This window comes from Bos mutus, chromosome 5, assembly GCF_027580195.1.
Source record: "Bos mutus isolate GX-2022 chromosome 5, NWIPB_WYAK_1.1, whole genome shotgun sequence".
NCBI classification, from domain to species: Eukaryota; Metazoa; Chordata; class Mammalia; order Artiodactyla; family Bovidae; genus Bos; species Bos mutus.
Window position 1 is genome coordinate 101,721,936 of NC_091621.1, and position 284,067 is coordinate 102,006,002.

The 284,067-nt window shown below is 57.7% G+C and overlaps 1 protein-coding gene across 2 annotated transcripts; it reads right to left on the minus strand.

Annotated features, from left to right (window-relative positions):
• Positions 1 to 35,226: 35,226 nt before the first annotated feature.
• Positions 35,227 to 211,258, minus strand: TAFA5 (TAFA chemokine like family member 5). 2 transcript variants are annotated; one of them, XM_070370069.1, is made up of 4 exons: positions 211,069 to 211,258; positions 102,879 to 103,028; positions 61,581 to 61,708; positions 35,227 to 37,260 (listed from the first exon to the last, which is right to left on the minus strand). In XM_070370069.1, the coding sequence occupies exons 1-4, from the start codon at positions 211,178 to 211,180 to the stop codon at positions 37,252 to 37,254; spliced, it is 399 nt and encodes a 132-aa protein (XP_070226170.1). In that variant the 5' UTR covers positions 211,181 to 211,258; the 3' UTR covers positions 35,227 to 37,251. The 2 variants fall into 2 exon arrangements, with proteins under 2 accessions (XP_070226170.1, XP_070226171.1); XM_070370070.1 differs by lacking the exon at positions 211,069 to 211,258 and adding an exon at positions 140,274 to 140,405.
• Between the last annotated feature and the right edge of the window lie 72,809 nt (positions 211,259 to 284,067).

Sequence of the window (284,067 nt, forward strand, 5' to 3'; positions counted from 1 at the left end):
GCCCAGTCCACCTGCCCGCAGTCCCTTCCCACGGTTCCCTGACCTCCGGAGGTGGACTGAGGCTGCTGTTTTCTCTGCTGGCAGCCTGAACCCAGGGCCCGAATCCGCCCAGCTCTCTCCCCTGAATCCCAAGCAGAGCTGCTCCAGACGTAACACAGCCATCTGCGCGGCTGGCAGCTGTGGAGAACCGATTACCAGGGACCGATTACCAGGGACCGGCGGGAGAGAAAAGAGCCCGGCGCGCTCCCTAATGGGATTAGGGACACTGGGAAGAGGTGTTTCCTGCCCCACGGGCGGTGCGAGCTCCGTGGTCACACTTGCCGCCCGTGTCCTGCTTGGGGTCCCCTGGGATCTGCAGGGCCAGGCCATCAGCACCGGCCTCATCCCTAATGATGCTCTGTCCCCTGAACTGCATCTCCAGGTTCAGGTCCAGAGACCTGCAGACCAAGGCGCACAGACTCCCGGTTCCCCCGGCCCCCAGAGGCACCCTCCCAGCTCGGCCTGCCTGGGGTTGTTCTCGGTCCCCCAGCCCCCTGACCCCATCCAGTCCTCCCGGAAGCCCTGGGCATGATTCCTCCAAAACCAGTCAGGGCCCCTCTCCTCCCTTCATCCCCGCCTCCACCTCCCTCCTCAAGCCCCTACTTGCTGTCTCTTGGGGGCTGCCCTGACCCTCTGCTCACCCCCGGCAGCTTCTCTGGGCCCTGAAGTCGGCCTCTTGCAAGAACAACCCCTTTCAAACTCCGCAGTGTCATCTGGTAAATGCAACCCCCAGCTAAGCTGGTCCACATTCTGCCTTCCAACCTCACTGGGAGCTGATCCGCTTGCCCCAGAGCGCCTCACGCCCCACCCCACCCATGGCACCCTGGGGCTATCGGCACGCTGGTGCCCACCCAGACCCACTGCCAGGGGGACGCGTCCTCCCGTGGCTCCTGGATTTCAGCCCCTGGGATTTCAGCACCCGTGTTGCTGTGGGGGAGGCTCCCTGACCCTCTGTCACCCTGACCCTCTGTCACCCTGCCAGTGCTGGTTCCTCGTCCATGAAGCCAGGCAGTCAGTCTCCGGGTCCCCCACTCACTGCCCATCCCGCCCTCCTCGTGAACACAATGGCCTCCGTGTTCACTGGGTTCTCAGCACCATGGACAGCACCTTGCCCTGAGCTGGGAAGGGGCTCACCTGACCGGGATGGGTGTGGGGCAGGGAGGACCGGCCCCCTGGTGGCCTCACCCGTGGCACACGGTTCCTGCATGGCAGCCCTCGGGGCGAGGGGACGAAGCATGTCACTTCTAAGTGCCAGTATTTCTCCACGTGATTTCACGTGGCCCTCGGGCAGCACTTCCTCAGAGCAAAGCAGTCCAGATGCCAGCGTGCAGTCGCCAGTGTCCAGCCCAAGCTGCCGGTGAGTGGGTCCCTGCGAGCCCTGCCCCTCTCCCTGGCCCACCCCTCAGGTGCCAGACACGCAAAGTGAGCCTCCGTGTTCCCGCACGCAGTGCGAGTGAGCAGTCCTGCCCGCAGGGAGGGGCGAGCACACGTTTACAGTCCAGTGACAATGTGCAGCAAGCGCTGGGGGTCGCGGACAGGTGGACGGGGATGCGAGCTGCAGTGGTGAAGACCCCTTGGAAAGTTCTCGGGTGGGAGCCCCAGGGCAGGGCTCAAAGCCCTGAGTCACAGATACGGCTTCTTCCTGAGAAGGGTGGAGACCACACCCACTGCGGAATTAATGCAGCAGTCAAGGCAGCAGACAGGAGCGTCCCGCAGAACCCAGCTACCACGAGGCCCACATGACATTCAGCTCAGCTCCCACGGCCCTGGCCCCTTCCCTGTGGCCAGATTCAGACGTCGGGGCCAGGAATCTGGTGGGTCAGGGGTCTTTCCTGACAGGACGGTCATCTGGGCAGCTCTGGGTGGAACAGGGGGATGTGGACCCTGGGCTGATGGAGGTGCGGGTGTGACCGGTCCCCCTGGCCCCGCCCCGGCAGCCAGGATCTCAGAGCCTCTGCACTCGCACCCACCCCACCCAGCTCCACTGCTGTGCGGAGTGGCAGGGATTCAGCTGCCAGTCATGTGGCTCCCCCCAGTCCCCTGGGCAGGTGGTGGGCGTGGCCTGCACGAAGCCCCTCCCACCGGCCCTGGGAAAGCATCCTTTGTCGCTGGTCATCCCTGAGCAACAACCAAGCTGCCCTCATCGAGGGTCTGGGCTTCACCGGGACACCACGCTTGGCAGTACTGGCCCCACGGCCTGGGCTGAGATCAGCCGGTTGGGTGGTCCTGGGGCCCTGCCCTGCGCGCCCACTGCGGAGGAAGGCGCTGGCCAGGGTATCCATCCTGAAATCCCACTGAGGGTCAGCTCACCAGGAGCTTAAGGAAATGGCACAGCAGCCCCCAGGGAGCAATGGATGGATGGCCTTCAATTTCATCTTCAAAGCGTAAGGGGACGGGTCCCTGGGAGCAGCAAGTGGGGGACCCAGAAGCCCAAATAGGGGCCCCAGGGACCTCCCCTCAGGCTGGGCAGCACTCTTCAGGGACCACGGGCATTCCTTCCCCCTGGACACGCGACTCTGCCTGCAGGAAGAACAGACACACAGACTGAAGTGTAGACGGCAGATGGGGCCCAGCTGCGACGGGCCCGCAGGCGCGGGCGAGGCGGGCACGGGATGGAGGCTGGGTCTGCACGAAGCACGGGGGGTGGCGCCTCCAGGCGGCTCCGTCACCCCCTAGTTTCTTGTCCTCAGCAGCCCCTGAATGTCAGCGTGTTTCCTGGCGAGAAGAACCACTTGCCGACTTCCTGGAGCTCCTCTAAGGCGACAGTCAGATGCTCCTCACGGGCTCAGACTTCAGGGGTCTTGCCCAGGAATACAGGGCGGTGTGGGCTGCCCCTCGTGGGCTCAGGGACCAGACTGAGCGCCCCTCCCAGCCCTGCCCTGTGGACGCTGACCGGCCCAGGACACGGACGGGAGACTGCGGTCCTCCTCTTCTCGCCTCGTGAAGTCAGGCTCCAGCTCCTGGGCGTCGGAGACAGGGAAGGCGGCGCCTTCTCTCCACCAGAGATGAAGGCTCAAAACATTCCAGATGCGAGAGCCGAGGGAATTGAGCCCGAAACTCTGCAGCAAAGTCCCCTCAAGGCACCGACTGATTCCCCAGCTACATGCGCCCGGGTGGGAGGCTGAGAACCCAGAATCCAGTAGCTGAGACGGCTGGGAAGGCAGGTGTCAGCAGCTCCACTCCCAGGGAGGGAACCACCAGTGGTGCCCGGGGAGCACGGGAAGAGGGGCCCCAGGGAGCATCTGGCTGGCCGTCATGACAGGCCGGAAGGCTGTCCCCCGGGAGTGAGGGTGAAGAAGAATAAAGGGGGTCAGTCCCTAAAGAGGGAGAGAAAGGAAGGGAGGAAGAGAGGAAGGAGGGAGATAGGGAGGGACCACATGGTGTCTGAAGGTCAAGGGCAGGTCAAGGGACACGGGGCATATGAAAGAGCCCCCGTCCAAGCTGGAACCATTTTCGCATCAAGACGTGTGGTCTAGGAGACACCCAAACGCCTGAAATAACCCCCTGAGTTCAGACTGATGCAAATGATTGAGTAAACAAGGCAGAAGAGGCCGATCCGGAACCGTCACAGCGTCTGCAAACCCCTGGCCCTCGAGGAGCTGGGGTGCAACCCCCACCCCGGGAGTGTGGGCTGCGCCCGGCGGCTTCCGTCCAAGGAGGGCAGGGGGCCTGGGGGCGCAGGACGCCTCTGCCGGGTGAGAGGCCGGCACCACGGCGACCAGTCCCGGTGACAGCACGTACCCCGGGTCAGCTCCTTCCAAGATGACAGCAGAGGGACCTTCCGGGGAACACCTGCCCCGACGCCCAGACAGCCAAGGTCACAGAGGCAAGGGAAGCTGGAGGGACTGTCCCAGCCGTGGGAGGAGCCCAGGGAGACAGGAGGACTTTGGGTCGCCTGGGGTCCTGGAGAAAAAGGGCGTTAGATAAAAACCAAGGAATTCAGGTACAAACTAAGGAATTCAGAGGAATGCTTGTGCTTCAGCTGATACTAAAGTACGGATACCGCTTTATTTGTTGTAACAGACATGTAAGTATACTAAGGATGTATGGAGACCCTCGCGTGGGGGTGTGGGAACTCTGCAAATCTAAAACTGGCCTGAAAAATGAAATGTACAACAAATCCAAGCAGAGTTCCGCTAGGACGGCACCGCGGTCCGTCGAGCCCCTCCCATTCCGCGCGGGCAGCCCCGCCCCCTCGCCCCCCACCAGGCCCCTCCAGCCTCCCTGCCCCTTTCCGCCCCTTCAGCCCTTGCCGGGAACCAGACCTCTTCTCAGGAACGTGAGCCCCTCCCACCGCATCGGTTACAGACTTAGCTGTGGTCCCAGCCTCACCCAGTCAGTTCTGAGCTCCTGACCACCAGGTCCAGCTTCTCCGGGGCCCGTCCTTGGCCCCCACTCTCTCCCCTGGGGGCTCATCCCGTGGTCTCCAGGCTTCAGTGACTTAGCTCAGGTGATCCTGTGCACCTGGAACCCCCATCCCCTCACTGCCGTGGGCCAACCCCTCCTCACACTCCAGGCGCCTCCCCCAACCCCACTGGAAAACCTGCCTGAGCTCCCAGGCCAGAGGCAGCTGGGATGAGCTCCCAGGGGCTCTGAGAGCCGTGGGGGTCACAACCTCCGTCCTCCTGCCCACAGGCGTCCCGCTCAGAGAGAACTCAGGGAGCGGCCGGAAACAAGACCCCAGGGTGAGGCTGCTGCCCAGCAAGGGTGGGGCTAGGGACTGACAGCCCCCGCGGGAGCTGGAGGCCTCCCTGGGCAGCTGGAGGCCTCCCGGGGCATCCCCGCTGGAAGTGGGGGCCGGGATGCCCACCCACAAGGAGTCAGGGAAAGTCATCAGAGCAGCCCACCTTCAGAGACCCTACTGATGGTGCCCAGCTCCGGACAGACCCTCCCCACCGTCTCTGTCTGGAATGAGGCTGCCACCACGTAGGTCCCATTCATAGAGACGGTGTAAGTTCCATCCTGTCTGCAAGGCCCTGGGAGAGGCTGCTCCCTGCCCCTCACCTGGCCATGACCCCACACCCCCACCCCGGGCTCTGGGGCCTTGACTGCAGCCCTGGCCTCCTGCTGGAAGCCTGGCCCGGCTCTGGACACACCAGGGCCCCCTCAAAACCCTCCACCCCACCCACCAGGACATTGCCACTTCTCTTCAAAGCTCCCCGCTCCCTCTCCAGGTCTCCTCCGATACCCATCACGGCCCCCTCCCAGGTTGATATTGGGAGCCCCTACCTGCTCCCTGACATCATGGGGGAGGGTCCTTTGGGCACCTCCCAGCACTTCCTGCCCAGGGACACCTGACCCCTGCTCTCTCTGTTCCCGGGTGACCGGTCCCGACCTCGGGGCCTTTGGACAGCTGCTGCCTTGCCTGACCCCTTGGCTCAGGTGCCCTTGAGTCTGGGACAGGCAGTGATCACGGGTGCTGGTAGGATGCTCCCCTGCCGTTCTAAGAAGGATGCTTGGAAGCAGTGGCCCCTGCAGGAAGCACCTCCCTGGTACCGGCCAGGGAGGGGACCGGCACCCCCACCCCGGAGATGGGCTCTGCCCTCTGAGGATGGGATGCTAGGGGTCCATCCACCTCAGTAGCCCCATCAATGCCCCTCAACCTATGTCAGATCCAGGAGGCCCCTGGCCACCCCAGCTCCCGGCTCCAGGGGCCGGCCTCAGGCCTGGACGGTCCTCACAGGAGGGAGCATCGTCAGGAGGTCCCCACCCCAAGACGGGGTGAAGGCTAGAGCATCTTGCCCCTGGGCCTCGCTGTGCCCAGGGAGACCGCCTGTGGCTTCCCGAGCCCCGGGCTCACCGGCCCCCAGGCCTGCTGGCAGCCTCCCCTCCCCGCTCCATTCTCCAGCCCTGCTCCTTCCATCCTGGGAGTCAGGCTCCTGCTGGAGCTGGGATGCTATTAAGCTCCACTAAGTTTACACTCTTGGGAGTCCCTTGGACTGCAAGGTGGTCCAGCCAGTCCATCCTAGAGGAGATCAGTCCTGAGTGTTCATTGGAGAGACTGATGTTGAAGCTGAAACTCCAACATTTTGGCCACCTGGTGCAAAGAGCTGACTCATTTGAAAAGACCCTGATGCTGGGAAAGATTGAGGGCAGGAGGAGAAGGGGATAACAGAGGATGAGATGGTTGGATGGCATCACGACTCAATGGACGTGAGTTTGGGTAAATTCTGGGAGTTGGTGATGGACAGGGAGGCCTGGTGTGCTGCAGTCCATGGGGTGGCAACGAGTCGGACATGACTGAGCGACTGAACTGAACTCAACTGTACACTGGCCACGTAAGTTGTTACTGGGCATAGGAGGTGGGTGCCAGAGAGGGGTCCCCCTCCTGGAGGGCTCGTGGGGACTGTCCACTCTCCTGCGCCTGCCTGGAGAGCTTTCTATACTCAGATCACCTTCAGCTTGCAGGGGAGGCCAGGCCCGATGTGCCGTCACGGAAAATCCCCATGTGGCCCTTCTCCCCTGAGGACGTGTCTCCTGCACTCATGAATAATCAGCAGAGCCGCTCCCACCACAATGAACCAAGCTGGACAGCTGGGCGTTGCCACAAGGGTCACCGCTCCCTGCCAGCCCTGAGGTCGGACAGAAGCCCCAGGCCCAGCAGAGCCCCCTAGGCACCAGCGGGCAGGCTCCTCACGAGTCCAGCCGCCCAGCTCTGCTCCCTGGCAGTGGAGGCCTCCTGAGCACCCAGCTTCCCCAGGGCACGGCTGGGCAGGTAGTCGGGGGGACGAAGGCAGGGCCCGGCCTGAGAGCCTCCGGCGGGAAGGGACGCTGGCTGGGCACTGACAAGACAGGGGTCCTCCGTCCCGGGGGCAGGGGTAGTCAATCTGATGGCCTTTCTGCTCAGCTGCCTGCCCAGGACTAAGTGTTGGACGGCGTGACTGGCCGACCGCAGGAACCAACCCTGGAGGGTAAGCGCCCATGGAGGGGGGCCCCAGGGCTCAATGGAGGTCTCGACACCGCAGGCCGTGCGTCTCATGATGGGGGACCCCAAGCCCTGACTTCGCAGCACCCCAGCGGCCGCCGGGCAGGCTTCTCCAGGATCGGGCCCTGCAGGATGGCTGAGCGAGCAAGGGATGGGCCAGGTCAGCGCCAGAGCAGGGCCCTGCCCTCTACCCCTGCAGCCGTAAACCCGCTGTCTTCAGATGCTACATGAGTTTTATGGACAGACAATGCCTCTCATCGCCTGATGATTATTTTTTTAATTTTGGCATTAATCATCCAAGGTCCCCCTACGTATTTTATGAAACGTTCTATCTGCCATTTAATGAGCTCTATACGGCTAATCAGAAAATAAAACGTAAAATGCAGAATGATTTAGCTGGTGCGATGGAGAAGGAAGGGTGGCCAACTAAGGCGAGGAAGGCTACTGGGGCAGAGTTGACCTTGGGATGGCTGAGGAGGGCGGGGGCCGTTCCGAGGGGGGTTTGGAGAGGACAGAGGCGGGGCAGGGGTCCTGATGGTCAGAAGCCAGCCTGGGCCCAGTCTCCACATGGCTCACCTCTAGGACTGGGAGGAGGGTCCCCTTGACCTGGGGGGCCAGGCAGGGCCCCAGGGGCAGGGCACATCTGTGACTTTTTGCTTGGGAATCACTCCCTCACTGACCCACTCCCAGTGGAGGAGGCCAGGCAGTTGGGAAGCATTGGCCGCTACGTGCGTCGTTTACAGTTGATTTAGCTTTTAAAGGCTCCAGAGCTGAGCCCCCAGAGCTCAGGCTAGGTTTTCAAATCATTAGCCTGAAGCAGAGTTCCCTGTTAACATGCAAATCTCTCTGAGCTGAGGCCTTGCCAAGCTGCTGTCATCCACCCTCGGACCGCAGAGCTCAGGGGGTTGGGGGGTGGCAGGGGAGGCTTGGGGTGGAGGCTGGGGGTGCACGGAGGGGGCAGAGCCGGCAGGGGGGTCCTTGACAGGCTTCTGGACGCACTCTGAAGCTGGAGGAGTGGACCCCTCTGAAGCTGGAGCACTGGACCCCTCTGAAGCTGGAGGACGGGTCCTGCCTGCGGTGGTGCCTCCCCCGCCCTCCCCCTGCCCAGGGCTCAGGTCTTTGAGCCCCTGATGGAGGAGGCCGGCTGGCATTTTTTAAAGGCTCCATAAATGTTAAGGACTTATTTACATAAATGGCCAATAAACATATGAAAAGATGTTCAAACTCAATAGTCATCAAAGGCATGCAAATGCAAGCGACGAAGCCATTGATACCGTTTTTGTTTAGCAAATTGGCAGAGATTAGAGAGAAGGTCACCCCTGGTGTGGGCGGCCTGTGGGAAAGGGGTCTGTTCCGGGTTGGTGGCTTCTGAAGGGGTCCCAGTTTCCCAAGACGGATCCGGCCAGGGGCAGCAAGTGTGAAAGTGCACAGGGCGTTTGCACGGTCACCTAACAAAGTCCTGCCTGGGGTTTCGGTAATGGAATTTCTAAATGAGTTTGAGGGTCGTACACGGATATACGCAGGGCAGCATCAATCGTCACAATGGGAAGGGGCCAGGTCAGCAAGACTGAGGAGGGGCTGCTGTCTCTGAAGGGATTCCCAGGCCCACGTTTTAAAGAGCAGGCATGCATGCTATCTAAAACTAGCTTCCCTGGTAGCTCAGTTGGTAAAGACCGCCTGCAATGAAGGAGACGCCAGTTCGATCCCTGGGGCAGGAAGATCCTCTGGAGAAGGGATAGGCTACTCACTCCAGTATTCTTGGGCTTCCTTTGTGGCTCATCTGGAATCCGCCTGCTATGTGGGAGACCTGGATTTGATCCCTGGGTTGGGAAGATCCTCTGGAGAAGGGAAAGGCTACCCACTCCAGTATTCTGGCCTGGAGAATCCCATGGACTGTATAGGCCATGGGATCGCAAAGAGTCGGACACAGCTGAGCGACGTTCACTTTCAGAGTGATGACTATAGCCCTGGAGACAGCACCTCAGCTCTGAGAAATTGCTTCAAAGAGGCAGGGGGAGGTCAGTATAGGTGTGATGTTGGTGAAAAGGGAATACGTGCAATTCAGCACATGTTTGTTTGTTTTTTTTTTTTTTGCAAAGTGTTTCTGCTAGTCACCAGGGCTTCCCTGGGGGCTCAGATGGTAAAGCGTCTGCCTGCAAAGCCGGAGACTCGGTTTGATCCCTGGGTCAGGAAGATCCCCTGGAGAAGGAAATGGCAACCCATTCCAGTATTCCTGCCTGGGAAATCCCATGGACAGAGGAGCCTGGTGGTCAGACGTGACTGAGCGACTTCACTTTTCTGCTGGTCATGAGGAACAGATGGCTCCATGAAGGATTTTAGTGCTTTTCTAAGTATGAGGAGATGCCAGGGTCAGGCTCATAAAACCTCCTGAAAACGTCTAACCCGAAGACCTGTTCTGAGGGCCTCATTCCTGATCTCCAGTCTGAGCTCCTTTCTGGGGCTGTTGCAGGTCAGCAGCTGCAGCAGCTCATGTTTCGATCCTTGCCGGGGTAGACGGCAACCTGGACAAAGCTGGGGCTGAGCTCACAGTGACAGCGAGACAGAGCCACGTCCACAGGAGCGAAAGGCGAGGCGGAGTCAGTCTGCAAGGGCTGCTGAGCAGCTGTCACAACCCGGGCGGCTTGCGACTGCGGGGACGTGTTCGTTCAGGCTCTGGAGGGCGGGGGCCTCAAGGTGGGGGCAGGGCAGCTTCCTCTGGAGGCTCGGGGAGGGTCCTTCCTGCCTCCTCCAGCTCCGGGAGACTGCAGGTGCCCCATCCCTGCCCCTGGCTGCACACGGCCTCGCCCTGTATCGGCTTCTCTGCATCTCCCACGGGGACCCTGGTCACTGTGGGCAGCACCCACCCTTCTCAGCACGGCCAGCTCTTAACTTGACCCCAGCCTTGAAGACCAAACAAGGCCGAGTTCCCAGGGTGGGCGGGCGTCAGGACTGCAGTGTGCTTTCCGGGGGACACGGTTCAGTCGACAGCAGACCGCAGCGCCCATCTCCGAGTCCGGTGTCTCCTCTGGTTGCCACGACAACCCTGAACAGGGCTGATGGACAAGGACGCGCTGCCGGGGATCAGGAGCTCCTCCAGGGCCACAGAGCCGACTCGGAGGGTGGGTCAGACTCCTCGCTCCCCCCTCCGCCTCCGTCCCCGTAGGCCCAGGGCGGGGCTGTGACCTCCTAGTGGGGCCCCCATCACACGACCACCCTCCCATCCCCAGGCCAGCCTCCTTCCTGCCCTCGGGTCAAGCAAACTCCTTAATGCCGTGGACTTAACGTCCTTGTTTTCCTTTATGGTTTCACCTCCCTTATCTACAGCCCTGAAACCGAGCGTGGTTTTGCCTTTCGGGGGGACTTTGTAAAAACAGAAGTGCATGCACGTATTCATTCAGTGCCCTGCGTCTTCCGCTCAGCGTGACGGTTTTGAGATTAATCCCTGCTTTTCCCAGATTTGTGGTTAATTCCTTTTCACCGTGAGTGATGTTTCACTTTGCTGTTAAGCCTTTGGCTCATCCCTCGAGGCTGTAAGGAGCAATGAGACCCAGTGCTGCCCCCTTGGCGAAGGTCCCCGCGTGGGCACGGCGGCCGGGGGTCTCCAGGCTCACATGCTAGACGCGGCCCCTACTGCCCTTGGAAACGCCAGCCAAGCTCCCAGTGGGGCTGGACGAGGTCGGTCTTTATTTCCTCCTCTGCGTTTTAGAGACTGCTTAGAGGTTCCCAAACATTGTTTGGATAGTTACATTATTTTGGAATCATGTTAAGAGAGAGGAGGCTGAACAGTCTTGTGCAGAAAGCTTGAACTCTGCAGTCAGAGGGACAGCGGCTCACCCCACAGCCCACGTGACGCTGGACGAACAGCACCTCCTCTCTGGGCCCGGGGTCCTCACCGTGCTGCCTCGTGGGCAGAGGGGATTAAAGGAGTCACGTCCTGATGGGTTTGCTAGGACTGCTAGTCTAGAGAGACAGAAGCATTCCTGTTTTGGAAAATAATAAAGCTGCACAAAAAGCAGATGGACAGGCAGCCCATCGCATGGAGCTGATGTTCCTCGAAAGGCCCAGCCCCAGCGCTGTGGTCCCCAGAAGCCTTCTCCCTGAGCCCAGGGGGTCTTCCTCCCACTCTGTCCCAGCCCCTCTGAGGGGTGACTCTGCTCTTACGGGGCTTCAGGGTCTCCAGGGAGAGCCCTGCCCAGTGAGTTAAAATGTGAAGCCACGGGTCAGGGTCACAGGCCTGTGTCTGAAGATTTGGAGCCAGAATTTAGCTCAGGGTCTAGCGAGTGGACTTGATTCCTGGGCCCCCCAGACACCCCGAGGCAGCAACTCCACACGCAGTTCAGCTCTTCACACTGACCGTCTGTGCCCCCCAAATTCAAGTGCTGAACCCCCCACCGCGAGGACCTCAGCATGTGAGTGTATGTGGAGGTAGGTCTTTAAAGAGGTGATGATGGTCCCAGGAGGTCACGGCGGTGGGCCCCGGTCCCACATGACCAGGTCCTTGTAAGAAGACACTCAGGGGGACGGCCACACGAGGACATGGGGAGGAATCCGCGTCTACCGAGGGGAGAGGCGTCGGCAGCAGCCAGCCCCGTGAGCACCTTGACCTCGGACTTCCACCCTCCAGCATGTGAGGAAGTAAATGTCTGCTGTTGGAACCGCCCAGGCTCTACGGAACTGAAGCAGCCTCGTCGTCACCCCCTTTCAAGCTCAGCCTGATTCTTGCCTCCAAGCTGGCTCCAAAACTGATCCATCCTTTCCACCTTCTGCCTCTCCTCCTCCTCACGTGTGTCCCTGGGCACTTTGTCACGGTGAGGGTTAGCTTTATGTGTCAGCCCTGACAGCTGGTTGGACGTGGGTCTGGGTATGTCTTAGAGGGCTCTGTGGACAGAGTAAGTCAGGGCCCCCCAAGGGTGTGTGTGCTGGGTGGGTGGGGAGCCCTCCAATCCCTCGACCCCAGCATGGCACAGAGGTAGAGGAGGAGCAAGCCTTTCCCTCTGCAAACCCGATGTCCATCTGTTCCTGCCCAGAGACGTCGGGGACGTTGCTGCTCTGGGCTCTCGTGCTTTGAGATTCACACTGGGACTCAAAGGACCGGCTGCCCTTCCTTATCTCAGGCCTCAGACTCTGCTGGGAGCTGCTCACTGGCTGTCCTGGGGCCCCAGCCTGCAGGCAGCTTGTGGGGCTTCTCGGTCTCCATCACCACGGACACAGATTCCTACAATAAATCTCTTCTGTTTAGAGGCTTCCCCGGTGCCTCAGTAGTTAAAGGATCCCCTTGCCAATGCAGGAGACCCGAGTTTGATCCCTGGGTGGGGAAGACCCCCTGGAGGAGGAAATGGCCACCCGCTCCAGTGTTCTTGCCTGGAGAATCCCATGGACAGAGGAGCCTGGCGGGCTGCAGTCCTTGGGGTGGCAAAGAGTCGGCCATGACTGAGCTCAGGCATATCCCACTGGCTCTGCTTCTCTGGTGACCCCTGACTCCTCAGCAAGGAGGCCCAGGGGGAGTTTTGCCAGAGTGTGGGGTGGGGAAGCTGTGGGCTCCAGCCTCTGCTGGAAACTCCCGAGTCCCCAGACTGGGTGACACCATGGCACCCAACCGGCCGCGTGGACCTCAGGAAGCATCAGTCCTCCTGTGTCTCCTCTGAGAACAAGCAGCTGCCTGGGCGGCAGTTACGCAGATTAAACAAGAGGCCCGCCCCATCGGCCATTCCATGCACGGCGGCCAGTGTGCCCTCTCCCCTGGTGAGGCCAGCCACTTCTGAGTCTTCTGAGTAGAGGAGTGCCGGGTGCCCTGCGCCAGCCCAGGTTGGGGCGTGCACCCCACCCCACTGACGGCAGAGCCACCGGCGGTGAGAAGAGGGACACCTGACGGGCCGGGAGCAGAGCTGAGACGGATGTTTGGCTGAGGTTCAGTTACATCTCAAGGAAGTTCCCTCTGAGAAGTTTTGCAAAGTCCACTTATAGGACAATAAAGGCCCACGGCCCAGTTTATGATGCTACGCCAGCCACCGTCGCACGGAGAGTGGGCACCTCGCCGCGGAGACGATGGGTGATCCCCTTGTCCACACTGTCCCTGCCGGGGAGCAGCTCCCTGAGCCTCAGCCTCCTGAGCCTTTCATGACTGGTGTGGGCTGGGGGCAGGGCACTGGTCAGTGGGAGCAGGGCCGGGCTCTAGGAGAGTCCTCAGGGAGACCCCCCGACGTGTGCATCCTGCGTTGTGGCCCAGCCCGGACCCCACCCCACTCCCTGGCCCCTGGGATGCAGCTCTGTGGGAACCTGGCCTCAGCTCTGACCCCATCCCAGGACCCCCAGTCCCTGCACTCTGCCCCACTGTCCCCGGGCACAGGGCCCCCGCGGGGCTTCCTGTCTGTGCTCCTTGCCATGACCCCAGCCTCCTTCCCGAGGCCCTGGGGCCCTTTCCAGGGACTCCCCAGCTCCCCCGGGAGGCCTCTCCCACCCCTCCTCTGCAGTGCTCCCCACAGCCTTGGCCGCTGGACAGCAGCCTTGGCTTCAGCGGGCGGGGGAGGGGGCTCTGGTGCCTGCTGTCGGGCTGCCTCCTCAGCACCAGGACACGGTGGACGGAGCAGCCCTGGACCCTCTCTCCTCGGGGTCGAGTTCCGGGAGGTTCGGCTCAGGGCCTGTAACCTGAGACACAGAGCAGCCTGGCTGGGAGTCACCGCACCGACGGGCTAGCTCCCCTCACAAGGCAGCTCCCCTCACAAGGCAGGGAGGAGGGGACGGTGGGAACACGCTGGCCTCTGGGTTTCAGGGCGTGTGTGTGATCTAATTGCCAGGAGCTGTAGCAAGGCAGGCCAGGCCCTCCTGCCCCTGCAGACCAGGGGGTCCACACAGCGCAAGCCCACTCTGAAGCAGCCGGCACTCTGATGGGCACCTGCCCTGGGACACGGGCAGAGAGCTGCCTGGGCACTACAGGGCTTCCTTAAAACGCCTGACACTGCGAGGGGTCATATAACTGCGGGCAACAAGGAAAAGCACCGCCGTCTTTGCAGGAGGCAGTTAGTCCATCACATGCTGGAAGAAAGGCATCCCGCCCTGAGAAGTGGCTCTGAAAGCTCTGATGTCCGGGATGGAAGCTCGGTGTAGACCAGCATCAGACAATATGCTGCAAGGGTGCCCGAGCGCACGCAGCACACACACACGCACATACAAACACATGTGTGCACACATGCAGCACACACACACACATACATGTATGCATATACACACACGCAGCACACACACGAACACACTCACATACAAACATGTGTGCACACACGCAGCACACACACATACAGGCATACATACATGTATGCATATGCACACATGTAGCACACACACATGCCTACAGATGCTTGCACACACAAGTACTCACGAAAACATGCGTGCACGCACCTGTGCAAACACACACAGGTACACACACACAAACACATCCAGGCATACACACGTGTACATGTATGCACACAAGCACACATACCTGTGCACATGCATACACACGCACGTGGCTTTTATCTGTTCGTGAGGATGGACCGCCATAGCTGGGGTAGGCGGAAGTGAGTGTGGAAACTATGAGCAAAATGAAATAATTTGGTTAAGTTTTCAAATACAAGGGAGAATGTGTGGCCATAAAAGAAAAATAGATTGCTACCTCTATATAATTATTTGCCTTGAAGAAGAGGAGGTGAAATTCCTGGACTTGAAAGATATAGAAACGACATATGAAAGCCACCTCTTCCTCTAAAACTTAATCAAATATTAGGGGAGACGTTGGTCCATGTCAGGACTTTTCCATAGGAACTTTCAATATCGGAAGAGCCCAGATTGAAGTTTATAGATTTATGAAAACAAAATGCCATTTGATAATTTTATGCCCAGCTCAACTATTATTTGAGTGCAAAATAAAGAGAGACCTTTTGTTGTATAGAGATCTCCCATTGCCTTCTTGAAGAATTCTCTAGAGGGCGAAAGCTGTCTGCTCTGAGCCATCCTGTTCAAAAGCTGTAACGAGTGAACTGGTGTGGAGCTTATTATGAAACCTTATAAATGTAATATGCAGTCTAAAGCAAGGGTAGAAATGATGGCTATCGAGTGAGGATTAAATATTATAGGCTATAACACTGCGAAAATAATGATATGAACTGAAGAGCAGGTGGTGGGGAAAGCAGGCTGAGCGTTGGATCAGCAGCGACCTTACCATCCTTCTCAGCACAGGTCCATGGTTTAAAGCTCATTAATCAAACAATCCAAGTATCCTTATCACATTTAAGTGAATGAAGTTGTGTGTGTGTGCTCCGTTGTATCCAACTCTTTGTGACCCCATGGACTGTAGCCCATCAGGCTCCTCTGTCCATGGAACTTTCCAGGCAAGAATATTGGAGCAGGCTGACTTTTCCTCTCCCAGCAGATGTTCCCATCCCAGGCATTGAGCCTGTGTTCCCTGTGTTTCCTGAACTGGCTGGAGGATTATTGACCCCTGCACCCTCTGGGAAGCCTTGTAAGTATGAACTGGACAACTAGAATTAATAAGAGTAATTGTGAAGCCGGAAGTGTTGCCACCTTATGTTGACCCTCCGGCTCCCAAGCCCACAGGCTTGCAGTTGGATTTGGTCAACAAGGAGATAACGCGAGAGACCAAGGGGACTAGGCACGCAGCCTTCTTCCCAGAGGTCCCCTCAGCGCCGCTGGGGCTGCCGTGTCCCCTGACCGCAGGTCGCGGCTCCTGTCCGCGTGGACTGCTTCACGCGCCGCTGGCCTCTTCCCCGTTTCAGCAACTCCTTCTCCTGGCCCCTTATTCTACAGAGCTGGCTCTTCCTACATGAAATGACCACACACAGCCTGCTTTCAGGAGAAAGAAAGAAGGGAGAGGGGAAAAAGTAAAGAAATTCAGAGAAGGCAGAAAAAATAGCACAGCACTACTTACTACTTGAACTGGAGTGGGGAGCCTTTCCCTTCTCCAGGGGATCTTCCCAAGCCAGGGATTGAACCCAGGTCTCCTGCATTGCAGGCGGATTCTTTAGTAGCTGAGCCACAATGGAAACCCACACATGTGAAAGTATTCCAATATAATTAATTATAGCAAATTTGAGAAAAGCAGTCATATGGCAAACACAGCAGACGTGCCCACGACACAGGGAGACGTTGTGGAAGCACAAGAAGGGCCAGAGCCTTGGAGGCAGATGAAACGACAGTGTCTGGGGGCAGCTACTGTTAAACGTGGAATGGGAGTTACTGCAGACGAGGAGGGTCACTTGACAACGAAAAGCCTGATTCATCAGGGGCACATGCAAAAGTCCAAATACGCGTGCACAAAACCAAACTCCAGATTTCAGCGTGCCCCAGTTAACAGAACTGCAGCACAAGTGGGCGCGTCCACCACCATTCTGCAAGACGGTAACAGAGCTTTCACGATAAATCAAGAAGCAGAAATATGAGATTATGAGAGGTCAAAGCGACACAATTACCAATAACGAGCAAAGAGACCGCATGAAAATACAGACTGTAGGAGAATGCACCTCAGACTTGCAGGGTTGACTTTCTTTTAAGTAGACGCAGAATGCTTGTGAAAATTGACCCGGACTGGACTACAAATCAGCGCATTTCAAAACCAAAACGATTTTACCACGAGACAGAGCACACTTTGTGAGCATGGTAACGTTGCACGTCACTGACGAAAACAACTTAAAATATCCGTACGTTTAGAAGGGGTAAGCAGACTGCCTCCCCCACCATGAACACTAGTCGGCGATGAAATTAACCAGCTACCTGTACCCCAGCACGGAGCCGCAGGGAATTACGAGGAGCAAAGAGGAAATGCCCGAGGCTACAGGGGACATGGTTCTCCTTATACGACATTTTAAATGATGAAATTTTAAGACTGGAAGACTGATTAGTGTTTTCCAGAAGGTGGGGCGTGGGGAGGTGTGAGGAGGTGATGGGGGAGGGTGTGGTTAGAAGGGTGCTGAGTGTGAGAACTGCTGAGTGTCCTGACTGCTGCTGGATTCATGAAGATAACACTGTGCAGGACGGATCCACGCACGGCACACGTGTACCTGCCACACCACACGCACACACACACACCACATACACGCACGCGCACACACACACATATACACGCACATACACACACACACACACGCACACATCCACATACACGCACACACACACACATATACACACGCACATACACACACGCACATATGCACACACACACATGCACACACACACATACACATGCCACACACACATGCACACAACCACACACATCCACACACACATCCACACACACATATCCACACACACACACACACACCACACATGCATACACACACACACACCACATACACACACACACACACACCACACACACACACACACATACACATCCACACATCCACACACACACACGTACACACACGTACACATACATACACACACATCCACACACACACACACACACACACACATACACATGCCACACACACACATCCAAGTAAAAGCGGGGAAATCTGAGCAAGATCAGTGAATTGTGCCACTCCAGTGAAACGCCACACTAAAATTTTACATGATGCTTGGATTGGTGAAAATAGGGCAAAATTGCATGAGATTCTCTCCATATTATTTCTTCTACCTGCATGCAAATCTCTAGCTCAATGAAATTTTTAATTAAAGATGTTGTGTATAAAAAAAAGTTAAATACTTGTGGTTTAAAGGATAAATAACAGTGTAAAGTATACAACAGACATTTCTAAATAATAAAAGAGTCTATGATCAAAAATGTTAGACACAGCTGATGCAAAACTGGAGAAAAGTTTGCAACCTTAAACTCTTACTTTTGGAAAGAAGAAGGACCAAAAATAACTTAAGAAGTTAGGAAAAATAACAAAAACAAAACCAACAATGTAAATATCAAAAATATAGGATGAAGGTAATAAAAAAGTAGAAATTGATAAAATTGAAACCAAAATAAAGGTATTCAATATTTTCAATGTTAAAAGTTAGACTTTTAAAGAAAAATTTATCAACATTGACAACTTGCAAGAAATTTATCCAGAAAAAACTTCCAAAAACTAAAAGTCCGTTGCATTTTGAGGACAAATAAATGAATACTAGGGATGTAAAAGACGATAACTGTACTTCTAGCATGACCATATTATCCCCTCAAAGACAATGTCATTTAGAGATTAAGACGGTAGAGTGCACATTCCATGTATTTTTACGACTTCCCCAAAACATTAATAAAATGACTTTTTAACTTGAAAATCTTTTCTGAAGTTCTAAAAAGATGGGGGTGCGAGGAATACAGATTTTGAATCCAAGAAATAAACCAGTGAAGAGTAGCTAATTGAGTGAGTCCGAGAGGTCTGTGCTCCAAGCAGGCACGGGAGTGTGGGGAACCGAAAGGACGCATCCCAGAGAACTCACAAGGGAGGGAGGAGGAAGGGAGGGGAGACGGCTGGGACCTGTGGCGCCAGCACGGCCTCCGTTTGGAGAGCAAGTCGGCGCCGAGCTCTCCTCCCCACCCACGGCCACTCCGCTACCTCTGCTGGAGTCTGGGGATGTAGTTTCCACACTCGGCAAAACTGAGATGTGGGGACCGTATGCAAAAGACTGAGACATAACCTGGCAGGAAACCCTCGCCTTTCAGGTGAGAGATGAGAAGATAGTCTTCTGGGGAGTCAGCCAACCAAAGAGAAAACATCGAAATGCGCCTCGAGTCTCCAAGGTGATGAGTTCCCACAGAACGGGCCATCCACGTGTCCTTGGAGCAAATCCAGATTCCATGCGTTGACCCTGTAAAGCTTCCAAACACGCTGCACCGTGAGCCATCAGCCCAGGAGTGTCACGTGGGGGAAAAGTTTACGTGGGAGACAGCGGCCAGAGCTACAGAGCAGCGCCACTTGGAGGAAACGAGGACTTCCCAGAGAGCAGAAACTTTCCCCAAAGTCATCGTATACCCCAGAGAAATAAGAAAAAGATTGCAATAATAAAGCAAGAACAACATGCTATCTGTAACACACGAGGAAATTCAGAGAACAGTAACAAAATAGTGATTGGAAATGAAAAACATGGCTGTCAAAATGAAAAACCCCAGAGAAAGTCTGCAAGAGAAAATCGAAACAATCTCACGGTGAGGCGAACCCACAAAAAGTACGCAGAGATAAAGGGGAAGTAATGAAAAACAAAGAAATCAAATTAGAAGATCAGTTCAGAAGGTCCAACATCCCAATAACGGGCATTATAGGTGAGAAGAGTCAAAGTACATTAAACAGAAAAGATTAAATCAACAACAACAAAAAGCAAGGACATTTCTCAGAAATAAAGGGCGTGGGTTGAGGGATTAACAAGGCCCTGTGGATATCTAGCACAGGAATGAAAAGAAGCCCGCGCCAGGGCTCCTCCCATGGAGCTGGGCAATAGAGTAGAGACCATGCTGTGATCTTACTTGTAGGAAAGTTGGCTCAAAGGGTGGAACCAACAAGGTTTTGGGTTTCTCAACAGCACGACCGGCATGCAAAAGACAGAGGTATGCCTCTTCTGAGTCAGAAGGGAAACAGTTTCCAACCAGAATTCTTTACCCAGCCAAACCCTTCAGTGTGTTTTCATGGTCAACAATAAAATAAATATGTAGAAAAAGATAAAAGCCACTTTGGACAGGCAGACTCTGAAACCATTGCTTCCCTGGAGTGCTTTCCTGGGAGGCTCGGGAGGTCGTGACCACCCGGCCGAGAGCAGGAGCCCACCGAGGGCTCAGGGCACCGGACATGCTGTGCAGAGCGTGGCCGCCACCCTCAGGAGGCAGGTGAAGGCCTCTGTGTGGACAGCCGTCCACCAGACGCAGAGCTCACCATGCCCGGACTGGAGGGCATCCCTGTCAAACGGGCACGTGGAGGTTTACCCAGGGGCCTCACCCCGGCCGTGTCAGCGTCTGACCCAAGCTCTGTGCAGCTGAACTGCTGACTGGGGCCCTCCTCTGCCATTCCTTGGCTGTGTGCATGGCTCATCTCCTGGGATTCTGGGCCATCTGAGGGCGTGCACCCCACTGCACAGATGGGGCTTCTCGGGGCGCATCCCGGGAGCTGGAGGAGGACTGAGCAGTCAGCACTCCTCCCAGTCACCAGCTCCCGGTCCGCACTACAGCCCCTGCAGGGGCCCGGCCTCTGTGAGCGCAGGGGTCCCCGCCTCATTCACGACCTGCTCAGGGCACTCTGCAGAGGGCCGCACTAACTCTCCAGGTGCCAGGCGTCCCCACACACTCTGCTGAGCTTGTTTTCCCCGGGTGTCTTTCCTGTGCGGTGGCCACGGTGCTCTGACCTTTAAACTTAGCTCCCTGACTGTTACTCTCACTGTAAACCCAGTGACAGAAGGTACGGATATGTTCTTAGCTTACAAACTCTTAAAAATGTAAGAATGTGATTTCCACAAAGTCAGGGAGATGATGGCTCTGGGGAGAGTGTGGGAGAAGAAAAGACTGGGGTGAGGTCGTGGCGGCTTCGTCAGGCTGGGGAGGCTCCGACTCTTCACGGAAATGCTGGAAGGATGTGTGTTTCCTGTGTTACTGCTGCTCACCTGCATCGTTGAATGAGTGATATGATACATCTCACAGTAGAGACATTAAAGATGAGAGAACTCTATAAGCACATGTGTCCTGATAAATGTGCAAACTTAAGTCAACTTGAAAAGTGTCTGATAAAGTATAACTTCCCAAAAATGATCCCCAAAGAAACAGCAAGCCTAAAAAGACCTTTAAGAGTTAAAGAAACTGCACTGGTCTTTTAAAGGCCATCTAGCTCATATTTTCAGTTTAAAAACTGGCACAGATAGCTTTATGGGTGAATTCTACCAAATAGTCAATGAACAGAAATCATTCCAATTTCATAAAGAATCATCCAGACAATAAAAAATGAAAGAACTCTTTTTATGAGGTATCTTCTTGATCCCAAGTCAGTGAAGGACAGTATAAGAGAAGCGTAGGTCAATATAATTTATGAGCATCGATTTAAAAATCAATCAAAGTGTTAACAATCCAAATGCGGTAATCCATTAAAAATTACTCATGGTCAAACTGAGTTTTCTTAGGAATAAGAAGATGCATTAATACCACATGTATAATTCACCACTTAAAAACATACAGTTATGAGAATAGAGGCAAGAAAGTACATATAAAAATTTTAACCTCATTTTTGATAAAAGCTCTGAAAAAGCTATGAATAGGAGAGTACTTCCTAAAGTTGATATAGGTTATCTCTAAAAACGGACCACAGACATCATGCTTTAGTATAAAACTTGTAGACACACTCTCTTTAAAATCTGGGACAAGTTAAGAGTATTTCAATTTGGTGGAGTAAAACAAGATAAATAGGAAAAGATTTAAAAGGAAAAATGTGACAGTATTGCCAGACAATTTTGTGGCATCAACAGACGTATTATTCAAAATAAGCTTCTCAAAGCTGCTTTCTGTAAAACCTAAAGGAGCGAACACTGGTGCATGAAAACCTGTTGAGGAGAAAATAACAGAACGACAATGAAAGACAATCAGAAGATCTAAATAAATATTTAAATACACGTTGTCTCATTTATGTCAAGTCTCAATACCTATACAATGCCGCCTTCACTGACTTCAGTGCACGTCTCATTAACATTCTAATATTTTTGGTAGAACTAGACAAAGAGCATTTTAAAAGTTTATATTTGGATATGCGGTACTGATAACAGTTGATATTTACAGGGCACAAATGCGACCCTTACAAAATACACATTTGTTTCAAATCAATACGGTACAGTCACCACGATAGATCATGCAATAGGCCATCAAACAGCCTCAATTTCAAAGGGCTGAAATCATGCAGAATACTTTCTTTGGCTACAGTGCAACTAATTTAGACCTCAGTAACCCTAAAATATCTAGAAAATCCCCAAATATTTAGAAGTTAAATAACCCATTTCTGAACAATCCATGGGTCGAAAATAAATAACCAAGCAAATTAGAGAAATACTCTGAACAGGACGATAATGAAAACACAACAGACCCACACGTGTGCGATGCGGCAGAACCAACTCTGGGAGGGAGATTCACAACTTTACATGTTTGCATTAGAAAAGAAGGAAACCCACAATGAAACGTGCCACTCTGCCCATGGTTTGTTGCCACCGCAGCCAGAGCAGACTGAGACGGGGCGATGGTTTCAATGGTGTGCGTTCATGTCAAAACGCTGATGTTTTCCACAGTTGTACGCTTGAAATACCTTCAGTTAATTGCACACCCATCATAACTCTGTGTGGGCTTCCCTGGTAGCTCAGTTGGTAAAGAATCCGCCTGGAATGCAGGAGACCTAGGTTTCATCCCTGGGTTGGGAAGGTGCCCTGGAGAAGGGAAAGGCTACCCACTCCAGTACTCTGGCCTGGGAAATTTCAAGGAGTGTATAGTCCATGGCATTGCAAAGAGTCGGACACGACTGAGTGACTTTCACTTTCACAGCTCCGTAAAGCTGCTTCTTAAAATCCCAGCGTTTGGTTTCATTGCTTCTCTCCGTTACTTACTCGCTTTCTGGTTCGCTGACCTCCGCCTTCACTGCACCGTCTTCCTCCCGTGTGCACGGAGTCTGCTTACGTGCGTGCCTTCCTCCCATGTGCACGGAGCCTGCTTACGTGCATGCCTTCCTCCCGTGTGCACGGAGCCTGCTTACGTGCATGCCTTCCTCCCGTGTGCACGGAGCCTGCTTACGTGCGTGCTTGCTAAGTTGCTTCACTTGTGTCCCACTGTTTGCAACCCCAGAGAGTGTGCCCGCCAGGCTCCTCTGTCCATGGCATTTCCCGGGCAAGAATACTGCACAGTGGGTTGCCATGCCCTCCTCCAGGGCATCTTCCCGACCCAGGGATTCAACCTGCATCTCTTAGGTCTCCTGCATTGGCAGGCGGGTGCTTTCCCACAAGGGCCACCTGGGGGAGCCCTCATGGACTTTCTCTGGTTTCTTAAGGAGGAAGCTGATGTCAGTCACTTCATACCTTTCCCCCTTCCTAATATGATCTTTTAAAGCGCTGCACTGGCTGCATTGAAGAGATTTTCAGTGTAGTGTGTTTTTATTTTCATTCAAGTCAAAATATTTGCATTATTTTAATTAAACATGTTAAGTTCACAGTGTTCCTTATCTTCTGGATTGTGTAGAAGGTATTTCCAAGTATTGGGGAATTTTCCAGATACTGTTTTCTGATTGATTTCTAACTTGTGGTCAGATTCAGTTGTGGTCAGACAGCATGTATTACATGATTTTCATTTCTTGAATTTTTTTGAGATTTGCTTTTTCTCCAACATTTGGTCTGTCTTGGATCATCCTCCATGTGTCTTGAGGAGAGTGTGAGTAAAGTTAGTTCATTAGAATGTCTAAAGTTAACAAAGACTGATCAGACATGTACAACTACTTTTGAACAGAGTTTAGTAATTTGAGAAAATATAGGCACACAGCCCTACCATGGGTCCTGGCACGTGTAGGGGCCATTCTGTTGGTGGAATGTTCTAGAAGTGTAATTAGGTCCTCGCTGCTCTTATCTGAGTCATCCATGGCCTTACTGATTTTGTGTTTCTTTCATCAGTTACTGATGGCAGAATAATGATATCTCCATTTCTAATGGTTCAGTTCAGTTCAGTTCAGTCGCTCAGTCGTGTCCCACTCTTTGAGACCCCATGAATCGCAGCACGCCAGGCCTCTCTGTCCATCACCAACTCTCGGAGTTCACTCAGACTCATGTCCATAGAGTTGGTGATGCCATCCAGCCATCTCATCCTCTGTCGTCCCCTTCTCCTCCTGCCCCCAATCCCTCCCAGCACCAGGGTCTTTTCCAATGAGTCAACTCTTCACATGAGGTGGCCAAAGTACTGGAGTTTCAGCTTTGCATCATTCCTTCCAAAGAAATCCCAGGGCTGATCTCCTTCAGAATGGACTGGTTGAATCTCCTTCTAATGGTTACCATCTCTGAATGTCCTTTCAGTTCTGACCATTTTGTTCCATGTACTGTGTATTCATTTTCAGGCACATAAACATCTAGAATTCTTTTATTTTTCGGATATACTGACGCTTTGTCATTATTGAGTGGTCCTTTTCATAGTATTGTTCCCTGTCAGAGACTCCACTCGTCTGTTATTACTCATGAATCCCCTCCCGGTTTCTCCCGCCTGCTGTCTGGATGGTACAAGCTGTCCGTTCTTTCACTGTGTGTGGTTCATGTTAGGGTTTGCCTGCATAAAGCACGTGTTTTGTTCTTACTGTTTTATCCCGTCTGTCCTCCCTTGACTTGTCATTGGGGTGCATTCTGTTTACACGCGGCTGCTGCTGTGCTGGGTTTGGGGCCGGCTCACTGTCTCTCCCATGGTCTCAGCTCAGCTTTCTTTCTACAGCCTCCCCTTCCCGCCTTCCGGGGCTGACCGCATGTCAGTAGCACACCGCTTCCCTTCCACTTTCAGCTTTCTAGGTAACACTCTGCTTTTAGCAGCTGCACAGTGGATTATACTACGTTATCACACCTCATTTAAGATTAATATTAAGTGACTTCTGAAAAAAAAGGAACTTTGTAACAGAATATTTTCTATCTGCAACCATCATCTTTTGGGCTTATATGCCTTTATGCAAGACAAGTAAAACCTCTGTACATTTGAAACCCAACCAAATGTATTTTGAAGAAATTACGAAATTGTGGACACGCTGCTGTTGTTTGTATTTATGATACTTGACCACTTCTTGCACTGCAAGGCTACTGGCAGGGAATTTTCTCACTTTATTTTACTGGAAATGTCTTTATTTCACATTCTATTTGAAGGATAGTTTTTCTGGAAGTAGATTGTTTGTTTGGTACATTTTTTTTTCTCCTAGATACTTCCGATGTGACTCTGCAGTGTCTGACCTCCACATTGGTTTTCTGTTTGCTTTTTTTAAAAAAATAGAATTATAGTTGATTTTCAGTGTTGTTAGTTCGAGGTGTACACCAAAGTTATTCTGTTATACATAAATACACACACATTTATAAATCTATTCTATTTCAGATTCTCTTCCCTTATAGGTTCTTACAAAATATTGAGCATAGCTCCCTGTGCTGCTCCACAGGTCCTTGCTGGTTACCGATTTTGCGCTTAGTCATGTGTGTATGATAATCCCAGCCTCCTGATTCTCCTCTCCCCTCACCCCTTTCCCCTCTGGTGACCATAGGTTTGCTTTCTATGTCTGTGGGTCTGTTTGGTTTTGCAAATTACTTCACTTCTGTCATGTTTTAGACCCCACGTATAAGTGGCATCTTATGATACCTGTCTTTCTCTGACTTACTTATTATGATGATCTCCAAGTTCATCCCTGTTGCTGCGAATGGAGTCATTCCATTCTTTTTCACGGCCGAGTAACACTCCCTCGTATGCACACACGTGCGGGGCCTCTTCTCACCCACTCCTCTGTCCGTGGCCTGCCTGGTCTCTGGCGGGGTGTCAGCCGAGCGTCCGAGCACCGCCACCTCTGTGGAGCGGGCTGCTTTCTCTTGCGGTTTTTGAGGACGCCTCTCAGTGCTTGTCTTGCGGAAGTTTCACTAACACGCTCTTCTTCGTCGTGGTTTCTTGTTTTTTCTTTTTTAATTTTATTTTATTTTTAAACTTTACATAATTGTATTAGTTTTGCCAAATATCAAAATGAATCCGCCACAGGTATACATGTGTTCCCCATCCTTTTCTTGTTTTTGTTCCACTTGGGGCTGTTGGCCCGAAGGGTCTGTGTATTCACGTCTTCTCCAGACGCGCAGGCCTCGGCCAGCACTCCTACAAATGCTGCTTCTACGCCATGTTTCCTCCTCTCGTTCCAGGGCCCTAATTCTGCCTCTGCTGGACAGTTTCATCTCCTCCCCAAAGGTCTCTGAGGCCTTCCCCCTTTCCGTCCACAGTTTCGGTCCATTTTTCAGATCGACTCACTTTTACTGGCCCATCTCCAGGCTTACCAGCCTTGCTCCTCTGTTGGCTGCCGGCTGCTATTGAGCCCATCTGGTCAATTTTCAATGTATTTCCTAATGTTGTACTTTTCAGCCCCAGAACCGCCATTCTTAGATGTCGTTGGGGGTTTCTTTGTGGACCTTCTCTGCCTCTCTCCTCATTGATACCCCATGGCGTGGCATGGCGTGCACACTCAGTCATGTCCAACTCTCAGAGACCCCAGGCTCCTTTGTCCATGAGATTTTTCCAGGCAAGAATACCGGAGTGGGTTGTCATTTACTCCTCCAGGGGATCTTCCCCACCAGGGGTCGAACCCTCGTCTCTTGCCTCTTCTGCACTGGCAGGCGGGTTCTTTACCAGCTGAGCCACAGGGAAAGCGCCCTGCTACCACACTGTCCTTTAAGTATTTGAACACCTTCATGAGAGCTCTTGGAAGTCTCTGATAAATCAGCAGCAGGCTGGTTCTGAGATGATGTCAATGTGTAAACTTTTTTCCAGAGTACAGATCACACATTCCTGCTTCTTTGCACATCTGATAAATTTTGGTGGAAAGCTCAAAGTAGTATGTTGTGGGCACTCTGAAAAATCTGTTATTTTTTGAGGGTTCTTGTTTTGTGTTACACTTGGCAATTCTTTTGCCTGCACTCAGACTGTGAAATCTGTCTTCCCTGAAGTGAGGAGCAGCTGACACTTCTGCTTCAAGCTCCTATTTTCTGGGTTTGTTTTGTGTTCTTTGGTTTCAGCTCGGCTCACTTTAAATCCTGACTCCTCGTGTGTGTCTCACACCTGTGTGGTCTAGTGCTCAGCTGAGGATTTGGGCGGAGTCCACCAAGGTTTGGGGGCTCGCCCACTTTCTGGGTCTTCGGCTTCTGTCTTCCTTGGTCACCCTGTGTTCCTCCTTCTGATGCCTCAAGTTGGAGCATCTCCTCTCACGGCGGCCTGGACCGTGCAGGCTGGAGACTGTCCTTTATCAAAGGCACGGCCTTCCCATCCGTCATCACAAGCCTTTGTCTCCAGTTTCTGCCACACGGCCCCCTGTTGCTTAGTGATCAGCCAGGATCACTCAGGACTGGACCCTCAGTCCTGGATCTGGCCCCATCTGTGTCCCCTGCTCACAAACCTGCTCTTTCTTCACCCTTCCTGCCGCCTGCTGCTCCGCTCTGTCACCTGCCGCCGTACCCTCCGAGGCCGTGCGTTTTCACCGCCGCGGCTGGGGTTGGGAGTAGCCCCAGGAAGAGAGCCGTGAAGTTGCGGTTTTCACCTGATCAGCAGCAATCTTCCAAAAGTAACTCTTCCCCGTTCCTTCCTGCCTCTGTTCAGTGCCTTCGGAGTGTTGTGTTGGAGAACTGGGTTCAGGTTTTGTAGTTGTTTCTTGGAAAGAGTTGCCAACCTTACCATTCTCCAGTAACCAGCATCCCACCTCCCTGATCCTTGTTCCTTCCTGAGCCTCCAAGATTCGGCCAGTGATCTGCTGGGGCCCTTCTCTCGAGGCCTGGGAGGGTGATCTCCTCTTCAAATTCCTCGTGCAGGCAGGTTGGCATTCCCTTTATGGAGGAGGAAATGTCTGAACAGGCCCCAGGAGACGATGCTTTGAATAGGCGTCTTTTTTCTGCTGGGCGTCTGCAGCGCGTGGTGCTGACCCTGTGGGTGTGGCCGTGGACTGTCCAGCACGTGTCCTGCCTGTGCCCTGCAGGGGCAGGGCGCCGACCAGGGCTGGTGCCAGGAGAGCCCACGTCAGGTCACACCTAGGATGCTGCCGTAGGGCAGGGCATCACCCAGGGCCGGGTCTGCAGGTGTGTGCAGTGGGTAGAGATGATGCTGGGCATGGTGCCTACATGAGCCTCATGGAGCAGAGGGCAGGTCTAGACCCGACTCTTGAAGCACCTGAGTTTCGGAAAGGAGGGCAGAGCTGAGCTCAAACCTCCAGGTCCCCCGTCCTAACAGAAGGCTATTCTGGTTCAAGCCTTCATCCTAACCAGGTCAGGACAACTTAGGCTGTGATGGGCCCTGGCCCCCACGTCCAGCAGTGCGCTCCCCACATCCCCGTGGCCCAGTGGAGACGACATTTACCCGTTTGCTTGTGGGGGTCGTCTTCCCTCCCCTCCCCTCACCCTGCAGCAGAGCCTGGCCCCAGCACTGCGTCTGCTCTGTTCCCCACCACCCCTCACCCCCAGGCTCGTCCCGCGCTGGGTGGGCTGCGGTGAAAGCGCAGGTGAGTGAGTGCGGGAGGGGTTCTCACCCCCGGGAGCCAGGAGCCGGGGAGGTGACGCCTGGGAGAGCTGGGGGCTGGGAGCCGTGGCCACAGCCCTTGGCTCCCGTACTCCTGTTCCCTACAGCATCTTCCCCTTCAACACATTATTATCCGTTTTTTGGAAAACCACAGTTCATCTGGAGCCCACACCTGACGCTGCGTCCGTGCTCCGGGGTGGACGCTGCTGTCAGACGTTTCTGGGCCCCCGGGCGCCCCTCCCTGTGCCTGCTGGACTGTGGGGCTCGTGTCTGGGGGCCTCTCTGATGGGCCGCGTGGCCGAGTAGAGGGCGTCCCTGCAGGAGGACGCTGGCTTGGCCCTGCCTCACACTGCGCCAGGCGGGAGCAGCCTCCTGTCGCTGAGGAGCTGCGCCCCCGAGCAGGCCTCCTGCGGGGCTCAGCTGCAGCAGGACACACACATGTGGGCTCTGACACACACCGTGGACACTCTCATGAACACACGTGTGTGTGCACACACAGACATTCACACACACACAGAGACATTCACACACACAGACACACAGAGACACATTCACACACACAGACGTTCACACACAGACATTCACACACAGAGACATTCACACACACACAGACACACACACAGAGACACACACACAGAGACACATTCACACACATGTGCACATACACAGACATTCACACACACACAGACATTCACACACACACAGACACACACACAGACACACACAGACACACACACAGACACACATTCACACACATGTGCACACACACACATAGACATTCACACACAGACACAGACACACACACAGACTCATCCTGGGATCAAACAGTGTCTGGAAAGCTAACTGGGAAACCAGAAGCTTCTCTGACCATCTGGCAAAGCAGGATCCCATGAACAGACAGCCCAATTTAGCATCTGAGCACAACCCTCACCCACTGCTGTGGAATATTCGCATTTGATTGCCCTCCCCCGGCACGTATGTCCCTGGAGCCTCACCGGAAGGGCCTCCGGGACAGCACTGACCGGCATGGGGAGGAGCTGTCCAGCCGCCCCTAGGGAGCTCCGCTCAGCCCCTCGCTCCCCCGGCACCCCGACCCCACTCAGCTCTGCCCTGCAGGAGACTGCGGCCCCTCCTGGATGCGGCGTGCACGCCCGCCTCCCCTGAGCCTGTGCTCCTGGGGTCACTAGGGCTGAGGGCTGCACCCCGGGGGCTGGAGAGAGGGCGACCACCCAGGGGCCTAAACGCCCCCTCCAAGCCTTGACCTTGACTTCACCTTGACTATGGAACACAGAAGCCAAGTCACCTGATCACAGCAAAAGCGATCTTTTCTGGATGAAGGAGACTGTTCAGAAATTCCTTGGACGAGAACAAAGCCAAGAGCATGGATCCCAGCGGCCACGTGGTCTCTGGGGGGCATGCAGGGTGCTTGCTGTCATTCCTGCAGCTAATGCTTCTTGTCTTCTTGTGAAGAGTGTCTGCACGTAAGGGGATGAAGCAGGGCTGAGAGGGTCTGGGGGAGCCCCACATGGAGAAGCCTGAGTGTCCACCTGGCTGACCCCCGCCAGGATGCACCCCACGCCCACGACACAGACTATTTCCCCAAAGGGATGGGCCTCCTCAGGCCGCAGCTCACCTCCAGATGATTGAGGGGCTCTCGCAGTCATAATTAAGGGGAAGTTTATGAACCCCAAGCAGAAAAGTAAGTTTAATTATTTGCAAGTCAGAAGCTCATTCTCTCTGGGTGACTTATGACAGCCAGCCTCCAGCCTTGGGGATGAGATCGGTTCCGTTTTAGGCATTAAATTGATAACTTGACCAAATCGATTTCATTAGCGGCTCTGTCATATCCGCAGTTACTGATGGGCGCTCGGCCCCGGGAGCTGACCACAGCCCTGCGAAAGCGGGAGGAGGCGGCGGCTCCACAGAGCTCGTGGCCTGCGTGGAGACACTCCTTCTGCCAGGACCTGTGCTCATCGCCAGATCTGCCCTCTGCCCCCGGGTCACCTGGGACTGCTCTTGTCTTCGGGGTTCACGGGGCCGAGGCGGTGGGGGCATCCGGTGGGTCCAGGCACCTGCTCGGGGTGGGGTGAGGCCCTGCGCCCCTGAGCATCACGGATGCTCCTGTAGGGACAGCGGCCTCCCCGGGCGCACAGCGGATCCGAGCCGCTCCCGGACCGTGTGGGTTCTGGGACTCGGGGCTGTGTTCACTCTCCTGAGTGCTCAGCCCGAGGTCCTCCAGCCTCCTCCCTCCACCTGCCAGGCTGCACAGGGGGCAGGGCCCGCTTCTGTGTCTGTGTCCTGGGCGTCCCGCCTGGTGTGGCCCCACCCCCTGAGCCAGTCAGATGGTCCCATGGTGGTCTGTGGGTCCCAGCACAACATGACGCACAACATGGCGTTTCTGGGACGAGATGGGGCTGGCTCACGGGGCCACGGCCCCGACGTGGGGTGGGATGGTCGGCGTCGCTCAGAAGGGAGCCCAGGCTGTCCGTCTGTCCGGCTCGGTGAGGCCTCGTCCCTCAGAAAGGCCCCGGGAGCCCTCACTGATGGGGCCTGGGGTGGGAGGGCAGCGGGGCCATCCTTGGCATTTGGGGCTGGGCCTGGACGTTCCCACTGGGTCACCTGTCACTCAGGGGTGGGCTTAGCTCTGGGGTTTGCAGCCAACCTCTGCCTGAGAGCTGGCCTTGCCAGGGCCCAGCCAGTGTCAGACTGAGCGTCACCTGGAAAGTGCCTCGGGGCAACCCTCCTCCGCCCTTCTCCCAGGAGTGTTGGGGGCCCAGTGGTGACCACGGGCTCAGCAGGCGTCTCGGTGTCTCCTTGGCAACAGGAGCTTTTCCTTCCTCGTCTCTCTTCCTGCAAGTGAGGCCAGGCTCAAATGGGAGGGCCATGCTGTGGCGGCTTGTGTGGGAGGTACCATCTCCACGCTCAGAGAGGCTCATGACCAAAACGCTCCCCTTGACCGGGTCTGGCGCTCGGCCAGCCTGGCGTCGGTATCCCATGTATGACCTCAGCAGGCCCATCTTAGCCAGAGTCCTGCCGGGTCAGTCTCAGGGCACCCACCTTCACTGACAGGAACCCCAGCCCCACCGTGTCCAGTCCCGGCCTCCGTCCACTCTGCTCCTTGGCTGTAAATCCCCAGCCATCCGTCTGCTCTGCTGGGAGTGGAACTTGACCTCCCGACTGTTGCAGAGGTCCTCAGTGGAACCTTCCTGACCGTTTCCACACGCCTCAGAGTGAAAGTGTTCACTGCTCACTCGTGTCTGACTCTTTGCGACCCCATGGGCTGTAGCCCACCAGGCTCCTCTGTCCACAGGATTTCCGAGACAAGAGTCCTGGGTGGGTTGCCATTCCCTTCTCCGGGGGATCTTCCCAACCCAGGGATCGAACCTCGGTCTCCTGCGTTGCAGGTAGATACTTTACCATCTGAGCCACGAGGGGAGAGTGACTTTTCCTTAGCGCTCGCCCTCTGCGGAGCTGAGGTGCTGTGAGGCGTGGACACCTCCACGTTTGGGTTCCTTTCTCGCCTCCTGGCTCACTCCCGTCTTTACCACGGGACCGGACGGTGCGGCGGGCCTGGATGGCCAACTTCTGGGTTCCTCTTGCCCTGGAATAAAGCCCTCTCCTGGTGAGGGGCCCCTAGGGATGAAGGGTCAGCGACACCACAGGCGGGTCCACTGGGTGCCGCCCCAGTAGCAGGGGCCCCTGCACCCCCACCAGGAAGGAGGCGGGTTTCCTCCCTGCGGTGCTGGCAGAAGGAATAAATGAGGTGACATCTATAAAAGCAAAAAATAAATGTGGTTATTATTTTAAAGCAATTCCATGACCCTGGGCGCAGGAGAAGAAATAAAAGATAATTTAAGATTCAGTGTGTCCCCTAAGGAAGCCAGTGACTAAATGGAGAAGATATATGACCAGGAGACCAGCTGGCCAGCCAGAAGGGTGCACATGGGTCCTCCAGGGCAGTGAGAGCCGAGAGCCCACCCCCACCTTCAGGAGGGACGCCTGATGCCCAGGCCAGGAAGAGTGGAGGGGTGACGGCCTGTGCGTTGGGTGATCAGGCCCTGCCTTGGCGGTCTGGAGGGTGGCTGAGAGACAGAAGGACAGAGGGGCGTCTGAATCAGGCCAGGGCTGTGAGCTCTGACCTGACCAGTGGAGCTGGGGATGCGGGGCAGCGCCTGTGAAGGTCCGCATGCGGTTCCTGGTAGCTGCTGGGTCCCCTGTCTGCATGACAGGACCCCCGGGGCAGGACACAGGGTGTGAGCAACCTCCGTGGGATGGGGGCATCTTAGTGGGGAGCAGCCGGCAAGTCCCGATGCGGGTGAAGAGTGCTGGTGGGCAAACACGGGCATGTGTCCTGGGAGGGCAGGCTGCCGTCCTGAGGTCCTGGAGCTGCACTGAGAGGCCCAGACACCTGTTTCAGCCCCTCTCCTTGTCCCCCGCTCCCCGGGGCCCCTGAGTCCACTTCCTCCCACTCCTGTCTGCCTTCTCTAGCCCCTCCCCGAGCGCCCACCACCCCCATCTCTGCCAGGAGCCCCTTCCACACCCTGGTGTTGCCTCTCCCTGGGCTGGGCTGACCCAGCCACTCAGGGAGCCTCCTGAGCCCTGAAGTGGGTCCTCTCGGTGGCACTCAGGTGCTGTCACAGGTTCTGCTGGGGACACAGGGCCTACTCAGACCAGCAGGACGAGAGGTGGCTCCCACTCTTGCTGAGCCCAGCACTCTGAGAACCTCTGGGAACCTCCTGAGCCTCACCTCCACAGGGGGTTTCAACAGAAGCACACTCGGGTGGGCAACAGCCTCCCTGGCTGATGGTGTGTGACTTGGACTCCTGACCTAGGAAGTGCTCAGCACACAAGGGTGACCATGAAAACAGGCACGTACACACACACACACACACACACACGTGCACACACTCCCTACACAGCATGTACAGTGGTCCTGGTTGGCTGGTTCAGGAACCGACCATGGAGGGCGTGCCTGATCGCTGTAGAGACAGTCACAGAGGGATCCGCTTAAGAAGCCCTGCCCTGCCCCTGACCCGGAACCTCACCTGCCCCCGCAGGCAGGCGCCCCCAGGACCCCCATCACCCGCAGCCTGCTTCACTCCTTCCAGGAGGCGGAGCTGGCTCCGAGAGATGGGGCAGTGTTGGCGGCCCTGACTCAGAGTCACCCCTAAATCAGCACCCACCCTCCTGTTCTCTCAGGCTGCCGGCGCTGGGTCATTCACGTGCTCCTCCTCCTTGCTCTCCAGGAACCCGGTGAGCTCCGCCCAACTCCCTTTACTCCACCAACGGGAAAGCCGAGGCCCAGAGCGCAGGCGCATCTGAGCTGTGCGGGCAGCCGGGACAGGGCCCACGCCCAGACTCCTGCCCCTCCTGACACTCAGCGGGGCGGCCTCCGCAGCCGAGGGTCGTGTCCCTGGGGAGCATGGCCCTCCAGCAAGGCTGTCCTGCAGGGGCTGGAGAGCAGTCCTTCCCCTCCTGGGGACGGTGTCCACGCCTGCCCAGCCTCAGGTCACAACCCGGCTGGCACCGGGCCCCGTGGGGGGAGTGTGTGACCGTCCCCCACACGAGGAGGTGGACCTCACGTCCTTTCCACACCCTGCAGGTGGGCAGCAGGGAGGCCTATCGAATTTGGTGGGTCAGGAAACAGGCCAGGAGCTCAAGTTAGAAGAGCCAGACTTGGCCCAGCCTGGAGTGGACAGGGCAGAGGGGGCGTGGCCAGGCCAGGGGAGGCGTGCGGGGCAGAGGGCATGTCCAGGGCAGAGGGCGTGGCCGGGAGGAGGGGCGTGGCCGGGAGGAGGGGCGTGGCCGGGTCAGGGGAGGCGAGGCGGGGCCAAGGAGACGTTGCTTCCACGCGGAGGGCTTTGCAGTGCGTTCTGGACGCCTAAGTGTCCACACATTATGGAGACGCTCTCGCTGGGCACTCTGGCTTGTGGCGGGAGGGGAGACCCCTGCTGATGGGAAGGCCAGCCTCAGAGTTCGGCTGTCGCTGCAGCACACCCGGACCATCCAGACAGGTACACCGGGCTCCGCTTGGAGATCAGGGTCTGCTTTTATGAACCCTGGCGGTTACGAAGCTCTTTCTCTTTCCTCTGGCCTCACGATTCTGTTTTCCCCTGCTATGCCCAGAAGGCTCTGGAACAGCGGCCGTGCCCCTGGCTCTGGGTAGGGGAGGTTACTTTCCTCTGGCAGGCACGCCCCCTGCGCCCTTCCAGCGCATCTCCGTGTGCACAGAGGGAGGAGCCGAGGGCTGGTCGCTCTCCCGGCCACACTGCCCCGCCCTCCTGGCCTCTGATGGCCAAGTCCCCCAGGTGCTTCCTGTGGTGTCCCGGAAGGTCCTGTCATGGCCGCCCAGGCCGCCCACAGTGTAGGGCACACCTGGGTGCCCTGTGGTGGCAGCTAGGCCTGTGTTCTGTCCTTCTTCCTCCCTCCTGGGATGAGCCCGGCTCTGTGCGGGAGGGCGGGGTCTCCTTCACTCCCTGGAGCGGCTCCAAAGGCCAGTGAAGCCTCCTCAAATCTAGCACAGACCTCGAGATGCCCACGGCCCGCCCGCCAGGCTACAGGTCCCAGAGTTGAAATTTTATCAAGGGCAGTTGCAAGCTGGTGGTCACAGCCTGCCCGATTTGGAACACGCCGATATCTGCTGCTTGGAGGTCCAAGCAGATTCCCCTAGAAAGGGGGGCCTTAGACAAGGGTCTCCTTCTGGAGCCCCGAGCAGGGTTCTGCAGCTGGGCCTGGGGGCATGAGCAGAGCCTGGCTCACAGACCCCGGTGTGGGTGAAGGCAGGTGGCCGTCAGCCTTCCCATGGGCTTGGCCGGGGATGAAGCATTAGCTACCGGTCAGGTGCTGCTCGCCCGCCCGGGGCTGGGCATCAGGGAGCCTCCGTGTGGTCCAGAAATGCCTGGAGGGCTCTCGCCTGCACTTGGTCACGGGGCCCACCTCCTGGGAAGGAGGCCCTGTCACCACCTGTGCCCTGAGCTCTGTCTCTGCCAGCCACACTGGCGAAAGCCCCTCCCAGGACACCGCGGCCAGCGAACAAAAGCCATGCTTATCAAAGGAGTTTCTCTTTATTTTCATAATTTAGCTGAATCAACACAAAATTGAATACTGTAAAACAAGGGGAAAATGCTGCAACATATCAAACTCCCAGTCTCTGCCCTCAGAAGGTGTCTACACCCACTGTTGAAAGAAACAGGCCGGGGGGAGGTGGTGGGGACGCTGGCAGGCAGGGCAGAGGTGCGCTGGGCCGGGGACCCCCCCAAGGCCTCCCTCCCCACTCCTGGAGTGACCCCGGGCCGAGGAGCCTGGGGTGGGGCAGCACCCCGCGGCTGCCTCCTCTGTGATGAGAAACGCAAGCCCAGCCATCTCTTTCACCCCAGGACAACACGTGCCCGTGAATCTGTGGTGACCGAAGGTAACTAAATACTCATGGACGTTGGGATGGGTCTTAAATAAATGGAGTTTCTCTCCTATCTTTAGTCTATGGGTGGCTGGAACAAGTTCTATATAGATTTTTTATAACTTTTTTTTTTTAGTAGCATAGACCTAGCATAACGCTCCTGTTAATTGGACTCTTAGGTAGTATACTTCAGCTGAAACTCAGGAGGATAAAGGGGTCTGGCACAGGGCGGCCGGGGGAAGGTAAACGTAACTGTTTGTTATCCGTGGGCCTGGCGACCCCACCTCGCAGGAGGGACGCGGGAGACGCGGGCTCAGCCCGTCCCCCACTGTCTCCGCCGTCTGGCATGAAGACTGGGATCACGGGGGCATCCGACTGGGAAGACGAGGTCGGCTGCCAACTGCCCTCCAGGTCTGCGAACGTCAGAGGGGTAAGAAAACAGGAAACAAAACTGGTCGGAACAGGCGTGATCCAGGGACTGGACACTCCCAGGACAGAGGCCCAGGAGGCAGGACGATCCAACCCAGACCATGGGAAAGGCCACTGGCCCTTCTGTGTCGCCGACCAGCGTGCCTGTGCTGCCCGGACCTGGCCCTCAGCCCGCTGCCCCCGAGTCCTGCCCCCTCCGCACACTGAGCGCCCCTGTGTCTGGGGGTGCAGGTCCCCAACACCCACCCCAGACCCTTTGGGAGGCCCCTGTCCCGGCCTGCCTCTCAGGGACGGCTGGGGCTGCCACATGAATTGTTAAATAGGATTTTCTACAAATATACAACATATAAAAACTGTTAAATATATAACTTTCGGCTTTGCAAAATACATTTAATGATCTCTTTCAAACAAGTGTTACTTTCGCTTTCTTTAATTTGCTTTCTGGAGCTAAAGGGCGGTCAGATGAGACAGCAGTCATGGGAGACCCAACATGCTCTTGCGGATCCTGGATTGTCCCGCTATCTGAATGGGGCGGCGAGAGGCGCGTCGAACTGGTTAAAACAGAAAGTGATTTTAGTAGGAGAAGGTCCACCTAAGTACAGAGGAGCAGGTGTGCACGGCAGGTTGTGGTCCCCGGCAGGCGTGCCCGTGGGGTCCGCGTGGGGACATCACGGGCCACATGTCCTCCGGTCACGTCCTCTGGCCGCGCGGGGCGGGGGCAAGGCCCGCAGTGTTCGTGGGGCGGGGGCCGCCCAGGCACGTCTCTGCCCCCGTGTACCCCCCGGTACACAAACCCAGGGACTCGGATGGTGAGGGCGAGTCCACTTGAAAATAGATTTTGCTCTTTGGTCTATTGAATATACTGAAAGGATAAGAAAATAAAAGCGATTCGGACAGTCTGGGGCTCGAGGAGAGGCCACGTCTGCGTCCGAGACTCAGTCCTCCAAGGACCCGGCGCTGTCCTCCACTCTCGGGCTGGCAGGGCTGCAGCCTCGTCCTCCTCCTTCTCCGAGTCCACGCCGGGAGGGCGGCCAGGCCAGGCTCCAGGGGTGCCCGGCGACACGGCCCCGCGGTGTGTCCCCGGCCCGAGTCCTGGGGGAGGCCAGACAGACTCAGCGCGGGCGGCCGAGGAAGCAGGCTGTCCTTGACGGGCTAGAGAAATGGAGCGTGGGCGGATGGCAGCGGGTAGGTGGCGTCCACGACGGGCCGAGGACCGTGGCCGAGCTGTGGACTCTCCAGGGAGCCGGGGCCGCTCCTGGGGCCCCTCTGGGGCTGTGTTTGTCAGGAGACCTGAGAAGCAGAGAGAGGAGAGCTGTCAGCCTCCACACACACCAAGAGTCCCCGTCGGAAACAGCAGGAGCCCAGGGACCCCGCGAGGTTGGCCTCACCCGGACAATATGCTGGAAAGACACCAGCAGACCTTCTTGAGGACAAAAACTAGTTTTCAGAGCCAAACTGGAGGAGAAAGCTATGCTTGTCACAAGAAGTCCCTGGGAACACCCTCTTCCTCTGGGTGGGGCCCTGCCTCCCACCCTTGGCTGTGACAAAGGAACGTGCTGGAACTCTCAGCTGCTGGTGTGAACTGCCTGTCCTCCGCCCTGTGCTGGCCAGGTCCTTGGGTCTGGGCGGCATCGGCCTGTTTCTTTAACCGTGTACACAGCAGGTGCTGCATAATTGCACAGAGGACAGCGCTGGAAACAAGGGTGCCTCACCCCCACAGAGCCCCTGGCAGGATGCAGAGCTGGGGTGTGCATGCTGGTTGATGGGTGCACAGCCCCCCAGGCAGCACTGGGGCATCTCGGGGACACGACAGAACACGCCAGGTCAGCGCCGTGAGGGGACGGGGTCCCCAGCCTCTGCTCTGCAGCGGGAGCATCACGGGTGAGACAGTGGACACAGGATAGGGGAGGAGGCTTCCCTGGGGTACCCCCGCAGCCTCCTGCCCAGTGTCCACGTCCGCACCGGGCCCACCCACTCGGCAGGACGGGGCCTCCCAGGGGCTGCAGAAGCAGGGCTGGTGTGGGACCCCAGAGCTGTGGGTGCGTGTCCAGAGTGACAGGAGCCCCGAGGGGAGCTCCATGTGCCACTGGAGAGGGGGATGAGCATGAGAGCGGGCAGCAGGGGAGACGCCTGAGCCCCTGTGTCTCTGCCGACTGAGGCCCGGCCCAGGAGGGGGTGGGGAGCAGGGCCAGGGTGGGACACATCCTGGGCTCACTGTCCAGACCATTGCAGGGTCCTGGGGGGGTCACTGTCCAGACCGGCGCAGGGTCCTGGCGGGGGGTCACTGTCCAGACCAGTGCAGGGTCCTGGTTGCATGTTTCTCCCCATCTGACCAGCTGCCTAGCAGCCCCGGGACCCTGACCCTAATCCACAGCGAGCACCCCTTCCCCAGCTCTCCTGAGTTGGACAGAGGCCCCTGTGTGTGCCGTGGTGACCCTTACCTGCCCAGGACCCGCAGGCAGCGTCCAGGCCCACCCTCTGCTCTGCTGCCCACAGCCCAGGGCAGCTGCCCCTCCCTGACCTGTCCAGTCACGTCCACGACCGAGACCATCCAGCCCGCTCACTCACAGGCTAGCTCGAGGGGCTAACCAGGAAAGGAAGCACTGAGCCCACTTTTTCTACATAGAAAGTTGTATAAATTCTTACTCGTGGATAAATGGGAAAACACTGGAGCATAAAAAGAAAATAAAAGCCCACCCACGTTTCCATACCCGAAGGTAAATATTTTGATAACATTACTGCATTTCCTCTGCACTCTGTAACAGCTCACATGCTCTGTGTTACAGCTACAATGAGGCTGGGGCTTGGCATGAAAGCTCGCGTTGTCCGACGCAGGCCGGCAGCCTGTCCGAGGGGTCGGCGACCCCTGGCCACGTCCATGCTCACGCGCCAACCCCAGGACAGACGGGCAGGGCCCGGGCTGTCTCAGCATCCCCCCTGAGCCCCGCCTGGGGGGCTACTTCTCACGTCTGCGAGCTCAGACAGCAGAGGCTCCCACGCCCTGTAATTCCACCGAAAAGAGGCAGGGTTTGGTTGAGGACTCGTCTTCACTCCTCGTGCCAGCCAGAGGAGTGGAACACGCTCACCAGCGGGGTCCCGGCCACGCGCCTGTCTGTGCCAGTTCGTCTGGCCGGGCTCTGCGTTTCTTCCCGATCTGAACAAGGACGCGTGTTTCATCACGGGCAGGCCCGCGAGAGGCCCCGGCACGTGCCCCGTGGGCCTGCCGCCCAGCTTGGTCCACCCGCGGTTCACATCTGTGCCGTGTCGCGGACACCCAGGTTTTCTTTTCTGGGAGGGAAGCAGGGCTGGGAGTCCATTCGGGACGCCCTCATGGCTTAAAGCGACTCAGTCTACACACCGTCCTAGGGCTTGTCCCAGAGGTTCCCCCATCCTCAGGAGGCCCCTGCTTTCCCCCACACCCCCGGCCTCTGGCTTTTCCTGACCTTGGGCGGGCAGGTGGGTGGGGCAGGAAGGACACCAGGCCCCTGTCTGCTCCGGCCAGTCCCCCGACAAGGGCCCAGCCTGGAGACAGAAGCCAGGACGGGTACACGGGGGCCCGTCCAGCTTCCACCCGAGCCCAGAGAGTCCCCTTCTGTCTGCGGCAGGGCCCAGGCTGAGTGGGGGAGGGAGGCAGACCCAGAACCACCAGAGATGGGGCTGCAGCCAGACCGGCCAGGCGGGGGCTCACAGGTCTGCGGCCTTTGTGGTCAGACGTTGGGCTCAGCGGTCCTGGCCTTGGCCTGACTATCAGGAATGGACAGGCGGCCTGACGCCCTCAGAGGTGGTGTCCGTCTGGGACAAAAGGCCCGGCCCACCCAGAAGCACCCATGGGTGGGGACTGCCAGCTGGTCCCGAGGCCCAGTGACCGGGAGAGAGGCTGGGGAGTCGGGTCTGCAGCCCGGGAAGGCGGTCAGGAGCCCGGGGACTGGCTGCGGCGGGGCCGACAGGGCTCGTCTGGCCACAGAGATGCGTTTCCAGGCGAGGGACTTCATGGCCGAGGCGCGTCTCGGGGTCCCTGCTCAGGGCCCTGCGCTGGTCCTCATGGTGCCGGCTGGCCCCTGCAGGCAGCGGGAGGCTGCTCTGCTGGGAAGTGGGTTCTCTGGTTTCCAGCATCCTTCCCTGGGGACAGGCCCCTCGAGACAGTAGGCCAGACCCCCAGGGACCCCCGGGATCTCCTGGCGGGCTGCGCCCACACCTGGGGACCACATGCCTGAGCTCTGGCGGTGACAAACGAGAAGGGAGGCAGACCTGAGCTGGCGGTCTCAGCCCCAGGGCCCCTGCCTCCACCTGCTCAGGGACAAGCGGAGTCAGCGACCGGGACCCCAGGCTTGGCGGGACTGTGGGCTCCATTCCGCCAGGAGCTCGGGCAGCTGTCTGTCTGTCTCTGGGGGGCATCCGGCCTGGCGTCCCCTCCGCGTCTATGCGCCTGGGGGTTGTTCTGAGTGTCCCTGGAGGGGGGCATCCGGCCTGGCGTCCCCTCCGCGTCTATGCGCCTGGGGGTTGTTCTGAGCTGGCGCTGTGGACCCGCTCGCATTCCCGTCCAGGTGAGTCTCTCCCACCAGCCGGGGAAGCACGTGTTCTGAGGTGATGAGTTGGTTTTTCTCGGTGTTTGGAGCCTATAAAGCTTTGTTCACAAAACACAGGGACACTCTCCAGCTCCAGGAGTCCACGGAGCTGTGTTACTGGTTCCTCTGAAAGTTCCCACTGCCTTCTAGGTCTGGATGAATCTTCTGTTCAGGAAGCTTGAGGTTCTGATTTGAACGCCCTGAGCAAGAGGTCTTGAACAGCAGAGACACGGAAACCATGGGGCCACGAGATGACGGTGGCCTGCGCGAGGTGGCTTGACCACGAAGCCTGTTACTGCGGAGAAGCTTCTGGAAAGGCTGAGCATCGTCCCCTCCACACCCAGCCAGCCGTGTGACTGAGGCTCTGGGACTGTTTCTTGACCTCACATGTGAGGAGTGCTGTTAACTGAGCCCTGAACCCAGAAGGTCCCAGACGCGCGAGGAGGGAGGGACATACTCATTCCCAGAGGGGCACAGATGCTCAGATGTGGCCCCCTCTGCCCAGGCGTGAGGGAGGCAGCCACCTGGAGACCCAAGTCCTGGTGAAAACTCACAGCTGCGGCTGGTACCTGGGGCAGACAGGGCGGAGACGGGACACAGCAAATGGTGGGGCTGCAGACAGAGGCCAGGGCAGCCCGTGGCCCGGGGACGCCTGGCATGAGACAGCGGGGCCCCCTCCTCGCCTGCCCCTTGGGGACCAGTCTGGCTGCCCTGATCACAGCTACTGGTCACCGCAGCTGCCTCCACAGCTGTCTGTCCCCACCCCACCTGCACCCCCCTCTGCCTCCCTCAGGGGCTGCTGGACACCAAGAAGGTGACAGCCATGCCGCCTCCTGATATTTAGGGTTCCCAGGGGACAGGGAATGAAGGGCTTCGTCCCCTGGAGCCCACAGCCCCTAACGGTCACACGAAATGCCCCTGACCAGCGGGGACACCAGTGATGACACGCAGTAGGCACGGCCCGTGCCTGGGAATCCGTCCTGGAGGCTGCAGGCTGTGGTGGTCTTGTGGGACCTCGTCGAGCCGGTTCTGAAGGGCCAGGCCTCCACGATGCCCCTGACGAGAGAGGCCAGGGAGGGGAGGCGGCCGGGCGGGGGCAGGGGACGCCTGGGCGGGCAGCTCTGTCCCTGCCCCGCAGCCTCAGCACACTGCCCTCGTGCCTATGAAGCCGTGTGGGGTGGCCACCCGCCCCGTGGCAGGGGACACTGACGGCCGCTGTGCACATCACGTCCCCAGGGCACCCCCAGGCCCGGGTCTGGGGCCCCAGCAGATGGGGAGAAGCTGAGTCTGATCTCAGGGCCCCCTCTCCGGCTACCCTCACACTTTGGCCCCTGGCGAGGACTCAGGTGACCACGCCTGCCCTCCCGGGCTCAGCACCGGCCGTGGGTCTCCCCTCCTGGGGTCTCTGGCTAACAAAGCTGCTGCGTGGCCTCAATCACCCCGAGCCACTGGCCTTCCAAGGCCAGGGGAGGCAGGCCCCACCTCTGGCCGGGCTGGTCAAGAACCGGCAAAGGATGGGAGGGCAGCCGGCACCCAGCCCGAGGCGGGAATGTGAATGAACTGGACAGTCAGCTCGTTTGGGTCTCAGTGGCCTTCCCCTGGCAAAGCAGACCCTGCGTGTTGAGGAGAGGAGCTGATTCAGCACCTGCTCACCAGGGCGAGGATGCTGCACCGGTCACAGTGGAACCGGCCCTCGGGGGACAAGCGACGTGAGTGTGTGAGTGTGTGTGTGTGTTTGTGTGTGAAACGCCGCGAGGGGCTGAGTGCTGGCGTGGGCGTCCCACTGGAACAACGAGACGGAGAAGACTCGAGAGCCAGCGCTTGTAACACACCAGGGGCTCCTGGGGCCACCGCAGACCTCTCTCCCCGCGTCGGTCCTGCAGGCCTGTCTCCCCAGCAGGCGGTGAGTGCCTGGCCTCAGGCAGAGGGAGGCGGCAGAGAGAGACCTCCACTCCGCCCCGGGGAGGCCGGGACCCCGGCAACATCCTGCTCAGCTACTGCCCAGCTCTTGCAGGGGTGCACCGCCTGGACAGGGCCCCCAGGCTGAGACGGCAGGCGGGTCCCCGCCCCAGCCCCCTCCAGCGCCGCACTGGGCAGTCCTGGACCTCCCCACCCACTCAGCTGCCCCTGCAAGGGCCTGGCTCGGCTTTTCCACAGGGGGTCTGACAACACTGGCCTCTGGTCTGTCTGCTCTGTCCCTGGGCACCGGCAGACTCTGAAGTCCCTTCTGTCCCCGCTCCCCGCCGGCTCCACCAACACCAGCAATGAGAGCCCGGCAGATTTGGCCAACCATCGCTCGCAGCCGCCCCACCGTCCCAAGTCCCAGCAATTCTGGAGATGACAGGGCATGGCGGGGGGTCCTCCGAGGGGCATCAGGCAGTTTCCCTGACGCCTGGCCGTCCACAGCGTGCGGGGCCCCGCGTGCCCGGGGAGCTCAGGGGGGAACCCCGACCCCGCTCTGCCTGCCGCGTCCGCTTTCAGTGGGTGGGGAGTCACTGCTGGACCCAGGCCGCATCCTCAGGGGGACACGTGTCAGCAGAGGGTGCGGTGGCCCCACCAGGCGGCTGTCAGTCAGAGGAGCCTGGGGAGCAGGCCGAGGATCCGGCCAAACACTTTCTGGCTCAAATACCCATCCACGTCCATCTGTTAAAAGGAGCTTCACTGAGGGACAGCTCACAGCCGAGGTGCCCTTCGACGGGGTCAAGTCTGCGGTTTGGTCCGTTCAGAGCCGGGAAGCCATCACCATGGTCAACTTGGAACACCTGCCAACATTCCCCAGAGTACACCGTCAGCAGTGACCCCCACGCCCATCCCATCCCGGAGAGCCCCCAGGAAAGGGGTTCTGCGTCACGGGGTGGATGTATCTAACTTTCTGAGCAACTGCCAGCCCGCTGTCCAAAGGCGCTGACACGTGCACCTCTCTCGATGACGCACCGCCCAGCACTTTCCAGCACTTTCCGGAAAGACTGGCAAATTCACACGCCTCCCAGCGTCCTTTGTGAGGCTCCAGAGTGAAGCTAAAGGAGATGGGACCCAGCCCGGGAGCCCCAGGAGCCGCGCCGTCTGCGCTGTGACCCCTGATGGAGAACTTCTCGTCACACGTCCCATCCACATTTCACGCTTTAGGAAGTTTCTACCCCGAGCTGCGATCCTCCCCGTCTGCCTGCTGCCCGCTCCTGGGCTGGGAACCAGTCCCCTTCCATGGGCCTCGGTCCTCGTGGAGGGGAGCTTGACTTTCAGAAGCTCGGGGTATGGGGGCTGCCCCTGAGGATGGCCCAGTGCCGGCCTCCTGGTCACCGGGAGACCTGTAGAGGCCTCGGCTGTAAAGCAGGGTGACGACAGCCCACGGCGACCACTGGCCTGGACGGGTGACCTGTAGAGGCCTCGGCTGTAAAACGGGGTGACGACAGCCCATGGCGACCACTGGCCTGGACGGGGGCCCTGGGCATGTGCTCAGAACAGCGCCGGGGGGTGTCTGCCGTCACTGCTGGTCACTGATTGTGTTCAGGCTGCTGGGCCTTCAGTGTCCTTCTTCCTCCTGAACTCAAATGCCCCCCTGACTCGTCTCCAGCCACTTCATGGTTTCCGGTGTCTTAGTCTCTAATCCATAGGAAATTTAATTTGGGATGAGGGGTGAGGTAAGGATCCCACTTGAATCTCCCCCAAATATAAAGCGGGTGTTCTCAGCATCCGTGTCATGGGCCACCCCTTCCCCCTCGCTCCCCCGTCCGTGGTACCAACATCTGGATTCGTGTCGGCCACGTGGTCTGGTCCTCGGATCAGAGAGAGCTTCGGAAGAGTGAGCGTCTTCGTGGGTGGTGACTGGGTCCTGACTTCATGAGCAGGGCCCGCTATGGACTCAGGAGGTGGGTGGGTGGCAGAACCAGGCTGCAGCCACACTGCCCAGCGCTGACCCCCTCACAAGGCTTCTTTACCCCCATGTCGCTCCCCAGCGGGAGGTGGACACTGGGGCATGTCCCAGAGTCCCATTCCACACTGTGGCTGAGTCCCACCCGACAGGAGGCCTGAAATCACTCTGTAACGTTCCAGAAAAGTCTCATCGGAGATTTGATTGAAGTTGCATTAAATCCAAACATCAAGTTTGAAAGGACAACGTCATAATATTTAGACAATCCCTACCTTATCAAAGTGTGTGACACCTTTCTATCCATCTCTGCAAGTCTTTGTAAGTTTCCCATGGGGAGGCTTTGTCATGATCTTTATAGGTGCTTTTTCTTACTGGAGTTATTCCCAGCTGTTTTATGTTTGTTCCTGCCATTAATGCAGCTCTCCTCTCTTTCACTTTCATTTCTTTATTAACTGTAATGAAACCGTTATGCTTTCTACACATAGCTGCCTGGAGGTAAGAACACAAAGGCTTTTTTCCAGTCTCTCCTCCACGAGCCAGTGGGCATGTTTTTCCTTAAAGCTGCCTACACACCTCACCTCCTGTTTTCACCTCCTAAATGACCCATGTTTAAGCGACTGCTGACTCTGTGCCCCAGGCCTCAGGACTGTTGAGCCTTTATTAGTCTAGTCTGGGACTGGCAAACTCATGCTACCAGGGGCCAGTTCGTGTACATTTTCAACTTTGCAGGTTGTAAGGTCTCTCTGCAAAGACTCAGCTTTGCCATTGCAGTGAGAACACATCCCTAGATGATATATAGGTGAATAAACCAGGCTGTGTACCAATAAAACTTTATTTACAAAAACAGGTAGGGGGCCAGATTTGACCAGCAGGTGGTAGTCAGCTGACCTCTGATCTAGACCAGAGCTTGCTCCTGTCTATGACAGTTTACAGTTGAACACAAGTAGAGAAACTTCTATGTTCCTCATTGGTCTAATTTAACAAATTCTTTAATTCATTTTCAAGGCATTCAGGTGATCCTCCAGAATTTAGGAAGTACCTGTTTACTTTCTGTAGGTAATAGTCATTGCATTTTCTCATATCAAATAGTTTTGTGAGTGCCTTTGCCAGAACTTCCAAAAAGTAATCAGTCCTGGGGGGCTGTAGGCCAGCCTCACGACAGCCACTGGCCCTCGGCCCAGGAGGGCCAGGGTGGGGCCTGCGTGTAGTGCAACGTCAGCCCTGGCTCCAGGGGGACACCGGGTTCTGGGAGGGCCCACCTTCTCCTCCAGGTTAGCCTGGAGGGCTGCAAACATCGCTCCTGTGATATTTTTTCTGAGGAATAAATACAGGGTTTGACTGCTGTCTTTTTCCGCATCTTCTGAATTAGAACACGTGTTATATTTGATCTCCTGACAGATCTTGTCCTACCTGATTCTGAAATATTAAAGTGTATTTGCATCTCATATCAATCTACTGTGTGGGGGACTGTCCTGGGTTCTTTTGAAGGCCTGCAGAAATCAGCAGGTTGTCATTGTATGTGAGTGCCAGCATAAGATCACCCAATCACCACTCACACCAGGGGAGGGATCCCCTGAGAAGCATGTGCACCCTGAAAACAGTGCTGACTCCCAGAGGGCCCCGGGCATTGGCTGAAGGACCTCAGTGCTTGGCAGGGCACACAGCCCTCATCACAGACTCAAACCTCTCTACTGAACAAAAGGACTCTGCGAACTTTAACTGTGGGGACCTTCCTGGCATCAGGGTTTCACCAGCCCCTAAAATGAACAGGGTCATTCACTGCATTTTCCAATTTGGGGAAGAGACACCTGTGTGCAGAACGCTTCCAAGAACATGCCAGTTAAAACATCTGGAACTTTTACTGGAAAACATTAACATTGCCTACTTCTTTGGTTATAATTCCCCCTGCCCCCAGAATATGATATATTTAATCAGATTTCCATGTGTCGTGATCAGGGGCCCAGCTCTGCACACGCTCCTGAATAATTTGAGGCCACATTACAGGCTGATTTTTCTTTCTCCCTTTCAGGTTTATGCTCTAACTTTTAAAAAACCTACACATGACAGAAGTAAAATGCATTTGTATAGTTTTTCCAGAGATGCAACGATCAATTCCCTGTCTTAAAAAAAAATCATTAATATTTCTTTTTCATCTTCACAGCTTTTCTCCTCTCGTTTTGAAGGTGGCTTTTTCTATAGCTTGGGTTCTTCATTTTTGTTCTGAGTTAAAAATAAAGTTATTTAAGCCATAGTGTATTGACGAGTCCATCTTTCCCTGTGCCCACAGGTGCACTGTGCTGTTCTCATCACATCCGAAATGAGATTTAACAATAGCTCAGATGTGTACACTGTATCGTCCAGTAAGTGCCAGCCCCACAAAATGCTGCTCATGTTCTACCTGTCTCAACCCTTACAGCAGCCCTGGTGGGGCTCCCCTGGTGGCTCAGATGGTAAAGAATCTGCCTGCAGTGCAGGAGACCCTGGTGCAATCCCTGGGTCAGGAAGATTCCTTGCAGGAGGGCATGGCCACCCACTCCAGTTTTCTTGCCTGGAGAATCCCATGGACAGAGGAGCCTGGTGGGCTATAGTCGCATCAGGAGTCCCCAAAGAATTGGACACAACTGGGCGACCAACACTTTCACACTTTCAGAGCAGCCCTAGGAGTCAGGGAACAGCATTTTGCCCATTTTTATAGATGCAGAAATGGAAACACAGAGAGCAAGGCCATGCACTCTGAGTTAAGCAGATCAGGCTGCTCTGCCAGGGAATCAAGCGGGAAGATTGATCTCACATGCACAAAACTCATGGGCGGGGCTTCGTGTTTTATTTCATCCTTGACCAACAAATTATAGGAAGGCCCTGGTTGCTCGGATTATGATTATTTTGAGAGGTATGGTTTCAAATATATGGTATCATGATTGGAAAAGAAGGCTGGCACATTCCTCCTTTTCAGTTCAGTTCAGTTGCTCAGTCGTGTCCGACTCTCTGTGACCCCATGAACTACAGCACGCAAGGCCTCCCTGTCCATCACAAACTCTGGAGCTTGCTCAAACCCATGTCCATCGAGTCAGTGATGCCATCCAACCATCTCATCCTCTGTCGTCCCCTTCTACTCCAGCCTTCAATCATTCCCAGCATCAGGGTCTTTTCAAATGAGTCAGCTCTTTGCCTCAGGTGGCCAAAGTATTGGAGTTTCAGCTTCAACATCAGTCCTTCCAAAGAACACCCAGGACTGATCTCCTTTAGGATGGACTGGTTGGATTTCCTTGCAGTCCAAGGGACTCTCAAGAGTCTTCTCCAACACCAGAGTTCAAAAGCATCAATTCTTCAGCACTCAGCTTTCTTTATAGTCCAACTCTCACATCCATACATAACTACTGCAAAAACCATAGCCTTGACTAGACGGACCTTTGTTGGCAAAGTAATGTCTCTGCTTTTTAATATGCTCTCTAGGTTGGTCATAACTTCTTCCAAGGAGCTAGTATCTTTTAATTTCATGGCTGCAGTCACCATCTGCAGTGATTTTGGAGCCCCCCAAAAATAAAGTCAGCCACTGTGTCCACTGTTTCTCCATCTGTTTGTCATGAAGTGATGGGACCAGATGCCATGATTTTGTTTTCTGAATGTTGAGCTTTAAGCCAACTTTTTCACTCTCCTCTTTCACTTTCATCAAGAGGTTCTTTAGTTCTTTACTTTCTGCCATAAGGGTGGTGTCATCTGCATATCTGAGGTTATTGACATTTCTCCCAGCAATCTTGATTCCAGCTTGTGCTTCATCCAGCCCAGCATTTCTCATGATTTTGCTTTCTATAAACTTATGTTAATCAGTACATAAAGGTTTCTGTGACAGTTCCACTAGTTTGAATTGTAGTGAATCATTTTGTGTCAATAATCGTGTGCACATATATATCAATATATGGCACCACATTGTTCCACTTTCATCATTTTACCTGGACTTACCAGATGGCTCAGACAGTAAAGACCCTGCCGGCAATGCAGGAGACCAAGGTTTGATGCCTGGATGGGGAAGATTCCTGGAGAAGAGAATGGCTACCCACTCCAGTATTCTTGCTTGGAGAATTCCATGGACAGAGGAGCCTGGCAGGCTACAGTCCATGAAGTCACAAGAGTCAGACACGACTGAGTGATAGCACACTTTCACCTACTGATTTCTCTTCCACGTTATTTGCCTCGTATCTTTATTATTTGCTTTTAAACTTCTGTTTGTAGGAGTGCCCCGAGAACGCAACACGTTTGACTCTTAAAAACACCCTGGTTAGTCTGTGCCTTTTGGCAGCAGAGACTAACCCGTTCACACTTATTGTCGCCACTGATGCTGCGGTTCTGTCCTGAGCAGCAGGTTCCACAGCCTCTCTTTCTGCTCCGTTCGAGGTTCTTTTCCTCACACACAGGCTTACTTGCTTTCCTTCCATGCCGGTTTAGAAGAAACCATGTTCTTGTTTCTACTAGTGGTGGCCTTTACGTTAATCCAGTGCACTTTCAGTGACTAAGCCATTTCCTTAGTGATGGCTGTTCCTTCTTCCCACAAAGAGACACTCAGTGACTTTTCCTCTGCAGCCGCCCCCCTGCAGCTCTGTTAAATTAATCAGAAGTCACAAATCAGTTTATTATTACACAAAAATGTTCTCCACCATACATGGAGTGCATTGAGTAATAGTGTTGTCAAGTTTGTGTTCAGCTGTGTAACCCCATCATAGGAATGATTTACATCTAAGCGCTGTGTAGTTAATTGGCATCCAGTCACCAGTGACCTTACCTATGGCCTATGACCTTTACAGTCATCAGCCACTCATTCATATTTCTTTGATGGCTCCAGGGCCTCTTTTATTGACTGTTTCAGGAAAGGTATGTGAGTGGCACACTTTCTAAATTCTTGCAAATTTAAAACTGTCCTTTTCATTTTGTCCAAAACCACAATCAGAGATAGAACTGAACTCACAAGTAAAGGATGAGATGGCGGGAGGGCATCACCGCCCCCGTGGGGGCCACAGAGGATGAGATGGCGGGAGGGCATCACCGCCCCCATGGGGGCCACAGAGGATGAGATGGCGGGAGGGCATCACCGCCCCCATGGGGGCCACAGAGGATGAGATGGCGGGAGGGCATCACCGACCCCATGGACGTGAGTTTGAGCAAACTCCGGGAGACAGTGAAGGACAGGGAGGCCTGGCGAGCTGCAGTCCACGGGGTCGCAGAGAGTCGGACATGACTCAGCGACTGAACGACAACAGAGACAAAACTGTTTTCCGGCAAAACCCTGGAGATGGTGCTGCTCTTCTCTCTGGTGCTGGGTCTCACAGTTCGCAGGCAGCTTCTCTGTGCCTTTGGAGGGAGGTCCATGGACTTTTCCTACTGCTTTTGCTTTTTTCTCCAATCCAACCTGGGAGATTAGAGAGTTTCCCTTCATTCTGCCAAGTCCAGATACTGCTGTGGACGGCTGAGTTCCGGAGGCTTTTGCTCTGCCTTAACTGGGGGCTCCCCTGGCTCCGCAAAGCTTCTTGAGAACCCTCTCTTCTCACCTTCAGCTGGCCTTCTTCTCACCATGTGGCTTCCCCCAGTGGCATCCACTTCCACATTCTCTTTGGCTTAATTTCTTGCATCTCCTATGAAGCGTCGCTTGGTTTAAGATTGGTCCACGCTCCTGCGCTGATCCTCTGCAGCGACACCCTGCCATCTGCAGCTTCTGTACGCATCTCAGTCCGCTCTGGTCCACGCTCCTGCGCTGATCCTCTGCAGCGACGCCTCTGCCATCTGCAGCTTCTGTGCACATCTCAGTCCGCTCTGATGTCTTGGGTCCCTTTGTGTTCAGCCACTACTTAGTCCTGCAAACTTTTGGGTGCTTGCCTGCATTTCATCCCAGGCTGCCATTTCCTCCAGGCTCTTTGCTTCTGGGTCACAGAGGTCACAGCCTCTTGTATCTGTTTGATGCCAACAAGCAGATGGTTCCCAGAAGCCTCACATTTACTGCAGAGCCTATTTCCAGAGCTAATCTGCCTTTAAGTCTCCAGAAAGCATTCCCTTCCACAGAGAGCTGGCGTTCTTTTACAGCCTTCTGTTTATATTTTAGATGTGATGCTTTTAAGATTCCTTTTGAACAGGCAGAGGCTGATCCCACCTGGGAATGTGTCAGCAGGCTTGGGATGAGCAAGTTTGATTCTCTTAATTCTTGGGGCTGTGGGAGGCCCTGCCTGCCCCAGGCTGGCCTGGAAGGTTGGGGCGATGTGCAGAGACCCCGAATCTTCATTGGACACCAAAGGCAGCTCCCAGGGGGGCCTGTTCCCATCTGGGAGGTCAGGTTTTCTGTCTAAACGGCAGACTTTTGAGAAGGAAGGATGAAGGGAACATCACAGCCTTGGTGTGTTGGGCAGGCTTCTCTTGCCCCAGGCGACAGGCTCTTCTGGCTAACTGCCCCTTCCAGGGGCTCACCTGCACGCTGGCATCCTCTATTCCTGCTGCTGGGGCCGTGTACTCACAGAGGGAAGCTTCCCCCATCCCCATCCCCGCCCCTGGTGGGCAGGCTCCACCTCTGCCCGCTTGTTTTGTGACCACGGCAGGGTCTCTAGGTCCAAGGTGAGGTCCAAGCATGAGGAAGGGACCCCAGGCTCCATACCTGGGGGTGGCCTTCTCCTCCGTTATCTCCCTTTCCCCACACCCCAGGACCTGTGAGGTGGAACGGGGGCGTGCTCCCCTCCCACAGCTGAGGAAGCTGAGGCTCACGGAGGGGAAAGTGGCTCCTGCAAGGCTGCCTGTGCATCACACCTGTCACGCCTGCAGGCGGAGGGTGGGGGGACGGGCCTGTCTGGGCATGGCCCCGGAACAGGACTGGATAGAACAGGGGGGCTCGGGAGGTGTGATCCCACACGGGTCCAGGTGAGCCTGAGCTCACGCTCTGGCTCAGGGGATGACGGGGGGCGAGAAGACCCGGGACAGGACGGCGGGGATGGCAATGGCAGCCGTGGTACCGGCCCAGCAGCCACGTCACCCAGTGGGTCTGTTCAACGCGGAGCTGACGTTTAAAGTGATCTAGATTGAGACACAAATCCTTCTTTTTCATTTTTCAAGAGTGATCTTTAACAAACGTCTGTGCCAAATGTATTTCACGCCCACTGCAGCACCCAGAAGCCATCAGAGCTGCCACGTGGGTGGCGGGGCCAGGCAGGGGACGGGGGTCACACCTGGCCGCAGCGAGAGGGCAGAGCAGGAAGACACGACCACAGGGAGGGGTTTGGGGCGATTAGATGCCGGGCACGAGGGTCAGGCCGGGGCAGGCAGAGCGGATGCCAGGAGCCTGGCATTCTGCATCGGAACCAGAGCCGTGCTGGGTTAGGAAGAAGGTCACCACCCTGATGACTTCTGTTGTGCTCACGCTGACTTAACTTCTGTCTTGAATGTATGATCTGACTTTTCACAGAACAGTAAAGAAGGATCAGGCTTACCTTTGTCTTTTATGAAAAAATAAATCACCAGGCGATGAAAAGCCATGTGTAAGATTACAAGGACATCGTAAACCAGCAGGAAAACGCTGTGTTTTCGATGACTTCGCCAGGATTTCTGCCCAATTAGTTCATGAAACATGGAATCAACAAACAGTATTAACTCAAGCAGCTCTTCTGGGAACTGGGGATGACTCTGAACTTCATCCATCCTTATCAAAAGCTCACGTGGACAAGATGGGAACTTGTGTGCTTGCAGGACCTCAGGAGCACTCCTGACCAGGGCAGAGGGCCAGGGGGAGGTGGAAGGCCCTGGGCAGCTGTGGCCAGCGTGCAGGCTGGCTGAAATGGGCAGTGTGCTGGGAGTGATGCCTGCTCACTCTAGAACCGCTGTCCCGATCATCAGGAGGGCTCTCTGCAGGTTCCTCTGTGGGCACACACGCCCTCAGGCTTCCCTAAGGCTCCTAGAGATCTGCGACTCTTTGGAATTCTCAGATCCCCGCCCCCACATCCGTCTGAGCGGTGGGACTCGGGTACCTGGCCAGTGCCCGCTGCCCCCTACCCCCGCCCCAGGTTCTACAGACAGTATTCTCATCCGTTTGGTCAGCAGCCACTTGACCTCACCTTCCAAGCACCGGGCATCCCCACAGCCCCTGAAGCAGCCCCTCCAGGGATTCCTGAGGGGCGCCTGCTGACGCCCTGAGATCCAGGGGCTATGAGTGCTGTGCCCCAGCGTCCAACACAGAGCTGACAGGGCCGGAGGGCAGGGGAGGGGGGAGCGCAGGAGGCGCTGGGGTTACTGGGACTGATCACGTGACCCAGCGGCCCGTGCGGTGCGAGGGGAGGGCCCCCCCGGGGCTGGCTGAGCGGGCAGAGCTCAGCTGACCCCGACCCTGGCCCACTGCTCTCTCGCGGAGCCTGTTAGCCTGTTAGCTCCGTGGGGTCAGGAGCACCCAGCCCCACGCAGTGGCCCGTCCAGCGCCCACTGGCTCTTTCCACTGGACACGCTTCCTCCCGTTTCAATCCTCACCACTGAAGTATTTAAAATCGAAGAACTGTTCTGAAGAACACTGAGGCTCGCGGCACAGTTACGGTAAAGAGCCCCCGCAGCAAACGCCCCCCGTCTCAGAGCGGGCCAGGAGCGCCCAGGAAACGCTGTGGCTCGGTCAGACCTGCTTTCCGGCTCGGGGCGCGTCTCCGCAGAGGACGTGAAGGGTGTCAGTGCTCACGGCGCGGTGGTGCCGGGCCGCCACCTACGTTGGCGTTTATACACGGAATCTATTAAGATGCCCCGCTATTATCGCTGTGATGAATAGCAGTGATTCGAATGAACACAAAATGGATTGCAGACAGGGATTGGAGTCACGAAGGGGCATTTTTCATTGTTTGGCAGAAGGAAGAATCTGTGAGGGGCAGGTACCAAGTTCCTTCTGCGGCGGACGCACCATCTGCTTGCCTTTTGACGGGTTAACCCCAGACCTCCTGCACGAAGGCCTCTCGCCCTTGGGAGGGTGTCTTGTACACAGCGAGGAGGGCTGCAGCCCGACCTCCCTGCTGGGCAGCTGGGTCTGCACGGACCCCAACCTCCCCCTCCACCCCCGTCTCTCTGCTCCAGCACCTCCCAGGACGCAGCGAGGCATCTGGACCCAGGACCAGGTCAGAGGATGCCTAGCGTGTGTTTCTTGGAAGCAGAAGACACAGAGAGCCGGCCCAGGTGTGGCAGAGTCCTCAGGAGGAATCCTGCCTGCCAGACGGCGCCCTGGGGCCGGTGAGCCCTCCCACCGAGTAACCTGCCTGCTGAGGCTGCACTGGGCAGGCGGCGGCAGACGAGAAGCCCCCAGGGCTGGGAGGTCCAGGAAGAGCCCTTGGCACACAGGGCAGGTGGGGCCTCTCGGGGTCTCAGGACACACGCCTGGCGGACCGATAGGAATTCAGGATGGCCCACCTCTTCCCCAAGGAAATAGGAAAGACGGCCCCAAGGCAGCTCACTGCGGTCTCTGCTCAGCAAGGCCATATGGCACCTTGCTCCCGGCTCAGAATCAGTTTCGTTTCATTCATTCTCAGAAGAGCAGTGGGAAGGTGGTGATAGAGGATGAGATGGTTGGATGGCATCACTGACTCCGTGGACGTGAGTCTGAGCAAGCTTCGGGAGTTGGTGAAAGACAGGGAAGCCTGGCGTGCTGCAGTCCATGGGGTGGCAGAGTCAGACACGACTGAGCGACTGAACGGCGACAAAGGGAAGGCTCAGCGACAAATGCTTCTAACTGCTGGCTGGCCCGCTTGGCAGCAGAGAGGAACGTGACGTCGCCAAACGTCCGCAGGAGCCCTGGCCGTGCTGGGACAGTCCCGTCCGTGGAAACCCACACCCAGCAGGGCGGCTGGGGGCCGGAAGCCCCGGGTCGTGAGACAGGCCGAGCGTGTGCTCCTCCGTGAAGGGGACGGAGTCCACTGCTCCAGGGGCCCCGGGGCGGGCTGACCTGGGCTGACGGTGGACGGATGGCCAGACGGTGGGGGAGAAGGCCTTCAGCTGTGATGGGAGCGTGGCCTGAAGGATGCCGGTCGGGGGAGTGATGCAGCGCACACAACGCCCCCCAAAGTCCTGGCCCAGGGGGGCAAGGCTCTGCCATCTTGACCGGGGAAGGAGCCCGCTTCCCAGGGAAGGAGGGAAGGACTCACACAGGAGACAGCAAAGCAGGGGCGACGCCTGCAGACACTGTAGCGCATCAGAAAGGCGGTGGGAGCTCCTGGGTGTCCAGGGGCCTGGGGGGAGCCTGGGAGGGTCAGGGGAACCCTGTGGATGAGTCAGAAACCCAGAGCCCTGCTGGGCTGCACTCTGAGGACAATGAGAAGGCACGGCCCCCCAGGGAGGCTGGGGATGGGGTGAAGGGCGCAGTGCAGGGCCCCCAGACCCTGAACCACATTCTTCAGCCAACGCGGGGTCAGCCACCCAGAGCCGGATGTCACCTGCCAGGGCCTCTGGGCTCCCCTCCAGGTCCACGGCCACTACCTTCCCTGCTCGGGGGCCTCCACGCTGCCCCCACGGGGATGCTGCCCCCTTTGTCCTCAGTGAGTCTCGGTCCTTCTGATCTGGGTGCGGCCAGGAGGGGTCGGGACGGGGTCGCCTGTCCCCACAACGCTCGCCTCTCCTTCCACCCCTTGCACCCGGCGTGTGCCTCTCGCCTCCTCCTGGGTGCCACAGAAGTCTCTGTGCTGCATCCTGGGATGGTTTCCCCTCACGTTTTCCTGGGGAATCTTCCAGGGGCTCCACTGCCTGACTCCCGTGCCTGCGGGGTCAGCCCACAACTTTCTGGAAGCTTCTTCATGGCCCACACTGTCCTCCGTGGAGGGGCCCTCTTGGGGCCTGTCTGGCCGCCGTGGGCTGTGCTGGGGGTGCATGGTGTCCCGGGTCCCCCGCGTCCTTCACCCTTATCCGCGTGGACCACTTCATCTACAGCCTCCGGAGGACGGGGCTCCCGGAGCGGGGAGCGGGCCCTCGGCTCCTGAAGCTGGGAGGACGGTCCCAGTTACGGACTCCAGGCTGGTGGCCCTGCCCCCGCCCGTGGACTCTGGGCTGGCGTGGAAATCCACTGGCTCCCCGCTCTGGAAGGTCTGGGCTGCTGTTTTCCAGCTCCGAGCGCTTCAGCTGAGAAGCCAGATCCACTCTGATGTCTGCATCTTTGTAAGTGACCTATTTTTTCCCTCTGAGTTTTCAGGATGCTGTTTTCATCTCCACGGGCCTGAGATTTCACGCTGACGCACCTTGGGACGGGGCTTTCTTCACTCATTTCCCGCCGGCGGTGAGTCCCTGCACACAGGAAACCCAGGCTTTGAGTCCTGGGAATTTCTTTAGAAAACACTTCTTTGATAATTCCTTCTTCATTTGTCTCTATTTTTGGATCTTATAGTCTCTAGACCCCCTGAATCGATCTTCTAATGTTTTTTTTTTTTTCTTTTCGTACTTCCTACTTTTTTTTTTTTTTTAAGTTCTCCTCCTGGCTTTATGAGACCTCTTCAATTTTATGTCCCACACATTTGCCAGAGTTTTAACAAATTCTGTTACACAGACACACACTCACACAGGTAGGTGCTGTCTGCAAAGACAGATACACACTTCACGTGGTGTGTGCAGGTATGTGACCCCCGCATCTCACAGCTCTTGAAATACGTCGTGCTTCCAGGAAGCTCCAGCCTCATACAGACAGCAGCCGCCGCGGGCGTGGCGGGGGCGAGCGCCCTCGGCCGCGAGCCTGGCGGGCTCACCGGGTGCCTTGCATCTGAGCCGTCTCCTCTCTGCGGCCTGGGCTCTGGTCTCCTCTGAGCCCCTCACCCCCACCCCCAGCTTCTGCGTGTCTGACCTCTCTCTCCTCCCACCGTTGAGGATCCTGCTGTTTGAACCCTGACAGGTGGGTGGGGGCATCACAGGGGGCCTTGGGCCCCAGCTCATAGCACCCAAGCTTCTGCACTGGGCTTGGCAGGCTGGTGGGTGGCATAGGGCGCCCCCACAAAGTTCTTGTCCATCCGGAACATCAGAATACGACCTTCTTTGGAACTGGGTCCTTAAGATGGAGTGAGGTAAGGACTTCGGGATGAAATCACCCGTCACGGAAGGTGGGCCCCACATGTGATGCTGGTGTCTCTATGGGAGGAAAGAGGGGAGCTCAGATGCCCAGAGAGGAGCCGGCGCCTTCGTAGGGGATGTGGCCTCAGCCCAGGAGCCCCCAGGGCCACAGGCACACCTCAAGGTTGGCAGGACCCTTGACCTTGCACCTGTGGCCTCCATGCTGTGAGGGAAGCTCTCTGTGGCTGTGGGTCATCCAGCGTGGTCACTGGTCACAGTAGCCTGGGAAGCTGGGGCCCCGGGTTTGCTGGAGAGAGGCCCCACGCCCTGCCCACACCCCTGGCAGTGGGCAGGTCTCACATCTCAGGAAGTTCCTCCACACTTGGCGCTGGCCTCCCGGGGCCCAGAGGCGTGCAGCTGTGAGTCCTACGGGCGTGAGCCTCTGGGGGTTCAGGCTCCCGCGGGGCACACAGCCCCTGGGCCAGTGCCTCCACACCATAGGCGGGGGGCCCTGCGTCCTGGCCCCTGAGGCGGGGGTCTGAGGGCAGGCCCGGCCAGTGGTTCCTCGGGAGTTAAGTCCCCCGGGGCCCCCGAGGTCATGGGCCTGCCCCACTTGGCTCTGCGGCTGCGCTGAGCTGGGGAGCCTTGCCCCGCCCCGAGCTGGGGACCCGCACCCCCACCCGGTGGACTGTGTCCCCGCCCCGCGTCCCTGTCCACCCAGGCGTCTCCAGGGTGCGCAAGTGGGAAGCATGCCTTCTGCTCTCTATCACGGTGGGGGGAGCCTGGCGCGGGCAGCTGCAAAGTGCCCCCTGAATGCCCTTTGAGAGCCTGAGCCCCTGCGTGCGGGCTGCTCTGGCCAGAGAGCCTGGCTGCCCGGCCCAGTGACGGCCGGTTCACGACAAGATGGGGGATGCGGGGTGATGACCCATAGGCCACTGGGCACCTCTCCTGGTGTCCAGGGGAGCCCCCTGGGCACCTGTCCGTACCTCACCACCATGCACTCCGGGGTCGGGGACACCTGGGCTCAGGCAGAATTCGGACGTCCAGGGTGGCTCCTGGGAAAGTGCTCTTGGCGTCACGAGTTTCCACGAAATCCAAGGTCCTGAGCAGACTGTACAGAGCCCCCCGCTCCCGCCAAGAATTCCCCTCACCCTCTAGAGCATGGCGTCCATGCAGCACAGGATTAAAACACTGAGCTTAATTGCTGATTTGAGAGACGAGTTCAACCAGCTGGCCTGTCCTGGTCTAGGAGGCGCTCGTTACAGCAGCTACCAAGGCGCATCTTCAACACAGAGACACCGAACGTGGTGGACGGAGCGTGGGTCACATCGCCCTGGGTGCCACCAACACCCAGGCGCTGCCTCAGCCACTCACGTCTGCACAGAAGCCAGGAGTGGGGGCGGTGCTCACACCCACCGGCCCCAGCCTCTGCCCGCCCCTTCCGCCTGCCCAGTCAGCTGCTGTCAGCGGCTGTTTGGTTGCCAAGGAGAGGATGCTGCTTGTGACCTTGGGGAGGGCCTGCGATGTTCACCTTGCCCCGTGTCGACCAACGTCACAGAGCAGAGACAGATCGCTAAGGGAGCCCCTGAAACAGGGATCATGGGGGCCCCAGAAGCCAGGTTCCCCCCACCCCGCATACCCCCAGGATGCCGGGTCCCCAAGTCGTCATGGCAACTGGCCCTAGTACCCGCATAGCCTCACCCAGGGGCCCGTGTGCATGTCACCAAGTAGCTCTCACCCTCAAGACGGGGATGCACCCGAACATTTTTATTCTATTTCTTCCTCCTTCTTTTAATGCTGATCGTGAGCCACTAAATTAATTTCACAACCCACTAATGGGGTGATGACCTGCACTTTGCAAAGCGGTGATCCAGGAAATGCAGGCATCGGCATGCACCCAGGGCCTGGGTTCTGCTAATCAATTAATCAATTGATCACAAGCATCTACGTAAGACCTAAGTGGGGGATGGGGATGGTGAGACCCCCAAGGCTCATGCCTGCCCTTGGCTCGCTCATGGTTTGCTGGGGACACTGAGAAGGGAGCAGCCACGGCCATGTGGAGAAGGAGCTGGGCGTGACCAGGTGGGGGCGGGGGGGGTGGCCACCTGTGGACAAAGCCTGGCTGCAGGGTGCTGGGCTGAGGACCTGGCCACTGGGGTGGAATTAGCCATCTTGTGGCCAAGCAATCCCGAGGTCTCCTAGATTCCCGCCCCCCAGCCCCCACCACGGAAAACCAATTTATGGTAAAATGTGAAACTCCACGGTGCTAATTTGCCAGCTGTAAGAGGCCTGCAATTCAATCCTAGACGAAGATTATGTGCTCCAATTATAAGATGTTTGGGTCAAGAGCTTGCAGCTTCCCTTATAGCTCAGTTGGTAAAGAATCCGCCTGTAATGTGGGAGACCTGGGTTCAATTCCTGGGATGGGAAGATCTGCTCGAGAAGGCATAGGCTACCCACTCTAGTATTCTTGGGCTTCCGCTGTGGCTCTGCTGGTAAAGAATCTACCCGCAATGCGGGAGATCTGGGCTCGATCCCTGCGTTGGGAACATCCCATGGAGGAAGGGAAAGGCTACCCACTCTAGTATTCTGTCCTGGAGAATTCCACGGACTGTATAGTCCATGGGGTTGCAAAGAGTCGGATGTGACTGAGCGACTTTCACTTTTCACTTTGGGTCAAGAGCTCAGGTAAGCATTTAAGCAAGCTTGGAAAACAGGTCTCTGCAGGCCGGGGTCACCTCTGCAGACATTGGGAAGACGACGGAGCCTGTCGGTCCCCTAGGGCCATTGCCCAGTCGCTCGGTGCCACCTGCCAGGGCGAGGACCCGGGGCCCACTTCTTGGGCGGGGCCGTGACGCTCAGGGCCAGCACGTGGGCGGGAGGTCAGTGTCACCGCACACACCTGCCCCTCGGCCGTGCCTCTGAGTGGGGGGCCGCCCCAGGAAGTCGAGGGTCCCGGTGCGTGCATGCCTCCCCCGACCTGCCCCATGCGTGCCGGGTCCACCCGCCTGGACCGCGGGCTTCACGGGCTCTAGCACCAGACACCCCCAGGGAGGGGGGCTACAGGAGCCCCAGGAGGCACGCGGGGCTCCTGCCAAGCCAGGGCTGCGTCTGAATTCCGCAGACCCGGCAGATTCAAGCCTCAGCTCCACGGCCCGCCGACCCCTGGCCGTCGGCATCTCTGTCTCTCCCAGTTGCAGTTTTCACGGCTGTAAAACTGAGATGATGGTTCTGAGCCCGGAGGTCTGGGGGATGGAAAGGAACGCGCGTCTGCACCTTCTCAGCAGAGGCCTTGGAGTAAATCAAGGATTCGGGCTGTGCCCGCGAGGAGGGGCCAGCCTCAGAACCCCCGCATGGCAGGGCGCCTGGAGGGGCTGGGGGCTTGATGAGAGGGGCACCCCAATTCACCATGATGACACAGACAGGTGCTGCCTGCACCATGCAGCCTGGAGGGCAGGCCTGACCCAGCGGCAGTCCGCCGAGGCACCCAGGGCCTCTGGAGCCCTGCCCGAGCCGCCCCTCCTCTGGGGGTTCATTCAAAACCCCTAACACAGCATCACCTGCACCAGGGCTGGCCCAGGCCCCAGGGAGCCCACACAGGGACCCCCAGGCCTCATGGATCTGGGGATGGTGACCCCGGGGGTGGCAGTCTGCTTGTCGCCAAGGATCCATCCCAAAAAAGGGCACAGCACACAGATGGGGCCCTTGGAAAGGTTACCCGCCTCCTGGACTCTGGGGGAGGCGGCAGCCCCAGCTCAGAGCCCATTCCGCTGCCGGAGCGGCGAGGCAGGTTCAGGAAAGGGGCTGGGGAGCCTGGCACACCTCACGGGTATGGAGACAGGCCCTGCCTCCATGCTAAACACAGAGAAACAAGGGCGGCTGATATCAGACAAGCGCACGGCTGCAGCTCCAACTGGAGATCCGGGGATGCTCGCTGCAGCCCAGCTCTGACACCCTTGAGGGGCCGCCCTGCTCAAGACCCCTGCCACCCAGGCCTGCGAGGGGGAGGCTGCTGGCAGGGCCCCCAGGCCCGAACCCCCACAATCACAAGAGGCTGCCGAGGCATCCATGGGGCAGCGGGGGGCCTGCGTCAGCTTTACAGCGCCGACCTTGGAAGGTGCCCCACTCAAGCTCAGAGCTGACCTCTGGCCGACCACGGGGCACGGACCCACAGCTCCCTGCAGAGCAGCTGGGCCACACTGGCCTCCTGACGGTGCTGCTGAGAGAGCCCACCTGCGCCCGCACATGGAGGCTGCGAGAGCGGGAGGAGCGGGTTTTCCTCTGGCCTAACTCCCAGGGGCCGTGGCCCCCGCTTCTCTGCCTGGGGGTGCCAGCAGAGAGCTCCCAGGTGCTTCCACGAGTTCCCGCTCCCTGACCTAACGCTCCCCGCCATCGAGGTGGGTGTCGTAGCCTGGAGCCCATGCCAGCCCTCAGCTTCCTACGGAAACCTCAGGAGGATGGGCCTGGATGAGGCGTGATAATTGGCCTGTGGAGCCAGCAGTGAGCGTGCCAGGCCTGCGGAGCCCCAGAGCGGCCCCCAGAGGTCACGGCCAGGCGTCCCCAGCTCCTCTGGCCTTCACTGTCCCCCTGTGCCGGGGGAATGCTCCTTTGGAAAAGGAATCTCAGAGAAAACATCCCTGGGACTGCTCTGCTGTTCTCGCCTCCCAGCCCACGGAGGTGAGCAGGGGACCCAGTGCTCCTCTTGGTGGATCCAGGAGGGACCCGGGGCCCCCCGGGGTTCTCAGAGCCTCTGCTCTAGATGCCTGCCTGGGGCGCCTGCATCAGACCACGCCCCACCCCCATTCTTTCCTCTTAAAGGCCCTCTGCCCAGAGGTGGGGTCTGAAGCCCCTCTGTGGGTTCGAACCTTTCCTGCAGCCTGGGGCTGGGAGGACATCGCCCAGAAATGAGAGCCCCCCCACACAACGAGCTGTGTGAGCTGAGCGGCCTGGAGGTGCTCTGTGTGGCCCCTTGGGCCGATGGGCACTCAGTGACCCCGCGATGCTCTGAGCAGCCAGGGGACAGACCCATCCGGCCACAGAGCCAGCAGCCTCTTGCATCAGGAAGCCGGGGCCCGGCTTCTCGCCGTCGCCGGTGTGGGGTCAACCCCCAGCCCCGCCTGCTCAGGCCCCTGGACCCCAGGACAGCCGGGGGGCTGCGTACATACCGTGGTGGTCTTTATCCGCCCGCCGGGCTGTGTGCACGTCCAGCCTGACCGGTTGATCAGCAAGTCGCAGCCCTCCCCCTCCAGACACGGGAGCATGTCACACCACTGCTTTGTCCTGATGATCCGCGCTGTGGACAGAGGACAGAGGACAGAGGACAGAGGTCAGCGCCGGCCGGGGGTGGGGCGGATCCCATGCTGCCCAGCACCCAGCCCTGGCCTCAGGGACGGGAAGGCTGGGTGGGCAGCCCCTGGGGCCAGTCGGGGAGCCCCGCCGGGCGCCGCCCCTGCCCTGGGCTCCCAGCCACCTGCTTGCTGTCTGTGGGCAGCTCTGTCATTGATTACTCAGTCAGCAGGGACGGAGGGCCTTGGGGACAGTGTCAAGGAGCAGCCAAGGCGCCTTCCTGGAAGGGACAACATCGTTCTCTCCTGTGTCTGGAACCCATGTGAGAGCAGGAAAGCCTGCCTGGTCAGAACCCCCTCACATGTCTTGGGAGCCACCCATCCGCAGGTCAGAATCCAGGTGCTGGGTCAGGCTGGAAGGAGGTGGGCAGGGGGCGGGCGGGGAAGTCTGGCAGATCTAACAGTGACCACAGCACTCCCAGAGCCTCATCCACAAAGGGGACCCCCCAGAGGCCATCCTGGGGTGGTGAACCCCCAGAATATGTCCTGGGCGGTGAGTGCCGCCCCGGGCGGGAACCCTCAGAATATGTCCCGTGAGCCCCAGAGGGAACCTCAGAATATGTCCCGGGGCGGTGAGCCCCCAGAGGCCGTCCCGGGGCGGTGAGCCCCCAGAGGCCATCCCGGGGTGGTGAGCCCCCAGAGGATGAAACCCACCACCGCTCTGTGGCTGTAGTCGGGGGGCTGGGGACCCCTCACTGATGGAAACCCTGGAAGGAGGGGTTATGTGATGGAAAGAACACGGATCATATTAACGGACATGTCGTTAAAGGAACCTGGGAACCGCGGGTCGTTTCTGAATTAGGACCAAGTGACCCATGTCCTTCCAGAGGTGATCGCTGTGGTGGCTGCAGACCCGGGCGGGGCGCAGCCCACGGGGCCCACGCTGTTCTTCCTACGCCTCGAAATTCTCAGCAACCTTTGCAGCCTCCTGGCGCTTCTCTTTTCACAGAGGACAGCAAGCACAGCACCAGCCACGCAGGCAGCGGCTGTCCCTGCAAAGCGACAGCCACGCAGGCAGCGACTGTCCCTGCAAAGCGACAGGGGACCCGGGAGCCTCACCCCATGGGGGCCTGGGCCTCGGGGCCCCTGCAGGGGAGCAGGACTTGGTGAGTCTTAACAATGGGTGCCCTGGGAGGTGATCTGGAAGACAGACAAGGACGGCATCCCAGGTGACCCCTTGGTGTCAATTCTGACAGATAAGCAGGAGCTGCCTGAACACAGGGGAGAGTGTCCTGGGACCGATTAGTGATGCCCGCTGCAGGCACAGCAGAGGGCCCTGTGGTGTGTGCTGCCCCACGGCCCCACCCCAGGCATCTCACTATCCATGGTCACCGGTCAGTCAGCCTGAGACCAGCTCCGTTCTAGGCCGAGCTATGGACAGAACCGTGACCCACCAAAGTCACAGGATGACCCCAGGGTGGCTGGGCTTGGAGACGGGATCTTTAGAGATCCTGTTTAACTGAGGTTAAACAAGGTCACAAGGGTGGGGCCTCCCCCCACGGAATCAGTGCCCTTAAGAGAAGTGACCTCAGCAAGACCAGCCTCCCCTGCGTGGACACAGTGAGGAGGGGGTGCCGCCAGGAGCCCGTCAGCAGCACCTGCACCACAGCCTCCCATCTCCGGAGCTGCAAGAAATGGAGTTTCTGCTGCTCAAGCCCCACGGCCTCCAGTTGTCGCTGCAGCCTGAGCCTGAGCAGACAGCCTGGGAGACCCCACGGCTCAGAAAAGCCGCTCATGCAGCTGAAGTCAGAGCGGAATACCAGTCCAGCTGAGTGGCAGCTCCTGCGGAGGAAGAGACGGGCTCTGCTCCCCCGAAGGGTGAGGGGGATGCCCCAGACACGGCTCCAAGATGAACGACAAAGGCCGCCCACTGCCTCGTGTCCCTCGGAGCCCCCAGGGCTGGCAGGCAGAGACGGCTGCGCCCCCAGCACGCCCCGCTTGGGCCTCCTCTCCTCGTCTGCACTAGGCAGAGACGGCTGCGCCCCCAGCACGCCCCCCTCGGGCCTCCTCTCCTTGTCTGCACTTCATTCCGGTGGAAGTCCCCAGTGCACCACTTTGGTGGCAGTAAAAGATTCACAAAAACCTTGTCATTGCAACAAGCACAAACCTTAAACCCATGGAGCAGCGAGACTGAAACACACACCCTGCCAATCCCTGGAAATCCTGTGTGCACAGCATAGAGAAGATCAAGACGAATTAAAGAAAGAAGGGAGGGTTTCTCTGGGATCAACCAGGACACGCGGGGTGAGAAGAGGCTCACGTGTGGTTAGAAAAGTCTGAATCTGTGCTCCCCTCTGTGTCCCGGGGCTACGCCCAGGGAGATGCTGTCAGGCCACTGTGCCCGGCTCAGAGACCTCCATCGGGGGGGCGGGGACCCAGCCCCTGGCGGCCCAGGGACCAGAGCAGGAACTTGGCCTTCTCAGGCAACAGGCCTGCTCTTCGCTGCAAGAGGGACATGCAGACCAGGAGGCAAGGAGGCTGGGGTGAGGCCCTGCTAGGAGAGGCCACAGCCATCCAGAAAGTGGTCATCCCAGACCAGGGGGCAACGTCAGAGTCCTCCTTCTGATGTCGACGCTGCCCTGGCTGGTTGCAGGACCAGATGACGGAGTGGGGATGGATGGATTCAATCTGCCCTGCTGTGCCAGCCAGGACCTTGAGCCTGGGGTGCCCCCCTCAACCCACCATAGGCTCTGTCCTCCCCGGGAAGCTCAGTGACTGTGGGGACAGAGGAGAAGCTGTAGGTGGAGTACCCGGCCCAGGGCTGGGCCAGACCACACCCCAAACACACGTCCTTCACAGTTGAGTGAGGACAGAAGCCACTCTCGGCCGCTGACCATGGTGCCAGAGATGGTGGACAGATGCTGGGGAGACGGAGCCAACCTCCCCACAGCCAAGGGTTGGGATGCCCACTAGTCCCCTGGAGCCCGCCCCCAGGCTGCAGTGGGCACGGCTCCAGGCCCTTGGTCAAGGCCACGAGCCCCATTCATCTTCCCTGAAGCTTCACGTGAGGGCTGCTTACTCCAAGCCTCCATCCCCTCCGGGAGATGGGGGCACACAGCCCCAACAGTCATGGGGGAGCCCCAAAATGTGACAGGACATTTGAAGGTCAGGGAGAGGGAGGAAAGCTTGAGGGGTGAGGGATAAGGTAGGGGGAGGGACAGAGGTCCTGCCCATGCTGCAGGCACAGAGCCTGCACACACATGTTCACACACACACATGCACATGTGGAAACATGCATAAGGATGCGGAGGCCCTAGATGGAGCACACTCACACGTGGAAACACCCAAAGCACACGCACACGCCTATATGTGGGAAACGGCTCATGTGTGCACAGCTACATACACTGACCTGCACACACGTGTACATGAATGTGGGGCTTCCCAGGCGGCGCTGGTGGTAAAGAACCCGCCTGCCAAGGCAGGAGACGCAAGAGACGCAGGTTCAATCCCTGTGTGGGGAAGGTCCCCTGGGGAGGGCAAGCAACCCACTCCAGTCTTCTTGTCTGGAGAGTCCCATGGACAGAGGAGCCTGGCGGGCTACAGTCCATAGCACTGCAGAGTCGGACACGACTGAAGCAACCCAGCATGCACTCACACTCACGGATGCTTGAGCACACACTCATCACCACACACGTGGGACCACTGTGAGGGCTGCCTGGCAGGGAGCAGGCACGTGGATGTGTCTGCAGGACAGACAGACACACCGACTCCCTGACCACTGCCCTGCTTCCACCCAGAGAGGTGGCCTGGTGTGTGGGCACCGGCCCTGCTGAGGGTGCTAGATGGCCAGTAGCAACCACACAAGGCCTTCTGTTGGCCTTGGGAGCTCGGCTCAGCCAGCCCCAGCCCACTTCCTGTGGGGGCAGTCGGCGGCACAGGGCTGGGCCACCGTGTTCCAGGGACAAAGGGGCCTTTCATGCCCACACGTCACCACCTCATCTCTGGTCCTGACGTCATGGCAGCTCTCAGCTGGGGAGGGTGTTCCCTGGGGTGGAGGGGGTCCAGTGAGCAGAGTGACGTGGACGACAGCTGGGGACCGCAGTCCAGCCTGTTCCGGTGTCACGACCCGGGGCCCTCGGCCTCTGCAGGCCCGGGGAGTGGGTCTCCTGTGGCCGCATATCCAGTGCCTGTCCGAGGCACAGGGGAGGGCGGGTCCATCCACGCCGGGCCTTGGGGCCCAAGATGGACCAGCTCTGCCAACCGGAGCCTATGACGGGCGCTGCACCCAGGGACCCAGCCTGGTCACACTCCTCTCCTTCTGCCTCACACTCACACATTTGCACATATGCACACATTTGCATATGCACACATTTGCACACAACACACGCTACTCCATGTATACTTGCACTCACACACATCTGCATGCACACACACACACATTCGCACATGTTTGCATACAACACATAAATGCTTGCACGTGAGCACACACATCTGTGAACACACGTGCAACCCAGCACATGCAGTCTGCACACACTTGCAATACACATCTACACACGCTTGCACAGCACACATCTGCATGCACAGTTGCACATCCACATGCACTTGTGCACGCACTTGCACACGTTTGCACACACCACACACATTTGCACGTGAGTACACATCTACACACACACACACGCCTTCACAGGCAACACTTGCACATGCAGTCTGCACATGCTTGTACATACGTGTCTCACGTTTTCGCAGTAGTCTGCACATGCACGCACGTCTGCACACGCTTGCACACACACACATTTGCACACACAAGCACTTCTGCACACGTACTCATGTCCACAGGGTGGTGTGAGAATGCAGGCTGCAGAGCCACTCTTCCCTCCTGCAGCCATGCGGGGGCAGGCAGAGGCTGGTTCCTCCTCTCCGAGTGCCCCTCTGTGAGAACACCAGGGTAATTCCAGGCCCAGAGCCTCAATCCCGGCCACCGTCTCCCCAGAAGGAAGCCACCCCTGCAGCCCAGGTGCTCGTGAAGGACAAGACACGCCTCGTGGGGCACAGAGGACCAGCGTCTGGGGCAGGGAGGGGCCTGGAGCCTGGTGGGGAGCAGGGCAGGGCCCGGGTGTCCCAGGGGCTGAGGAGCAGGGGTCCGCTGGGTGCAGGTCGTGAACACATCAGGGACTGGCTCAGGCAGGTCCCGGGCAATCAGCTGAAGGGCCAATTGCCAAAACTGTGGGGGCAAACCGTGCCTGGCATCAAAGACAGACCCCAGGAGCCGCAGGGTGACGGGGGCCGCAGAGGGGCTTGGGGACACCTCCTAGAGAAGACAGAGTGCCGCAGATTCAAGGGACAGGGCAGCACAGGCCCATGCAGAACCCAAGCGGGGACCCTCAGAACAGGTGCCACAGGGACACAGCGCACCTGCCCCGGGGCCTGCTGGGGGCGCCAGCTCCTTCCTCCTTAAGAGACAGACACACCCTCCCACCCCTGGAGCCCCACTCTGAATATCAGCCACCTGGGGTCAGAGAAATTTGGGGCCAAATTCACTCGGATCCACGGCCAGCCAGTGAGAGATGGGGCACTGCCTGAGCGCGTTACACCCTAAAAAGCTAGTGGGGCTTCACACGTGCCGCTTCTCAGGAACCTGCAGAAGACCCAGAGTTGGGCTCAACCAGCAGAGACCAGCAGCGTCTCTCCTGGGAAGGCCCGGGAGACTGAGCCTTTGTCTTATCTGCAGACAGTTCCTGAGTGCTTGCCCTCACTGTCCACCCTCCAGGGCCACCACTCTGGAATTTTCCATCTCAGCAAAAAAGGCAGCCTGCAGGAGGCAGGAAAAAGGCAGGAGGGGCCGGGACTGAGGCAGAAGCTGCAGGGCCTAAGCCTGGACTCACTCTGCTCAAAGAGGACACTGCACTTTCCCCAGCACACTCCTCGACTGGGCCAAGCACAACTTTGATTGCTCTAATCCTCCAGACCAGGGTCCTGAGGATGTGTGGAGGGTCTGATTGGACCTCAGACCAAGCAGCTCACCAGCCATGAGAGCCTCCTACAGAGGCTGTGTGCAACTGTTGACCTCGTGGGTGTGTTTGTGTATATGCGTGTGTGCGTATGTGGTGTGCACAGATGTGCCCCTTTGTGACACCTGAAGCTCTCTCGCAGGGATGAGCTGCGTGGATGTGGGGCCCCTGCCCCTCCCCACCAGGACTTGTGCGATTCTGGGACCCCTTTCTGCTCCCAGCACACACAAGCTCCAAGGACGGGGAAGGTCAGAAACGCACCCCTTCCAGACGCCTCTGCCGGTCCCCCCGCCCACTTCCGCAAAACCGAGGACATGGACACGCAGGATGACCTTGAAGACACCCGGGGCTGGTGGCTGGCATGCGTGCTTGGACAGCAACTGTGGCGATGAGCGTGCTGCCCTCCGGAGTCTGGACAGATGGACGGGGACGCGTGGCACTAATTGGCCCGGGATCACAGAGCCCGCGCTACTCCGCTCAACGCCCGCGCCCTTTGCTGCTCGTAAATTGCATGGCTCCCTTTGGAATAAACTGTTTCTTCATTTCCATTAACACATGAATCTGCTTACTTTACTCAACAGCTCGGAAAAATGAATCACCCAGAACAAAACCAGTGGGATTCCAGAAATCTCCGGCCATCTCTCAGATGCAGTCATAAAGGGACTGTGCCCGTCCAAGGTGGGGAGGCTGCATCTGGCAGCGACGTCCCTGGCCCCAGAGTCCCCCCGGCCTCGCTGGTGACGGAGGGCTCAGGCCACACGCACACATGGGGGAAGCGGCGGCTGGCATTTAACACGAGCAGAGAGACACTAACTACATACACACACACACACCCCCACGGGGGTCGGGCACAACTGAGATGTGCATAGGTTTCCAGAAGAGTCCACCACACGAGGGGCTGGCACAGGCCCTGAGGATGGAATCGAGATGCTTCTGCTGCAGGAATGTCTGGAGGGTCCCCAGAAGGCCCCATCTTTCTGCTCCTCAGGGCAGCACGTGAGGGCCCCTCCTGGGAGTGGTCACCAGCTGGGGCAGGAAAGCCCAGCGGGGCTGGAGGTCAGAAGGCGCCTGGGGTTGGGGGGCGCTGTTCAAGGGTGTTCCCTGCCAGGCCACTCTAAGGCCAGCCCTCCTGGGTAGGAGGACTTCGAGGAGGGGGCTGGGGGCCCGCCCAGGGAGGCCCTGCCCAGCCTGGGGAGATGAGCCTACCCAGCTGGGCTTCCTGGCGGGCTCTGGTCTCCCTGCATCCCCCCGGAGATGGGTGGCCCTGGGCTCAGGAAAACTCCAGCAACCGTAACACCTGCTGGGACCTGCACGCTTCTGGGAGAGATCCACTGTGCCGTCACACACTAGGAAGCAGCTTCTGTGTTCCAGAAACTCCTGTTTGAAACGCCAAAGCCCAGGCACACCCGGTGAGCCCACCTGGCAGGGGGCTCCTGGGGGCTCCGGACAGAGCTACGGGGCTCGCGGGCTCCGCTGACAGTGGGCCGGCTTGCCGCTCCTCCCAGGGACACACAGGCTTCCTTGTGGGTAGATGGATGGCTGGCTGTCACTCATGAGGAGGCAATGTGACCGATCCTCTCATCACTCACGGGGGCGCAGAAGGAGAGGTCCAGAACTGTGCCAGGGTCACAGAACTGCTGGAGGGGCGAGGCGGGGACTGGAGTCTGCTCAGCCTGACTGCAGCCCCGACTCTGACTCCACATGGCCGAGGCCAGGACCCGGCTCCCCCAGCCGGCCGGCAGGAGGAACGTGACCCGCCCAGAGGGTTCAGGGCCTCTGTTTCCTCACTGTCCATGGGATGAAGGGGCCCACAGGGTGGGGGTCGGGGGGCTGCTGCAAGGATGGAGCTGACGTAAGAGCCAATTGGAATGAGCTGGCCAAGATACCCCCCCCGCCCCCTGCCCCACCACAGTCCATGCTCTTAGGATTATCACGGGCTAGGACAGCAAAGACAGCGGCCAGCTGAGTGCTGTGGGCGGGCAGTGGCTCTGCGGCTGGCAGGAGGGTGGGGGCACAGGGCCCTGGCCGTCTGTGCCAGTGCCCCGTGCCCTCAGGGGCAGCCCAGCCACAGCGAGGACCCCCAGCCCCCACCGGGCACCCCCGCCCCCAGGCACGATTAAGGGCCCCACGCAGCTGCCTGCCCCAGCCTTCCCCTGCCCCCGGCTCTGCTGGCCCACGGTCCTGCTCTGTGGAGGCACTGGCCAAGACCAGCTCAGGCCCCCGCCATCCACCATGTCATTCCCGAGAGAGCAGCTCAGCTCTCTCGTGGACAATGTCCACCTTGTTTGGAATTCTTTTCTCAGGACGCACTCCTGAGAAGGGGACGACGGGATCGAGGGTCTGAGCGTCTCCATGGTGCTGGATGCGTGCGGCCAGGCTGCCCGGAGGGTGGATGAGACCCTGACCGTGCCGCAGATGACCCTCTAGGACGTCCCGAGTATGACTGGTCAGGCTGCAGGCCTCTCCGTGTCCTCGGTCCCCTGTCCCTGGGGGAGCCGGCACCGAGTCGCGTCTGGCAGGTGGGTCTGTGGCCATTGCAGCAGGGGGTCAGGGGCAGCTTTACGATGGCCTTGGGCCTGAGTCAGTCTCCCCACAGAGGCGTACCCTCTCAGCGCCCACCTGACCGCAGAGCTGTGGGCAGAAATGGGGGCCCCTGCTCCTCGCTGGGTCAGCCCGGGCCTGGGCTCCGGGGCTCTGCAGGCGGGGCGGGGGTCACGGGCGATCCTGGAGGCCTGTGTGTGAGCACCCTCCCCGCAGCACCCGGGGCTGCAGGGCTGGGGTGGTGGCTTGTCCCCCGCTCTCTGTCCCCAGAAGCATCCGGAGGGCAGGGGACGGACGGGGTCCCACCGCACTGGACACACAAGGAAACCAGCGGCATCTCACCGGCGGGCATCCCACCCCGCGGGCATCCCACCCCGGGGGCCTCCCACCCCGGGGGCCTCCCACCCGCGGGCCTCCCACCCCGGGGGCATCCCACCCGCGGGCCTCCCACCCCGGGGGCATCCCACCCGCAGGCATCTCACCCCGGGGGCATCCCACCCCGGGGGCATCCCACCCCGGGGCCTCCAGGCGGCTCTCCACAGACCCAGGTGCCGGCGCGGGGCTGCTCCAGCCTGGGGCCGGCTGGACCTGGGTCAGCGGCCGGAGGACAGGAGCCGCTTCCCAGGCTGACCACCAGGGTCTGAGGCCACCTGCCGCTCCCACGAGGGTTTCCGGCGTCCACGCAGACGCACGTCCACACTCGTATTCAGGAGCTTCTGAGTTCTCCAGGGCTCCGCTAGGTCTCTGACAATCAGAGCACGCAGCAGGCGGCTGCCGGGTCTGCAATCGCGGGCGGGCTGAGCTCACAGCCACCGCAGTTTAGAGGGCTGACTTCACCCCCTCCGCCGCCCCCAGCGTCAGGCTGCGCTGACTCCTCTTGTGAGGAACGGGTATGTGAGATTGCCGCCAACAGTCCCAAAATAGGCTCTGGGCCTTTGCCACGTTGATTACGGCTGACAGCCGGGAAGGGGGGACCGTGAAGGCATCGCCACCACCTGGCTCCAGCGTGTTCTGTGGGCCCAGACGTCCCCGCTGGGCGCGCGGCGGGCATCCTGATGCAGGCGGGGGAGGGCTGGGTCTGGGGGTCCGGGCCGTGCAAGGGGGTGGGAGAAGGGGCACAGAACCCAAAGGGACCCGAGACCCTGCACTCCTGGCCCAGGGCCCCTTGGGGGGACCCGAGGGACGGAGCTCTGGGCAGAGAACCCTTCCCCCCGCCGGGCCAACCCCGCAGACTCCTGCTCCAGCCCCCAGCTCTGGGGCCCACCTGGTGGCCGCTGGACCTTGGCCCGAGGATGGAGGGACACGGGGTGGACTGTCTGTGGATCCTGCAGGGGAAGTGTTTTGAGTTCTGTTGGAAACGTCGTGAGGAGACGGGACGAACGGAGAGCGCCCTGGCGGGGACGTGGAAAGAGCTGACGCGGCCACACGTGGCCACTGACCGCACGTCTTTACTGGACAGCACGGGTCTGCGTGGTGGTTTAAAGGCCCCTGTGCTGCGGGGCACAGAGGGGTCCCTGAGGGCTCCAGGGGATGGAGGCGGCCGTCCTGAGTCCACAGGAAAAGGTCTCCGGGACAAACAGCCCTCCCTGTCCCAGCCTTCCGGAACCTTCTCTGACCCTGCCCGACTTCTGCGAGCCAGCTGGGGCCTCTCTGCGGTCTAGGGTGGTCTCTGTGCCCGTCCTGTCCAGGGGGGCCAGGACTCAGGGACTTCTCAGGAGCAGCCTACCTCCTCCTTGAAAGGCTGCCCCCGGGTCTGGCTCCAGGCTCCCTGACCTGCTCTGGTCCCCTCGGTCACGTGGGACAGACAGATGTCAGTGAGCCAGCCCAGAGCATGAACCGTCTGTGATTCCTCTTCCTTTGCGGCAAAGGCTGGCGGCAGCTTCCTGGAGCCTTCTCAGGTGTCCCGAGTACTGCCGGGCCAGACTGGAGGGCCCTGTCCTCCCCCAGTACCGAGACTAGCCATCAGAGATGCAAGAGGGGTGGGAGTGGGCACAGCTCAGCTGCTGGGACCCCTGAGCTCCGGTGGCCTGTCAGCCTCTACCCGCCCAGGCCAAGGGGGCCACGGTCGCTGGCTCAGGCTATGCTCAGCCCACCTGCAAGGCACACCCAGCTCGAGCACTCGGGCCTGCACTCAGAACAGACAGACAGGCAGGGAGACCCACTGTCCCCGGATACGCCTGGGGTCCAGAGGCCCCAAGGCCACGCTCCGCCCTACGGTGGGGTCTGCGACAGAGGCCGAGGTTGTGGGCCGCACCAGGCTGGCACACGCCACACCCGAGACCTGGGGATTCGAGAAGAGGCGAGTCCTCCTCCCAGTCACTCAGGCGGAATCTTTCAATCACCCGGCAAAGAAAAATCTGCAAAACCCAGATTATGTTTTAAAATTAGACAAAAATTTTCTTTCGACAACTTCTAGACAGTGTAATTTAGCGAGCACATTCTTGATAATTATTTTTTCTTTAAATAGTTACAGTAGAATGGATTAATTTTCAAGACGAGTCTCTGATTAGCATGACTCATTAGCTGCCTGGGAGCTGTCCTCACTGGAGTGCAAGGTCAGAGAAGTCCCCTGGAAGACTGGACACCAGCCCCCGCCCGTGGCAAACTCTCCAGATTTGGGTAATCAAATTAGATTGAGAGAGAAAAACCACAGTTGTCGCGAGCTACCTGCTTCATTATCTCATTAGGATCAAGAAACGTATGTGGAGGGGGAAGAAAAAAAATCTTTCTTGGGCAAATTCCCATGAACCGACAGAAGCGCCTTGGGAGAGCAGACAGGAGAGGCAGCCAGGTTTCCAGTTTAACTCGTGACCGGGAGAGCATCCACCCCGGCTCCGGGAGGCCTCGGGGCTCCTGGAGGGCAGCAGGCGGAGGGGTCAGTCCCTGGCTGCGTGGGGACATCACACCTCCGTGTGCGCAGAGCTGGACACGCCCTCATTTAGGGCGGCCACCCGGGGCAGCCGGGCACCCACAGGGCTGGGGGCTGTGCTGGGGGCCCGTCTCCAGAAAGTGATGAGGCTGTGGTCCAGGGGAGAGGTCCGGCCTCTGCAGGAGAGATGCTGGACGTGGCGGCAGACACCAAGGCTGAGAATGCCAGCTGCTTTCAGGGAATCCAGGCCCCCACTAGGACTCAGACCTATCACCTTTCATGGACGATAAGGCCCATGAAATATCTAGAAAACCACTCTGCCCATTCAGCTCTCCTTTCATCCATCCACCCTCCACCCATCTACCTATCCATCTATCCATCCACTTATCAACCCACCCACCCTCCCATCCACCCATCCATTCATTTATTGACCCATCCACTCTCCCATCCGTCCATCTAATCTTTAGTGTGTGCAGCACCATGAAACTCTTGAACTTGCTTTCCTTTGCCCAGTGGTGAGAGGCCTGGTCATGCCTACTGAGAAAGGCCAAATAACCAGGTGCTCAGGGACCCCCTGTCCTCCTGCCCCCCAGAGCAAGCTTCAGAGGGAAGCGGGGGAGGAAGTGACATCACTAGCTGAATCAACCCCACCTCGCCTGCCTCTGGCTCCTGCGCAGCAGACATGTGGCCAGCACACAGCGTCCCAGACTTCCTGCCTCCCCTCCTCTCCTGAGGTCCACTTGGCAGTGACATAAGGAGCCGGGGACGGTCCGTGGGCACCGAAGACTCTGCCCGGGCTCTCTGCCCCCTGATGTGAAGACTGACTCATTGGAAGAGACCCTGATACTGGGAAAGACAGAGGATGAGATGGTTGGATGGCATCATCAACTCCATGGACGTGAGTCTGAGAAAACTCCAGGAGATGGTGAAGGACAGGGAGCCCTGGCGTTCTGCCGTCCATCGGGTCGCAAGAGTCGGACACGACCGAGCGACTGAACAACAATTGTAAACAGGGAACCAGCGAGTTTCTACCCATGAACTGGAGGTTCCAGCGGCTCTTCAAGTATTTCCTCCAGACGGCGCTCCCCGTCCTCCAGCAGCTCAGGCCTCTCCTTCCTGATGGGCTCAGAGCCCCTCTCCCTGTCCCCGCAGGAAGGGAGGCTGTGAGGCCTGGGGAAAGCAGGGCTGGGGAGACGGAGGCCCGGAGGCGGCTTGCAGCCCTGCAGTCCCTGCCTCCATCTGCATGCGGCCCGCCCCTGGGGCCTCTGTCTTCACGTGGCCTCTCCTCTTCCCATGAGGACCCAGGCACTGGAGCAGAGACCCCCTTGATGACCCCGTCTTAGCCGGTCACCTCTGATTACATGGCCACCCAAGGCCACAGTCACAGGCCCATGGATTAGAACTTCAGTGCATCTCTGTGTTGAATCCAACCCACTACAGACACCCTTCCTGGGGCACAGAGCAAGGCAGCCAGGGCAGGCCATGTCCCACATTCAAGTTCCACATCCCACACTTAGGAGTGACCAGCACAAGGCCCCCTGGCCCCAGGAAATGGACTGAGCCACGTGCAGGCTGCTGGAATCCAGGGTCACGTGAACTCAGCACGGAGCCCCTGAACTGGAGGGTGTGGGTGTTGGATCATTGGGGAGACGCTGTGTTCAGACACCACACCAGGATCGATCGAGTTGGCAAAAGGATAGACTGCTTCCAACTAAATCCAACAGCTCCACACGAGCGCTTTATCTCAGAATCTGGGAAAGGCGTCTCTACCAGAAGCACCTCACCTGTGTTAAGATTTACAAACTTCGATTTAAGGAACGGGAAGGAAGCCTCTCCTGACGTCTGTTTATCCACTCTATGGTTTGAGCCCCTCACGGTCGGAGAAGCTCCGAAACGGGGCAGGCTCAGCCTGGACGTCTGGAAGCGGTTCCCTTGGTTACCACTTTGATCTGCGTCCCCAGGTCCCCCCCTAACTTTGAGCTCAGTTTCGGTCCACGCACAGGGCCCTGCCTGGCATTCCTAATCTTGCTGAAATCCCCCAAGCCGGGAGGCTGCGCCGTGGTAACGGTGAGGCCCTGCCAGCTACCCGCGGTGAGGGGGGCGAAGAAAAGGCCCAGGGAGTGAAATGCCCACAGGAGATGCTGGAATCAAAGGCTCTGGGTTCACGGGGCTGGAGCCTCCTAGAAGCCCCGGGGGGCTCACTGAAATGAGCCTGGTGCCCCGCCCTGGGAGGTGGGGCTGGCGCGGGCCGGGGGTCTGGGGGTCCCCACGCATCGCGCTCCTGGGGCTGCGGCAGGGTGAGGCCCGTGGTCTCACGGCAGTTTGGGAAAGCCTCCGGCCCGCGGCCGCTGTGTCCCCCTCCGGCCCGGGGCCCCTGTTCCGGGCTCTCCTGCACTGTCCAGGGCCGCCCCGCCTCACTCGGCACAGGGCCGTTCTGGCTGCCTCGGGGAGCCCACGGCTGAAAGGGGTGACGCGCCCAGGGCCGCAGAAGGCGGCGTTGGCAGCGGGGGGCTGGAAGCGAAGTCCTGTCCCTGCCTTTCTTCCTTGATCTGAGCCAAGAATCCAAGAGTCCAGCAACCAGTGACGGCCACCTGGGCAGCAGTATGAATGGCTCCCGGCCCGGCCACGGAGCTGCCCACTGGGCGTTATTTGTAGTCTGCCTCTGCCGGGGTCAGGGTCCGGGGAACGGAGCGGGTGGGACCGAAGCCTCGGAAACGGACTCCCATTCCCCGCCTGGGGCCGGACCGCCGCTCCTTCTGGGGCAAACACCGTCAGATCCTGCTGCAGAGGCGAGGCTGGCGTGAGGCCGGCCAAGGCCAGCGGGCTCTGTCCTGCCTTCCTGCAGCCCCCGTGGCTCCTGGGGACAGAGCCACCCTCCCTGCTGACAAGGGGGCACCGAGGTCCCAGGCAGTCAACCCCAGGCCCCGCGGGGGCAGCAGAGAGCTGGGGCCGGACCCAGCGGTTCAGAGCCGACCTCTGCCACTCGGGGGGCACCCTCTGCCCCTTCCAGCCCTCCAACCTGGGACGTCCGACTGCATGAGCCTACACCTGACTTTTGTCCTATTTCTTCTTTTCTTTGTTATTTCTGTGTCGTGACACTCGTCTCCAGCATCTTTTCCATGAGTCAGGCTTTCATCCCGCGGGCCATGCTGGAGACTCCCTCTGACTGTGGGACCAAGACCCCCGGGCCACGTGCCATGGCTGCCCGCCTGCAGCCTGTCCCCCACCCCCACCGCGCGTGGGTGCCCCCCGCTGCACCTCTCAGGCCTGACCTTCCCCCGAGGGAGGCCTCTCCTGCCCCCTCCACTGACCACAGGCTCCAGGGCCTTCCTCGGGAACCCTGACCCTGCAAGAGGCCAGTGACACACAAATCCGAGTGTGGATTTGGGGAGTCTGCGCCCCACGAGGGGCTCCATGAGAGTGGGGCTGGCCTGCTCTGGCCCCTGCCGCAGGCCCTGCACAGCTCCTGGTTCAGAGAAGGTTCTGGAAAGAACCCGTAGAGGGTGGGGGAGGAGGAGCTGCTCTGGGAGCACTGCTGTTTCCAGAACATTCCACATCCTTCCATCACCAAGCGCGGCTGGGCCTGGCCGCTGCGGCTCCGGGAGTGGAGGCTCCAGGGCTGAACTGCATCTCATTTCCAAGCTTCCAGGAACGTGCCCGGCTTCTGCTGGGCTCCTCCATCGCTGCCCCGACCAGCAGCCGCCCTTGGTGTTCAGAGGCAGGACCAGTTGCTGGCTGTGGCCACAGGGTGGGCACAAGGTCAGCCTTCTATGCCTGGGGTCCCCGTTGCCAGGAGAGTCAGCAGGAGGCACCGGAAGTTTCCGGGTTCAGATAAGACTCCAGGCAAGGCAACCTCCCCTCCTCAGCAGGTGGACGACGCCTTTCCTGCCCCCAGGGTACCAGGCACCGGTCGGCCCATCAGAGGACACCACAGACAGGGCACCTGCACACCCTGAGCTGGTGCCGGGCAGCTGGTGCTGGTGGGTGCAGGGCGAGCAGGCGCTGGGCCTTGGACCAGGGCCCCCAGGATGGCATCTCAGGGCCCGAGAGGATGGCCCAGCCCCATGGCCCCAGCAGCACCAGAGCAAAGGGGCCAGGTTCTCCCCCAAGGGGGCTCCATCGCCCCCACACTCTTCTTGGGCTTCCCAAGGCTCAGAGTTCATCCACGCCCCCACCCAATCTGAGGGCATCACTCTGAGATGCATGGCTGCAAGGTCAACTTGCTTGGGATGAAGGTCCCCAAACCCATTTCCTCCTTTCCCTGCATATATAGCAAGAACGCACTTCCCAGGCTCCTGCACGGAGGCAGTGGCCCTGCCAGAGGACCTTAGGAAGCCGAGAGGCTCTTTCCAGGCTCGGCCCAGAACCTGCCTGCCCTCCCAGGCCACACATGGCTCCTGTAAGATGGGGGCCCCAAGGTGTGGGGGATCCTGGGCCAGCGGGGCAGCACCACCATGATCCTGTGGTTGTTGTCTGGCCGCTCAGTCGTGCCCGGCTCTTTGTGACCACATGAACTGCAGCACCCAGGCTTCCACGTCCTTCAGTGTCTTCTGGAATTTGCTCAAACTCATATCCATTGAGTCGGTGATGCCATCCGGCCATCTCACCCTCTGTCACCCCCTTCTCCTGCCTTCAGTCTTCCACAGCATCAGGGTCTTTTCCAATGAGTCAGCTCTTTGTATCAGATGGCCAAAGTATTGAAACTTCAGCTTCAGAGTCGTCCTTCCAATGAATACTCAGGGTTGATGGAATAAAACAAACTTGTATTACAGGCTTGAGCACCAGCAAACTTTTCTTAAGCCAGAAAGTGTCCCTGGAGGCTCAGTGGTAAAGAATCTGCCTGCAATGCAGGACACCAGGGTTTGAACTCTGGGTTGAGAGATCCCTTGGAGTAGGAAACGGCAACCCACTCCAGTACTCTTGCCTGGAAAATCCCATGGACAGTGGAGCCTGGTGGGCTACAGTCCACGGGGTCCCAATAGTCGGACACGACTGAGTGTCTGAGCACAGATGCACAGGACGTCTCACAGCTATGGCCCTGATGCCCCTGGAGGCTGAGTGTGGAGGGGACCCTGTGAAACTCCGCCAAGCCGGGCGGGCCCTGAGAGGACATCTCAGCTGATCCCAGCTCCCCATGGGCTCAAGGCCACTGCCAGCAGGCACGAGGAAGGGGTGTGGAGGCCTCCCTCCCACAGCCCTTCTCTAGACAGGGTCTCTATGGGGGAGCCGGCTGGCCAGGGACCCCCACCCTGTCCCTGATCTAGAAGTCAGGGTGGGCCACGGGCAGAGACGCCCAGGAGGCCAAGATGCAGGGTCCGGCTCTGGTGTCGACACGGGTACCTCAGGTCCTGGCTCTGCCCCCCGAGGCTGTGCCCCAGTCTTGTCAGAAGCCTGCACCCCACGAAAGCCCCGTGACAGGGTGGTTTCCAGTGTCAGGCGGTTGGTCAGGTGCCCACCTGGGCTTCCACAGAAGCTGGGCAGGTCTGAGACAGTCCAGGGCCCCAGGGTCAGAGCACTGAGGCCCCTGCTCCACTTGTGACCCTGGATCCCCACCCGCCGCCCCCCACCAGCTCTGCTGGGCCATGTCTCAGGCAGGCGGTGATTGAGGCCTGGGACGCGGCGCCTAACGGCCTTGACCTGGATCAGCCCTGGTGCTCATGCTGACAGCACAGTGTGCAAGCCACACCCTCCAGTCCTTCAGTGAGGCCACAGCGGCCTTTGTGAGAGCCGGAAGGATGCACAGGAAGGTCACTCCCATAAAGGCGGGAAGGAGCCCTGCAGTCGGGGAGCACGTGGGCCTGAAAACCGCCCGCCTGCACCTTGGGCTCGGGGAGGGAGGTGGGCGGGAGGGGCAGCAGACGCAGATGCAAACGCGCCGAGAGGCACAGCTGCACTTACCCCGGCACCCACAGCAGCTGGGTCGGCGTCCCAGGCGGTGGGAGCAGAGGGAGCCACGGCCACAAGTCTGTAGTGAGAGGCTGGGCGCTGGGTCCCCACGATGTCCCGGTGCATCGCGACAGGAGGCCAGCCCGCCGGGGAGGGGCCAGTCTTCCCACCCCCCGCCCGCTACCCACGAAGCAGATACCACAACATCCAGCCCCACATCCAGCCCCTAAATCACCCGTGGGCTGGCCAGATGGGTCTGGGGAGGTGGGCACATCCACGGAGAATTGCAAACAGTGGCCACCAGAGCCTGAAACGGCGCTGGCCCTCCATCACCCCATCTTTCTGAGTCCTTTCCCCCCACTGCCTCACATACGAGTGCAGAGCTTCGGAGGCTCAGGGGCTTGGCGAGGAGGAGATGGCCCACTTCCAGGATGTGTAAAGCTGTCCTGGTGGGGCAGGGACAGGGCATCATCCATCCTCCACCTAATGCCTGGTACCTGAGAGCTGTCCCAGTCTCCAACTTAGGGAACAGGCTGCTGCAGATACAGGGGACCCTGGGCTGCCCCCCTGTGCAGTGACCTGGCGCTCCCGGTTCAGAAAGAGGCAGATGTCCAGGGGTGGCCACAGGCTGGGGGCAGGGCAGAGAGGAGCCGGTGGGAATCCCGCCCGGGAGACCGTACAGGGCAGAGACCATGGTCAGCCCATCTCGAAGGACCCCTGAGAGTCACATGGATGGACGTGGCTCATGTGAGAGGAGAGTGGGTTTTGGTGACGCGGAAGCAAGGTCACAACAGCAGTGCCCTCAGCAATTTTCCACAGCATTGTAAGAGCAGAAGGCAGGAAGGACAGAGGGCACGTGGCACCAAGTTCTGCAAGGGCCCTGGTCTCTACGGCCATCACAAACACCCCTGCACCTGGGAGCTGAGCTTCTCAACACCAAGAGCAACCAACAGGAAAGAGCCAGGCAGAGACGGGGCTGAGGCTGATCAGAGATCGTACAAACGTTTCCCCAGCAAATCTGGAGTCTCCAAGGGCCCACTGAGCGTCAGCATGATTGGCTGTAACCCAAGGATGCCTCTGAATGCAGAAATTCCATGGAAAGTTTCAGAAGGCTCTGCGGGGAGGGGAGGACGATGCCCCGGGCGTGAGCAGGCACTGACAAAGGAGGCGCAGCCACGGAAGGTGCGAGAGGCCCTGTGGACGCGAGCGAAGCCTTGGGGGCCCCGCAGGGAAGCGAACCTGAGCTGCGACTATACCCAGCCAAGATAGCACCCGGCACAAACCACATTCGCAGGAAACACGAACCTGAATTTCAGCCGTGTCTTCCACACGTGGGTTTTTGTTCCCTGATACACATGAGGAAAACAGGCATTTTCAAAAGAGCTAACTGTGGAGTTTTTTTTTGGGGGGGTATGAAAGAAACATCTCCATCTTCTTCTGCCCAAATGATCTGCCACAAATAATTAAAACTCGGTGCTAGTTTTAAAGATGACTGCTCAAGGGGGTGGTCAGATCGCAGGCCAGTGCGGGCAACACAGGTCCACAGACCGACCCTCCCAGGGTCCATCAGTCATGGCTTGAGAACCGAGCGCTGAAACGCAAGCGAAGAACAGGAGTGTTTGCAGTCAAGGTCTGGGGAGGGAAGTTCACGGGCCAAAGTTTCCAGGTGAGCCCAGACCGATGAACACAGCGTGACAATCACCACCCCTCACTCATGATACTTCTGGTCCTTGAAGCGAGCCCACGTGACAGAGGACAGAGCAGACTCAGGAGGCCTAGGAGTTTCTTCAAAGACACACGGATACTCAGTGCAAGAATCACAACTGAGCCCAAGGGACCACGTTCACACTCTGGGCTCACGCCCTGGTCACTGGAGATCGTCTGAGTCTTGGAAACAGGCAGCTTCTTTCTTTCTTCCTGCGAGCCTGGCCAGGGCTGCAGGAGCCAAGGGTGAGCCGCAGGTGCGGCTGGCTCTAGGACACAGCGATTCTCAGGGAGGGGCCCCCGTCATAAGTCCTATGACTTATGTCCAGGGTACTTGTGGGTCTCACGGGGCTTGGAGGCCTGAGTGATTCCCTGACAAACACGCTTGCTCGTGTGGGGTGTGCTGCAGGGTCATATCATGGACGGCAGGTCCTCCTGGACGCCACTTCGCCCCGACAGCAGAGTCAGCAGAGACCCCGGAGTCCTCGTGCCCCCGGTTCGGGTGGACTGGACATTCTGAGCCCCCTGCAGGCGTGGAGCTCCGGCCCGCTGTGGTCCCAAGCCCGGCAACCCCCGCCCCGTCCAGCTGCAGATTTCTGTGCTTCTCAGCAGAGCACCTCAGGTCCGGGAGAAGAGAAAGGCGACCTTGCCAGAGGGGCCCTGGGTGCTCTGGTCTCCAGTTTGGGACAAGACGGTGGTCTTGCAGCGGTGGTGGCGGGGAGGAGCTCGAGGTCAGGGCCCACCTCCCTGCTGAGTCTCCTCCCACTCGGCTCATTCCTCGGGGAGCTCAGCTGGGGAGGGCTTGGTCGTGGTCACCGCCACCAAGGCTGTGGCTCCCCCAGCTTCTGCATCACAGGCGTATCAACCTCGGGGTGTAAGCAGTGTGACCGAATAGCGGGCTCTGGTCGTCCCAGGCTCACCGCGTCCCTGGAACACGGAAGCTCTCCAGCGTTTCCTACTGGACACCTGCAGGCGATGTTCCCCGGGCCCCTAATTCACAGGTAATGTGTGATGACAGTCTGACTCCCTGGGGTTTAGGGTTTTCATCGGCACAGATAAGTCAGGACCGGCTGTCCCAGCCTCTGGAAATGGTGATTTCCTGTTGTATTTATGACCCAGGACAGTCACCAGAGGCCCGTAAAGCCCGCTGCGGAGAAGCTGCTGTTAATCACCTTCTGCATCACGAAAAACCTCCCTCACTCAACACGGGAGGTGCCTCCTTGCCGTCAGGACCGTGACAAAATGCCCTGACCCCACAGTCTCTACTCCTGATGAGCTGGCAAGTCTGCATGGTCGTCACCCAGTGGCTCCGAAGCAGCTCTGTCCTGCCGGGAGCTTTGACCACGGCGCCGCTCTGCCCTGGCCGTCCCCAGCAGACCGCCCTCCCTTCTCGCCCCTCAAGTTTCCTCTGCAGGGCTAGAGTGGAACAGGGGGCTGCCTTCAGCCAGCACTCTTCTGGATCCGAGCTGACAGTGGCCACGGGTTTGGCCACATAAGGTGAACAGAGCTCACTCAGGTGCATTTGTCACAGGCACACTAGACGGGTCTCCCAGCAGCTTCTAAGTGGCCTGTCCATGGAACCCTCCTCCACAGAACCCTCCTCCACGGAACCCTCCTCCATGGAACCTCCTCCACGGAACCCTCCTCCACGGAACCCTCCTCCACGGAACCTCCTCCACGGAACCCTCCTCCACGGAACCTCCTCCACGGAACCCTCCTCCACGGAACCCTCCTCCACGGAACGTCCTCCACGGATCCCTCCTCCACGGAACCCTCCTCCAGCAAGACCCTCCCTTAAAGATAGCTTCAGACGTCTCCGCATGCCGAATCATGACGCCCCATGCAAGGCAACACTGTCCTTCGTAACGGACTGTAACCAATACTGCATTTATTTATCAAAAAAGCCACAATCAAGGAAGACCACCCCTAGAAGTACACAGCGATTAGCAACCAATTATGGGATTGGGGGTGGCATGCGCTGGCCCGAGGGCACATTCAGAGCCCGGAGCCGCCCCTTCCAAGAGGAATGAATGAACCGTCCAAGGCCAGAGGTGGGGTGTCCAGCCCCTAAAGGCCATCCTTCATCTTCCTATGATTCCCACAGGCTTGGACCGCCGACCAGGGCAGTCTGCCAGATGGAGCAGGGGCCAGAGGTCAGGATTTTCCATTCCCAACAAACTGAATGGAGAGGCCAGCTAGGGCAGGAGGCAGCTTGCCTGGGGGGGGGGGGTCCTGCAAGATCTGGCTGAAAACCTGAGCTCCGTGAGGTCCTGCTATTTGGTCACCAATAGGCAGGGACCCCCTTGTGCAAAGTCCAGGAGAAACAGGGCTGGGAGGGGGCTGAGGGGGGGACAGGACCAGGGAGGGGCTGAGGGGGACAGGACCGGGGAGGGGTTGGGGGAGGGGACAGGATGGGGGAGGGGGCTGAGGGGAGGGGACAGGACCAGGGAGGGGGCTGGGGAGGGACAGGACCTGGGAAGGGGCTGAGGGGGGACAGGACCGGGGGGAGGGGCTGAGGGGGGACAGGACCGGGGGGAGGGTGTTGGGGGGGAGGGGACAGGATGGGGGGAGGGGGCTGAGGGGGGGACAGGACCGGGGGAGGGTGTTGGGGGGGAGGGGACAGGATGGGGGGAGGGGGCTGAGGGCGAACAGGACTGGGGGAGGGGGCTGAGCGGGGGAGGGGACAGGACCAGGGAAGGGGGCTGAAGGGGGGGGGCAGGACCGGGGGAGGGGGCTGAGGGGGGAGGGGACAGGACCAGGGAGGGGGTGGCTGAGGCAAGTAATTCATTGCCACCCAGCAGGTACTTCCAGATGGTGCGCAGTTCTGCACCATTTAAACCACGCCTGTTCAGAAAGAGAGGCCGTAGAGCCAGCTTACCCCTGGGAGGGCCTCCATAAGGACACCTCGTGGGTTCGTTTCCAAAGAACCTCCCAGGTGGAGCCTTGGGGACCCTGCTGGCCTGGGGCAGGTCACAGACGCTCCCTCCAGACGTGACCCGAGGCTCGTGGGCGGTGGCTGTGACCCAGGTCAGCCTGAGGGCATGCTGCCTCCTCTGCTCAGGGTGGCGCCGGGTGAAGGTCACCAGGAGGGAGAAAGAGGCACACCGCCCTTCCCGGAATGACTAGTCCTCCTGGAGGAACAGTGACTAGGCTTCAGTCAGGGACCCCAAGTGCCCGTGGTCTGGATGGGTCTCTGGGTTCCGGCCAGGTAAGGTCCCGGGTGCTGAGCAGCGGGTCCCACTCTCCTTTCTCAAGGGTTTTGGAGATGAACCTATGCCCGATTAGAACTGCATCTCTGTTCATCCATTAAGGTTAAAGTTGGGACTTCCTCTGTCTTCTGCGGCTGGGAGTCAGGGTGCTGTGGGATTGGCCAATCCCAAAGACAAGGTCAAGGAGGACGGGGATGCAGCACCCCCCAGGCCAGGACCTCAGGGCACCTGGAGACCCAGCTCTCAGGGGAGACTCTGCGGCCCTGGCAGCCAGAAGCCGATTACTTTTGTCAGCGGAGTCAGAACAGGAGGGAAATTGAATTAAGTTATAATGCAGTGCTGGCGAGCCGACGAGCGTCGCCCTCCCAGCAGAGCCCACGAGGTAAGTCAGCGTCAACAGGGGAGAGCGGCCGGGCCGGGCGGGGGTCAGCTGGACGACGCTGCTCACGCGCGGCCCCCATGTCAGAACCAATACGGCGACAGGCGCATCACCAGCACGGGCACCGCTATTTCAGGAAATGCAATTCTATTAGAAGTTCTCCAATCTCTTCTCCTGCCTCCTGACTCTCGGGGGCCACAGGCCCTCCTCCTGCAGTGTGGGCGCGTCTCCGGCCGGCAGCGGTAACTGGGCCAGGAAGGGGCGGTTCTTGCTCCCGAGTCAGCCCTCTAGGGCTCTGGAGCACTCGAACCCGCTGCACACACAGGACGCTGGTCCGGGGCGCCCTCCCCCGAGCTCCCCCAGGGGCATCCAGCTTCTGCCCCACGCACCTGCCTTCCGGATGCCCCTGCCCTTCTGGGCAGGAATAATGGCCCTGCCCTGGTGCCCTCTAGCCCCCCGCGCTTGGGGCCCCGCTGGGCATTCCCAGATAGACAGGCTGCCAGTGTGGACAGAAGCCTCTCCGGGAGCAGCTGCAGCAGTCTGCAGCCTGGAGACTTTTCCCCAGACCGGCTAGGCAGCACCTGGGCATGGGCCACAGTGGGCGCTCTGCGTGAGGGGCAGGAGGCCCAGGCCCCACCGCCCACCCGGGGCTGGCAGACACTCAGGAGGGTCTCTGGACGCACCAGGTTCCCCTGTCGTGGTATCCAGCTGCAGCCCTGGCCTGGTGACAACTACCTCAGAATCAGCAGCGCCTGCGAGGCGGGCTCCTCCGTGGGCCCCGGGAGCTGGGAGGGTGGGCTGCCTTCGGGAACACAGACTAGGTCAGCTCTTTGCCTCCCCCATCACTGTCGCCCCGGCTTCCTGGTGTGAAGGGGAAGAAGTGGCCTCTTACCTGCCTTCCTGAAGACCTCCAGGGGGACGACGCCCATCTCAGTAGGCACAGGCGTACCCTGGGTACCAGTTCCCTTCCACCCGCCACAGGGACCCCTGTCTTGGGGAATAGACCCCAGAGTGTGGAGGGGCCCCAGCTTGCTCCGACAGCAGGCTCCAGGGCAGAGCGACATTGTGGCTGATGCCGTCCCCATGGGTCCCTGACACGGAGTATTTGGCCAAGCCCCTGACACAAACGTGGACTCGGGTTGATGACAGTCTCTCCTACCGGCTCCTCAGCCGGAGCAGAGTCAGTAGCAACACCACTCTCAATGCCAGTAAGCGGGGTTTGGGGGAGCTGGGAACGCTCTGTACTTGTTGCTGTATTTTTTTGTAAACTGAAAACTTCTCTAAAAATGAAGCATATTAATTAAAAACAAACAGACGAAGGAAAAACACAGGCTCCAGCCCAGACGATGTGGAATAAGACACGTGGCCCGATCCTGGGTGGGAGGAGAGACCTGTCCCCCAGAGCTCACAGCCCGGACAGCCCAGCCCCGGTCCTCTGCCGGCTGCCCCACCACACGGACAGAAGAGATCCTCCCCCGTCTGTGGGTGCAGTGCAGCCCAGGCCGACAGCCCAGGATGGAGGAACAAGCCAGACCCCTCTCTCTGCCTGTCTGTCTGTCCTGCCTTCAGGCCAAGAGTACAAGACTGCCAGGCCAGGGTCCCCCTAAATGACCAGCACCCTCACCCCATAGAGCCTGGCCCTGCACCCCCACGGGAGGACCCACAGGCCAGGACTGTCTGGGGAACGAGGGGTGGATTCCTCCTGTGGATTTCACCCTGAGATGCTCATCAAGGTGGAGAAGGACACAGGTGCCGCGGGTTTGTTAGCGCTCTGGGTGGGGGGAGGGGGGGAGGATACACAGTGACACAGGTGTGACCTGAGCCCCCGCTCTCAGCTGATCAGACAGCAAGAGACGATCAGCTAATGAGGTCGATACAATCAGAGCAGCAACCCAGGTCTTCCACTCTGCTTCAGAAGCATGTTTTAGAACTTCACACGGTATCGTCATGAGCTCCAAAGACCAGAGCTTTTTAGTAGTGACCCTGGAACTGCAATCAGAGCTCCATCTGAGACCACATGAAACGTCAGTGAGAAGTGTTCACAGACCCACAGGTGTGATGTGGACGGCAGAGCTCGTGGGAAGACATAAGGCACCAGCCCCCGACCTGCAAAGCACGTGGCTTAAGAGGAGAGCCCAGTAACACAGACCTGCTTAAAACAGGAGTTTCTGTTCATCCAGAAATTGCCTGGGAGCGCTCGTGCTCTGATTGCTGGACACCTGTGGCATTATGCAGGGAACAGTCCTGGGTGGGGTCTGTGCCAATCACCAGATCTGCAGGCCGCCTCCATCCTGCCCGCCTCCTGCGGCTCAGGGACATCACAGACCCCCATCCTCATGGTGGGTGGACACACGGGAAGCCGGCTGACCACGCCAGGCTGGGAGAAGATGTTTGCAGGACAAGCCCCCAAGGCAGGAGTCGGATGCAGACTAAAGAAAGAGCTGCTGAGAATCACCCAACAAATAAGAGATGCTCTTCAGCTGCTCAGCAAGCCTGAGGAATCACGCTCACCATCACCACTCAGCAGAGGGATGCACGTCAGCTCCAAAGCGAGATACTGCTTATACCCCGGAGGATGGCTAAAGTGAAAAGACCCACAGTAGCAAGTGCTGGGGAGGGCACCGGGCAAAGGCGGCTTGACTACGTGGCTGGAGGCGGGCCCGATGGTATACGCACTTGGAGAAACACTTCGGCTGTCCCTCCCATAACTGACGGGCACCCCTGCCACGCCTGCGTACGTACACTGGCTGTGTATGCCCACCGTGTTTACCAAGACACACACACGTGTTCACAGCTGCTGTACTAACAATGATGAAAAGTTCAAAATAACCCAAACACCCGTCTTCTGTGAAACAGACAAATTATGGGACTGTGATGCAATGGAATTCTACACAGCTGTAAAGTAAAATATCGCTCCACACAACACAGTCGATCTCACAGACACGGTGAGTGAACGAAGCCGCACACAAAGGTCTACTTTCTCTCTGGTTCTTTTCATGGGAGGCTCCAGAGGACGGGACGCTAGGGATGGGAGGTGGAGGGAAAGACCGCGGTCGGGGGAGAAGCGCCCAGTCCCAGCCGGCCAGTTGTGTGCAAGCCTGTGTGTGTGTTCGTCTCAAAGTGTTTTTATTTAAAAGAATAAACACTGGTTTGGGACTTCCAAATCCTACGCAAGTTCATAGAATCTTTTCTGAACGTGTTCCCAGGGCATATTTATGGGTCTGTAACTGTACAGACACAGATTCCCCAGGTCACCCGGTGCTGGAGAGGAGGCCTTGCAGGAGAAGGGGCCCAGTTCACTTTCCCCTGGCCCTGGGACACCCCCTCCACTTTTCAGGCTCCCCAGGCGCACTCACGGTTAAAGGAGAAGCATCTCTGCACACACACGCCTGCATCTCTGGTTTGGTGCCCCGGGGAACTCTGACTGCCAGGCCAGCTGTTGTCACAGTTCCACACGGGAGAGACCCGGTGTTCAGGCTGGAGGTGAGGGTCACGGTCAAATGGGAAGCTGGGCTCAGGACCTGTGATGAGTTGGGTGCTTAAGCCCTCGCTGGGGGGCGCCTGCCCCCCAGGCTGTGGACCCAGCACGTGAGCGTCATGTCCTCCCTGGTTCCGGATGAAATCTGAGTCAGCGTGGCTGCTCGACTGTCAGCTGAGGACACTCAACAAGGTGACCGTAAAGCCAAACTAAGTGCAGCCGAAGCGCAGGGGAGGACCCCCCTGGCGATCCAGAGAACCGCCCACCGGCGCCCGGCCCTGAGGGCCCACGTCCCTCCCGAGGCCCCTCTGACCCCCAGGCGCCCGGCCCCGTCTCACCCGTCAGACAGGCCGACTCTGCCTGGTCCTGCCTGGCGACTAAACAGTGAAAGGGAGAACTTTACTCGCCTCTGTGGCTCCCTTACTAGGGGCCTCCTTCCTGCGCCCCCAGCTGCAGAGGGCAGGAAGGGGACGCTGACCCCCCACCCTCCGTGCCGGGGCTCTGAGTGGCAGTCACCACCTGGAGTCAGGCCACCGGGCCTGTGGCCAGATCCCTGTCCTGAGCCGCCTCCCTGCTGACCTCGTGCTCCTTCCCGCCAGCCAGGGGAGCCCCTTGAGCCTGCCTCCAACCCCTGTAGCCCATCCGCTCCCCCGCCCACAGCTGGGCCACACCTGCTGGGGGGAGGAGGACAGTGCTCGGGCCAAGCCCAGGTCCTCCTCGGTCAGCACGGACGCCTCTCTGCACTGAGATCCCTGTGGCGCTGGGGGGCAGGCCCACCTCCCTCCCAGAGGGGCTCCCCATACCCGCACTTCTTGGCCAGGCCCTGCTCTGTAACTCGAACGGCGCCTGGGTCCACTGCTCTATGGAAGCTGGGCTCCCAGAGAAAGGGCTGGCCTCCCTGGGAGGGGCGGGACCCTTGGCGGCCAGCTCCCACGACCCACCCTTGGACTCAGCCTGGACGCGATCAGGATGGCAGGCTGGGCTGCGTCCACTCTGTGCCTCCTTAAGGTCGACCCCAGGCAGGGCCTCACAGTGGCTGGGGTACCCCATGCCAGGACCCAGGGCTGGGCGATGGACCGAGGCTGAGGACAGCCCTGGTCACCAGGCTGAGCACTGGTGTGACCCTCTGCTGGGCACATGGGCACATGGGCAAGGCGTGGACAGAAGGCAGAGGCCACCGCCTCGCTCCTCTGCAGCCACCACACCAGGAAGGAAGGGGGACCCTCAACCACAGGCTCTGCAGGGCACGGACCCCTGAGACTTTGTTCACGACAGTAATCACGGCCTAGTGGCCGGCAAGCACCCTGGATGTGATGCCCACTGCTGCCCGCCTGCTCCTGACACCTGCGGCCCCGTGATGAGCGCTGGCGTCACCGATGCCCGCCTGCTCCTGACACCTGCAGCCCCGTGATGAGCGCTGGCGTCACCTCTTCCAGGAAGCCTTCCCTGCTCACTGCAGCCTGAGTCCCTGGTTCCCTCCCCTGGGGTCTCGTGCCTCCTCCAGGCATCTCAGGGTAGGTCAGGACCCTTTGTTCCATCTCCCCAGGTCCTCGATGAGGCTGCCAGCCTGGGCCATTCTTATTCTGCACCCAGGTCTGGACCAGCTCAGCCCTGCTGAGGTGTTTCCCAGAGGGAACTGCGACTTCCCGGTGGCTCTGAAACCCCGGTGCCCCCGCGATGCGGCTGACCATGCAGGGCCAACTCCACCCCCCAGATGGCCCAGTCTTCGGTCTTTAAAGGCGGGCGCAGGACATTGCTTCTCTCCACGGGTGTTTGTGGAAATAAAATCAGTGATTCATTTAAGGCTTTCAGCAAGGACCTGATGCCCTTGTCAGGCCCGGGCACGCTGGCCTGAGGAACTGCTTACAAAGCTCTGTCACCCCCACGTCAACCGTAGCTTTGCTTTGGGGGTGCTGAAAGCATCCAGATCTAAAGTCCACCCAGAGTCGGGGGCTCCAGAGCTGAGGACCCACGTCACCCTCCTTCCCCGGGGGACACTCAGCCATCTCGGGGCGGTGGGCCTGCCCCCAGCATCCTGGGCAAGGCCGAGGGGCTCCCTGGGGACCTGGGCGAGCCCGGGGTACCAGGCTCTCCTGGCCACGTCTCCCTCCACAAGGACAAGGGTCTGTGATGACGCTGAGCTGCAGGAGCGGGGCGGGATGGAGGCGCCTGCAGATCCGTCTGTCGCCTGGTGCAGACCCCACCCCGGTGCCGTTCCCTGAATAATGTGGCAAGTGTGCAGCAATCAGAGCACGCGGGCTCCCACCGCTCCCCGGGGCACGGCGTCGCCTGCTCCCGGACAGAATTTCCTCCAAGATGTTGCAAAGATCTTTCTTCTCTACGTGCTGATTATCCTCAAATGCTGATGAAAATGTCTAAGAGGAGGGAGGTGGCGTTATTAGCTTTCTGTTTTATAGCTTTCAGTGCAAGAGTCTGGCACTTCCGTTGAATTTATTTTTGAGTATTTCACTCTTTCTGAAGCTCCCGTAAATGGAACTGTTTCCCTGAGATCATTTTCAGAGTGCTCACTACCATTGCAGACAGATTCCACTGTTTTGTATCCTGACCTTGTGCCCTGCGACCAAACTCTTTTATTACTTTTAAGTGTGTATGTGTGTGTGGATTCCTTCAGATTTTCTTTGTAAAAGATCACGTGGCGTGTGAATAGACAGCTTCGCTTCTTCCTTTCCAATCAGAGTGACTTTTACTGACGTTTCTTGTCCAACCACCCATGAGGCCTGCAGGACAAAGCTGGATACAGTGGGCAGAGCGGACATCCTAGTCCTGCTCCTGATTCGAGGGCGAACGCACCCACTCTTCCCACTGAATGTGAAGCCACCTGATGGCTTTTCACAGACGCCCTTTGTCAGGTGAGACGTTCACTTTTGTTTCCAGTCTGCTCAGTGTTTTTATACTGAAAGGATGTTGGATTTTGTGAGTGCTTTTTCTGTGACTATTGGGACGACGTGGGACTTTTGATCTTTATTCTATCAATACCAAAGATCAGCAATTTTCATTTTTTGAATATGAAATAAAGTTACACCAAAAAAACCCCACAAATATCACAGCTACTGGTTTTCTTATGTTGAGCCATGCTTGCACCCTTGAGACAAATCACACTTGGTCATGACGTATAGTCCTTTTCCTATGCTTTTGGAAGCAGTTTGTGAGTCTTTTGTGGAGGATTTCTGCATTTATATTTATCAGGTCTGTTATTTAGTCACTCAGTTGTGTCCAACTCTCTGTGACTCCATGGACTGTAGCCAGACAGGGTCCTCTGTCTGTGGAATTTCCTAGGCAGGAATATTGGAGCGGGTTTTCATTTCCTTCTCCAGGCGATCTTCCCGACCCAGGGACTGAATCCAAGTCTCCTGTATTGACAAGCAGATTCTTAACCACCAAGTCGCCTGAGAAGCCCGCTGCAGTATCCGTGTCACGTCTTTTTCTCACACTTCTGCTCTCAGGGTAAACCCAGCTTCATGGAGCAAGTCAAGAAATGTTTCCTCTTGTATTTTTGTTGGAAGAGTTTGAGAGGAATTGACATTAATTTTTGTCTAAATTAGGTAGAATTCAGCAGGGGAACCATCTGATCCTGGGCTTTTCTTGCTGAGACACTGTTAGATGATTACCTCATTATCTTGACTTCTCATGGGTCTACACAGACTTTCCATTTCCTCTTGAGTCAGCTTTTGTCTTTCCAGGAAGGTTTCCATTTCATCCGAGCTTCCTAATGTGTCGGCAGCCAGCTGTTAAGTTGTTTCTCATTTTGGAATTTAAGCCTTTTTCTCTCTCTGATCAGACTAGTTAAAAATAAAATTTTGATAGTTTTGTTGATCTTTCAAATAATTAACTTTGGTTTAGCTGATGTCCACTGGTTTTTTCTATTCTGTTTCATTTGTTTCCATTCTAATTTTTATTACTTTCTTCCTTCTACTTGATTTGGGTTTAGATTGTTCTTTTTTTATAGTCTTAAGGTGAATATCTTTCTTTGGTATCTCTCTTTTTAGTATCATTTATGTACAGGTAAATTTATGTAGCGGGTGGCTGCGACGGTGCACAGAGTACAGCCAAGAGGAGCTACCCCACATCCGAGGTCAGGGGCAGCAGCCGAGAGTGCCAGGCTGTGATGGCACAGGAACGGCCGAGAGGAGCTACCCCACGACCGAGGTCAGGGGCAGCGGCCGAGAGGAGCTACCCCACATCCGAGGTCAGGGGCGGCAGCCGAGAGGAGCTACCCCGCGTCTGAGGTCAGGGGCGGCAGCTGGGAGGAGCTACCCCACACCCAAGGCCAGGGCAGCGGCCTGAAGGAGCTACCCCCTGCCCGAGGCCAGGGGTGGCGGCCGGGAGGAGCAACTGCACGTCCAAGGAGCCGTGGCTGCACGGGCGCAGGAGAGCCTAGAGGAGCTATTCCACGTTCAAGGTAAGGTGGGGCGCGGTGAGGAGATACCCCAGGTCCAAGGTAAAAGAAACCCAAGTAAGATGGTAGGTGAGGCAAGAGGGCATCAGAGGGCAGAAACAATGAAACCATAATCACAGAAAACTAGTCAATCTAATCACACTAGGACCACAGTCTTGTTTAACTCAATGAAACTAAGCCATGCCCTGTGCAGCCACCCAAGATGGGAGGGTCATGGTGGAGAGATCTGACAGAATGTGGTCCACTGGAGAAGGGACTGGCAAACCACTTTAGTATTCTTGCCTTGAGAACCCCATGAACAGTATGAAAGGGAAAAATGATAGGATACTGAAAGAGAAACTCCCCAGGTCAGTAGGTCCCCAAGATGCTACTGGAGATGAGTGGAGAAATAACTCCAGAAAGAATGAAGGGATGGAACCAAAGCAAAAACAATACCCAGCTGTGGATGTGACTGGTGATAGAAGCAAGGTCCGATGCTGTAAAGAGCAATATTGCGTAGGAACCTGGAATGTCAGGTCCATGAATCAAGGCAGATTGGAAGTGGTCAAACAAGAGATGGCAAGAGTGAACGTCGACATTCTAGGAATCAGAGAACTAAAATGGACTGGAATGGGGGAATTTAACTCAGATGACCATTGTATCTACTACTGTGGGCAGGAATCCCTCAGAAGAAATGGAGTAGCCATCATGGTCAACAAAAGAGTCTGAAATGCAGTACTTGGATGCAATCTCAGAAATGACAGAATGATCTCTGTTCATTTCCAAGGCAAACCATTCAATGTCACAGTAATCCAAGTCTATGCCCCGACCAGTAACGCTGAAGAAGCTGAAGCTGAATGGTTCTATGAAGACCTACAAGACCTTTTAGAACTAACACCCAAAAAAGATGTCCTTTCCATTATAGGGGACTGGAATGCAAAAGTAGGAAGTCAAGAAACACCTGGAGTAACAGGCAAATTTGGCCTTGGAATATGGAATGAAACAGGGCAAAGACTAATAGAGTTTTGCCAAGAAAATGCACTGGTCATAGCAAACACCCTCTTCCAACAACACAAGAGAAGACTCTACACATGGACATCACCAGATGGTCAACACCGAAATCAGATTGATTATATTCTTTGCAGCCAAAGATGGAGAAGCTCTATACAGTCAGCAAAAACAAGACTGGGAGCTGACTGTGGCTCAGATCATGAGCTCCTTATTGCCAAATTCAGACTTAAATTGAAGAAAGTAGGGAAAACCACTAGACCATTCAGGTATGACCTAAATCAAATCCCTTATGATTATACAGTGTTAGTGAGAAATATATTTAAGGGCCTAGATCTGATAGATAGAGTGCCTGATGAACTATGGACGGAGGTTCGTGACATTGTGCAGGAGACAGGGATCAAGACCATCCTCATGGAAAAGAAATGCAAAAAAGCAAAATGGTTGTCTGGGGAGGCCTTACACATAGCTATGAAAAGAAGAGAAGCGAAAAGCAAAGAAGAAAAGGAAAGATATAAACATATGAATGCAGAGTTCCAAAGAATAGCAAGAAGAGATAAGAAAGCCTTCTTCCGCGATCAACGCAAAGAAATAGAGGAAAACAACAGAATGGGAAAGACTAGGGATCTCTTCAAGAAAATCAGAGATACCAAAGGAACATTTCATGCAAAAATGGGCTCGATAAAGGACAGAAATGGTATGGACCTAACAGAAGCAGAAGATATTAAGAAGAGGTGGCAGGAATACACAGAAGAACTGTACAAAAAAGATCTTCATGACCCAGATAACCACAATGGTGTGATCACTGACCTAGAGCCAGACATCCAGGAATGTGAAGTCAAGTGGGCCTTAGAAAGCATCACTATGAACAAAGCTAGTGGAGGCGATGGAATTCCAGTGGAGCTATTTCAAGTCCTGAAATATGATGCTGTGAAAGTGCTGCACTCAATATGCCAGCAAATTTGGAGAACTCAGCAGTGGCCACAGGACTGGAAAAGGTCAGTTTTCATTCCAATCCCAAAGAAAGGCAATGCCAAAGAATGCTCAAACTACCGCACAATTGCACTCATCTCACACGCTAGTAAAGTAATGCTCAAAATTCTCCAAGCCAGGCTTCAGCAATACGTGAACTGTGAACTTGCAGATGTTCAAGCTGGTTTTAGAAAAGGCAGAGGAACCAGAGATCGAATTGCCAACATCCACTGGGTCATGGAAAAAGCAAGAGAGTTCCAGAAACATCTATTTCTGCTTTATTGACTATGCCAAAGCCTTTGACTGTGTGGATCCCAATATACTGTGGAAAATTCTGAAAGAGATGGGAATACCAGACCACCTGACCTGCCTCTTGAGAAACCTATATGCAGGTCAGGAAGCAACAGTTAGAACTGGACATGGAACAACAGACTGGTTCCAAATAGGAAAAGGAGTATGTCAAGGCTGTATATTGTCACCCTGCTTATTTAACTTATATGCAGAGTACATCATGAGAAATGCTGGACTGGAAGAAACACAAGCTGGAATCAAGATTGCCGGGAGAAATATCAATAACCTTAGATATGCAGATGACACTACCCTTATGGCAGAAAGTGAAGAGGAACCAAAGAGTCTCTTGATGAAAGTGAAAGTGGAGAGTGAAAAAGTTGGCTTAAAGCTCAACATTCAGAAAACGAAGATCATGGCATCTGGTCCCATCACTTCATGGGAAATAGATGGGGAAACAGTGGAAACAGTGTCAGACTTCATTTTTTTGGGCTCCAAAATCACTGCAGATGGTGACTGCAGCCATGAAATTAAAAGACGCTAACTCCTTGGAAGAAAAGTTATGACCAACCTAGATAGCAAATTGAAAAGCAGAGACATTACTTTGCCAACAAAGGTCCATCTAGTCAAGGCTATGGTTTTTCCAGTGGTCATGTATGGATGTGAGAGTTGGACTATGAAGAAAGCTGAGCACCGAAGAATTGATGCTTTGAACTGTGGTGTTGGAGAAGACTCTTGAGAGTCCCTTGGACTGCAAGGAGATCCAGCCAGTCCATTCTGATGGAGATCAGTCCAGGCATTTCTTTGGAAGGACTGATGTTGAAGCTGAAACTCCAGTACTTTGGCCACCTCATGTGAAGAGTTGACTCATTAGAAAAGACTCTGATGCTGGGAGGGATTGGGGGCAGGAGGAGAAGGGGATGACAGAGGATGAGATGGCTGGATGGCATCACTGACTCGATGGACGTGAGTCTGAGTGAACTCGGGAGATGGTGATGGACAGGGAGGCCTGGTGTGCTGCGGTTCATGGGGTTGCAGAGTCGGACACGACTGATCGACTGAACTGAGCGAAATTTAAGTAACTTATTTGTGATCATGGCTGGCAGGGCAGTCAGCTCACAGCACTTCTGAACGTGTAGCACACGGCCCTCACGGGTCGATGCCAGCCTGCCGGGTGCAGTGCGGGGTGGGGCTGCAGGCGCCAGAGGGCAGGTGAGCCAGGTGAGGAAGCGCAGGGCTGGGCCTTCGCTCACCTCTGCTGTCCATCTGCCCACAGCTCAGAGAGCTGAGCCAGCCAGCTGGAGGCCGCACAGCAGCACAGAACACACATGCAGGGTTTTAAACGCACACCAGAACTCACTTATCTCAGTATTATAAGACCTGACTGCTTTTCCCTAAACTGGGGCCTGCTGTCCGCTCTGCATGTCCCCTTCAGAGAGAGCGGGTCGGGGGTCTGCACAGGGATGGACATGGATGTGGGGTGGCCACTCATGGACGCCTCCTGTTACAGGACCTCCGAGTCTAGCACAGCCAGGGCCATGGAGCGTGGCCGCCTCCCTGGATCACAGGGCCCAGCTCCTCCAGGAAGCCTTCCTGGATATGCCCTGCCACATCTGCCCAGTTCAGCCTCCGTAAGGTTTGTGCTGCCGCGTGATGCCCCCTCCTCTCATCTCTCGCCTCCGCCTCTGGGCCCCACCCAAGTGCTCCTGCACTGACGCCGGGGAGAAGTGAGGTGATCCAGAGGGCTGGGTGCTGAAACGCCAAGGCTCCGGCCTCCTGGGTACGGGCCTCCCGCTGGGCCTCTGGGTCCTCCTTGAGGCGGCCCTAGCCCCAGTCCCAGCTGTGTCCTGGGGATTCCCAGCCATTCCCAGCTTCTCTGTCCTTCTCAGCTCCCGATCTTCTTCACCAGCATCTAAGTGACCTCACATTTGCTTCCCTTTTGCTCTGAGTATCTCAGCCCCGTCACGGGCTGCGATCGGGGCTGCTGACCACAGTGCTCTTGACACAGTGGGCCAGTGTGGCAGGGAGGGCCCCCCAGGGTCCGCTGGACCTAACAGAGCACGCCGGGACTTGAAGGCTCTCTGCAAGTCTGTTTCCCAGCTACGTGCTTTTTACCACATCCTGCAAGACAGATGCCGGGCCCTGCCTTCAGTCTAAGGAACCGTGGTGTACACTCGCCTCCCCTGTCAGAGCTTCTCCGACCTGAGCTCCAACCCAGCCGGGCTGCAGCACAGCCCTCGTCCTCACTGCGACCCTCACCTGTCGGGGGTCGGTGGTGCCAGTCCCGCACTGTGGTGCAAGTCTGCCAGGCACCCCCTCCCAGCTCACCCTCCTCATCTACTCTGTTCGCGTGTGGCGGGGGGTTCACACACCTCAGAAGCGCACACCGCCAGTGGCTTCAGTGTGCGCAGAGCCGTGTGTCCCTGTCAGTTTTAACCTTAGTGGTTCAGACAGGAAAGAATCTGTCTGCAATCCAGGTTCGATCCCTGGGTTGAAGATCCCCTGCAGAAGAGAACGGCAATGTACCCCAGTATTCTTGCCTGGAGAATTCCAGGGGACAGGACGTCATGGACTCCACAGGGTAGCAAAGAGTCGGACACGACTGAGCGACTAACACTTTCTCTTTCACCCCCCCAACCCCCCAGAAGAAACCCCGTCCCCTCACCCGTCACTCCCCAGCCCCCCGCACCCACGGACCAGCCCCTTGTGTCTCCGAATCTGCCTGTTCTGGAAACTCCGCGTACGTGGAGTCACACACCACGTGCCCTTGGGGTCTGGCCTCCTCACAGAGCAGCACGCTTTCCAGGTTGGTCCACGCCGAGCCGGTGTCACATCTCGTTCTCTTCTCTGGCTCAGTAATGTCCATTTGTGGGCACACCGTTCAGCTGACCCGTTTTTCTAGTAACGGGCTGCTTCCGCCTTTTGTCCGCATGGCGAAGGCTGCTGCGAGTGAGTGTGGACAAATTTTTGAGTCGCCAGCCACAAACTGACGCTTGTCATCTGCCTCTACAAGGATTAAATCGTGAGCTGCTGCAGCCGCTGACCTTCAACAACTCCCAGAAGGAGCTCAGGGTGGAGATCAGTAACGGGGTGCTCTGTGTCCTGGGAAAAAACTGGCAGAACAGGTCTTCAGATAGTTAGGTATTTTCAGGAGGTTTTATGAGCCTAATTCTTGCATCTCCTTGTATCTAGAAAAGCACTATAATCTTTCCAGGTGATGCCCACTCTTCATGACCAGCAGAAACCTCCTGTAAAAGATATGTGCTTGATCAAATGTACTCCACTTTCACCAAAATCGCACAAATACTGACCTTCTTCCCCTCTACCTCTTGGAGCGAACGGTCTCTAGAAGCTGACTGAGGGGCCGTCTCCTAGGCTGCGGCCCTCATTTTGCCCCAAATAAAACTCAACTCACACCCGTCACGGTGTGCGCCTTCTGCAGCCGACACAGTGGGTATGTGGTTTCATTCCTCCTGGAGAAAGAGCTGGGATTCCCCTGAGAGTCGGGCTGTCAGCTCACAGGACTGCTCTTGTTTAATCAAGACCATTCTTCCAAAGCAGCTGCTTCCCGTCACCTCCCGGCACTGGTGTATGAGGCTCTGATTGCCCACATCCTTGGCAACACTTGCGATCATCTGAGGCCCGACTGCAGCCACGCTGTGGGGTGTGCGGGCTGTCTTACTGTGCACTTGATGTGCAGGTTCCTGCTGACTCACAGTGGCTGGCGTCTTTTCAGGGGCTTATTAGCTATTCACGTCCATCTTCTTTGAAGAAGTGTCTACTTGGATCCTTTGACAATTTTAAAAAAATTGTGTTAACTGTCTTCTTAGTTTTGAGTGGTAGGAGTTCTTTATGTGTTCTGGATAAAAGTCCCTTATCAGATCCACAATTTGCAAATGTTTGCTCCGTTCTGTGGGCTGTCTTTTCACTTCCTCAATGGTGTCCTCTGAAGCCCCAGAGCTTCTCCTTTGGACGAGGTCTCATCTAACGGCTCTTCCGCTTGCTGCTTGCGCTCTGGTGTCGCACGTAAGGACCTTTTGCGAAACCCAAGGTCACAAAGAGTCCGCTCAGTGTCCCGCTACAAGTTCTGCCGTCTTCGCCCTTGAACACCAAGCACTTTGATCCACCTTGAGGCCGTCTGCATGCGTGGCGTGGGGCGGGCATCTGACTTCACTCTTCTGCACGTGGAGATCCAGATGTCCCAGTGCCGCCCGTTGAAAAGACTTCTCTTTCCCCATTGAGTGGTCTTGGTGCCCGTGTTGAAAATCAGCTGGAGTGCCGGGAGGGTTCATTTCTGGACCCTCAGCTCCTTGCATGTGCCCGTGAGGAGCCTCCTGGGGCTCCATCTTGGAGCCTCTTCTGGGTCTTCACTTGATCCCGAACCACAGCAGCTGTCTGTGCCCAGGCCCCTCCCAAGCCCACCTCACTGCTCCATGCTTCCTGTGCAGAGCCCCTCAAGGCCACGTCTGGGACCCTCGTGCTTTTAAACTGCTGGAAAGGGTGCCAATGGGCACAGGTGGTTGCCGAGGCTGGTACAGCCACCAAGTGCGGGCCTTGGAGCCCACCCACCTTCCCACTCTAAGGAGGTGTGATGCTCTACCCCGACCCACAGGGGCAGAGGCAGGCAGAGCAGGTGAGCGGGCACAAGGCCTGGGGCCCCGGCTCTCCAGCCCACGCCCTGGGCCCTGCCTCCCGGGCCCCCTGGAAAGGAAAGGCGCACGATGTGGCCTGGCCCTAACGTTGAGGCACATGACTTGGAGGCGTCCGTCCCCTGCTCAGGGCGTGGTGCCTGGCGGACAGGCGGGCTCCCGGCAGGGGTGGTGGGCAGCAGCATTGGCCAACGGGACCCTCCCCACGCTGCGCCAGCCCCGGCTGCGACCTCCTGCCCAGGGCCGCGGTGGACCTTACAACAGACCTGCCCACTGCCGCCCACAAGGCTCCGGGGTCCCCCTGGGCCTGGCTGAGACTCTTAGCCTCACTTCCCCGATGGCTGAGGCAGTGCTGCTTCTGAAAGCACCTCCGCTCTCCCCACTGCACGCCCGGCCCAGGCACCACGCTGCTTCCTCTGCTTTGATTCCTTTCAGAAGAGTTTTAGGAGAATTCAGCCGGTAGGGGAGGACCTCTCTTTATGAGGAAAGAGGCCAGTTCAGGGAGGTGGGCTGCTCGTGGATGGACAGCCTGCTGTGTGCTGGGCGGGGTGCGGCTTGGGGACCCGGCCTCGGTGCTCCCAGGGTGCTTCGGGGCATCAGGACCACCAGGGAACCTGCTGGGGGGCGGGGTCTCCAGAGCCTCAGAGCCCCCGGGAGCAGCAGGACGCAGAGCCCACCAGAGTGGGGGTCGCCACTCTGTATCCGGGCAGGGACGGTGGGTTTGTTTGCATGAGAACCTCTTTCCCCGACGGTCCCGTGAGTGGGAGCAAGCCTGGCCAGGTGCCCTGGGTCACCTGCATGCAAGGTGGCAGGGGAGGGGGCGGTGGTTTCAGTTTGTTGGGAAACACTTCAGGTTCTGAGACACGGCCGGGAGCTGCTGTCTAACCACCAGCACCCCCCGCCGCCTCCTTTCACAGAGATGCTCTCCTGGTGAGCTCCTATCCATCCTTCAGTACCCTCTCAAATGGCCCCTTGGAGATGCAGCTTTGCCAAGGTCACAGGCAGGAAGAGAAGGCTGTACTCTGGGGTCCCACAGCCTGGACCCCAGTCCCCAGCAGCGCAGGTACTAGGTCCTGGACACCCTAAGAGTCAATCTCCATTCCAGCTCGCCTCCCTCCAGGAGCAAGCACCTTCTCTGATTCAGTGAGTGTGTGAATGAATGAATGATGCTGATAAATAAGTGAGCGGAGGTAGCTGGGCTCTGGTACTTTAAGGCCCCATGTTTGCTGAACATGGTGGGTGGGGTCAGCACAAGCCCTTCCTCCCAGTTTAAGCCCTGCTCACACCAAACTCCAATCCCACCCACCCCCAACACACACACGCAGAGTGAGTTTCCTCTTCACCGAGACAATCCACAGGTGAGGAAACTTATCATGCACACGAGCAAGCAAACAGAAAAGCAAAAATTAAATTAGACGGCAGCATGGAAATGCCCACTGTGCAAAAAAATGCCAACTAACTGGTTTGCGTGGCCTCCCCTGCAAACGGCTGGGTTTAATTTGGGTCTCTGGGACCTGGCTCCTGAGGTGTGGGGAGCTCGCCGGAGAGGGGTGAGGACGAGGTTTCGGATGAGCAGACCCAGATTCAATTAGTGATCAGTTCTGACCCGACTCCCCGCTAGGCGCGCAGAACTAATGAGCAGAGGGGAGGGACGCGGGGCCGTGAGCTCCTGCCAGGCCTGCGCCACCCCGTCCCTCCCTCCCAGCCAGGAAGAATCCATCAACGCCAGCCAGAAGGCACTCGAACGCGCGCTGGCCAGCTGGAGTTACAGGAGCTGCAGACACATGTGATGCGGGGACTCAGCCCACCTCGCTGGGGTCACGATGACCCACCCGGGGCCCGAGGGGCTGACCAGGCCCAGGGTCAGCGCGGCAGCCTTGCGGAAGCCAGGCGTGTCCTCCTGGAGGAGCCCTGGTGATTGTTTCTGAGAAGGGTCCCAAAGGCAAGGATGCGAGCACCACGCACGAACACCCGGCTGCTCAGTCACAGCCCATCCACGGGACGCTGATGGGTAGATGCTCAACAAAGACCAGGCTTCTTAGAGACAAAACCAGCTCCAGACCCTCAAAGGGTGCTGGCAGCCCCGGCAGCACCCTCCACTCGCTCCAGCCCCTGATGGCACGTCCTGACCCTCCAGGCGCCCCCAACATGCCCAGGGAGCCCTTCTGGACAAATGGCCGTGGCCACGGGCCTGAGGGAAGCAGGGTGGGTCCTGGGGCTGGGGGTGGTCCCAGAGCCCTGTGTGCCCTCAGGGAGCTTCTGGACACCCCAGGCTCTGCGGGTGAGGCCCCTGCAGCCAAAGGTGCCCAGGGCACCGGGGCCTGGACCAGTGAGCCCTCACCCAGGGTTTCCCTGTTCTGCTGGAGGCCCGGTGGGGCCACAGCTCCAGACTCCAGGCCCCGAGCAGAGTCACCACCCGGCCAGGTCCCCGACAGTCCTTGGAGAGGCTGCTGCTGACGTGGCGGGTTCCTGAGTAGGCCCGTCCCTGGCGTGGGGCTCACGGCCCTGCTGATCCCTTCCTTGGGGGCCTTTCTCGCTGTGGGGGCCGCCCTGGGACCCGCCAGCTCCTCAGAGAGCCCCCTCCACCACTGGGATGACGCGTCCCCATTCCCGCGGCAGGCCTGCCCTCACTGCTGATGAATCTCTGGCCTCGGTGCCCAGAGCTCGCCCGTGTCTGCACGCCTGCCACCTCTCCGTCATCTTTACCACCATCCCCTGCAGGCACGGTGGGCCTCCCCACGCCCCAGGTCAGAGCAGAGGAGGGCTCCGGGCAGAGGCAGGAGACTCAACCAGGGGCCTCCCTGCGCCCCAGGTCAGAGCAGGGGGCTGGCGGGGCACCACTCCGGGCTGGGGCAGCAGACTGAACCAGAGGCCTGGGACCCCAGAGCCCACACAGAGGCCCTAGGGGAGCAAGGGCTCAGTTGGAAGAGCCCAGGTCCCAGTCCAGCTCCGGGTGACCCGCGTGACCCTGCCGCCCTGCAGGATGGACCGGCTGATACCTCGGAGCCAGCCTCGTGGACTGCTGTGACCACGTCTCCCCCAGTCCCCTGCAGAACCAAGGACCCCACATCCCGCGTGGGGCCACCCACCCAAGGAACCTGGACCAACGCAGCAGGCCCTAGGAGCCCCCAGCCCACCCAGAAGAGGGGGTCTGCCCTGCCAGAGCCACGGGGTGGGCAGGGCACCTGGCTCCCACGCCCACTGCGGCCTGTGCCCTCCCAGCTCGCCCGCCACCCTGCCCCCGGCTGGTATCCCCACCACGTCGGCCTCGGATGCCCAGGCCTCCTGCTGGGCCCCCCGGGTCAGTGCCCTGCACCCCACACGGTGCCCTCGGCATCCCCTGCACCAGGAGCTGCGACCCACGGCAGTGCCTGATGGAAGGTGAGGGGCTCCTCTCTCTGTGAAGACCGAGGATGGTCCCCAAGGCAAGGACGCTAACAGGACACGTCTCGTCCCCCAGATGGCTCAACCTCTGGGGAACTGCCAGCCTACCTCCGGAGCGCATCGGCTGTTCCGGGAGCCTGGGGAACCTGCCACCTGCCAGGCCTGAGGGCAACAGCCTCACGGGCATTCGGGCCCCTCATCCTATGGCAACACCTCGGACCACTCGGCCCATAGCAACCTGACCGGCCAAGGAACGCCCTCAGGCCATGTGGGGACCACGGTGCCCCAAGCCCCACTCCTGCAGGCAGCCCAAGGCGCCTGCTGGAGGTTCCGTCCAGCGAGCAGGGGGCCCGGGAGGAACGTCCTGGATGGCCGGGGGCTGGCGCCAGGGGGCCCTGGGCTCTTACCGTCCACGCAGGCGGGCCGGGCTCGGGTGGTGCCCGCGATCTGCCCCTTTCTGCAGGCACAGCGGGCGGTCTGCCGGGCTATTGTCCTCCGCGGCTGGCTGCTGTCGCGGTCCAGCGTCACAATCTCACAGGTGCCAGCCGCCAGCTGACCTGCAAGAGAGGCACAGGCAGGCTGAGCGGACGAGCCCCGGGGACCAGCCCACGCGGTGCCCGCCCCACGGAGCCCGCCCCATGGAGAGTAACCAGCTCAGCGTGGGGATGGAGGCTGCTCCCTGAGGGACGTCTGAACTGCTGCCAGCGACGCTGTGAGCCCGGCCCTGTGAATGCCGACATGCGCACAGGGGGCCCCGGTGTCCTAACCGTTCACGCGGCGGGGCGCCGGAAGCCCTGCCCTCGCGACAGGACATTACCTGTGGCCAGTCTCAGTCTTGGCCAGAAAGGAAGGAGGGAAGGGACTGACCCCCAGTCCCGAGTTAGGAGTGGGGCTGCGCAAAGCTCGGCGATGGGGTCCAGGCTGACCTGGAGCGGGGGACCAGCCCAGACCCTGTCCAGGATCTCTGGGGGCTGCGCCGGCCGCCACTCCGTCAGGGAGAGCGGGCCACACATGCTAACCTCCAGGCCAGGCTGCCCAGGGTGTCCTCTCCGCCCCTGCTGGGCACACACCTATTCACGTGTGTGCCCGTGAACTGCACACACACACACAGTTACACACAAGGTGCAAACACACGCACTCCACACGCCTGGCGCCTGCACACGGAGGACAGCTTACATGGATACAGGACTGAGGTGTGAACACGCCAGGGCCGAGAGGCACACAGACCCTGAGCCCCACAGACGCGAACGTGCGCGCACACACACACCCGCCAGGGAGAGCAGGCATCGCTCTGAGGAGCCGGCGTGGCCAGTGTCCAGCCGCAGGGCCCGCCCCCCGTAAACCACGACGCTCTGGGCGGTCACACTGGACGGGACGGCCCAGCTGCTAGCCCCACGGAGGCCGCACCCCAGGCACCGCAGAGCTCCTGGTGGCCCCTCCCCACCGTGGGCCAGATCCTGCCCCGCGACGTGGCCATGGCCTCCACCAGGGCGTCCACTCACTCTCTGCCTCACTCATTCCCTCAGCAAATAATAAGCACCTACTGTATGCCGCCTCCTGCGTGGCCCTGGGACCACCGTGGGAGAAAGCGGGCGGGACGCGGCCCCGAGGGGCCCTCCCAGCTTGGGGACACGGCCTCCTACAGATCCCAGTCCGCCCCATGAGCTCGGCAGGGAGACACGTCGGGGAGCACGCCGCAGCTCACAAGGGAACCGTGGGGAGGTGACACCCTGGAGAGGGGCCCCACCTGCAGGGGCGGCGGGGGGGTGGCAGAGTCCACCCTGCGGGGACCAGCTGGCGGCCTCCAGCCCCGGGGGCCCTGTGGATGCACTGCGTCACATCTGGTCCCCTCTCCAGGCAGCCCACTGCACTGACCCATCCTGCCTTTTTGTCCCTGAGGTCACCTCCAGGTCCCCAGCCAGCCTGGGGCCGGATCCCAGGCAGCACCACACGAGCTGGCAGGACAGAGTGCCCGGAGCAGCCACCAGCTGCCAGGGCCGCCCTGACCGGGCGAAGCTGCACCTGGGTGAGACCTCACCCAGGAGGCCCAGCGGTGTCTGCGTCGCCTGGCCCTGGGCGTGAAGGGGGCTGCGTGCAGTGACCCCAAGCCAGCCACCCGGGGCTCGTGGTGGGCAGCTCATGGGGCCACACAGGCACAGGAGGAGGGACGCGGGGCCCTGGGCACCTCCCCCCTGACTGTTGGGACCCCCCCTTCCTGAGCAGAGCCCCTTCCCAGGCCGACACCGCACAGCCCCGAGGCTGAGGCTGCGGCGGCAGGTTTAACGTGCTCGAGCCAATTACCTACAAAATTATAGACAACACCAGGACTGGGGTGAAACTAGACAGACAGACGTGTACGTCAGTCGGTAGACGCACGGAGGCAGCAGGGATGCATCCCGGGAGGACGAGGAGGCTGCGTCTGGTGACAGGCGGGGCACAGCCTGCAGAATGCAGGTTCGCGGGCTGGCCCCGAATAGCCCTGTGCGGTCGGCCGCAGCACGGGCTCTGTCCAGCTGTTATTTAAGCTCCGTGGGGCTGCTCCACTGTCCCCAGTCCTCACTGCGGCCCACTGGGGCCCCGGGCACCTCTGGCTGATGTCAGCGGCCGGCAGAGCCCCGCATGTCCTGGGGTCCTGAGCCCTAGTCGCTAACTAACAGAGCAACCACCCGACCAGCCACGCACTTGCCACCCAAGCCGTGACCTGACCAGGGTCTGGCCTCGGCAGCCCAGCGTGGGAAACCCCTGCCCTGGGCACCTCACGCTTCTGGGGCTTGGACCCTCACTGCCAGGGGGAGGCTGGACAAGACCACCGGCGGGGTGTGGAGAGGGTTTCCACGTCCGTGTGCCCTGCCCCAGGTGGCCATCAACCTGACCATCACCCCCCCAACTTGGTGCCATGACCTTGGACCACAGCCCACGGGGCTGGGGGAGGGGAGGCCAAGGCCGTCAGTGGCCCCACCCCAACTCCTCCGCACAGGCACCCACGCAGAGATGAGGCTGAGAGCAGGGCCACGGGCAGCGGTCCGTGTCCGGGGCCTTAAAGAGCCGTCGGAGGCTGGGGGCCAACCCCCCGGAGATCTCACCGGCATCCTGGGGCTGCACGTCTGAAACCGCAGCATCGGCAGCGCGGCCCTGGCGGGGGACCACGCTGCTCCCTGGGGCCCGGGGGCCGTCCTTGCCTCGCAGCCGCGCAGGCCCCACGTCTGCCCCCAATGTCGTGAGGCCTCCCCGCGTCCTGCTCTACTCACGAGGTCACTGGGCATTTGATGAGGGTTCACTTAACAAGGTCAGGACTTCCCTGGTGGCTCTGACGGTAAAGCGTCCGCCTGTGATGAGGGAGACCTGGGTTCAATCTCTGGGTCGGGAAGATCTCCTGGAGAAGGAAATGGCAACCCACTCCAGTACTCTTGCCTGGGAAATCCCATGGATGAAGGAGCCTAGTAGGCTACAATCCATGGGGTCGCAAAGAATCGGACATGACTGAGCAACTTCACTATCACTAACAACCTTATCTTAGCTTGACCACAGATGCAAAGACCTTATTCCTAAATGCGGCCACCTTCGCAGGGATCAGGGCCATCTGAATGTGTTTTCAGAGACGCCATCAACATACAAAACCAAGGGAACTCGCCTGAGTGTAGAAACGCCCGAGGGGAACGGGCTGGCCTGGGATCCGTGAGCACACACTCCTGAACACAGGGCTGGTTTATTGATTTATTCCCAGTGCACCCCAGGCACACACCCTCCGGCCGTCTGTACCAGCTCTCTCTGCTGCCCTGCAAGCTCCCCCGGGGTCTCCAGCCCTTATTTTTCACCACTGGATTTCATATTTGGGGTTGGCTGTCTGCAGACTCGGATTCCATCCGCTGGCCTTCACCCCAGGGCTTTCGTGTGGGCCTCACCCTGCACTAAGAACATCTTCCCTGCTGCGCTGGGTCTCAGATCTCGTCCCTTACCGACCCCTGGAGAACCTCACGGAAAAATGCTCAAAGCCTGCCGCCTCGCCCCTGGCTCCACTGCCCCCGATGACACGGGCGGGCAGCACGCACTGAGAGGCCAGGACTCCTGGAAGCAAGCGGCCCACGTGAAGGGCGAGGGGGCAGGGACTCGGTGGGCCAGGACCAGCACACGGGCCCGGCACAGAGGCTCCGAGAGACCTGAGGCGCTTGCAAGAAGCGGCTCCGAGACCCCGGGCCACTGTTCCTGCACCCCCCACCCCCAGCCCAGCGAGGACCCGAGGCCCTCTGGGGCTCAGGGATGAGAGTGCCTGCGTGTACACACGCGTGTGCCCAGGGGTGCAAGGGGTGACAGGCTGCTTCTGTGAAGACGGAAAGAAACAAGAGGCTTTGCTGAGAGCCAGGCAGCAGCACAGTCTTTAACAAAGACCAGATGCCAGAAGGAAATGCAAGGAAAGGGTGCTTATCCCCCAGGGACGGGCTGCCTTCCTGCAGCGCCTCCCTGGGCCCCTGGACGGCGGCCACAGTCAGAGTGCATGTGGGGGGTTGTGCAAACCCTCAGTTCTGCGGCCTGGCTTTGTCCCACACTCGTGGGGACCTCATTCCAGGAAAAGAGCTGGCCACCCTACCCTGGACACTGTCGCCTCTGCCTGCAACTGGGGGTCCCCTGGGACAGTCTGCTTGGGATGGGGGAGCGGGAGGCACCCCAGGAGAGGCCAGGTCACTTCTCAGCCCCATCGTGGCCACCAACATGGGAGGCAGCCTTGCCCAGCCTTGGGTGCAGACGCTCCGTGAGCCACAGGGCGAGGGTCTGTGCAGGGGCCTGGTCCCCACTGCAGGGACAGAGACAGAGGATGAACCACAGCCACCGGGCATGGAGGCTGAGCCCGAGGAGGGAGCCCTGCCCGGGAGGGGCCCACCCTGCAGTGCTCACGGCCCTGTGGCCAAGTGATCCAGGCAGCTGAACGTGCCCCCAGGACCGGGGGCTGGGAACGCCCACGGGGCCCCGGGGGCCAGGAGCCCAGCACTGCCCCTGCTAGACTCGCTGCGCCCTCGCGGTGCTGGGCTGGACGGGCAAGAGCTGCGCCCAGCCCTCGATGATGCCGCTGGACGCTGTGTGCCGTTCTCTTCCCTGTCTGCACCAAGAGCTCACAGACGTCACTCTCACGTCCACGGGACCCTGACTGGGTGCCTGGGGCTCGGGGAAGGGACGCTGGGGAACATTTCTGTGGACCATGCCCCCACCCTCGGGGCCTCCTGGTCCCCGGGATCCTGCAGGCTGTGGACAGTCGCTGTCTTCTGCGCATTCAGGGGCATAGCCTCTGCTATGTTCTGGCCGAGTGAGTCAACTTGGCCAGGTTTCGTTTAGTCCCTGAGCCAGAGCAGGCAGGATGGCTGGACACCAGCCCCTCGATGTCCCCAGGATGGTCCCCAAACCAAGGCAGCCACCACCTAGACCCCAAGCCCAGCCACTGGACGGGTAGAGAGGTCCAAAGGGACGTGATGCGAAACTGCAGGTCAGGGGTCACTTCTCAGGGCCGGGAGCGCTGTGCATCCTGGTGGAGGTTTCGGGGGCGGGGCGGTCCACGTGGAGAGGGCAGCCAAGGCCGGCCTGAGGGGCGAGGGCTCCATGGTGACTCGGCTGGCCCGGGTCCTCCCTGCAGCACCTGCCCGCCCGCCCGCCCCCAGAGCCCACGCCAGCCCCTCTGTCCAGGCTGCACCGACATCCATCTGGGAGAGTGTCTGGCAGGACAGATTACAGGACAAAGGTTCAGGCCGCCTTGACGGGCACTCGGAGCCTTGAGAGATCACGGACGTCAGCCCGTGCCTGCATGAGGACGAAACCAGGGCGGACAAGGCGGCCAGCGGGGCCGGAGCTGACCACCAGCTGGGTCAGCACTCGGCACGCACGTGGCGAGGAAGACCAGGGCCTGGACAGGTCCCCGACAGGAGGGAAGACCTGGGTGATGAGGCAGCTCCGCTCTTGGAGAGGGTCCGGGCGTGCCTGGGCGCTGGCTGTGGGGCCGGCCTAACCTCTCCATTTACAGGAACGGGCCTGGGAACTCCAGACCCTGACCCCGCTGGTGTGGGGTCCCAGAGGAGAGGGGGCCATGCCAGGGGTCAGCGATCAGATCCCAGCCTGCAGAGGAGAGGCTACCAGCCACCCGCAACGGCCCAGAAACACAGCAGACAAAGTGCCAGTTGGGCGGGTGCGATACACTGCCGCTCAGCGCCAACTTGACCTTTCACCTCTGACCCTCCGTCCCACTGCTGGCCTCAGAGGCAGAGTCCGACGGTCCTGGCTACGTTGGGCGGTCAGTGCCCCTGCCCTGTCCTGCCCCGGTGACCCTGCCTGATGCTGCTCCACTGGGGACCCGTCAGGAAGGGCAGGGGTAATCGGGGGACAGGCCACGCTGAGGGGGAGACAAGCCTCAGGGCTCGGAGCACAACACCCGCCTTCTCCCAGCTTAAAGACGAGCCTTTGAACGAGCTCACCCTGCCCTGTGGGTCAGCCCTTGACTGCTCCCGTCAGCACACCAGGGAAGGATCATCATGGCTTTCTCAGCAAAGCCTCCGATCGTATGCAAGCCCCAGGGGCCTGCTAACGTGTCCCAGCTGGTTCCCCGGTCGCCGCCCCTCCAGTCCATGGCTACATCCTCCCCTCCTGCGCAGAACCCGGATGGGCTGGGACGAGAAGGGCAGGTGGTGGCCCTTCCCGTGGCCGGTGCGCCTTCTGGAACCTTCTGTGTGAGGAGCCCCCTGCGTGCCTCCCGGCCTGTCCTGCAGCCTCCAGACACGGGAAGGGCTCCGGGGGAGCAGGGGGAGGGAGGAGAGGGTCCCCTCACGGCTGCCAGCTCTGGGAGTGGCCTTGGCTTACAGATGCCCGCCCAGCAGGCCCTCCTGCGATGCTCGCCCGGTGCCCCGAGGGCCCGGCCTTTTCATCGGCAGGAGAGCAGGTGCAGGAGGGACCTGTAATACGAAGGGAAGATGGCGGGCTGCGACCCCAGCAGTGAAGCGGGTTTCCAGAGACTGTACCTTGAATCCCCCCAACGGTGCCACAGCGGCCCCCGCGGTCAGTGTCCCCCCCGCCCCGCCCCGCCGGCCGAGCCCCGGCGGCCCCCGCGGTCAGTCAGCGTCCCCCCCGCCCGCCCCGCCGGCCGAGCCCCCGCCCCCCGCGTGCAGGCTCACCCAGGCTCGCAGAGGAGCCGCAGGGGCGCTGCGTGACCCGAGCTCTCAGAAACCACCGCGGGCCGTCGGGGACCGCCCCTGCAGTCTCCGTCGCGGCCGGCCGGCCACCTCCAGAGCAGAGGGCAGCGCCCGGAGGAGGGACGCGTGTCCTTGGGATGTGAGATCGCAGGGCCGCGGGACAGAAACACAGGAGCCGATGGAGGCCCCCGAGATGCTCCTGCAGCCGCCACGTGGAGCGACGGATGCCTCCCCAAGGAGCAGCTGTGGGTTCCCGGTTCTGGGCCCTCAGTCGGGCAGGGGAGGGTCATCAGAGGCAGCCCAGGCTGGGCCTGCAGAGGGCAGATGGCTTTAAGGTCGGCTGTGGGCGTGTGGGTCTCTGCTCCGCCCTGGAGAATGCTGGGTGGGGACCAGGCCCCCCAGGACTCACAGGCCCAGCACTGGCCCCTCCCTGCCTGCACCGCCGGCCTTCCCAGGCCCCTGGCCTGCCCTCCCTGCCGTCAGAGCCCTGCTCCCCTCAGCTAGGCCCCTACCCCTAAGGTCCACACGGGGCCTGGCCCACTCACAACCACAGGTCCCCATGGAAAGGACACTTGTGGGCATGCACCCGGTCACCCCACCTTCCAGCCTTCCCCCTCTAGCTGGGGGGGGGACGAAGGCGATCATGGAGAACACTGGTGGCCACACAGCCCGCTCCCCGTATCAGGACAGACTCCACAAGGGGGTGGGCGAGGCCTGCAGGTCAGAGCTGGACACGCCCCCCCAGGCGCCCGTGACCTCTCCACGGGAGGGGCCATCTGAGCCCCGACTCCAGCGGCCTGGTCTCACCCCAGGGGCTCAGGGCACGTCCGGTGGGTGCTGTCCTCTCTCCTGGCCTACACGCTGAGGAGGGCAGACGCTACCTCTCCACCCCACACTCCCTGGTGAGCCCGCAGGGCCCACCCAGGGTCACAGCCTTGTCGGTCGGAGCAGACTTCTTGGGGAAAAGCAATGAGGGTGGGCACAGGCCGTCGGCAGCCGTGGGCCTCCTCGCTAAGGTCACAGCTGCCTGACGGGTTCCAGGGCCACAGACAGCAAGACCCAGGGTTACAAACAACCCCATGTAGCCGGGAGAAACACGGCCCCAGAGAGGCCCACGCCGTAAACCCTGGAGCCTCACACAGGCGAGCATCGCCTTAACTGGTGGAGATGTGAGTGAAGGTCCTGAGTGTGGCCATAACACTGGGACCCGTGGCATCACAGCGTCCCTCTAAGGGGGCAGAGGGAGCCTGACCGCAGAGAGGGGAGGTCAGGTGATGCTGGGCTCGGGGGCTGGAGGAAGGAAGAGGCCATGAGCCACAAAATTAGGGAAACACAAGGGACAGATGCCCTCCTGGAGCCTCTGGGGGGACCCAGCCCTGCCTGAACCTTGACTTTGGCTCAGTGCGACCCATGTCCACTTGCGACCTGCAGGAGCGCAAAAGAGTGTGGTGTGTTCCAGCTGCAGCCCCGGCAAGCAGGCCCTGGGACTGATGACCGGGGACCCTGAGGCTGGGCCCGGTAGGCAAGGCTGGTCGGCGGAGGGGAAGGGCCTCCAGAGACAGAGCCTGTGGCGAGTGGGCCAGTCAGTGTAGCCCACATGGTCCCCAGTCCGGGTTTTGCTGGGGGTGTCAGAGGCAGAGGAGCCCCATGTCTGGGTCCTGGAGAGCTCCCTCCCCAGCTCGGAGACAGTTCCGGGCCAGCTCCTTCTTGGAAATGCGGGGAGAGGGTGTGGCCAGCCTCGCCCACAAGGCCGGGTGTTGAGACGGAGCTGGTCAGCTGGGCGAGGTCCCTGCCAGGAGCCCAGGTGGCCTGGCAGAGGGGCCAGCACCCCAGAAGTCTCCCTGGCAGGTCTCGGCCACAGCAACGGGGCTCAGTGGACCTTCAGAAGTGGCTGAGGCTCCGAGGAGCCGGTGAGGCAGCAGAGTGGGGTGGCCAGGGCCTGACCCTCCCAGATGTCCCCTAAGGCGGGCACAAGACCCCTCTGTATTCTAAGCACGGCCCCGGCTGGAGACTCTGCAGGCCTCCTGTCTGCCCCGCCCTCCCCTAGCTTGCGGGATCTACCTCACTTCTCTGGGTGTAGCCTTCCCCCCGGCAGGGCGGGACAGTCCAGGGTCCGGTCCACAGCTCCCTGGGCTGGTCCTCGGCCTGGCTGCCTGGTTTCAGGCAGAGAAGCGGGGAGCGAAAGCCTACTCCCCGGCGGACTGCACTTTCTGCTGCCCCCCCACCCCCCCGCCCCGCCAAGCACCGCCTGCCTTCAAGGACAGCGAAGGCGACCGCCCACCGCCCCGAAATGCCCGTTACAAAGCGCCCGGCTGGTCCAGCTGGCTCCCGGTCAATTATCCCCGCGAACGTGTCTGCTAATGAGGCGAGCGCGGCTGGCGGGTCCCTGCGGCCCCGGGGGCCCGGCCCGAGCTGGACCGGAACGCTGTTGGCACAGCATCGTAAACATGGGGCAATTACGCCGCGGTTTACGACTTCACAAAGGTCGATAAAAGGCACGGAGCATCACTCTGCATCGGAGCAGCCGGAGCCAGAGACGTCAGAGAACAGGGCAGACTCCTGCCTCGGGGCCCCACCCCCCAGGTCTTGCCCACACACCCCCCACGGTGCCCTGCACCGGTCAGAGCCAAGCCTGGAGTCGCCATGAACCGCGGCCTTCCCTGCAGCCAGGAGCCCAGCACCGTCTTGCCAGCGGGGCCCCAGAGAATCGGGCATCTGCTGTGTCAGCAGCACAGGGAAGACCTTGCCCGGGCCTCTGGGCTCCAGCCCCGTCCCCACCCAAGTGCCCTGGGGCCCTCTCCTCGGGCAGGGTTTGGCCTCTCCTGGCCCCACGCCCTGCACCACAGACAGGACACCCTGGGGCTCCAAGGCACCTGGAGCCCAGTGGAGTCATGGGGTCACGCTGGGCGATTCCCTGGATGGGGCTGGGCATCCAGCGGGGCCACCCAGACCATCGCCGGTGAGAAAGGGGCCCTGCGAGAGGTCCCCCTGCCCCACATGTCCAAGACCCTGCCGCCCCCGCCCTTGCTCCTGGGATGCAGCGTTGCTGTTTGCAGTGACCGTCTCCGCCGTGACCAGGGGTGCTTCCGGCAGGCGATGGGAGGAGTGGCTACTTGGGCCACGAGGTCCCCGTAGGGCGGTCTGCCCCTCCCATCCTGATCCAGAGCCTCTCCCCTAGGTCCTGGCCTCCAAGCGGACCGGCTCAGCCCGTAGGCCAGGCAGAGCCAAACTCCTTTTCCAAGAAGAGGAAATAGGGAAACAGGGGCCCAGCCGCTCCCAGAGGCTGGCCTCAGCAGCCTATAGACATGCCCCTGCTGTGGAGTGAGGCCCCTTCAAAGTCTCAGCTATTGGAGAAGAGTCTACAGGGTTCTGATGGATCCGGATGCTCAGCCACCCCCAGCCGCCTCCAGAATCAGGGTCTCCAGGGTGGCTCCAGCCACATCCATGTTTCAGGTCAGAGGTCGGAGCCTCTGCAGCACCTGCCCGGCAGGCCCCACAAAGACAGGAGAATCTGAGGACCCGGATTTTTGCTGTGGCCTGGGGTGCTCAGCAGCTGTCACAGCACGGCCTCCAGCCCGGCAGCCCAGGGACAGACCCCAGGAAGCCCATCTTCCCCGCCTGTGCCCTGGCATCCAGTGGCCTTCGACCTGTGCGTGCTCCCAGGTCCCCACCCGCCACACAGGCCTTGCCACGGGGTGCTGCTGTGCCCGCCTGCCAGGCCAGGGCCGCTCACTGCTGTCGGCACTGAGCAGGCACTGTCCACGGGCATGGACGGAGGGATGGATGGATGGGTGGATGAGCAGATGGACTGATGAGTGGATGGATGATGGATTGATGGACAGATGGGTGGATGGGTGGACGAATGGATGGGTGGACAGACGGATGGGTGGGTGGGTGGATGATGAATTGATGGACAGATGGATGGACATATTGATGAAAGGGTAGATGGATGGTTGAGGGGATGGATGATAGATGGATGGACAGATGGATCGGTGGATGGATGGATGGATGAGTGTCTGGATGGACAGATGGATGGATAAGTGCATGGCTGATGGACAGACAGATGGGTTGATGAGTGGATGGATGGACAGAGGGAGGGAAGAAGGGGAAACAGCTGACCATGAGGTTCTCGAGGGTCCATTCTCTCTGACCAGGGCCTCAAGGCTGGAACAGTGTGGGGCTCCCAAGAACAGGCGCTGGATAAATAACCTGGCAGGACCAAGATCCAAACCCCACGGGCTGCTGTCTGGAGCCCCTGGCTCCCCTGTAAAGACACCCACACGAAGGGCTGACAATGCTAGCCGACCAACACAGGCAGCCACGGCCTTTGCGACTCGCACTTGGGGGCTGGATTCAGCTGTCCTCTGCAAGAAGAGCAGAGCCAAGTCAGGAGCCGAGGAGGCGGCCACAGCGGGTCCACTGTGGAGAAAGGTCAGAGGCGCCACCAAGCTACGCGCACTGGCCATGCACGGCGGTGAGGGTGGCACTCCCGGGCAGCAGCGGGAGGCAAGGGGCCCTGCAGCAGGGCGGCACTTCAGAAAGGCAAGGGTGGGAGTCCGCGGCAGGGTCTGGAAGGCTGGTCCGGACCCATCAGACAGCTCCGTCTGCAGCCTGGGCTCCGGGCTCGGCTGAGGCGTCTGCTCTTAGGGGGCCTGAGCCATCAGTCACCAGACAGGATCCAGCCTCTGGCGCTGGCGCAGGCAGAGAGCAAGAGGATGAAGCGTCCTGGGGCAGCGGCGCTGGGGTCAGAGACGGGGAGGGGGCCTGTCTCTGCCCGTCCTCCAGCCTAGCCGCCCCGAGCCCAGGCTCACTTTGCTTTCTTTTCTTTCTTCCTTTCCTGTTGGATTTGACACAGGGGTTTCAATAAAAGCCTGCAGCGCTGAGCCCCACAAACACCCAGGCTGCAGTGCTCAGGGCCTGGGGCTTGGACACGGATGACTCAGAGACATGGGAAGTGGGATCTGACTTCAAGGAAGAGGGCTCTGCTGGACAGTGTGCGGCCAGGCCGGCGCTAAGGCTGTGTCTCCGTCCTGATGCTGCCCCTCAAGTGGACGCTGGGGCTGCCCATCCCTGTGTGAGCGCCTGCCTAGGTGACCAGGCCTGGGACTCGGGGCTCCAGCTGTGTCCTGCATCCCTGGGTGCACCTAACCAGCAACGGCACCTCCAACACGGGACCTAGGTTTCCCAGGGCGCATGCCAGGGCTGGGTCGAGGAGGGGCCGTGGACCCGAGAGTCCTGGCTCTGACCAAGGCTGGGTCGAGGAGGGGCTGTGGACCCGAGAGTCCTGGCTCTGACCAGGGCTGGCTCGAGGAGGGGCCGTGGACTCCTCTGGCCAGGAGTGAGGACGCTGAGGCTGGAGGCAGGTCGCTGCCTCGGGAAGTCCCAGCTCACTTGCTCATCCTTCATCCATCTCTGCTTTGTTCTGCAAAGATCAGCAGAGCAGCTCAACTGGACAACTCCAAGCCCACCACCCTCGTGGGCAGGGGCAGGACAGGGGGCAGGATGGATGTGAAGGAGCCTCGCAAGCAAAGGGGCTGGAGCACCCACCTCACCAACAAGGATCCCCCAATGGCCGCAGAGACCACGCAGCCCAGCTCTGCACACTGCCATGAACCCGAGTGGCCAGATTGCCAACGATGAACATTAAGCCGGCCGATCAATTACTCATCACGGAGCAGAGCCGTCCAGGGTATCTTTATGAGCAAGTAAATCCTGAGCTTGTTCCAATAAAGTATTTACGAGGACTCTTGCTTCTAAAGTGCACGATGGCCTTTTCTAATTCAATTGGCGCGGCAAGAGTAAATATGAAGACGTGAGTTCAGGAACACCGACATGGAGCGCCCCAGGTGGGCACGGTGCCCACCGCAGCACTCACTGCAGGCCTGGGCAGTGGGCACCGGGGAAGGCCGCTGTGCCCACACGGACGGGGCAGCCCCGAGGCCGGCAGACAAGCCCGCTCCCCTCTGAGCCCCTCATCAGAAACGCCGGGGCTCCCTCTGCCACGGACGCTTTCACACAGCCTGGACGTTAAGCGTGAGACCAGACTCCTTGGGTTTGAAACCTGGTGCTGCCTCAGTTTCCCTACCTGAGAAATGGGCACAAACAGCACCCCCAGGAGGAGGTGCTCACTCACTAAGTGCTCCCCCCAGAGGCGGGGCTAGGACCTGGCCCTCCCACTGGGCCCACGTGTCCCCAGGTGTGGGGTCGATCAAGTCTCGGTGCTCACGGCTCACCAGCCAGCCAGACACGCAGCACACACGCCCAGCAGGGAATGGGGCCCAGGCCGATGATGCCTCCCGCCTTGGGGGGGGGGCCCTGAGTGCTAGTCTCCCCTCTGAGCAGGTGATGATCTGCAGGGGCCATCGTGTTCCAAGCGCTGCCCCCAGCAGCTCTCACGGTCACTCGGCCTAAGGGGCAATGGCCGGGGCTGGAGCTGAGGGTGGGGGTGTGCGGGGACCCAGATCAGCTGTGTATGAACCTCCTGTGGCTCCTGAAACAGACGGTGCCACCGCCAGGGGGGCCTCCAGCAACACAGAGGACAGCCCCCAGCTTCTGGAGGCTCCTGGGCCCCTCCCCACAGAGACCGGACCCCTGCCTCCATCGTCCCAGTCACACGTCCTGCTCCGTGACCTTCCTGCCTCCCTGTTATAAGGAACTGCGGGGAGGACCTGGGCTGGAGCAGTTGGCTGATGGCCCGGGGAGGGCACGGGTCAGGGCAGGCCTGAGCGGTCCTGGTTCCGGTCCCCCCACCAGCCCCCACAGCTACAGTCGGCCATGACCTTGGATGTCAGACGGAGGACGCGTGTGCCTGCTTTACAGAATGATCCCACTCTGCCTGCCCGGGACGCCCCGAACCCAGCCTCCAAGGCAGGTGAATGCACTGGGACCGTCCTTCTGGCAGCAAATGGCCCTTCCCACACTCGAGTCATCGAAGCCTTGGCTCTGGGGTCCGAAGGGCTTTTCTATAACGAGGAGATGGCACATGTCCTGACTCTGCAGCCGCGGACGCCCGGGTGCTGCTCAGTGCAGACTGAAGGGCTGAGGTGGCCCCAGAAAAATCACAGACGGGCCTGGGGTGCCCGCCCCACCCGTCCCCAGAGCTTTATTTACAGCCGCTGCAACTTGAATCTCATCAAAGTGTTAGCTGCTCAGTCGTGTCCGACTCTTTGTGAGCCCGTGGACAGTAGCTCGCCAGGCTCTTCTACCCAAGGGATTCTCCAGGCAAGAACACTGGAGTGGGTTGCCTTTTGCTTCTCCAGGGGATCTTCCTGATCCAGGAATTCAACCTGGGTCTCTTGCACTGCGGGTGGATTCTTTACCATCTGAGCCTCCTTCATTAGATGTTCTTGTTAAGTTCTTCAAACATTTCAAGGTGTAAACAACAATTCTCATCTGAGGAGCCTTGTAGGCAGGGTCTGCCCTCGTGGCCTCGCCCACATTTCTTGGGGGGCGGGTGGGGGCCTGCGGCCTCAGCTCTCCTTCCGCGATGCTGTTGCCCCCACCGCCCGTCAAACCGACACCCCTCAGTGGAGCAGGCTTTATGAAGGCGCTTCTGCACTCCTGGTGGTGGGCTTATTTTTCCAGTGACTGCACCTGAAGTCTCCGTGCGGGGCTCACACGTGTCACCGACAAGTGCCCCTCCCTCCTGGACCCCTGAGGACGCCTCCGTGGCCTTTTCTGCAGGACTGCGGGGTGGGGGTCCTTCAGGTTCAGTGGGGCTACCCGCCCCCAGCAGATATCCAGGGCCCACCTGTTTGGAAGTGACGCCGTCCTGATGTCAACCAGACCCTCTGCCTCAGCGCCTCACTGCGCTGGCCTACCGGGATCTCTGCCCCTCCTCCTGAGTCAGCCTGGATGTCACCTCCACCAGGAACCCCCCACTCCAGCCCCAGACCCAGATCAGCTGCTAGTGCCTGAGTTCCTACGTCAACGACCTGTGAAAGTGGACGTGCCAACCCCTGCCTCCTGCCAGAGAGGGTCTCGGGGGAGGAGGCACCCGCCACTGGACCTACAACAGCTCACACCCAGAGCCTGAGAAGAGGCCTTGGGCTTTTGTGGGAGAGACTGTGCTCTGATGGGACAGAGAAGTGACCACTGCAGCGGCGGGCTGCTCTGGGTGGCCTCCGGGGGCACCTGGGCTGCTGGGCCATGGTGGCGGGGCTGCCAGGGTGTGGGCACCCAGTCCTGCCCCTGCGGGCACGGCAGCCGCTCAAGGGTTGGGGGTATGGGGTGGAGTGGGGTGAGGTAGGGGGCCAGCTCTTGTGCTCACTGAGAGCCGAGAGAGGATGCAGATCCATGTTCCCTGGACCCAGCGGGACCTCCGCGTCCAGCCCGGAAATGCCCCCACCTGGGCCACCCTTCCTGGAGCCTCTGGGCATGCGGGGATGTGTGGGAGGGGCTAAGTATCCACTCCCAGGCCATGGCCTCTGCTCAGGAGCCGCCTGCAGCCCTGCACCCTCTGCTGCTCCTCGCTCCGTAAGTGCTGCTTCCAGAGGGGCCCAACCCCAGGGAGCAGGGGCCGACCAGCGTTCTCCGGCATCCGCAGGGATCCGAGTCCACTCTCCCCCTGAAGACCAGCGCACTGTGCCAAGAAGCCTCGGAAATCAGGTCCAGGCTCAGAGGCTGTGATGCCCACGCAGCTGTGGGTTAGGGCCCCTGTGCCTGGACCACGGAAGCTTTGCCATCCTGCCCGGGCCCCCGGGGTTGGGGGGAGCCTTCCCTCTGCTGGAAGGGGGTCTGGAGTCACAGGAGCAGGGAAGAGCCGGAGGGCTTTGGGAACAGAGCCCTGCCCCGAGCTTTGTCAGCTCACGGCGGAGCCATCGTCCCTCAACACACACACACACATACACACACACACACACACACACATGGCTGACCCCCTCCCTGAGAACCCTGCTCTAAATGCATCCGCCGTATCCTCTGCACCACGTGGGTGGGTCAGGATCAGGATGGGCTGCGAAGCTCACGATTTTCCTGCCCAGCATCTGGTCTGGGCAAAGAACACAACAGCCGATGTCCCTGGGCCCCGAGACTCAGCGCCCTCCCCGGGGCTGGAGCCAGCTGGGGCTCTCCGCCCCCACCCCCAGCCCCAGGGGTATCCCAGACTCAGGCCAGTAGGCCTCACGGTGGTGCCCGCGAGGGGAGGGGACAGAGGGGTCGGGGGGCACCTGCCCTAAAGGGTGACACAGACCCCACGGAGGGCCTCCGGGGTGAAGGGCAGGGAGCAGCCACCTCACCCCACAGCCACCCACGCCCTGCAGGGCTGAGAGGGGCCCGCACCCCACTGCCAGGAGGAAGGCTGGGCCGGGGCAGCGCACACACGGCCCTGCAGGCCCGGGGCTGTGACTCTCGGGGAGGGGGCTGGCCTCTCCTTACTCAGTGAGCTCTGATCCCGGTGAAACGCGCGTTGACAAAACTCACTTTCAGAACTGTTCTTAAGCGCACCGCTCAGCGGCAGTAAGCATAGTCACGCTGCTGCGCGACCATCACCACCATCCTCTCCAGAACTTTCTCATCTTCCGGAAAAGAAACTGCCTACACTGTACACCGCCCCCCCCCACCCCTCCTCCTCCCCTCCCCTCCCCCACCCCCCACTTTCTGCATCTGCGGCTTTGACGGCCCCGGAAAGAATCGTGCCACCCCACGCGTCTGCGTCTGCTCGGGCGCACAGGTAAGATGCAGGGTGAGGGGTGACGTGCCGCTTGGGAACACGATGGCCAACCCCGAGAGCAGAGGCAGCAGCTAAGGCACTTTTTAATGCTGCATTTTTGCGATTACAAGTAAACACGATGTTTATTTAAAAAGAAGAAAGTCAGAGAAGAAAGAAGTTTCACGGATAATCATGCCACCCGAGGAAGCCACCACAGTGGGCTCTTCAGCACACGCTCATCCCATGTTCCTGCTCTGTGTGTTTCACACACGCATCCGTGTTTATAAACACGGGTCTCCGGGGTAACCCTGGGAGTGTCGCACTTAAAGCATAAACCCACTTTCCTCAGCTTTGAGAGTGTCCCCTGTGTTCCTGCCCCCGTGGTGGGGTCGGGGGGGGTCTCTGTGTTAGAGATGCCGGGGGACCCTGCTCTTCTGCCCCCAGACAGGTTCCACTCCCACATGACCCCGCCAGGTCCCAGGGGAGCTGTCACGTGTCCCAGGACCAGCTCCCTGAGGCGGGATTTCTGGGGCAGCTACCCTGGACACGGGACACACACGTCCCAGAGGCTGAGCCCGGGGCTCCACGGCTGAGTCTGCAGAGGGCGATCAGGGGCCTCCCCAGCTGTCCCCCTGCAGGACCAGAGAGCTGAGGCCTCCTGAGGTCTGACCTGTGCTGGCTTGCAGGCCACAGGGCTGAGCCTCCCGTAACCACTGCCCCGCTCCATCTCCTGTATACAGACCCAGCAGCCCACTTGGGAGGGAGGCTGCCGAGTCCACTGCTCAGGACCCAGAACCCGAGTCTGTGGGCCTAGCAGCTCCCCAGGCCTGACCTTGTGGGCACCTCAGCTGGGCTTAGCAATTCTCACCCCAGCGGTGGGCGGGGCCCAGGACAGTCACATCCAGATTCTGACCCCTCAGGGCTCCAGACGCCAGCAGCCTCTCCTGCCACTCAGGCCAACTAAACAGATTATAATTATTTCCATTGTGTGCCTTGGAGTGAGAAAGGGTCTAATTTTGGAATCAGTCAGTCTCAAGTTGACATTTGAGGCTTGCCAAGTTATTCATGTTGAACCTTGGGAAAGGTACTTAACGTCTAAACCCTCAAATACCTCACCTGTAAAACGGACGTAATACCTGCCTTCCATCGACCAGGGCTCCTAGGGTTAGAGGAGGTGGTGGATGAAAGGCACCTAGACAGATTGGTTCCCACCCCCATCAGCATCATCACCATCACCACCATCATTACCATCACCACCACCATCAGCACCATCACCATCAGCACCATCACCATCAGCACCATCAGCATCACCCCCATCACCATCATCACCACCATCAGCATCACCACCATCACCCCCATCACCACCATCACCACCATCACCATCATCACCACCATCACCATCATCACCACCATCAGCATCACCATCATCAGCACCACCACCATCAGCACCATCACCCCCATCACCACCATCAGCATCACCCCCATCACCATCATCACCACCATCAGTATCACAGACATGCACTTGCTGGGTTGGCCAGGTGCGACTGAGCCTCTCCCACCTCAGGCTCTGCTCCTTGCCCCTCTCTTCCCAGATGGCCTCCACCACTCGTGAAGCCCTGCCTGTTTCCCACAGGTCCACTGGTTTCCCCCTCCCCACCCTGGCATTCTCTCCACCCCTCACTCCAGTGCCACTCCAGGGCCAGGGCTCAAGATGAGTCCACTGGAGAGGCCCAAGCTCACAGTGCTGGCATACTGTTGGCACAGAGGGGAACAGGAGGGGAGAAGAAGGAAGCGTCTGCCAAGAGCTCACCCATCCCAGGCCCGAAGAGTCCACAGCCAAACCCTCCTTCAGCCCTGGATGTGGTCTCCATGACAACCTTGAGCAGCTCGCCACTGAGGAGCACCCAGTGGGCACCACGTGGGCGTGGAAGGGCTGTTGTTGCCCAATAGGGACCAACTTCAACCCATGGGACCAGGTGCCCCAGTGAGCCCACATCCCGGCACTGTCCGTGGAGGTCAGATGGAAGGAACCCGGACCTTCCTGTGTGCCCCAGGGATGCCCCAGGCATGTCCACAGTGCGACCCTGCCTGGCTGCAGACCTCCTACTCAGCCAAGGACCCCGAAGCTGGGTGACCTCTGGGCTTCAGTGACCCCAGTAGCCGAGGAGCAGAGGGGCCCAGCCTCAGGACACCCTGCCCCCAAATGCATTCTCCCGAAGCGACATTTGGAGGCCGTCCATCACTAAGGCCGAGGGCCCGCTTCCCCGCGGGCTGCGTGTTGCTGACCATCCGGGGAGCTGAGGCGTTACAGTGAAAATCGCTTGTTGGAAGAGGGACCAACCTGACAGGCTGCAGCCATCTGGTGGAAGCCCCTCACCTAGTATGTCCTCAGACACAGGACCTAGAGCCAGGGTCCTCCACGCCCCCAGCCCCTCGGGGCTCCCCTTGCTGCTGCTCAGATGGCAGCCCGGCCACAGGACGACAGGCAAGAGAGGACCCGGAGCCAAGAGTGAAAACCGCGGATGATAAAGCTATATTCTAGGAAACGAAGCCTCTCACCCAGGAACACAGAGAGGCTGGCAGGTCTGCGAGCTGCTTTGGGTCAGCGCAGGGCCTCTGCCCAGGTGCGCCCTGTGCCCAGGGCAGGTGCCCATGAGGGCACAGTCTTGCAGTCTCTCTTCCAAACTTTGCGTGAAGTTAAAAGTGTTGCCTATGCCAATACAACACAACCTGCTCACACACACACACACACACAAAACGCACACCCCACAGTAAAGATAAGTGAACGCACACACACATGTATGTGTACACATGCTATGCTATGCTAAGTCGCTTCAGTCGTGTCCGACTCTGTGCGACCCCATAGACGGCAGCCCACCAGGCTCCCCCGTCCCTGGGATTCTCCAGGCAAGAACACTGGAGTGGGTTGCCATTTCCTTCTCCAATGCATGAAAGTGAAAAGTGAAAGTGAAGTCGCTCAGTCGTGTCCGACTCTGTGCGACCCCATAGACTGCGGCCCACCAGGTTCCCCGGTCCCTGGGATTCTCCAGGCAAGAACACTGGAGTGGGCTGCCATAAAGGGGGGAACCCAAGGGTGAACGTGCCCCGCTGGACAGGACAGATGTGGCCGCAGAGGCCACCGACAGCCTCTTCATCTGCAAAGGCCTTCAAGCAGCCTCTGCTCTGAAGCACGTGACCGGTGCCCAGGGCCCACCTGCCGGGGCCCTCCCTGGGTTGCCACCCCTGGGGACCCTGTGTCCCTGCACACACACCCCTCCCCCCCAGCTCTGGGCCATCCCCACCCCCTCCAGGCCCCCCGCCCGCCCGCCCGCTCACTGCTGTTTCATTTTCACTGGAGTCTGGCAGAGACAGGGCACTGCAAGGCCGCCCCAAGCGAGGAGAAGCGTGTGACGGGGGAGAGCCTCAACCGCAGCCGCGGAAGGGCGAGGCCTGGATGACGGCGCAGAGCGCCCCACCTGCGCGCTGAGCTGTGGGTGCCCCCGCTCCCAGGCAGGGCTTCTGAACCCAGCGAGGTGAGCAGGGCACCTCGGGCAACACCTGCGGATTTGGGGCAGGCTGCCACTGGCTGCGAGGGTGGGCGCCAGGGCTGCGAGCCTCGATGACAGGACGGCCCCCCAAAAGAACGGCAGCCCCAACAGGCAGGGCGCCCAGCTGAGGCAGACCTGCCGGGGGGGGAGACGGCACAGCGCTTTCGCACCAGGAGGCCACTGAGGCTCCCTCTCCTGGACTGCAGACGCCTTGGGGGCTGCTCACTGAGCACGCTGTCCTGGCAGGTGTGGGGCTGAGAGCTGCCCGCAGGGCACTCCACTGCCCTGGACTTTCGACGGGCACCCAGCCCTCAAGCTCCCAGTCCACAGGCTGAGTCATCAGCAGAGCCGAGCTTCCCCACCCCTGATCCCTGCTAACCTCTATCCCTGCTGACCTCTGACCCCTCTAACCCCACCCCTGCTGACCTTGGACCCCTGCTGGCCTGCCCTGAGGACACCTGTCTGGGGATGAGCCCATCACCAGGCCCCCAGATGACCCCTGTCCCAGGTGCTGACCGAACCCTCCATCACCAGGAGGAGATGGTCCTTCAGGCACGCCCACCATCAGCCCCTGAACCATTTCCATAATCGGTGCCTCCCCCTCCAGGCCCTCCCCACCGCCACCCTGAACACACCTCCCCACAGTGGCCGACTTCAGGGTCCACCTGGCTGGGCCACCGCACCCAGACACGTGACCAAACATGAATCTCAGTGGTTCTGTGAGTGTTTGGGGACGAGATCGACACTCCCATCAGTGAACCAGTGACACAGAGGACGCATTAGCAAGGGCCTCGCCCAATCAGAACGCAGCGTGGCCCCACCCCGGCCTACGGGCTCGCTCCCGTCAGATCTGGGTTTACCATGACTTCGCCATCGTGTGACCCCTCTCTCTGTACACCTCTGGCTGGCTCTGCTCCTGGAGATCACACACACACACACACACACACACACACACACACACACGGATGGTGGGGAGAGGGGTTTGCAAGCAGAGACACTAAAAGTCCAGGGGCCGAACGAGCCGCCTGGGGGATTTCTTCCCACGGGAATCAGAGAGAAGCGGGCGAAGCCTCCACCAGCCCAAGGAGTGTGGGCACAAAGAGGGGATGTGGGGGGGGCAGGCAGAGGGAGGTGGAGGGCTGGGTGGAGAAGCAGAGGGAGGGGCGTCCTCTCCTGAGAGGCGGGTCTATTACTGGCGCTTCACAGGGAACAGTTATGTGAGCACCGCTTTCTGGTGTTAAAGGAAAAAAAGAGACTGTAAAATAAAATGCTGGCATCTCAGCTGTATCTTGTGTCATAAATCCCACACTGCAAAGCAAGGCAATAGAGACACAGCCTGGTCACCGAGGATGGGTGGTCCCGAGTCCCCTCCCATCCCCGCCCAGGGGACCCCTGGGAGTGCTTGTGGCCAGGGCCAGGGCCAGGGCTCGGAGAGGCAGGCGTGGGCCCAAGAGCTGAAGCCCGATGGCTGGTGGTCAGTGCCCAGCGGGCAGAGCGAGAAGATGACGGATGACGGAGCAGGGAAAACCGCGCTGGAGACACGCAGCAGTGGGCAGGGTCGTTGTCCACCTGCCAGGCCACGGAGTGGACGCCAGCAAGACGACAGAGCCCCAAGGACAACTGCGGACGGGGGTTAAGAATAACTCGGGGATCTCAGCTCATCACTCGTGACGGACACCTCCCTCCAGGTGAGGTGAGGCGCAGGCACCCTGGGGCGGGAAGGCGTGTGGGGGTCCCTTTCTATCTGCTCAAACCTCCTCCAACCCTAAACTGCCCTTGTAAAAAGGGGACATCACAGTTTTTTTAAGTGAGACTATAACTACATGGTTCTTGCCCTTGGACCCAAGTGAGAACGTGCCTTTTTTTTTTTACTGTGGTAAAATGCACTCACAGGAAATTTACCATTTTAACCATTTTAAGCACACAGCTCACCAGCATTAGGAACCTTCACACTGTTGTCCGACCGTCTCCACCATCATCTCCAGAACTTTCTCATCTTCTCCAACTGAGACTCTGTCCTCGTTAAACATCCCTCCCCCTCCCTGCCCCCAGCCCGGGGCCCCTACTGTCTACTTTCTGTCTCCAGGGATGTGACTGCTCAGGGACCTCACGTCGGTGCAGTCGGACACGATTAGTCCTTCTGGGTCCGGCTTAGGCCGTGGAGCCACACGGTGCTCTCAAGGTTTATCTGTGTTTACCAGGTGTTGGGATTCCGTCTTCCTGAAGGCTGTGTAATGTCCCTCGTACGCCGAGCCCTCGTTTATCCGTTCATCTGTGGATGCCCATCCAGAACGTGCCTTTGGACGGAGCCAGCGAGGCCAGTTCCCCATCCCAGCCCAGCGCCGGGCCCCACCCTCGGCGACCAGACAGGAAGGTTCTCAGAGGCCATGTCACCCCACGTCCCCTGGCCCTCCCTGGAACAACTTTATCTCAGTAACTTTCAGGAAAACACCTTTTTTTTTTTTATTAGATGGAAAAAAAAAATCTGCTGGCACGCGACCAAAATATCTACAGATTAGTAGGCTTTGAAATCTCTTGTGCTCGCTCCCTTGTTAAACCAGGGAAACCAGGCACTGCTTCCAAGATACATTTCAAAAGCTTTGCAACGTGCTTTCTTAACACAAAAGTTAAGATTTAAACAGTAATACCACTAATTCCCCCGCAATCGAGCTTAAATAGAGCCGAATGGGAGATAATGAATGTCCTGTAGGAATCACACGGAAAGTTGCATTATCACACGTAACGATTTTTTTCCACATAATCTCGCCACTTAATAAGGCCACACGATTCCATGCAGGAGGGATTTTAACAGATGCCGCTCCGAACTCAGCTGCCATTGAGACTGTCTCTGTTCTTAAAGGATTAGCATCCGGCAATGTTGGGGGCCTTGTAGACACTAATTAACCAGCGCGAGGAGGCAGGTGGGTCCCGCCGGGCTCCCAGGGGCACAAGATTCGCTGGTGCTCACTGATGCTGAGACCCCACACCCCCGCCCAGAGAACCCTGCCATGGTCTCTGCGGCCCCCACGGACTTGGACGTGACCCAGAGAGTGGCTCCGAGCTCCACCCTTGGAGGACCTCATTCCTGCTGGTGGTGACGTGCTGATCCTCAGGACAAAATGCATTCACCTCCCCAGCTTTTCCGTGCAGTCGGACCACCCTCACGCCATCAGCCGCCTTCACTTCTGGGACACACCAGCTGGGGCTGATGGCACGACTGTGACCACTGCCACCCCGGGGGCCACGGGGACAGAGGCACCCGGGGAGGGGACAATGACTGGGGGGCAGGGAGTCCCCCGGACCTGGAGCTGGTCTCCTTCCAAGACCCCTGCTGCCCCCGAAAGGCAGAAGGAGGACCCCCTGTGGTTGGGGCAGTGAAGGCTGGCAAGGTAGGTGCACGGGTGGAAACACGCTCAGGGCCCTGGGGTAGAGTGCGGCCTGGCATCCCAAGTGCCCGGCACGGGGCTCGGGAAACCCTGAATTCCAGACTCGATGACCTGGGGCTTGTGCGCTCAGGGCCGACAGAGACGGCCACTCTGGACAGGGCTCCGGCCGAGCCGCCTGTGGCTGAGGGAGCGCTCACCGCTGGGATCCAAAGGGCTCCTCTGGGGTTGGGGGGGCACACAGGCATGTCCGGGGGGCACTCAGCCCACCTCCAGCCCCACCCCAAGGCTGGATGACCCGCTGGAGCGTGTTTCTGAGGTCTCAGTAGCTGGAGCCCCACGCCCAGGGGTCCATCCGTCACCCACAGCACTGCCTGCATGCAGGGCCCAGGTAGGCGGCAGGGACCACAAGGTTCTCGCGGCAGGATGTCCGAAGGAGCTGCTGACGGGAATGGGGGACCCCCCACAGTAGCCCCCCCGACTATTGGGAGGAGCCCTGGGTCCCCAGGTGCCAGCCTGTATTCAGACAGACACACACTTGTCACAGAGAAAACCAAGAGGTTCCCTGTACATGTAAGGCCTGCAAGGCCCCCCCGCCCGTGCCCCTGGCTCATCTCATGGGCCCTCTCGAGGGGTGAGACACACAGAGGTCTGCCATCTCCTGGGCAACCCGCAGGGCCAAGCCTGGCTGGGTCCCAGCCACCCCCGAGGCCGCAGGGGCCCCTGGGGGTCTTCCCAGTGAGTCTCCAGGGCCCCAGGGACACGGGCATCCCTCCATGGGGGAGGAGGACCGCTTCCAGGGCCTGGGGAGGGTCTGCAGGCCCCCCACACAGCGGATGGCAAGATGCTCGTGTTTTCTGGCATTTATCACCATCAGCAGCCTCCTAGGAAACCATGGCTCTTTGAAACAGGACTTGGGTAGACAAGAAAAATAACAAAAATAGCTAAAAAGAAGAGCAGCGTGGATCGAGGGCGTATGCGACGCGGGCATGGTGGCGAGTGCTGCCCCTTCCCCCTCCCAACCTCACACCACAGCTGGGGGGCAGCCGGAAGCATCCCCCTTACAGACTGGGCAGGTGGGCCCAGGAAGTGAGGCCACAGCCACAGCTGGATGGTGCCCAGGCTGGCTGGTGGCGAGGACCCCACAGGGTCCTGTGGTTGGGCTCCCAGCTCCCCGGGCACCTGCCCTGGGGGCGGCATGGGGGCGGGGGGCTGGGAGCAAACACACATGGGGCCCCCTCGGTCCCTGGGGATGCTGACCAGGGGGTCCGATGGAGCGTCTCAGCTTGGTAACTAGCCAGACTCAGCCCTGCTGACCCAGGCCGCAGTCTCGCCCCATCCCTCAGCCCACCTGCACAGGCCCCCAGGCTGCTGAGCCAGTCTGGAGCCCCCGCCGGTCACGTGGGGGACAGCCCCCCGTAAGCCTTCAGCCGCACGTGTCTCCCCACGAGAAATCCACTCCCGACACCTGCCAACGTCATTCGCCGAGCGCCACGCACCCTCGGCGAGCCCCTCCCTGGCCCAGCCCTCGGTTTTCCCACCTGTACAATGGGGCACTCGGTCTCGGCAGGCGCCCTCCAGCACCTCCACCTCCAGCGTCCGGGGTAACCCGTCCTGAGGCTCCTTTCACAAACAAGCTGCGAGCCTGCCGGGGACACAGGTGTGCGCCCAGGCTGGCCTGTCCACACGGAGTTCCCCAAGAGAATTCCATAGGAGACACCGTGCATGCGGGCGACTCTGCGGGCTGGCCGCCTGGTCCACTCCGGGTCCTACCTGGGTCCGTGTGGACACACACAACCGTGGCTGCAGGCAACACGGTTGTCCTGTCTCCCCTCCCTCTCCCAGCAAGCTCCCAGGACGCCCCCGTGTCCAGGACGCCGAGGGCTGGCTCTCCACACACGGACCAGATTTCACACGCAATCGCCCCAAGGGCTCTGCCCTGCGAGCCCCAAGACAGCAACCCCCCACGATTGGCCCCGGGAAACACAGGCGGCCTCAGGCTGGGGGAAAGAGCATGGAGAACGCTCCCTCTGCTGCATGTCGGGCTAAGTTCTCCAGGGAATTCTGCTGACCCTGTGGCTCCTGCGCCCCATAGCCCAGGGGCCAGGTCCAGCCTCTCAGCCCCTAGAATGCAGCCACGCGAGGGCTGGGGCAGGACGATGGGAGGAAACCCCCGGCGACTCCCTGCCCACTAGCCAGGGGCTGTGTCGAGAAGCTTCAGCCCAAGGCGGGGGAGGGGGTGCAGGCGGCAGGGACCCCGGGCGGGGCAGGGCTGGAGTAAGGGCAGCCCCTCCATACACACACCATCCTGGAGCCACGGGATGCTCGGGGGCACCTGCTGTCCTGACCCCGCCCCCACCCCGGGTCCAGGCACAGAGAGCGCCAGTGCTCACGGGCACAGACTGGGAGGAGGAGGGCCCTGACTGGGCCGAGGAGCCACGGGCTCCCACTCGGGACTAGGGGGTGCGGAAGTCAGAGACGGATGGTCTCTGGTCCCTGGAAGGAGGTTGGCTCAGGACCCAGAGAGCTCACCCCAGGGCCCCCGTGGGAGCACTCCCACCCCCCAGGGAGCCCACCCGGTGTGCAGGCGGCGGACACTGGCTATTCCTGGACCACAGGCAGCGCCATCCCCGTCACTCCTCCAGCAGCTGAAGGGCGCTCTGGACTACTGGTCTCACCTGAGTGTCCCTGTGGCCACCTCCACCCCCCGTCACTCCTCCAGCAGCTGAAGGGCGCTCCGGACTACTGGTCTCACCTGAGCGTCCCTGTGGCCACCTCCTGGGTCCCTGTGCCCACCCCAAGCCGGCAGGAGACCTCCGTCCACAGTACGGGCGCCCTCAGGACCTCCCACACCTCTGTGCCCTCCCCTCCGCATGGTCAGAGCTTGGGGCATCTCGGGCCGCCCTCCAGGTGGATGGCTGCGTCAGAGGCTCTCTGATGAGGGGCTGGGGGAGTAGGACCCCGGGGGACAGCCTGTGATGGGGCCTGGGCATCCCTCTCCTGCCCCCTAGTCTCTGCCTTTAATGGTGCTTCCCACCCAAGAGGAACCACTTTCCCTTCCAGAAGATTCCTCAGGCAGAGTACACCCCCGCCCCTTCTCATGCACAGTTTCCCAGCCTCAGTGGGAAGAAAACTACACCCAGAAGTTTGTTCTCAATGCCAAGACACACACTTAATGGAAAAAAAAAAAAAAAGAAATACGCGAGGTTCAATGGTGAGTCAGCTCGTTAGGACTGGGGAGTGAAGAGAACGAACATCACAGACACATTTTGAATAACGTGCCGGGAAACTGCTAAGCTGGCAACCGACTGTTCCAAGTGGAATCAAACGTGCGCTGGGGGAGGCCGGGCACCGATGCCAAAGTGGCTTTCACAATTTTCTTTAAAAAATGAAAGAAAAGAAAAAACAACTAACTTTCACACAGACACGTGCGGTTCACGAATAGAAACAGAGTCCTGGCCCCATGCGGTCAGCTCAGCCTGCAGACGGCCGGCCCCAGTCAGGGCGGGACACCAGGGCCTCCGAGGGCAGGATGCAGGGTCTCTCGGCGTTGCCCCTTCCATCAAGGAGTGATGGGGTTCAGCAGGAGGAAGTCCCCAGCCCCCAGAAGAACCCCAAACACAGGGAAGGCCCAGGCTGGAGGGGGCTGGTGCTTGCTACATTAAGGTCTGCAAGACCTCTGGTCCTGGGTGACGGCGTCAGTGCCCGGTCACAGGTGCATCATCCTCCAGCCCCCATGCGGTGAGTGGAACAGTGGACCCCAAAGGTAGGTCTGCTAGGTACCCAGAACCCTGGAAGGTCTACCCAGAATTCCGGAAGGTCTACCCAGAACCCTGGAAGGTCTACCTAGAACCCCGGAAGGTCTACCCAGAATCCCAGAACCCTGGAAGGTCTACCCAGAACTCCGGATGGTCTACCCAGAACCCCAGAAGGTCTACCCAGAATCCCAGAAGGTCTACCCAGAACTCTGGAAGGTCTACCCAGAACCACGGACGGTCTACCCAGAACCCCAGAAGGTCTATACTACCCCAAAGGTAGGTCTACCCAGAACCCTGGAAGGTTTACCCCAAACCCCGGAAGTTCTACCTAGAACTCCAGAAGGTCTACCCAGAACCCCAGAAGGTCTGCTGCTGCTGCTGCTAAGTCACTTCAGTTGTGTCCGACTCTGTGTGACCCCACAGCCGGCAGCCCACCGGGCTCCCCCGTCCTTGGGATTCTCCAGGCAAGAGTACTGGAGTGGGATGCCATCTCCTTCTCCGCCCAGAAGGTATAACCTACCCCAAAGGTAGGTCTACCAAGAACCCTAGAAAGTCTACCCAGAACCCCGGAAGGTCTATCAAGAACCCTGGAAGGTCTACCCAGAACCCTGGAAGGTTTACCTTACCCCAAAGGTAGGTCTACCCAGAACCCCGGAAGGTGGTCTGCTCTGGGGTAAATGTCCTTGCAGATACAGTGAAGCTCTCAGGATGAGGTCATCTGGATGCGGGTGGGGCCGAAATGCAAGGGCGCGCATCCTGATAAGAGAGGAGCAGGAGGAGGCCACGTGACACAGAGACTGGAGAGATGGGTCCCGAGCCCGGGAGAGCCAGGGCTGCCGGGAGCCACCAGAAGCACGAAGCGGCCTGGAAGGAACCCCCCCACCCCCGCAACGTCTCGGCCTAGACTCCCGACCTCCAAAAGAAGGGGACAGTAAATGTCCATTCTTCAAGCCCCCATCGTGGGCCTGTGTCCTACAGCCTCTGGAAGCTGACCGCCTACCTCTCTCTCCAGCATCCTCCGTGGAGTGCATGTCCCGCATTACAGGGAGGCCCCTTCGTTCTCAGTTGGCCTGGACACCAAGGAAGTGACCATGGCTACTGGAGCGTGGCCTGTGATGACCCTCATCCAACTGCACGACCCTCTGGGGCCCCTGCTGCCCAGAGCCTCAGCCCCGTGCCCACCAGCCTCCTGCTGCCTGGCTTAGCCTGTTCGCTGGGCCCGGCGCGCAGTAGATGCTCCATAAACATGCGCCCCCGTGGCTCACTGCCTCCACTGCGACCCCCCCACGAGCGTCCCTGTCTGGCCGGGAAGGAACTCTCCATCTTCTGTGAGCAGGAAGCCAGCCCCGTGGCCATAAATAGAAGGTAACCATAAAAATAAACACACGACCGTTAAAATGAAAAATGCCCACCCAAGCCCGCATAAAGTCATCTCGTATGCACAGCCTACGTGCCCTGGCTTTGGGAAACACTGATTTACAGATGGAGGCGTGCTGAGGACTTCCGGGCCGCTCCCAACCCTCACCTCCAGGAGATGCGGCTTCTGCCTCAAGCTGGGACTCAATGGCCATTGCCTTTATGGGCCCAGACGCCAGACAGGGACCACGTCTTTGCCTGAACACTGATGGGGCGTCTGCCCGTCCGGGCGTCCCTGGGACAGAGGTGGTGAGACCCCTGCACGCATGGCACACCTGGCCGGGCTCCTCCCGGCATGCGCCCCTCAATCACCCGCGTGTGGCCTGCTGGCTTCCTGCAGCCGTGGCAACAATGAGAGCAAACCCTGGAAACTCATCCCACTGGGTCCTGGGAGCCTCAGGTTCAAGGTCACGGCGTGGGCAGGGCCACGCACTCTCTGGAGCCTCTGGGGGAGGGTCCTCTGCCTCTTCCAGCCTCTGGAGGCCATGGGCATCCCTTGGCTGGTGGCCACATCGTCCGTCTCTGCCTCCATCTTCACATGGGCCTCTCTTGCATCTCTTCTTTTCTAAGGACGCTTCTCTCTGGGTGCAGGGTGGACCCCATCCAGATGATGGCGCCCAGAGAGTCTTACCTTAACCTCACCTGCAAATCACCCTCCTCCCCAACCAGGCCCCCCCACAGGTTCTGGGTGCACCGTCCCTGGGGGGCCACGGCTCAGCTCTCAGCCGTGCGCTTCTTCAGGAGCCCAGCTCGTCACGCACAGGGTCCCACGGGCACCAGCACACAGCTCGTGCCGGCATACTGCAGGCGCTCAATGTGTGGCCCACCCTGGGCCACTATGTCTAGCAAGGCCGTCGCCCAGGCAATCGGCCCCAGGGGCTGTGGCCGTGCAGGGCTCCTGGGGAAGTGGGGCTCAGGATGATGGCGGGGGGTGGGGGTCCTGCAAAGCATAGCTAAGCATCAGCGAGACCGGGGCTCCTGTCTCAGTAAAGCGTGCGGAGCCTGCTCAGCTGCTCCTGCGGTTGGAGGAGAAGAGAAGGAACTGGCTGATACAACCCGCCTTCTCCAGGCAGAGGCTGACTTTGAAAAGACTGTGTGTTTGAAAGGCTGCACACCCTCCTCCAGACTCTTGGGAAGAACAAAGGGCTGAGGGTGGGCATGTGTGGTGTGGTTTGGGACTTCCCGCAGGGTCCTCAGGGACCTTCCAGAACCAGCCTCCAAGGGGGAAGCGGCAGAGGGGGCCGCCCACGAGGTCCAGCCTCAGCCCCTTGCCGGACTCACTGTCATACCAGGAGACCAGGGCACAGACCAGCCACTGGCACCCCGGGGTCACAGGTCCATTGCTGAGGTCTCACCCCAAGTCCTGCAGGGTGGGGAAGGCAGGCACCACCATGCCGTCCCCGCAGTCTGAGACCTCGGATTGCTCCCCCAAGCCAGGGAGCCGGTGCCCATGGGACCCGCCAGGGCCACAGCTGGTGGACTGAGGCCTCCAGGGTGACCACCCCAGGCCCAATAAGGACCAAGTCATTATTGCCCAGGACACCAGGGAGCTCAGTGTACTGAAGGTAGCCCTCTCAGGGCTGGCCAGGCTCCCCCAAGTCCTGCCCGAGGTGCCCCGACTGTCCCTGGGCTACACTGCCCTGGAGGTGGCCACCACGTGGCTGGAGAGGCACCACCCTGGCCGTCCCATCCCGCCCTAGGAAGGCCTGAGACGGTCCAGGGTCTCCTGGCCCCGACCTCAACCACCAGGAGCATCCTGGCCTGGATGCCAGAGGAGACATCATACCTGCAGGGTTTTCATCGGACGGGGCAGGCTCCATCTCCTAAGGAGGATTAGACGCAAAGAATAAAAAGGACTCCCGTGCACCCTGGGAGAGCAGCAGACAAACACGGGCCCGTGGGTGGGAACGGCTGGACCCGGGGTCACCCGCCCCACGGGTGGGCTGCGAAGACCACTGGACACACCCACAGCCCTTGGCTCAGTCTTGTCAGACACGCGACTCCGTCTACGGGGCTGGGGGTCAGCCACGGTGCCTCACGTGGGTCCCCCGAGCACGGTCTGAGTCTGTGACCCACTTTCTCCAATCACGTGTGGGATCTTCCTACTGAAAGTGGGGGTCGTCTGGGTGGTACCCCCCGAGCTCCCGGGCAGCCAGAGGGGCTGGGGCACAGAGCAGGCCTCCCTCCCACTCCTGCAAAGTTGTGTTTGGACAAAGGGCCACGTGATCCACAGGGGACCATCCATAAATCACCACAGACACCATCAAGTCACCCAGACGAGGGCGGCAGAGCACACGGCCCAGCTCCTGCCCTGGGCCACCGGGGCACTGGCGACGATTGGCGGCAGAGGCCGTGTGGATGGCAGGGGGCGGAGGGCCTGCACAGCCAGGCCATTGGGGGGACGCCCACCCGGTTCCCCACCTGCGAGCGTCTGCCCTTCCCCTGCTAAAAGGTGACCCTGCTTCTCCTCCCCCACCACCCCCTGCAGCTCCACAAACACACACGGGTGCCTGGAAGGAAGGGGCTGGCCCTTCCCGCTGCTCAGGTCACTGCCAGGGGGCTGGGTGGGCCGAGAACAGCCTCCGTCCACCGCCAGCCCCGTGCAGCCAGCTCAGTGGGTGACCCTCCGGGCCTGCAGCCTGGGCCAGCTCGTGGACAGCATCTCAGCCCCAGGCAGGCGGCAAAGGCTTCCCGCCCTAGGGACTACGGAACGGCTAGGAAGCAGGCGGGTCCCAGCCTTCCTGCGCTGGACTCTCCGGGGCCACGTGGGGATGGGCCCTCCCCGCCGGGGTGGGGTCGGGGCAGGGCTTCACTCAAGCCTGGTCAGCGGCCTCCAAATCCCTGGAGGCTTGGGGCCACCCCAGCCCACCAGGCTCTCAGGGCCCAGGCCCGCGTCTGCCAGGAACACGGCCGAGACCCTCGGTCTGACGGGTCCCGGGGTGGCCTGCGGGGCTGGGCCTGTCCCCTGCCCTTTCAGCTGTCCTGGGCTCCCATCTCCCTTAGGAAGCCCCTTGCCTCAGAGATGGTTCTGGAGGGCACAGGTTGGGTCGGTGGTCAGAGCCCTTGTGAGGGAGAGATGGAGGGCCCTGTCCCTCCCTGGGAACTCCCTGAAGCAAGACCCAGCATCCTGGAACGTGCTGGCAGCCGCAGCTGAGGCCTCCCAGATGAGATGACCTGGGGAAGGAATCTCAGAGGGGCAGGGAGTGGGGAGTGGGCGTGGAGTGGGCAGCTTGAGTCCCTGGAGGGGCTCCGTCCAAGATCAGCATTGTCTTCAGCTCAGGAAATACGGGCTGGACCAACCTAAGTTTCAGGTCTGCGACCTGTCCGTTCTGCCAAGGAGACTGAGGGTCCCAGTGGTCCAGTGACTTGCCTGATATCACATGTCCAGCCAGCTTCCCAGTTACAAAGGCCATTTGCACAAGCATGTGTAAGCCCACGAGCCAGGCGCTGGGTCAGCGAGGTACGGGATGTGTGAGGGGGGGTAGGTATGCGACTCCAGGAGCCGCTGGGCTCCGGGTCCAAGCAGAGAAGAAGAGACAGTGAGCGCACACACTGGCCCACGTCCCCTTGGCTCTGTGACCTCTGTGACCTGTCCGTGGACATCGCTGGGCCTCGCTGGACGTGGCCTCCTCGGGCAAGGCGGCCCCAGGGTGCTGGGGGCAGAGACGGGACCCCCGGGCCTCTGCCCTGCTTCCTGCCTCCAGGCTGGGCGCTGCGCCCACGTGTGCCTGCCTGTGTGTCCATGCGCGCATGTGTCCCCACGTTTGTGACCATGTCAGCTGTGTGAGCGCCTCGGTGTGCACAGAGGAACAGACTCAGGAGGAAAGATGAAAGGGAGCGGTCATGGCAGGCCAGCTGGTCACCAGCACAGCAGGACGAGGACTCCAGGCCTCACTGCGTGCCCCTCCAGGGGGCTCGGAGTCCATTCACTGAACACGTGTGAACAGCAGCACACGTTACACGCAGACGCACAGTGACAACCTCGATGCTTTCTGTCACGCAGCTCATACTGCACTCTGCGTCTCCTGTAACCATCTACTGACTGGCAAGTGCAGAGATTAAGGGCAGCTTCCTGATCCAAGAGCAGGTTCTCAGTGTATCTCACTCACTCCATGTGCCTACGGACATAACACCTGTGGAGAGTTTAGTGAACGCATCCACGTCATCCAACCAGTCCACCCTAAAGGAGATCAACCCCGAATATTCAACGGAAGCACTGGTACTGAAGCTTCAATACTCTGGCCACCTGATGCTCAGAGCCGACTCACTGGAAAAGACCCGATGCTGGGAAAGACTGGGGGAAGGAGGAGGGGACGACAGAGGATGAGATGGCTGGATGGCATCACCGACTCGATGGACGTGAGTTTGAGCAAGCTCCGGGAGACAGTGGAGGACAGCAGAGTGCTGCAGTCCATGGGGTCGTAGAGAGTCGGACGTGACTTCACGACTGAACAACAAACCACCACACACACACACACACACACACACACGACGAGTCGGCGGTGCTCCGCTGCCGGGGACCCAGCACCCCCGCCTCCTGCAGGCCTCAGCGGCCCTCCACAGGGAGGGGACCTGGCCACCCCACACTGCCCCCTCGCCGCTGGCACCCCTACACGGGGCTGTGTGCCCAGGATGCGCAGAGACCCTGGTGTAAGAGCCTGGTGCGTACAGGTTTGTAAAGCAGACTCTGGAGCTGGAGCTCACACGGTCTGCTGCAGGGCCCCTGATGCCTGCTCAGGGTGGAGGCCAAGACAGGGCCTGAAGAGCTTCCAGAGATGAGGGCGGAGAGTCTGGCCAAGGGCAGCCCTCCCCAGCCTGCACGCCTGTGCCCGGCCCGGGGGTGTACAGCAGCCGGCCAGGCCCTGGCACCCCAGCAATCACCCCCTGACCAGCCCTTCTCCGCTCTCACTTTGTCCAGCTGTCAGATGCTCCGCAACAAGGCTCCCGTTACGTTGAGTGCGGGCTTTAGATTCTCTGCCACGCGGAAATGATGATACATAGCAATGAGGAGCTGGGCTATTTCAATGCAGCCCCCAAGTGCCCCCCAGCCAGCCCCACTTCCTTGGCCTCACAAAGGGGCTCTGCTGAGGGGAGAAAAGGCAGCGTGGCCGGGCCCCTTGGTGCGCACCCGGAGCCTCCGGGAGAAACAGGCAGGCAGGGTGGGCTGGGCGCCCCCGGCCTCCCGGGAGGTCCGGGCGGGTGGTCAGAAGCGTCTGGAACACAGGGCGTCTCAGTCTTCTGCCGACTCGAACACCAGCCCCGGGCCTCTGTCCTGACCCTCCTCGTTATCACAGCCTCTGAGAACCATCTGGGCACAGCCTAGGCCCCGGAACTCTCCCGTGCTCGGAAGCTCGACACGGGATCCACAATCCTTCCCGACCCACAGGGGGCTGCCTGCATGCGTCAGTGCCTGGGAGACCCTGTGTGGGTTGTAACCGGGGTGATTTTCTGCTCCCACAGATACATTTCTGATGGACCCCTGGGTTCCAGGAACTGTGCTGTCAGGCCTCTGTCCACTTTTTAAAATACACTCACAGACGTAAGAGACAGAGTTAACTCTGGGCTCACTCCTGAGCTCGTGACGACGACAGCGATGACCGCCAGGAGCACAGAGTCACGGCCATTCACAGGACACCACGGAGGGGCTGCTCGGGGGTACGCGTGCTCCCCCCGGCCCTGGGCGCCCAGAATTCCGTTTCTCTTCCAGAATGAGGCGCTAACTAAATAAACCAAAGTGGAATCCTGTTTACTCAACAGTCGGCCCTCAGAGCAGCTGTCCGATTCAGAAAGGACCTCCGGAATCAAGGCCGGGTCCACGGCAAGCGTGTCCGGATGTACACACTCATCTCCCGAAACACGCTCTCCCACAGAGGCTGTGAATCACACGCCCACCCACCTCCCAGCTCTGCGGCCCCCAAGGAGAGGGAGACAGGCAGACCTCAGACCCACAGCTGCAGCAAAGAGCGGACTGTACTGCTCCGGTTACATCAGCGGCGACCCGAGGGCCTGAATCTGCACGGTGATTGAAAAGCTAGGAGAAAAATACCTTCAAGTCTTTCGTAGAGAGAGACGGAAAATCCTTTTTTTCCCCTAATTCCTGCCGTTTCCTTAAGGCCGTGTTCTGAGACCTAGCATCGTTAGGGAGATCAAAGGAAGTCTCCCCTCTGCCTTCTTGGGGCACAGCACCACGCGGGCCTTCCGTCCCCCGAGTAAGAGGCTGCATTTGAAATCAGTTCCCCAGACCGCCCCCCCACCCCGCCCCGGACTAGTTCACAAACACGGGGCACGTGAGTGCTGTGTCGAGGCCAAGGCCAGCCCGAGCTCCCCAGAGGAGGGGCAGGGCGTCCCAAGGGGTGAGCAGGAGGAGGCAGGGTTGTCCAGTTCCCCACGGCCCCCGCCCCAGGCCGCAGCCCTCTTTCCCCCGCCCTCTGAGCGCCCGGCCCGGCTGGCCACGGCGGGCAGGAGGCTCTCACAAAGACCGGCCCGGCCAAGACTGCAATCAGGAACCACAATACGCCTCTCTCTCGTGCACAGCCCTATTCATCTTCGCCAACACTGGGAGACAGACTGGCCAGAGGGGGACAGATTAGCCACGGGGTGACCCGCATCTGCACACAAAAGGCGGAGTGTGGAAAAGCGGCTCCCCAGGCCCCCCATTCTTCACCGCTGAGAAAGCCAGATTCAGGGAAATGGCCATTTAAACAGCTCTCTCCCACCCGTCCGCAGACAACAAGTCACAATTGTCTGTCCGCCCGCCGCGCTCCCCCCTCCTGGGGCCAGTGCGCCTGGAAGGAAGTGGCCCGGGGCCTGCAGCCAGAGGGCCCAGGGGTCCCGTGCATCCAGGGCGGGCCGCCCCCCGGCCCCCCAGCACCTGCCCGGGGCTCCTGACCCCACAGGGGACAGTCAGGGAGGGCAGGGTGCTTGCTCTCAGTCTGACCTTTCAGAGATACGGGGTGCAGGGTGCTCCACCCTGGGAAGCAGGACTGTGACATTCTTCAGGATGGACAGACGGCGCTTCTAAGGACTGCAGAGGGCTGTGCACACAAACTTCCCCTGAGTGCCTGCAGAGCGCGGACCTGCTCCGGGCCCCACGCCCCACCTCCCTGTTCCTACACCGGCTTCCAGAGCGTTGAGCGCCTCGCTGAGGTTGCTGCCCAGAGCAGGGTAAACGCGGAGGTTTCTGTGCCAGGCTCTCCAAAAATCCAATCTCAGAAAACAGCACCCTCTCCAAGCAAGATGAGGCCCCGAACCCCTGCCCTGCCCTGCACCCATACTCTTTGAATCCAGAAGACAGAAACTCTCTGTCGATCAAAACATGCGTTTTGACCTTAAGACACAGGGCCTCAGGAGGACGGCAGGGCCTCTGAAGACAGCAGGACCGGTCGGCTCCCACCGGGCGAGCGGAAGGCCGGGGCTCAGCCAGAGGTGCTCAGAACTCCCTCTCTCACCACGACGGCTCTAGGATCACGGAGAATCTGCGTCCACACAGAACAGCCCCCTCCCCGGGGGAACACACACACAGCCCGGCCCTTTCCACCTTAGAAGCAGTGAACTTCACAGGAGTCCCCTTTCGAGAGATCCCCCTGAAAGCACAGCCCGGTGGAAAGGAACCGTCGTCCACTTGGTGGGCCCCAGAGTCCCCTGGCAGAGAGCGCAGCTGGCATCAGCCCCTGGGTGGCTTGCTAGCCCCCAGGGACCACCCATCCCCAGCCACTCCTGAAGCAAGCCGGTGGTGGAAGGCGGCCCTCACCGGGCCCTCTCGGGGCCGCCTGGGCCTGCAGCAGCACCCCCAGGGTGGGGGGGTGGTCCCCTCTCCCTTCAGGGCCTGGACCCAAAACCAAGGGCAGGAAGTGGACACCAGGCCAAAGGAGCAGGTGACGGGCAGCCTGGCCTCCCACACCTACCTGCTTCCGGAGAGCCAGAGGCAGCTCGTTAATTAGGCTGGAAAGCAGCTGAACGCTGCACACTGACCTTTGTGAGGGCCCGGAGCTAACGAGGATCTGCCTGCTCTTCGGGCCACGGAGGCTTGGAGGTGGGCTGGCCTGCCCTGTTGGCCGGGGTTGGGGGGGCACCGCGCAGTCCTGGGGGCAAGGGGCCTGGGGGCCAGTGCACGGCCACCATGGCAGTGGGCGCCGCCCGGCGGCTGTTCCACAAGGGCAGCCGGGCTGAGCCCAGTGCACCCGGGCTGCCCTCCAGAGCCCAGGCCTCCGAGCCAGCAAGTTCCCAGGAATGCCCCGGTACTCGGGTCCACACCCGCCCTGCGAGCCCCGGGGCTCCTGCCCTGGACAGCAGGTGCAGGGCCGCCCGTCCCACAAATGCTTCCATCAACTTGCTCGACTCAACCAAGTCCCAAGAAAGAGATCCACTGCAGCGCGAGCTCCGCTCTCAAGCAGGCAAGGAGGACGGGGGGCCGGACTTGGTGCGGGGCCAGGCGCTCTGGCGGGCGAGCCCCTGCTCCTAGAGCCGGCGGGCCCCGGGCTCGCCCGGAAGGCGGCGCGGAGAGCGGGGTGCGGACGCGCAGGCCTCGTCCGGGGCTCCCTCCGCCCGGGCCCGCGCCTGGCCCGCCAGCGTGGAGCGCGGGTGCCATCTACCGAGAGCCGGCGGACAGAGGCCAGGCGCCGCTGCCCACGAGCCGTGCGGGGAAGGGGACGGCACGGCAGCCCCGAAGCGGGCCGGGGCCCGGCGGCGCCAGAGGCACCGAGGCCGCCGCGTCCGCGCCGCCCGCCACCTCGGACCCGGGGCTGAGCGCGGCTGCGGGATCCACGCGGGGCCGGGCAGGGTGCGCGCCGGGCGCCGGGGCCCCGCGGTGGTGCCGGGCTGGCCGGGCCGAGCGCGGCGGCGGCGGCCGAACGTGCTGGAAGCCTGGCGCGCGGGGGGACAATTACCTTCTTTCAGGAACTGCGCGTGGATCACCAGGACGAGGAAGCAGCAGAGCGCGGCCCCCGCGAGTGCCCAGAGCGCCTTCAGGAGCTGCATCGCGGAGTGCCCACTCGGCCGACGCCCCCCAAGTCGAGCAGCAAAGGTCCAGGCGCCGCATCAGCGCCCCGCCGGGTGCAGCCGCCGCGGCCGCCCGCTCGCGCCCTCCATCCGCGCCAACGCCGCGCTCCGCCGCGACTGGAGGTGCCGCTCCGGGAGCCGGGCTGTGTCTTTTTGGGCAGGGGGAGGGGAGCGGGCGGGGGCGCGGGGAGGGGGCGGGCGGGGCGGGGAGGTTAGCACCGAGGCTCGGGCCGCGGCGGCCGCCGCTCCGGCCGCTCGGCCACCAGCGCGGGCTGCGGGGCGCCGGGGGCCCGGGCGCGGGGGGGTGGCCGCCGCGGCCCCATGAATCAGCCCCGCCGCCGCCCCCGGAGCCGCGCCGCCGGCAGGGCTCGGACGGCGGGCCGTGGATTGCGCAACGGCCCGACCGCCGGTCGCCTGTCGCCTCCCGCCGCTGCCTTCCTCTCGCCGCCGCCGCCGCGCTCGCTCCGGCCCGGGGCTCAGGGGGCCGCGCTGCCGCCGCCGCCGCCGCCGCCGCGGAGAACCGAGCGCGGGGCCGGGGCTGCGCGCCGGGCTCGGGGCCGCCGCACCATCGCCGCCGCCGGGGCCCGCGCGGCCGGGCCCAGCCCGCAGGCAGAGAACTTGCGTGGCCCGGTGGCCCTCGAACGGTGCCGGCCTCCGCGCTCCCGGAGCCCGCGCCTCCGCCGCGGCGGCCGGTCGAGGCCCGGCCCGGGCTCCCGCGGGCCCCCTGCCCGGCTGGGCCGGTGGCGGCGGCGGTGGCGGCCGCGCCGACAGGTGGGGCCGGCGACAATGCGCGCCTCGCCCGCGGGACGCCGCCGCTCCAGCCCGTGGCGCGCGCCCGCCGCCCGATCGGCTCGGTCCTTCTGGGGAGGCGGCGGGAGGGGCCGCGCGGCGCTCGGACTCCGGCCCGCGCCCGCCGCCGTCTGCGCTCCTGCCGGCCCGCCGAGCCGCCGATGCGCACTGGGCCGCGGAGGGGACCCAGGGGACCCCTGCCGCCCTGCAGCGCCCCCGCCTGGCGCGCCGGCGGGTCAGGCGAGGCCGGTCCGGCCGAAAACCGCGGGTCGGGCTCCACCTAGGCGCGCAGGGGCCTCACTGCAGAGGCGGCCGAGGCGGGGGCCGACCGAGCGGGGATCGAGCCCCTGGTGCGCCCAACCCCCCAGCGCTCCGCGGCTCCCGGGGAGGACGGGGGCGGGGACCCCGGCCTAGGCGTCGCCACTGCCCAGGACTGAGCCGCGGCGGCTTCTGAAAATCTGCACCTCGTCCTGGAAATACACTCGCTGCACATTCCGGCCCCAGTAGGTGCCATCCTTCCGGCCAGCGGTCGGCGCGTAGGCGCTCACTCAACGCCCGGGGCTGAGCTAGATGCAGGAGCGGGCCGTTCCTGGCCCGGCCTCCTCATGCCTCTGGGAAGCGCTGGCATTCGCTACCAACCCGTTTTCCTCACCAACTCTGAGTCCCAGAGCCGGGGTATCTGTGCCCAGTTCAGCGTCCCGGAGGCCAGTATAGGTCTCAAGGCAGTTGTTTGCCTGAATTGAATTTCAAATAAAATTCCAAATTCCCAGCAAAGGGCTTTGGCTGGGGATCAGGGAGGGAGCCTCTGCCTGATCCTAAGCCCCACCGTGTGGGGTGGGTGGGGCACAGGAAAAGGTCCCACTGCCAGAGGGTCCTAGGGAGCCTTAGGCCTGGACAGCAGGCCCCAGAAAGCTGCTTTCTGCCTGCAGGGACATTGATGTGCAGGAAGGGAAAGGGGCCACTCCTGGGAGTGCTCCTGGAGGTCAGGTGAGTCAAGGCCCTCCACCCACACTTGGGGACACAGACAGCAAGTCACTCCAGACCAGCACCAAGGTTGCTGCTGCCGACCTGGCCTGAGGTGCTGTGCCAGCCCCGGTCAGAGGGGAGGCCGCCCCTGAAGCAATGCCCCACGCGGGCTGCGTTGCTAGCCAGGACCCCTCCCTGTGGATGGTCCACGAGACAGGAACACCAGCTCTGGGCCGCTACCTGGAGAAGTGGCTGCAGCCTCAGACAGGCCAAGCAACTCAGACCCTGCCTTGTGGGTGGCGGGGTGGGTGGGTGTGGTCTCTCTCCCCTTGCATGGACCCTCGGAGTCCCATTTACTTTAACAGCCTCTTCCTTGGCCTTCACCCCCAGGCACTTTGCAGGAAACTCCCCCTGCAGCAGCCTCTGGGGAGCCGCCCTTCCTAACAGAATAGAGCCTGACCTCCACCAAGGTCATTGGCGGTCAGTCCTCACCTGGTGCTGTGCTGTCCCCCTCAGAAGGCTTGAGGATCGCTGGGTGCTCACTACACACACACCCCCAGGACCCCAAAGGGACCTCAAGCAGAAAGCAAGGCCAGCCTCTGACATCCTCTGTGCCCAGTCAAGTGGCTACTACTGGAAATTTTGAAAATTGCAAGTATTCTCCATTCCCCAGGAGAACTTTTACAAACTAACCATTTCGAAGCTCCTTCTATAAAGAGAACTAAGAGAAGAGAGTTTATAAAGAGAACCAGGGTGTAAATTTATTTTCAACAAGTGCAACAGGAGGGGAGGTGCCGTGGGGACCAGATTATCCTCCGGCTCCAGGGCCTTCCCCAGGGCCACACGTGCCGCGTTGCTTGTGCCCTTAGAGGAGTGACAGGTCCACAGAGGGGATTAGCCGTGCCACTGGGAAGTGAGTTCAAGGTGTCCGAATAAACACCACACACCGCAGGAGGGAACACCCGGGGTCTGATCAAAGAGATGCATCAGAATAAATGATAAAGCCATACTGGTGTGTGTACGCATGCTCAGTCACTTCAGCTGTGTCCAGTTCTTTGCGACTGAATGAACTGTAGCCTGCTAGGCTCCTCTGTCTGTGGGATTCTCCAGGCAAGAATACTGGAGTGGGTTGCCGTGCCCTCCCCCAGGGGATCTTCCTAACCCAGGGATTGAACCCACATCTCTATTGTCTCTTGCATTGGCAGGGGGGTTCTCTACCACTAGCACCACATGGGAATTGCGCCCCCCCCCCCAAATTGAGGACAGTCTTCAGGCCAGGAAGGGTGGGGAGTCCTGGAGCCACATGCTGGAAAGAAGGGAAGAGGCTGTAGCCAGAGGTGTTGGAAGGATGTCCAGGGCTCCAGAGCCAGCACATGTGACCCCAGAGGAGGAAGCATGCCTCCAAGGAGCAGAGGCCAGGCGCTCGCAGGTGGGAGTTGTGGAGCGAGCTGCTGTCAGGCGAGGGTAGCTCAGGCCACAGCTGTAAGAGGGCTGTCCGAAGAGAGAGGAGTCTTCTGCCTGGGGAGGGGCCTAGAGGGCTGGGTGTGGAAGACGTGCCTTCTGTTTGATGTGTCTCCAACTGAAACTTGACTTCCCTTCAGTTGGCCACGTAGGCAGTAAACGTAAGAGTTTAGGTGTAACTGTGATTTTTGTCACTACCAGAAATCGCAGGAATCTTCATATCACATTACAGCTCATGCAGATAGCTTGAAATATCACCCTGACTTCCAATTATGGTTGTCCCACTGCCAGACATTTTTATGTAATGTTTTAATAAGGAAGCAAACATATTACTATATCAAAATAGGTTTCCCAACATTTGATAAAACTGCATTTCAATATAATTGGTTTTCTTAGTAATCTTGTATGTTTTTATGTTGTTCTGAGAAGGGTTTCATAAGCATCACCAGATTGCCAAAAAGGCCCATGGGACAAACAATGCCTGGGGTCTCCTGATCTCCTGAGAAAGGGAGAGTGTGAGAGAGAGCCAGAAAGGGCAGAATGGACATCTCTGGTCATCCACAGCAGGTAGGGACAGGGGTCAGAGGCAGGACCATTCCCTGGGAGGGAGATGCACAAACATCCCCAGGCTGCAGCTGGCCATCATCAGGCCAGTCTGGGACTTTGCTTGCCCACCAGCTCCACTGCTCCTTCCAAGGGTGCCTAAGTGTCCATATGCCCTGCCTGTTCGCAGGGAACCCACAGTCAGCTCTCCAGGTCAAGCAAGAAGCCTGCTGGTTCAATAGGACGAGAGTGACATCAGTGAGCAGTGACTGTACTCACTTCCACACTTATTCCTGTAGAGAGAGGACCTGGCCAGGAGGACGACCAGGTGTTTGCAGAAAGAGACGGAAAACCCAGGACATGAATACTCTTAACACATGACCCTGGGCGGTGGTGGGGGGTGGAAATCACTAATGACTCAGAGAAAAGTAAAGTAATAAAAATAATAATTCAAATAGCATCATTCTACAAGAAATTTGATAGAATGTGCACTAGTGAAAGAAAGTAAGTTACCGTGAAACAAAGGGAAAGAAAACAAGAAGAAAAACTTGAGAATCAACAAGACTAACCAGCTTGGGGCTCCAGGGGATACCCTGAGAAGTAAAACGGGCATGAGTGGAAACCAGGCGTGGAAATTAAGGGATGCCTTGCAGAACAGAGAGTAGATAGAAATAGATGGGAGGGTCGGTAAAGGCTGAGACATGCAAGGTGTCAAACGCCTATCTACAGAAAGTTTAAAGGAGAAGGTAAAAGGCAACAGAGACTAGGAAATTCAGACAACCGAACACACATCCTTGGATGGCAGCCCCCAGACTCAGAATAAGTCTGACTCAGACCAGGACCCAAGAAATGCAAGGGACTCGGAGCAGCTGGCAGAATGAAGAGAAGAAAGGAATGTTCTGGGAAGTCAGACGCTGGGGTTTCCATTAGCAGCACGGCTTCTAGAAAACCCCGGAGCAGGTCATTCGGCGCTAAAGAGATAAGTTTTGGCACCTAGAATTTTATACCCAGCTAGACTATCAACGTGGTTCCGCATTTGAGGTTTGAGGGCACACAAGACTCCGGTTGACTGGCCACGTGTCCACAGCAGCAAAATGACCCAGGGTGACATCCCAGCAGAAAAAGGAATCAAGGAGTTGGGTGTGGGAATATGGGACTGAAGAATATCTAGCATATTTGATTCTTTAGATGTGAAATAAGCTGTAAAGTATGTGCTTAAAAGCACATTAGGCCCTCACACTGGGGAGAATCTCCTTTAACTGGTAACACCTTCACTATAAAATGTTACATCTCTTTCTTCACAGGGCTGTCTTTGCTGAACAATATTTATAAAGTAGTATTGTAAATGACACTGATCTCTTGGTTTGTTTTAAAATCCACAAGTAGACAAAACTCAGAAAAAAATGTTTATGGTAGAAAGGTAAATACAGATCTTAAACCTTGATTTTTAAAAAAAAAATTATATGAAACAAGGGAAGGTACGGTGGTATTGAAGTGGGCTTTCTGATTTCTCCTGGCTCAGAGTGAGAGGTGCTCAGGCCCTGCCCTGGAACTTGCTCTAAACCATAATGTGTGTCTGACTATTTCCTAACAAGGCTGATCAGAAGCAGTGAGTCAAGGGGTACACATTTAAGTCAGCACTTACAGCCACATTGGGTAAAAATAAATAAATAAAAATCACAGCAGGAAGGCCCAGATGATGAACAGTTTTGTCCCTGGGGAAAAGGTCAGGGTGTGAGAAAAACCGAGGCAGAATCTTGCTTTCCATTTGTTATTTGATTTTTTTTTCTAACATGTGAGACATTTAAGCTCTGTGATTTGAGAAGACCTAGTATTATAAAAATACTGTAAATGAATCGCATTCTGTCCATATAATGTAATAGTCTGCCCTTGTTGAAGAGAACGAAGTGGTATTTATAGAGGGAGATAACAGATATAAACAAAATAGAGATGGTCACAGCTATGTTTTTAAATAAGTGTGAACACACTCTAACAACTAAAGACCATGAGATCAGGAGGGGATGGAGGGCTGGCCTTGGCTGGTGGAGAGAAGTCACCCGCGTGGAAGGGAGTCACGTGGCTTTCTAGGAGGGGGAGGACCAGGAAGACGCAGCAGGTGGGGCCCAGCTGGCAGGCTCAGGGCCAGGAGACCGGAGTCCAGAGCTTGCAGAGGGGACCGAGTTGCCAGTGAGCGTGCCAGACAAGGAAACGGGAGGCAACAGACAGAGGAAGCCACGAAGGGCAAGCGTTGGAGGTCAGGACTGGGGTGACTCCAGTGCAGCCTCGGGCCGCCGACGCTGTGGGAAGGAGTAGGACTCCGGGCTGAAGCTCCGCCTCTTCTGGGTCCAGGCGGGAGAACAGGCCTGAAGGGCAGACTGGGCCCAGAATCAGGGCTTCATCCTCACCTGGGACCAAAGCCAGGGCTGGGGGACAGCTGGAAGGTGACCGCCACCGTGTGCGTGGGTAAGTCTGGGGGTCACCGTAAGGGACCCAGCCCCCGTCAGCAAGAATAATTAGTTAGCAACAAGTGGGCGTGGAGACAAAGAGCAGGGCTTCCCTGGACGCACCTGTGGCTTGAGGGTGGGCTTGTCTCCAGAGGAGGGGCCGTCCTGCTCACAAGGGGACCCTGAGCTTGACCATCCCCCCGCCCCCACCCCAGGGCCCCGGTGTCCTTGGGAGACCCCAGCTTTACCACCAGACATCCATCCCAGCCATCCCAGAACAGGGGGTGCATGGACCCAACTGACGCCCAGAGCACACGACCCCTGAGCGGCTGAGGGCACAGAGAAGCGGGGAGGGGAGCCACGGGGCAGCTCAGCAAGGGTGGGGCCGTGGTCGGGAATCCCAGCTCAGTCCCCATGCTGCCGAAGCCTAGGACTCTGTACTCATGGCTGAGCCACAGCAAGGCTGGAACAGGACCACAGTGACCGTCCTAAGAAGACGGCCATCTGGAAGCCAGGCCTGTGTGTGTCCAAAGTGGGGTCCTGCTTGCCTCAGCCTTGTCCGCACCTTGGTGACTGCAGCCCCCCGCCACCCACAGGCAACCCTCAGTCATCAGGCCAGGCCAGACCCTGTGGTCACCAGGCACTCCTAGGGCCGCGGGTCCCCATGATCCTCCGAGCAGAGGTGTGTGTGTCCACCAAGCAAAGACGCACGTCCACTGATGTCCTGAGTACTGTGCCCTGATCACGCCCCAGGACTGGGCTAAGTGCAGTGTGAGGCTCCCCGTGCTGCAGACGGGAAGGCTGAACACTGGGGGTGGGGCTGCCCGTTTCCACGCCTACTTATGCACTCTGGGGTCAGGCAGGGACGGACCCCTCACCCGGCCGCCCCTCTCAGATCGCATTCAACCGTGTGACCCTGTTGGGGACACACTCCTGCTCTGGGGAGGGCCATGGTGCTGGGGGAGGGGTCAGGCCAGCAGCCAGGGGTGGCCTTATCTTAAGACAAGGGCTAGGGGCCTGAGAGGGGGCCCCGGGCTCAGGTCAGCAGCTGTGGAACCACTGGCCAGCTGTCAGGCCCTCTGCCCCTCGGTCCCTCACGAGTGCTGGGGACTCAGACTAGAGCTAATTGGGCAGATGGCACCTCCCGGACTTGGCTCCCTTCCGCACACACGGAAGGGGCAACATCGACCCCCAGGGAAGCTGGGGGCATGGGCATCGCTATGGGAGCCCCAGCGAGATGGGCCAGGCCATGCTGGTCTGGAGTCACCCCGGAATGCAAGCTGTGAGCTCAAGCTCTGATCCTGTGTGGAGGGCAGATCCCCCAGCAGGGCCGCCTCCTCGGTCCTTTATACCCGGCGCTGGGGGGCGGGCAGGGGCGTCCGGATCGTGTCTCTAGAGCAGGAGTGAGCAGAGCCAACGCAGGCTGGAGAGGGGGACGTTGCGGATGTGAAGGCCGTTAGCGGAGCGAGGGCGGCAGGGACGCTGGGGCGGGGGCCGGCTCAGTCTCCACCACACTCAGACCTGTGTGGTCTGGAGTGCTTCCTCTCTCGCTCTTGTTTCTTCTGTGACACCCAGCACCCCCAGAAGCGTGTGATCTCAGTGAAACCTCCCTTCCCGTCATCCACAGGCTGGCGCTAAGCCCCTGCACCCACGGCCGCTCACGGTAAGCCCCCAGGCCCTCATCTCCCTACTCGGGGACCGCCTTGCTGAGGCCCTGGTGTCTGAGCTTGCCATTGGCCAGGCTCAGGCAGGAACCGCGGGCTGAGCCCTCCTCCTGCATTCTCCCCCGGTCCCCTGAGCTGTAGCCAGGCCCCTTAGGGCGCAGGGCTGAGTCCTGGAGCTTTGCACTCCGTGGACTTCCCTACTGGTGCCAGGTGACAAGGAGGAACTCAGAGGAGGCGACACCTGGGTGAGGGCTGGGGAGGGGCGGGAAGGCGGGTGGGAGTCCAGGGCTTCACTGAGGAGCAGACGTGCCCCCTGCAATGACAGCCTCCAGGGCCCAGCGGCTCCCCTTCTCTGGCCTTGCAGCAATGCCTGTGTGGCTCCGGTCCCCGCCCTGACCGCTGTGGCCCCATCCTCTCCTGTGAAGCCCCGCCTGGTCTCCGCACGTGGTAGCCCTCACTCTCACACCCTAGGTGATCTTGATACCTCCCCTTCGCTCAACGTGTCTCCTGATGAGCCGGAAGGGAACTGCTGCCCACGGGGGAAGCCTGGTGCTCTGGGTCCCTGGAACAGCTACGCATGTGCTGTTCCTCCCAGGGCCTTAGGGGCTGGAGGAGGCCGGAATGCAGCCGGCTCACAGCATCCAAGTGAGCGGCCACTCTAGGAGGCAAACAGGGAGGTTCTGGTTTCGTTTAAAAACAGTCAACTCCTGTTGAAGAGTCCTTGAGGCAATACAGTCAAATTCAAGATGTCTCAACCCTAAATCTGAAAGTCACATCCTCAGAACACCTGGAGCAGATTGCGGGTGTCCAACGAGGTGCACAGGACTCAGGGGAGCCTCTCTTTATTAATAACAAAACCTCTGAAATCAGACGACAACAGGAGTGCCTTCCTCCAGGGAGGGGTGATGGTTGCAGCAGAACCACAGGGTTGGACACCACACAGCAGGTAGGAAGGAGGCAACGGGATCTACTGTGCCAACAAGCGTGAGTCTCCAAGTCACAGAGGTGGGCAAAGAGCAGACAGAACAGCCCCCAGCGCAGGCAGCAGGACCGCGGCCACAGCTGGAGCCCTGCCCTGGGCCCCTTATCACAAGTGGTCCTCACAGTGACCTCCTGAAGCAGAGGTTCCCCACTTACTGCTGAGGAAACAGGCTCAGGAGCTCAGGACCTGCCTCGAGCCAGGCAAGCCGGGGCTGGGCCAGGGCTGGGCCACCTGGCTGCCCTCACCACCCAAAGAGGCTGTAACACCCTCAGAGCTGCTTCATCTCTTCACCCATCCATCACATCCAGCTGTACATCCATCAGTCCACCCCTCATCATCCAGCTCTTCATCCTTCCATCCATCATCCCTCCATCTGTCCACCCACCCTTCCATCCATCATTCATTCCATCATCCACCCATCCATCATTCATTCCATCATCCACCCATCCATCCACCCATCATTCGTTCCATCATCCACGCATCCACCCATCCATCATTCGTTCTATCATCTATCCATCCATCCATCATTCCATCATCCACCCATCCATCCACTCATCATTCGTTCCATCATCCGTCCATCCATCCACCCACACATCTATCTATCTAATCCATCTGTTGTTCTCTCTACCCAACTGCACATCCTATACATCTGTCCACACATGTGTTCCTCCATCTATCCATCCACCCACCAGTCCTTCCATCCATCTAGGCACCCATCGCTCATCTATTCATCCATCCATCCTTCTATCCACCCATCTGTATTTCCATCAACCCACCATCCATCACCCATCTATTCACTCATCCGTCATCTGTCATCCTGTCCTCCATCCATCCATCCACCTATCCATCCATCTACCTATCCATATTTCCTTCTAGCCACCCAACTATCCATCCACCCATCCATCTATTCATCTATCTGAACATTCATTATAATACATCTATCTATCACACATCTGTCTGTCCACCCATCCATCTACCTGTCTGCCAATCCATCCATCTATGTCTCCTCCAGCCTTCTATCCATCCATCTGTACATCCACCCATCCCCTACCTGTGTCTGACTCTGGTCCAAGCAAGGAGCGTGCAGATGGAAATGAGACCCAGACCCTTTCTCCTGAAACTTCTCCTGGAGGAAATGGATGTTGGTCCTGGGCAGTCCAGTTCCGGGAGGCACGTGCTGTGACTGGGGCCAAGAGGGGCTTCCTGGAGGCTGAGCACAGGGCTGGGTGGGCGGCAAGACCAAAGTCTAACAGGGCTGAGGACTTCCAGAAGCTGAGACCCCAGAATAACGAGGCTTCTATGTAGACTGAAAGGCCTCCATCTGAGGGAGATAAAATGCTGGATTCGGCTCAAAGCAGGCAGAGCCAGCAGCAGTGTGGGGCTGGCCTGGCCTTCCAAGCGCTCCGGTAGCTGCTGCTGGGACTGAGCATCTTCTGCTGCTCAGGCCAGAACCAGAGGCTTCCCGGCCGCCGCTGTGGTGACAGGAGCCGGGTCTGGGATCATCTCTTTGGTGCACATCTGGGAGCCCGTCTCCGCAGCCAGCACCAAGGCGGACCCCCTGCACCTGGCCTCCAGAGCGGGTCCTCGCATGTTCCCGAGTCTGCCCTAAGTCCGAGTCCACGGGCCCATCTAGGGGCTCCAGCCAGTCTCCCACCTGCTCCTTACTGTGCCCAGCGTCCCCCAGAGATGTTCCAGCCTGGCAGGGGCTGGTTCCTGCTCCACCCCCATCCCACCACCCCAGGCTCCACCCCGCGACGTGCACCCCAGCCCGGCCACTAGGAGGCAGGTGGCATCATACGGACGCCGGCCAGACCACAGGCAACAATGGAGATCCGACTCCCGGCCCACCCTACGGCCATCAGTGACCCTCAGCTTCCCTTGTTCCTTCTCCCGATTCCAAGTCAGGACAACCTGAGGAGCCAAACATGTCCCTAACCACTCACACGGACGCCTCGCTCTTATCCACAGCCCTGCCACCCCAGACCCGGCCTCTGACCAGCCCCTGGACGCCGGCCTTCATTCTCCAGGATAGCCGCCCCTGCCCACAAAGTGCCCGGGCCCTGGACCACAGTCTCTGCTCCTTCCGCCCCTGGGGCAGCCTTTCTCTGCCCCACCAGGCGGAGCTCAGCCGCCCCGGGGGGGATTGGGGACCTCCCCCTGATTTACCGCCCTCTCTCCTGACGCCTGTCTCCCAACCCCCAGCTACTCTCTCCAGTCACGCCCATGTGCAGGCCCATCCTTGTCTCGGGCGGCTTTGGGGAGCCCAGGCCAAGACCCCGTCGCCCAGCAGGGCACCCTTTCTAAGGAGCACAGACGGGGAGCCGTCTGCATGGCCCTCCCAGAACTGCCGGGCTCAGGAGCCCGCAGGAAGGAGCCCGACGTGGTCCTGGCAGGGGCTGCCCGTGACTGCTGGGTGGGAGAGCCGCCTTCACACTCAGCAGGACACCACCCAGCTGCTGCCCCACCCCAGGGGCTCCTTGCCCTTGACCTCTGGGGCCCGCAAAAGCTGTCCATCCAGGAGCCGACACTCCCGCGACCCTGCTCGGCGAGCTGGAAGCAAGACCAGATGTCCCGGGACCACTGCTGCCCGGAGGGCGGCCACTCCTGCGGCGGGTGGGGATTGCTCCAGGTGTGGGGACAAGAGGCGGCGAGACCCAGGCCTCGCCTACTCCCAGGAGAAGCCCCTTCTGAGCATGCAGCAACCCCTGGGCCTGTCAAAAGCTGCTCAGCTGAGGCTGCCTCCAGGGTGAGCAGGCCCCACCACAGGAACACAGGGAGCATCACTGCCCAGCGTCCTGTGTCCAGGGACTCAGGAGTCCGGGCCGGCTTCCCCCATCCCCCAAAGAGTTCAATGCTCATCCCCCGAGCTGCTGGTGGGGCCAGACAGACCATTCGAGGCTCAGGACAGTGACCCTTTGTCCTTCCAACCTAAATACCCACCACCATTCCCTCTGGAGAAATGTGCAAATGACCCCCGGGGTGAGGATCGGCCCCTTGTCTGCCAGCATCCTCACGGAGCCTGCACAAAAGCCCGGCTGAGACTCCAAGGAGGGGGTGGCAGCCAACACTGTTTGCTAAATGTCAGAGAATCGGCTGAAGGTCAGGGGCCACGGCCTGGCTGGGGGAGGGGAGGCCAGATCCAGCCCAGCATCCAGTCTGGAGAGGGTCCTGCCCCCGGGACGCACAGCTGGCCCAGGTGCCAGCCTGCGGTCCACCCAGGGCCCCCAGCACCACGCCCTGCAGAGAGGCCGGGTCAGGAGAGGAGCAGAAGGCTGCACCCGCCCGAGGGCAGGGCCCCGGTGGCCTGGGGAGTTCCGCAGAGTTTGGGAGGGACCCCCTCTTACTGTGGAGAAGCAGTTGGCCCCGTGCTGACCCCCGATGACCAGACCCACGCCTGCGGGGAAGGGCCCAGAAATGGGGTGCCGTGGCCCTCGAGGCTGTGACCTGGCCCCGGGAGTCCCCTTCCCGGGTCCAGGCTCCACCTCCTTGGGTGTGACGCCCACTCTGCGGGGGAGGCTAGGATTCCCGCTGAGCCGCGGCCACCGCCCACCCCCCAGAGTCACAGGCCACCCTGTGGGGTCCGCAGTGCTGCTGGGGAACGTTCCTGGATCCCACGCACTTCATTTTCAGAAAGGGACTCCAGGGTGAGGCTTTGGGGGTGTTAACAGCAGCTGCAGCGGGAGCAATGTGCTGACCTTCGCTTGGCGTGTCCTCTGTGCTCCGAGTCTGGTCTAATTCCTGCCTCGGCCCCAGGTGAAGTGAAGTCGCTCAGTCGTGTCCGACTCTTCGCGACCCCATGGACTATAGCCTACCAGGCTTCTCCGTCCATGGAATTTTCCAGGCAAGAGTACTGGAGTGGGCTGCCATTTCCTTCTCCAAGAGGTAGTTACTATTACTAATTCCTGATGAAAAGAAATGGGGGCTGTGCCAGGCGGGACCCCCCGAGGCCATCCGCTGAAGCCCGCCCCTGGCCCCTCCCAGGTCCCCCGGCAAAGGGTCAGACATTACCTGGACTGCATGCAGCGAGCGCGAGGCCCGGGACCTGACCCTGAGCAGCGACGCCAACAGCCAGCACATCAGCGGCTAAATAAGGTCAGAGCCCGCGTCAGAGCATCAGAAATGGCTTATTGATTTTAAAAGCGTGGGGGCGCCTTGTTGGCGAAAGTGCTTTATTACACCTGCTACGTGTGGAACTTTCCAGCGGGACCATCTCCACCTCGGTAATAACAGAAGTCCATCATCCCAGCTTGGGTCAGCCTGCGGACTCTCAGAGGAGCGCGAGAGGGAGTGGGTGGCAACGCTCTATAAACTCTCAGGTTTACAGACTGACGAGGCTCCTGATTCTCATCCACGGTCCGCCCCCACCCCCCGAGGCCACAGCCGGGTGCCCAGGAGCCCAGAGGGGCGGGCGCCTCTGCAGAGCGGGCAGGGCCAGTGTGGGCACCAGGCCCTCGTCACAGAGCCCAAGGCACCCTTGGGGCCCGAGGTGGAGCCTGAAAGCCGCGGTCATGAACCCGAGCAAGGCCACGAGTGAGGACCCGCGTGCCCGCAAGGGCCTGGCCCACGAGGCCTCGAGGGCCTGGTGCGCTTTTCAGCTCGGTTTGGGAGAAACGCGCCCTGGGCTGCCTGCCTGTTGGGGGCCGACACCGGCAGCGCCCGCTCACTTCTGGGTTGGCCTCACTCTCCACGGGGCAGATGGAAGGTTCCAGCATCCTGTCTTGGGACCATGGGGGCCCAGCAGGGGGCTGTGTGCCGTAGGGACCCCCGGCGAGGAAGCTCCCGCAGCCCTGCAGAAAGAAGGGCCCTGCTCTCCGTGTGTTGCGTCCACCGCGGGCTCTGTGTTTCCACCTCTGAGACGGAGGATGCTCCCAGTGTTTCACCCGGACAGGCCCGGAGCGGCATCAATGTCCCGCAGAACCGCTGAGGAGCACACGGACCCCGGGACAGGGCAGGCCATGTGGGCGGGACAGCTCCCCGATGAAGGGCGGGCAGGCGTCCTCTGCGTGTGTGACACACACCTCCCTGTCCACGCCTCCCTCCCAGGACCGACGTCTGATGCCGCTCTGGGTCCTGCAACGGCCTCGCCCACAGGAGCCCGGTGTTTCCCTCCTACGGCCCGTCCCCCAGGACGCAGGGGTGGGCACGGGATGGAACCTGTGTGTCCAGGAACCACTGAGAACGCAGGTGCAGGACAGCTGCCACGGTCCCCTCGGGTCTCGGCCACACCCTCTCCTAAGTGCTGGGGGCCCTGAGTCCATGCTGGGTGGCGCTCCCCCGGGGCTGCCCCTGTTCTGCTCACGTGCCCGCCCCTCTGGCTCCCGGGCACCTGGCCATGGCCTCTGTGATGGGGGGTGCCGAAGATGAGAGCTCAGGTGCTTTGTCAGGGTCCTGACGGATCAGGTGCTGAGGAGGGCGCTGGGGGGCCGGCCTGGAAGGCCGCGGGGACCCAGCCCCAGGAAGCGGTGGGCTGGGAGTTAGAGTCACAGCCCCTCCTTGGGGCCTCGCTCCGGTCACCCCGGTGCCCCCGTCATCCCCGGGTGGTCCCGCCCCCGCTCGCCTTCCTGTTCATGCCATGGCCTCGCCTGGCCCCCATTCCGTGTCCCTTACTCCTCCCGAAGGCTCAGCTCAGACCGGCCCTGGTTCCCGGGACAGTGCAGCCCTGGGTCCCAGAAGACCCATCAGCAGTCTGCAGGGGCCACAGCACGAGGCCCTGAGAACCTGGGAGTCATAGAGACCAGTCACCTGCTTGCCTGGAGGTTGGGAGGGGTCTCTGCTCCCTGGGGAATCGGGCCTACCCTCCTGAGAGCATCCATCATCACTGGCTTCGGAGCAGATCCGCTGCTGGGGGCCCACGTCGGGTGGCAGAGCACCCACCGCCCTGGGCAGCCAGCTGCATGACAGATGGCACAGACGGGGGCTCAGACGGCCGGCCTGCCCCTCTCACCCGTCTGGAGGCCCAAGGTCCAGGCGCTGCTGGCCCGGTTCCGGGAGACGGCTCTCCTGCTGCGCCCCTGCTGGCTGCACATGGCTGTCTGTCTCCCTCGCCCCCCGGCGGGGTCCCCACGGCAGGGCCTCGTCACCTCGCAGTCCATCTCACTGGGGTCAGGACTGCAGCCTGTGGCGGCGGGGACACGACCTGGTGCATACACGACACGTGCCAACTGTATCCTCGGCCCCGAGCAGCCACCCACAGGCCTCCCTCGGAGCCCGCTGGCCGAGTGGACGCCCGCAGGTGGACCGAGCCTCTCTGGTCTGTCTGGCCCACGTGGCTGGCAGGCAGGGTCTCTCTGGACCTCAAGAGTGACCAGCCTGGCTCAGCACCTGCTCACCCCGCGGTCCTTACCAGCCAGTCCTCGTGCCCCCGGGGCCTCGCCTGCCCTCCGCTCCCGGAACCCACCTCCAGTCGTGGTCAGGAAGCGAGCGCTGCTTGGCCAGATGGATAAACACACAGGACAAAGACTCCTCTCCAGCCGCCCTCAAGCCCTCAAGCCAGCCCCAGAGGGAATGTGGAGAGGACCCATATGGGCCCCAACTCCGACTAATAACTTCATTATGGGCTTGGAGGCCACATCTCTGTAAGTAATGGGCTGCTTGGAAATGCAGACGATTCCAGCTCCGGCACCCCGAGAGGTGTGAGGGTGATTAACGCCCATGATGTCAGCTCCGGAGAGGGCCGCCTTCACGTCGAAATTTAATTTGCCTGGTGGAAAACGCGCGACTTTCAGAAACACCCAGGGCCAGGAGCAAATGAGTGTGTGTCACCGAGGAGCCGGCGACGATTTGCCAGCTCCCGACAAATTGAACATAAGCTCACATTACAATGCAGCTGCAGAGAGCGGGAACGCAGTAATGACCGCCGGGATGGTGCGGGGCCGGGAGGGAGCGGGACCGGCCAGCCTCCGTCCGTCCATCCGGGAGTTCCTGTCCCCCGCCGAGCTCCCCCGAGACCCTGTGCTGACCCTTCAGGTGGGCGGGCGCCCTCTGCCCGGGGCGGGTTAGAGGTGGACGCTTCTGCTGGCGGAATGGGGGGTACTCTTCCCTCCAGGAGCCATAGGCGAGGCGGGGCGGCTTGAACCGCACACACTCACCGTCCCCCAGTGGAGGAGGCTGGGATCTGAGGTCCAGGTGCCCCAGGCTGGTCCCCCCGGAGGCCTCTCCAGGGCTGGAGACGCCGTGTCCTCCACCGGTCCCCACCTGGTCGGCCCCCTGGGAGTGCGTGTGTCCTGATTCTCTCCTAATAAGGACACTGGTCCTGTGGGATTGGGGCCCCACCCACCTGGCCTCACGAATCCCCTGTAAAGACCCATCTCGGTCTGAGTCTGGGGAGGCAGTCAGCCCAGGACTCCTGCCCCCCGCCCCCACCGTGCCGGTTCTCGTGTTACCACCCGGCCGTGAGCCCCCACCGCTTGCCTCTGGTCCCCTGACCGTGGACACAGGCGCCCAGCTGGCTCCCCGTGTGCTTGCTGCCTCGGGGACCCACTCACTGTGCGAGCCTCTGCTCTCCCCGCAGGACCGAGCTGGGAGGGGGTGCACGACCCCCAGAGCCGATCAGGGGCGCCGGGGGGTCCGCAGTATCTCCCACACCCACTCCCCCAGGACCAGCGGGGCGGCCAGCTCCCTCCGGGTGCGCTGGGGCTCCGGGACTCCGCCCGATTCCCGGTCCTGATGGCCTTGCTCGCTCTGCGAGGGTGCTCGCTGCACACTGGGCGTGCTCGGAGCCCCCCGAGCACCATGAGGGGGAAAGGTCATCACCCTGCGAGGTTGCGGCAGGACTCTGAGGCTGAGGGTGGCCCAGGAGGCCAGCCACGAGGGCCCCTCCCCTCCTGCCTCCCGCCGCGCACGCGCAACTCCCCACACCGCTTCTAGGGAGGCGTGCTGGTTGTTTTCTGAGATTTTAAGGCCAAACTTGAGCCTGGGATCCCAGGTTCCTCCCGAGGCATCAGGGGTCTCTCTCACACCCATCTCCCCAGGTAGAGACCCTCAGAAAGGCAACACTATAGCAAACACATACCAGCCTTTCTGCCAGAGGACCCGGCTCTCAGAGGAACCCCAGCCCCAGACACGAGGGCTCCTCCCCACCCCCGTGGCCTCCCATCCTGCAGGCTGGCCTGGGGGCGCCCGATTCTCTGAACTGCTCACCCCTCCCCCGTATCTACAGAGCACCTGCAGGGCTGGGTAGGGGACACAGCTGATCCAGCCCCCAACGAGAGAATGCGTGATCTCATAGAGGGCACAGCAGGGCCCAAGGCACTGTCCAGAGCAGGGCCGTGGGGTGAGAGGGCATGGGCTGTACAGCTGGCGGAGGTGAGCGGAGGCTGGGGCGGGAGGTGGGGATGCTCTGGGGCAGGGTGCGGCTGGCCCTGCGTCCTTTCAGCAGTTCTGGGGAGCAGGCAGGCACAATAGGAGCGTGGAAGCTGCCCGTGAACCACGGGCGTGGTGCCAAGGGGCCAAAGAGCCCCGCCCCACACGGCCCTCTCCCCCAGCCCCATCAATACTAAGAGCTGACCACTCCCTTCCCACCAAAGACCCCCACCTTCAAATCTGGACAGGACCCTCAGACTCAGATGCCGTCAGCCTGGGCGTCCGGATACAGTTCTGTGCCGGCCGTGAGGTCCAGTGGGGGTCCTGGACCTGCCGCCCCGTGTGCATCAGGGGCCTGGGCTGACTACTCAGAGGGAACCCATGCGCAAGGTGCCTCCGCGTCCTGGGACCTAACCGGTGTCCGGGTTGCAGGAAGCTGAGAGAGTCATTTTAGGACCTGTGGCTACTTCCCAGCAGTGGCCAGCACCCAGAGCTGGGAGGAGGGTGACAAACAGCTGCCCGACCGAGACGCCTCCTGTCAGATGCTAACGGGAGGCCCCCAGTGGGCTGCACACAGAGCCGGGACCAGCGGGCAAGGAGACGTAGAGGGCGGGAGCCCCCGCATCCCTGTGGCTGATCCCACCATGGATCTGTCCCCCCGAGCACCGCTGAGGGACCGCATCCCGGTCCACCCCCGACTGCACCCCACCTGGCCGTCCACGGGCGCAGTGTCTGCGGTGCAGGCTCACGGCCCCATCCGCCCCGGGAGCTCAGCCCTGTGGACCCCGGTCTCCTGCCAGTCCCCCGCCCCCCTCGGGGGTTCCCAGCCTTCCCTTCACAAACCAGAGGCATCTCGACACGGGCCTGCCTGGGACGCATCCCTCCCTGGATGAATACAGATGGCAGAGGCTGATTTAAATAAATCTATTAATTATCCACAGCTTAGCACGTGTGTGTGTGTGTGCAAGCTACGGCTTCTAAATAATGTAATTCCGGAAGCCCCGGCGTCTATTACATTTAATTACCTCTCCCTGCGGTGCGCGGGATCCAGACGCACAGACAGCATGCCGCCCCCCGGGGAGCCTGCAGACCCCGGGGGTTGCTCTGCGGGAGGTGCCGGCCCCCTTGCTCCAGCTCCATGCGGCCGCAGGCCTGGGGCTGAGGGCAGAGGCTGGGAGCATGCCCCCGAGAGGCCCTGCCTCTTCCCCAGGGCCCCCGGGAGCTCCCCAGTGGCCAAGACAGACTCATCTCCTCTGCCCCAGACCCCCTTCTGTGCCCCTGCCAGGCTCAGTGACAGACCTTCTACGGGTGGTCCCCGAGGTCATGCTGTCAAAGCTCCCAACACACCTGACTGCCCTGAGGAGCCTTCAAGTCAGGTCTCAGCCAGGACATGAGGTCCAAGCACCTGGACCCCCAATGGGCAGTCTCTTGGGCAAGGAGAGTTCATGTCTGGACTGGGGTGGGTCTCACAAGCAGGGGACCTCAGACCAGCCCCCCTGGACGCCTGACCTCAGACCAGCCCCCCTGGACGCCTGACCTCAGACCAGCCCCCCTGGACGCCTGACCTCAGACCAGCCCCCCTCAGACCAGCCCCTGACCTCAGACCAGTCCCTGGACGCCTGACCTCAGACCAGCCCCCCTGGACGCCTGACCTCAGACCAGCCCCCCTGGACGCCTGACCTCAGACCAGCCCCCCTGGACGCCTGACCTCAGACCAGTCCCCTGGACGCCTGACCTCAGACCAGTCCCCTGGACGTCTGACCTCAGACCAGCCCCCCTGGACGCCTGACCTCAGACCAGCCCCCCTGGACGCCTGACCTCAGAGCAGTCCCCTGGACGTCTGACCTCTGACCAGCCCCCCTGGATGTCCAGGGGCCTCCGTCTGGGAGGACATGCTCCTGCTCCTGGAGAGACGGACGTGACCCCAGGCCACCGACCCCAGGCAGGTCTCCCGCAGCTCCCTCCCCAGCTTCCTGGGCTCAGGGGCGGGGCGGGGCTCAGACAACGTTCTCTGTGTTCTTTAGTAAGGGATCATCTGGCTGCAGAAGAGCTCAGACCACTGGGAGCTGAGGACCTGGGGTGCCCCATGGCCTGGAGCACGCCGGGGGTGAAATGTCTCCTGCTTGTCTCTGTCTCCCCCCTCCAGTAAAGAAGATCCTGCTGAAGACACAGACAGCCTGGAACTCACGCTGTGTGCAGGGAAGAATGTCAGACAAGCCCACCGGGATGAGCTAGAGCTGATGCCCACCCCCGGAGCAACACCCAAGGCCCCAGAAGGCCAGGGTCTGGACCCCCAGCGCTGCTGGAGAGGAGGGGGCTGCTCTGACCTTGCAGGAGGGTGACCTGCCTGTGCAGGGGGAGAACCAGCCACGCTGCAGGGCCACGAAGAGCCCTGAGCCTGCAGTCACCTGAGCCAGCAGCCTGCATGCCGCCCTCAGACACTCACAGAGCCCCACCTGCCCGCCGGCACCAGGCCCTGGGCAGTGCCTTGGAGTCAGCAGTGAGTGGACGGTGGCAGGCTGCCCAAGGGCTTGGGTCTGGCGATGGGGAGCTCCCGGCCCCTCCTCTGATGCTGGCGGCTACTTGAGCATCCCCTGCCTCTGTCTCCACTGACCGGATGGGACATCTGCCCACAGAATCTCTGCAGAGCCCAGCCCAGAAACTCGGACATCTGGGGACAAGTGTGCCCACACGGTTGTGAGCACGAACAGATGGGGGAGGGCGTTCTAGGCATGAAGGGGTCCCCAGCATTTGATAATTCTCAAATTACACCCCAAACACCTGGGAAGTTTGAAATAACAATCATTTGGTGGTCTGATCTGTTAAAACAATAGGTTTTAATATTCATTTGTTACTGGCAATAAATGGCCATAATAATTTGATGATTAAGCTGCTATGACCTTCACTGAACCTTAACAGTTCTCATTTGCATTCTCATTAAAATGACAGTTTCCCTCTCATTCTTTGAAATCCATAATACTCGCCTTCCCAGAATTTGCAAAGCCTCCCTAAAGAGTAATTAACTCATGTGATTAAAAATGTAATATGTTGGGAACATTTTTTACTTTAGGAAGGTACCAGGTTAAAAGTTTTAATATGCACTGTATTCATCATAAATCATTTTGATTAAAAAAAAAAAACCCTCCCAGAACGAGAAGTAAATGGGAAAGCTTCATTGTCAATGTTGGATTATGATAATTTCTTTCTTATCCTAATTTTCATTAATGGGAAAAAATGATGAACTAAACTAACCCATCAAACTTCTGTACTTTCAAAGCCGCAGCCAGGCTCACAGACACTTCCCCCCAGACCCCGCCTGGCCATGGGGCCTTTCAGAACGTCCAGAAGTCACTTGTCTCCCCAGTTTTTCAAAGGCCCCTGCAGGCCCCCCGGAACCTCTGAGCAGCCCCCAAGGACGCGGACAGCTCAGGGGGCAGGGGCTCCAGATAGAGTGTGCTCACCGCCTGCCGCCAGGGCACATCCTTGTTGCCCGGACGCTCACAATCCGAGGACAGAGGCCTGGGCAACACGGCTGTCCCCCCAGACCCCGGCGGGCTCAGTGCGTCCCTCCCGGACCCCGGCGGCCTCAGTGCATCCCCTACAGGCCCTGACACCAGCTGACTGCCAACTTCTTGGCCGGGTTCCAGGACCCCAAGAAGCCCTCTGAGTGGGACGCCTGTCAGAGGAAGATGCACTGCAGTCCAGGCCCGTCCCCCGGGGTCTCCTCTCCCCGTCTGCCTGACCGCGGTCTCCCCCTGACACCCCCGTGCCGGGCGGCCTCCGCCCAGGGTGGCACCTCTGTCTTTCTCGTCCCCACAGGGCCTGCGGGGAGGTTCTCGAGATGCTGGGAGAATGCACAAATGAGCCAAGGAGCTGTGAAGGGTGGCCCCCAGCGGGAGAGCAGAACTGGGCAGTGAACCCCTCCAGGCTGGGGTGTGAGCCGACCTCCCAGGACCCCAGTTCTCAGCCTCTTTCCTCGGGCCGAGCCCAGGGACAGGAGTGGGTGCCATGCGGCTGGGCAGACCCCAGTGTGCACGATCAACATTTACTTAAGGTTTTTCCAGTTGTCAGTGTGATAAACGGACCCTTGACAAAATCAATGGATCAAGTAAGCCGAGTTAATCTACAGGAGACCCTCCTGAGGGCATGTCCCACTCCGCCTGTCACTCAGAGCGCTGCAGGGGGTGAAGGTGAGCGCTGTGGGCTCTGGGGGCTGGGCTGAGAGGTGGTTTCCCTTCCTCTGGGGCCAGGACGGGGCCGAGGCATGGAGCTGGGATGGAGCTGGTGTGAACACGTGTCTCGGGAGTGCAGAGATCCTGATCACAGGCGAGGTCTAGCAGAGGACCAGCTGCTGGCAGGAGGGGTCCCCTTCCCACGATGGCTGGGCCGGGCCAGAGCCCCCGGGGCATCGAGATGCAGACTCAGGGAGACCCTGGGGAGCCTGGTCCATAAGGATCCCTCCCTGGGCAGCGGCTGAGTCTGGGCCCGGACCTCACCCATGCCCGGTTGCCTCTGTAGGAGGCCAAGCCGAGTCCAGTTAATTTCAGACCAACTCAATTAGAGCAACACAATTCAGTGGAAACCATGTGATCTGACTTACAAATTAAAAAAAAAAAAAAAAAGCCAAAAGCCTCTCCAGCACATTTCTGTCCTCCAGACTGAGCACCACCGACCCGTCCGTGGGGCCCCCGTGGCCCCTGAAATGAGCCGACCACACCCTCCACCTCCGCGGACACAGCAATCCCCTGGGTGCGTCTGTCCCAGAACGGAATGACGCTGCCTCCTGCCGACTGCACGAGGCCATGGACTGTCCTTGTAAGTATAAGTTTAACGGGTACCAGCGTGCACCTATTCCTTCTGGCAGAGGGGAGCAGGTGGACAGGGCGATGGGGCTCAGGCCAGAACCGCTCCCATCTGGCGGTCGGCTGACTCACGGCTGCAGCCTGGGCCCTTCATCCCCAGAGGGAAGGGCCCTCGCCTGGGTCCCCAGCTCTCTGGCCAGCAGGTCGCTGTGCCCACCCCACAGCCCAGCTTTGTCCAGAGCCCGGGACCCCGAGCTCTCTGGGAGCCTGGCCTAAGGGGCTACCTCTGGGGTGGGGGCTGTAACCAACCGCTCCCCGCCACAGTGACGCACGAGCCCCGGGTGGCCTTCCCGGGGCAGAGGCCAGGCCCCGTGCCTTCCTGCAGAGTCTCTGGCCAGCAGCCTGGCAGGGCCCGGGAGGCCTTGGCAGGGCCGCCATGTGCGTCCAAACCCATCCCAGGAGCTAAGGGGCTGCCAAGGCCCTGCCCTGACCTGGGACAAGAGGGGGCACCGAGACCCAGAACAGAGGTCCCCCAGAACACGGAGGCCCCCCGACGCCAGACACGTGGCTGAGGGCCCAGGAAGTCCAGCCTTTGTGGGGGCCACTGGGCATGGAGGGCTCAGGCCTCTGAGGTCACAGGACTCTGAGCCGGGTCAGCCTGTACGGGGCCACTTTCTAGACAGCTCTGTCCCAGGAGGAGGGCCCTGGGGCCTCCCAGCCTGCAGGGAGAGCCCCCTGGAGACGAGGGGGACCACGTGTTAGCTCACAGCCCCCAGGTGGTGTCTCCCGGCTCCCAGCCCCGCCCAAGGCTGACCCAGGAGATTCACTCAGCCAGCCGCCCCCCTCCCCGAGCCTGGCCTTACGGCTGTGGAGACCTCACACGTTAAGGCATCTGGTTCCCAAGCAGGGCACAGCCAGGCCCCCTTCCCAAGACCAGGCCCCCAGCTCCCCACCCCTGCCCACCACCAGAAGGACCTAACTCACACCCCACCCCTACTGAGCGGGCAGAGTCTCTCAGTGTCCCCAGGCGGACCATCCGGGCACAACGATGGCTGGAGGACAGAGGCCGGCCTGGCCGTGCTCAGCGGTCAGAGCAGCCGGCCTCCCCAAGGGTCAGCCCAGCCCCGCCAGGACACCCTCCCCTCCTGCAGGAGTCTGCGCTGGCCTGGGCAGACGGACTGGCCTCTGAGTCCCCGACCTGGTGGAGCCCCCGGGGCTCTGCTGGGCCCTGGAGGCGGCGGGAAGAGTCCAGAAGAGCCAGCACATCCCCAGGGTGCCAGCTCCCCGGCTGTCGGGACTGGGAGAGCAGTCCCCAGGGGTCCGCCCACTACCTGGCCGAGAAGGCTCTCAGATGGGCAGAGACACAGATGGAGTGCCCTGGGCACTGCGGGTTCCTGGCTGTGACCCCGGGGCTCCTCTGATGGAGGGGGAGGAGGCTGGAGCTCTCGGGACCCCGCCCCCAAGAATGGGACAGACAGCTGGGACAGCACCGGCCGCGCGGCCCCTGGCACAGGGCCTGTGAGTGCGTCGGCCACAGGGACCCCGCGGCATCGCTGACCCCTTGCAGCGCCAGCTAGAGACTCAGAGGGCCCAGTTTCCTCCGAGGCCCCCAGGCGGTGCCACCTTCCCACCGGGGCTCATGCTCTTCATCACACTGTCTGCCGTCCCCTCCAGCGTCCCCAGCTGGCCCCGAGGCCCCCATCCTGCAGCTCTGCCCCCCCACAGCCTCCACATGGGCAGAAGCGGAGGGCTGGCTGGGGCGGGGGTCGCCCTGGCCTGGGGGGTGGGCAAGCCGGCGGCCTGGCTCTGCTGGAGCGGCATCCTCAGCAACGTCCTGCCCCCGGGGTCTCCGGCAGGTGTCTGTCTCCTTACGAGATGCTGCAGGGTGGATGTGCGGATAGGCAAGCCCTGCCCGCCTGCTACTACAGCCGCACGTGACCACACACACACCTCCCAGACGACACGCTGTGACGTAGCCCAGCAGGCTATATTTAGAGCTGAACTTTAAGGCAAATATCAAGGAGTTCTGGAGCGGAATTCTCGATGGGCTCAGAGCACCAGCCAGGCTGCTGTCCCCTGCCTCACCTTGGAGGGGGGCGGGGAGCCCTGCCCCGGACTGTCGGAGAGGACACAGACTGTCCTTCCCCTGGGAGGCCCTCAGGCCAGGGGGCACCTCCTGGTCACCGAGACCCCTGTCCCCCAGAGCATGGAGGGTTTAGAATGACACAGGACAGGGACTCGGAGCAGCGGCAGTGGCCACAGGGACTGTGGGTCAGCGGTGTGCATGGGCCCTCCTCACGCTGGCCCAAGGCCCCAGCACCAGCTGAGGCCTGAGGGAGCGCTTTCACCAGCGGCTGTTTTCCGCACAAACGAGTGAGTCCCCTGGCTCCCGACACACTTTGGTCTGGAAGTTCCTGCTTCAGGCCCAAGAAGGGGACGGTCAGAGGAGGTGTCCCCTAAAGCTGACGGCCTTGGACCAAAATGCATTTGTCCAGGCTCCAGGCCCAGCAAGGCCTCCAGCCTGGAACTGTGGGGGACGACTGGGTGGGCCTCCTTGGGAGTCAGAACCGGGAGTCTCCATGCTGAGTCCCTCCCTCAGACGCATTTCTCTTCCCGGTAGAGAGGAGGACGGGGAGCCCGGACCTCAGCCGTCCCACCCGCAGCTCGCTGGAAGGTGGGAAAGGGCTCGGGAGGGGCCCTGCACCATCTCCAAGGCAGCCCCGCATAAGACCCCGTCTCACAGCAGGGCAGACGGGCTGGCGCTGCATACAGTCGTCCCCTCAGCCCAGGAAGAGTGAGCAGAGGGAAACCACCCAATGCCCAGCGCCTGCGGGCCTCAGCTCTGCGGACAGCGGGGGAAGCTCCATGGTGATACCCAACCTCCCAGTGATTTTCACCTTGGACTCGGGAGGCAGCCGGGTAAGCAGGATCAACCCCTTTACCTGTCAGGGCCGCTGGGCAGCCCCCAGCTCTCGGAGATCAAAGCCGGTGGCCAAACTCCACCTTGGCTGCCTCAGCCTGGCGCCAGGGCACTGTCAGGGTCCCAGACCTGCCTGCCTACTGCCCTGAAATAGCAAAGGCTCCAGGGTGGTTCCCCCATCTGACCCGCAGCAGACATTGCTAATCCGTCCGCCTCAGGCCCCAGGAGATGCCAGAACATCTCCTGTGGGGCATGTGAAGCCAGACTGGTGACCGCAGGGGACAAACGCACGCCACGCTGGACACCCACCGCCCACCGCGGCCTCCCATCCAGCCCCTCCTCTCCCTTGCCCCGTGCCCTGTGGCGTGTGTGTGTGTGAGCAGTGCTACAAGAGAAGCCAAAGTCAGCTGTGCCCTCCCCTGGCATGGCCCTGCGTCCCCCCAGCCAACACAGGCAGGCTGGCCGTCAGTCAACCCAGCAACGACAGTTGGGGCTGCGTTGGCCCCACGGTCACTGCCTGCGGTTGGAACAGCCCACAGAGGCGTCTGCTTCTGTCCACTCGCGCACACGCAGGCCACAGCGTCTCTGACGACCTGGGCTGGAAAGCCTGGAGTCCCGATTCCAGGCCTCCCGGGCCAGTGGGAGATGGCATGAGTCTCCTGAGGGGCTCGTCCCTGTAGCCCACCCGGAGGGGGAACGGACACTTGGGGAGGTCTCCTTAGGCTGAGATCGCTGTCCTTCCAAAGGCCATTTAGGACCTTCCTTCCAGCAGTTCCGGGAGGGTTCCTGCCACTGCATGTGGTGACCTGGCGGGGGGAGGTCTGGGGGAGGCCCTGCCCAGCAGCAGCAGGCCCCGCGGGCATTCCTGCCGCTGCGTGTGGTGACCTGGCGGGGGGAGGTCTGGGGGAGGCCCTGCCCAGCAGCAGCAGGCCCCACGGGCATCCTCATGGTGCTGGCACCCATGTCGGCTTCTGAGACCAGCGGGCCACATGCTCGGGGTATGTACACGCTGTGGCTCCATCCCTCCTCGGGAGAAAGGGGCCGTGAGAGCGCCTTGTGGTGGGGGTAGCAGCCCTGAATGAGTCACTCGAGAAAACCACCTGGACTCACGCCTGGTGCGCAGTGAGCTGCCGGCACTGCCTGAGCGTGGAGGGCACGCGGCCAGCGGCGGTCTCGGGCCTGCGGTCCCTGGTGATGTCCGGTCCTCACACCTGGGTGGGGGCCTGCGGCTCGTTCACCGTTCCAGGCCACACGGGCAGTGAGGGCCACAGAAGGATCCCAGTGCCACGCGGTGGTCCCCAAGCTGCCTGCGTCTTGGCCCCGCTCTGGCCACGTCCCTCTCCCAGAACGCCGGGTCAGGGGGTGTCGCCTCCAGGAGAATGGACAGACTAGATGGATGAGAGCCAGCCCAAGCCCCTGGGAGCGCCACGGCGCTGAGTTCCTGCAGCCTGCTTGGCATGGCGGTGGGGGGTCCCTGTCTCCAAATGCCGCTGTGTGAATACGATGAACACGATTTAAATTCGGAAGAGGGCCCCTTTCTGAAAGGCAGGCAGAAGCGCCGAGGCACCAAAGTTCAGGACGAGCATAGTCTGGAGCCACGAGTGCACCTCTGGCTCTGGGGCGAGAGGGACGCATCACGGGCTGCAAACACGCAGGGGTGGCCTTCAGATCGGGCCGGCTGCACGGGCAGGACCTTCACATCCCAGACCCCTTGGCCAAGCCTCTCTGAACCTCTGGAGACGACAGACGCACTCTGCTATGGGTGGGGGGTGGGCGGTGAGCCCTGCATTTGGCAGAAAGAGTAAGACCTGCTCCGGCCGGGAACAGACTCTGCGTGTTTCCATTTTGGAGACAATTTAAGATGGGATGGGCACTGCCGTTTCATGCCAATGAATTTACATTTGAAAACTCTTCTTGGGGTCAATTTGATTTCTATAAAGGAGGTCACTTTGGCCAGAAGCCTCCACATGGCGGTGACGGCACTGTGTCATCTCATTCCCAGAAAGACAATGAATTCAGAGAAAACAACCAGCTCCCGGCTGGACCTCAGGCCTGCATTAAGCACCTGCCGTCTGACAGGCCCCCCAGGGGAGTGGATGGAGGGGCAAGAGCTGGGAGCAGTGGTGAGCACTGGGGGAAAGGCCCCGCCCTCTCTGGCGCTGCGCCCTGGGCAGCCTGCGTTAGCCAGGGGCTGTGGTGCCTGGGGGCCTGGAGTGGGCCCCTGGCACTTCACGCACAGAGCAGCCCAGAGGCTGGGGCCCGGCCTGCTGAGCCCAGCAGGACCCCAGGGGGTCCACAGCTCTCTCCTGAAGTCCTGGTCTGGGTCCAGGCTAGCCCTGCACCAGCTGACCCCAGATTCACAGCTGGGACCACCCAGCCGACCCACAGACGCCTGCCTGCCGTGTTGAACCACTGAGCTGCTGGCCTGGCACCCAGTGCTGCAGGGCAGCAGCCAGCCGAAGCAGACCCTTAGTTTCAAAAGCAGGCTGGCTGAGACGCCAAGCCAAGCTGACTCGAAGAAGGGGCGGGTCACCGTCAAGTTACTGTCCGTGATGGGAGCAGGGGCGGGGGGCCAGGGAGAGTGGGGAGACGCATGGTATCTCAGATGGTCTCTGGAGACGCGGCTGAAATCCCCAGCGTCTTCCTCGTTACTTTCACTTGTGAGCAAGGAAGTGAGTACCCACACCAGGGATCTCCGCCCCAGGAGCGCTGACCTGGCGCGTTTGGGGAACCCACCAGGCTGCTCTTGGTGCCTTCTCAGCTTGGAAGCGGCCCCAGCGGGTGGCAGCACCAGGGGCCACGCCGTCCCCTGGGACAGAGACTTCAGGGTCCCCCCCATCGGAGGAAGATGGAGGATCCAGCAGGGAGCACACACACGGCAGGCCTGGGGGTGCCTGTTTCAGCCCTGGATGAGCACAGAGCCTTGTCCTGCTCCCGTTTCTGTCGTGGACGAGACGTCAGATGTCAGGCAAGTTCGTTCATATTGACTTTCTCAACTGTCCCACCCAGAAGACGGGGAATGGGGGACACGTTATCCACTTCAGGCAGCAACTTTCAACCCTGCACGTGCGTCAGAGCCCCTGGGGAAAGATGAGGGAACCGGGTCCTACTGGGAGTCTCCAGTTCAGGGGGTCTGGATGGCCCAGAGCCTGCATTTCTGACTGGCTCCTGGGCGAGGCGCAGACCCCACTGAGGACCACCGCCTACAGTGGGTCCTGAAGGTTCAAGGAGCTGATACCCGTGAAGTGGCAGACGGAGCTGGCGGGGGACACAGAGCTTCCAGAGGACGGTCGCTGCCACCTCCGCTGTGACCACTTAGACAGAGTCTCCAGGCCACCCAGGTGCAGCCGAGTGGCCGCTGTCACGTTCGAGGTCCCCTCTGCCCCTCTCATCACACAGCTCCCGCCCAGGGCTGACATCTCAGGGTCTGGAATGACACAGGTGTGTCATGGAAGGAAAGGCCTGGGACGGGGGGTGTCCCCACACCCAAGAGCTCCCTGGACGGGTCCAAACCATGGGGCCAGCATCTCCGAGGGGACAGCTTGGGGATCCCTCCTCCCAGAATGCTGAGGGGTCTCCAGTGGGGCACCCCCCACGCCCCACGTGGCAGAGGAAGGCCCAGCCCGAAGCGCACGAAGCGCAGGGGGCGAGGTGGCTCCCAGGCTGCGAGGGGCTCGGCTGGAGGGCTTGCTGCCTTTCCATTTGAAACAGAGGCACCATCAGGCGTTTCGATCATTTCTATTTTTGTTTCTACGCCTCAATCTTGGCAGTTCTCTCCCGGGAGCTGGGGTGGGGAGGGGGGAGAAACACATTTTTCTCTACCATTTTTAATCTTCTTTTATTTATCAAACTTAGCTCCTCTTTTGGTGGATTAAAACAGACTTGGACAGAGTCTGGAAAAACAAACTCTTCGGAGGCAAGACGAAGATTGAGTTTGGCCAACTGGCTGCTTGCAGCCGTCCGGGAGCTTCATGTGCTTCGTGCACATGAGGGTGGGTCCTCTTCCTCCGCCATGGGGGGCGTGGGGGGCGCCCCGCTGGAGACCCCTTGGCATTCTGGACAGAGGGATCCCAGAGCTGTCCCCTCGGAGATGCTGGCGCCGCAGTTTGGACCCATCCAGGGAGCTCTTGAGTGTGGGGTCCCCCCGTCCCAGGAGCTGTGGCGGGAACAGCTGATTCAGTCACCCTCCTCCTGGGCCACGGCTCCTGGAACCAACCAGCCTGACACCAGCACTGCGGGGGGGTCTCTCCAGAACCACAGAGACGCCTCTTCTTGGAGGACGGGCATTTTGTTCGCTGGGCCCCAGGGGACGCACACGGCCTGGGTGGCCCTCTGACTTCCTGGCTCCTTGAGGAACCAGAACCAGAGTGTGAGGCTCCCCTTCCTGACCCGGCTTGCAGGGCGCCCCGATGAGCAGCGTCATGGAGACAGAGGACCCCACCCCAGGCGCCCCTTCCTCTGAGAGCTCGAGGGCGGGCGGTGGGCTCTCAAGTGTCTCCAGGGACCGTCCGCACGCAAGGGTTTGTGGGTGAACCCCGGACTCTACTGGCACACCAGGCTCGAGTCCCCACGGCCCGGGACGGGTGAGCCCAGAACGAGGAAAGAAAACCCACAGAGCGGCCCTGGGACGCTCAGGGCTGCGGTGCAGCCTCCGAGCGGGGCTTCAGAGAAGGCGGCGAGGCTGCAGCCGCGGGGACACGGGAGGGGCTGGCGCGTGTTTACACGATTAAAATGCCCTCCCCCCCAACGCCCCCGCCAGCGGGGCTGCTCGTTGAACAAGGCCCACACTAGCGTCCAGCACAGAGCTTCCACGAACACTGCCTCCTAGACGCCACCTTGACGGAGGTCTATGGCGTCCCTGGGAAGTCCTCCAGGACAACAGGCAGGGGGTCCACAGCCCTGACAGGACCTCCGTCTGCAGGGTAGGGGCTCCCACTGTCCCCCAGGGTGAAGCATGGAGAAGGCCGTCAGGCCCAGACCAGGAGTTCTGGGCAAAGCTGGGGGCCTGGGGCGCTAGGGAATCCTGGCACCCACTGGAAGCTCTTCCTGCGGGGCCGCCAACCCCTGCCCTGGACCCTGGCCTGGCAGGTGAGACCACTGTGTGCCGGGTCTGCCTGTCTGGTGCACAGGAGTTTGGGGCTGAGTGGTCTCAGAACCCTCTGTGCCAACGTCTCTGGCCGCCAGGCGGCTCAGTGCAGGCCAGACCATCACTGTCAGATTCCCCCTCGTGTGGGCCACCTGGGCAGGGCCAGTCCAGCCCCCTTTAAGCGCCAGGGGCTGAGAAGAGCCTGGCCTGGCTGCTGAGGGACCAGTCCCCAGTGTGATACCTGGCCCAATTCCTCTGCAGTTCGGGGTCTGCTGGAGTCCTGGGAGCAATTCCAACCTCTCCTGAGGGGCGTGTCTCGTGGGTCTGCAGATGCAGCTGGAAGGGAGCCGCTCTCCTGGCCAGAGCCCACCTAACAGACACCCGAGGGCCACGTCTGAGTAAACCTAGCTGGCCCAAGACCCCGCAGTCAGGACCCTGCCAGGACAGGGCAGGGTCACCGCAGGAACGGAAAGATGGGGCCCGCTGGTGAGGAGAGGGGTGGGGAGGCTGCAGGCTGCGTCCCAGCACCACTCCTGATTCACAGCGAAGGTTCTGCCCTCCGTCCAGACTGCTCCTGGCCACAGGGCAGGGTCGGGCAGGCTGGCCTTGGGTCAGGAAGTGCCAGGCAGGCAGGCAGGCTCTCCTCGGATGTAAAACCCCTCCACCCGCTCTCCTGGGTGACGTTTCCTCCAGAGGAGCTGGAAAGGTCACCTCCTGTCCACTCAGGCCGGCTTCGCAGGCAGGATTACATTTTATGATCCGTTTATGAACATTTCGTCTTTACGTTCCACAAATGTTATTGCACAGAGTGACTGGGGCCTGACCTCCCGCCCTGGGGAGGCTGAGTGTCTTGACTGATGGGTGTTGGGTAATGAGAGCTCACACCACTCAGTCCTCGCAGCTGCAGAGCCAGAGGAGGAACCAAAGACAGGGAGCCGCAGCCCTGATGCTTCCCCGGAAAGAGGTGCAGGTACCTGGCCTGGTCCTGGAGGCAGAGCCGTCCCCCCGAGGCTTGTGGGGTCGGGGGGGTGGCGCTGTGATGGGCCAGGACGCTGCCTTTTGCTCGCCCCCCAGGCAGGAAGGTGCAATGGAGGAGACGGGGCGACTCCCAGGTGCCCCTCAAATCAGGACAGAGACGAGCCGGCCACACAGGGCTCCCAGCACCTAGGAGGCTGGGCTGCAGCTGGTCCCGTCCCCCTCCTGGGGGTGGGCTGCAGGCGCCTGGGCCTCCTGGAGGTTGGGTGGCCACCCCTGGCCCAGGGCCCACCTGGGGCTCCGCCCTGCATCCGGCCCTTGCACACGGCTTCATGTGATGGTGGGGTGGGGAGGGACTAGGGGAAGGGAAAGGCCACCTTCCCTAGAGCAGGACTGAGCATCACCCGTGTCCTTCGAGGTCCTTCCCCTCCCGAGGCCATCCGGACCCACTCGGGACCACCCTCATTCACCTCCACACCCTGAGGCTGGGGTCCCGCTGAGGGCCTGGCAGGGGGTTGTTGGGAAAGCTGTGGTCCCCCCGGTTGGCTCACAAGGACCCCCACACCCTGGGGAATGGGAAGCAGGGCCCCATCAGTGGTGGGTCACCCCCCTGTCATGTGGGGCTGAGGGTAACAGGTGGGTCAGCTTTGTTTGAAAGTAACAGATGTCACCTTCCAGCCAAAACGCACCTCCATCACCTCCCAACAGCCAGAGAGGGTGGTGCTGTGCGAGGAAGCGGCACAGAGACGTCAGCCTTGATGGGCTGAGTTACGTCCCCTGAGAAACATCTTCGAGTCCTGACCCTCGGAAGCCCCCGGCGTCCAAATGTCTTCATCTGCAAACAGGCGGCTGCAGGCTGCCTGGTGAAGATGAAGCCTTCCTAGAGTGGGGAGGCGCCCGAGCCAACGAGACGGTCCTCATGAGAGGAGAGACAAGAGAAAGAGCTCTCCCTGCGAGTTCGGAGGCAGAGACCGGAGCGACGCAATCCAGGCCAAGGCGCCCCATGAGCTGGCAGAGAGCAGACGCCCCGCCTCTCGGGCTGCCAGCCTCTTCTCTGAGTGCGAGGCCAGAGCCCGCTGTCTGAAGCCACCAGTGAGCAGTGCTTTATCACAGGGGCCCCGGGAAGCCCACACGGGCCCAGGGCCCAGGAAACGGCTGGAGACAGTGGAGCCAGGCAGGACACCCACACAGCATGAACAAGTGGGCTGAGCCGGAGGCGCTCAAGGGCTAGTGGACACGCGCCTCCTGGGTCCGTGGGCCCCGCCGGGTCACTCGAGTTGCAGGGAGTGGCCCCCAACCGCAAAGGCAACTGCCGGCCTGACTGCCCGCCAGTCCCCAGGCTGGGAGCAGAGCCCCACCTTGAAGGGCTGTGAGTCTGGGGCCAAGACGAGGCCGGGGGAGCCGAGCCCCAGCACAGGCCGCCTGCAGGGACCCCCAGCACCTCGATCCTCACGCCAGCCGACAGGTTACGTGTGACCACGTGCGCCAGACAGTCTGCCCGAGGCTCTGCACCTGGGCCGGAGGCCGGGCCCGGATCAAACAGGGGTGTGTCGTCATTAAGAGCAGTAGCCCCCGAGGCCCCCGATTCTCCATCTTCCGGCCAGAAATGCACCAAGAGCTCCTCACCATTCCGGGTTCCCGCACACACACCCACAGATCTCAGGGTGACGGATCCGCGGGTCCCTGCAGGAGCGGGAGCAGGGGGTCCCCAGCCCTGTGCACTCGCTGCAGGAGGCTCCAGCGGGGAGCGCCTGGGGGGGGCCCCACATACAGGGGCCTGACCGCGGCCCCCGCATCTCCCTGCACGAGGGTCCGAGGACCCGCCCCTCAGCGCCGGGTCCCACCTCCCCGTGGGAGACGCTCTCAGCACCAGAGCATCACACCCACACATAAACCACCGTCAGGCCTGGCACTGCCTGCTGGCTTCTAACGGCTTCTTCAAACGGCTGCTTCTATCACGGGCGGCGAAAAACGGGCCGACAGGCAAACACAGAACCAACCCGGACACCGGGAGCCACCAATCTGCATCCAGACGTCGGAGAGGGGCCAGGGCCGCGTGTTCGCGCAAGTTACTGACTACATTCTGAACAGCACCGTCTTGTAGAGAAGGAATGACTGGAGAATGACAAGATCCTTACAGCCCAGTAACTCGAGGAAGAACTGGAAGCAGGCACTCGGAGCCTTAGATTCATGGGAAGAGCAAGGGGCATGTTTAGGCCATAGTGGGGGCCGCAGGCGGGGCGCTCTGCTGGAGGTCAGGCAGCGTCCGCCTCCCCAGCCCCTCCTGAGGTCCCCAGGTTTCCGCTGTGAGCAGCCGTGTTCCGGGGCACCTGGTCCATCCCCGGGGGCAGCCCCACCAGCTTCAGCGCATCCGCCCCCTCCACGTCCCGCCTGTAGTCCTCGGCTCCAGAACAGGCTTGCGCCGTGCGCTGGTCCAGCCAGAACACCTGCAGTCTCCCAGGCCTGGGCCCAGTGCTGGGCGGGGAGGCCCTGGCCTGGTCCTGCTAGGGGCTCACTGGGGCCCCAGAGGAGCCGCCCGAGGGGGCGGGACACCAGCAGCCCACCTGCCTCTGGACCCGGACACCCCTCCCCGGGCCGGGTGCCGACGGGCCTCTGCTGTTTGAGCCGGGGTGTGCCAAGCTCTCGTCACCTCTGACCGGGAGCGTCTCAGCTATGACGACCCCCTGGGCAGCCCTGAGTGGGGCTGGGATGAGATGGCACGGACTCCCCTGAGGGCCCCCTTCCCCCCTCGCCAAGCACCGCCAGCTGCCCTGACTGTCCCCTCTGCCTCCCCACGGGCCCCGCTCCACGTCCCACCCCCATGCCCTGATCACCGTTAGCCCTGGGAGCCTTCAGAGGCTGAATCTGACAGCCTTCCTCCAGAGGCTCCACTGCACGTGGAGGGAAACCAAGGCCGTGTCCGCCCCCAGGACCGACTGCCTGCTCCCCGGTTGCACAGGACAGGGGCTCCCTGCCCACCCGCCCGGGGTGCCTGCACGGGGACCGAGGGCCCCCGCCCTGTGCTGTGTGGGTGTGTGTGCGGGGACCTGGCGCTTGGCTTGAGGCCTTTGCATTTTTCTGTCCTGAAGATGCAGGGCGCATGGCCTTGGAGGCCGCCTCTCCCAGCAACCTCACTCCTGGATGGGCTGAGTGTCCTTGTGGAAGACCTGCTTCCTGCCATCCAGCCTTCAGCAAAGTGCCACCTCCCGGGGCACAGCCCTCCCCGAGCATCCGCCCCCTGCAGCCTCCGCACCACCATCAAGCCCCTGTCGTGATTCGCTGAAGGGACCGTCCAGGGTGGGATGGACCTGTCGCGTGCTTGTTTATCTGCTCCTGGCTTCTCCTCCAGGGGCCGGGGCCCTGGTTGGCCAGGCTACGGGTGAAGGAGCCTGGGCTTTGCAGAAGCACGGGCACCACCCGGGGTCTCGGGCAGCCCTGCCTGCGTCACGGAGGCAGAGACGGTGAGACCAGGCCCCGCCGGCCCGGCAGATGGCAGAGACCCACGCGCTGTGCCCCAAATGGCCGTTAACCTCCGTTCCTTATCGCTTCCTAACGCGCTCACACTTTTCCTAAATGATGTCCTGGCTCGGAACAGAGAGGCGGAAGGCAGGAAAGAAAAGCTGCAGCGACAGATGACGCCCTCTCGACGCAGCTCCATCTTTAGGAAAAGTCCACACGATGATTCTGTTTCAGACCAGACACCCAAAGGGAGCTCACCCGGCTTTTCTTTTCGGGGGCAAGGTAATCACAATTCGGAGGCGGCCGCCCGCCAGGCCCATCCCGCGGGGCCCAACCGCGCACAGGCTACCCCAGAGCCCGTGTCCTATTACGGCGCCTTCTGTGCCTCTGATTACCTGGCAAATAAACCAATTTGGGGACCCACTGGGGTCTTTCTGGCCGTCTCTCCAGGGCCTTGCCTTCATTACCACAGAGCCAGCATCTGCCGTGAGACACAGAAATGTCATTATGCGGCAAGAAAGCAGGGCCTGAACGCAGCAATTACCCGGCAGGTCACGGAGGGCCCCGGGGACTCCGCTCAGCGGAATCCAGCCCGGCCCGATCAGAGCCTGCACCCAGGGTGCCCCACGCCCCAGGCACCGTGTCTGACTCGCTACCCAGAGTGAATGCCGCCCCCCTCAATGTGTATTTATTCATGCCTGAGCACAGACTCTTGCACACATTACAGAACACACACTAAAAAGAGAGAAAGAAGGAGATAAACACGAGGGCTTCCCCTGTGGGCCCCAGCGGCTCATCTCCGTAGCACCGGAGGCCACCCTAGAGCCTGGAGTCAGGCTTGTGCAGGCCTCACACCTCCGCGGTGCCTCACGCGAGCTGTTCCCTTTGTCGCAGTGATAACCCTTCAATAACGCAAAATCCACTCCTGGTGTGTGCTCAGGCCCTCAGTCGTGTCTGACTCTTTGTGACCCCATGGACTGAAGCCCGCCAGGCTCCTCTGTCCATGGGATTCTCCAGGCAAGGGTACTGGTGTGGGTTGCCATGTCCTCTTCCAGGGAATCTTCCCGACCCAGGGATGGAACTCGGGTCTCTTGCACTGCAGACAGATTCTTTACTACCTGGGAAGCCTACCTCCCTGGAAATACAAAAGCAGGCCGTGGGCAGGAGTGCCAAGCAGCGGGCGACAGTGACACGTGTGTGCCACCGGAAACCGCGGGGCGTCCACAGAGACCCCCCGCCACGCCCATCCTGACCCCCCAGCCCCGGTCCCGGCCTGAGGAACCCGGGGTCTGCTCCCCAATCCCCCGCCACGTTCACCCAGGCAGGCGGCAGCCACCGAGGACAGGACGCTGTTGACAAGGCAATCCCAAGTTAACAGCTCCTTGGGCGGTGTTTGAAATGTCAATGTTGAGAACCAGGCTGGAGTCCGTGTTCCCCCTGTGAAGTGCCGGGCGCAGCACGCCGGGCCACGGACCCCTAAGGACGCGTCAGGTCGGCACCTGGGGGCCCCATGTCTGCTCGTCGGGGGGACTCTCTTGGCTCACACACCATCAACACCACAAGGGCAGCTGCTGGGGGTTCCCCATCCCGACCTGGGCTTGCAGGCCAGTAAAGGAGACCCCTCGCTTCCTGGCTCGAGGGAGTGGAAGCCCTAGGAAGGACACGCCTCCTCCGTGCGTCCCTGCAAAGCCTGGGCTGCCTGCTGGCCCTGAGCCGGGTGGGGTGGGGGAGGGGAGTCCAGGCCCTGGGTGTGTGTGCGCGTGTGTGCGCGTGTGGGCATGGAGGGGCTGCAGGCGATGCACAGATCCAGTCCCTCACCCACACACAGACGCTGTCTCTCCCAAGTTCCCCCGAAGAAAACCACCAGACGCTGCAAAACGCTGCTGGCCCGTCGTCAGCCTCGTGGGCGGATCACAGAGCAGGGGGCCTCCCTCCCCACAGGGGCTGTGCACGTGTGTGCGTGTGGCCGCTGCTGTGCTGTGCACAGGGGTCAGCACACACTCATACATGGTTCAGTCCGAGCAGCCTTCGCACACGTGTGTCTGCTATGCGTGTGTGATGTACACACATCCACGCAGCTCTCAGTTCAGATGGTTCACACCCACACAAAGGTGGGGCTTCCCTGATAGCCCAGTTGCGAAAGATTCCACCTGCAACGCAGGAGACCCCGGTTCGATTCCTGGGTTGGGAAGATCCGTTGGAGAAGGCGTAGGCTACGCACTCCAGGACTCTTGGGCTTCCCGTGTGGCTCAGCTGGTAAAGAATTCGTCTGCAGTGCGGGAGACCTGGGTTCCATCCCTGGGTTGGGTAGATCCCCTGGAGAAGGGAAAAGGCTACCCACTCCAGTATTCTGGCCTGGAGAATTTCAGGGACCGTGTAGTCCATGGGGGCGCAAAGAGTCGGACACGACCGAGCGACTTTCATGTTCACGCAAAGGAGGCGCAGGCTCTCTGCTCCCTTTCTGCGTGCACAGGGCTCGTGAGTGTGTATCTACACACACGCGCGTGCATGGGTCCGATAATTTAAACTACCTGTGTGTGTAGGAGACATGCTCTTCTGAGTCACAGCACGTCCAGTGGGATGGTCACTGTCACACAACCCCGTAGAAACGTCTCTTCTTCCCGGGAGCCGCGCCTGTGCACATTCACACACACAGCCAGGACCAGAGCGTCCCATGGCAGAGGCTCGATTCCTGCCCCTGCGTCCGCTCCGCCGGGCCGGGAGCCTGGCCAGCGTGTCCTCGGGGGGCGCCTGCCGGGAACACAGGCCCGGGGTGGGAGCCCTGCCTCCAGCAGACAGAGCCAGGGAGGGGCCCCCCGGGCGGGGACGCGTGGGTGGCAGGGCCTGAGCAGCGTCGCCGCCTGCCCCCACCTCCCCAGCAGGTGGACAAATACCACCATGGTGGTGCTTCTCCACGGTCCGAGAGCTTCCTCTAGGTTGGCAGCCCCCAGCGTTTTCGGCCACAGGGACTGTCTCATGGAAGACGGCTTCTCCAGGGACAGTCGGGGACAGCTCGGGCAGGAATAGAGCGTGGGGAGCAGTGGACGAAGCTTCGCTCGCCCGCCCGCCACTTGGCAGCCTGGTTGCTAATGGTCCGTGGCCCGGGGGTGGGGGCCCGCTCGAGACACACGGGGCGACCATGTTTCCTCCCCAGCGGCCCGTGTGGAGCTGTGCCCCTGGGGTCATTCTGGAGACAGAAGTGTCAGTGGGACACCACGCACCTCTGCCCGCCTGCCCCACTCTGCCTCCTGACAGGAGGGGACCCTGCGACCCTCTCCGGGTGGGGCCGGCGGCCGAGACCCACTCAGGCCAGGCTGAGCCCGAGAGGGGCTCCTGTGACCCCAGCCTGTGGACGCGCGTGTGGACTTCACGCTCTGTGACCCAAGCTCCTGCGGGCACAGGGCAGTCCCCGACCCTCCCTGAACCGTGGGTGACCTGATACGTAATTGGTGACTTAGCCCCAGAGTCAGTGTTTAAACCTTCTCCCCTACAGCCTCCTCCTGGAGGCTCCTTACGTCAGGGGCAGCAGCCAGGCCAACAGCTGAAGCGCGTGGGCTGAAAGGCACAGCCGGGAAGGGGTGGGTGGAGGGGCGGGGCTCTCTGGAGCCGTGGGGTGGGACGGCGCCCCTGAGCCGCGGGCCGCACCCATGCACACTCTCATCCACACAGGCACTGCACACACGCGCCCCACACCTGCACACACTCCACGCACAAACACGCACATTCATGCACACACATGCTCGCAAATGCACACTCACGCGTGCACACAGGCACGCACACACGTGCACACACACTGGGACGTCCGCTTCTCCACCACGGGGACCCCGGGGCCTCCAGGGGAATAAGAGCCACGTGCCCACAAGGGAGAAAGACGCTCTGCCCACTGGGGCCCCTGACAGCCCCCTAAGCCCCAGTCCCCCAGGAGACCAGGCGCACGGCTTCTCCCAGGAGCCCAGGAGGGCTGCCCACGAGCTGCTTTCAGTCTGGAGGAACCAGCACCCCCGGGTGGCTTCCACCCCCCCAGCACCGGCCACCACATGCACGGCCGGCCCGGGGCCCTCGGGGAGGCCCACCTCTGTCCAAGACCCCACAGCATAGGCAGCCAGGGCAGGGTGCCTCACCCCCGTCAGACGCACGGCAGGAGGGCGGAGCCCACCATGCACATGTAGGTTCTGGCAGTGGCCCTGGCATCCACCCTCCCTGCAGAGCTCTGGCACATGGTCAGCCCCACCGGGGTGGACGCCAGGACCACTGCCAGACCCGACGTGGTGGGGTAGGGCCTTCTGGACGGAGCCCAGGGGGACCCGAGCGTGCTTCTGCAGGGATCTGAGTTTCCTGACTGTGTGCAATGACCTACACCTCTCTCTCACTCCAGATAAGGAATGACTGAAATTCCAGATAAGGAATGACTGAATACCCGCCTTGGGCCCAGGGGGGTAGGTGGCCGCGGTGATGCCAGGGTGGGGTCTGCCTGCTGCCCACCGCAGCATCCGGATCAGGGCGCGCTGGGGATGTGAGCAGGGCAGAGGGGCCCCAGCCCAGCCCGCACCCTCCCGACTCCCACACTCTGCTGCCCCTCTTCCCTGAGCCACTCCCCTGTCTGCCTTCTGGAAGGTTTTGGGTTCCAAGGCCAGGATGACCCATCCTGCAGGCAAGAGAAAGGACAGGAGGGGCGGCCCGGGGGCAGCTGGGAGTGGCACCTGCCGCTGCTCCGAGCCCTGGGGCACTGACCCCTGTTCTGGGTCCTGCATGGCCTCTGGGATCCCGGGGTCTTCCCAGGAGAAGCTTCTGGGCGAGAGTGGCTCTGAAGGGATGGGGCCGGGAGCCCTGGTCTCTGCTCTGGAGCCCAACACCGCATGAGCACATCCTCCATGGAGCTTTCCGGGGAAGAAGGCTCATGGGTGTTCCGGGGCAGGAGGCCACAGCTGCCTGGCCACCCTGCATTCACTCATCCATCCATCCATTCAGTCGCCACCACTGATGCAGACAGACATCTGTGTCCACATAACACAAACGCATTCGCTCCTCTGCTCTGTGTCAGAGGAGGCACTCGGCGGAGGCTCTGAAACACCGCCCTCTGGGAGGACAGCTAAGAGGGCAGGTGGCCCGCATAGCCCAGCCTGGGGCCCAAGATCCCCAAGGCTGGACCCGGTCCCACAGTGTGGAGTGGAGACCCTGGGAGGGGCCCTCTGAGGCCTGAGTTCTCCAAACGCACACATCCGACTTCTACAAAATGAATAAATACCGAAGTTACGAGAGGCCTTCCTCACGAGGGAGGCAATATGTAAAAGCAAAGAAATTGTTCCACAAAGTCACAAGGACAACGTCTCCCTTTCAGAGGCGTGTGGCCCGTCTCGCAGCTGATGTCACTGTTAATTTTTTCTAATGACACATTCAGGAAACAAAGCAAAACAAAAGAACCATCAACTCAGCATTTAGAACAACATGTTTTGACAGCGTATTTTTAAACGAATTCCCCTCTTCCAATGAAAGTGCCATCTTGCAATCTTTGAAAGTCTATTCAGTATCTACCAACATGATTATCTCATTCTTCCCACGATAAAAACTCCCAGATACATAATGACAGCGTGATCACCATGCAGATGCATTCCCGGGACATTGTCTCTTCCTGCCGGGACCAGGAAGGAGGAACAATACACGATGTCCCCGGGAGCGCCTGTGGGCCGCTGCGCAAAGCCGGCTCGCACAGGGCTAAGGGGAGCGAGAGGCACTCCAATGCCCGGCCCGGTCCTCAGGGCCCAGGGCTCGGCACGCCACCCTCAGATGGGGCTGCAGGCACCAGCTCCCGGAAGGCTGGGCCGCCGCACCTGCTCCCGCTCTCCCACAGAGAGCTCCAGCGTCAGGCGTTGCTCCACCCAAGGCCCTGCAGCGGGAGCTGCCCCAGGGTCCTGGGAGGCAACAGGGACGGCCCCACAGCTGCACACACAGCCGGAGTCTCTATCACCCGGGAACACCTGGGCGAGGCCCTCACAGGTGTGTCCTGCTGCCCACCTGTACCAGGAAGCCGGTGGCACGGAGCCCTCCCACCCAGCAGCCCCTGGAAGGTGGGTGCAGGGGTCCCTGAAGACCTCCGAGGCCGGCAGCCAGGCCTGCGCTCCCCAGGGCTCCCTCGGGGCCGCCGGGTGCTCTGCCAGACGGAGCCCCCTCGGGGGGCCCCAGGTGATGGCGTGGGCCCAGGGGGCAGGAAAGGCTCAAGGGACCCCACGTCCTCAACCCAAGGATGGGGGACCCCACAAGCACGCTCTGTGAAGGTGCAGGCTGGCAGGGACACGCAGAGCCCCCATGGGCCTACACCCAGGGTGTGTTTGAAATAGACTTTCTAAGATTGTGGGGGGATCCCACAAGCAGATCAGGCTGGAAGCCTGAGATCAGCGTGTTGGCCCGCCGGCTCCTTCCACGGTCATGAGGGAGCATATTTTCCAGGCCTTCCTCCGGCGCTGGGGCTCGCTGGCCATCTGCATGTCCCCACCAGCCTGCACCTTCACACCTCCGGGTGTAGGCCCACGGGGGCTCTGGCTGTCCCCGCCAGCCTGCACCTTCACACGCCCGAGCCCAGGTCCATGGGGGCGACAGCCCCACCATGCAGGTTCTCGTGAGGACACCGGTCACCCTGCATCAGCCCTCTTGCCAAGTACGGCCCGGTCCTGAGTTCTGGGGACACGACTCCAGCGCCTGAGGACATGACTCCAGCGCCTGAGGACAGTCAGCTGTCTGCCCAGGAGTTCTCAGTTACACAGCCAGGCAGAGGCGCTGCGCTCGACACCGTGGGGCCCGCAGAGCTTGTGCGAGTTTCTGATCTTTAGAGAAAGCGAGTGCAGAGCCTGATTCCGGATGCGAGATTCTGGGGAGGAGAAGCAGTATCACACGTGAGCCAGACCTCACAGAGCTGCCGGCCACAGAGCGGGTGGCGGTCTGAGTAAATACGCCTGCGTCATTGAAGATGATCCTGACCCACCAGATTGACTGTACGTCGAGGCAGGGTCAGAAGCCACAGGTTGAGAAGTGCTGGGCTTAGCGGATCCTGGAGACGAGGGACTCCTGGGAGGGGGGGAGGAGGGCCTGAATTTGGGGGGTTCTCCTAAAGTCCATGCGCCAAGATCCTGGGGTTGGAAGATTCTGGGTGCTGTGGGTGAGGCTGATGGTGGTGATGACACAGAGACAGAGAGAGAGAGACACGGACAGAGAGAGAGACGGGGGAGACAGAGAGAGACGGGGGAGACAGGGACAGAGAGACAGAGGCGGGGGCAGGGAGGCAGGCACAGACAAGGAGAGGCAGAGGGGGCTAGGGAGACGGCTGCTTGTCCACGCCAAGATTCAGTGCAAAGACCACGCCCTGCGTCTCCCCGGGGTGGCTGAGGGCTGCGCTACGGGCCACACGTGGGCATCACGGCCCCACCAGGGTGAGTGAGTCCCCACCAGCATCCACCGTGCGGGCTGGCCTGGGCCTGTGCACCCTATCACCCTGTCGATCGGACCCACTGCCAGTCCAGCCTTCAGCAGGAGCCGCTTAACTCACTGGTCACACCTCCCATCAGTCCCACCGCAGCGCTGACGGGCTGTCGGGTCTGACATGGGCTGGACCTGTCACGTGACCACCTTCCAGACACGGCTGCCCGGGCACAGGGCGGGAGACGGGCCTGAAGCTGCCGGTGCCCCCACTGGAGGCGCAGAGACCCTGCCCCCTGAACCACGGGCTCTGAGCCCCGAGCCCACCCGGTGCTCTTGGCCACAGCCACGCTCCCGCTGTGCTGACAGCTTCGAAGACACACGGCCACGGCCGCTGCTGCGCCAGGATAGCTGAGCCCCAGGCCGGGGAGTTCCCGAGCAGGAGTGTCAGAGGACCGACCCTCGAGCTGGGAGTCTCAGCTCTGGGGTGGCCTGCGGCCCGGTGGCTGAAGCTGTCCCCCAGGCTGTCCAATGCAGCCTCGGTCACCCTATGGGAAGACCTGCCGGCCCTAGGTCCCCTGCTGGCAAGGAAGTGACATGTGTGCCCAGCCTTTCCTGCGCCCTGCCCTCTGAGCACCTTGGACTGCTCCTGGTTTCCCGAGGCAGGCCGGTTTTCCACCCCCAGGACAGGCTGGATGTGAGCTGGCCCCGGGGTTCCTGTTTGCTCTGCTCTCACTGCCATGAACTCACTTGGGATGGCAGGCAGATGCCCTCTGGACTCTGCCAGGTCACCCACAGTGAGTGGACACCCAGCTCACCTTCACTGGGACTTGAAGGTGTGACGCTCCCAGGAAGATATGAGCCCGCCTGCCAGGCAGAGCTGGGCCCTCCTCTCCTCCAGGGTTCCCACTCACGCTGTAGCATCATCTCAGCAAATGGAAGGAAGTGTGAAGTTTCATCAGCCAGAGCCCATGCTAGAGAGGGAAACAGAAACCCAGATGGTGTGGGGATGGAGAGGCCCCCGGGTCTGGGGCTGGACAGGGTGGCGGGAGGGAGCCTGCCCCACCCTGAGAGGGGCAGGAGGGATAACAGGCCTTGCCTTCAGAGCCCCGGTCAGCCCCATGTTGGCTCTGGGCTGCTCACTTTGCTCTTTCACGGAGAACAAGGTCTGCCTGCTGACACCACTGCTGGTCAGATGCCATCACTCCCAGGGGAGGCGGCAGGAAGTGACCGGGGCCTGGGAGCACCTGGAGTGGCCCCTGCTTCCCCTGCTCCTACCTGCTTTTTATTCCCCACAGCCGCTAGGCGCTGCCCCGAAGCCTGGGCTCCGTTTCTGGGACAGAGCTTCCCTCCAGATTGCCCGGGATTCCCTTGTGGCTCAGAAGGCAAAGAGTCTGCCCACAATGCAGGGGACCTGAGTTTGATCCCTGGGTCGGGAAGATCCCCTGGAGAAGGAAACGGCAACCCACTCCAGTGTTCTTGCCTGGAAAATCCCATGGACAAGAAGAGCCTGGCAGGCCACAGTCCACAGAGTCACAAAGAGTCGGGCACGACTGAGTGACTTAACTTTCTTTTCCCTCTGGATGGTTCCAGTGCCCTCATCAGCCAAGCCCACGGCCCCGCTCTGCTCCAAGGAGAAACAGAGATGGCGCGATGAGCAGCCGCAGCCACAGACCGCCTCCCAGTGGCGGGAGAGGAGGGTCTCAGACACCATCCGGAGCTCACAGACACAGGCCAAGGCCACCGGGGACGAGCGTGATGCTTCATGACAAACCAGTACATCCTCGCAGCCCACTGCCCAGGCCTCACGGTCAGGAGGTGTCCGCAACCGCGCTGCCACAGGGCCACTCCGGATCCCCAGAACCCCACATTTGTAAAAACATCACTCATCAAAGACACCCTGGAAACACAGCTGCGGAGTATCTTTGCTTTTATCCTCAGCTTGACGACTAACACCCGGCTGGCTTCCTCCTGCTCCCTCCTCGTGGCACCGGGTAAAAATGGCGCCACGTTTGTTCCTGTCCCTGGGACGGGGCAGGGAGCGGGCGACGCACTCGCGGGGACAGCTCGGGGGCGTCTGCACACTGAACCCCGAGGCCTGCAACCGAGATCTGGAACCTTCCATCCCTCACTGTTTGATGCTGAAAATAAAACAAACCCAAATCGGGGAAAAGAGTTCCCGAGATGCACTCACGTTATTTTGTGAAAGTGCCCAGATGTGCATTTAAGAGCAGCGTCCTGCTGGGTAAATACAGCAGCGGACTGCACGCCAGCGAGAGGCAGTAATTGCTGAAGCGGGCCGGAGGAAACTCACTCACAGCCCTGTTTCCTTGCCCTGGATTCTGCTTTGCTACAGCCCAGATGGGAAGAATTCACTGGACAATTAACTTTCAGGGAAAATTCCATCCACGCTCACGTTCCCCCCACAAACAGACTTCTCCGTGAGTACAGGCCACAACCCCCATCCCCCTCACTGGGCTCTTCCAGGAGCTGGGGTGGGAGTCGGACACAGAATGTAGACGGGGCCGTGACCTCTGGACATCCACGCTCTTCGCACTCCTTGCACCCAGCCCGGCCCGGCCCGGCCCAGCCCTTGAGATCCAGTGGAGCCCAGGTAGGCCGGTCCTGATGGAAACTTCCAGACCTGGGGTGTCTGTATGCTCCTTCGAGCTGTGTCCTGCCCACCTGTCCCTGGCCATCCAGTGAGCTCCGTGCAACCCTGTGGCTGGACGTCCCCCGGCACTCAGCAGCCCTGGGCAATTCGAAGTGACCGTTGCTGCTGCTCCTTCCCCAGAGCTCAGGGTGGGGCCCCGTGGGGTGAGGCCAGCACGGGCAGCCAGGTGCGTTCCAGGAACGTCAGGGAGACTGGCCACACCGCAGCCTCCAGGCTGTCTCATCTCGGTGCTCAGCCCTGCAGCCTCTCCCGCCATCCACCCTGCAGTGAAGCCCCCGCCTCGATTCAGGATTACTCACAGGATCAGCCTTGAACCACCATTCCACCTCCAGGGATAAGCCACACGCACAGAGGTGGTCCCTCCAGCTGCGACTCCCAGGGATGCTGTCCACCTGATCCCACCCAGGACACGTCCTCAAGCTGCGTCGCCTCACCCAGCAGTGGTGGTCACTCCGCCCCCCCGGAACACGAGCTGTGGTTGCTGGCACGACCCTTCCCCTTCCCCTGCTCCATGGTGTTCAGGGGTGGACCAGGGGCTCAGAGCAGAGCTGTGACTGGCCACGGCCCCCAGGAGGGATGGAAATGATGAGTCAAGAAAAGGAGGCGTGGATGCAGAGAACAATTTCCACGGTGCTGCCTGGAGCCGGGGCTTCTGCCAGTGGTTCCCACACTAGCACACAATCAGGGCACCCTCGGGCTTCCCTGGGGCTCAGTGGTAAAGAATCAAAGCAGGAGACAAGCCTTCGATCCCTGGGTCCGGAAGATCTCCTGGAAAAAGGCGTGGCAACCCACTTCAGTATCCTTGCCTGGGAAATCCAACGGACACAGGAGCCTGGTGGGCTACAGTCCATGGGGTCGCAAAGAACTGGACACAACTGAGCGACGAAGCAACAACAGGGCACCCTCTTGCCAGCCCTGGGCCTCTGCTCCCTGGGGCGGTCGCCGTGCCAGCCCCGGATGGCACAGCGGGAGCTCCCCCGCCACAGGAGGTCAGGGCTGCTCCGTCCTGGGCCTCTCCCCGGCTCTGGCGCTCGCCGGGGTCGGGGGGCTTGTACGCACATCGCTCTCATCTCTGCCTTGGCCGTCACGTGGCTTCCCCCGGGGTCTCTGTCCTCTCCTCCCTCTTCAAGGACCCTAGTCAACAAGTTCAGGGCCGCCCTTCTCCAGTATGACTTCCTCTTAACAACTGACACCCGCAAGGACCCTATTTCCAAAGACAGGCACACGCGGGGGTCCCGGGTGGGTGTGAACTGAAGGCAGGACACGACTCAGCCTTCCAAGAGGCAGTCCTGTAGTGGAGGGGAGCCCACGCCCAGAGAGGCCGAGCCCTCGTCCAGGGTGGCACAGCTGCTGCGTGGTCAAGGCAAGACCAGACCCCGGCCCTTGTCCCCAGGAGTTCAGCCACGCGGTGCAGGCGAGGAGACAGAGCTGAGAAGGCCGCTGCTTGCGGACAGTCACACGGGTGTTTGGGCTGAGTGGCTCCTGGGACGGGGGTCTCCAGTCTGCCCCCCTCCTTGGCCCCCAGCACAGCCACCCTTCGAGACGCGGAACGGTTCCACGGACGCTCGAGGGGCTTCTGGGAGCATGAATGTTTCGCCCCTGCCACATGACCGCATAATCAATAGATTAGGGCATTAGGCGCCCGAGTTATTAAAAGTGAAAGATCCTCCATGAGAAGGCGAGGGATGCTTGGAGCCTCTGTCTCCTACAAATATGTAATGAAATTTAAATTGAATCTGGTTTAAAATCATTTACCTTTTGACATCATGTATCAGCACACTAAGCATCGGCTGAGAAGCAAATAACCTTTCAAGCAGAATGAAAAATTACTCTGTCTCCTTTGATTTCATGTTAATTTTCAAATTTAAACTACCCCAAGGCTCTCGGCTCGGGGTCAGCCCCTAAGAGCCTGTTGCTTGCACGAGGTCTGGGCCATCGCAGGCAACCCCTGGCTTGCCCTGCAGACCGGGGTGCAAACTGCCCTGTGGAAAGAGGTGAGAGCCCCGGTCCGTTTCAAGCGACGGTCCGCAGAGCACTGGGGGGTCACTGGCCGGGACGCCCCCGACTGTTACAGTGCCCGGGGAACCATTTTCTCCCAGGGACCTCAGTTTCCTCATCTACACACAGGCCATCGCTGCCTAGCCAGCCCACCCGGCCTCCGGAAGACCCTGGAAGCTTTAGGAATCCCTGGACAGGACCGTGTGGGGCCAAGCAGGAGGCTGGTCAGCAGGAGGGGTCCCCGGGTCATCCCGTCCACAGCCAGGCTTTCTTGCCGGGACCCCACGTCTGGTAAGGTCACGGCGGTAATGGAGCTGGTGGGGATACGGCCTTTCAGGTGAGATGGGGCGTGGTGAGCCCAGCACTCCCCTCTGTGAACCTGCTGAGGCCAGGCGGAGAGCCTCGGGGAAATGTGCTCCTGGACTCCTGCTCGCATTACACAGACCAGTGCACCGAGGTCCCAGAGGCTGAGCAGCTCACCCAGGCCCGTCACTGCATCTCCAAGCTGAGAGCTGGACCAGCTTCCAGGAGCCTGTGGGTCACGGGGCCCAAATGCCACAGCCCGTGCATGTCCGTTGGATTCCGTGAGGTCGGAGCTCTTTCATCTCCAAACAGATCAGAACCCGTCAGCTCATCCTCAGCTTTAGCCACCACTGAAGCCGGGGGAGGATGGCCGGCCTCCCTGGGCAGGCCCGCTGAGTGGGGCACAGCTCTGCCGCTCCCAAAGGCCACGGCGGGAGGCGGGACCCCCAGCAACCGCTACGGATGCCATGCCAGCCTCGCGGGAGTCCCTGGTCCCCGCCCCTGCGTGCACACGCTGAGCAGACGGGAGCGGGGAGGGATGCCCAGGGGCAGGGAGCTGGCACACCAGGCGCCACGTCAGGTGGAGTCAGTGCGGAGACGGTGGCCCTGCTGGGGGTCCGCGCCTCGGGGGTCACGGCAAGGGCCTGGGAGCAGCCTCGGGCGCTGCGGCCTCTGCCCTGCAGCCTCCGGGGCGAGCCCGCCCTGTTTCCCAGAGAAGAGAGTGGGGCCTCGGGCATGGTGCCCGGCCTGGGCCTCCAGCGCACACACAGCAGCGGCCTCAGATGCTGGGCCTCCTCCCAGGACTGTGTCAGCGTCCGGGCTTGGAGGAGAGTAGGTGGCTCCACACTGACCGGGGCTGGGAGGCCCCCAGAGGCAGCAGGACGCTCGGGCAGGCCTGGAAGGTCCTCCAGGAATCCGGCTCAAGCCCTGGCCGCGCCTGTCCAGCCCTCCGGGACCCTGGCCCACGTCCAGAGAGGACCTGGGGCTGGGCCCCCTCCAAGGCCTGCTGCTACTTCTTAATTAGCCAGGCCAGACAAAGGGGCTTTTCATGGGCACTGTCCCCTGCATGGTCACATGTGGGCACCACTGGGCTGGAAGACAGAGTGAGCTTTGCCAGGACTGCACCCCCACTGAGCCTGCCCGGAGAAGACGGACCGGGAGAGGCGGGGCTGAGGAGAGGGCTGCCTAGGTCCCCAGCCCCGCCCCGGGCCGGCCAGGGCAGAGGGCCCCGGCCCCGGGGGTGACACGGCAGGCCTCCCTGCCGCCACTCAGGTGGGGCATCCGGGTGCCCGGGCGGCAGGGCCCTGGGGTTCGTCGCTCCCCCATGACCAGCCGCTTTCCACCAGGGCGTGGTTCGGGGCCCCCAGGCGGCCCGGAGCCAAGCCGCTGGGCAGAAGCCCCGGACGTCTGCGTGCTGGGCTCCCCGGGGGCAGTTACGGCGCCGGCCCAGGCCGGGGCCGGGTCAGAGTTCGCTGCTGTGCCAGCGTGGGGAGCCCGGCCCACAGCCAACATCTGGGCAGGGAGGCGGGGGAAGCAGGGCCGGGCGTGCACCCCGGGGGTGGGGTGGGTCACGGGGGTGCCTGCAGGCGGGCCTGGGTCCCCCTCTGGGCAGCGGCCGATGGAATGTGATACGGCCTGTCAGACGCCCCCAGCACAACCGCGCCCCGTATTCCTCCTACGGTCTGCGTGTCTGGGCAGCCGGGTCAACACCAAGGTCTTGGTTTCCCTGCTTGTGAGCCTCCAACTGTGAGCAACCGAGGGTCTCTCGGGCTTTGCGTCACCAAGGTATGAGTCTGGGGGGTCCCAGGGTGGGCAGAGGGGAGACAGGAGTGCGTGCTTCGTGTGCCCGGGGTTTCCTCCCGGGGAGATGAAAAGAGAACGTCATGGGGACGGCGGTGGCAGGACACGCTGAGTCCAACGAAGCGTGCATGTAAAGCGGTTAGTTCTGTTATGTGAGTTTCACCTCAATAAAAAGCAAAACAAGGAAACATTTTAAAAGCCCGTCAGAGCAGCCAGACTCTCCCTGAGAGCAGGAGTGAGGCCTGCTTGCTGCGGAGCAGACCTGGATGAGGAGCACACACTTGCTGGGGCCCCCACGGGCGCCCTGCCAGGGGGGGCACACGCCCGTGCACCAGCGCCCCATCCCTGGGGCCATGCACACTGCTGGGACGTGGAGGGTGGGGGACCCGCGGGGGCCTGGCTGGGCTGCAGCCACCACTCCCCCCAGATAAAGCACTGGCCTCCGGAGGGGGGGCCTCCACTCCCTCTTTGACTGAGCATCAGCACTGCCTAAGCTCAAAGCCCCCCGGCCAGGGACACGGTCCCGGAACAGGATGACACCCACGCACAGAGAGGCCAGACAGGCCGTGGGCACGTTGCCACGGAGACGGCCATCCTCAGGGTACCCGGGCCGGGTGCGAAAGGCCTGCCAGCTCCGCAAGGGACCTGGGGGTCAGCGCAGGTCCCTCCATCCTGAAGGCCTCCCACGCCGGTGACGCCCGCGGTGGGTGCTCTGCCAGCTTAGAGGACACGCAAAGCGGGCGGCCCCGAGGCCTCGGGACAGGGGCACGATGCGGCGCGAGAGATGTGAGTGGATCACCAGGAAGGGGTTTGGAAGGGCCGCTCAGACGTGCGTACAATGCTCTTAACCTCCACCTGCATGTGCCGTGCCACCCAGTTCTGATCAACTTAAATGCAGAGCCGTCTGCGCACCTCCACCTGGGACCCAGCGCCACCTGGTCTCATCAGTCCTTGGGCGGCACACGCAGCGCTGACGGCGGGGCACGCGGGCTGACGGCGGCTCACCTCAACCACCTTGCCTGGGGGGTCGGGGCCGAGGTCGCTGGGGACGTGGCGAGGGGCACGGGGGGGTCGGGGCCGAGGTCACTGGGGACATGGTCGGGGCTCGGGGCCGATGTCCCTGGGTACACGTGCCGATGGGTGTGGTGTGTTGGGGCCAAGGTCGCTGGGGACGCGGTGGGGGGTGCGGGGAGTTGGCCTGGAGGTGGGCCTGGGGCATGAGGTTGGACGTGGGAGGTCAGCCACCCCGCTGCCCTGGGCAGGGAGGGGTCTCTGCTCTCAGCCCCTGGAGGACACACGCCTGTCTGCAGGCTGCTGGAGCCCTCGGGTGGCCCCGGACCCATTTCCCCCACCAGGCTGGAGGCTGGGGCTTGGCAGGGGTGGGCAGTGCTCCTGACATGGATGACAGAGAGGCCAGCCCGGAAGAATGAGGCTGGCTGCACACAGGCCAGGAGCGGCCCATGGGGAGTGGGGAGGGGTTGGGGAGGGGCCGGATGAGCTAAGCCCTGGTGCTGTGAGACCTCGGAAGACCTCGCGACTGGCAACTGCAATGGTGACCTTGACAAGTTCGACCCCTGGGAAGAAGGAGCCCAAAGTCCCAGAGAATAGGTGATGGTCCTGTGGCTGTGGAGGAAGCTGAGGGCATCTGGTCTGAGGCCAAGGTGCCAGAGCGTGGGGTGGAGATGGGCTGTGAAGGGTCCCCTCCAGCAGGACCGGAAGCTGCAGTGTCGGGGGGCCAATCTCCGTGCGGCCCCCATGCTGGAGATTCACCAAGCTCCCGGGTGGGAACGGCCCAACCCCTCTCTCAGGGTCACGTCCACCCTGCCCCGTGAGAGGCCCCCGCTTTGGGCCTCTCTGGTTTCAGCCTAAGACTGGGAGTGACAGTGCCCACCTCGCCCAGCTCTGGAGGCTGAGGGGTGAGTCATCAGGATGCTGGAACAGCCAGTGTGATGGCTGGTAGTTGGCAGCCCTGTTGGTGTCATTTCAACCTTCTGAACTGAGTCCCTAATGGACACTCAGAGCCTTAAACCCAGTGGATTTTACCCTTTCGTCTTGCCTGCCAGAAAGCTCAGGGCTGAGTTCTGGGCTCAATTTCAGGGGCTCCCTTTGCCTGGGCTGGTAAGTCTCAGCTGGGAGGAGTCACCTGGCCCTGCAGGCTCCAGCTCTGCCCAGCCTGGAAGTCACCCAGAAGATCCAAAAAGCCCTTGAGACCTGGGCCATGTCCGTGGAGACAGGGCTGACGGAATGGTCCCCTCGACTCCTGCGTGCTCCTACAGGGTGACAGATCTGCCAGGCAGGCTCACATTTCCACCGTCGACGCCCGGAGAGCCCACACTCAGAGGTCACAGGAAAGTTATCCCCAACAACCTGAATTAAATTTATTAAGAGGTAACGGGTTTTCAGCGAATTTATTAATCAATTTGACAATGCCTGGGGATTGTAATATAAAAATAATCAGTTGGCCTTCTCACCAACGTGAGACACCAAGAAGGTGTCGTTTAATTTTCCAATGCCGACTGCCACCTTTCCAAGCTTATTGTTGCATTAATTGAGACGAAAACTTTGCAATTTGGAATTCCAGAGGAGCATGTGCTCACTCTGTCTGGAGCCTGTGCACACAGATGCCCGTGACTCGGTGGTCCGCATAGGGTTCCTTGCCCGGGGTGCAGGAAAGACCCTGAGGTCACACAGACGCCCGTGACTCGGTGGTCCGCATAGGGTTCCTTGCCTGGGGCGCAGGAAAGACCCTGAGGTCACACAGACGCCCGTGACTCGGTGGTCTGCATAGGGTTCCTTGCCCAGGGCGCAGGAAAGACCCTGAGGTCAGCTGTGCCCTCAAGTCAGCAAGGTGCACCCAAGAAGGGGTACAATCCCTCTGGGGCCGCGCGCCTCACGAAAGGGAAGGGGGGCCGGGTCTCCCTCTGTCCTCCCCCACCCATGGCAGGCAGCTGAGGGCCCTTGTCCACACCAAGCCCACCCGGACCAAACCCCTCCCAGCGGCCCGCAGCATCCCCGGGCCAGAGGTCGGCAGACAGACGAGCTTGTCCACACAGCGAGCCCCGACAAGACTAAAGAGCCCCACGCCGGGACACGTGTGGGCCCCCGGGGAGAGGCAGCGCCAGAGACCACAGACGCCAACACAGCCGGGGCCTGGATCAGCCGCAGCACGGACTCCGCTCCGAGTCAGGGTCTCAGCCTCCCTCTGCTGAGTCCCCAGGCTGACCTCTGGGCTGGGGAAGCCTCCGATCCCAGGTGGGGAAAGGAAGACGAGGAGGTGCTGGGCCACAGGGACCCACCGGAGGGAAGAAGAGCACGTGGAGAGGACTTATGTTAGGACCAACGCTTGTGCACACAGACACACACACACAGACACACTGACACAGACAGACAGACACACACAGACACACTGACACACACAGAGACACACACACACAGACACACAGACACACGGACACACACAGAGATAGAGACACACACTGACGCACACACGGACACACACACATATACACACAGACATAGACACACACACAGATACAGACAAACGGAGATAGAGACACACACTACAACACATACAGACACACACACAGACACACACACAGATACACACACTAACACACACAGGCACACACACAGACACATATACACAGACACACACACTGATACACACAGAGATAGACACCCACTGACACACACAAAACACACAGACATACACACACACACTCAGAGATTCAGACACACTGACACATCAACTCACACACAGATATAAACAGACACACAGACATGCACACCAGACAAATAGACACACACACACACACACAGACACTCTACAAACCACCTACGTTCTGACACTGTCCTCATCTCAGACTTTTTATTTCCCTGCAGGTTTCTGTTAAGGCCTCCTCCTCCGAAATGACCGCCTGTCTCCGGGAGCAGAGCAGGGGCTATTTCCCGCTGGAGCGGCTGTGACAGGGAGACGGAGCAGAGGGAAGGAGGCACGGGTCACCTTGCAGCCGGGACCACACGGATGCGGGCGCGTGCGCAGGCGGGCCCCGGCCACCTTCCCCACGTCCACGCCTACACCGCAGCCACCACCTGGGTCAGCTCCTTGCAGCCTGCCAGCCACGCTGGGCCCTGGGGACCCGCCCCTTCCACCACGAGCTGTAGTCAGGGGACGTCCGTCCAGCAGACACACCTCTCCCTTCCCAGAGCCACGCAGCGTCTGAGGACTTAGGGGACCCCCCAGCTGGGGGAGTCCCAGCGGCGGCCACCACGGGGAGTGGGGAAGGAGGCACTCAGAGGCAGCTTCCCCTCCTGCACCCCCAGCAAACTGGCTCCTGGCACCCGCACAGGCAGGGGCTGTCCCGAGACCCCACGACACCCACTCAGGGTCTGCACGAGCCCGCCTCACGGTTGGCCCTCAGAGCTCCAGGGGTCCCGGGGGCCTAGCAAGCGAGCTGGAAGGGCAGAGTCCTTGCCATCCCGGGGGGTAGCTCTGAGCGTGACTCGGCCTCAGGAAGCGCGTGCTGTGAAATTCACACTGATGAGCAGTTTCTCTGCAGACCTGGGTGCGGCAGGATCAAGCTGTCTTTCAGCAGGATGGCCCTCGGGGCTTTGTCAACTGTCTCCCCAGGAATGACAGGCCCCTTGGGACTAAAGGCACACAGAAGGGCTGGACCCTGGATGGCACCACCTCCTGGAAGCCCGAGCCCCCCAGATGGTTAACAAACGCTCCTGGGGTGATGGGGCCGTGGGGAGCGCCAAGCACAGCTTGTGCCCTGAGGCTGCCCACTGACCAGCTTTCTCCCTCCAGCTGCTCCCAGTTCCCAAGACTCTGCAACCTCTGGCTCCCAGTGAATGTAGGGTCCTGGCCACCCCAGGAAGTGCTGGGTGTCACCCCACAACAGACGACAGCCGTGCCCGTGCTGGCCAGCGCCCTCCACTCAGGTCAGGGGAGGATGGCCCCTGAGGACCGAGGTTTTATTTCTTTGGTCCGTGTTGTGCGACACACCCTCCAGCCTCTCGCACACCCGGCGGTTTGGACTCCCTCTTCCCTCCCCCTCTCGTGCCCCCCACTCCTTCCCTCTCCTCACTGGCAACCACTGGCTTCTTCTCTGTATCTGTGAGGCTGCTTCTTTTTTGCTACATTCACGGGATTTCAGATAAAAGTCATGTCATACAGTGTTTGTCTTTCTCAGTCTGACGTTTCACTCAGCACAGTACCCTCCAGACCCATCCAAGTTGCGGCAAATGGCGTTACTTCACTCTTCTTTATGGCTGAATACGATTCCGTTGTGTGGTATGTGTGTGTGTGTGTGTGTATATATGCTGCTAAGTCGCTTCAGTCGTGTCCGACTCTGTGCGGCCCCATAGACGGCAGCCCACCAGGCTCCCCGTCCCTGGGATTCTCCAGGCAAGAACACTGGAGTGAGTTGCCATTTCCTTCTCCAATGCATGAAAGTGAGAAGTGAAAGTGAAGTCACTCAGTCGTGTCAGACCCTCAGCGACCCCATGTGGACTGCAGCCCACCAGGCTCCTCCGTCCATGGGATTTTCCAGGCAAGAGTACTGGAGTGGGGTGCCATTGCCTTCTCCTATACATATACACACACACACACACACACACACACACATATAAATAAATACCAAATACCATATCTTTATTCATTCAACTGTCAACTGCTTCCGTATCTTGACAATTGTAAATAATGCTGCTATGAACACTGGGGTGAATGTGTCTTTTTAAATTAGTGTTGTTTGTTTTTTTATTTTTTTTCCAGATATGTACCCAGGAGTGGGGTTTTTGGCTTGTATGCTAGTTCCACTTTGAGTCTTCTGAGGAAACTCCATACTCTTCTCCACAGTGGCTGCACCAAATTACATCCCCAGCATCGGTGTAGAAGGCTCCCTTTCTCTGCGTCCTCACCAGCACGTGTTATTTGTGCTCTGTCTGACGACAGCCACTCTGACGAGCGAGGGGGGGGGAACCTCACCCTGACTTTGATCTGCATTTCCCTGATGATTAGCCATCTCTGTTCGTTTCTAAGGAAAACCGTTCAATATCGTGGTAATCCAAGTCTATGCACAGACCAGTAACGCTGAAGAAACTGGAATAAAACAGTTCAGTGAAGACCTATAAGACTTTCTAGAACTAACACCCAAAATAGATGTCCTTTTCATCATAGGGGACTAGAATGCAAAAGTAGGAAGTCAAGAGATACCTGGAGCAACAGGCAGATTTGGCCTTGGAGTACAGAATGAAGCAGGGCAAATGCTAATAGAGTTTTGCCAAGAGAAGGCACTGGGCATAGTAAACACCCTCTTCCAACAACACAAGAGAAGACTCTACACATGGACATCACCAGATGGTCCACACTGAAATCAGAATGATTACACTCTTTGCAGCCAAAGATGGAGAAGCTCTATACAGTCAGCAAAAACAACTCTGGGAGCTGACTGTGGCTCAGATCATGAACTCCTTATTGCCAAATTCAGACTTAAATTGAAGAAAGTAGGGAAAACCACTTTTCCTTTCCACCTGAATGGAAAAGCATTCAGGAATGACCTAAATCAAATCCCTTACGATTATACAGTGGAACTGACAAATAGATTTAAGGGACTAGATCTGATAGACAGAGTGCCTGATGAACTATGGATGGAGGTTCATGACATTGTACAGGAGGCGGTGATCAAGACCATCCCAAGAAAAAGAAATGCAAAAAGGCAAAATAGCTCTCTGAGGAGGCTTTACAAACAGCTGAGAAAAGAAGAGAAGCTAAAGGCAAGTGAGAAAAGGAAAGATATACCCATTTGAATGCCGAGTTCCAAAGAATAGCAAGGAGAGATAAGAAAGCCTTCCTCAGTGATCACTGCAAAGAAATAGAGGAAAACAATAAAATGGGAAAGACTAGACATTTCTTCAAGAAAATTAGGGAAGTTTTCATGAAAAGATGGGCACCATGAAGGACAGAAATAGTATAACCTAACAGGAGCAGAAGATATTAAGAAGAGGCGGCAAGAATACACAGAAGAATTATACAAAAAAGATCTTCATGACCCAGATAATCACGATGGTGTGATCACTGACCTAGAGCCAGACATCCTGGAATGCAAAGTCAAGTGGGCCTTAGGAAGCATCACTACGAACAAAGCTAGTGGAAGTGATAGAATTCCAGTTGAGCTATTTCAAATCCTAAATGATGATGCTGTGAAAGTGCTGCACTCAATATGCCAGCATATTTGGAAAACTCAGCAGTGGTCACAGGACTGGAAAAGGTCAGTTTTCATTTCAATCCCAAAGAAGGGCAATGCCAAAGGATGTTCAAACTACTTCACAATTGCACTCATCTCACATGCTAGCAAAGTAATGCTCAAAATTCTCCAAGACAGGCTTCAATGGTATGTGAACCATGAGCTTCCAGACGTTCAAGCCGGATTTAGAAAAGGCAGAGGAACCAGAGATCAAATTGCCAACATTCGTTGGATCATTGAAAAACAAGAGAGAGTTCCAGAAAAACATCTACTTCTGCGTTATTGACTATGCCAAAGCCTTTGACTATGTAGATCACAGCAAACTGGAAAATTATTTAAGAGATGGGAATACCAGATCACCTTACCTGCCTCCTGAGAAATCTGTATGCAGGTCAAGAAGTAACAGTTAGAATTGGACATGGACGAACAGACTGGTTCCAAATCGGGAAAGGAGTACGTCAAGGCTATATTCTCACACTGCTTACTTAACTTAAATGCAGAGTACATCATGAGAAACACTGGCCTGAAGGAAGCACAAGCTGGAATCAAGATTGCTGGGAGAAATATCAGTTACCTCAGATATGCAGATGACACCACCCTTCTGGCAGAAAGTAAAGAACTAAAGAGCCTCTTGATGAAAGTGAAAGAGGAGAGTGAAAAATTTGGTTTAAAAGTCAACATTCAGAAAACTATGATCATGGCATTTGGTCCCATCACTTCGTGACAAATAAATGGGGAAACAATGGAAAAAGTGAGAGGCTTTATTTTTCTGGGCTCAAATATCACTGCAGATGGTGACTGCAGCCATGGAATTAAAAGACGCTTACTCCTTGGAAGAAAAGCTATGATTAAACTAGACAGCATATTAAAAAGCAAAGACATTACTTTGTCAACAAAGGTCCGTCTAGTCAAAGCTATGATTTCCCCAGTGGTCATGTATGGATGTGAGAGTTGGACTATAAAGAAAGCTGAGCTCCGAAAAACTGATGCTTTTGAACTGTGGTGTTGGAGAAGACTCTTCAGAGTCCCTTGGACTGCAAGGAGATCCAACCAGTCCATTCTAAAGGAGATCAGTCCTGAATATTCATTGGAAGGACTGATGCTGAAGCTGAAGCTCCAATACTTTGGCCACCTGATGTGAAGAACTGACTCGCTGGAAAAGTCCCTGATGCTGGGAAGGATTGAAGGCCGGAGGAGAAGGGGACGACAGAGGATGAGGTGGTTGGATGGCATCACCAACTCAATGGACATGAGTCTGAGTAAGCTCCGGGAGTTGGTGATGGACAGGGAAGCCTGGCGTGCTGCAGTCCATAAGGTCACAAAGAGTAGGACACAATTGAGCGACTGAACTGAACTGAACTGATGATTAGTGATGTTGAGCATCCTTTCACGTGCCCTGTTGGTCATCTGCATTACCTCTTTGGAAAAATATTTATTAGGTTCTTTTGCCCATTTTTTAATTGTGATTTTTTTTTATGTTGAGTTGTAGGAGCTGTTTATATGTTGGATATTAATCCCTTATTGATCATACTATTTGCAAATATTTTCTCCCATTCACTATGCTGTCTTTTCAGTTTGTCAATGATTTCCTTTGCTTTTAAGTATAATGAGGTCCCATTTGTTTATTTTTGCTTTTATTTCCCTTACTTTTGGAAGTAGCTCCAAAAAGACATTGCTAGTGATTTATGTCAAGGAGGGCTCCATCTATGTTTTCCTCTAGGAGTTTTATAGTATCCAATCTTACATTTAGATTTAATGCATTTTTAGTTTATTTTTGTAAATGATAGTTTCACTTTTTTACATGAACTGTCCAGTTTTCCCAGCACCACTTATTGAACAGACTGTCTTTTCTCCATTGTATCTTCTTGCCTATTTATCATATGTTAATTGACTATCAGTGTGTGGGTTTATTTCTGTGCTTTCTATCTGGTTCCATTGATCTGTGCATCTGTTTTTGTGCTAAAGCCATGCTCCTTTGATAACTGTAGCTTTACAGTATAGTCTGAAGTCAGGACCGGTGATGTTCTTGTTTCTCAGCTCGGTTCTTCTTTCTCAAGATTGTTTTGGCTATTCAGGGTCTTTTGTATTTTCATACAAACCTTAAAATTGTTTGCTCTAGTTCTGTGAAAACTCCCATTGTATTCTGATAGGGATTGCACCGAACCTACAGATTGCCTTGAGTAGTACAGTCCTCTTAACAATATTGGTTCCTCCAACCCCAGAACATGGTATATCGTCCATCTGTTTGTCCTCTTGTGTCTTCGTGTTATCTTCAGTTTCCTTCATCAGTATCTTCTAGTTTTCTGAGCACAAGTCTTTTGCCTCCTCAGGTAGGTGTAGTCCTAGATATTTTACTCTTTTTGATACAGTGACAAATAGGATTGCTTCCTTAATTTTTTCCAGCATTTTATTGTTAGTGTATAGAACTACAACAGATTTCTATTAATTTTGTATCCTGCAACTTTAACAAATTCATTGATAAGTTCCGATAGTTTTCTGGTGGCATCTTTAGAATATTCTATGTACAGTATTATGTTGTCTGCAAACCATGACAGTTTAACCTCTTTTCCAATGTGGATTCCTTTTATTTCTTTTTCTTCTCTGATTTGCCATGGCTAGAACTTCTAAAACTATATTGAATAAAAGTGCTGAGAGTGGTCACCCTTGTCTTGTTTCTGATCTTAGAGGAAATGCTTTCAGCTTTTCACTGTTGAGTATGATGTGAGCTATAGGTCTGTCATATATGGCCTTTATTATGTTGAAGTAGGCTCCCTTTATGCTCTCTTTCTGGGGAGTTTTTTCTTTATTATAAAGAGATGTTTAGTTTTACCAAAAGTTTTATCTGCATCTATTGAGATGACCATACGGATTTTATTCTTCAGTTTGCTCATGTGGTGTATCTGCATTGATTTGCAGATATTGAAAACTAAGGAAACCCCACTTGGCATGATGTATGATCCTTTCAACGGACCACGAAGTCGGTTTGCTAGTATGTTGTTGAGGGCTTTTATGTCTATGTTCATCAGTTATATTGGTTTGTAAATTTGTTTTGTGTGATATCTTTGTCTGGTTTTGATATCAGGGTGATGCTAGCTTCATAGAATGAGTTTGTTAAATATTCCTTCCTGTGCAAATTTTTGGAATAACTTTAGAGGGATAGGTATTAACTCTTCTCCAAACATTTGGTAGAATTTACCTGTGGAGCCATCTTGTCTGGACTTTTGTTTGTTGGAATTTTTAAAATTACTGATTCAATTTTGTTACTGGCAATTGGTCAGTTCATATTTTTAAATTAATTTTAATTGGAGGATAATTACAATATTGTGATGGTTTCTGCCATACATCAACATGAATCAGCCACAGGCATACGTGTTCCCCTCCCTCCTGAACCCCCCCACCTCCCCACCCCATCCTCCAGGTGGTCACAGGGCCGGCTTTACGTTCTCTGCGTCATTCATCAACTCCCCACTGCCTATCTGTTACATATGGTAACATATACGTTTCAATGCTATTTTCTCAACTCATCGTACTCTCTCCTTCTCCCACCGAGTCCAAAAGGCTGTCTTATGTCTGTGTCTCCTTTTATTCCCTGCACAGAGCATCACTGGTAGCATCTTTCTAGAATCCACAGATATGCACTAACATCTGGTATCCGTCCTTCTCTTTCCGACTTACTTCATTCTGTATAAGAGGCTCTAGGTTCTTCCACCCCATCAGAACTGAGTCAAACGTGTTCCTTTTTATGGCTGAGTAATGCGCCACTGAGCATATGCACACGACTTCCTGACCCATTCATCTGCTGATGGACATCTAGGTTGCTTCCACGTCCTAGCTGTTGAAATTAGTGCTGCAATGAACGCCGGGGTACAGGTGTCTTTTTCAGTCTGGTTCCCTCAGGGTACATGCCCAGTAGTGGGACTGCTGGGTAGCATAGTGATTTTATTCCTAGTTTTTCATGGAATCGCCATAGTGTTCTCCACCGTGGTTGCATCAGCTTGCATTCCCACCAACAGTGTAAGAGGGTTCCTTTTTCTCCACACCCTCTCAGGTCATATTTTCTCTTTCTTCCTGGTTAGGATCTAGGGGGACTGGAGCCTGCCCATCAAGTGGTCCCCAGTAACCACTTGGGTCCCAGGGCCCAGGTGAGTCCCCTGCCTGGTGACACCCCAGGCTGTCACACGTCCTCACTGGGGAACTGAGTGTCGTGCGTGCCACCCTGGGGCCTGTCTCTCCTGGGGACCGTGTCTCTGTGGACCTGTCCCTCCTGCTGATTTAATCTGGGTCCTTTCACTCTAACAGCTGTCCCCATGACCTTCACAGCTTTTCTGAGCCTGAGGAAGGTCTCAGGGACCCTGACGCACCGGGAGAGGCGACGGTCGGCACCAGGTGTGCTCAGGCTGACAGTTCTGCAGATGCGGTGCCAGACGCCAAGGCTGCTGGGATGCCTCTGGGTAAAGGCCGGCTCTCAGTCCCCAGGCAGCACCACGGGCTGGTGGCAGTGTGGGGTGGCCCTGGTGACCACCCGACCCCACACCTCGTGGGGACCAGGTGTCTCAGAGGTTACTGGCAAGACCCAGAGCTGAGGAGCCCTGAGCGCATGTGTGCTGAGTCGCTCAGTCACGTCCGACTCTGTGACCCCATGGACTGCGGCCCCCCAGGCTCCTCTGCCCATGGGATTCTCCAGGCAAGAGTACTGGAGTGGGTTGCAGTTTCCTTCTCCAGGAGCTCTTCCCGACACAGGGATCAAACCCACGTCTCGTACGTCTCCTGCATTGGCAGGCGAGTTCTTTACCACGAGCACCACCTGGGAAGCCCGAGGAGTCCGGGAGCCAGGCTCCCCTCCCAGCCTCTGCCCACGGGGGGATGACTGGGAGTCACGGTGGGCCTCCGAGAGCCCCAGTTTCTCCTTCTATAAAAAGAAAACCACTGCCCATCTCCCACTTTGAATATCACAAAGCACAAGAAATCACTTCACCTGTCTGACACCCAGCAGTGGCTCAAGAAATGTCCTTCCTGGGAGGGCTGCGGGCTTTTGTGTGGGTTCCCGAGCACTGGGGCTTCGAGATGCGACTGGTTCGACTCCAAAGGCAGACGTGTGTCGCAGCTGCAAGCAGGCATGCCCACGGTGCGGGGCGGCACCACAGTTACCCTGCTCAGCGAGCTCACAGGAGGCTTGGGGCAGGAAGTCTGCGAGGCACCAAGCACCCGAAGTCTCCCCAGTGCTCACCCTCGGCCCCAGCCCGCCAGCTGGAGGGAGCCCTGCAGTGGCCTCCGAGACCCCATTTGGGAGCCCCCACTGTGACCATGCTCTCCTCTGCTGATCTCCCCCCCCGCCCCCCGCATCACAAACCTCCTCTCCCAGGCCCCTTGGGACCAGGCTGGGGGCCCCAGAAGGTCCTGCTCTGTAGCCACCTACCCCGACTGGGGCCCTGGGTGCACCCCTGACTTCCCTGAGTCCCGCTGTCCTCTAAGATGAAGAGAAGTATCGAGCTGGGAAGGTTGCCAGGTCAACCCAGGAGCAAATGGACACTGTCTGCTGGGTGCCTGGTGGTCCATCTGTCCACCAGGACTGAAGCTGAGTGGCACAGGAGGGCCGGTGCTCACCTCTCCCAGGACGGCCCGTGATAAATGGGCAGTCTCACTGCGTGGACAGCCCTGGGGTGACAGCATGCATCCCTCTGGGCAGCAGGTCCGGCCTCGGTCACCAAACCCCTGGGAGGTGGAGTCTGCCAGGCTTGGGGAAGGCTGTGGGTTTCCTGTGGGACCCTGGGTGGACCCTGGAGGCAGGCTTCCACGTGGGGGTCTGGATGGGGCAGGGGTGAGAGGAGCCGCAGAGGGGAGAGTCCAGGGGCAAACGGGGCCTCTATCAGGGTTACAGGCGGGTAGAAACACGAGGTGCCAGCCACGAGGACCCTGGGGCCTGGACGACCTGTCTCCTCTCAGAACTTCATTGGATTAAAAGGTTGGTAAAGGCTCTTTCCCCACGCAGGTAAGGACAGCTGCTGGAGCCAGTCTTCCAAGTCAGGGTCAAAGCAGGTGGGTCCCCCCAGGTCCACCCCACCCCCGTCAGCCACATTTGCATCGGAGCCTTTTTCACACACACATGTGAACGGCTGACAGCAGCAGTCAGCCCGGATAACTCATCTGCAGCACCTGCTCTTTGCAGGCCCTGGCCCAGCGACAAGGACAATACGACCACCAGGAAGCCCGGCTCCTGCCCAGAGCAGGTCCCAGCCCAGGGTAATCGCAAAGCCCACGTGGCGAGAGGCCGGCGGGCCCAGAGCCCCTGCCTCTGGGGGAGCTCCTGTCTGCTGCTCTGAGTGGAGACGCCCCCACCTTCCAGACGAGCCCAGGTCACAGGAACAAGGGCTGGGCCTGCTCACACGTGGCCATGCTCAGCAAACACAGGGCCCCGAGGACCCTGGGTCCAAGGCCACGAGGTCCTGCAGGGCCGGGCCAGCTCCTGACCCTCCCACGTGGCGTCTGCCTGATCCCAGGAGAGGACGTGCTGAAGTTTCAGCCACTCCGATGAGAATCTGACTGGCGAAGGCCCAGGTCACCCAAAACCAGAGCTGCGTCCTGCCCAGTGCTGGCAGAGGACAAGGCTGCACGGAGCGCCCACCGTCAGGGGGCCTGGCCCACCCCAGGGAACTTTCTAGGCCCCAGAGAGTCCCACCCAGGACACTCCGGCCTGTCGCGTCTGCGTGGCCGTGCTGAATCAGGCTCCTCTGTTTCTCAGAAGCGCCTGCCCCTTCGCTGGCTCCAAGAAAACAGGAGGAGCACATAGTATGTCAGGTCTGAGGGGCCAAACCGGGGCCGTGATCACGAGGGAGGGGCCTACGGTGTGCAGACTGTTCTCCGAGGGTCCCGGCCCTGCGGGCAGGCTCATGGCCAGGGGACGGGGCTGACAGGCTGAGGGGACAGAGGTTTCTGGGTGTCCTGCCCACTTCCCAGGGTGCGACAGAGAAAAACCTTCTGACCACCTGAGACGGTGATGGCGACGGCAGCGTCTTGCAGATCTCCATGACGACCGCATCCGATGAAGCCGCGTGCATCCCCCCCACACACTGCAGGCTTTAGAGCTGGAGGTGGCCAGCCACCACTGCGCTGCCCCGCGTGGGCTCCTGCTGCCCCTGCCTCTAGAAGCTGCCCCCTTTGCATCCCGGAACCTTATGATGAACACTGAGCTAAGACAGACTGAACACCAACCGCTGCCAGAAGATGCATTTCTGTTGACCACGGAACACTGTCGATTCGGTTGGAGTCTTTGTAAAGAGGCATGTGGGTTGCCACGTCCCTAGGACCTTGGTGTCAGGAGGCCTAAGCCTGCGAGAGGGTTTCAGAGGCACTGGGTGCCCAGGCCAGCCTCTGCCTCCCTGCATGGCACCCTGTCAGGGCCACAGAGCCCCCCATGTGCGCAGGAGAAGGGAAGAGACACGCTGGGCTGCACGGAAACTCGGGGCAGACCCGGCGTGGCTCCACAGCCGGCCTGCTCCAGCCACCAGCACGGCCGCGAGAACCATAAATTAGCATCAATTAATTAACACGAGCCCTATCAACCCATTAATGGCATTTAGTATATCCGGGGAAGTGCTACCAGGTAATGGAGCTGCTGCAGAGAAACATAATTTAGAAACAGAGCCAGGAGGGGCCACTCACCTGCATCCAGCAGTAGCCAGGGCAGCGCAGAGGCACCGGCGCTTCAGTTCTGCAGCATCCTCACAGGAAAGGCCTCCGGAGAACGGCCCAGAGACCCAACCCTCCCAGACCCAAGGCTTCAGGCTGTGGGTGTGCTCTGAAACCCCCTTTCTCAACGCTCAGTAAAGTCAGATGTGAGTCAGGTCCTGGAGAACCGGCGTTCTTCCCCTCCGCGTCACCCAGGGACCTTGCAGCAGGAGACCCCGGACCTGGCCCAGTTCCAGCCGACCTGCTCATGGGCAGGTCAGCCAGGCTGGGACGACTCCTCCATCACCGCGTCACCAGCGGATTTTAGTAAGTGAGCTCAGAGATGCTTATAATGCTGGTGCTGACTTTCCTCAACAGCAGATGAACTCTCCCAAGCGAGCTCAGGAGAAAGCTACCCGTCACAGGCCGTCAGCCAGGACCCCGGGGGCACCTGCCCCACCACGTGAACCAGCCTCTCTTGCTGGATCCGAGATGCCAAGACAGGCAGATGGGACCCACCCGGGTGACGGGGCATCCTGAAAAGCTCGGGGCCCTGGCTCCCCACACTGTCTCTGCAGGCACTCCATTCTGTCTGTCCTCTTGGAAAGCCATTCTGCAGCTGTCAGTAAACCAGAGGCACTGTGCTGAGCACCCTGCCCTGGAGAGGCCGGCCGTGACCATGACGTGGGGTTGGGGGTGGGGTGGAGCCTCGACAGCCGGATGAACACGGAGCGCATGGAGAGGCAGAGGAGCTGGCATACTCAGGGGAGGCTTCCTGGAGGAGGAGGTCTCCAACCCTGGGGGCTGGGGGTGTTCCGGGGACCAGTCCAACCCCAGGTTCCCACCTTGCACTTGCGACAGCACAGTGGGCAGTTACCGTGGGAGGGGCCCCGTGGGCAGCAGAACATTCCAGTGAGACCAGGTGTGCAGGAGAGAACCAGCACACATACACACACGTTCCCCCAGAGGGAGCCAGGGGTGCAGGCCCCAGAAGGACTCCGCCAGGGGCGGAGGGGACCTCCTGGGCAGGAAACGTCAGCGGCAATGGTCAGGCCCTGAGTGATGTTCGCAGGGAGGAGCGGTGGGTGCCAACGCCATTCTAAGGGGAGCCGGGGCGGGGAGCTCCTGGCAGCCAGCCTGGAGGCAGTGGCCCTCCGAGAATGACGCTGATGTGTGCATGGGGAACTCCGCTGATGGCACTGCAGACAGACCTGGAGGATGGTGAGTGGTGTTTTGGAGAAGGACTTCCAGGAGGCTGGGCACAGGGTTAGAGCCAGAGGCCATCCTCAACACAGAGGGCCTGGTGGAGGCAGGCAGGGCAAGAGAAGGCTCCAGGAATGGAAGGGGGTTCAGGGCCAGAGCCTGAGGCTGAGCGGCTGGGGTAAGCTGTGGCCGGAGAGAGGCCGGGCAAGGACCCAGAAGAACGGGGTGCCCGACCCACTGAGAGCCCCCTCCTCTGCTGCCTTGACTTGTGTGGACCGTCTGGCGCTCCCAGGATGAGAGCCCAGGAGGCCACTGTCTCACCTGTCTCTGTGTCCACACACTCCCCAACTCCCTGTCCCACGGGCGCACGGAGTCAGAGATGCGGGGGCTGGCTCTCCCCGCCTCCTGCCTCCTTCAACACGCTTGGAAAGACAGCTGGGTCCCCGGGTGGAGTCCCTCCGAGGCCAGACCTCCGGGGGGGAAGCTGACCCCACAGTAGTGGGCAGCACAACAGGGCCCGGGACTGACCGGGAGGTGGGAACAGCGCGAGAGGAGTGTGGTGTCCCCGGGGCCATCTCACCACGGAGCCGCCATCCCATCAGACCCAGGCCCCCATGCCCGAGGACGCAGCGAGGCCCCGGGGGAGCTGGAGGAGTCCCGCCAGCCTCGGTGGAGACAAAAGCGATTCCACGCCCGACTCCTGCCAGCCGCTGGCACAGATAAGGAAACGCTCCAAAGCCTGCGGGCGCCCTCCACCACGTCCGCGGGGGTAAGGAGGGATGGGGCTGGCTGCCCAGATCCACCGCCAGCGGCCAGGAGGTTTGCGGGAAGCGGGGCCGAGGAGACGGCGTGTGCGGCCTGCCGGGAGCTTCCGTCAGCGCCCCTCCGGGGTGCAACCCGTGCCGAGGGGCACCTGGGGAGGGGCGGGCAGCCGCTGGAGGTCTCCCAGGTGCTGCGGGCACCCTGGGCAGGCTGTGCGGCGCTGGCTCAGCTCTGGGGCCTACGGATGGCGTGCCAGGCTGCAGGCACAGACGGGCCCACCTGCCCCAGGCACTCTCGGCCCTGGGAGCCAGCCCAGGCCACAGTCCTCCAAACACACACAGCCCATAGGCCCCGCAGCCGCCCCCGGGCGCACGGGAACCTGCCCACGGCCCCCTGCCCCACGGCCCCCTCGTCAGCGGCTCTCCTCCCCGCCACTGGGCCGGCGCCCAGGGCTCTGGGTGACAGGTGGCGTGCGGTGGAGGTCATTAACTCCAGAGCACCACCGCTTTAATGCAAAAACGAGCCCTTCTCAATCAGCGCAGCTGCGGAGCTATATAAAGAAATGGGGATTTTAATGTTTTGCTTTTCTTCCCTTTTCTAGTGCCACATTATCATAACATTTTCCCATAATTACGCCCATAAAAGTCACCTGAAAATACTTCATGCCACAGAGACTGATCTCCATATATCACTCGAGGGGCAGGTCCAGAGCAAGGAATTCCAGGGCAGGGGTCGGCCCGGACGCTTGGTGCCCAAGGCTCGGCCGGCTGAGCTGCGGCACGTGGCCTCTTTCCTGGCTGTGTTGTTCCCCGGGCTTGCTGCGAGGGGTAAGAGGCCCCCCGGGGGAGCCCTGCAGGGTGCAGCCCCTCCTGGCCACGTCTGGGGGACTAGGCAAGCGAGGGGAAGGGTGAGGGCGCACCGACCTGCCTGGCTGGCTTCGGGGGGCAACCCCTCCCCACCTCACGCCCACCCCTGGGCATGGAGTTCCGCTAACACACACCCACCCGCAGGTAACCTGTCTCTCCGTGGCTGAAAGAAACACACGGGGCACATCTTCTCCTGCCAGAAATTCATCAAATAAAAAACGCAGTAGGAGGGAAAAAAAAGACAAATAAACTTCTGAATGGCACCACTTCATTAAGTTTCCAGTACTTTCAATTTTACCTCTTGGAAACCCCCAGAAATAAAATGTGAACAGCAGGAAAGTGGCCTAATCTCTCCTAAATATGCAATAAATTGTATTTGTAAAGAAAACGCAGCACCAGAGAGCCTACGCTTGGTTAGTATTCTAATGGATCAACAATAATTCAGAAGTTGTTTGTAGTTTCTTCTCGTAGTTATGTGCGAACCATGATGCGAGATTTAACTTGAAGCTGCCATTCAATCCTGATGAGATTTATTCAGAAAAAATCAAAAGTCAAAAACAGAGTCACACTGACTCTCCCACCCTGCTCCCTTGTACTTTAAAAATACAGACTTTCTTCCCAACGTTTACACACTGTCCAACAAGCCTGTCCAAATAGGGGACTCGCAGTCTACGTGAAAGCCCAGCCGTCTCCACCTTCAGATTAAATACTGTGCACGAATATCAAGTCAAAGCTTAGGGTGCTAAGGCAGCCTCTAGGTCACCATTCTCATTGTTATTACAGTCTGATGTGACGAGCTGACTCATTGGAAAAGACTCTGATGATGGGAAAGATTGAAGGCAAAAGGAGAAGGGGGTAGCAGAGGATGAGATGGTTAGATGGCATTACCGACTCAACGGACACGAATCTGAGCAAACTCCGGGAGACAGTGGAGGACAGAGGAGCCTGGCGTGTTATAGTCTGTGGGGTCGCAGAGTCGGACAGGACGTAGTGACTGAACAACAAATGCAAGCTAGCACGAGAGACGGCATCTTTGAGGTCTTAGGACGAGCACAGCATACAAGCAAACCTCTCTGGTTTGGCCAGAGCTGTCCCACTCTAGCCAAGAACCGAGTCCAGACAGACCTCTTGGCTCTGGATACGCTAAGGGGAAGAGGACCTAGGCCAGCACTTTCCAAGCCGCAAGGACAGAGATCTCCCCCAACCAGGGAGAAGGAGAGTTTCAGGGTCTCATCCGAGCTCTTCACCTCCCCAGGACGCCTCTTTGCCGAGCGCCCAGCCCTGCTGTAATGGGAATGTACACAGACACGGAGTACGCATCTTGAAAGAAAGCCATCGAGGGCCCCATTCCCCTTCCTGCTTCTCCTGGCAATTCTTCCCCAACAGGAGAAAATGACAAGGCTGTGTCACTATAGCAACTAACCTAATTGGTGGACTGCAGGTCTTTCTCCAGCCAGAGGGTGGAGCCCATGTCCTTAAACATGAAGCTCGGCAGGCTGCAAAAAAGCCAGGCTTTCAGGGGCCAAGAACAGCAGAGCACCCCTGACTGAAAACCAGGCCAGGAAATATTCCAGTTTTCTTTCAGCCGTGCCAGGAAGTGAACACCTTTTGTGCTGCAGCAAAATGCACAGATTGAACAGGCAGGATAACTGAACCCTGAATGGTGAGTTATCAGTCTCCCTAATTAATGATACAGATAGATCTTCTCCAAAACACAAAAACATTTCGGGTAATAAAAATCCTGACAGATAACAAAAACAATTTACAAACACGGATGCTAACTATTCTTCTTCATCCCAGATATACTGGAAAAGAGAATGAAATCCCAGGGATTGTTTCATTTGCTTTTTATTTGCTTTATCAATTTTAAAAAAGAAGGGGGGTTCTTTTCTCTCCAAGACTGCTGTTCCAAGCTATCAATTATTATCATGTCTATTTCGTATTTTAGTGCCATGCGTTAATTTCTCCAAGTGCATATGTCTACTTTGTATTCTACCGAAAGGTTTTAATTTCTCCAAGTGCCTTTCTGGTGTAATGGGGTGTGTCCACAAACGTTATCTTACTGTCAATTATCCCATTCCATGGAGACAACCATAAAAATGTGGTGAACCCAAGCTTCTGCTATTAATGATTTCTGCCATTCTGGATAATAAGATGTTTTTACCACATGTCCTCATCCTGGTGGAAAAGCTGTTTCTAGAATGCCCGGGAGGCTTCCAAAAGGCAGCCTGAGTGTCCCACGGGACCTCGGGTTCCACCAAGTGTCCGAGCAGCGGGCACAGTTCACTCTGACCCCAGCCGGGAGCAGGCGGCCGTCTGGCAGAGGTGTGAGTGTCAAGACAGCGGAGAGAGGGTTCCCTTTCAGGTTGAAGCAGGGCTGGCGCGGGGGTGGAGCGAGCAGCGGCTGCACAGAGATCCGAAGGCGAGAAAGGAAGGCCCCGGCTGGTGTACCTGGGGCGGGAAGTGTTGAAGCCACGGGCGGAGGTGTCACACACTTCACAACAATCAGCGGCTGTTCTTTTCCCCACCCGGAGGGCTGCCTCCCCAGCCAGCCTGTGGTTGCCGGGTTCTCACCGCGATGTTGTCCCCAGAGCCAGCAAGGGACAGCGGCCGGCGGACGCGGACAGGGACACAAATCGCCTCCCAACACGGCCGGTTGTGGTTGGGACCCCTCCCTTGCCGCCACCAGGAAGTGCATCCACAGGGCACCTCCTCTCGAGCCCCGAGTTTACCTGCCCCGGGGACCTGCCCCAGGGTCCCGAGATGGCCGCAGGGAGCTGGGGAGAGGACACAGGCCTCCTCCCTCAAGCCCCAGACCCCCTCCCCCTCCAGGGAGCCTGCCCCGGAACACACTGGGAAAGGCTCCTGGGGCGCATCCCCAGGGATGCGGTGCCAGCCAGGGCAGCTGGGCTTGCGACCCCGCAGGGAATCTTCCGGCTCCGAGACCCCTCCCCACCGCTGCCACAGCGCGCCAGGCAACTGTAGGGAAATGCACAGCCCGGCTCAGACCAACCGCACCATTCCCGCTCTGAGCACGGATTCCCCAGGGTTCCGGGTTGGGGGGCGCCGTCCCAGGACTGGGCACCCGCGCGCCCAGGGTCTCCATGGCCCGCTGCGGTCCCATTTTGGAGAGCGCGAAGGCTCGGGCTGGAAGCTAGGAGGCCGAGGGAGGGCTGCGAGGTGGCGGCGGGGAGCGTGGTACGCCGCCGGCCTCTCTCTCTCTCTTTTTTTTTGTAAAGAATCCATATTTTTCCATCGCCTCCCGCGCCCATGGCAATTCTCCATGACAGGTGTTCCTCAGCGCCCGTCCTTTCCTCCTGCTGGGGTGGGAAGGGACCCGGACCCTGTGCCAGGCGGCCGGCGGGGGAAACCTACCCCACCCCCAGCCCTCGCCATTCCGGCTGGGAACCCATGCCCGGACGCTGACCACTCCCCACCCACCCCAACCAGCCGCGAACCCGTGTCTGGAGCACTGACCACTCACCCCACCCCAGTCCTTAGGCTCAATGTCCGACCACCTCCCATTCACGCAGTGCCCAGCCTGTGCCCCTGACACAGAGCACCCCGACGCACCCAGGCAGACCTCAGCCTGTTCCTGGCACCCCAGCCCCCAGCCTGTGCCCCGGGCGCCCACCAACCCGTGCCACCACAGCCCCGAGCCCGAGGCCCCGCGCCAGACCCATGGGGGTCACCCGGTTCCGGTCCCCGGACGCTACCCGCGAAATGCCGGCGGCAGCGGGCACCCCACCCCTCACTTCTCTGTTTTTAGGAGAGCGCCGGCGAGCCTGCTTCCCTGCAAGCCAGCAGCTCCAGCCGCGCGTCCTAGCCCGAGCCCCGCTTCTGCCCCGGGCGCCCCGCTCCGGAATCGGCCGCCGCGTCCCCCCACGTTCCCCGAGCGAGTGTCGCCCGCGGAAAGCCCCGGGCAGGGCGCTCCGCCGCCACCCCCGGCAGCGCTACCCGCCCGCCCCAGACCCTCCGCCGCCTCCGGAGCGCGCGGCTCGGCCAAGAAGCCGCCGGCTCAGCTCGCATCGTGGGCCTGGGCCGGGAGCGGCGGCGGTACGCTGGGCAGCCGCGGGCATCTCCGCGTAGGGACGCGCCGCGCCACCCGGGGCCTGGCGCCCGGGCCCTGCCCCGGAGTCGGGGGAGGGAGGCTCAGAGGTGGCGCCGGCCTCGGAAGTGCCGGACCCCCGTCCTCCTGGCCCAGCGGAGGGCCGGTGGGGACCCGGGGGACCACGCGCCCCGAGCTCGCAACTCCGCACGGACTCCGGGCGGCCCGAGGGGCGCCCTGCCGGAGCCGCGGCCCGGGATCGGGGGCCGGGGCCGGGATCCGAGGGCCGGGCGGGGGCCCGGGCCGCGCGGTACTCACTGCAGTAGGCGATGAGCAGGCTGGCCAGGATCATGAACGCCCAAAAAGTTGAGGACATGCTGGGCAGGGCGGTCGCATCTTGCCGGCTGCCGGTCCTGGGCGATGGCGCCATTGAAGCCGCGGCGCCCGCGCGGGGGGCAGCAGCGCGTCTCAGCAGCCGGCCCTGCCCGCGCCCCCGCGCCGGCCTCCACGTGCGGGCCCCGCGCGCGCCATCCTCCGCCGCCGCCGCCGCCGCCGCCGCGCCCGGGCTCCGGCCCACTGCGCCCCGCGCCGAGCTCGCGCCCGCGCCCGCGCCCGCCGAGCCCGGGGACGCCGGCCCTGCCGCTCTGGGCGTCGCCGCGCGCCCGAGCCAGGCGCGCGGGCCACCGAGGCGAGGGGCGCTCCCGAGGCGCGTGCCCGGCGCCGCGGGGGCCCAACGCGGGCCCTGGTACAGGCGGGGGAGGCAGGCGGCGGAGGGGACGAAGCGCCCGATCCGCGCCTCTGGATGGCGACAAAGACGGCCCGCCGCGCCCGCGTCCGGAGCCCCTCTCGGGGAAGACGGGCGGCCAGCGTAAAGTTTGCGGACCGGGCCGAGTGGCCCGCCAGCCCTCGGGGCCCATATCCTCCCCTGCCTGCGGTGCTCGGTCCCCGACCTTGCCGGGGGTGGGGGAGCCGGACTTTGTTCCAAGCACAGGAGTCTTTGGACCCTTGCCCCAGATGGGCCTTGTCTTCTCTGCTCGGAGTTGAATGTTGGCGTCCTTGAACCCCTGGACAGCACAGCCTTGGCCCCGTGCAGTCAGTGGAGTTCCGGCACCCGGAAGGCCGGGCACACGCCCCAGGAGCCCTGTCTTGGCCCCTCTGAAGCACCCCGCTTCTGCCCACCGCCCTGGCCTTGGTGAGTCGTCTTGGTGCCGCCATTCACAAGAGCCCAGTCCTGGGTCTCCAGCTCCTCCTCCGGAGACTGAGTCCTCTGAGTTCAGTGTGGCCATCCCCACCCCTCCCTCTCCTGTCTCCTCAGCGGGACACGCTGGCAAGTCCAGGTGCCCTCAGGGTCATCTTTCCGCCCTGGGAGGCTCTGGCCCTGCAGCGCCCAGACTCACTGTCCACCCCAGCGCTGACTGCCCGGCCCTTTGTGGACCTGCTGCAGGAATCATCCTTCCTGATTCCGGGGCTCTTCTGGATTCTGCATGAGGAAGGGGAGCTGGGCACCCATGACGTCCCGATGAAGCCGGCGACCCTTTCTCAGGAGCCACTGGAGGGCCCGGGCACTGACCGAACAGCTGGGAGGAGCCGAGGTGGAAGGTCACTGGTCCCTCCTTCCACCTGAGTCCTGGCTGGGGAGGCCCCAGAGGAACCACAGAGCCTGCCGTGAGGGCGTGAGGATATAGCTCTCCCAGGACCATGCACACGTGCACACAGCGTACACACACATTCACACCACGTGCACACACGTGTACATATAGCAAACACACACATGCACGCCACACACTTGTACACACAACATACACACACATGCACACCACACACTTGTACACACACCATATACACACATGCATAGCACGCATGCACACATGTATACACACATGCATGCCACACACGTGTACATATAGCATATCACACATGCATGCCACACACGCCCTGTGGGGGAACCAAACAGGTAGAGAGGAGGAGGCTCAGGCCAGGGGGTCTGTCTGGTCTCAGGGCTCGGCTCCATGGTGCCTGGGCCGGGGGCTTGGACAAGGCTGGTGCCATAATATGGTTGTGTCCAGGCTGAGTTTCTTCGTGAGCTTTCTGGTCCTGGTTAATCACATCCTCTGACTTCCCATTTCAGTGTCTTCCCAGCTGCAGCTGCCCGTCTCCCTTGGCTGGCAGGGAGGTGCTGCAGAACCCGGGCCCCTGAGAACTGGGGGGCAGGAGGGCAGCGCCTCGTGTCTCCTCTGCCCCCAGCCCAGGGAGGGCGTCCCTCAACTGGAATGCAGGGGACCGTCACGGATGCCTGCATCCCCACCTTCACAATTCATTCCTTTGATTTCAGCCTTTCATCCTGTTAAAAGGGTGTACAGGATAAAAACCTTGCACCTCGCATTTCATCGTGTTCTCTCTGAACATCCTGGACGCTCCTTTCTTCAAAGTCTGTTTGCTGAGCACCTGTGAGATGCCAGGTGCTGGAGGAGTGGGGGAGGAAAGTGGGGCAGGCGTGCCCTTGGCCCCTGCAGATGTGTGCTGGTTTGGGAAAGCAGCCATCACACTCCCGTGTGCAGTGATGGAGTGCTGAGAGAGCGCCTGGCGCAGAGGAGGGCCGCCCCAACGCGGGCTGTGGGCTGCAGTAAGGGCGTCCCAGGAAAGCTTCCAGAAGAGCCGTCTTCAAAAGCGCTGTCCTTAAGACACACACACTCACACAGACACACAAACACTTGAAATGAGTTTCACAGAACAATACTTATACCCTCAGCACTCTCTGACATGTTCAATTCTATCCTAATTCATTTCTTAAAATGCTGGTTGCCCACCCAATAATTTTGCTGACTGTAATTTTCTTTGCTTGACAAACACGGTTCCAAAGAGAGATGTGGTCTGTGTTGAACCTGGGCGGACAGATCGGGGCTGTCCTGCCAAAGGATGTAGGGGATGCAGGATGGTTGGGGAGGGGCCCCCACGCAGAGGGAGGGGCACACGGAGATAAACAGCTTCCTCCATTCTAAAACTCAGGCCTCGAGAGTTTTGTGGCTGCAATGTTAGGAGTCTGACATGTTAAAGAAAAAAAAAATTCAAGGACTCTTGTCGAAGATGGTAAGGCAGACTTTATTCAGGACCATCACAGCGTGCATGGGGACCACGGGGACGGGATTTTGCTATTGAGGAAGCAGGCTGGGCTCCTTACTACAGGCAGCAGGGCGAGTGGGCATTTATAGCCCAGAGCAGGGAGGGGAGTCAGGAGATGGGAAATTACTGATAGGAAACAGCAGGGCTTGGGGGGCTTCTGGCTAAACTGACCGGGCAGGATTCTTGCCCCAGGCAGGCCAGGTGGTCAGAATAACCTGGTGATCGCGGGAGGGAAAGAAGCCTGATCAGATACGGAGGGGCTGGTTCTGAATAAACAGACTTGGTAGGGCTTCCCTGGTGGCTCGGTGGGAAAGGTGGTGAAGAATCCGCCTGCAGCACAGCAGAAGTGGGTTTGATCCCTGGGTTGGGAAGATCCCATGCAGAAGGGAATGGCTACCCACTCCATTTTTCTTGTTTGGAGCATTCCAAGGGCAGAGGAGCCTGGCGGACTACCAGCCACGAGGTTGCAAAGACTCGGACAGGACTTAGCAACTAAATGGCAAAACAAGGGTTCTTGCTGAAACTGGATACTACAAGGAAGTGGGGTCAGAGAAGGTTCTGGAGGCTGAGTGAAGATTGATGGAGCAAAGAAGCTTTATCAGGGGGAAAACTTTAGGAAGTCAGAGCACATGGATGAGTTCACGCCTGTGCACTGAAAACTCTCACCAGGAAGAGGCAGGGGAATGGAGTTCTTGGTGCTTATGACTCGAATCCAGGGTGATGGAGAGGCTGGAACCCAGTGAGGCTGGAAGGGGAAAGGAGGTGGGGAGAGAGACAAGGCCGGGGCCTCCTGACCTGGGCCGACAGCCCTGAGGCAGTCGCAGCAACACAGCCGGGGTGCAGCCCCAGTCCAGCGGCAGAAGCTGGAGGCTCCCGGAGGCCTGGTGAGAGACCAGGATGGAACTTGAGGACAGGGATGAGCAGGGCGCTGAATCCTGTTGCTAGGAAACAGAAAGCTCAGTCCTGGAGCCAAGCGTGCTACCCAGCGACAGTTTGTGGCTCTTGATTGGCTGCTTTTGATTACTGGCCATAATTGATGGAACGTGAAATTTTGAAACACGGATAAGTTTATTAGAGAATCACACCACCTCCACGTCAAACCGAGGAAGCAAGGGATGCAGGTCTGCACCCCTGAGGATATCCCTGGGTTTTACCCCACATCAAGCTGAGAATCACAGGGCTGTGGAGATGTGGCCCTGGGGCAGGGGGTATCCTGCCAGTGGACAGCCTAGGTGGCCACGGAGGCACTGGGAGTGGACAGAGCCCTTGAGGAGGCTCCCTGAGGCGCTCCTCCCAGGTCTGGGCTGGAACCCTGGCTTCTCCTCTCGGGCTGAGTGTGCCTTGTGTCCCCCGCTCTGCTCTTGAATTTAGGGATACCAGCTGTGATTTTCCCGTTCGCGCTTTGGGGGCTACGCTGGATCTTCGCTGCTGCGTGTGGACTTTCTCTAGTGGCAGCGAGCGGCAGCTACGCGCTAGCTGTGATGAGCGGGCTTCTCACTGGGGTCACTCCTCTGGCTGAGGTGCATGGGCTCAGTTGCCCCGCGGCAGGTGGAATCATCCTGGGCCAGGGACTGGACCGGAGTCCTCCGCATTAGCAGGTGGATTCCCCACCACCGGACCACCAGGGACGTCCCTCCCATTCGCTTTTTACTCCTCCATTTTGGGTGTCATATTTGTCACCGTAGTGATGGGCTGCCAGGCTGGCCAGGAGGTCCCAGAGCGCCTGAACCGAGTGGGATGTAGGGGAGCTGCAGGGAATGTCTCCAGGAGACATCCGGGAGGGACTCTGTTATGGAAAGGCGGCCCTCTTTCACGGAGAAGACACGTGGGTCCGGGTAGCAGGCAGCTAAAGGGCTGGACTGTGGTGGACCTGGCTCTTCCTCTTCTGGGAACACAGAAGGTTTCCCTCTGAGGAACGGGCCACGCGGTCTCCCGTGTGCGTTTGGAAAGACATCGCTTCCAAAGTGAGTGTGGGGGAGGGGGCGGGGCGGGGGGCGGGGCGAGGGGCGGGGCGCAGACAGCAGCTGCAGCGGGTGCACGAGTCCACGTGAGAGGCAGGCTGTCCAGGAGACAGGGGATGGAGGCAAGGGGCATTCAGCAGCTCTTAGGGGATGGGCTGGACCCGCCATGGGAACCGGGAGGCAGGGCGGGGGCGCCCTGATGGACATGTCCCAGGTGACTGCAAGTTTCTGTCCAGAAACCCAGGAAGAGGGTGGCCGTGTCTCCATGTCTCCTGGGTCAGGCACCGGCCTGGCGCTGGGGACAGATAGCGAGGTCAGCCGCTTCCTGTGCGCGCTCTCAGATGGTGGGAGGCTGCAGCCCAGAAGAAGCATCGAGGGTAGAAGATAGAGAAGCAGGAGTGGGCGCTTCCGCCAGTGCAGACGGTCCACCCCGTGGGACCAGAGGCCACTCGGCAGAACTCTCAGCTCCTGGAGCAGCGCCGTCCAGGGAGTTGGTCGAGGGCATCTCCACGCTGGTTTAATGAACCATCGCCCATTGTATCAGTTCAGCCTCAGTCGCGATAAGTGGTGTTTCTTCCGTGCCATGCACTGGGCACTGCTCTGTTCTGGGCAGGCACGTGTGGTTACCTGGGCCAGCAGGACCACCCCGTGAAGCACTCATCCCGGGATGTACAGGTGGGACAGATGGGCAGGAAGGAGCTGGGCCGTCCCTCCGGGCTGTGTACTGTGAGGGCTGGCGGAGGCCGCACCCAGGCCGTCTGGCTTCAGACAGGGTGCCTTAAGTGCTGTTGCTCCCCTGCTTCTCGTTGCTCAGTTAAGTTCGTTTATATAAAGTTTTGTAAGACAGACGGATAAGCGAAAAGAAAATCAGATGTTCCTTCCTTCCGCCACTCAGAGTCAGCCACACTTGGTATTTTGTTGGTAACTTGTGTGTCTCTTTTTGCACATCCAGTCCATTGATCTTTCCTTTTTTTAATTTTTGTCACAGCTTTATATTAAGATAATTCACAAACCATACGATTCACCCATTTAACCAGTGTGTAATTCAATAATTTTAAGCATTTGTGCAATCAGTCACAATCAATTTAAAACCTTTTTATCACCCCAAAAGAAGTCCCAGACCCCCTGTTACCCCGGAGCCCTTCATACCATTCCAGCAAGCCCTAGATAACCGCTAATCTACTTTCTGATTTGTAGATTTCTTTATAGATCTGCCTAATCTGGACATTTTATATAAGCGGAACTATGCAATGTGTGGCCTTTTGTGGCTGGCTTCTCTCCTTTAGCAGAATGTCTTCAAGGTTCATCCATGTGGCAGCCTCTCCTTCCCATGTCTGAGTACTCGTCCACTGTGCAGCTTGACACCTTCTGTTTGTTCATTCACTGATTCATAAACACGGGCTTCTTTCTTCCCTTGGGCTATCTTATGAACATTTCCGTGCAGCCTTGCCTTCATTACTCTAGATGCATCGCTAGCAGTGAAATCGCTGGGTCTGTAGCTCTTTAGTGAACAGCCTTCTTATATGTAGTGGGTGTTATTTCATGGCACCATGTACTCTTCCAGAACATTCTTTCCATGCAGCTGGAGTACAGGAATGCATACATATCACCATTTATTTAATTAGCAATTCTACTCTGGGGCATTGAGACCACTTCTAGTGTTTTCCTGTTGTAAGCATTTCAGCAACGAGCACACTTGTACTTATATCATTTCCTATAGTTATGGTTATTTGTAGAAAAATACTGTAGAGCCAGAATTGTTAGGTCAAAGTGAGGACATCAGTTTAAGGACTTGAGATGTATATAACCCCATGAATTTCCAAATAATGTTGTATTAATTTACATTCCTCTGGACAGTACCTGACAGGAGCCATTTCAGTCAACTCGTGTCAGCCTGGTTATTATTATTGACTCAAGTTCGTTGGACAATTACTTAATTGATAAAAAAAATTCTTATTTTTTAACTTTGCTTTTATTTGCTCTAACAAGAGTTGACATATGTATGTGTCATTTCAACATCTTTTGTGAATCAACTGTTTATATTGTTTGCTAAGTTTCCTCCTAGCGTTCTTATCTTATTATTAATTAATAACACTTTTAACTTTGGAATTAATTTCTTTCAAGTTTTTGAAATGTAGAATATACAGAAGGGCATAAATAAGACAACAATGGGTACTACCGATCTTACACGTATATTATAAATTATTTTTTCAACTGTTAAATGAATTGTGGGCCATTCATTTTTCGATCTGTAGATTTAAGTATGCTGTCAATGGAAGTATGGGTTTTCATCTTTTGTATCTTTTGATATTTTTAACAGCTTTACAGATGTGGATTCGTCGGCGTTCTCCAGAGAAACAGAACTACGAGGGAGAGGCAGACAGAGCGAGAGATTGAAACGTAAGGACTGCATCGTGCAGGTATGGAGGCCGGCACGCCCGGGATGTGCAGAACGAGGCAGGCTGGGCACTCAGGGAAACACTGGCATCACTGCTGGGACCCAGAGGCCATCCAGAAACAGAACCCCGTCTTCCTGGGGGACCTCACACTGCTTTCTCTTAAGACCTTCAGTTGGCTGGATGAGACCCAGGCACATGATGGAGCATCATTTATTTTCTCCAAGTCTGCTGATTTAAATGTTAATCATATCTTAAAAAAACCACCTTCACGGAAATGACTAGATTGGTGTTTGGTCAAAGAATTGGTCGTCATAGTCCAGCCAAGTGGTCATGAAATTAATCATCACAGGACACGCGACTGGCATACAGTAAACGACACGCGTTTGCAGTAGACACTTTTATAAATTTTGGCATTTGTACGCCTGTGAAATGGAGAAGGCAACGGCACCCCACTCCAGTGCTCTTGCCTGGAAAATCCCATGGACGGAGGAGCCTGGTAGGCTGCAGTCCATGGGGTCGCAAAGAGTTGGACATGACTGAGCGACTTCACTTTCACTTTCACATTGGACTGTCCAGTGTTTTCACTGGAAAATCCCATGGATGGAGGAGTAGGCTGCAGTCCATGGGGAAATGACTGAGCAACTCCAGAGTTCTTTTGCATTGGAGAAGGAAAGAATCCGGAGTTCTTGCCTGGGACAGGGGGAGCCTGGTGGGCTGCCATCTATGGGGTCGCACAGAGTCGGACACGACTGAAGTGACTTAGCAGCAGCAGCATGCCTATGAAAAGGCTTCCCTGGTGGCTCAGTAGTAAAGAATTTGCCTGCAGTGCAAGAAACGCATTCTCCCTGGATCAGGAAGATACCCTGGAAGAGGAAATGGCAACCCACTCCAGAATTCTGGCTGGAACATTTCATGGACAGAGGAGCCTGGTGGGCTGCAGTCCATGGAGTAACAGAGTCTGACGCGACTGAACACCTGTGAACATGCCTATGAAAAACTGTCACACTCAAGAGAATAAATGCATCCACATCCATCTCCCCAGGCTGTTCCCACTGGCCCTCTGCAGTCCCTGCATCCTGCATCTCCCCGTCCGCTTCAGCCCAGGCTGGGCTCATGATGCATCAGTTTTCATATCCTGGATTCGTATTAAAAGTGGACTGACACAGGGTATCCTCCTTTTTTCTGGCTTGTTTCACTCAGTAAAATTATTTTGAGATTCAGCCATGTTACTAAAGCTCCCAGTAAACAGTTAATTCCTTTTCACTGCCAAGTAACGTTCCCTTATGTGGACACAACAGTTTTCATGAATTCACCTGTTGAGGGGCATTTGGGTTGCCTACATGGGCTATCACAAATCAAGCTGCTGCCAGCATTCATGTGTAGTTTTTGTATAAGCATATGTTTTCATTTCTTGTGGGTAAATATTATGGAGTAGAATGGCTGGATTGTATCTCAGCTGCACACTTAACTTTGCATGAAATGGTGAACTCTTTTCCAGTGTGGCCGTGCCACTTAACATCTGCACCAGCAGCAAGAGTTCTGGGTGCTCTGTTTTCTCCTATCTTGGAGTCTTTTTTGGTATTATCCTATTGGGTGTAAATCAGTATCTCATATGGTTTTATTCTGTGTTTCCCTAATGACTAATAATGTTAAGAATCTTTTCATAGGCTTGTTCGCATACGTACACATAAATACTTTTGTGGAGAGGTACCCAACATTTTTATTGAGTTGTTGGTTTTCTTGATTTTTGATAGTTCTTTATTTATTACTACTTAAAGCTCAGTTGGTAAAGAGTCCACCTGCAATACAGGAGACCCCGGTTTGATTCCTGGGGTGGAGAAGATCCCTTGGAGAAGGGATAGGCCACCCATTTCAGTGTTCTTGGGCTTCCCTTGTGGCTCAGCTGGTAAAGAATCTGCCTTCTGTGCAGAAGATCTGGGTTCTCTCCCTGGGTTGGGAAGATCCCATGGAGAAGGGAAAGGCTACCCACTCTAGTATTCCGGCCTGGAGAATTCCACAGAATGGGGTCGCAACGAGTCAGACACAACTGAGCAACTTTCACTATATATTAAGATACAAGTCTTTTCTCATACATGTACTTTGCAAATATTTTCTCCCAATCTACAATTTGCCTTTTCATTCTCCAAACTGTGTAAAATGAAGAACCAGAAGTTTTTAATTTTGGTGAAGTCTTGTTCATCAGTTTGCTCTATAAAGTACATATTTTGGTATCCTACTTAAGAAGTTTTTGCCTAACTTCAAGCCAAAAATGTTTCAGGTATGTTTTTTTCTAGAAGTTTTATAGTTTGGGGTTTACATTTAGATCTATAATGTATTTTGAGATGGTTTGGTACTTGGTGTGAATTACACATACAAATTTATTTCTGAAAATGAGTATTTCCATTGTTTTGGCACCGTTTGTTTGAAAGACTGTCCTTTCTCCACTGAGTTTCCTCTGTAACTGTGAAAACTTGGCTGGCAACGTTTGCATGGGTCTATTTCTAAGCTCCCTTCTCTGCACCACTGATCTATTTATCCACGTTTATGCCCAAACTTGATTACTGTAGCTTTACAGAGTCTCGAAATGAGATAGTGTTAGTTCTCTACTTTTTTCTTTTAACTTTTTTAGATGATTTGCATTTCCATGTGAGTTTTGGCAATAGCTTAGGATGTGATTGTCAGCTTAATAATTTTGAGTTTTGACCCACAGACACTGTGTATCTTTCCATTCAGATTTTATTTCATTTCTCTCAGCAATATTTTGTAGTTTCTAGCATACAGGTCTTTTAACCTTGCGCCGTATTTGTCATACTTTTGGTACAAAATCATACTTTGTTAGTTTTTAAGTAATTTTTATTTCAATTTTTGACTGTTCCTACTTTATAGAAATTCTTTTGTTTTTGGTTTTTTTTTTACATTGGTCTTTGATACTGAAAGCTTGATAAACTCAGATATTAGGTCTAGTATCTTTTTGTTGATTCCATCAAATTCCTACAGAATCCTAATTTCTGTGAACAAAGACAGTTTTAGCCCTTCCTTTGTAATCTGGGTGGATTTCATTTCTTTTTCTTGCCTTATTACATTGGGCAGAAATGCCAGCACAGTGTTGAATATAAGCAGCTGGAGCAGACATCATCGTCTTATTTCCAATCTTAGAAGTAAGCCTTTATGTCTTTTCCATCACGCATTATGTTCCTTGAAGATTTTGAACAGGTGCTCTTTCAGGTTGAAGAAGTTTCCTTCCATGCCCAGCTTTTGGAGTGTTTTATCCAAAATGGATATTACATCTTCTAAATATTGTTTCTGTGTTTCCTGAGACAATCACAGCATTACTTCCCTCAATTACTATTCCAGTTGTGTTTTCATTTCCATTCAACCCACAACACTCTCTCATTTCCCTTTTAATTTCTTTTTTGAACCATGAGTTATTTAGAAGTAGATCATTTAGTTTAAACGTTCAGAAGATTTTCTAGAGATTTTCTTTTATTGATTTCTAGTTTAGTTCTGTTGACAAAGAGCATATCTGCCTGACTTGAGTCCTTTAAAATAATAATCATAGGGTCTGTGATTGTAAACGCTTTCCTGCATCCTTGACAGGAGTGGAACACCCCTCTTGCTGGGTGGGATGCTGAACACAGTCCTGTCAGGCAGTTAGTGTGCGGTGCTGCTCACATTATCTATGTCTTTAACGATCTATCTACTGGACCTACTGGCGGTGGTTGTGCAGTCGCTCAGTCGTGTCTGAGTGTTTGCGACCCACGGACTGCAGCACGCCAGGCTTCTCTGTCGTTCACCATCTCCCGGAGTTTGCTCAAATGCATGTGCATCGAGTCAGTGATGCCATCCAGCCATCCCATCCCCTGTTGTCCCCTTCTCCTCCTGCCTCAATCTTTCCCAGCATCAGGGTCTTTTCCAGTGAATTGACTCTTCGCATCAGGTGGCCACAGTATTGGAGCTTCAGCTTCAGCATCGTTTACTGAGAGTCATTCCAATCTTTGCCGATAATTGTGGATTTGTCTATTTAAGCTTGAATTTCTATCAATTTTTGCCTCAAGTATCATATTGTGAAATTCTGTAATTAAGTACATAACCACTTAGGATTGTTGTGTCCTCTTAATAGATTGATCCTTCTCTCATTATAAAAAGGCCACATTGATTCCTAATAATAGTTTACTATGAAATCTACTCTTCCGGATTAACATTTCCACTCTATTAATGCAGCATATCTTTATATTAATGTAGCGTGTCAGCATGCTGTAGGGTCTCACTTTTTCTATCCAATCTGGCAATATCTGCTTTTTAGTGGGGCATTTAGACAGTTTACATTTAATGTGAATATTTATTAGTTAAATTTAAATCTAAATATTTTGTGTTTTTCTCAGCTGTTCTTTTGCCCCCATTACCTCTTTTTCTGCCTTCCTATGGATAAATTGAATATTTTTATGATTCAATTCTATATTTTTTGGTTCTGTTGTTTGTGCTTTATCACGTTAGTGTCTGCTTCTCACAGCGTAGCTACATTACAGCACGCTGAATGCATATTATTACAGCCTTCATTTACGGTGTAAGTAACACTCACACTGGCCGATGTCCCGACATGAATAGGGCAGTTGTTTCCTTTGGTATTACTTCTTCCTGCTTGAAGTACCACTTTTGCCATTTCTCACAGAGCGGATGTGTTGGTAAAGCACGCTGGGTTCACTGGCGTCTGCTTCTCGGGCGGTGTTTTCTTGCAGGCTTCTGTCAGCGTCTTCCTCCTGCACCGCTTGTGACAGGAAGTCTGCTGTCGCTCTTACGCGCCTTCTCTATGTAGCCTATCGTTTGCTTCTGGCTGCTCCGTGGGTTTTCTCTTTATCTGTGGTGAGCAAACTGACTATTATAATATATTTAATATAGTATTTCCTTGTGCTTGGAGTTCTCTGAGTTTCCTGGCTCTGTGCGTTCAAAGTTTTCCTCCGATTTGGAAATCGCTTAGCCATTATTTCTTTAAATATTTGTTCTATTTATATTTCTGGAGGATTACCATTGCACACTGCATAAAGCTAGCCCACCGCCTGATAATTCTCTAATTTAAAATTGTTTTCTTTTCTTTTTGATTGGCTTCTACTGCTATTCCTTCAAATTCATTAATCTTTTCCCCCTTAATTTCTAATCTATCATTAATCCCAACAGTGTAGTTTTCATTTGAGACATTATAGTTTTATGTCTGGAATTTCATTTTGGGTCTTTTAAAAATATCTTCCATGTCTCCACTTAGCTTCATGACCATATGGATTACTGTTTTAACATCTTTTAAAATGCTTTGTGTGCTAATTCTAAAATCTGTGTCAGTTCTGAGGTGGTTTCAATTGATTGGTATGTCTCCCCCTTATATGTTGAAATGTCCTCTATATAGCAGTCCTGGTGGTTTTTAATTGGACAGCAGACATCAGGAATTTCCCTTGTGGAAAGGAAAATGAAGTGAAAGTGTCAGTCACTCAGTCATGTCTGACTCTTTGTAATCCCATAGACTGTAGCCTGCCAGGCTCCTCTGTCCATGGGATTTCCCAGGCAAGAATACTGGAGTGGGTGCCATTCCCTTCGCCAGGGGATCTTCCTGATCCAGGGGCCGAACCTAGTCTCCCGCATTGCACGCAGACTCTTTGCTGTCTGAGCCACAGTGGATGTTTTTGAATTTCTGTGAGTGTTCTTGAGCTTTGTTGTAGGTTGCAGTTCACTTGGAAGCAGTTGGATCCTTTTGAGTCTTGCTTTTGGAGATTATTTTAGGTGGGACAGGGGCAGTAGGTGGTCTAGGATTAATTATTTCCCACGCGCTGTGCTTTGCTGTGCTTAGTCGTTCAGTCTTGTCTGACTCTTTGCAGCTCCATGGACTGCAGCACACCAGGCTCCTCTGTCCGTGGGGCAAGAATACTGGAGTGGCTCGCCATGCCCTCCTCCAGGGGATCTCCCAACCTTGGGGTCAAAGCCAGGTCTCTGGCATTGTAGACAGATTCTTTACCAGCTGAGCTACCAGGGAAGCCAAATTACTTCCCACAGTTAAGGCAAATCACAGATTCTGAGCACGCTGCCCATGGCTCCCTGAACCTTGAGGTTCTGTCTTCTGAGACAAAGCAATGGGAGCAAGCACTAATAACGGGCGCTGTGTGGACAGTGGAGACCGTAGACGGCCACCTTGAATCCTCTGTGGTTCCTTCCCTGGCTTGGGGCAGTTTCTAGCTGCCTGCATTGGCTAGTTCTCAGGTGAGCACTAGAGGGGAGAGGCTGTGTCAGTCTTGGGGTTCTCTCTGGGTGGATCTCTCCTCCTCGGCATCCTGTGGGTGACCTCCGGCCATCCTGCGCCCTCTGTACTCTGGACCCGTCTCCTCCATTCAGAGACCCGTGGGCTCCACCAGGTCCTGCTGCCCACAACCCAGCCTGGGGCCTCTTTCCAGGCAGCAAGTTGGGGCGACGCCAGGGCTCCCTTCCCTTGTTTTCTACCTTTCGGGGGTCACTGTCCTTTGTCTCCTGATGACCAGTATCATGCAGACCCCTGCTTCATGTGCTTGGCCATTCCCCAGTGGATTCATGGGAAGGGTCTATTCCATCGTTGTTGGCCCATCATTTCTGAAAGCAAAAGTCTTCCTTTTTGTAATTTGAATCATGAAAATGTGCTACCCTGTAAAATATGTGATGAAATAGTCATCCTTCCAGTTACTCGCTGCTCAGTGCTGTTTTGAGCCCCAGAGAGGGACCGTCACCAGCCCAGCCCCTGCCCCAGGGGAGCAGTCACAGCGAGCGAGACAGATGCTTCAGCAGCCCACAGGTAAGCGTGTGGGGGTGTTGCCACAGCGGCTCAGAGCAGGCTTCCAAGCAGGAGACACCAGCTGTTTCCAGAATGGATGAGAAAGCTCTGCTGAGCAGAGGGCATCGAAGACAGAAGCAGCCGCTATGCAAAGGCCCCGGGACAGAGGGATGGATGTCCAGGCAAAGGTAAAACATTTGGCAAGAGTGGAACTCAGTGTGTGTGGGAGGGAGCAGTGGGATTTGAAAGCATCTGTGCGTTTGTCGTTGACCAGTTAGTCCTGGAGGTCCTGTGGCCTTTGTCAGGCTTCCTGGCCGCGGTCAGACAGGGATGCCCACAGGCATGCTTGGCTGCTCAAGGCCTGAAGGAAGTCCCAGCAAGCAGGATGAGGGGTGCTGGGAATAGGCTTCACCCTGGAGGTGCCCCAGGGTGTCAGAAGACAGTCCTCAGCCACGCCATCATGGCTAGATATTCAATAGTATTCAGCTATTATTTTATAAGTTGTGATATGGTTACTGATTTTGTAATAAATATGTCATTATTTCAGAGGCATCTACTGAACTGATCAGAGGTAAATTAACAGGATACCGGAGATTTAATGGAAAATGTTACGGCGTGGGGGGTGGGGAGGAGGATGAATGCATACATAAATAAATGAGTGAGGAAGAGTAGGTTGGTCGGTGAGTGTTGAAGCTGGATCCAGCCCGTCCTGGCCAAACGAGCCAGCCCTGCCGCCCTGCCCACTCACCACTGTCCACCCCTGGGATCGTGGGCCGGTCACGCTGTGCTGCATAAAACCCAGAGCTGGGCATCTCAGGGGACGCCTGTCTAGTCCTGGGCCCGAGGACCAGGGGCCCTTAGAGTCTCCCCACTGCTCCCAGTCCTCCTCTCTGTGCCCAAGACCCTACAGCATCGCCTTCACGCCTGGGAGGCCTCCACGCAGACCCACTAAGTAACCCTCGCAGACCCTGCAGGGGGCTCTGCGGGGAGCGAGCTCCGCCTCTGGCAAAGGTCATGAGGAAGGAGGCTTGGCATACGCAAAGGCGGGATCAAGCCTCAGGAGTCTCCCTGAAAATTCTCGAGCAATCTACCCCCAAAACCAGAGTCTGCCTACTTTCTGCTTTGTGCTTTCACCTACACCTCTGACTTTACGGGGGGCTGTCCCCCACTACCTCTCTCTGAAAAAAGAGTTAGCTTACAGCTCCAGTTAATAATTCCTGGATGTGACAGTGTTTCAACCTACAAACTCCTTTGGAAGTCCTCTAGCCTGCCTGAATAGGTTTTTCTGGCCACATGTGATTGCTCAGAGCCTCCCAACTGTGAGAGGCATGAGATGTTCTAAACTGTCTAAACACAGATTCCTTTGAGTAGTTAAAAGATTGATTAGAAATTGTATTGGTGAAGGGATTTTCACTTGTTGGGCCAATGTTTGCTGCTAAGTTTCCATATCCCTTACCTGCTGTGTCCCTGGCAGTGTATTGATTAATATAGTTGGTGTAAGTAGTAGCTTTAGTGTTTGTAATCTTGGACCCTTGAGTTAATTCTTTTTCTTGTTATAGCCCACCACACCTTTGCCCTATAGGAATGCAACTTTATCTAATGCTTTTTGGAGGCTGGCGCCTGACTTTAGAATAATCACCTTTAGAGGAAAAGGCCTCCGGGCCAGAAGATGATGCAAATCACCTAAACTTTTGCATATGATAAGTTTGCAGGAAGAAAGCCTGGCTTACTGCATGACTCTACCCCTTCCCCCATTATCCTCTATGCATAACTTAAGGTATAAAAACTACTTTGGAAAATAAAGTGCGGGCCTTGTTCACCGAAACTTGGTCTCACCATGTCGTTCTTTCTCTTACCATCTGGCTGAATTCTTCAGCCTCTTTTCTCCACTGAATTTCCTCACTGAGCTATCCTTATTTCAGCCTCTTTTCTCCACTGAATTTCCTTACTGAGCTATCCTTATTCCATTACTCTTTATATCCTTAATTAACGTTTAATTAAGCAGTTGTTTCCTGATCTTCGCCTACGCCGTCTCTCCTTCGAATACCCTGGATCAGCCAGGGCTGGTCCCCGGCAGGGCTCCTTGGTATGGCCCACACAGACTCGTTGGTAGGTCATCTTGCCTCGAGTGGGTGGTCAGCGCTTCTCGACTATTCTTCTGGTCTACTTGGAGTTCCATTTTGAACATTTCCAAGAATATGAGCCCCTCCCCAAAGGGCTCCCACCCACTTTGGCCCATCCAGTTTGTCCTAAGGCCCTTCCTGCGCTTTCCAGAAATGGCCCCAGCACTGAAGGGGTGGGCCAGCTTGGGTTCAGAAGCTCCACAAAGCTGAGGACTTGTCTGCTGGGGGCCCTGGGCCCCATCCAGGGTGGAGGTGTGAGGACAGAGCTGGAAAGCTGCCTGGCCTGTGGGCCCCGTGCTCAAGAGTGGACAGCCCTGCAAGGGTGTTCTCCCACAAATGGCTTTTACTGAGGACTTTTAAAAGTCAACTTTTAAATTTTAAAACACTTTCAGATTCACAGAAGATGGTGATAATATTACAGAATTCCGGGGCTCCCCTAGTGGGCCAGTGGCTAAGAATCTGCTTGCCAGTTCAGGAGACATGGGTTCCATCCCTAGGCTCCGAGACCCCACCTGCCGCAGGGCAGCGAAGCCCGTGTGCCACCACTTCCGAGCCCTGCTCTAGAGCCCGGGAGCCGCAGCCGCTGAGCCCCCGGCCCCGACTACTGAAGCCGCGTGCCCTAGAGCCCAAGCTCTGCAACGACAGAAGCCTCTGCAACGAGAAGCCGGTGCACGCGGTGACGGCGTAGCCCCGACTCGCTGCAGCTAGAGATGGCCCACGCAGCGATGAAGACCCAGCACAGCCCCAAATGAATGAAAACAGGTAAATAATAGAAATAAACACAGACCCCCGTACACCCAGCAGCTTACGTTGGTCCCGTGCGTCCGTTTCCACGTGGATACCTTAAACGAAAATCCACGTTTTCTTCCAATCTGCTTCATTTTCACCCAAGGCCTTGTTTTTTCCTCACAGTTTGGTCCTGGGACCCCCACCGAGGTTCCACATCACATTTGATCACTACGTCTCCTTAGGTCACAGGGTCATGACTGTTTCTCAAACCTCCTGCGTGCGTGACCTCGGGAGCTTTGAGGTGTGCTGGGCAGTGGTTCTGTAGGTGCCCCGTCTAATGGAGTTTGTCTGGTGTGTTTCTCGGGGTCAGGCTGGGGTCCTGGGTTCTGGGGGAAGGCCCTCCGAGATGAAGTGCCCTCGCCACATGGCATCAGCTACGAGCCGCCCACCTGGCTGGCGGCGGCGGTGTCGCCCCGGTCCCCGGGCTCAGCTGTGCCTGTCAGGCCGCTCCTCACGTGCTCCTCTTCGGAGGCTGTCCCTGGAAAAGGCGCGCACTTACGGGCTGGAGGTTCTGTCCCGGCTCCCAGACCGTGAAGTGTCTACGAATGGTTTAGTGTGTTTCTGCCTGAGAGACGTGTCCCTTGTTCTCTTTATGTCCTCAGCGGTGTGTTTATATTAGCACAGACTGGGGGCTGTTTATTTACACAGGGTGTGATTTAATGGTCCGTGATTTATTTCATTCCTCGGCCAACGGGCACCCTCTCAGCGGCCCCTGAGTCCTTTTGACGAACCCTCATCACAGCGGGTGTTTTGTCTTTGATGGCTTATTCAGTATTCTCAAGTTACACTTTTGTCTGTCTACCTGTCTGTACGTCTGTGACAAGCGGCAGACAGCCTGGGTGGGGCCCGTGCATCAGGGCGGCCCCAGGAAAATCACTGCTGCTCTAGTGTAGATGCGGTTATGTTTCCTGCTGGGCTTTTTCCAGCTGGTGAGACAGAGCTGGCATACGAAGCTGTGCAAGTGCAAGGGATAGAGCGTGGTGATTTTATACACGTACATATCGTACAACGACGATCACAGTGAGGTTGGTTAATATAGAAACAGAACTGCCCTAGGATCCAGCAACCCTACGTCAGAGTGTGTACGTGAGGAGCTGAAATCAGCATCTTAGAGATACCTGCATCTTCACTCTCACGGCAGAATCATTCATAGTCAAGACATGGGAACAACCCGTGTCTCCTGGTGGATGGATGGACAGAGAGGATGTGGAACATATGCTGCTGCTGCTCAGCCGCGTCTGCCGCTCTGCAACCCCACGGACTGCGGCCACCAGGCTCCTCTGTCCATGGGATTCTCCAGGCTAGAACACTGCAGTGGGTGGTCTTTCCCTTCTCCAGGGGATCTTCCCGACCTAGGGATCGAACCCAGGTCTCCTACATTGCAGGTAGATCCTTTACTCTCTGAGTCACTAGGGAAGCCTGGATGTTTTCATGTACAACTAAATCGCTTTGCTGTATACCTGAAGTGAACGCAACGTCGTAAATCAAATACGTTTTGTCGTTTTAGCCATTTCAGTTGTGTCTGACTCTTTGCAACCCCATGGACTACAGCACGCCAGGCTCCTCTGTCCCTGGGATGCTCTAGGCTAGAATACTGGAGTGGGTTGCCATGCCCATCTCCAGGGATCTTCTTGACCCAGGGCTCAAACCTGCGTCTCCTGCATTACGGGCAGATTCCTTAGCACTGTGCTATCTGGGAATGCTCGTTGAGTTCAGTTCAGTTTAGTTCAGTTGCTTAGTCATGTCCGACTCTTTGCGACCCCATGAATCGTGGCAAGCCAGGCCTCCCTATCCATCACCAACTCCCAGAGTTCACTCAGACTCATGTCCATTGAGTTGGTGATGCCATCCAGCCATCTCATCCTCTGTCGTCCCCTTCTCCTCCTGCCCCCGATCCCTCCCAGCATCAGAGTCTTTTCCAATGAGTCAACTCTTCGCATGAGGTGGCCAAAGTACTGGAGTTTCAGCTTTAACATCATTCCTTCCAAAGAACACCAAGGACTGATCTCCTTTAGAATGGACTGGTTGGATCTCCTTGCAGTCCAAGGGACTCAAGAGTCTTCTCCAACACCCAGTTCAGAATCATCAGTTCTTCAGTGCTCAGCCTTCTTTATGGTCCAACTCTCACATCCATACATGACTACTGGAAAATCCAAACCTTTGACTAGGCTATGCTTAGTCACTCAGTTGTGTTCGACTCTTTGCAACCCCATGGACTATAGCCTGCCAGTCTCCTCTATCCATGGGACTAGACAAACCTTTGTTGGCAAAGTAATGTCTCTGCTTTTTAACATGCTATCTAGGTTGGTCACAGATTTCCTTCCAAGGAGCAAGCGTCTTTTAATTCTATGGCTGCAGTCACCATCTGCACTGATTTTGGAGCCCAGAAAATAAAGTCCCTCACTGTTTCCATTGTTTCCCATCGATCTGCCATGAAGTGATGGGACCGGATGCCGTGATCTTAGTTTTCTGAATGTTGAGCTTTAAGCCAGCGTTTTCACTCTCCATTTTCACTTTCATCAAGAGGCTCTTTAGTTCCTCTTCACTTTCTGCCATAAGGGTGGTGTCATCTGCATAGCTGAGGTTATTGATATTTCTCCCAGCAATCCTGATTCCAGCTTGTGCTTTATCCAGCCTGGCATTTCACATGATGTACTCTGCATGTAAGTTAAATAAACAGGGTGACAATATACAGCCTTGACGTACTCCTTTCCCGATTTGGAACCAGTCCATTGTTCCATGTCTGGTTCTAATTATTGCTTTTTGACCTGCATACAGATTTCTCAGGAGGCAGGTCGGGTGGTATGGTATTCCCATCTCTTAAAGAATTTTCCACAGTTTGTTGTGATGCACACAGTCAAAGGCTTTGGCATAGTCAGTAAAGCAGAAGTAGATGTTTTTCTGGAACTCTTTTGCTTTTTCTATGATCCAACGGATTTTGGAAATGTGACCTCTGGTTCCTCTGCCTTTTGTAAATCCAGCTTGAACATCTGAAGGTTCTTGGTTCATGTACTGTTGAAGCCTGGCTTGGAGAATTTTGAGCATTACTTTGCTAGCCTGTGAGATGAAGGAAATTCTGCTGTAGTTTGAATATTCTTTGACACTTCCTTTCTTGGGGATTGGAATGAAAACTGACCTTTCCCAGTCCTGTGGCCACGGCTGAGTTATCCAAATTTGCTGGCATATTGAGTGCAGAACTTTCACAGCATCATCTTTTACAGCTTGAAATAGCGCAGTTGGAATTCCATCACCTCCACTAGCTTTGTTCGTAGTGATGCTTCCTAAAGCCCACTTGACTTCACATTCCAGAATGTCTGGCTCTAGATGAGTGATCACACCGTCGTGGTTATCTGGGTCATGAAGATTTTTTTTGTATAGTTCTTCTGTGTATTCTAACCATTTCCTCTCAACGTTTTCCGTTTCTGTCAGGTCCATACCATTTCTGTCCTTTATTGTGCCCATCTTTGCCTAAAGTGTTCCCTTGGTATCTCTGATTTTCTTGAAGAGATCTCTAGTCTTTCCTGTTCTGTTGTTTTTCTCTATTTCTTTGCATTGTTCACTTAGGAAGGCTTTCTTATCCCTCCTTGCTGTTCTTTGGAACTCTGCATTCAAATGGATGTTCTTTTCCTTTCTCCTTTGCTTTTAGCTTCTCTGCTTTTCTCAGCTATTTGTAAGTGCTCCTCAGACAGCCATTTTGCCTTTTTGCCTTTCTTATTCTTGGGGATGGTCTTGATCACCACCTTCTGTACAATGTCACGAACATGATATTTGTCTTTCTCTTTCTGACGTACTTCGCTCTGTGTAATGGTCTCTAAGTTTTTCACCTTATTCAAACTGAGTCAAATGCGTTCCTTTTTATGGCTGGGTGGTATTCCGTTGTGCACATGTATCACAGCTTCCTTATCCATTCATCTGTTGAGGGACGTCTAGGATGCTTCCATGTTCTGGCTGTTGTAAACAGCCCTGCGATGAACACTGGGGTGAGTGTGTCTTTTTCAGTTATGGTCTCCTCAGGGTCTGCCCCCTACTTCTGACAGTGCCAGACACGCTGCATTCTCCCAAGGGGAATACCCGCTTGTCTTTGCCCATGGATTTGGGAGGGGCTGGTCTGTGCCCTTAACCCAAAGCTGGCAGAACTCCCCAAAAACCAGTGATTGGTTCCTATACCAGTCAGTTCTAGGGGTTTTGCGGAAAATATTGGGAAAGAAATTGTTCACAGGCACTTCCACTCGTGTGAGACACACACACCCAGGCCTGTGGAGAGGACTTCCCCCGGGACTGTGTCACCAAAGCCCACATCGGGGGCATGGAGGGGCCACAGGAGATGGTGATCAGCCCTGTCTTCAAAGCCAGACTCAGCCTGGAAGGAGAGACAGCCTTTCTCTCTCTCTCTCTTTTTTCAATTGTGCAACTACATTTCCCTTTAGGAAGGAGTGGGTTTGAATGAGGTTGCCCACTTCCAATGAAAGCTTCCTGCCCTGAGAGGCTGGGCCCAGAGACCCAAGCTTGGGGAATCCAGGCTGCCTCTCACCGCGCCCACCTCCCTCGGGGAGGACCCACCCTGGACACCACCCCCTCCCATGCCGTGAAGACCCCCTCTGCTCCCACCCAGCCTGGAACATGTTCTCAGGAGGCTGTTTCACTTCTTGGACTTTGAGACCAAGAGATTTATGGGCTGAAGTTTTTTTTTTTTTTTCTTTTCCAGGGGAACTGTCTTTTGAATGATCGTGTAATTAAGATGCTAATGGCTGTTTATAGAACCTTCTCCTTCTGAGTCCAACTGCTTTCTGAATAATAAGGACGGTCCTCTTTGTTATGGTGGAGAGTAGCATTGAGAGCAGAATCCTTCATTAAATCATGGTTTGCATCTTTTTCCCTCCTTACACTAAAAGGAATTTACTAATGCTCATTAATTTTTTGTGGTGTGAATAAATTGCAGGGAATACTTCTGCTCACAGCCCATTTCCTTCGTGAGTGAGAATAAACACCTTCTTGCCCTCCTTGCTGGCCCCTTGGAAGGTGCCCGAAGAGAACAGCTTCTTAATCAAAGTCTTAAAAGAAGATGCTTTGCCGACCTCCTTCAGAAAAACGTGTTGTGAGTCGGCGGGGTTGGAGCAAGGTCAGCCTGTGGCCGGGCTCCGGGGTTGGAAGCAAAGCTTGCCCGCAGCCCGGCCCTCCTGGGACTGGCTGACCCCCCAGAGGCAAGGCCCTCCTCGCCCTCGGGGACTGGGGCCCACATCCCATTCCTTCTAGGGGCGGGTCTGAGGCTAGGCGTCCTGCGAAGGTGACCGAGAGCCCCTGGCATGCCTGGGCACAGTGCCAGGCTCCTGCTCCACTCCTCCATCTTGAAGAGGCTGCCACGTTTCCTTAGAGTTAAAGCAGCCACATTCCTTCTCGAGTCGTTTTCCCTGGCTGCTTCCAGATCAAGCCCCACCATGGGGGAGGCAGCTCACAGTCACTAGCAGGGCTGCTGGGTGGTTATATCTGACCAACGAAGGCCCGTTGAGCAGGGACACAGAGTCGGACAAAACCTCCCCGGGGCTACTGTATGTGCAAGGGGCCCCACCTACTCCTAGAAATGTGTTTTCCCCTGGCTCTGGAGCCAGAAGTCCTAAAGCAAGGTGTCAGCAGGGCTGTGCTCCTTTGAAGGCTCGAGGGAGGGTCCTTCACCTCCTCCAGCCTCCTGAGGCGGCCGGGGCTCCTTGGCTTGTGGCCACAACACACGGGAGCGGGGTGTGCCCAGTGCTGAGGCTTAACCAGGATTCTGTGACCTCACCTCCTGCTTGGTTCAGAAAGCTTCTGCTCTTTCAAAGGCTAATGTTTTTATTTACCCCTTTTTTCATTGTAAATACAAAGATTTTTCTAATTGGTATCCCATTTAGCCTGTAGACTTTGACCTATGTCTTGCAGTTAGAAAAAAAAAAAAATCACCTAGACATTAAATACAATTCTTACTTCACTCTTCAATCTACCCAACTATCCCACACTCTGGAATTACTGTCATTTTAGACACACTAAAAATCAAAGAGAAATTTACCCAGAATCCTATAACACCTACGAATTTTTCTTCAGTTTGCTAAGTTCTCTCTCAGGTTCCATCCATACACAAGTGTAATTCTTATTATTATACATTCATTTTGCACTAATTCTATATTACTTTTCAGGGCTTCCCTGGTGGCTCAGTGGTAAAGAATCTTCCTGCCAATGCAGGAGATGTGAGTTCAGTCCCTGGGTCAGGAACATCCTCTGGAGAAGGAAATGGCAACCCACTCCAGTGTTCTTGCCTGAGAATCCCAGGGACAGAAGAGCTTGGCGAGCTACAGTCCATGGGGTTGAGAGTCAAACATGACTCAGCAACTGAACAATGACAAACAAAAACTTAATTCTACAAAAATAACCATTCATTATTTTTGCTTTATAGTCTTCACAATCCGTCTTTGCTTGAAAAGTTCCGAATAAAAGACAAAAATTAAAATCCTATGGTTTAAAAGCAGTCACTGGATTTCCTGCCAGGACAGGACCAGGTGTTGTGTTTCAACAGCTCCCTTTGCGCTGCACTCACAGAAGTAGCAGACAAGGTGTGAACAGAGAAAATGTAAAGACATCACCTCTGAAACCGGGAGACACACCTGTGCGGCTTCATTTCAGCAGCAGGCGGGGGATGTGCGGCTGTTGAGGGGAGTGATCGAGGGCCGCTGGTCGCCAGGTCTACACAGGTGGACGAGGCTTGACACCCACCGAGTAACGAGGCCAGAGTATCAGACTGGAGAGAGAGCCAGGCTGTAGCCAAGGCGTGGGGAGGGACCCGATGAAACAAGACTGGAGGCGACTTGCTCTAAGATCCAGCAACCTAGTCGGAGTGGAGCGGCAGGCCTGGGGACATAACAGACAGAACCGTGAGGCTGGGATCTGAGCCTGGTACCCGCCAGTCCTTTCTCCAGCATCCTTGCCAGCCCAGCACATGAGCCTGTGTAAGACCAGGAACTGGATGCAATGCAGGTGGAGTGGAGGCCTGTCCTCAGGTGGGAGAGGTGAGCGCAGGAAAAAGGCAGGAGGGGAGCAGGGAGGAGAGAGACACAGCAACAGAGGGGAAGTGGCTCCAGACTCCTCCACTCGGATCTGAGGCCAAAGCTGAGAAGGGCCTACAGAAGTGTGATTCTGAGAGATATAGCCAGGAAAACGTAAAGCAAATCAACCCTGAATATTCTTTGGAAGGACTGATGCTGAAGCTGAAACACCAATACTTTGGCCACCTGATGCAAAGAGCCCACTCACTGTAAAAGACCCTGATGCTGGGAAAGACTGAGGGCAGGAGGAGAAGGGGACGACAGAGGATGAGATGGTTGGATGGCATCACCGACTCAATGGACATGAATCTGACCAAACTCCGGGAGATAGTGGAGGACAGAAATGGTGTGCTGTATTCCATGGGGTCACAGAGAGTTGGACATGAAGAAACAGATGCTTGTCATATCAACTATGTTTCTGGGAAGATGGAACATATAAGTCCCTCTGAAAATCCATGTTTAAAACTTCTTGTAGAAGGTTTATGGCTCAAACGTGCATTTTCTGTAGAGTCCTACAGCACGGTTGGAGGAGGAAATGGCAACCTACTCCCGTATTCTTGCCTGGAGAATCCCACGAACAGAGAAGCCTGGCGGGCTACAGGTCCCGGGGTCGCAAAGAGTCGGACATGACTGAGGGACTAATGCAACACGAAGCCTTGCAGCTGACACTTTATGTTTAGACATGGCCCCAGGTCCATGGGGCTGCAAGGTCCCGGCTGAAAAAAATGCAATATTCTCCATACTGTACGTCCAGAAAGCCAACCTCAGGATCTGCCCAGTGAGTGACCCAGAAACACACAAAGACACAGAATGCCACTGGGTAGAGACACACACACACACACGTGTGTGCACACACACACACACACACAGCAGCACCTTCCTACAGACTTCAGATTTGGGGCACTGGCAGGCAGGGATTGTAGATACATGTGTGCTGTGTGTTCAGTATAAGAGGAAATTGAATTTAAAACACAAAATTGATTTGAAATGTGTGTGTGCTCAGTCTTGTCCAGCTCTTTGCCACCCCGTGGACTGTAGCCTGCGTGGATCCTCCATCCGTGGGATTTTCCAGGCAAGAATACTGGAGCAGGTTGCCATTTCCTTCTCCAGTGGATCTTCCGCACTCAGGGATTGAACCTGCATATCTTGCGTCACCTGCATGGCGGGTGGATTCTTTACCACTGAGCCACCTGGGAACATGGGCAGGGAAGTAAACACTGCTAAAGATAGGAGCTTGGTAATCAAGCCACCAAAAACTCCTAGAAATGAGAACCCCTGCAACTAACATGAAAAGCGAAATGCAGGGATGAAATATCAGAGAACTTGAGAAGGAGACAGATGTGGAAAGACAGGAAAGAGCAAATCAAGTGGGAAGAGACATCAGGAAGGTGGATCCCACTGACAGATGAGAACTGGTTTCTGGATTGTGGGGGAGGGACCCATCCACACACTTGGAGACGCGGCGAGAGCAGGTGGAGAGGCCCTGGGGAAGTGACAGAGCCTTTCAAGGCACGTCAACTTTCAGCTACGTGCCTGCTCTGGAAAAAGGGAAAGGCTTCTCGCTGTACTCTTATAATATTTATTTAGAAGAATCCTGCTTGAAAACCCCCTCTGGAAAATGAGGACATAATTTCCTTATAAACTTTATTTTGTAAAACATGATAAATTTGCATTTATAGTTTATATATATATGTTATTAAACCTGAATTCAACTTTGAAACATTCTGCTGTGATGTTTCAGGTTATGTCCGGATTTTCTCAGGACTGGTGTTCCTTGGGCACGTGGACCGTCTGCCCTGACCGACACCCTCCCCAAGGCAGCACCGATTTCTTCCTATTCCACCTGCAGCGTACGACGCTTCTTATGACTTGCAATCAGATGGCTGAAAAGTGGTGGATTTTTCCTATTTTTGCTGGAATTCCATTACTTTTGCATACTTGTGAACATCCTTTCATGTATTCAATGAAAAAAAGAAAAGTTGCTTCAGTCATGTTCGACTCTTTGCGACCTCCGGACTGCAGCCCGCCAGTCTCCTCTGTTCGTGGAATTCTCCGGGCGAGAATACTGGAGTGGCTAGCCATTCTCTTCTCCAGGAGATCTTCCCCGACCCAGGGATTGAACCCGGGTCTCCTGAATTGCAAGCAGATGCTTTATTGTCTGAGCCACCAGGGAAACGCCATTAATTTTGAATAAGGCTGAGCATCCTTTCATGCATTCAGTAAACCTTTGTATTTCTTTTATCTGAAAATTGCCTATTTTGGTTCTTGGCCTGAATTTCTTTTGGGTTGTTCACCTTTTACTCTGGGCTTGTACACACGTTGTAAATTGTAGCACCGCGAGATATTGGTCATGTATATTGAAAAACATTTCCTTCTCTGTTATTTGTATTCTCTATTTGCTTCTGACAGTTCTAATCCTAAAAATACTGTGTTTCTATATAGTAAAGGTGTACCTTCCTTGCACCTTGGTTCATCCATGTAAGGGTTTGATCCTAGACTCTATTCTGTTCCATGGATCTATGTGAATATCTTAATATCAGTAGGAGAAGGAAATGGCAACCCACTCCAGTATTCTTGCCTGGAGAATCTCATGGACAGAGGAGCCTGGCGGGCTACAGTCTGTGGGGTCACAAGAGTCGGACACGACTTGGTGACTAAACCAACCATGTCAGTAGGATACCATCCTCATTGCTATAGCTCTAGAGTCAATCTTGAAGTATTAAAATCAGGCAGTGTAATTCCTCTAGTTATGTTCTCCTCTTTTGAAAATGTTTTTAGCTATTCTTGTCCCTTTGCTTTCTTATATAAATGTTAGAACAGGCCACAAAAATTTCTGCTGGCATTTTGATAGCAATCATATATAAACCTATTGATCATTTTGGGGAGATTAAAATCTTTAGTATGTTGGTCTTTCAATCTATTACCAGTGTATGTCTTCCCATCTCGTTAGGCCTTTTTTTGATTTCTCTAATCAGAATTTTATCGTTTTCAGAGTATCTCACCTATATTGTTATTCCTATGTATCTTATATTTTTGCTGCTTTTGTAAACGTTGTTTTTAAATTTCAACTCCAGAGGTCATTGCTAGTATATAGTAATGACATGCATCTTATATTTTGCAATCTTGCTAAACTTACTTATTAGTGAAGGAGTTTCCTATAAATTCATTTCATGGTGGTGAATTCTTTCAGCTTTCAAATGTCAGAAAAAAAATTTTCTCTTGTCTTTATTTGCAAAAGCTGTCTTCACTTGATGTAAAAATCAAGGATTATACTTTTCCTTTTATTGTTTTAAAAATGCTGTCCTCCTGACTTCTAGCTTGGCTGTTTGCTCTCGTGATGAACCTGCTCTCATCTTCATCTTTGTTCTTCTGTATGTGTATGACTTTACCTGGCTGCTCTTCAGAGTTTCTCTTTATTGATGGTTGTGAACCATTTCACGAGTATGCACCTTAGAGTTGTCTTCTTATTTCTTTAACTTGGGGTTCATTGGACTTCTTGGATCTGTGAGTTTTTGGTTTCCATGGAATTTGTGAAAAGTTCAGCCGTTGTGTTTTCAAATGCGCTTCCCTATCTCCGCTCTGTGGGGGTCCCAGGAATATCTGTCTCAGGCTGCTGAAAGTTTCCTTACCGCCCGCTGTTGCTCTGTCCATATTTCATGTCTTTTCCTCTATACATTTCAATTTGGTTTCTATCACCACATTCTCACAATTGCTAATATTTTCTTCTACAAGTTCTAACCTACCATTAATCCCGTTTAGTACATTTTTTATCTCCTGCATTGTAGATTTCATCTCAACACATTCAACTTGGGTCTTTTTAGTATCTTCCGATTAGACTAACATGGTCAGTCTTTAGTGCTTTGAACCATGATATGCAGTTACAACGACTCCTTTCAAGTCCTTTTGCACTCATCCTAATATCAGTGTTACTTATGAGCTGGTTTCCACTGACTGGTTTCCCTCTTCATCTGGGGCTGAAATTTCTGCTTCTTCGTATGCCTGGTCATTTTTGATTAGGTGCCAGACATTATTAATCTTACCCTGCTGAGTGTCAAATATTTTTATATTCTTAACATGGTCTTGAGCTTGGTTCTGACGTATAGTTATGATACTTGGAAGCAATTTTATTCTTTCAGGAATTATTTCACATTTATTAGGCAGGACCAGAGCATCACTGAGTTAGGGAAGATTTCCCCTATTACTGGGGCATGACCTTTCAGAGCAATCATCTAATGCCCCGTAAATCAGGAGGATTCTAGCTGACTGCTGGGAACAGGCAATGTTCCTGGCCCTACGTGAGTGTGGATGTCCTCGCTGCTCTCTTTGAATCCTTCTTCCCTGAAGTTGGGCAGTCTCCTCACTCCCACGCACTGACCGGGCTTCTGCCCTTGCTTTCTCTGTCGCTCTGTGGAACACTGTCCTCCCAACTCCACCGCTGCAGTCAGCTTGGATTCTAGGTTCTGTCTGCTCACCTGGGGGCATGCGCCTGACTCCCCGTGGCTCCTCCTTCTCTGTGCTCCCCTTGGCAGGAAGCTCTCCAGGCTGGAGCACTCTAGGGGACACCTCACTGTTTCCTGTCTCTCACGGACGCCTGCCTTCACTGCCTGATGGCCAGTGTCTTGGAAACCATACTTAAATTTTTTTTTTAATTTCTATTGCTATATAGTTGCTTTGGGCTTCGCAGGTGGTCCTAGTGGTAAAGAACTTGCTGCCAATGCAGGAGACATGAGAGATGCAGATTCGCTCTCTGGGTGGGGAAGATCCCTGGAAGAGGGCATGGCTACCCACTCTAGTATTCTTGCCTGAAGACTCCCAAGGACAGGGGAGCCTGGCAGGCTACAGTCAGTCCATAGAGTTGCAAAGAGTCAGGTGAAACTGAAGCGACTTAGCACACACAGTTGCTTTACGATGTGCATTAGTGTCTGCTGTACAGCAAATTGAATCAGCTGTACATACATATATATATCCCCTCCTTTTTAGGTTTCCCTCCCATTTAGTCACCGCAGGGCAGTGAGTAGAGTTCCCTGAGCTATACAGTAGCTTCTCATTCATTATCTATCTGACGCATAGTAATGCATATAAGTCGATCCACCGTGTTTGATTTTTAATTGTTCATGTATTATCTGGTTTTATTGTTAATTCAAGCGAGAGGTTAAATCTGATCCCTTATACTCTGTCTCTGTCTTCATTGCACACCAACTCTGGCTCTCATGCTGAATTTATTTTTAGGATGTGATGATGTAGAAAATAAACATGCCTGAGTCTTTACGGATGTGAATGAATGAATGAATAAACAAATAGGAGAGAAGAGACAAGTCTTCACTGGACAAGAATTTCAAGCACCGTATGTAGGTGATCTTCCCTCTGGAAGGTAAAGATTCATCCTCAAGGGTGGGTTAGGCTCAGGGACTGGTTCCCAAAGACTAGGCCAGGAAAGGAACAGCAGTGATCGTACAGTGAGGAACTTGGCAGATTCCACCATGGCCAAGTGATGAAGGTCAACAGCACCAACAACCAGTCGTGTGACATCACGTGCCCTCGGTGTGATGTGATGGCGGGGCACTTCTCTGCACCATGATCTCCAGAAATCCATAGCCCTGTCTAATTACGAGAGAAGCCACAGAAAACCCCAGGTTCAAGGACACTCTACAGGGTACATAACCGGTACTCTTCAAGACTTTCCAGGTCATAAGCAACAAGCCAAGATAGAGAAACTGTAGCAGACAGAGGGCTAGGGAGACATGACCACGAAGCATCACGTGGGATCCTGGGTTATATCCTAGAGGAGAAAGAGGACATTAATGGAAAAATTGGTGAATAAGCTGGAGTTTCATTTTAAAAAATGATTTGAAACACAGCCCAAACTGCAGCACAGAGAGGAAAGGACAGACTCGCCAATAAACGGAGTGAGATCAATTGGATATCTGTGTGGATTCCTACTCTTTACCTTACATAAAAATCAATTTCAGACGGATTACAGGTCTAAATGTGAGAACAAGGAAGCTTTTAGAAGAAAGCAGAGGAGCATATCTTTACAATCTTAGTGTAGGCAGATTTCTTAACCAAGACCTAAACTGGGAAAGTGGAAGAAGTGGATTATGGTGAACATAAGAACCTCTGTTTATCAGAAGGACCCACGAGGGGAGTGAGAAGGCAGCCGGTGGACTGGGAGGAGACATTCACAATGCACGTGTCCAACATAGGGCTCATATCTGCACTTCGGAAGAACTTCGAATGGATAGGCAAGAAGAGACAACCCAACAGAAAATGGCAAATTCGTCCACAGAAATGGGCGTCCAAGAGGCCTCTGCAGCCTCGGTGAGTTCTCACGGTCTGTGCACCAGAATGGGGAAGAATCCGAGCAGTGGTGAGGAAACGGGGTGATGCTATCTCTTACTTGCTGCTGTGGAGATGTGCCCCCAGTCGCTTTGGGGAACCACTTGGCAGTGCCTGCTGAAGCCCCAGCTAAGAACTCTCTGGGGGAGCCACTTCATTCCCAGGCGTGGGCCCAGGAGACACACGGACCTGTGTTCACCAAGAACCACATACGGGAATGTTCAGAGCAGGGCTTCTGGTGCCCACCAGTTGGTGGCTACCTACCTGCTCATCAATAGAATGGGTGCAGACGTGATCGATTCCCACGATGGACCCTTGACAGCATTAGAGTGGATGAGGCACACCCTCGCCTAACAGCATGGAGGAATCACACCAATGCTCCTCGGAGGACAAGAAGCTGGACATAAACGACACGCGTGTTGGAGCCCATTTACCCAGAGTGTAAGCCACGAGAGAGCAGTCCATGCTGTAAAAGGCACGGTCGGGTACTCTTTAAGTGTGGGTGGGTGGTGAGTGACCAGAGAACCAGGGTCCCCTAGCAGAGCGGCAGCATGATGGCGTCCTGCTTCTTGATCTGAGTCTTGGTTCCAAGGGTGGATACTATCTGTGAAAATTCAGGAAACCAGACCATTTGATACCTTTACTTTTGGGTAGCAAAACATTGTTAGAAGAGATTTTTTTAATGTCACATTTTGATTTGCCAAAACTTGGTTGAAGGTCCGAGGATGTTTATTGTTTTCCTCTGTATTTTTGTCCTACACTTGAGATAACTGTAATAAAATAAATACACAGAGAAAATGAGCAGTGAAAATTTCCTATCTTTGTATCTGCCTAACTCTCTCTCCCAATCTCTCTGAAAGGAAACTTCAGACATTAATTTTGTGTCCAGAATTCTGTCTTTTTCTCTGGAAATTTTGGTCATATTAAATAGACTATTCGAGTTCGGGGACATTTTAAGTGTTGCTTAATAAAAATTACTTTCTGGTCCATGGTTTCCAAACTGCATTCTCACTCCTCCTTACTTCCTATGATGTTTAAACAACTGCAGATCACACGAAAAGATGGAAAACTTAATGTCCAAACTGGATAATAATAGTACAGGAAGAAACAAATTATATAATTATATGTTAATTTCATTTCTACATCTAGAGGCGAAAGTCTTCAATGAAGTGCGGAGATGAAATCAAGTCCATTAATGTGTTTAAAAGGGTAACCACTCATGGACAAGCACAGTCTGTTCCAGGAGCCGAGAAGCTGGCTGGGGGACGCCACTCATCCTCACGGCTGCTGCTCCGAACAGCTCAACCCCGTCTTCCTCTGAACCCCATCCTTCCTTCCTGGATGAGACATGGTCTCTGTTCTGAGCTCTGGTCTCTGCTCTGGTTACATTCAGACCTTCAGCAGCCATGAGGTCTGGCTCAAGCCCTCATCCAAAGTAGCCCTTCTCCCTGGTGGCATCTCTGGTGGGCTGTCAGGAAGTTTATGGTGGGACAGGTGCCCTTGGCTTCTCTTGATTTTCTGTCCCCTTCTTGTAACTGCTCTTCTAGGTCTTGCCAGGTCTGCCCAGAGCTACTGTGGGTCAGAGAGCAAGGGCAGAGGCTCGGGGCTGCAGGATCTCTGATGGGGTGTTGATGACTTGCCTTCAGATGCCTTGGGCATCTTCCTGTGAGGCCTTGAGTCCAGCCTCTGGAGCGGGTGACAGGCCCCTACCCGGCGGCCGTTCACAGCCCTTCACCACCCAGCTCTGTGTCACGTTCCCCCGGGCAGGGCTTCCCCACAGGGCTCAGGCCTGGCTCTCAGCCACGAGCTGGGGAATCATGGCCCTGTCCCCAGGTGGTGGCGGGCCCTCTGCTTCCTCAGAGCCCCCCTTCTCTTTGCCTGACTGAGTCATGGTCAACTTCAGACCACCTTGGCCTTCAATCCTGGCATTTCCTCTTCCCACCTACAAGACGAGGGGCCAGTCCCTAACCCCTCAGTGGCTCATCTTCATCATCAGTCTATGGAGATGGACGATATGCCCCCACCCATGGGGTTTCTTGGGAGAGTGGAGGTGTGCATGGTCCTCAGACCAATGCTGGCAGGTGGCACAGACCCCAGACCTCGGGGGCAGCCAGCATCGTGGTGTCCTCTGCTGCCTCCAGCCCTCAAAGCCCATTCCTCCCCGTTAGACTTTTTCAGGTCCAAACAGCATCCAGGCTCTGTGTTCCAGTTGGAGGGGCCAGGGGCCAGGCCCACAGCTGTATCTCTCCAGCACATCTCCTGTCGCTTGGGCCCCGAACCCTAACCCCAGCCTGGGATCCAATGACCCCCTCTGCAGTTCTCACCCACAGAGCAGGGCAACAGCAGAGGGCTTCGTAAGCCTGGGGCTCCAGCGTGCACTCACTCCCTGGAGCGGGGGAGCTGTGTGTCCTCTGGACCCTCCCGGCTGAGTGAGCAGCATCACCAGGCGGATCGACTCTCAATCTCACCAAGCCTTGGAACCCTTCCTCTGCTGCACCCCAAGGTGGTCCCAGCACCTCATCCCACTGAGTGCTGGCCACTGTATGGTCCACTTTGCAGCCCCCCAACCAAGCGAACCGGGGAGCTGGGTCCTGCATCCAGACTCTCTGCTTGTGGGCCCATATCGGAGAATTCAGCCTGGCACAGCTTTCTGCTCCTTCCCCCACTCTCCACACCCTTAGCTCCCATTTCCGCACATACCCCCCAGCTTCTGGCTGTAGGAGTTGGCAAGATGCAGTACGTTTGGTGTGCAGTAAGCCCCCCTCCTTTGGTTTATTCTCTGAGCCTTACTTTTTGGGGTCTGCTGGGCCTTGAGTCCAGTCCTGGGTCTGAAAGCCACGAGAAGCTGTCCAGGGGGTCCCGAGAATTAGTAGCTTCTTGCAAAGTGATCACCTCCTTCCCAATCAAGGTTCTCACTTCAACAGCAGACCCCCTGTGACATGGAGAATTCAGCTTTTGTTGTAATGTGGCCACTGGCAGTGTGAGCCTCTGGGTTTGGTTTTAGGACTCTCAGCTCTGCTGCAGCGGGAGTGGGGGTCCCCTTCTAGGGCAGATGTGGGGTCTTCTGGTTGTGTATGGTGTGTGAACCAGGAGGTCTCTCTCCCCGCTTTGCTGAACACAATTAGGAACAACCAACCAATCTCGTTACACCGTTAGTTTGACAAAACATCCTGAAGTCCTGAGTCACAGGTCACCCCGAGCCTGGCCCCTTGTCCATGTTTGATCAGGAGCATCCAGTCCTGATGCTTCTGGTGTCTCTGCTGCCACATTGCACCACAGAGACAGAGCCAGTAACGCCTGTAAATCAAATCAGATTCAAGAAGCAGTTCCAGAAGGCCTGGAACCTGTTCAGAAAACTTATTCTTAAGATTTTGTTCCTCTAAAAGCATTCTTCATTATTAAATCTTGTGTCGGTCAGTGTTCTCCCAAAAAACAACAGGTAGGACAGGAAATAACCCTTTGTGTTTATAGGGAGGTCTGAAATCCGTAGGGTGGCCAGTAGGTGAGGGACCCAGACAGGACTTAATGCTGAACTCTTGAGGCAGAATTCGTTCTTCTGCAGGAAATCTCAGTTTAGGCTCTAAAATCCTTCAACTGATTGGATGAGGGCCACCCACACAGACAAAGGTCATCCTCCTCAGAGTCAACCAACTGTAGATGTCAATCACATCCACAAAATATTTGTACAGAGGAGCCCAAACTCATGTTTCATAAGATAACTGGGGACTGGAACCCAGCTAAGCCGACACGGAGGACCCCCCTTCTTCACAGGGACTAATTCTGAACATGTCATTGTGTTCCATTGATCCGTTTGTCTCTCTGTGAAGATGTCAGACTGCTGTGATTGAAGGGGTTATTTATACTTCACGTTAGAAATAGCTATTCTAAGACAGTCTTTCTTCTACGTGCAACTTTAAGTCACTTGGTCCTGTTCCCCAAAATACCCATTAAGGATCTGATTGCAATACTAGTTAATGTACAACTTACATAGAAAGGACCCATACTCTTTTGCCAACCACACAATTGCATTGCTAGAAAACCAGAGACTGCACTGAAAACACCATTAAAATCGTACAGGACGTGGCAAGACAGCTGGAGGACAAGATAAGTGAACAGAAAACTCTGTTTAGCAGAAACTTCCAATGGCAGATGGAGGCAGACAGAAGATTCCGTCCGTAATAACGAAATAACTATACGATTTATAAGAATACATTTAAGCAGAAGGTATAGCAGTGAGGTGGAGAATAGCATGCTGTTGTTCTTTGCTCACTTTTGTGACCCTGTAGACAGTAGCCCACCAGGCTCCTCTGTTCATGGCATTTCCCAGGCAAGAATATCAGAGTGGGTTGCCATTTCCTTCTCCAGGGGGTTCTAGAACATCTGGCTAAATGGTGGGAGATGTGTCTTTTCTGGACGGTGGCTGTTGGGTACCCGGGAAGGCAGACACTCAGGCCAGGGATAACTCTGGAGACTCACTCGCAGGGGGATGGCTTCACTGGCAGGGATACTGAAGAAGAAACAGGACAACGTGCCTGTGGCCACGAGGGTCCCTCCAGCCTCTGTGTTTTGGACCTAGTTCTTTAAACTCCATGGAGCTCAGTGTTCTTCCTCGAAAAATGGTCCTCATAACACTTGCTTCTTTACCTATATGATTTTTCAGGGGTTGAGTGGGATATTCAGTGGAAACCATTGTGTAATCTGCAAAGTCAGTTTCTGTGGCTGGAGGGTCAACGTCATGATGGAGCATCAGACAGGGGTCCTGGCACTTGGCGTCTGCCTGTGTGCACGTGCCCGTGGGTGAGCATTCTTCACTTAAAGAATGTCTCAGTTAATAATCCCTCCTTATAATTTCTCAGGAGAAAACTTGGCGCTTTCTAAAACCATGCTGTGGAGACAATTCTCTGGACATTTTTTTTTTTTTACCAGCGAGCATCTTTTCAGGGCTCCCAACCTGCTCTACCAAGGGAACATTTCATGCAAAGATTGGCACAATAAAGGACAGAGACAGTATGGACCTAACAGAAGCAGAAGATGTTAGAAGAAGTGACAAGAATTCACAGAAGAACTCCACAAAAAAGATCATAATGACCCAGATAACCACGATGGTGTGATCACTCACTTAGAGCCAGACATCCTAGAATGCAAAGTCAAGTGGGCCTTAGGAAGCATCACTCCAACAAAGCCAGTGGAGGTGATGGAATTCCAGCTGAGCTCTTTCAAATCCTGAAAGATGATGCTGTGAAAGTGCTGCACTCAATCTGCCAGCAAATCTGGAAAACTCAGCAGTGGCCACAGGACTGGAAAAGGATTTCATTTGAATCCCAAAGAAAGGCAATGCCAAAAATGCTCAAACTACCGCACAGTTGCACTCAACTCACACGCTAGCAAAGTAGCATACAAAATTCTCCAAGCTACACTTCAACAGTATGTGAACCGAGCACTTCCAGATGTTCAAGCCGGATTTAGAAAAGGCAGAGGAACCAGAGATCAAATTGCCAACGTCTATTGGATCATAGAAATATCAAGAGAATTTCAGAAAAACATCTACTTCTGCTTCACTGACAGTGCTACAACCTTTGACTGTGTGGATCACAGCAAACTGGGAAATTCTTCAAGAGATGGAAATACCAGACCACCTGACCTGCCTCCTGAGAAACTGCCTTAATCTGCCTCCAGATTAAGGAGCAACAGTTAGAACCAGACATGGAACAACAGACTGGCTCCAAATAGGAAAAGGAGTAAGTCAAGGCTGTATATTGTCACCCTGCTTATTTAACTTACATGCAGAGTATATCATGTTAAATGCCAGGCTGGATGAAGCACAAGCTGGAATCAAGATTGCCATAAGAAATATAAATAACCTCAGATACACAGTTGACACCACCCTTATGGCAGAAATTGAAGAGAAATTGACGAGCCTCTTGATGAAAGTGAAAGAGGAGAGGGAAAAAGCTTGCCTTAAAACTCAGCATTCAAAAAACTAAGATCATGGCATCTGGTCCCATCACTTCATGGCAAATAGATGGGGAAACAATGGAAACAGTGTCAGACTTTATTTTCTTGGGCTCCAAAATCACTGCAGACAGTGATAGCAGTGATGAAATTAAAAGATGCTTGCTCTTTGGAAGAAAAGCTATGACCAACATAGACTGCATATTAAAAAGCAGAGATATTACTTTGTCCACAAAGGTCCATCTAGTCAAGGCTATGGTTTTTCCAGTAGTCATGTATGGATGTGAGAGTTGGACTATCAAGAAAGCTGAGCGCCGAAGAATTGATGCTTTTGAACTGTGGTGTTGGAGAAGACTCTTGAGAGTCCCTTGGACTGCAAGGAGATCCAACCAATCCATCCTAAAGAAGATTAGTCCTGGGTGTTCATTGGAAGAACTGATGCTGAAACTGGAGCTCCAATACTTTGGCCACCTGAGGCAAAGAACTGACTCCTAGAGAAGACCCTGATGCTGGGAAAGATTGAAGGCAGAGGAGGAGGGGATGAAAAAGATTGAGAGGGTTGGATGGGTTTGAGTAAACTCCGAAAGTTGGTGATGAACAGGGAAGCCTGGTGTGCTGCAGCCCATGGAGTCGCAAAGAGTCGGACACGACTGAGCAACTGAACTGAACTGAATCTGCTCATAGTTTCCCTGGGGGCTCCGTGGTAAAGAATCCACCTTCCAGTGCAGGAGACATGGGTTTGATCCCTGAATTGGGAAAATCCCTTGGACATGGACATGGCACCCCACTCCAGTATTGCCTGGGAAATCCCAGGAGCAGAGAAGCCTGGCTGGCTATAGTCCACAGGGTTGCAGAAGAGTCAGCACAGCTTAGTGACTGAACAACAGCAATAAACCTGCCCGTCAGCTTTCCCTGCTTCCCTGAGATGCAGTTGAACTGACCAGTTAAATACACTTGGGAGGTAGCTGTTTGAAATGCAGACTTAATTCGTGTTCCCAAAGGCTCTTAAATTATTCAGGTAACCTTGGATGAGTCAATTAACCTCTCTGGGCTCACTGTCTTTATCTGGAAGACAAAGGGGCTGCAGGAGACGGGCTGTACGATGGTCCGTGAGTTCCCGCCTGGCTTCTGTGCTCCGACGTGGGGTTCAGGTCCCCAGGGTGTGTGGATCCCTGGTGCTGATGGCACAGGGAAGAACCACAAATGAACTGCATCCAATGGGAAGATGTTGTGAGACGAACATGCATCTTCAGGGAGAGAATAATCATCATCTTCAGTGGACAGGAAAGCTACCTGAAATGATAACAAATTCAAGAAAATCCTACTCTGATTACGAAGCAGGGAATATAATTCAGCTCCGGCTTTCTCGGGCTGCAACATGATATGTTATTAGGGCCTCGGACTAACAGCAGAGAGTTTGCAATTCGGGCCGCACGCCTTTCGGAGCAGAGCTTTGTGCCATGGACATCTCTTTGCCAGCAGGCGTGAGGAACCGTGCTGGAAGATATTTAATACTGAGCGATAATAGGATTCAATGCTCATTATTCAAGAGCAGGCACGGGTTCTGGCCCACGGTAATTATTAAAATCATGTTTATGCCGAGTAATGCAATGAACGTCACCTATTTTTGACCCGACTGAGCACAGGAGGTGGGGGAGGAGATGTTTTACATCTTATCAATTGGATTTACAGTGTGCCTGTGCTGCGGGCGGGGAGCGGGGGTCTGTCCGGGGTCATCAGCACATGGCTGGCGGACGGATGGACGGCTGTCAGGCTGCCCACCGTGTTCAGGTCTCAGGGGACCCCACCTTCTGCCAGGGAGACCTGGGGACCCTGAGCCGGAGCTCACTTTAGCTACAGGATCAGATTCCAGTCTCCTAGCCGGGTCGAGGCCCTTCCCTGCCAGCTGCCATCTTCACTGAGTCCACAGCACCTAATGTCGGTGCGTCAGTTTGCATCATAAAGGTCTCCAGCCCCGAGAGTGGGAGACCAAGGTGAGCTCCTCTCCAAGGGCCAAGGAGACATTCACCAGACCCCTGGAGAAGCAAAGCTGACCCTGCTCCTGCACGCAAACCTTCTCACTTTCTCCAGCCAGAGATACAGGATCGGGGCCCTGATGGGGAAGACCCCAAAGTCCCTGGCCCCTCCCCCACCTGCTCCCCAGGCCCCCGGGGCACCGTTCGGAGCTGTTTCCAGGCATCCTCATGGCCTAGAGGGTCAGATTCTGCTTCCCTGCACAGCTATCCGTGTCCACGTGAAACGCCGATGACTGCTTGTGCCGGGGGCTCCATGTATGTCCCCGGCTGGCGCTGCTGCAGCTGGAATGTTCTGGACTCGGCCCTCTGCCTCAAAGATGCAGGAGGGGCCCTTTCCCCTGCCCCCTGGCACTCAGCCCTCTGACCCCAATGCAGAGCTCCTGGGGCACCAGAATTTCAGGCTCCCATGAACCCTCAGGAGTCCTGCACGTCCTGGGACTCTGGGGGCACTGGGAGCTGGAGGCGGCCTCCTCCAGCTCGCTTTATCCCTGCTCATCGGCCTGTGCTCTGGGGTAGGGGTCAGCTCCCTGAGGCTGGGCTCTGTTCCCATGGAGGCTGCCTAGCAACTGGACCACAGGGGACAGGCCTGGACCAGAGGGGATGGGCCGGACCACAGAAGACCAGGCTGGACCACAGAGGACCAGAAGACATCAGGCGAGAGGACAGACGGACATCCAGGTCGCACATCTGCAGAGCAGCTGCCCCTGCTCCTTCTCCAGGTCCATCTCCGTGCATCGGGAGTGCCTGGGACTTGGCTAATCGTCGGAACCTTCCCCGGAATAGACAGCCTCCTCCAAGGTTCGTGAGGCGCCTCTCGAGGCCTGAGCGCGTGTTCTCGTTACTCGCAGGAACAGCCTATCTGGGTGACTGCAAATAGATTTTGGTTTTCAGCTGCAAATCTGAGATTCCAAATTTCTTCAACCTCATCCACTGTTCTGTTTCAATTCTTCTGTCAAAGGCCTTTGTGGAAGGAGTTTGACGGCTGAGGGCTGATGAACCGGCAGATTGAGTGCTAGGCTGTAGAAAATTTCAAATGTGTGCGGCCGACTCGTTAGGGAGCAAAAGAGACTCGAAGGCATAATAAAAAATCAGATTGGAAAACGTGCTTAATTTATAATGCAAAGTAGATATAGAATAGGTGGTGGCCGGGAAGCTCACCGCGTTCCAAGTGCGTGCGCGCGTGCGCGGACCTGCGTGCTTTTCTGCTTCTGGACGACTGCTCTGTGTTGCTTGCTCATTACTCTTCCAGGACCATCTGGCGGTCCTGAACAGAGCTCCGTGAAGATGGAGTTTGGCAGTTCGGGGGGGACTGGGTGAGTGGAGGTGGGGCTAGATGCCTGGGGAACGTGTGCCCTGGGGCTGATGTGACCAACACAGAGACCTGGGTGCCCCCTGCAGGCACTGCACCCAGAAGTCCCGGGTCCAGCTCCCCCAGGCACCCTGGCCTGGAGCATCTCCACCAGCCCCCAGCCCCCACAACCTCTGCAGGGGGCCAAGACGGCAGATCCTGCAGCCCCCGTCCCTGACGAGGTCAGAGGCTTGGGTGGTGGTGGGAACAAGGGCCCTGGACGGCTGAGGCTGGCCAGGTTGGGGTGCAGGGACCCGTGAGGGCCTGAAGTGAGATGTGCACATTCTGACCCAGAGACAGGCCCTCCCAGTGCACAGAGGGTGCGCTGTCTCCCTGAACCCCCTGGTGGGTGGGGGCCCTGGTGGGTAGACTCCGCTGTCTCCTCCACCCCCGGCCAGCAGGCACCCCTGGCTTATCATCTGTGGGGGGAGGTAACCGAGGGCCCCCAGGACCCCCGGGTGTGAGCTGCAGCGGGGAGTCCACAGGCGGCCCCGGGTCCTCTCTCCCCAGCCTGGCAAGAGCTGGGCAGCGGCTTTTGATCTGTCTTCCAGTGCTGTTTGGAGCGTCATGACTGTGATGAAGGAAACTCACGGAAGCTGGGCGATTCAGCTTTGAGCTGCCAGAGAGCCGGCCTCAGAGTCGGTCCTTCGGGCCTCCCTCCCTGGCTGTCGTGCAGCAGGGCCGAGGCAGAGCTGCTGGGTTCCCACCGGCTTCTCGGGGGGTATGAGCATCTCAGAGCTTGTTGGCCCCTGCCCTCCGTTACGGGCTGAGCAGTGTCCCCCCAGGTTGCCGTGTTGAACTTCTAACCCTCATGACCTCGGAATGTGACTGCGTTTTGGAGACAGAGTGTTTAAAAGGTACTTAAAGTAAAGTGAGGTCACACAGGTGGGCCCTCAACATGACTGGGGTTGTTACAAAGAGAAGTGATCAAGACCCAGAAGCTTCCCGAGTGGCTCAGTGGTAAAGAATCTACCTGCAATGCAGGAGACATAAGAGATGCGAGTTCCATCCCTGGGTTGGGAAGATACCCTGGAGTAGGCAATGGCAACCCACTCCCTTCTTGCCTGGAAAAGGTTGTGAACAGAGAAGCCTGGTGGGCGACAGTCCGTGGAGGGGCAAAGAGTCGGACACGACTGAACAAACACCGACGATCAAGACCCAGCATCACACAGAGGGATGACCACATGAGGATACAGGAAGGAGACACACCCAGGAGAGGCCTCGGGAGGGACCAGCCCTGCTCCCTACCAGAATCTCAGATTCCAGACTCCAGGACTTGGAGAGAATCAGCTTGTGTTGTCTAAACCTCCGTCTGCGGCTTTTGCAGCCACCAAGCTGCCTGGCAGCACATCATATGTGGTTTTGCTGCCTGCATGGTGACCGACCTGTGGTGACAGACAGGCTTGTAGGGCTGGCACGGGCGGAAGGCAGGTGCTAATCTGGGGCGGCCTGAATCTGGATGTGTGAACGTCTGCCTTGCTCGGGCTCCCCGGCCGCAGGGTCTGGGGGAACCCTAGGCTGCTTTCCCATCTCCAGCCTCCCCCTCCTCACCCCCTACTCCAGTGAAGCCCTGAACCCCAGAGAACATGTGCCCATTTCACAGTCCCCCCGATCAGATGCCAAAGCTTTCCTTGACCCTGCCGTTCATTCTCAAGCAACTCCCTCCTTCCCCATGGAAACTTTTAATGAAAAAATAATAAAGATGCTAACTATAGAAATCAGATAAAAAAAGGAAATAAGACACCAGAGCTTGTTGCTGATCAGGAAAAAGTTCAAAAATAGATAAATATTATACATTCCATCAAAAATTTACAATTAATTACTATTTTCATACCCTTGAAGTTGTCATCGAGTTTGATTACCATTCTCAATTATAGACTTTGCAAATGCCCCCCTTCCCAAATTACAAGTGACATTTCTAATTGCTGATCTAAGACTCCGCTTCCCAAAATAGATGGAGAAGACAAAGATAAGTGTGCGGATGATGGTGTTTCATCACCCGGTGTTGGGCAAGCTGTCACGGGGGCGGCAGTGGGAGGGGAAGCTGGCCGGTCCGGTGGCCTCAGGAAACACCCATAAGGCCCGGCCTGTCCGGCCTGGGAAGACCCGCCCCTGCCCACCTCCTTCGTTTCATTTCCAGCCCCAGATGAGGCCCCCGGAGGGCAGGTGCCTCTCCACACTGGAGGGCGGGTGGTCCTCAGGCAGGGAGGGTGGTGGTAGGCAGGGCGGTGGCCCCTCTGCTCAGGACCCTTGGATCACTGGCCACAGCGGCACCTCTGAGCCGCAGACGCGCCCACATCCCCCCATCGGGTGGTCAGTCTGTTCCCTGACGGCCCCGGATGCTGTGTGCACAGTCACGCCCCCTTCTGCCTCCCCACACCCTTGGCCAGGCTCCTGGTCTGTGCCCCGTCTCCCGGTTCTGCATGGCCGGCATGGTGGACTGCCCCGTCCACCCCCCGGTTTCAGGACTCCGCTGGGCTCGGCCTCTGTCACGGGTCTGGACTCCCCTCTTCCCCTACTCAGGGCCCTCTGAAGTCAGAGCCATTGGCTCGTCTTCAGAGAAGCGCCCCAGACTCAGGAAGCTAGAGGCCAGGCTGAGGGACACAGCCAGTGATGGGCAGAGCAGGGACAGAGTGACCGCCCAGCTGCCGCGTCTGCGGCCATCTGTCCTCACAGCTAGGGTGGGCAAAGAGCTGCTTATGTACATGAGGGTCTCCCTGGGCCAGGCAGAGGAGGGCATCCACCCTGCGAAGGACGGGTGGTGGTCCAGGCTGGGGGACAAAGCCCCCAGCGGGAGGCGTGGTCCAGGATCACAGGAGCCGGGGGGAGGAGGATTCTCAGCCACCGAGAGCTGGCTGCTGATCTCGGAGTTCAGATTTGGAAAGGATGCAGACGATTTATGCTGCGTTGCCCGGATTTAACAGCCCTTCAAATGTGCTCTGACCTCTAGAATTCAGGCTGCCTCAGGTGAGCTTTTGGAGAAGGACATGGCAGCCCACTCCAGTACTCTTACCTGGGGAATCCCGTGGACAGAGGAGCCGGGCGGGCTACAGTTCATGGGGCCGCAGAGTTGGACACGACTCAGGGACTAAACAAACGGGGGTCTGGAGTGGCCTTGGCTGGGCCAGCCCTGGCTCTGACTCAGCCCCCGAGCGTCTCTGACAAAGGACCGGATCGCCCTGGGGGTCAGCCTTTAACACCTGGGGAAGCAGGTGGTGATGCAGACCCGGGTCAGCTCCGCGATCCTCCCGTGAATCTGCGGATTCACCCCCTTCTCTTCATCGCATGGCCGCACGCACTCCCCCAGCACCGGCCGGGGGCTTTCTCAGTCCCGGGCAGAGTGGCTCTGCTCCTGGGTTATTCAGACAGAACATCTCCGACGACATCTGAAACAGAGCTGGCCAATGTGCCTGTGCCGCCCGTGTTCACGCACGCGTGGGTTAGTGCGACGGGAGGACGTGGACCCGGACGCAACGCGACGCCCACTGGCCCCGGAGACAATCACTCGCTAATCCCACGGGCCGTCCTGTGTCGTATTCCATCCTTGTTTCTCAGGGGAAGCCATACGGCTTCCGGGTGTCCGCAAACTCTCGGGGGGAGAGGGTCCTTCCATCACACGGTCTCGGGATGTGTGCGCAGCACACGCTGTGTCTGGTGTGGAGCTTGTGGGCAGGAGCCCAGGGCAGAGGCCTCTGGCCACGAGGACCCTGCTGTCCCCAAGGCCAGTCTGAGCTGAGTGTGGTGAGGATGCCGGGCTGGAGGCGTCCCCTAGGAGCCAGTCTCCACAGTCTGCGCCTTCCCGGTCTTTCCAGGGTGCTCCAGGTAATGGTTAATTTTACGTGTCACATTGACGCGCGTGTCCAGGTATCTGGTTGAACATCAATCTAGGCATGTCTGTCTCCAGTGCAGATGGTCCTCCCCAGTGTGGGGCCCTCATCCAGTCCATCTAGGGAGACCCAAAGCGGGAGCGGGGAGTGTCCACTGTCTCCTGGCTGGGACATCCATCCTCTCGTGCCTCCCGCTCAGATTTGCCCCTGGACTCCTGGTTCTCAGCCTCCAGCTTGGACCTGAACTACTCCCCTGGCTCCCCTGGTGTCCAGCTCGCAGACTACACGTCCTGGGACGTCTCAGTCAGTTCCTATAATAAACCTCTTTCTGTGTATATATCCTGCTGGTCTGTTTTCCAGGAGACCCCCGACTGCTGTGCTCAGCTAAGGAGACTGAAGTCCCCCATATACTGGGGAGGATCTGGGTGGGGGTCAAGGTTCTGATTCGAGGTCACAGCCCCTCTGCCTTGAAGGACACGACTCACCCTCGGGCCCCTTCTCTGCCCCTCAAGAAGCCTCAGCTGACTGGGGTGAGGGCTTATGGGGGCCTCCAGGCTGTCCACAGCGGTCTCAGGACAGAGGCTGCTCACGAGAATCAGAGGAGGCAGTCTCCTCAAGAGATGTGTAGCTAGGACAGAGTCTGGTTTTTACTTCTCAGCCGGGGTCAGCCATTTCATTAAACATTAGAATTCCTACTTCATCGTTTCTGTGGCTCTGACTCATATCTGATGGGAGAGTTTCATGATCACCCATAAATTTGAGTGCTTATTTAAGAAAAAAAATCAGTGGTGGAAATTTATGATTAATCGTGTAAATTTTTAGAACCCAGCGTTGAGCTTCCCAGGGGAGAGAGGTCTCACGTCTGGGAAGGGGCTCAGAGAAGCAGAGGCCCCTGGGACCCGCCCCAGCACCTGCTGCTCACGCTCATCTCAGGAACCCTGAGGTGCTAGGGGAGGACCAGCCCCACTCAGCACGTGGTGTAGGGCACGTCCCTGCATCGGCCCCGAGATCTGAGTCGGGAGGCTGTGGGCGCTGGAGTCCCGAGTCCACCCCTCGTCCCGGGCGTCCCGGCAGTGTGCCGGCTGCAGGAGCAGGGTCCCGGCTGTCTTTCATTAACTAGCCTAATTGTTCGCGCTGGTGGGTGAGGACGCACAGCCCTGCCCAGCCGCAGCCCCGGGAAAAAGCCTCCTAGTGTTGGTCTTCTTGGACTGGAGCCGTGCTCCCAGAGCATTCCTCACTCTGACTTAAACACATCTCCTGCCCACTCAGAGCAAACGCAATTTTCCTTTTTATGATTATTGCTTATTTACATGAAAAAAATGTACACCAGCCCCAAACTACCCACAGCCAACGCTCCCAAGAACCTGGCACCAGACACGGAGACCCCCGAGGCCCCCAGAGACATGGAGATACGGAGAGGGTGGATGATGGCCTGGGTGGGGGATCCTGGAGGACAGCGCTGGTCCCCTCCCGCCCTGGCCTCAGCCCTCTCCCCTCCTCCCCCGCAGCCACCTGGCCCCACCTGGAGTGGCTGGCTGGTCAGTCAGGTCCCTCTTCTGGGGGAGTCGGTGGGAGCAGAACAGTCACTGCACCCTGAGGTCACACGTGCCTCTGTCCCGTGGGAGGGGTCTCCTGGCTGTTTGCAGAGCAGAGCCCAGCTCACGAGGCTGCGGGGACAGAGCCTGGAGCTATCTTGAGGCCGAAAGGACTGGCTGCCCACCATGTACCCAGCGGAGAGCATCTGGCATGGGGTGGCCCTGAACTTGTGGCTCAGTGGCTGGGGCGGAGGAAGGAAGGGACGAAGAAACCCCCCTGAGCCTGGCTCCTCCCTTTCTGGGCTGTGGGACCATGCTGGGCTGCCCCTTCCCCACCTTTAAGAGGGATGGGGTCATCGAACCTGCAGGGGGACTGAGGTGATAACTCAGGAGCAGGGAGGAGTGATTACTGGGTAAGAGCCCAATAACGTGAGGTGAAATTGTTAGTTTCTCAGTTGTGTCCAGCTCTTTTGCAACCCCATGGACTGTAGCCTGCCAGGCCCCTCTGTCCCTGGGATTCTCCAGGCAGGAATACTGGAGTGGGTACCCATTCCCTTCTCCAGGGGATCTTCCTGACCCAGGGATCGAACCCACATCTCCTGGCTTACACGCAGATTCTTTACCATCTGAGCCACCAGGGAAGCCCCCAGTAGTGTGAAACCCCCAGGGAATTCCCCCCACAGGCCCTCACTGACTGTGTCCACGGGAAGTACAGGCTGGGGACCCCGGCCCCTCCCCTCACAGCTCCCCCAGTCTGGTCCAGACCTCTTGCTGGGGTCTCTCCCTGAGACTGTCCAGGGTTGGGGGGTGGGGACAGCTAAGGGGAGCTGGGGGTTGCAGTGGGTGCCTGTGAGATGCTGAGAGCAGCCTGAGCAGTTCAGGGTGCGGGTGGAGCTACATGGAGGAGAGGGGTGGGAAGGCCATGCATCGAGGGGAAGGACTCGCTGGTCAGGCACTCCTGGCCTAGGCCCTGTGCTGGGACCCGGGACGGCTTTGGCCCAGCTGTGCCATTGAGGTGGCAAGTCCGCAGGACACAGGCGTGGGGAGAACAGCCAGGAGCCGGGGCAGAACAAGCTGCACCCCCCACTCGGAGGAGGTGATGCCCCCAGAAGGGCTCTCAGCTGGGACCAGTCTGCTCCCTCCCGGGGCAAGTGGTAATGTCTGCAGACATCTTGGGTCATCAAGACTTGGGTGGGCTCTCCCGGTGGCCCAGGGGTTAGGAACCTGCCTGCCAGTGCAGGGGACACAGGTTCGATCCCTGATCCATCCAGGAAGATTCCACTTGCGGTGGAGCAACCAGTCATGTGAGCCACAACTGCTGAGCCCGCCTCAGAACCCGCGCTTCCTGACAAGAGACGCCCCATAACGAGGAGCCCCTGCGCTGCAACCACAGAAAAGGACAAGCAGCAATGAAGACCCAGCACAGCCAAAAATAAATAAATACAATTAAAAAATTAAAAAAAAAGACCTGGAGGTGCCACTGGCTCCCAGCTGACAGAGACCAAGGGAGACGCAGGCCTGCAGCTCCGCGGACGGCCCAGCATAGAGAGCAGCCCGCCCGACCCCATGCCTCAAGGCTGAGGTGGAGAAACTCCATGTAGACCACGTACTGGGCGACTGGCCTCGGATCTGCACTTTGGAAACCGGAGCTGGCGGATTCCACAGCACGTGGCAGAATGCAAGCCCACACCCAGGGGCTGTGAGCGCGGATTGCATTGTCCCAGGATTTGCCAACAAATTTGGGACATAAGGCTGTTCTTTAAACCTTCAAGTCAACCCGGCTGAATTACTGGAAGCCAAGTTCGCACGCATTTTGGAGAGGGCAGAAAGGGTCCTCAGCTAGTAACCATGCCTGGACGCTCAGGTTCCCTGCCTCTCTGTCAATCAGCGTTTCTTTTCAGGGGGCCAGAAGGGCTAGGGGAGGGGCTCCCACGGGTGGACTTTCCCCACGGGGGGCACCGTGAGCAGGTCGGGGCAGCAAGTGGGAATCCACTGATGCCTGTAACGGAGTGGCCAATGAGAAACCAGCTCCCCGTGCCACACGGATTGCTTCGTGCCTGGACGGGAGGGGAGGTTTGTGCAGGGGGAGAAGGAGGCGGGTGAGCAGGAAGCGGGTGGGCTGGGCGTGCGGCTGCCCCGGGACCTGATGAGGTGTGGGGCCAGCAGCGTCCTCCCGAAACGGAACGCATCCTGGGAGAAGACAGCGACCAGGACGGGCCCCCAGGGGCAGTTTCATCACAGGCTCGTCTGTCCTCCGGAGACTCCGATGACGACGAGCCTTGGGACGCTTTAAGACGTTGTGACAGAGACGGCACCGTACTCGTGAACATCAAACAGCGGGGACGAGGCGCCCGTAAATTATGTTTTACTTTTAAAAGTTACTTCAGGGAGAACGCCTGGCGCACGCACGTGCTTCCTCGATGATGCTGATGAAGCCGGGGAGCGGTCAGTGATCTGCTTGTAGGCACACGTGTGCGTCAGCGGCACTTAGACGTGGTGCGATCAGGCGATCCTACGTGAACACAAAGGAGAAGAGGCAGGGAGGGGCTATTTTACTGCGTAAGGAACACGGAGGACGCAGAAAGGTGTCCATCCGCTCCTGAAAGGCGGACACGTGATCCTTGTCGGCGTCCTCCCCAAGTGGAAATCAAGGGGCCTGAGCGCCGGGGTTGGGAGCACAGGGAAGGTGGATTCCGCTTCCTTCTGGGGGGTCCCGCCCTGCCCCCAGCCCCACCCCATGGAGAACTGTGAATCTGTGAGACGAAAGCGGTGTACTCTTGCAGCAGAGGCTACGGTGGGCAGCTGGGGTAAACATGCACCCCCAGGCCAGGTGAAAACAGGAGAGAGGGCCCTCAGCCTGGAGCTGCTGACCCGGAGAGGCCCTGGGGACTGGAAAGTCGCTGGAGTTGCCCCATCGTGTGTTCAGCCATAAGCACTCACACTTCTCTGCCAGTAATGTCTTGTCTGGGAATTTATCTTCAGGACATGATCTGAGATGAACTAGAGATGTTCACACAAAGGTATTAATTCCATCGACACTTCGCAGGAAAAATGGCCAGTGGCCTCAGTGTTTTCTGCTTTACTTCTGTCTTATGATTCTGTTTTATCCTCCCTGTCCACCCATTTGTCATCTGTCCCCCATCCCTGGACGTGTGTCCGGGACGGTGGGGTCTGGACTGGCCACTTTCTCTTCCGCAAGAACAGCGCTGGGAAACATGATTTTTGTTAGAAGAATGAATGGCCAGCAACAGCCATCAGTTATACTCTGAAGCTCCTTCTGCAGCTGTTAAAGTTATGTCTTTAAAAGAGTTCGAAAGATGAGTGCAAATGTTTGTGTTGTTGTTCAGTTGCTCAGTTGTGTTCAACTCTTTGCAACCCCAAGGACTGCAGCACACCAGGTCTCCCTGTCCATCACCAGCTTCCAGAGCTCGCTCAAACTCATGTCTATCGAGTCGGTGATGCCATCCAACCATCTCATCCTCTGTTGTCCCCTTCTCCTCCTGCCTTCAATCTTTCCCAGCATCAGGGTCTTTCCCAATGAGTCAGCTCTAAAGTACTGGAGCTTCAGCATCAGTCCTTCCAGTGACTATTCAGGGTTGATTTCCTTTAGGACTCTCCAGAGTCTTCTCCAATACCACAGTTCAAAAGTGTCAATTCTTTGGTACTCAGCCTTCTTTATGGCCCAGCTCTCACATCCATACATGACTACTGGAAAAACCAGAGCTTTGATTAGACGGACCTTTGTTGGTAATATCTCTGCTCTTTAATATGCTGTCTCACATTTGTCACAGCTTTTCTTACAAGGAGCAAGCATCTTTTCTTTCCATGGCTGCAGTCACCGTCCACAGTGATTTTGGAGCCCAAGAAAAAGTCTGTCACTGTTTCTAGGCAATGTTAGAGAAAGCCACAGGCTACGGACCTGCACAAAGTCCCTGGGATCACAGACATGAGACACACGTCAGCCGATGGCCCTGGGGTTGGACCAGCCCCCGGGACACAGGAGGACCCGTCGAGGTGAGCCTCTCCACCTGCCATCATTCACCCCAAGCAGCCGGTCTGGGACTTCATCCTCTAGGGACTCTTGTCGTTTTCCTCTGAGACCCTGAAGCATGTGTTAGGGTCCAGAGGACCACCCCTAAGCTCCATGATTTCCTGGAAGGACCCGTGAGACTCAGTCTGCAGTCCTCACAGCTAAGACGTGTCAGGGCAGCAAGACAGAGGAAGTCAGCAAAGGGCACGTGCAAAGGTGGGGCCTGCGGACCAGGGCAGCACCCACGGTCTGGCCAGGAGAGTCGCCCAGGACATGTTCCGCACCCAGTGCTGAGCTGTGACCTCATGAGTGAGGTGTAGTCTGCCCGGGGAGCCCGTCAGAAGCTCCTGCCCAGGGGTGTGGCCGAGAGCTGGTCTCACCTGGCTGGCACCCAAACTCCAGACTCCAGGAGAGCCGGCGCTCAGCGCAAACCCTGGCTGTCACTCGGAGCCTGTTAGGTCCTAGCCTGTCTGCTCGATCTCGCTGCAAGTGGCCGGCTGCTGGAGCTTTGGGGTGGGTTCTGTGGCAGCCTCCTTCCCTCTCGAGAATGGAGAGGGTGTCCAGAGCCCCCTTTCCTTTACACGGGCTCACACCTGGCAGGCAGGTGGTCCCCAGGGTATGTGGGAGCCCCAAGAGCACCCACCATTGCTGGGACCCCCACCCTGACTCTGGGCTTTCGCCCTACTTCTGGGCCCCCCTCCCCATCCCTGAGTCCCCACCCGATCTCTGGGCCTGCTCCTCTGTCCCTGAATTAACCCCCTTCCCTGAATCTCCCTCCTTCCCTGGGACCCCTCCCTATCCTTCTGTGTCCTTTGTCTCCCTCCTCCCCCACCCCCTGCTCCTGAACAGAAGGCTTAGACCATTCCTGTCTCTCCCCAGGTATCAGGTGGTGGGGTTGAAGCAGTTCTAATATTCTTTGAGTCTTTTATTTTATTTGGGGGTAAAATTAGACGAGAAGAAAGGCTCCTCTGTGTAGCAGTCACTCCTGAAAGAAAAGGCAAATTAAATTATCCCTGGGAGGCTGTGATCCTTTCATAGAAGAAGAAATAGAATCTGTACCGAGTGCTTCCTCCCAGGACCAGGCCTGCATGTGAAGGAGGCTCCGTTCACTCACCACTGGCAGGACGCCGTGGAGGCTGGGGTGAACTAGCGTGTGCGTGCGTGTGCATGTGTGTGCACATAAATGACCGTGTTTCTGCGTGCAGGGTGTTATGTAGGGGGGTGTCCGGGCGCCCCCTCTCTGTGTCCCTTGTCTCCCAGGACTGCGAGGTTAGCTGCCCTTGGTCTGGGGCATCTTGAATTGGGGGATGGCATGCCGCGGGGCTGCGTGTCACAGAGGACGTGTCCTGCCTCCTCAGGGACGCTTTCAGGCTCTCGTCCCTGCTGGCATTCCTGGGGTCAGAGTGCTGCTGACCCGAGTCCCCCGGATGCCCTGACACCTGACTTTGGCATCTTCTCCGGGGTCTTCCGTCTCCCCTCTTCCTCCACCCCCGGGGCTCCAGGAGACCTCGCGGCCACTGGTCCAGCCGCAGCCCTGAGGCCCTGGCTGCTGCCCTCCTGTCCCACCAGACCTCAGCTTCTGTGCCCACTCGGACACCCTCTCACGTGCCCACAGCAGGCTTGGCCACCGGCTCCGGCCTTGGCCGGTCCTTGTCCCTCCTCTTGTCTCAGGGTCCTCCCATCAAAGCCAGGAAGGGCGTCCAGCAGCGCTCAGGGCCCGCACTGCTCAGCCTCCCTATGCTCCTACTCATCAGGAGGAGGTTATTTTTGTGAAATGCATCTGCAAAACACATCTGCTAATTTTCTGTATTTGTTTATCCACAGCAGAAATCTGAACTGTAACTGTTTCACACGGCAGCTCACGAATAAACAGGAGAAAACAACAGAAGAGAAGGATGTGGCAGGATGTGCGTTAATGTCCTCACGCAGGTGGGCAGTAGGTGGGAGACGGGGATGGGCAGGCGAGTCCTGAGACTCGGGTGAGGGGGTCATGGGGACGCGGGGAGGGCTGGACACGCAGAGCCCTGGGCGGATCCTTGCCACCTGGCTTTGCAGAGCCTGAGGCTCCTAGAGGAGAGGGGCGTGAGTCCACCTCCCCCCAGGCTTAGCCTGGGTGGAGCCAGAGACCATCAGATGGCCCTGCCAGCCATCTTCCCCTCCCAGCCCCGGGGAGACAAGGCCTTGTGATCAGGGGGACCAGCTTGTGGCCTGTAGGTTCCCGAGGGTGGAGACGGCCCCTCGGACCTGAGTGTGCACCCCTTGGCGAGGAGAGGGGCACCGGAACACAGCTCCCTCCCACCGCCGCTCGGACAGTGGTGGCAAGTGCGGGGACGGGGCTGACCCCGAGCAGACACAGTGCTGGGAAAGGACGCCGTCCTCTCGTGCCGAGGGAGAGGGGGACGTGGCATCTCATTCCCACGGGACACTGGACACTAATCTCCCTGTGGGGGCCCAAAGACACCCCCTCTCCTGACACCTTCCTGCTGGAGGTCGGGGATTGTGCACTGTTGTTACATGGGCGCCCCGTGTCCGTCTGCGTCCTGATGCCCACTCTTCCCGTAGACGCCCCGTGCCCGTCTGCATCCTGACGCCCTGTCCTCCCGTGGACGCCCCGTGCCCGTCTGCATCCTGACGCCCTGTCCTCCCGTGGACGCCCTGTGCCTGTCTGTGTCCTGACGCCCCCTCCTCCCGTGGACGCCCCGTGCCCGTCTGCATCCTGACGCCCTGTCCTCCCGTGGACGCCCCGTGCCCGTCTGCATCCTGACGCCCTGTCCTCCCGTGGACGCCCCGTGCCCGTCTGCGTCCTGACGCCCTGTCCTCCCGTGGACGCCCCGTGCCCGTCTGCATCCTGACGCCCTGTCCTCCCGTGGACGCCCTGTGCCTGTCTGTGTCCTGACGCCCCCTCCTCCCGTGGACGCCCCGTGCCCGTCTGCATCCTGACGCCCCATCCTCCTGTGGGTGCCCCATGCCCGTCTGCGTCCTGACATCCACTCCTCCTGTGGACGCCCCGTGCACGTCTGTGTCCTGACGCTCTGTCCTGACATGGATGCCCTGTGCACATCTGTGTCCTGACCTCGTTTGTATGAGGACACCCCCACCAGAGCATCAGGACCCACATGACCTCACTGTAATCTATTTATGTCTTCAAAGCCCATCTCCAAACACAGCTGCATTCCGAAGTTCCTGGGTTTTTGGTGGGGGGTTGTGGTCACCCTTCAGCAGCCCAGAGTTTCGGGGGCCGGTGCTCTGACAGGGAGGATGTGAGTGCTGGTCCAGCTCCTCTGTCTGCAGGGAGACGAGGACGGTCCAGGGCTGGGGACATACGCGAGGCCCAGCCAGCTGAGGATGGGGCTGGGGGCCGTGCGGAGGCCTGGGAGCTTCCTGGGAGGAGGGGGCGGGGAGAGGAGGGAAGAAGTGTCCAGCGCCCCCTCCCCCGGGGCCTGCAGGGCAGCCTCAACCCTGACTCTTCCCAGACCCCTGGAAGGAAGTGTGAGCTGTGCCCACCCTGTTCGTGCTCCGGACTAGCTCCAGAGCATGCTGGGAGTGTGTGTGTGTGTGTGTGTGTGTCTGTGACAACAGTCATCGAATCACCAGATTGTATGTAATATCATATTTGGCCCCTGTAGAGATTCCATTATCCATTTACATAAACAAATAGCACAGACTCATTAAGTTATTAATATCTTACGGAGGCACAATCACCCTGTTTACATCTTTGTGGAGATTTAGGAATAATACAACCATAAATCACCCTGCAACCCAGCGTGCTCAGCAGTGGGGAGGTGGCTTCGCTGGGCTCCTTTCTGGGAAGAATCGCATGCCCTCGACCCAGGGCTTCCTGCCGTCCTGTGAATGGCTCCTCCGCCTTGAGGGTCTGGGGGGCCTCGCTCTGGGCGGTGGTGGAGTTGGGCCCTGTCTGCTCCAGCGGAGCGAGCTTGTGACCAACGAGCCCTTCTGTCAGGTTTGAGTTTGTGGTCAAAGTGTGGACCCATCCAACATGACTCCCACCAAAACAGGGGAAAGGGTCTGCTTCTAAGAGGGGCTGAGGGATCCTGCCCGGACAGGAAGGCAGAGCAGGGTGAGAGAGAGAGGGAGGGAGAGAGGGAGGGTCTGCCCAGAGGTTAGGAGAGGGCGCCTTGGGGTGAATCGAGTACGGAAACCCTGGCTCAGGGCTTCTGTTCATCACCTTTGTGGTTTCAGCATTGTTCCAGAGTGTGGGTCTAACCCACTGGGTGGAACAATCCCTCAGGCTCTCGGAACGCCCTTTGGTCTGTAAAGGCCAGGGCAGTTGTGGAGGCTCCTCGCCGGACGCTTTCTCAGGACTCCTAGGATTACGGGGCCGCGCGACCTTAAAAGGCTGAGTGCAGGTGTGAGTTCCAAAGGATGCGGTTCCACCTCCTGCCTCCTGCCTGGGTCAGGGAATCGCTGCAGTAAAGGACCCTTTTGTTGGTTTTTAATTGCATATAGGTCTTTAATTTGCAGACTCCAACAGACTGTTTCTAAAAGCCATCTGTCCCTGAGCCCTTTCACATTTCTCAGACCAGCCTTGGTTTACCTGGGGGCAAACGCGGGTGACTCTGAAGCTCGCTGGGCCAGAGGGGTTTGGACAGGCTCCCTGCCTGCCTTTCTCGGCTCACCTCTTCCTGTCCTGTGAACTTGCTGGGAGAGTGTCTCTCTGCTCACATCCTTTCTCGCTGCTCCCATGAAGCTGATCACAGCTGCTCTCTGCTCCTGAGATGTGCCCATCAGGCTTCCCAAAGCTGCACAAGCCCCGAGCCACGGGGAGGGCTCTGAACCCCAGCACAGGCTTCCTCTGGGCTCTGTGGCTTCTCAGGGGCCTTGTGCTCATGGATTCCCGGTGGACAGGAAGCCTCTGCTATCCTGAGGCCGGTCCATCTCGGCCCTACTGCCGCTGACTCTGCCAGTCCCTCTTCCTTCTCACCGACGTGTGTTCTTTCTTTTTTTAAAAAAGACCAGATGCCATCCTCCCATTTCCTTCAAAACTCAGCCCCTCGCCAGGGTCCTTCGCTCGTCTTTTCCGTTTCCTTAAGTAAATTACGGTGGAAGCAGTACTTTCCCGTCTAACTGGATCTCTCCCACTAAGTGTCCGTTACCTGCTGATGGAGGGTCCTCCAGGCACGCGGCCCATCTCCGCAGCCTGCTCAGGGTCCCCCGGGGGGACTCTTGACCCTCCGGGCCGCCTCCTGCCAGGACAAGGGTGCTCTGCAGGACAGACCCGAGTGTGGAGAGGACTGAGAGAGGCATGAGGTGGTCAGGAAAAACGGTCCACCTTTCCCCTCCCTCTCTCCCCCTGCAGGTTGCTTGCACCCAGCGGACATTCTTCAGAGACTAAAACGCAACCCAGAACAAAGCAGCAGGAGTGCTGGGAGCGTGCTCACACCTGAGGTGCAGAATCCAGGCGGCGGGGGCTACTGGGGGACGCGGCTCACCTCCCGGGTGTCAGCAGTGACGCCCTGCCCATCCATCACCACGCTTACTCACAGCCTGAATCCAATTACGCAAACCTGATCTCAGGTCTTAATTAAATTTTTCAAAATGTGGCCTGCTTTCTCTGGGAACCAAGCAGTGATGTTCCCACCCTGCTTCCTTGGTGAGCCGCTCCTCTGGGGAGCGGGCTCTGGGAGGTGTTCGCAAGCAGAGGCCTCCAGGATGGCCCTCCTCATCCTGCTGGTTCAGCCTCATCCTCTGGTCGGCGTGGCCACGCACACACCTTTCGACAGGAGCCCGCAAATCAGAGACGGGAGCCCGCGAACCCTTGCTGTTTGTCAATTTAATATCCTAGAACAAACAGCCCAGATCTGTGTCAACAGCCATTACGTGGATTGTATTGTGTTTCCTTTTCTATAAATCCAGCTCATTACTCCGCGTGATGGATGTGGGCCGCTGCTCCTGTTTGCTGTGCTGCTCGTGGTTCCACCGACGCCCCCATCCCGGGAAGCCCTCTATTGGGGGGCAGGTGGCCCCGGGTCGCAGTCCTGGGCATTTCCTCCCAGACCCCAGACCCTCAGGGGCCCGGGCAGGATGTCAAGGCTGCAGAGCAGCTGATGCAAAGCTCTGGGGTGCACGCCTGCCTGCCCGGCCCTCCTGATACCTGGCCGGGTAGCTCAGGGCCCAGGCTGCCCTGGTGGCAGCCTCGCCACATTCACGTGAGGCCTTCCTGTGTGCTTCCTGCTTCGGGAGCCGCTGGAACGCGTGCTGGGATCTGCCAAGCTGCGGATGCTGCAGTGTGTCCCCCCAGCTGTCTGATCGCTCCCTCTCCTTGGCCTACATCTCTGTTATCTCCTCAGGCTCCGTTCTGTGGTGGCCTTGCCTCCGCTCAGGAGGGATGGGTTCTGTGGGAGAGGAAGCCTGTGGGCCCCGTGCAGACACAGCACAGGCCAAACCCACCCGGGGCCGCCCACCTCCCAGCCCCATGCACTCACCACCAAGGGCTGCGGGCCACTGTCCATCTCCCGGAGCCAGGCTGCCACCGAGGCACCACTCCTAACCACTGCTCGGGCACTGCTCGGGGCGGGTGATGGGTGGGAAAACCCAGGGTGGCACCTCGTGGCCCCTGGGCACAAGGAGCCTCCAAGTTCAGCTGTGTCACAGACTCAGATTCCCTCCAAAGGCGGCAGAGGACAGACAGGGAACGGGAAACGCTTGGGGGTTTGTGTGTTGAAGCTGCTCGAGGCTTGACTCTCCCTCCCCCGGCCCCTCCTAGTCCTCCCCTTTTCCAATCACCCTCCTCCTCTCCCGAGCCCATTCCAATCACCCTCCTCCTTTCCCGAGCCCGGGGAAGAACCCGCTTGGTGTCAGAGGCCCCAGGTCCTGGAGGGCCCCCAAGACCCAGGCTCTAGGACGTGGCCGCCTCCCGCCAGCTCCCTGCCTGCTCCCTGGGGTCCTGTTCACGGAGCAGGGCATGGTCCTCCCCGACACCGTCCTTACGCTCCAGGGCAGGGGGCAGCCCGGAGCTTACCCTCTGCATCTGGCTGCTGTGGGGCGAAGGCTGCCCCCTCCTAGGCTGGGGACCCACCAACTCGACCTCCTGTGACGCCGGCTCTCCAGACACGGGGCCGGGTCCAGGGGAGTGCCCCAGAACATCCACATATGCATCAGCCTCAGTCCCTGGTAAAACGTCACAGCCAAGAGATACTGCAGACCTGCCGTGGGCCTGGTCACCTCTGAGAACCTCCAGATCCCCGCCAACAGCCCCTGAGACCGAGGTGCCTCTGCGCTCAGGGACCCTCCCCACCGCTCCCCCCGTGTCGTGCACCACCGCCTCACCTGCTCCCCTGCTGCCTGGGCGTCACCTGTCTGCACCCTCAGTGCTCCTGACTTGGGTTCAAGTGCCGCCTCCAGGAAGACCTTGGTTATCCATGTGACCCTGTACTCCCATCCCCTTCCTGCCCGACCTTCCCACTGGACCAGCCACTGTCCATCTGTCCGGGCACTGCTGGCTCCTCCCGCTGGGTCAGCTGCAGGGCCGGGTCGGGCTGGTGGAGGTGGGCGCCCTCCTTGGCCCCGGGATCCCGGGAACAGCTGTGTGTGCCAGAAAGGGTGCAGTGGAAAGGAACGGATGAAGCGGTGGAGTAACGAAGCGCACGTCTGCCCCCAAAGGGAGGACCCTGAGAGTGGTTCGTGATCGGTCTGGAGTCTTGGGACCCTGACACCAGCCTCGTGGTGTATCTGGAGAGGCTTCGGCCAAGCGAAACGTCAGAGGGGAGTGTGCTCGGCTAGGCCGCAGGAGAAAGCGGCGGGTCTGGTGTCCCCGCTCCGGCTCCCAGGGGCTTCTCTCCGCTCCATAAATCTAGCCCACAGCAGTGTTTCCGAAAATGTGTGAAGGAGAAATAAGGCTCCCTGCAGACAGAAAAGCCGCGGTAAAAATGAAACACTCTTCCTCTTGGGTCTTTGATGGGGAGGGAGACGGAGGCCTGCCGCCATCTCTCCCCAATTGGAGCCTCAGTCCTAAATCACCATCTCAGGCCAGACCGACTTGAGTGGTATTATTCCAACGCACTTCTCAGTGAAATGCAAAGTATGCCATCATCATTATTCTAATGTCACTGGGGGCCTCTTGGTCAAGTGAAGATATTTCAAATGCTGCATTTCCAAGTCAAAACCGGCTACACAATATTTAGGGAACTCCACAGAAGAGTCACCCAGCCATGAATCAGAGGCGCCGCACCCGAGTGCCTTTTACACCCAGACAGGCCTGAGAAAGAGGGGAGATAAATTTTCATTCTTTGCACTCACTCTGTCGTCCTCTTCATCCCGAGTGCCGTGCGGGCTGTCCCGGACACTGTCCCCAGGCCAGGTTTCTGCTGCCGGGCTCATCCCCGTGATTGATAACCACCAAGGTCGTCGCACAGCAAGGGCGCCCTCAATGCAGTCTGGAGCTCCCTGGGGGCCCACGTCCCAGCGACTCTTTGTTTCCTCTTCTGAGAGCTGGAGGGACACTTGACCTCTTTCCACTGCTCCCTGGATGAGCCCCAAGGTCTCCAGGGCAGACCTGTGCAGACCCTGGCCTGCCACTGTCTGTGTGTGAATAAAGCTTTATTGGCTCAGGCTGCCCCATCTGCCTCCTCTTTGCCTGTGGCTGCTTCTGAGCTGGTTGCAAAAGAGGCCTGTGGCCCTCAGAGCTGGCGATGCTTGCTTTCTGGTCGCTAAGGAAACGTGTGCAGGCCCTGCTAAGCCTCTGCAGTGATGCAGTGGAGACCCGGGGGAGCTCACTAACTCCTGGCTCCTTGTTCTGCACGTCCAAGCTCTCTGTGCATGAAGGCCCCTGCCTAGGAGGCTCTTCCAGTGAAACTGTTCGTCTTCAGGCCCAGGCACGTGTCCTCCAGACGTGAAGGGTTTCCTAACTCTGTTCTTGGGAGCCACTTCCTTTGCCTCCACTCCCCACGGCTCCCCTCCACCACCCGCTGTGCCACCAGCATCAGGGCTGGAGCCCACCTTGCCTGACCTCTGTGGGGGTGCCCCACTCTTGAGGATGAAGTTGGAAGGGTACCCAGTGCCCCTGGGGAGGTTGTGCCCTCTGCTTCCTTCCCTCCCACCCAGCTCCACACCCCCACCCTCTCCAGCTTCTCCCAGGATCACATCCCACGCGGATGTTCAGGGTTTGTCCCAGAAGAGCCCAGGGCCCAGAAAGCAGCAGCCTGGGTTGATCTAGAGGGGTCACCAAGCTTGCCCAAAGCCACTGTGGCTGGAAACACTGCTACAGGCTTTGTTGTATAATGTCTCAGTCCCGGCAGACCCCAAGAATGGGGTCGAGATTCCCCTGGAAAGTGGGCACCCAGAGAAACCCATGTGGGAGGGGACAGGTTCCCACAGGCAGAAGGCTCTCTGGACTGGCACCCGGGGCTGCAGGAGCGGGAGCAGGGAGCAGGGCAGAAGGAGGCGGAGAGTCTGGAGTGGGAGGTGGGACTGGGGAGTGGGCCCCCTCGGGGACGCCCCCCCCCCCCGCTGCTTTTGGTCACCACTGGTCCTAGCAAGGTGCAGTCCAGTTCTCCCGTCCCCCTTCCAATGTGGGTGTAGAGCGATGTGATGGTTGGTCAGTCCTCGGGGAAAAGTCCAGATCAGGAAAAGTCAGTGTCTAAGGCTGACAGAGGCCTGCCAAATTTCAGGCAGAGATGAGGAGCTCTGAGCCTGGGGCGGGGGCCCGAGAGAGGCCCAGGACAGGGAAAGGGCTTCAGGGTGACACGCAGAGGGGAGAAGTGGGGGGTGTTGCGGGGAGAGGTCAGTGGTTCCTGCCTCTGGGAGTCACCCTTCCCAGACCCACCCTGGGGGGGTGGCCTGGCTGTGTTCACACTGAACAAGCACTGAACAGGCACCCCTTCTTCCCTGGGGCTCAGCCCCCCAGACTCAGCTCCCAGCAAGTCCCATGGGACCCCTCGAGCTGTCCTCTGACCTTAATGCGCCGACCCCTGCTTTAACCCCCCGATTTGCTTTTAGATCAAATACGCAACCCCTCCCCCATTCCTCCCCCAAAAGAAAACCACCAGAAAATCTGGTATCAGTGTAAACAAATCCTGAACCACAAGGAGCTCTAGAATACGTGACAGGAATTTCTCACGGTTCTCTTTTAAAATAAGAGAGACATATGGACTGCCCATTTGATTTATTTCATACTGAAAATTGCTGGTAGAAATAACACAAAATAAATGTGGCAAAGAATAAGACTTCACACAGTGAAGGGGACTGTGATCATTTCCATGAAATGTAACTAGAAAAACTTGGTCTGTGTAGAAATACTGCATTTACAAAGCAAAGCCAGTGCTTATTTTTGGCATAATTGGGAGAATCTTGTATGGTCAAGCTGATTGTTGAGCTAGATATTTGTTGTAAAATTAGTACCCAAGCACCCAATTCCCAAAAAATTAATTTCAGTAAAATAAAAATGCAGATAAAGCTGAGTTATGCAAAAAATAATCAACGAATTATAGCAGTTGGAAACATTCTGTTTTGACAAGCTTTAGATCAATAGTTGTAATTCTGTTTTTGGTATTAATATTTATTAAAATTTATTCAAGTGTCCATATGGGTTTAAAATACCCTCTTCTTGTACAGATGTATCCATCTGTTCGTCCAACCCATACATCCAACCACCCATCCGTTCACCCACCGATCCATCCACACACCCATCCACCCCTCCATCCACCTACCCATCCATCCACCCGTCCATCCACCCATCCTTCATCCATCCACCATCCACCCGTCAAGCCATCCATCCACCCACCAAATCATTCATCCACACAAACATCCATCCAGTTATTTATCCATCCAGTCATCTCACTGTTCATCATGCAACCAGCCAGCCAGCCATTCATTCAGTCCCTGATTCACTCCATAAAGTCTGAAGTAGTTTAGAAGAAAATATATTAATCAAGAAAACCATCAGTTACAATCTGGGAAAAAACCGTTGATCAGAACTCAGACTGGTGAGAAGAGAGGAAAGAAGCTCTTTAGGCCTTGAGTCCTGAAAGAAAGAAAGAAAGTGAAAGCTGCTCAGTCGTGTCCGACTCTTTGCAACCCTATGGACCGTACCTGCAAGTTTCCTCTGTCCCTGGGATTCTCCAGGCAAGAGTACTGGAGTGGGTTGCCATTTCCTTTTCTAGGGGGTCTTCCTGACCCAGGGATCGAACCCAGGTCTCCCACATTGCAGACAGATGCTTTAACGTCTGAGCCACATATTCAGCTCTGAACCTCTTGGTAGAAAAAGCAACGACAGCCAGTTCCATTTCCTTACTGTCCCTTAAGAGAAAACACATCAGTGTATCAAGGCAAAAAGACCCCTGCTAGGCATTCAGATCTGTGACGGCATTTCCATCAGTGATGCCTCCTGGGGGCAATCATCCGGCAGGTGAACCCTCTGGGTGTCACCCCAGGCCAGGCAAGGGCGGTCCCTCTGCGGTGGAGGACGGCACCCCCTCAGCATGGAGAGACGCGAGGACAGGTCACAGCAGGAAAATGACCTCTGGGCTCATTAGATCTACAGATCTAATCTGTTCTTCATCAAAATGATGAAGTTACATGTCTTGTAGAATGCAGTCATTCAAACTCTCCTGTCCCTGGGAGCAATCACTTCAACAGTGACTGAATTCGTGAGATGAGGTCAGATTACTAAAATCTTTCCTGGTCCCTGGACCCTAGTGTCAGTCGCTCAGTCATGTCCCAGTCTTTGTGACCCTGTGGACTGGAGCCCACCAGGCTCCTCTGTCCATGGGATTCTCCAGGCAAGAGTACTGGAGTGGGTTGCCATTTCCTTCTTCAGGGGATCTTCCCAACCTGGGTCTCCTGTAATGCAGGCAGATTCTTTACCATCTGAGCCACCAGGCAAACGTTCTCTTTGTAAATGATGGTTTAATTGATGAGTGAGTGATACAGCCAAGTGTAGAGGCTAAGATGGTGCCCATGCTCCCAAGATACACGCACTTGGAACCCTGGAATGTGACCTTGTTTGGGGAAAGAGCCTATCAGACATCGTGAGCTGAAGGACCTCAAGATGAAATCACCCTGTCTCCAGGTGAGAGCAGAGGGGACACAGGAGGTCACATGAGGTTGGAGGAGGGGACTGAGGGATGTCCTGTGAAGACCTGAGTCACCAGGGTTTCCTGCAGCACCAGAGCCTGGAGGCACAACCGAGCTCCAGAGGGGACAGCCATGCCGACCCCTTGACCAGGGTCTTCTGGCCCCCAGGACTGCAGGTTGTGGTCACTGGTTATGGAAACCCCAGGAAATGAGTACACCGTGTGTCAAGGATTGATGCCTTCAGATTTGGAATGTCGAAGAAATCTACAAGATGACAGATAATTTATCTATGGACTCAGAATCTCCGTAGGGAGATTTTCTTCTTCCCTCAAGTTCACTTACTTTAAAATAAGAACAGAAGACCTCAGTAAAGAAAGATAAACGGTCCCTCCCAATTTTGTTGTTGTTCGTCACTCAGTCATGTCTGACTCTGTGACCCCATGGACTGCAGCACGCCAGGCTTCCCTGTCCTTCACTCCGGGAGTTTGCTCACATTCATGTCCATCGAGCCGGTGATGCCATCCAACCATCTCGTCCTCTGTCGTCCCCTTCTCCTCCTGCCCTCAATCTTTCCCAGCATCAGGGTCTTTTCCAATGAGTCAGCTCTTCTCATCAGGTGGCCAAAGTATGGGAGCTTCAGCTTTGGCATCAGTCCTTCCAATGCCTTGGACTGATGACAGAAACTGATGACAGAAACCTTCTAGTGATGAGAACTACCTACTAAGCGATGATGCAGGCTTGCTGTGTGCCCGGCCCTCAGGGGAGGGGTACGGGGGTTGAGGGCAGGGGGTGATTAGGGCAGGGATGAGGCTGTGAGTGAGGCGGGGCTTGCTGAGTTCCGAGCAGGTCATGACCTCAGGCTGGGCCTGGATCAGGATGGGTGCAGGGGTGTCAGGGGGAGCCTTGAAGGTGGACACAGGGTGGCGATTAAAGGGACCATGCTTCCCCGGACGACTTTTGGAGCGTCTCGAGGCTCCTCAGATTTCAGATGAAATCTATCTGAGCCTCAGGCCTTCAGAACGCACCCCCAATTCCCCGTCCGCCCCAGGAGGGCCTTCCTTCCTCCGTCCGGAGACATTTTTTCCCCAGAGCCCAGAGGGCTGCCTGCTCGGCCCTCGTCCAATTATCTCGCCTCCATTAATGGGCCTCCCTGAGCTTCCTTTTCTGGAGCCATCAGGTTTTGTTGCTAACATTACACTTGGCTCTCCTGAACTTGGCTCAATTATAATTTTCACTTCTGAAGATTTATTTCCTACGAAAAAGCTGCTCTGAAGCCCCATAGAAAGAGTCCCACTCCCGCTCCTTGCTGCCCGCTAGCAAGGCTGCGTCCCCTCTCGAGATTGGAACCCGGCCTCCTCGAGGTCCGGCCGGACCCCCTCGTTTTCTAGGGGCTTCCGACAGGCGCACGGGGACATCTCTCAGACCCTTTCAAGTGGAGTCTGTAAAATAGACACTGTATCCATTTGCTTCCTGTTTTACTCCCAATCCTTTCCAGATAAAAACAGAGGACCGGTGGACTGGATGCACGAGCGTTTCCAGAACGTGGGAGATGGAGGCGTTTCGTGCAGACGAGCAAGGGCATCGCACGGTCTCCCTCGACCACCCCGTGACGACGGCCGCACGCAGGAGCCGTTCTTGTGTTGTGTGCACAGCACCTTCAGGACCGCACGCAGCTTGCACACAGGTGGCTGTGTTTTCCCCAGAGGAGGCTCTGATGGATCAGAGCTCAAGGCCGAGTTCACTGGAGGCAGGGATGTAACAGGGCCTGTCCAGCCAGGAATCTGGCCCAACCAGCACCACGAGGTTCTACAGCGGAAAGTCCCACTTGGATATTTTGCAGAGCCACCCCCGAGGAGACACCACGGGGCCGGCCGATTGCCCTAACGGGTGTGGGACCCCCAGCACGCAGACTCCCTTGTGAGAGACTGTCTCACACAGGAGTGTTTTAAAACTCCAAGTGATATCATATGATATTTGATGATATCACTTATATGTGGAATCTAAAAACTAACGATGCAATTTCACTCTTGAACAAAAGAGAAATGGACCTGCAGATTATGGTTGCCAAAGGGGAAAGGGAGGGAACATGCTACTCTATACAAAATAGACAATCAGTGAGGACCTACTGTGGCACACAGAAAACTCTGCTCAATATTTTGTAATAACCTACAAGGAAAAAGAATCTGAAAAATTATATGCATGTATATATATATATATAATTGAACCATATGCCTAAAACCGACACAGCATTGTAAATCAACTATAGCCCATAAAGTCCAAGCTACGGTTTTGGTAGCAGTTCTGCTTGCATGGATGTGAGCGTTGGACTATAAAGAAGGCTGAGTGCCAAAGAACTGATGCTTTCCAATTGTGGTGCTGGAGAAGACTCTTGAGAGTCCCTTGAACAGCAAGGAGAGCAAACCGGCAGATCCTAAGGGAAATCAACCCTGAATATTCATTGGAAGGACTGTTGCTGAAGCTCCAATACTTTGGCCATCTGATGTGAAGAGCCAACTCATTGGAGAAAGTCTTGATTCTGGGAAAGGTTGAGACCAGGAGGAGAAGGGGGTGGCAGAGGAGGAGACGGTTGGATGGCATCGCCGACTCAATGCACATGAGTTTGAGCAAACTCTGGAAGACAGTGAAGGACAGGGAGGCCTGGAGCGCTGCAGTCCACGGGGTCGCAAATAGTCAGATCTGACTTAGTGACTGAACAACATGCTTCCATAAAAATGTAAATTAAAAAAGTCCAAGACATCCTACAATGAGAAGAATCAATTGAATTCATCACTTCCTTATTCAAAAAAATAAATAACCCCTCTCAACATATCCAGACTCATATCCTAGGGCTGAGCTCGGAAATGTGATGTAACAGAGAAAATGATTCTCCCTCTGCACTCTGAGTTCTTGACTGAGACCCCCATGTGGTCAAAAGCAGATCAATGAAAGAAAAACAGAAATGTACTCAAAGGTACCTCACACCCATGTGAGAGCACCCAGGAAAACTGGGGAACCCCCTGAAACAGAAACAGCGCTTCACTGTCACCTTAAGCTGCAGACAGAAGAGCTACTGTTGGGGGTGGGCAGTGGCCGAGGCTCCAGGGAAGCGCAGCCAACAAGGGCGAGCTCCACGTGCAGGCTTAGATCGGGTCTTCTCGGAGGAGAACCTCCTGCGGTTTTGAGTCACCGTCCTCTTCCCAGTGCGGTTCGGGGGGCCGGGGGGGCGGCGCTTACCCAGGGAGGTCCTCTTACCCCTGGACATCTCAGACCTTCTCCTGCCCATGTCTGCTGCAGCTCAAAATCAGCACAGCCACTATGGAGAACAGTGTGGAGATTCCTTAAAAAACTGGAAATAGAACTGCCATATGACCCAGCAATCCCACTGCTGGGCATACACATGGAGGAAACCAGAATTGAAAGAGATGTGTGTACCCCAATGTTCATCGCAGCACTGTTTATAATAGCCAGGACATGGAAGCAACCTAGATGTCCATCAGCAGATGAGTGGATAAGAAAGCTGTGGTACATATACACAATGGAGTATTACTCAGCCATTAAAAAGAATACATTTGAATCAGTTCTAATGAGGTGGATGAAACTGGAGCCGATTATACAGAGTGAAGTAAGCCAGAAAGGAAAATGCCAATACAGTATACTAACGCATATATATGGAATTTAGAAAGATGGTAATGATAACCCTGTATGCGAGACAGCAGAAGAGACACAGATATATAGAACAGTCTTTTGGACTCTGTGGGAGAGGGAGTGGGGGGATGATTTGGGAGAATGGCATTGGAACATGTATAATATCATATAAGAAAAGAATCGCCAGTCCAGGTTCGATGCAGGATACAGGATGCTCGGGGCTGGTGCACTGGGATGACCCAGAGGGATGGTATGGGGAGGGAGGAGGGAGGGGGGTTCAGGATTGGGAACATGTGTACACCGTGGCAGATTCATGTTGATGTATGGCAAAACCAATACAATATTGTAAAGTAATTAGCCTCTAATTAAAATAAATAAATTAAAAAAAATCAGTAGCTCACGATACTCCTTATGCCAGAGGTGTAGCATGCTCCGTCCCCTTCAACATGTTGAGCGAGTCAGTTCTACAGGACAGAGCTGGGAGCAGACCCTGCACCCTGGAGGGTCTCAGGCCCGGGAAGCCCCCCTGCACTGCACCTGTGTCCCGTCTTCTCTCACTGGAGCTGCACACCGGCCAGAAACCACCATCTTAATTTGGCCGTCTTGCTTGATCAGCTCTCTTTTCTTTTCTCCTCCTAATTCACCAGCCCAGGGTTGGGACACTCGCCTCCTGAGACCCACACCTCTATCTCTGAGCTCTGTCACCAAGAAAAATATTTGCACAAGACTGCTGATGAGCTAGGGACCACAGATCAGTCACCATCGACAGGGCGCATGCTGGCCGAAGAGGGGAGCGGCACCTAGAGGGCCTGGCCGGCCTGAGGGCCTCCGTGGCTGCTGGGCCCAGTCCTGCCTTCCTAAATCTTCTGGGGCTCATTTAACTCACTGCAGGAGAAGCCCTGCCCTGTGCTCCGAGATGGAGGCTCCAAGCAGCCTGCGAGATTTCTTCTTGGGCAGATGACAAAGCAGAGCGCAGAGAAAGGCCTTCTAGTCAGAACACCCCGCTCTGCATTTAAGAAGAAAAGGAGCTTTCTGTTCTGTTTTGACAATAAGAAATGCATTTACTTTTTTCTAATTCATTAATATTAGTCTAGGATTTTGCTAAAGTTCTGTTTTTTTTTTTTCCCCTACAACACTCCCTTATGTCTATTCCTTCTAAACGTTGCCAAAATTGTACTTAGGCTTGAATGTTTACTCATGGAAACGATGTAGCATTTGAGAACATTTGAAGTTTCTGGTGTATCAGTGATCCCAAACTATTTGAATATGATCCCGAACTATTTGAATATGAAAATATCTGTTTAATTTAAAAACTACTGCAGATCTGTTACAAGGATGTAATTACAGCACAGGGAATGTGGTCAGTATTTTATAATACATTTTTATTTTATTTATTTTTTTATAATACATTTTTATAGAGGGTATAATCTATAAAAATATCAAATTACTATGCTGTACACCTGAAAGTAACAATGTTAGAAATCAACTAAGCTTCACCAAGAAAGAAAGAACAAAGGGAGGAAGGAAAAGAGAGGAAGAAAGAGAGAAAAAAGGAAAAAAGAGAAAGGAAGGAAGAAGCAGAGGAAGAAAGAAGGCCCAGGTCAAGCCCAGCCTCTCATCAAGCTGCGTGCCCTCAGCAGACACTTGTCCTTAATTCTAAAACTGCTCACCTCCCAAGGCGGGTGACAGCTGGACCTTCCTCATGGGCTGATGCTCACGGGCATCAAGCATCACAGAGACTGGCCCACGGACAGGGCTCGGGAAGTGCCGGGGCCTCTGCTGCTAAGCTGGGCTGCTCTCTGCCCTCTCCTCCTTGGTGAACGCGCCCTGAGAGGCTGTTCATGAACTTGCTGGAGCAGGTCCCTCCCCTCCAAGCCCTTCCCCTGCAGGTTCCGCCAGAAGCCCCGCCTAGAGTCCGAGCCTTGCTGGCTGAGCCCCGCCCTCTCCCTGCCCCATCCTGAGTGCAAGGCTCCGCAGTGGGCTTTCAGAGCCAGCCCTGATAAGAGAGCTGCCTTCCTGGGCTTTATCTCTGTCTCTGTCCACTGAAGGCCCTGGAGTCCAGGGTGCCTTGGTAAGCTCCCCTGTGGACGGTCCACTGTCCACCCAGGCCACGTCAGAGGGAAGGAGAGCCATCTCCCCTTCCTCCAAGGGGGCGAGAGGCTTCCCTGTGATATCAGCGCTGTGGTCCACACTCCACTTCCCCCCGACGGACGCCCTGACCACAGGCTGGATCACAGGACCACTTGTTCACAGATCAAAGCCTGGAGAAGGGCTTGCCTTCTGCTTATTCCAGAGCTGTTGTTTTCAACACGGATCCTCAGATGGTACAGAGTGCCTGTCGGGGACACTGGTGCGAGATTTATCTGAGGTGTCGACTAAAAAAAAAAAAACAAAAAAAACCGCACAACCTCAAAGTTGAGGGTTATGTTTTATTCGGTGTGCAGAATTGAGGACTGAAGGCCAGGACATAGCATCTCGATCACTCTGAGAGACTGCTCAGAAAAGGCAAGGGTGGGAAGCCAGGGTGTATAGGGGGATTTACAACTAAGCCTGGGCAGTGGGGACATCAGAAGATCACTGTTAAAGCCGACACCGGGAGCTAGTGCAGGTCAGAGGAGCCTGGCGTGCTGCAGTCCGTGGGGTCACAGAGAGTCAGACACAACTGAGCGACCGAACAGACAACAACAAACGTTCGGACCTCTCGAGTGAAGGAATTCAGCTTTTTTCTACATATGGGAAGATGCAAGAGCCGTGGCTCACTGCAGTCACTCCTCTGGCGCCCCTCCGCTGTCCTGGCCTCCGCCCTGTGTTCGCCCATTCTGAGGTCCCTCGGGGCTCACCGTCAGGGCGGCTGCGGAGGCTGAGGCTGCGACCTCCTTTGTCTGCTGATCTGGCAGCAGGGTTCTTAGCCCGCAGGGGAATGGGGGCATTTGTGCTGGGCGTGGGTGCCGGAATCTTTGTGACACTGGAGTTTAACTCCAGGCGAACGATGAGTGGAGACAAGTCTTGTTGGTGAAGCGAGAAAGCAACTGCACGTGGACCCTCTCTCCTTTTTCTGGATAAAATCCTAAATTCAACATTGCAGGGCTTCCCAGGTGGCACAGTAGTAAAGAATCTGCCTCCCAATGCAAGAGTCTCAAGAGACACGGGTTTGATCCCTGTGTGGGAAAAATCCCCTGGAAAAGGAAATAGCAACCTGCTCCAGTATTCTTGCCTGGGGAATTCCATGGACAGAGGAGCCTGGTGGGCTGCAGTCCATGCAGTTGCAAAAGAGTTGGACACAACTGAGCACACACACATACCCAGTGCTTATGACCCAATGTGCGTGCGGGTGTGTGTGAAGAGTGTGTGTATCAGGTTCTAGTCAGTTCTCCGAGCCATGGCAAGCGACAGAGTTCCAAGTTAAGAGGCAGCTCTGGAGGATGAAGGTGGAGGATGAAGCTTTGGAGAAAAGGCCAATTTTTACATCAATGGTTGCATTTGTGAATCTTCAGGAAAACTGCTGCAGGAGCAAATGAACTCATTTGAAATTCGCCTGTCTTCTTGGTCTTCATAAGAATAAAACTCATCAGCTTGTGCCCCAGCCCTCTAGACTTTATAAACTTGACATTGAATATGCAGAAAGCGAAACAATCAGCTCTGACTCCCTAGTGGCTTAGACAGGTGTGCAGAGCTGTGGGTCTGTAATTCACAGCTATTAAATCCTTTAGAGAGGTGATAAGAACTTTCTCTTGGGGCAAGAAAGTATGACAAGAAATGAGGAGACGTGTAAAAACACTCATGTGTGGGGGCTTTGTTACAGTTCCCTGATGCTAAGTGATGCATAACTATCAGCTTGGAATTCACACCTAATCAACTCAGCGATTAATTGGATGCGCCATGCCTTCCATGAAAACCGGAGTGGGAAGGTTAGGGGGAGCCAGCCTGGAATCTCTCTGGACTTTAGTCTCAATGTTCAGGGGAAGAAGGAACGTATTTTTCAAATATGCTCTTTATTTTTGGCCATTAAGCCAGTTCATGTAAAAACTTTATAAATTTATATGTCAAATTGCACTAAAACACAAAAACACCTTGCCCTGTCCTGTAGACAAAGACCCAACTCATTGGATAAACAGTGCATTACAATAGCTCAAGCTGCCACTCAAGGCTGGGGATCCCCTCTCCCAACACCTCCCCGGCCCTGGCCCCACCATCTCTCTCTCTCTACAGCCTGGACGCAAGGGGATGAGATCAAAGGCTTTGCACCCAGAAATGAACCTTCCTGCTTGAGTCTGTGCTGGTGCCATCCCCGGGCAGTTACTAACTACAGAGAGAAATGATGTCTTTCTCTATTTATCTGCTCAATAATCATGCTCTGACTTGAGATATATTTTGAATTTCATGTTTCACTTCTCAGGAAAAATCTCAACCCAATATGTTAACTGTGGGAGAATGCCACCAGGATGCATAACTTAAATGTTTCAATTTTTAACCTGAAGTTTCTGGATAAACAGAAGGATTTTGAGTGTGCCATCATTCTTTGTTTAAACAGAGCTTGCCTGCTGAAATATGGACTAGAAGACGCAATATATTTCCCAGGCAATTTGGAAAGTGGTTATAACAGAGACAGAGAAGAGGATCTTTAATTTTTATATCAGTTTATCTCAGAAGATATCATGAAAAATACTTGAGTTCCTGCTAGCTGCCCATATTTCAGATGTGAGGGGGAGCTGGGGCAGGCCTGGTAGTGGCATTCTGGGGCCCTGGAGCAAGAACACAGAAAGAGGTACCCACACTGTGCATCTGAACATCTGAGTTAAGAATCTGTTAAGGGAGCATTCTGCTGTAAACCCCAACGTAGAGGAACGTGCTGTGGTAATGACTTGGAGGTGAAGGGGTGAATTTGGAATTCTCAGATTTGCAGGAGTCTTGTGGCCCTGGGTAGAGAAGCAGTCCCTGGCCTGGGTGCTGGCAGTGGTCTTTCTGCCCACTCCACCGGGCAGAATTCTGGGCCCTGGGAGGCTGAACATGGGCTGGGAAGAGTGATACACAGGCTCTGGTAGAGAAACCCGTAAGAGGGATGTAGCCAAGCAGGTCGGGGTGGGGGGCGGTGTCCTCTTAGAAACCCGTAAGAGGGATGTAGCCAAGCAGGTCGGGGGGTAGCGGGGGCGCGGTGTCCTCTTAGAAACCCGTAAGAGGGTGTAGCCAAGCAGGTCGGGGTGGGCGCGGTGTCCTCTTAGAAACCCGTAAGAGAGGTGTAGCCAAGCAGGTCGGGGTGGGCGTGGTGTCCTCTTAGAAACCCGTAAGAGGGATGTAGCCAAGCAGGTCGGGGGTAGGGGGGGTGCGGTGTCCTCTTAGAAACCCGTAAGAGGGGTGTAGCCAAGCAGGTCAGGGTGGGCGCGGTGTCCTCTTAGAAACCCGTAAGAGGGATGTAGCCAAGCAGGTCAGGGTGGGGGGCGGTGTCCTCTTAGAAACCCATAAGAGGGATGTAGCCAAGCAGGTCGGGGGTGGGGGGGCGGTGTCCTCTTAACTTCCTGATCTAGTGGGAGAGCAGGACGGACCCTGCCTCTAGTTGACCCAAAAGGAAAAGAAATACATGGTTATTGTCACAAGGGCCGAGCATCTCATCCAGGTCGTGATTAGGTTGGGTCCATGACTCTCGATCTGAAAGAAATCCCTTTATTACCAACATTCTCAAGAGAGGGAGGGGTGTGTGGTGACCCACCTCTCTGTGTGACCTTTGCAATAACTCACTTATCTATGAAAGAGACCAGTTGGGGGTAATATCAAATTATTACTGAATATGATTTTGAATAGGAAACAGACTTACAGCCACTTATAGAAAGTGGTTATGACAGAGACAGGGAAGAGGATCTTTAATTTTTATATCAGTGGGCTCCCCTGGTAGCTCAGTTGGTAAAGAATCCACCTGCAATGCAGGAGACCCAGTTTGATTCCTGCGGTGGGGAGAAGGGATAGGCTACCCACTCCAGTATTCTTGGGCTGTGGCTCAGCTGGTAGAGAATCTGCCTGCAATATGGGAGGCCTGGGTTTGAACCCTGGGGTGGGAAGATCCCCTGGAGGAGGGAAAGGCTACCCCCTCCAGTATTCTGGCCTGGAGAATTCCATGGACAGAGAAGCCTGGTGGGCTACAATCCATGGGGTTGCAAAGAGTTGGGCATGACTGAGTGACTTTCACTTTCATCACAGAAGACGTCATGATGAATACTTGAGTTCCTGCTAGCTGCCCATAACTCAGATATGAGGGGAGCTCGGGTAGGCCTGGTACTGGCATTCTGGGGCCCTGGAGCAAGAACACAGAAAGAGGCACCCACACTGTGCATCTGAACATCTGAGTTAAGAATCTTTTCTTAAATAAGGATTCTTTCTTATTCAAGAGAAATGCCTTTTGAATAAATTTTATTAGAATTTCAAGTCGTGTACTCAAACTTATAAAGAGAAACTTTCTATAAACTGGTGTCCATGTTGAAGAAGGGGTTCCCTGATATTTAGCTAGAAATCCCCCTCCAGGATTGGGTTGGGGTGGATTTGTGAGACTTTCAGCCTGACTCTTCCAGGTGGTTGGGAGTCCCTGCCCCCAGCTCTGTGTAGCTCTGAGGATGGATTTTTGCAAGTACGATTATGGCATTAAAGGGTACAAACTCTTTTAGCTCTCCTCCCATATATTACCAAATTGCTTTGCAGAGAGGCAATTCTAGTTGATATTTCCACCAGTGGGGAAGATTATAGCTATTTCACTCTAACCTCCTTAACATCAAAGATTATGTTTCTAAATTGCCAATTTGAAAGATGGAGAAAAGTCCCGTAATTGTCCCCATTTGCATTTTGAAATCACTTGTGAGGCTGAGCACTTTTCTTATGCTGGGTGCTTCTGTGACTTTTCTGTTCGTTTCCTTAGTGGCAGATTAGCATCTCCCCCCACCCCCAGGAATGCTAAGGGTATTAAGTCTTTGAATGTTTGATGTTAATATTTTTCTTAATAAGCCCTGCGTTTCAGTGGCAGAAAGAAGACAAAACATGATTTTATGACAATAAATATTAATGAGTCAAGTTCTCCTATTAAATGGCAAAGACTAGGAGATTAGAGGGAAATGTAAAACCCACAGAACATACATAAAACAATGGTAGTTTAATGCTAGTTATTTTAAAGAAAAGGTTTCCATGTATTGGGTTTTAATTACCGGGTGAGTCATGGGATACGTCTTGGGGGAGCCTTTTTGGTTGAACTTCCTCCCTGTGTATGCTCTTCCCACACACAGGAAGTAAATGTTTGTGTTGATGGTGCCTTTATCAAGTATTTACCTCAGGTACTCGAGGCCTATTTCCATCCTCTGGAAAGTCCCTGCAAGGAGCACGTGTGTTGTTTGCTCCTGGATTCCTACAGCTGGGACGGGGGCTGGCACTCAAGTCCTCAGTCGGAAATCGCTCCCCGATGGACTCTAAATGCAGGGTCTCAGTGATCCTTACAGCAGCTCTGCAAATAGCTATTACTGCTCCCAATACACAACTGAGGGACGGTGACTTTCCTAAGGTCATGAATCTCTTAAGTGGTGCAGCCAGAACGGAAGCCCTGGTTTGAAATACTGTCCGTCAGCGCAGCGGGAAGGTTGGAGGTGAAACAGCAGGAAAGGTTTATCTGGCACAAGCAAGGGAAGAAAGGCAGGCTGGTTCTGTTAATTTAAAATAAAGGCCAGAAAAGCAAAACTGCAATGAAGTATCACCTCGCGCCAGTCAGAATGGCCATCATCAAGTCCACAAACCATAAATGCTGGAGGCGTGTGGGGAAAGGGGCCTCCTGCACTGTTGGGGTGCAAACTGGTGCAGCCACAGTGGAAAGCGGTAAGGGGTTCCTCAGAAAGCTAACAGTAGAGCGACCATATGACCCAGCAGTCCCACTCCTGGGCATGTGTCCTGAGAAAACTCCAGCTGGAAAAGGTACACGCACGCCTGTGTTCACTGCAGCACTGTTTACAAAAGCCAAGACACGGACGCGACCCAAATGTCCATCGACGGGGGAGTGAATAAAGACGCGGTACATTCACACAGCAGAATATGACTCAGTCGTCAAGACCATGAAATGCCACCATTTGCAGTGACATGGACGAACCTAGAGATGATCACACCAAGTAAAGGGAGTCAGACGGAGAAAGACAGATCTACGGTACCACCTCTGGGTGGAATCTGAACTGTGACACAAATAAACTTCTGTGCACAACAGATTTGAGTAGACTCGCAGACACAGAAAACAGACTTACGGTTACCAGAAGGGAACGGGCAGAGGAGGGATGAGGTAGGAGCTTGGGGTCAGCAGGTACAAAGCACTGCATGTAAAAGAGAC

What these genes read in the sequence shown, in the direction of transcription:
- TAFA5 (XM_070370069.1), bottom strand. Translation starts at nt 211,180, where the DNA reads ATGGCGCCATCGCCCAGGACCGGCAGCCGGCAAGATGCGACCGCCCTG. An exon ending in CCTGCTCATCGCCTACTGCA is followed by an intron (nt 103,029 to 211,068) that starts GTGAGTACCGCG and finishes CCTCTCTTGCAG; the next exon opens with GTCAGCTGGCGGCTGGCACC. An exon ending in CCGGCCCGCCTGCGTGGACG is followed by an intron (nt 61,709 to 102,878) that starts GTAAGAGCCCAG and finishes CTCTGTCCACAG; the next exon opens with CGCGGATCATCAGGACAAAG.